General features: G+C 39.2%; 1 protein-coding gene and 1 pseudogene across 2 annotated transcripts; one reads left to right on the top strand and one right to left on the bottom strand.

Moving 5' to 3' along the window:
• Window positions 1-16,253: 16,253 nt before the first annotated feature.
• On the bottom strand, window positions 16,254-24,342 carry LOC100751380 (annotated as a pseudogene).
• Window positions 24,343-72,899: 48,557 nt separating this feature from the next.
• Rttn (rotatin) lies at window positions 72,900-227,440 on the top strand. Of its 2 annotated transcripts, XM_027403748.2 has the most exons (49): window positions 72,900-73,204; window positions 73,462-73,649; window positions 74,553-74,730; window positions 75,001-75,090; window positions 75,747-75,837; window positions 77,530-77,644; window positions 78,151-78,301; window positions 81,610-81,775; window positions 83,832-84,010; window positions 89,149-89,264; window positions 92,582-92,752; window positions 100,811-101,023; window positions 102,328-102,440; window positions 103,757-103,883; window positions 105,330-105,455; window positions 105,926-106,042; window positions 107,395-107,528; window positions 109,029-109,200; window positions 112,880-112,979; window positions 123,135-123,223; window positions 126,225-126,342; window positions 134,334-134,430; window positions 135,268-135,336; window positions 137,906-138,094; window positions 138,613-138,852; window positions 142,105-142,249; window positions 155,762-155,916; window positions 162,294-162,513; window positions 167,224-167,352; window positions 167,964-168,074; window positions 171,829-171,987; window positions 173,716-173,787; window positions 177,985-178,174; window positions 179,725-179,816; window positions 184,003-184,093; window positions 192,406-192,595; window positions 194,583-194,673; window positions 198,079-198,232; window positions 203,611-203,748; window positions 204,740-204,957; window positions 207,706-207,811; window positions 208,868-208,965; window positions 210,386-210,463; window positions 211,694-211,820; window positions 213,774-213,973; window positions 215,643-215,910; window positions 224,199-224,302; window positions 225,396-225,465; window positions 227,031-227,440. In XM_027403748.2, the coding sequence occupies exons 1-49, from the start codon at window positions 73,174-73,176 to the stop codon at window positions 227,114-227,116; spliced, it is 6,672 nt and encodes a 2,223-aa protein (XP_027259549.1). In that variant the 5' UTR covers window positions 72,900-73,173; the 3' UTR covers window positions 227,117-227,440. The 2 variants fall into 2 exon arrangements, with proteins under 2 accessions (XP_027259549.1, XP_027259551.1); XM_027403750.2 differs by lacking the exons at window positions 72,900-73,204; window positions 73,462-73,649; window positions 74,553-74,730; ... (13 more) ...; window positions 107,395-107,528; window positions 112,880-112,979 and having other exon boundaries at window positions 109,095-109,200.
• The last annotated feature ends 50,956 nt before the right edge of the window (window positions 227,441-278,396 follow it).

Below are 278,396 nucleotides of genomic sequence, written 5' to 3'. Positions count from 1 at the left end.
TCAAGATCAGCCTTTGAAACATACTGACACTCCATCTTAAAACAAAACAAACAACAAGAAAAGCCTAATGTTTTACGTTAAAGAAGGTCAGAAGCCAACTGTAATTCAAGCTGTGTCAGTCTGTTTGCATAGTTATCACAAAACACTGTAAACCATGTTGTCCATGAGCCACAAACATTTAGCGCTCACAGTTCCAAAAGCTCAGTGCCCAAGATTAAGATGTCAATAAGTGAAGGTTGCATAGAAACCACTTCCTGGTTCGTGGAGAGCCATGTGCAAAGACAAGGCTGAGGAACTCCCCGAGGACTCCTTTATCAGGGCATTAATTCCATTCAAGAAGGCCCCTTCCGGTCTCATCATCTCTCTCCCAACACTTCACTTGCTGATATCAGAAGGATTTCAACATATGAACTTGGAGGGTACACATATTATTAGCAAATGGTAAGTGAGTTTTATTCAGAAAGGGAGCACAGTATAGGCTCAATTCCAAACACATGGTATTTACTAGGTCGTTGGGGATACACAGCTGCAGAGCATCTGTGGGCAGTGGATGCAAAATTACTTCACCGGCAGCTGGGATTCTAGCTAAGCCAACTGTTCTTGCTCCTTGTTAAAGGCAGGCAAGGGAGACCAGGCATCACCTAGAGGACAGAGCTGGGGCAGGGGAGGCTGAGAAAACTGATCAGATAGCAAAAAAGTGACTAGATATAAATGATGGGAATTCTACACAAGCTGACGTGAAGGGATGCTAAGACTGGGCCACGCTGGGCTTGCTGATGGAGCCAGGCTGGGAAAGGGTCCCGGAGAGCACCACATAAAGTTTAGTGAAGGACAAGGTTTTTGTTGGCAATGAAATCTTTTCTTATTTTAATTTTTTCATATGATACTAATTCAAAGTTACAAACTCCTAGGGTGGTATAGGCAAAGAAATATTACTTTTATTCAACCCTCATATATTCTTAGTTACTACAGAATGGGCAAAAGACAGATCCGCAAGAGAAAAATGAACTTGCTAATGTGTATATTTCACGCATCATGGGAGACGCCTAAGGCAAGATGTAGCTTTGGGTTTCATTACATTAGATGCGGCCCAGAGAAGAGATGCAGCACTTTGAGTTCTTCTCAGAGAACTTTACTCAGGTGGAGCTCACAGAAAGGAATTTCAAGATGAGTCAGCATGAAGCAGAGCTTGAGTTTATTAAGAATATATTTATCATTGCATGCATTTATTCCATTTATTCTCTTGTATGTGCATAAACACAGACATGTGTGTACACACTTGCCATGACATAAATGTGGACGTGATAGGACAACTTGCAGGAGCTAGTTTAAAGTGTCTTCATAGCCTTACAGTAGCCAAATACACAAATTGGATACTTCTGAAGTTACATCTCAGATGATTACTGGGGGTAGGGTTAACTAGAGATCACAAGGTTTGCACATGGAAGCTAAGTCATGTTATTGTAAATGAAGCTTGTATTCCTATTTGTAGCTTCCCAGAAAATTCTAGACTTATCCCTGGGAAATAAAGGATTATGGCTGTTCTTGAATGTCATTTATGGTTAGGCTGCAAGTGTGCTTCATTTCTTCTTAATATTTTTATGTGAAATATCTGTTTACAAAGGGAATATTGCCTCTTCATAACAATTCTGTTAATTGTGGTGGATTCTTGAATCTGTGCCAGCAAGAGACTTGCATCAAATTCTGGATTGAGGGTATCCTTTCCCTCCCCATGACCCTTCAATTTTCCCTGTCTGTCTATCTTGCCTCAAAATGGGATTGTAAACAAAAAAAAAAATGTGAAGTGTTAGAAAAATAATGAGACAAAGAAAAAATACTGTAAATTTGTTTGGGTGGCAAAAGGAGGAAGGCAAAATTTGGGTATCCAAACATGTCTAGTTAGTCAACATTAAAACAGATAACTCCAGAACCACCTCTAGGCTGATAGTGCTAAACAGTCTTCAGGGATAACCTTTATTTTCTCCAGTAGAAAGAAGAGAAGGCTGTATTGTGTCTTTGTAAACTTGTGCACTACTTTTAGGCAAGTAGAGAGAAAGTAGATAGTTTCCCAAAATCCTGGTCTCCTAGTTGCCTCCAGAACAACCATCCTTTCCATTTCCATGTAGCACAGGCTTGTATCCCACAGCACAGACACGTACTTATTTTGGGGTAGTTCCTTTGTAATTTTCTATTCAGACTCTTCTGAATGAAGCTAGATAACAGATAATGAAAAATAAACATCTGGTTGAAATCTAGGCTTATCTCATTGAGAGAAACATCACTGTAATAGGAAGGCTTTCAAATACTGTGGTAGCATGTCGTCAGCCACAGAGAGGCATGAGCTGGAGACAGCTCTGTACTGATGCCTGAAGCAGCCCTAGGAGTTCTCTACAGAGACCTCCACTGGGGTAAAGCTGAGATCCTTGTCTTTACTACAGAAAAGAATTTCAGGACAGCCAGTTTGAAGCAGAATTGGAGTTTAGTAAGATGATAAGTTAACAGATTTTTAAATTTAGAGTTAATACAAAGAGAGGCACTGGAGAAAGGATAGTGTCCACCCAAGTGAAAGTGTGGATTTCTCAAGAGTGTCACACTCTTGTGTCTCAGCAATAGTAAGTGTATCTGTGTGTAGGTCTGTAAATGTATGTGCACATGTGTATGGGGGCACAGGTTGATGTTGGATGTCTTCCTTGATTGCTCTCCATCTTATTTTTGAGACAGGGTCTTCCACTGAACTCTAGAGCTTATCAGTTCAGGTTATCTGTCCAGTGAACTCTAGGGACCCGTCTGTCTCTGACTCCCAATTCCCACCCCCCAGTGTTGGAATTACAGATTCATGCTAGTGTGTCTGATTTTGCTTGAGTGTAGGGGGTTCAAACTTCAGTCCTCATACTTGTGCAGAAATTTTAAAATTCTTATTTGAAATATCTCTATAAGAAGAATACTGCCAGGCAGTGGTGGTACACGCCTTTAATCCCAGCATTAGGGATGCAGAGGCAGGAAGATCTCTGAGTCAGAGGCCCCCATGGTCTACAGAGCAAGTTCCTGGACAGCCAGGACTATACAGAGAAACCCTGTCTTAAAACAAACGAACGAACAAACAAACAAAAAGAGGAATATTGGCTGTAAGGAGGGAATTTTCTTAAGAAACATTGTTAATTATGCTGTAATTCTTAGTTCTATAGCTGGCAAAAATCATCAATCATAGTCCAGGGTGAGGGCCTTACTTCCCTTCCTGTGTCCCCTTAATTATCCAAGTCTTTCTATCCTGTTTCAACCTCACTTAGTGTGCAGCCCAGAACAAACATATGAAATATAAATAATGAGGCTCAGGGCTTCATCATGGGTTATTAAAGTATTGAGGCTGAGAATATATCATATAGACCTGATTTTTGTCTCTTCCATTAGCAACAAACATGTCAGAGCTTACAATTTATGTTAAATAAAAGTATTAGCTTTTAGCTCATGGGCTTTTAATGTGCTGGTCACTCTAGGTAGCCATATTACGTTGCCTGAAGAAGAAATCAGGCCATGCCTCTCTGTAGCTCTCTGTCTCTAGAACAGAGTTAAGAAGCCATGTTGTGCTATAGCTTAGTAACCACTGATTAATGGTGCCTGGCTCCTCCACGCTCTGGGCTATGTTGCACTAAATTCCATGATATGGAACTTCCCATTACCCTTGGAAGATACAAAGTCAGTTATTTTCCTTTGCTTGGGGGATTACTCCGAAGGCTCTCCTTTGCGTTTGCCTGTGTCATCTTGTCCATAGAGGCTCTCCTTCTCTTTCACTTTAAAGTTTCTCTCTTAATGACGCTTCTCTCTAAGTTTTAAATGGAATCCTATCTTTCCCCCTAAAACTGCAATATACTGTCTCTGATATGATGGACTGTCTCTTTTGAATGTTCTCTTACCTCAAAGCTCAATCACAGCTCACATAGCCATGAGGTCATCTCTCCTAGGAAAGCCCATGTATGAAGGACAATTTCATGTCAGCTCTTTTGCTGAGTTCCACGGCTGCCATTCCCTTTTCTAACAGAGGCATTGGTCATTTGAGTCGTTCTGTCTTTAGTAGTTAAAATGCCTTTGAAATGGCATGTGAAAATTTCCTATCCTGAATCACATCCTTATTTCAGCTGGCCAAAAGTTTAAGCCCAGAAAGAACTCTCAGAAAGAAATGCAGCAGCTCTCACTGAGGGACTTTCCCTGCCAGGATTCATTTAATGTCCTCCTGGCTCAGAGTTTTGGCTGAAACTAAAACAATAGGCGCTAAGCACCTTTGCATTAAGTTCTAGAGATCCCCTGCCAGACTTGAAAAAAAAAAAAAAGTGCTTCAGAACCTGTTCTGCCTGAGTGAGCCCAACCACCTAGCTTCAGGGTACAGAAAGATACATATGCCATCTTTCAGTGATGGAGAAAAAGGGTTTTCCTCCTCATTTAAGCCAAGTGATGGGGCGATTTAAGAAAACCAGATGCACACCCTGGACTGTGCCCTTGCTGCCCGAGTAAATCAAAGCCTCCCGTCAGACAGCCTTAGTTTGCAGCAACAGTTCCTCTCCCATAATACAAGAGGCCCTCTCTGCACAGTGGCAATAATCTTTCAGCACAAAGTCTACTGCTAAGTCTGAATTTGTGCTTGATTTGTTAGGACAAACAGGGAAGTAGATTGATGAGTGCCTAAAAAGACAGTGTGGTGGTTTGAATGTAACTGACCCCCAAAAGCTGATAGGGAGTGGTACTATTAGGATGTGTGGCTGTGGGAGTGGGCTTTGAGATTTCATATGTGCTCAGGCCATGTCCAGTGTCTCAGACCACTTCTTGTTGCCTGCAGGTCAAATGTAAGAACTCTCAGCTCCTTCTTGAGCACCATATACTGCCATGCTTCCCACCGGGACAATAATGAACTAAAGCTCTGAAGGTGTAAGTGAGCCACTGCAATTGAATGTCTTCCTTTATAAGAGTTTCAGAGGTCAGAAGAGGGTGTGAGATTCCCCTGCTACTGGAGTTACTGGTGGTTGTGATCTGAACACTGTGGGTATTGGGAATTGAATTTTGGTCTTCTGCAAGAATGAAAAGCACTTTTAACAGATGAGCCATTTTAGGATGGATCTAAGTTGTTTTATTGCTCTGGGACTGTATCTACTATGGGAGTGGCAGGTATCATCACACACAGCATTGTGTGTTGCCACTTCCCCATTTTAGAGCAGTGTGGGAGACAGGGGCCTCTGGTATGCTAGTTAGGAGCTCTCCTTGCTAAGCTACATTTGCGGCATTTGGCATTACAATGGACTGGAATTTTTTAAGTCTAACAGTAATGAGAGAATTTTTTTATTACTTGATAATGCATGAAAAACCTGAGGATTTCCTTAGAGATAACTTTTAGGAGTAAGAGCATTTGTGTCTGTGTAATACAATGGACTGGAATTTTTTAAGTCTAACAGTAATGAGATAATTTTTTTTTATTACTTGATAATGCATGAAAAACCTGAGGATTTCCTTAGAGATAGCTTTTAGGAGTAAGAGCATTTGTGTCTGTGTAATCATTTCAATGAGACAGTTTTAGAAAGTAATATTTCTTTCTTAATGGGGGTTTGCATGTAGTAATTTCATAGTACCACACAACTATTTTCTTCTGAGGATAAATAAATAAATATAAATCATACAGTTTGAAAATCAAGCTTTTCAGCCAGGTGGTGGTGTCACATGCCTTTAATCCCAGTACTTGGGAGGCACAGGCAGGCGGATCTCTGTGAGTTCAAGACCAGCCTGCCCTACAAGAGCTAGTTCCAAGACAGCCTCCAAAGCCACAGAGAAGCCCTGTCTCAAAAAACAAACAACAACAAAATTGCATTGGCAGACTGAATAAAGTAAATTGCTCTCTCTAACACAGAGTGGCACCATCCATTTAATTAAAGAACCAAAAGGCTGAGTAAGTGGACACTGATATCTGACGCATGGAGTTGCTTCTGAACTCATTACCCAAAGAAGCTGTGAAATGGTGAAGGCTTATTTTGCACATCCTTATGGCTTGAATGTGAAGTGTTTCCTGAAAGCTCATGCATTTGCACACTTAGCTTGTGGCACTAACTGGGGAGGTTGTAGAATCTTTTTGGACATGGAGCTTAGCTGGCAGAATCAGTGTAATAGGTGCAAGCATTGAGCGTTATAGCCCAGCCCTGTTTCCAGTCTGGCCCTCTGCTTCCTGTCAGAAGCTGTGATGTGAACCAGCTGTGCTCAAGCTCCTGCTGGTATGCTTCCAGTCACCAGCCATTCCTGGACATAAGGGACTTTATCTGAAGAACCATGAACCAATATAAATCCTTCCTCCCTAAAGTTGTTTCTGTTAGGTATTATAACATAACGGCAAAGAAAGCAGTTAATATAACCACTAAGTTTTTGCATGATTTAAAGTATAGTAGCTGTTATTAATTAATACACTCAACTTTATAAATGAAAATTAAGGCACAAAGAATTTAAATAACTTGCTCAGTATCGAGCAGTGAAAAGTAACAAAACCAAGCAGAATTTTCACGTGCATGTTGGTTCTGGCTAGGCCCCTACTACTCAAAGCATGAAAATGGGTAGGAATTCTAAGCAACCAGCAGGTGAATGTGTTTGCCTATCTGTAACATTTTATCTTAGTATTATTTCTTTTCAAAACTTTAGGGTTTTTTTCTTTACCATGATGCCTTAATCTGTTTCCTAGATGCTTTACAGGAAAAGGAGGTTTATTAGCTCATACTCTGGGAGACTGCCTGGGATGAGGGTCTCAGAGCAGATGATTCCACAATGATGAGAGAGAGTACATGATGTGACTGGAACCTGGATGTGTCAGAGTCTAGGTTCATTCTTTCTATAAAAAGTTGCTTTCATGGGAACTAATAAAGGTTTTGAAATGTATATCTTAATTGTTTCTAATGGCAACCCCAGTGACCTAACTTCCTATCTGGTGGCTCCACCTTTTAAAAGTTCCAGCCCTTCAACACCAACATACCTGGGATCAAAACTTCTAACATATGAACATTTACTAACTCAGATAACACACACAACATAGTAGTCAGGGCCAGGTTCACAACAAAAATGAACAGAACTTATTTATTATTATTTTTTTGCTACAAAACATTTGAACATTATTTGACCTTATTAAAAAAAAAGGTGTGGTTTGAATATGTAATGTCGTCCAAAGGCCCATATTAGAATACTTGGTCTCCAGTTGGCAGTATTGTTTGGGGAGATTGTGGCACCTTTCAGAAATACAGCTTGTCTGGGTGAAGAAAGCCATTGAGGAAAAGTTCCTGAAACTTTACAGCCTAGTCTTTGTTCCCTGTTCCCTCTCTCTGCCTCTTGAGTGTGTATGCAATGTGACCAGTCAACCTCCTGCTTCAGCCACCAGACCATCCTTTTCCACTGCCAGGCCTTCTCAGCTGAGATGATAGCATCCTTCTGGAACTATGTGCCCAAAGAAACCCTTTTACCTTAAGTTGTTTCTGTGGGTATTTTTAAAAAGTATTATTATTATTATTACTGTGGTTGGAGGCTGCCCCTGTGTGGAAGTTGAGAATAACCTTCAGGAATTGTCTCTCTCCTACTACCATCAGTTCCAGATGTCCAATTAAAGTTATTAGGCTTTCGTGGCAAGTGCTTTTGTCAGGAGCCATCATCACACAGGCCCTTTGTTGGGGTATTCTGTCACACTAAAAGGGATAACTAAGACAGAAACTGATGATAGTAGTTGGAGATTTCATAATAAACATTTTCTTCACTTCTTGCAGTCATTGTTTGTGTGTGTGTGTATGGGTGATGGGGAAAGTGCTTCTGTGTATATGTTTGTCTTATTGGTTGATAAATAAAGTACTGTTGGCCAATAGGAAAGCAAGATAGGTGGGACTAGGAGTCAAGGAGGATTCTGGGAAATGTAGTAGAGATACAGGCAGGAAGTGACATAGCAGGCAGACTCATATATAAGCAAGGTTAAGAAGGAAGTCGGCCACTTTTCTCTTGCTCTTCCTCCTGCTCTCTGCTCTGGAGCCACCATGTGATCCCAGCAAGAGAAGACACCTGCAGCTGGCATCCAGTAAGGTGCCCACATGGCGGCAGGGCTCAGGTGGATGGAGTAAAGACTTATCGTTACATGGGGGTACATATTGCTCTTGCCCAGATTAATCTCTCTTTCCGGTTAATACCTGTTTTTTTTTTTTTTTCAAATTTAACTTGTAATGATTCAATGTTTAGCTTAAACAACATAATGAAGTAAATAACTAATGTTTCAAGACCAAAAAACATTCAACATTCACTTTTGAATGTTTAAAATATATTAACTGCTTACTTTCTCAATCTCATATCTTCATAAAAATAAACCACACCCACCCATACTCTTGTTCTAATCTATTCTTTTGCTTTACCTTTCTTGCTGACAGTGTACATCCTTGATGTGACAAAATGGGGTCCAACCAGTTTCTACAGTTCTCCTATCCATAAACTTTAGGATCGATACAAGTTACAGATGACAATATGATAGTTTTTTGACTGGTTTGTTGGAAGACAGGCTTCCATTGTGTAATACAAGCTAGCCTCAAGTTCTGGGTCTACTGTGTTAGCCTCCGAGTGCTGGGATCACAAGTGTCTATGAGCATGCATTATATTTATAATGGTTACTACATATAAATATTAAAGTCCACCAATGAACTTCCTTTCCACTAATTTTCTCTTTAATACCTACTGCTAATTTATGATGTTGATAAAATATGTCTTCATATGAGCAGCAAATACAATAGACTGTGCAGACACTTATAAAAAGTGCTTGGCCAAACATAGTTTTTCATTATCTAAGGAAACAGCTAAAGGGCTACCACTAATGATTGCATCTCACAATGGCATAAGTACACATTCATTACAATAGAAAACTAATATCTATTAATAGTGGCCAGTAAGAGATTTTGTCAGAGATCTCTTGGTGTAGTTTTCTAGCATATTCCCTCTTAAAATATTGCTGTATCTGGATAAGCTCAGGATTTAACTTGAAAAGATAAAGCAAAAGAGAAGCCTAAGGGACTGTTAAGGAAGCATCAGTGTGAATCAGATCTGTCATTCATGATTTTCAGGTTCAGTTGTGTTTAAAATTTACTCTGTGGGCATTGTAGAGCAAATAATTGCAGAGCAATTGCTTAGTTCATTTTTGAGAGGACTGCTTCACTGGAATCCTGGCAGGCTGCTATGGAAAAACAGTAACTCTCACCTGAGTTGCTAAGTATTGAATAGCAGCAAGATAAACATTCCTAACAAATGCCTGGGGAATGTTTCATCTTTACTGGTGGTAGACGAAGAGCAATAGATTTAGTTTTAGGCAGGCCAAAAGCAGGCTTATCATAAGAGTAGATGTCAAGGAACCAGACAATATATTTGAATAGAAGATTATCACCTGGGCTGTTCCAGGGCATGTCTAAAAGCAACCCTGTTATGTCAAGAAATAGAGGTGTTACATTTCTGACTGAGGATGTAGCTTAGATGGTTAAGTCCAAGAGCCCTGGGTTCCATTCCCAGTGTCTTATAAACTACGCACAGTGAGCAGTTCATGCTTATAATTCCAGCATTCTGGGGTTGGAGACAGGAGGATCACAAATTGAAGGTCAACCTTAGCTACAAGCAAACTTGAGGGTTAGGTTTCGGGAATCTCCAATTCATGCAGGTGTGTAGCAAAAAAAAATGTTTACCTCAGAAAAACTAAAAAATATAAGTAAATAAATAAATGAAGCCTTTGTTTAAAAGAAACATGAAACAGATTATTTTGTTTGTCTTGTTTTTGTTTTGTTTTGTTTTGTTTCTGGGACAGGATTTCTTTGTGTGTAGCTGTCCTGAAGTTACAGGATTCTGTAGACTAGGCTGGCCTCTAACTCAGAGATCCATTTGCCTCTGTCTCCTAATTCTGGGATTAAGATGTACTCATCTGTTACGATAAATCTTTCTGCCAGAAGCCACCTGAGACCCACTGCCACATGTGAGCTTTACACCAGCCGCCCGCACCAGTTAGGGCCCCAATTAATGCACTGAGAGACTTGTATTAGGTTCAAAGCTGCTTGGTCAATCACTAGGATTTCTCATCTGTTAGCTCAGTCTTAATTATCATAAATCTATATATTTTATAAGACTTATAGAGGATGCCTTTTGCGGGCACCCTCTCTTGCTGGTGGCTCACATGGCACCACTGGAGGAGGAAGGAGAAACGGGGACACTTCCTGTTTCTTCTTGCTTAAATATGTCACTTCCTTGCTATGTCACTTCCTGCCTGGATCACCACTTCTCTACTACATTTCCCAGAATCCTCTTTGACTCCTAGTCCTGTCTAACTTGCTGTCTCATTGGCCAACCAGAACTTTAACAATCAATAAGATAAACATACACAGAAGTATTTCCTCCATCATCTCCCCTTTTCTGTCTACATAAAAAGAAAGATAACTTATCTTTTATAATAATTAAAGAAAACTATAACCATAACTATCTGTCTTTAACTCTATCAAAGACCACAGAAGGATAATATATAATCTCTAGAATTGACAGAGACATCTGGCTACCTGGACAGGCACCCAAAGTTCCTCTGTAACATTGGGGCATCCATCTTCAGCCTATAGGCCATAGTGTGTCTGGCACACTTCTCCATTTTAACAGGAACTCTTCAGTACTGTCTTGTTTTGTAAGTTCAGCAGTCATTTTCTTGTGGGCCCTGCATGTCCAGTTTATACAGCAACAAACAGTCCAGGCAAGAGCAGTTTCTTGCTCAAATGGCTAATCTTGCCATGTTGAAAGCAAACTCCATAACGAGTTTCTTCGATGCCCATCCTCCTTTCTGACGTAATTAGTGTGCCAGGAGCAGTTGTGTCTCACTGCCAAAAAAACCCCTAAACCATTTAATTGCCATATTTCTTTCTTTGAAAGGTTTGAAGAATACCTAACCATCTCAAATTCATCTCTGTAAATCTAGAAAACCTAACTAAACTAATTATAAGTTCTGACTATCATAGGAGATTATATAACCTTATTTAATTATGTATATCATTTTAAAAGATCTGTATAAACACAATACCTAAATAAGAGGAGAGATAAATATCACAAAATTGATCTTAAAGTTGTATCAATAAATGACAATCTATACCAATGCAAAGACTGAAAGAGATGTGACTTTACCACTGCAGCGGTCAGGGGAAGCTGCTGCTGAAAGCCGAGGCCTACTCGACTCTAGGCAGCTAGAAACTGTCTCCAAGCCAGGCAGATGGTTCTGAGTAGCTTAGCGGCAGTGGGAATGCTCTTGTGTGGCGCAGCGGGTCGGCTGCTAGCTGGGAGCACCTGTGGGGAGAGGGCACTTTCCTGGCCTAGTCTGCCATCGGGGGTGGGGGTGGGGGGAGGCAGGCTGTCCCAAATGGGGCCAAGGTCCCGCTCCTGACACCAGATAAAGTGGGAAATTACCAATACAGAGCCAAGTAGAAATATAAGGGTATTTAATAGGAATAAGCCTTACTTACGGAGCGACCTAGCCAGCCAGCACAGCAGCAGTTTGTACAGCAAGCCAAAAAGCAAAACTAAACCTGAAACCCAGGCACCTGAAACTCTCACTCTACATCACCCTGACCACGCCTATGAGGGCGTGGTCAGGCACACCCCTAAGGGGCCAGCTTCCCCTACACTCATCCACTACCCAACTAAAAAGAGGCATATTTAAGAAATAAAATAAATCCCCGTTGCTGGGCAGTGGTGGCTCACTTCTTTAATCCCATCACTCGGGAGGCAGAGGCAGGCAGATCTCTGTGAGTTCAAGACCAGCCTGGTCTACAAGAGCTAGTTCCAGGACAACCTCCAAAGCCACAAAGAAACCCTGTCTTGAAAAACCAAAGTAAATAAATAAATTCTGGTTTCATTTTCTAGAACCTAATTCTGCTACTTGATTATTATACAGTTAATTTGGCTTCTTATTTTGATAAAGGAGGTAGAGATCCACCAAGTTAACAAATTAGAAGTCTAATAATAAATAAATAAAAGCACAAGTTTAAATTACTTATGATTTTCAGAAATACTGAGTAGATATTTTAATGTAACTCACCGATTTCCTACTTAGAATTACCATTATACCAGTATTTTGCTCATATTTTCATTTTATTGTTTATCAGAAAATATAAGAAATAAATTCATTCTCATCCCTACTCTTTTTTTAAAAAGATTTATTTATTTTATGAATACAGTATTCTGCCTGCATGTATCCATGCAGGCCAGAAAGGGGCACCAGATCTCATTGCAGATGGTTGTGGGCCACCATGTGGTTACTGGGAATTGAACTCAGGACCTCTGGAAGAGCAGGCAGTGCTCCTAACCTCTGAGCCATCTCTCCAGCCCCCATCCTAACTCTTATTATACCTTTTAATCTCTTAAATCAGATGCTTTTCAATTATCTAATATGTAAAATATTCATTATATAAATCAGGACTGTTAAAAGGAGTTTTTATTTTTATTTTTATTTTTATTTATTTATTTATTGATTGATGATTGTTACAGAGTGTTTCGATGTAGCCCTGACTGTCCTGGAATTCACAGAGATCCACTTGTTCCTGCCTCCTAACTGCTGGGATTAAAGATGTTTGCCACCACACCCAGTAATAATCAGTTTTAATTATCAATTCATCACAGTCTAGAATTACCTGAGAAGAGAGTCTTAATACTGTATAGTCTAGATCAGATTGGCTTGTGTCACATCTGTGGGAAATGGTCTTGGTTATGTTCCTTTAAGTGGGAAGACCCACCAATTGTGGGTGGTACTATTACCTAGGGAGGAGGTCCTGAACTAAAGATGAACGGAGCATGCATGCATTGGTCATATTCATTCCACACTGTAGGTGTGACATGACCAACTTTTACCTGATATGGAAGATGGATGTTAAAATATACCCTTTCTCCTCTAACTTTCTTTTGTCAGGATATTCCATCATAGCAACAGAAAAGAAATTAAGACATTAGGCAATCATGCAAAGAGAAAAAAGAAAAAAAAATCAAATTATTTTAAGTTATATTTTATAAGATCAGTTTTCTTATCCATTTTTTGAGTTAGCAACAAATAAAATAACAGATATCCCACAACTCATTTCAGTTATCAAACTAGTTAAAATAGACTCACAGAAGCCAACATTTATTTCTAACTAAATTAATTGATGTGGGCAGCCCAAATAGGTTTAGAAATGCTTACATGGGTTTTTCTATTTTTAATGTTTTTCTTTAAAAAAAATTAACATTGATGCGAAAGCAACTCAGTCTTACATTGTCAAAATAAAATGTGAAATATTGGAATCTGGAAAGAAATTAGACTGTTTTTAAAGTGGAAATTAAAATATCTTCTGAGTGATTACCAAAGCTACTTTTCAACAGAATCTTGTTAATCTTTTAATCCCATATCGGTATTAAAGTTTTCCTGTTGGGCCCATGAGACAGTTTAGTGGGTGAAGTACTTGTCCTGTATGCCTGTATACTTGAGTTCGCTGCCTGCAACACACATGTAGGTGGAAGGAGAAGCTGCACATTCAGCTCCTCTGACCTCTTCATCCCCAGCATGGAACATGTACTTCTTATACACATCAGGCATATGTATGAAATAATAATACATTTTCAAAGCTAAAAAATTCTTGTTATTGCAAATATAACTTTAATTAATTAATCAATTAATTAATAGAACATTCAATCACCAAACTAGGGAAAATAATAACAAAAAAGCCTCATCTTATCCAAAGGCTCAAGGCAATTGATAATTATTCTTTATTCTTTGACTATTTTCAAGATGTTCCAGGTCCCCAGTAACTGATTTCAGGGGAAACCTAAGTCTAAAGCCCTGTCCTGGATTTCCTTTGTGGTTTTATGACTAAGGTGGTCCCCACTGTCAGAAAGACTCACAGATGTGGGTTCAGGCTTTTTGTCAAAATGCTTCCACATTTCCTCCTTGACTCAGTTTTTGTAAATGAAGTACCATGAGACAAGAAGCATGCTCTGAGGTTGGCCCCTCAGTTTACATGTAGTCCAAACTTCCTTTGCAGGGTCTAAATAATTTCTTCCAAACAGCCTGGCTCTGTCGAAGTGTGTTTTTGTGTTGTTTGTGTGTGTGTGTGTGTGTGTGTGTGTGTGTGTGTGTGTGTGTGTGTGTGTGTGTGTGTATGTGTGTGTGTTGTGCATGTGTTGAGGGGTGTACCTGTTTTCATGGGCTCTAATGTGAGAGGGGTTGGGTAGAAGCACATGGTTACAGCATCTTGGCAGAAGGGCATATTGAGGGCAGCCCCACATTAAGCTATCAGCATTATGGGTTGTCATTGAGGATGGTGGGTGGGAATGAGCTCTGTCTACCCTAGTTCCTGGTACTTAGCTTGCCTCTGAACACAAGTGGCAACAGTGGGGACCAACATGTCTATAGTAAGCAGGGTTGGTAGGCCAGTGTGGAAAGGGGGATACTGCTATAACTATCCCAACCTATACATAGACAGGACAGGGCAAGTGATTTTGGTGGAAAAGGAGTCGGGCCAGTCTATGGAAGAGAGGGAGGAGTCTATAGTTGTTGAACTCCTATCATCCTATAGGTAATGTCTTTCTTTTGTTGCTAATTTCTAAAAGATAGCTCATTCCTTGTTGGTTTGCTAATTTAGCCCACTGCTCTGAATCCCAGCTCTTTCTCAATCTTTCTTTGATAGAATACTTTGTGTTTCTCTTCAGTCCATGTCAATGGTGATCTTGACATGGCCATTTCTTTATATAGCATATTGGTGGATATAATTCAGGTATGCAACTTGGAGACCTTTTATGGAACATCTATTAAAGAATTATTCAAACATCTCATTTCCTACTTAACACCATACTATTATGGCATTAAAAGTAAATGGCATCAAATTTAAATTTAAAATATTCTATCATTTCTTTTATCTGCAATGATCTCATTTTTTCCATCTTTAGTTATGTGGACATTTAAGTAGGCAATATGCTAAACTGAGTAGGTGGAAATTTCTTAGAATTCTGTTCTAGTTAGGGTAAGCCTCAAAGACATTTGAAGTATAATGCAATAACCTTGGATATATTCAGCAATTCACTAGGTATCATGGCAGCTCATCAGTTGTTGTGAATGGCTAGCTCACCTGGGTGACAGAATACCTGGACCTGCAGCTATTCTGTTTTCCCTTTAGCTTGTGTGATACCTGGCTCAGTAGTACATTCAGCTCTGAACCAACTTTGCAGAACGTCCATAACATCAGCACTGGAGATGGCTCAGTGGGTAAGAGCACTTTGTTGTGCAAGCCTGAAGACCTGAGCTCAGATCCTTGCCACTCACATAAAAAGCCAAGCTAAATCATACTCTGTAGTGCCAGGGCTGTGGGGGAGGGTTAGAGACAGGAAGCAAGATACCCATCTCAGAGGAATAAGGTGGAAAATGATAGAACAGAACACTTTTGGCCTCCTTGCACATAGACACATGCCTATAAACCAGAGAGAGACAGACAGAGATTACAGCCTTATATCAACTGCCTCATCACTATCCATAATGATGAGATCACTCCTAAAATGTCACTATTTTGTAAGAAAGATACCTAGAGTGCTTGAGTCTCCAGTCAAACCCTGACATACATTACTATTCTTTTATTTTCCTATATACACGCATTAACTGTTCAAATAACTTCAATTTTTTTCCTTATTAAATCATTTTAAATAAGTTAGAAAAGTCGGAGATACTTTTCCCTTTGGGATCGTAATTAACTAATTAATGTCAATCTGGATACCAATGATGCCATTGTTGAGCCCATTAGCATCCCCATAGCAGCTGAGAGTTAGAATTAAAATTCAAAATAGCTATTTTTGTTATTTCTCAAGCTATTGTGCCAAAGTTCTTAGGTTTCTTGTAAAGATGCATTTTAAACTATTGGCAAAAAATTATTTATTTACCTGTTCTAAATGTCATTTTATTACAAGATGGTATAACTAATTGGAAGTTTAACTTGGTAATTTTAGTCAGGCAGCAAGTTGCTGCAAATCGCTTATTCAGAAGTGATCAGCAGATCACTCCAGACACAAAGCAAGAGTCAGAAACACCTGAGTGGTCAAATAGGTTTAATTCACTAAGTAAACCTTGGTCATTTCTCAGGAGAGGCACACTGTAATTCCAATAGACAGCAACACAGGAAGAATTCTTTACACAGACTAGTTCCAACGTAAGTTAACTCTCTCTCTCGCCATCTCAACTGAGACAGATGCATTCACGTAACTGGCTGAGTTTAAGCCTTCTTTGTGAGCAACTTTAGATCCGCATGCACTTGACAATGGTCTCTTTTACCTGCTCTGCACTGCATGCTTCTCCACCCAGTCTGTCACTTGCTCTTTCTCCTTGCATTGCATCATGCCCTGCACAGAAATATAGTAGTCCAGGCAATTCTTTACCTCCTTATATGATCTATGTAGTCTTTGCCCGCAGGTGACCTCCAAGGCCATTGGCAATATTATTCCTCTGGACGTCAAAAAGGTAGTGGTGATTCTGAACCAGTGCTTGCCTGGGCCTTCTACATGTCAATTGCACCCCAGATTTGTTTGACAGTTAATTGCTGATAGTAGAGCAATTTTGTTGCTCATAAGTTTATCAATAAATTCTTCAATAGAGACACCATATTTCGTTTTTTTTAATTTTTGTTTTAGATTTAAGTATTTGTTATGTATACAGCATTTGTCTGTATGCCTGCAGGCCAGAAGAGAGTGCCAGATCTCATTACAAATGGCTGTGAGCCACCATGTGGTTGCTGGGAATTGAACTCAGGTCCTCTGGGAGAACAGCCAATGCTCTTAACCTTTGAGCCATTTCTCCAGCCCCCAAGACACCATATTTCTTAATCATATAGACAATCAGCCCTACTACTAATATGGTAGAAAGGTCTCTAAGGTAATCACATTTATTTCTTTGGATAGAAAATACAAGCTAAACCCAGTTCCAAACTTGACGGGTTCTGTTACCCAGTTCTAGGGTAAAGGAACTGGAAAAATTCCTCAGGGATAAGCCCAAGATTAACTTTTACTCCACATTCCGCAAGAGGTGTACAGGGGCAAGATGTGGCTATCTTATGTGAAAGACCCAAGAACTGCTGAGTTCTTCAGACATGGGCCGCTGTGGTGGCAGAAAGTACACCCTGGGACAGAATGGTCTGCGAAGGACCAGGCAGTGGTCTTCATATCCCTTCGAACCCGACCCCAGACTGTCAGGGTCTGAGGAAGTTGTAAATGTTCAATGAATTATTTTATTCTTATTAAACCCATCCTTTTCCTTTTAGTTATATGGCTATGTAAATTGTTCAGAAAATGGATGAGTGTTGTGTATATTTTTATTGTTTGTTATTTGTGGTGACAGCCTCAACCTCCTTCTATCCTAGTGGGGCTTTTTGTTTTTATAGAAAATAAAGATATTAATTGTGCCAATGAATATTTCCTTTATCTGGTTGAGGTGGCACACACCTGTAATTCTAGCACTCAGGAGGATGAGACAGGAGGATCACTTTAAAAGAAACAGAAACAATATAGTAAAACCCCAGGAATCCCATGGACACATTTCTGATTGTGTATAATTTATTTAATCATAGGGCCAATTTTCATATTCTCTTCATGTACTTTTTTGAAACTCACTATAATGTCATTTCTATCTTTGTGTATCTGTTTATATGTCTGTATGTGAGATGTACTAATGAATTCAAACTTTTCTCACTCTAGAAGTGGTTACATTTTAATTATCTTTTGTATTTTGGAACTTATTAAAGTTTAAGACTCTGAATTAGGATATATTCATTACTTGATAGAAAATGTGGTAGAATATTGGATACTAGCATTCAGAAAAAAAGTACTAATATTTTCTTTTCTGCGAATGCCTTTGCTTTTATCATTCAGGTAATATTATCAATTGTACCCAAATTTTATATTAAGAAAAGTTTATATGCATAAAGTATGTAAATTAAATGTTATCAGCATACAAAAGAATTGTAAGATATTTTGTTTATTTAAAACATGTATAAAAGGTTAAAAAAAGGATAAAAATTAGTTGAATAGAAAAATTATTTGGAAAACAATTATGATCTCAAAGCCTATAAAATAGTGTTCAGTGTAACCATTAAAATTTGAATCCATGCACTTCATGAACTCCCTCTTAAGAGATAAGTAAGAGCACTAACATTAGTAAGAGCATGCATTATCTTATTTAATTAAGTGCCATCCATGATGGGACACATCAATCTGCATAACGGTAGACATGCACTGGGAGACTGTTACAGGAACTAAGCCAAGATTTTCTTCTAAGTCTGAAAATCATTTTCTAAATCAAATATACATACTTACAGTGTTCATTTTCATTAGAGGTTTATTTTTAATGTAATTGGCCTGAAACCAGGACAGTGTTACTCCACTAATGTTATAACTCTTGGTAGCCTCCTACAAACAAACAAGAAGCATGGCAGCAATTTCCTGAGCCACAGCTAAGTCTGTAACTAAATATGAGGTTAAGAAAAAACATGATTTCATAGAGAGGTCATCAGAAATTAGCATTAAATTTCAGGAGCAAAATATATTTTGTACGGTTTACTGCCAAACTATTGATTTAGTTTGTATGACATATATTCCACAATCCCCTAACACACAGGCTAGCATAAGGAATGGTAACACTATTGTATAATCTATATCTAAAAGACACAGTAATTACTTGGATCTTTTAAAAATTACAGAAAAGAAATGGCTCCAATTTCTGGTTTGTTTTCACTATGGAGAAGAAGGAAGCAATTGTTTGCCTCATGAATTTTATTTCAGCTTTATGTAATAATAATTGGATATTTCAGAAAAAAATCAATATTTCAACAGAAGGTGAAAATTATCAAGTCATTATTTAGACACAGAACTCTTAGTGGAATTGTTAAATAAATAAAAGTTAAGAGCTCTTTTCCTGTCTAGGAAAAGCACAGTAATTAAATTATCCTTTTTTAGAATAGAGATTTTGCCGTTAGCCTTTGAATTCATAAAAGTTGACTTCAATATTCCCTACTTCATATTGTTGGAATTACCCTTCCAAATGTGATAATATTAAACACATTATTTTTCTTTGATTAAATACCTAGCAATCTACTCTATATTAAAATTACCTGTGTAGTCACTTTCCAATTCTGATAGCCTAAGTATGGATATTATTAGCCTTATAGCTGTCATAAAGTCATAAAATAGAGCAAACATGCCAATCAATGCATGATTGTGAGGATATTTTTATATGTCCCAGGGTTATAACCTTACAGGGTCTTAGCTCCCCAACTGACATGGAACTTTTCGTAATTGTACCATAGACTGATTCTCCCACATGAATCCAAAGACAAAGAGGATGTTGCCTTAGGCCTATTCAAATGTAATGGCAGAAATCTTCAGTGCTCTCAGTTTGTTCAAATATAGTCATCTGGCTTTTTCTCACTTGTGTTTTAATTTTATGAAGTAATCTGCTGTGAGCTCCACTTCATGAATTTTCACTCCAGAATAGAACCGCTGAGCTAGAATCTTAGCACAGTTCAATCCATTTTCAGGGCTGTCTGCCTGAAAAGACTGAGCCCGTTGTTGGATCCTGTTACCAGATTCCTCCTTTCCCTGCTCAATAGATTTGCAGGCTGATAAAACATACATAAAGCCGGTAGGTAACATTGAAATGTTATTTAAGGAGCTTCAGAGGGAGTAATACAAACTGAGATTAATGCATATTAAAACTAGATTTGATTTTAACATTTTAAAAAAATGTACAAAGTCTTTAAAATAATGAGAATTTGTTCAAATATACAAAATTAACACAATGCTTTATAAACCAAATAAAAAACAAACCTTCCTTGACTGGTGGTAGTAGCACACATCTTTAATCCCAGAGGTAGGCAGATCTGATTTGGAGGGCATCCACTACAGAGTGAGTTCCAGAACAGCCAGAGCTACACAGAAAAACCTTGCCTTGGAAAAAAAAATCTAAAAAGCCTTTCCTTTGGAATTAATTGCCAGTGAGGCAATTTTAGTAAAAGTGTAGGTCAGTATTAAGATGTGACTCATTAGTAAAAGCACTCCTCACAATGTGGTGTTTAGGGTAAGAGAAGCCATTGTCTACATCTATTCAAACAGGGCTCATTTGAAAAGAGAGATTACAATTTATTCAAAACAGAGTGATTAGAATGGCAAAAGAATTTCAAAGCCCAAGACTGAAGGATCCAAAATCATGGCTTCTAAACATCTGAGATTATATTCCCCCTCTGTCTAAAAGAAAAGGTAGCAGAGAAAAGCCTTCTGTCTAGAGAGAGAAGAAGCCTTATGTGGAGATCAGTGTTTGCTGTACAGAGATACAGGAGCAAATGTTTGAAAGTCACTGTCTGCTACTGCCATTGAAACAGTTGAAATAGTCAAGATAACCAATGGATGCCAAAACCAACAACACATGACCAGAAGCTAGGTGTGGTGGTGAATGCCTGCAATTCCAGAAGCTAAGGCAAGAGGACTTTATCTCAACTGGGGAGAAAAAGAGTTGATGAGAAATGGGGTAGCCATATGGTGTTGAAGCCTTACCCAAAGCTTACATTCTCCCATTGGATGGCTTTTTCTGAGACCACAGCTTGGTTCTACTGGGATTAATATGTAGGGGAAACCGGGGCATGCCATTAATTTTGCACTTTGCCTACACATGACTGAATCCACAAGAACCATTGTTCTACTGCCCACTTCTCAGGTCTTTTCAGGGGGACTATGGTGTTTATGATGTTATGGTGTTTATGTTCATGTGTTGGTTATATCTGGTGCTCCCATTTTTATTAGGTTTATGCCCTTTGAAAAATGTTTAACTGATGAAGTTTTGTGTGCGGTGCCTCTAGTCCTATTTTTCCCATAAACCTTAGGGTTTTAATCTCAAAGCTGTACATACTTGGTAACTTTTATTCATTTTATTTTTAAATAGATTTTATTATATTTGTTTTTTATTATTTCATACATGTAAATAATGCATTCTGGTTATTCTAATCTCTCCTATATCCCTACCACCTCAGTTGACCCCCAACCTGTTTCACTAATGCCCCTTCCTAATCCCTATGCTTTTGTTTTATTTTGCGACTCACTAAGTTTAAACAGGACTGACAGTGCGGAGTTTGAAACTGCCCACTGTGGCTCAGTGGCGGCTCACCTGTGGATATACATAACATCATAACACTAAAAACACCAAGGGTAACAAATATAGCCTACCTGAGAGTTACAGAAGCTTCACTGACTGCACTTGCTGGTCTGACACTTGGAAGCAGCACTGTGATTTTTCTATTTCTGTTTTGTATATGATGATATAATAATCTGCTATTAAGTATTTCTTGATGGGATATGGTACAAAGTACATGAGAACCCTTAAAATATCTGGAAATGTTTTGTGAATGAATCCTCTTCAAGCTTTTATATATGATACACACTTAGTACTTTCTGTACACAAGAGTGGCACAGAATTTTCTCTCTTTCAAAAAAAAAAGAATTTTCTTTCTTTTTTTAATTTAATTTTTACAAAATTATAATTTCACATGTCAATCCCTTCTCCCTCTCCCCCCTTCCTCTAACCTCCCACCCACTCCCTCTCCCATCCTGCCTCTGCTCCCCATGGAGGATAGGGCCCTCCACCGGGGCTCCCCAAACTTTCTTTTTTTCAAGACAGGGTTTCTCCATGTAGTCCTGGCTGTCCCGGAACTAGCTTTGTAGACAAAACTGGGCCCCAGAGATCCGGCTGTCTCTGCCTCCAGAGTGCTGGGATTAAAGGGGTGCCCCACGGCCACACCAGCTCCCTGGGCCTTTTTTTTTTTTTTAAATTCTTTACATCCTTTTATTGGAGCTAGATTCCTGATGATACAGTGATATATTTACTGAGCTTGTGCATCAGGTAGCTTCACAAAACATTATTCTCTGCACAATGGCGTTGAGTTGGCAGAGCACCTGGGTTCACAGCTGCTCACTCTTGACAGCCCACCTTCTTGACCAGTTCACACTGCCAATGTAGACATGCCAGCAGCTGTCCTTCATACAGATGGCATGAGAGCAACAGGTCTGTGCCATAGTGAGAGCAGGTGCTGTCATAATATCCAGGTAACTAAAGGCCCCTTTTTAAAAAGCCAAATTGAAGCCGGGTGGTGGCGGCGCACGCCTTTAGTGCCAGCACTCGGGAGGCAGAGGCAGGTGGATCTCTGTGAGTTCAAGACCAGCCTGGTCTACAAGAGCTAGTGCCAGAACAGCCTCCAAAGCCACAAAGAAAAGCCTGTCTCGAGCCCCCCCCACCCCCGCCCAAAAAAGTGCCAAATTGAGATAAAAATCAAGGGTACAAATCCATGGTAGCAAACTATACCCACACTGATTAGTTATGGAGACATTAAGACACGATTCAAACCTGTTTAACTCATTCTGCGTAGCCCTGAGGTCATTCTTCAAAGTGAGTGTCAGAAAAAGTTCGGGAGATAAAGTTTGACATGATGTTATTCTGCAGGTCAAACGTGGAAGGGCATGTTGAGCATCTGCTCTGACAGAGAAGCAGCAGGTCCTTTATGAACACACCGGTTTTAGTGCAACAAAACAACTTGTACACTTCAACATTGAAGATGAGCATCTTTTTCCTTCCAGTGAACCCCCCCCAAAAAAAAAAATTAAAAATAAAGTTACAACAGAGAATGTCAGCTCCAAATCTGCCGATTCTCCCATGGAGTAGCAGAGCTCAAGTCGTTGTTAGGAGATAATTTTATTTTAAAAGTGTCACGTTAAGCTGCAAGGATGTCTGTTAAACACAATTTCACAATGCAAAGGAGAAGCCATGTTGTCTCAGTGCCCACTTTCCACCCCAGACACCTCACACCCACCCTTGCTGGCCTTCTATATCCCCCCTTTTCTTTCTTTTTCCTTTGTTTCCGTTTTATTTAACAAGAGAAAGTAGACAGATGCATGTTGGTAAATTCTGTCTACTTAGATAGAGACACAGTGTAATCTCAGCCCAATATACAGAGAAAGGAAAAAAGCTAGAATTCTATGCCTACTCCACAGGGGCCTAGCACCTTCGGCCTGCAGACTGAAGGGAATTGGAGGGTTTCTCTTTTTTCCCCACAGAGCATGATGGTGGTGTTGAATATACAGTTTTTGAGACAAGAAAGGATAAAAATGAATTTAGAACAGAGTAGTGGAGATTCTTTCCCCATTGTATTTTGCTCAAGGTATCCTGCCCACGCCCCTCAAGTAAGTTGAGAACCATGTTGTTGAGAAGTGAAACCAGAATAAAAAGTTACCTTGAAAGTAAAGTCAGCTATAAAAGTTTGCAGAAAATTAGAGAAACCCACAAGGATCCTGGGTATTGAATGGTAATAGGGAATCGTGTGTTTTTCTAGGTATGACACAGATATGATCATCCAGGGAGATGTCCTGCATTTTCAGCAGATGCATACTGAAACTGAGGGGAAATGCAATGAGTTCAATGTGAATATCCAGGACATTATTCTTCTAAATTTGTTTAAAAATTCAGTGATGAGTAATTGAAAAACTGGATAAAAATAACCTTAAAAACTAAAAGAAATGATTGACAAGGGGAATTACTATTAATGACATTTTCAGTGTAACTCCTGGTCTACTCCTATTTGAAATATCTATGTTAATTTTGTGTTATTGTTATATTCTTTGTGTATAATAACACACACACACACACACACACACACACACACACACACGTATTGGTGGAGAAGTAGACTAACTGCTATCAAATTAGGATCACAGTGACCAACATTAAAGCCTAATACACTCCTTAAGTGAAATGGTGGAATAGAGGCAGGATTTATGTGTAACCTAAGAAAAAAGTAGAAAATATTTTCTAGAGGATGGCAATATTGGAGCAAAATAGAGCAGATTAGCAAATGCTTTCAAAGCAATTAGCTAAGCAGTTTATTAATATGTTTGTATGAAATATTAGTTCCAAACATGGGGCCCATTTCTGCCTGCTGGTGTTCTCTCCTATAATAATAGATAGCCAAGTATCTTACTCCTTGGTCACCTCCTCTCAGATGAGATTATGCCAAAGAAGCTCTTGATGAATTCAGTCAAAAATACTTTTAAGATTTTATAGGCTGTGTCCTTCTGACTAGTAAAAAAGAAAACCTCATTAAAGCAAAATATATTATGTGGCATCTATTATAAAAGCCAGGATTCCTCCTTGCTTTAGCTTTGACACAGCCGACAGCACTCTGTTACCTCTGATGTTATGACAGCTTGAGCCACAGGCATGGCTTTGCTTTTCTGTACTTTGGCTTGTCTTCCAATCATGAATCCTTTACACTTACTCTCTCAGTACTAAGAAAATACATTTTATCTCTATCAATCTATGACCATTTAAACATTTTTTGGTTATCAAAATTACAAGGCAATTTGTTTGATTATCATGTATTTATGAAGAACAGGAATTTCATGTAATGGCTTTATATTCATCTTGGAACAAAATTAGCATTTATAAAGAACAGTAATGGACAACTGGTAATGAGGACCAGTCTAGCATCCTAGTACTCTTGGTAGACTTGCAAATGGAGGGAAGGTCAGAAGAGCAGGTCTGGGCTCAAAAAGGAACAGTTCAGATTGAGGGCTGTCACTAGACACTGCAATGCACACAGTGCACACAGTGCATTGCAATACACACACCTGAGAGCCAAATTAGTAGACAACATTAAAAGGCCACAAAACCAAATGCAAAACATGGCTGGCTGGATGGAAGCTTCCTAGGAATGATTCTTTTGAACACTAGTGATAGCCAAGATATGTCTATTATTTTTAAGTACTTCTGATTTTTTACTCTTGAAAATCTAAACTATTAGAGCTCTGACACCTCCAGTTATAAATTACTGGTGGCCACACTTAGTCTTTTGATGGCATGTGTAAAACATACCAACCCACTGTGGATCAGCTATTTGTCTTGGAGTTGCCCAGTGAAGGAGAAATTCACAAGAAAATAAAAACGCACAAGTACACATGCACTCTGCACTTACGTTCCAAATTTCTGAAGAGAAAGGAAACGATCTCCCCTCTGCCTCTTTGTGACCTTTCTTTATGCTCAAGGGAGTTCTGGAAATCTACTTAACTAGATTTCAGCTGGACAATATTGATGGTTAGGAAGAGAAGGAGGCATGTAATATAATTACATGTGCCCCAATACTTCCTAGATACAGCCCTGTGCTCCAGATTCCCCTAAGGAAATGTGTGGCTGTTGTACAATCCGTCCAGCATCTTGTAATTAGACCACCATTTGTTCCTTTCCTGCTTCAAATCTAACTGAGTTACTTATCTAACAGTCTCATTAAAACCTACTTTAAAAAAAACCATTAATCAGTTATTCATGAGTTCTGTCCATCTCCAAAGTATATTCATCAGGAAAAATAGCCTCCACTTGGAATTTCATTGATATGGTGGTATCTGATAATAAAAAGCAGTGATTCCTAGTTAAGTCCACCTTACATTTAGTAAGATTAAAATTATCCTTATTTTACAGTTTTCTTTTCTAACTCGATTTTCATAAACCCACCAAAACAAAAACTAGAGATTGCTTGTATTCTAATTGGCATTAACAGCATCCATACTGTAGGGCACAGGAGCCCGTCAAAGATGGTGATGAGGGGAAGTCAGATGGGCATGTCCTGAGTTGTTCCCAAAAAGGATGATTGGTTGCCTAGATTGAACCAGATGAGGTCACTGCATGAACAGCTCGTGTTCACTAGGTAAAGCATAGGGCACCTAGGTGTGTGATAGGCTGACCTTTAAAACCATTGGCTGGCTGTTTTCCCACTCTGTGGTTTTTTTTGTTTTAAAAGATGCTTGCTGTGGGACAATAAATGAGTTCCTACTTGACTAGACTCCCTGCTGCATCTGATTGTCTTCGGGATTCTGGGAAGCTGGGAATGGGGGATGATCGCACTTACCCTTCCTCAGACCCAGCTCAGCCCTCCGTGGTTGGTCTAAGACCCTGCACATACAGTTAGGATTGCCAGAAGAAATATAAGAGGCTCCATTACATCTGAATTTCAGATGAATAATTATATTTCTTTCAGTATGCCCTAAAGTTTTTTTCTACACAAATATGTAAGATTGCTATTTCTGAAAATTTGTATTATTTTTATTTCTTTAATCAGACAACCACACATACATATAAAGTTTAAACTATATAATTATCTGCTATTAATTTAAAGTTTCCCCTTCTCTAGATACTTTAGAAGTGTTTCTGGTCTGGCTGAAGAGATAACTCAGCAATTGTGAGCACCTGGATGCTCTTCCAAAGGACCTTCTGTTCCCAGCACCCACCTGGCATCTACCAACTGTCTGTATCTGCAGTCCCAGGGGATCCAGGGCCCACTGTACAATGAAGGCATGTGGTGTACAGACACACAAGCGCCACTGCTTCTGCTTCTACTGATCTTCCTTCCCCCTCCTAGGTGAACTCTGTGGATTAAGCCAGATAATCCAGGAAAACCTAACCATCTCAAAACCCAATTTAAACTATCAGGAAAGTAACATTCACAGACTTCAGAAAGAGTCATAGTCATTCATTACTCAGCTTGCCACAGGAAAAGGTTGACAATCTGAAGTTGTTATAAATTTTCCTATCTGCATCATAAATAAATAATGTAGGGGCTGGAGAGACATCTCTGTGATTAAGAGTGCTTACTGTTCTTGCAGAGGACCAAGGATCAGTTGCCAGCCTCCAGATGGTGGCTTACGACTACCTATAGCTCCACTTCCAGGGCACCCAGTGCCCACTTTTAGCATCTTCAGCCTCCTACATGCTTTTAATACACATAAACTCATGTAGGTATAGAAATACATATACATAGGAAACATCTAGAAAAATGAATAATGGAAACTAGAGAGATGGCTCCATAGTTAAAAGCATTGACTGCTTGTCCAGGGCACAAGGGTTCTATTCCCAGGACCCACAATGGTGGCTTGCAACCATCCCAGTGCCAGGGAATCTGAGGCCTTCTTCTGGCCTCTATGGTACTCAGACATGCATGTGGTACACAGACATACATGCAATGAAAACCCATACACATAAAATAATTACAAATTGAAAATAAAAGTGTACACATATACATATATCTTGCATCTGTGAATCATTGGAAGTTTTTGAAAAGCAGAGCTTTTTCTTGTAATGAGAGGGTCTTTGTCCCAGCAGGGTCCCTTGGGCCCCAAATAAACACACAGATACTATATTAATTATGAAATTGTTGGCCGATGACTAGGGCTTCTTGTTGGCCAGCTCTGTCTTAATTATTAACCCATTTCTATTAATCTATGTATGTCCATGTGGTCTTGGCTTACTGGACAACTCCTGGAGCATCTTCTCTTCCTGGGCTCACATGGTGACTCTGTCTGCCTATGTTTCCCAGAATTCCTCTCGTCTCCTAGCCGTGCCTATACTTCCTGCCTTGCCAAATAGCCAATCAGTGTTTTATTCATCAGCCAATAAGAGAAACATCAGAGAAATACAGAAGAACATCTCCCATCATTTACTTATAGGAACTACTTTTAGTAACACAGGGGCATGATGAGATAAAGTTATTGTTTTACTGCTTTTTGTGTATTTTTAATAACAATAGCAAACATTTTTTAACTGTTGCTATACATTAGACATAATGTTGGGAATATTTTATTTCCTTCAATTGTCCTATGAGGCTAATTATATTGTTCTCACTTTCAGATAATGATAATGAAAGATTGAAAGGTTAGTTAAATTAGCAACAACTACCATTATTGAAACTGAGAATTTTTTTCCTTTACATATTTATTCATCCAGGCATTTTATATGCACTATTCCATTAAATTCTTTAAAAATTCAAATGAGTACAGAATGCTTCCAATCTTAACACTAAGAGGTTAAGTGGACTTAAGGTCACACACATGATATATATACATATATATGTATATATTGTTTGTTTATTTTTGTTTTTTGAGACAGGGTTTCTCTGTGTAGCAGCCCTGGCTGTCCTGGGGCTCTCTTTGTAGACCAGTCTGGCCTTCAAGTTACAGAGATCCACCTATCTCTGCCTCCCAAGTGCCGAGATTAAAGGTGTGTACCACCATCCAGCAACCACAGACTATGTTAAGGCACTGGTCAATGGCAGCCTGGGCACTCAGATTTCAACTATGTGAGCCTAAGTGGGGATGAATAGACCACAAAGCCTTCTGGGTGAATCTAATGCATAGTCAGGGTTGCAAGCTACTGTCACAGCACCATGTCCTGGATAGATTTTTTGTTTTGTTTTGTTGGTAGCTTGATACAACCAAGAGTGACCTGGGAAGAGGAAGTCTCAAATGAGGGCTTGTCTAGATCACTGGCTTCACCATGTGGTGGAGAATTGTCTTGATTGTGGGTGGTTGTGGGAGGATCCAGACCTGTTACGATAAATCTTTCCGTCAAAAGCTGCCTGAGCCCCACCGCCACATGTGAGTTTTACACCATCTGCCCGCCTGAGTTAGGGCCCAAATGAATACACAGAAACTTGTATTAGGTACAATGCTGCTTGGCCAATGACTAGGAGTCTCATCTGTTAGCTCAGTCTTAACTATCATAAACCTATATATTTTATAAGACTTATCTTATCGGATGCCTTATTGGTGTCCCTTATTGCCGGTGGATCACACCCTGCCACTGGAGGAGGCAAAAGGGAAAGAGGTCCTTCCTGTTTCTCCTTCGCTTAAATATGAGTCTCCTTGCTATGTCACTTCCTGCCTGGATCACCTCTTCTCTACTACTACATTTCCCAGAATCCTCTTTGACCTCTAGTCTCATCTAAGATGCCTCTCAGCGGCCCGACAGGGCAGGCTGTGGCGGCAGGTTTCCCTCTTTCTCTGGAAACCTTGGGGCATTGGGTCATTCCGCTCACCACCTCTGGGCATGGGATCTTAGCATGGGCAAGAGGGAGTGAGCCAGTAAGTACTCTTCTCCATGGTTTCTGCTCCACTTCCTGCATGGAATATAACCTGGAAGTATAAGCTGAAATAAACTCTTTCCTAAGTTCCTTTTGGTCATGGTGTTTATCACAGCATAGGAGAGCAAATTAGAATGGAGAGAGACCCCAAACTTTCAGGAGTAGCATGCTTTGATGCAGAACAAACTCAAAGTAAGATTACTCCAGAGGTCAGTTATGTGCCTGTGTCACTGGCCATTAGGATGTTTGCTTTATTTTAGGAACTCTGTGAATCTTGTTTGCAAAAGGTCATTTTTTGATACTACTCTGTCTGACAAATAATAGTGAACAGTCATCTCAAAACTAACAGTGACATCAGTGTTTTTGGTAAGAGGACAGCAGGAAAGTTCTTCAAATTGTAGATGCTCAGGACTGCACTGATGTGTTTACATGAAGAGGATGTAAAACGAGGGGAAGGAGAGAGAGCTAATGAGTGGATTTTCCATACGCTAATAATGCCCCATAAGAATATTGTTAGAATGGTCAATATACATAATATTTAGAGAATGGGCTATGTTGTCACAGATTTGAAGAAAATGCATTTTAGACATAAGAGAAGCAGGTTTTAAAAATAATATAGAGCTTACATATATTTTATAAATATTGGAAAAATTTATTAAAATACACATGCTGTTTATCTCAAGTTAGTACTTCAGACAACCTGGCTCCTGATAACTTTTACACTCTTGGGAAAATGAAGTCTTCCAGCATTTCTTTGCAATTAATCTTCCTATCCTACATTACTAAGGGGAAGCATTCTGCACCCCCCCCCCAAAGGGCTTGGTCCTGTGTTAATGGGATGGATTACATAAGGAATAGGAATACTGACACCCTCATAAGTCATCAGGGAAATACCAGAAAGCTGGAGACATGTTCTCACCTCACAGTCTCACTGTAAATAAGATGAGGCAGCATGTGACCCCACCCTGGGCAGACTGAAGGAAGATGATGGAGGGTTCAAGGTCACCCCAAGCTGCAGAGAAAGACACTATCTCAAAAGCAAACAAACACAGAAGCAAATCTTAAGGTAACATTTTAAACTTCAGACTTGCAAATTTGGTGCTCTCTATCTAGATCACTCACCCAGCCTTCTGAGATAAGATTCCTGCTTGTCTCTGTGGCACAGAGGGGTGCCTGGAATTGGCTTGTATTTCATAATAGATTTTGCAGTAGAAACTGAACTTCAGTTGGAGAGCATATGTCTCTTCCTTTTGTTCCTATGTGAGTTTCATGCTGGGTTTGTATTTCTGGCTTGAAACTTTTTTTTTCCTTAAAGGTGTGTTGTCTTTGCTCTATTGTTTTCAAATTATTGACTCTTCTGCAAGCATATAGCCTGTTTCTCTTTGTTGGGATATTAAAGATATCTTCTCCTCACTTTTGTTTGGAAGCTTTACAAATACTTTCTTTGGTATTTTCTATTTTCCATTGTATTGTGCCTGTGGTAGGGAATTTCACTCTGAATAATTCTCACCTCTCAGTTCGGGGGATGTTCCTATAACTCCCTCTGTTTTCTTTTAATCCCTGTTTCTGAAACTCTTATTGATGTAGATTTTAAAATCTTCTTTTTGACCTTATTGTGCCTTCTTTTCTTATGTTTTCTCTTTGCCTTATAATTTCACTCTCTGAGCAATACTTTCTACTTGATCTCGTGATCTTCTGTTGTATTCTTTCCTTCTATTATAATACTCATTCCCCATTGTAATTTTTGTTTTCTGAGTGGTTACTTATCTATTATGTAATATTATTACATATATGTATGGGAAACATTGTCTTATAATTGTTATGGTGGAAGCTTCACCCCAGCCCCTGGCATCCATATACCCAAAGACTCTGGAATGTTATGGTAGAAGTTCCACTCAAGCCCTCTCCCCTATCACTCTCCAAACCATGCTGCAACTCAGAAAGCCAACCAAATGATGACCCCTCCCCCAGAGATGCTCAAGACCACTCCCACAGGGTATTTAAACTGTCCCCCAGAAAACAGACTCGTGATTTTCCAGTCTCTCTTTCCCATCTTCTCTTTGGGCTTTGGAAGGCCATCCGGGAGTGTTGTATCCATTAAACATGGGCTTTTCCTAATTCAGTTTGATTTGGTCTACTTTGGATTGCTGCATTGGCAGAGAGGCTTACTGGGGTGCAGAAACTTTTTAATAACTATGGAATACTAATATAGATCATATACATACATACATACACACACACATACATACATACACATACATACATACATACACAAACACACATACATACATACATACATACACATACATACATACATACACACACACACACATACATACAAACATACACACACACACACACACACATACACACACCTTCCATCTTCAGCTATTCTACTCTTGCCAGCCTCTTTCTTATACTTCTATATTTGGCTCTTTTGTGTCTGGGTTTCCTCAAATGCTCCGTGCTCCCTCATGAGCTATTCCTATTTTTAAACATAGTCCTGGAAGGCCGATTGAGAAGCTCTCGGGGGCAGTGCTGCAATCTTGTGAGGATCATGCAGGGACAGCATGACACAAGAAGGTCTTGAAGTTTGTTATTCTTTGGGGGGATGGTCAGCTTTCTCACAAAGAGACACGTGTCTGCCTGTAGTTAGGGCTGAAACTGGTGACACACTGTGGACAACAAAGACTGTCAGTTGTCCTTCTTTTCTGTGTTGGGTAAAGGGTGCCATCTGTTTCCTGCCAACATTGTGGCCAGTAAGGTTTTGACTACCCCAGAAATCTCTGCTACAGACCCCTCTAGTTATTCAGGGATTTTGCCACAAGTCAAGTGAAAAAGCAAATGCTATTGTTGTTTTTAAAGTGACATAACAGTGAAATAATATCTTGATACGCAGAAGTGAAGAGACCATGCATACGCTCAGTTTGCCCATACCTTCTTTACCCTTTGTCAAATGAAATTTATGAAAGGAAGTTATTTGAACTGTGGTCCTACAACCACACCCCAAGAAGCCAGACTAAATCAGAATGGAGTCATTCACTCATGAGGATGCAGACACACTGTCAATCATGAAGACCTTCAGTTATGAATTTTTTTCACAGGCAGGAGAATATGCCAGTCTAAGTCATAATGGAATCACCAAGTTATATGAACAACAAAAAAGAAATCAAATGGGAGAGCTGGGAAGATGCTCAGTGGGTAAAGTGATTGCTCATGAGCATGAGAACTTGATTTTGGAGCCCTATAAACAGGCTGTTCCTTGGAGCTCTCTGACTATATAATGGCATCAGTGAGCTTCAGATTAGGTAAGAAACTGTCTCAACAAATAACATGGAGAGCAATAGAAGAAGATATCCAATGCTAACCTATGACCTCCATATGCAAGGGCACACAAATGTATATATATCCATATAATACACACACACACACACACACACACACACACACAAAACAAATCCTAGTGAATCTAGAAATGGAACAGTTTTCTATAAGGCAGAAGAGTCACAGCACCGATCGCAAGAGGGTCCAGTCATCCCTGACATCATAGTTCATTTGCTTGGGTGCTGCTGTAACCTAAGCAATCTAAAACCATCAATATGCATTTTGTTCAGTTCTCTCTCTCTCTCTCTCTCTCTCTCTCTCTCTCTCTCTCTCTCTCTCGTCCTCCCTCCCTTCCTTTCTTTTCTGTATGCAAAACCAGCCTTCTCTATTCGACTTATTAACATTGAGATCAGAAACCAATGATTAGATCATGGGGATGGTTCAAAAAGCATGAGTCTTTCCAAAACTCAGGCTGAGGCTTAGTTTTTTTATTGTGTCAGTGTTGGGAGGTAGGGCCAACCAGAAATATTTGGGGCTTATGAACAGATACACGCTGTCTCCTGAGAATGAGTCCTTACTCTATAATTCTAGATTAGTGACCTTTGTGTTCTTTTTCTTTATATTCAGTGCCTTGCCCTGTCATGCAAGGCCTTTACTAGAGTCAGATAATCTAACTCAGTCTTTGACTTTTGGTCTCCAGAACTGAACCTCTTTTCCTTATGAAGATCTACTCTAAAGCATTCTGCTATATAAACAGAAATAAGACTTATACAATCATTAAACTTAATTTGTTGGCATATTGTTTGATCATTCTTATTGTTATATACTATGTCTGGATAGATTCATTATACTGTTAATAAGGGTTAAATCTAGGAAATGACTTGTGAAGAGAAAAAGTAACAATGGAAATTGAATTTACAAGTTTTATTGTCCCATAAATGAGCATACGTAATTTTGTATAATCATTTAAATAAAACAGCTCCCTATGTAATTTTGATGTCCAGTTAGAACTGGAACTACTGGCGATGAATCATTCTTTGCTTTTCGTCAGAATATTAGAATTAAAACCAGAAGAAGGCTTCTTAATGGGGCTGTAGGAAAGTGGGTATTACATTGGATTTTTTTCATTATTGCTTTGGTGACAAAAAAATGTCTGAGTATTCACCTTATGTAATAAAGCTAAGTTTATGTCTGACTCTGAAAACTAGTTATACTTTTATTTTCCCATACACTGATTTTTCTATAGACAAAATACAATATCTTTAAAAGTATTTTTCCATCAAATAAAAACAAATAGTGTTATGTTTCCAAGTGTCTCCTGTTTCCACCCATTAAAAAAATTCCATTGCTAGAGAGAGAGAGAGAGAGAGAGAGAGAGAGAGAGAGAGAGAGACTTTTCCCCTTAAAAACATTTTCAGAGTTCCATGGTAGTCATTTTTACCTTTATAATTTGCCAGAGTGAATGGGAGGGAAATCGTGCTTTAAGCACTATCACAATTATACTATGAGAAAATAATTTTCAGTAAACAGAGAAATAGAGAGCCAAGTGTCTTATCCATAACCACCGTTTTAACTCCCACCTGGCTCTTTTGTTTTGGAAGAAAAAAAGTATAGTTTCTCTTTAGGTGATAAGCTAGATTCCATGGGGCTTTCCTGCAGGGCCCAAATTAGCAAACGATGTCATCTGCTGCCATTCATTATGGGTCTTCACACAGATCTTAGCACTTGGGTGATGTAGAGTTCTATATTCCTTAAAGGCGTGCTGAGCTTTGTGTGGCAGTGCTCTACATACTGATGTAAACAGTGTGCCTTTGTTCTGAGTTGGGGCTGGGGGGGGTGTGCAGACATGGCACAGGACTTCTTGAAAAGAATTACCTAAAAGTTCTCAGTAACATTGTTTCTGGCTCTGATCAAAATCAGCAGCACACCACCTGGTGACTTCCGGATGGCTGGAGTGAGGTGTCCTCTGACCTCCTGTTGTTCTAGGCCTGTAACTCCATGCTGACTGTCTCCTCTGACACACCCCAGCTGTTCTTTACTAGGACACACCTTGGAAAAGCATTCAGGATGCTGGGTCACTTTTTCCGTGTTATAAAATCTTACCATGGAGTTACGATGTGTTTGTTGTTCAAGCAGTTAAACAAAGCACCAATGAATAAAGAACAATTCCTTGTTTATCCTCATGAAGGGCAGTTGTAGTAAATGGAAAGAAATGACTAAAAATATTCAAAAATGAGCTACGATTTGCCAAACAACTCATTCATTTACAAAACATGAGTTTCACAGCAATTTTTATCTTGTTGACTGAAGACACAGCTCTGTTGATAAAGTACTTCCCATGGCTCTGCCTTTGATGCCCAGCTGTCATTTATCCATGTGAAAAGTTTGGTGGCTTGTGCTTGCGACCCAGCTCTGGGTAGGCAGACACAGGAGGACCCTTCGGACTACCAGAGGTCAACCAGCCTAGCCTATATGAACAGCTGAAAGTCCAATGAGAGACCATGGCTCAAAAAAGGTGTGGGGTGAGGCTCCTGAGAAACAATAGCTGAGGTTCACCTCTGCCTACACACACACACACACACACACACACACACACACACACACAGAGAGAGAGAGAGAGAGAGAGAGAGAGAGAGAGAGAGAGAGAGAGTGAGAGAGAGAATTCTGTTTTTTTAAAGAGAGATTTTTATTCAGATTCAATCTGTTTCTGACGAAGTAAATTGGATAGCCAATTTGTAATGATTTAAATGTAAGATGGCTAAATGAAATGATTTAAAACTAAACTTGCAGAGTTCTGCTCCATTTTGTTTGCTTGTTTGTTTTGTTTTTTCGAGACAGGGTTTCTCTGTGTGGTCCTGGCTGTCCTGGAGCTTACTCTGAATACCTGGCTCTCCTCAAATCAGAGATCTTCCATTCTTTGGGGTTCATTAAATGTGCTGCATATACAGTGAATGGTTCTTTAGCCCAGATAGCAGCAGAAAAAGACAAAGACAATCCTAGGAATAAGGCTGCAGATACTAGGAAGTGGAGTCAGAAATCAGCAGGAAGAGGCTGTTCCTCAGTAGAGTGCAGCATCCAGGCCCTTTCTTTTCTCTAGAAGGAATGGAGCTGCCACAGCACTCCAGGTACTCAGTTTACGTAGTTTGAGGTGCTGCATACCCGTTTCCTCCAGTTTGGATGTGACCATGAGTTCCACAGCAGTTTCCTCTGAGACCAACAATCCATGGTCCAGAGAAACTCAATAGGGCAGGAAACAAACAACTCAAATAGCTTCAGGAATTCCCTAAAGCTGACCAGATTCACCACGCCCCTCCCACCTCAAGAGTGTATAAATAATAAAGAATGTTGAGAGTCACTCTCAGGCAAGTCCAGCAACCTAGAAGAATCAGAGATCAGCTGACCAGCCCAGAAGAGTAGTTCTCAACCTTCCCACCCCAGCAACCACTTAATACAGCTCTTCATGTTGTGGTGACCCCCCACCCATAAAATTATTTTCATTGCTACTTCATAACTATATTTTCTACTCTTATGAATAATGTGTTTTCTGATGGTCTTAAGAGACCCTTGTGAAAGGATAGTTCAACACCCCCCACCCTCTGACTCCCCACCAAGGAAGGTGTGACCCACAGGTTGAGAAACACTGTTCTAGAAAAACAAAAGGTCAGCTGAGCTGCTTAGAAGAGGTACAGATCAATTGAGTCACCTGGGAAAGACACTCTCCATTCTGTTGAGCTTCGTCTCTCTCTCTCTCTCTCTCTCTCTCTCTCTCTCTCTCTCTCTCTCTCTCTCTGTGTGTGTGTGTGTGTGTGTGTGTGTGTGTGTGTGTATATGTGTGTGTGCACTGTGCTCCAGTTCTCTAGCTTTTGTGAATTGTCACCCATGCTGGAATAAGCTTTGATAATTCAGCTGCCTTTGAGTCATTTCTGCTTCTGTTAACTAACACCTCACCTACATTCCTGTAAGTAACTCCCATAAAAATCATTGGTTCATCGAGTTGGACTTTGGTACCATCATTACTTTTGTCTGTTGTCAGTTCCCTATCTACTATGACTAGACATTCATTCATGTCTCCCCAGGAATAGTGCCACACAATGTCATTGCTGTCTAGCATTAAAGCAGTTGTGGTCATACAAAGGAGATCCACAAAAGATCAGCCTCATTATTCCCTTCAGAGGTTTTTATTAAGGTAGGCAGTGGACTGGGACAGGGGAGCCTTTGGGAGTATAGCCATCTTTACTGGGACAGTGAGTCTTTGCAATGTTGCACCTTTCTTCAGCTCTCCATGATATGTGTGTGATTCATCAATGTATCTTCCTGTAAGTTGCCTAAGAGACTTCCTGGTGGTTTAAATGCTTTTGAGTTACCCAATAAAACCATTGATTCGCCACGCTTGACTTAGACATAACCCTTTCTTTGATGTATTGAAGTCTTTTCTGTCTGGGATAAATATACATTTCTTTGTGGCTCCATTGGAAATTCATGTGACAGTTGGGCTATCTAGAAGGTTAGAGGAAATAAAAACTATCTGTACTTCTAAGTATCTGCATAGTGAAGTCTCTTAGTGTATGCTTCTCTAGATGGAACTGAAGAAAGAAAACCCCCCAGACAACACCCCCCAATATTAGTGTGGTTTTTTATTAAAGCTAAGACCAGAGCATTATAATGACATGCTAAATTTGACTCTGAACATTTTGGCAATTAACACCCAAACTCAATCAACTACATAATGGTTGTATGCTTCAAGTGTCAGCCATGATACGTTTATTTGAAAATAACAGACTGTTATGGGGGAAATTTATAGCCATCAGCCTGAAGTGATGGTGCTTCTGCAACTCTTCAAGTCAGGGGCTCAACTATATCAGCAAAGATTTTGTCTTTATGGCTTGCCCTCCTCAGAGCACATGAGCCACTTCCTCCTACATCCCTGTTGTCACAGGCTGGTTGCATCAGCTTCAAATATCATGTGATCACACAAAAATATCTGCAGGCTGGATGGACAGTGCATTCCTTGTCACGTCCTATTCTTAGAATCACTGGCTTTTAGATTCAGTCTTCCTGTCTCAGGGGCTGACACTACATTAACAGCTATTCCACCAGTCTATACCCAACAGTGACCAACTGGTGACATCCTACCTCATCCCACCCCTCCCCACACAAGGACTGAGGAGGACTAATGTCTTAATAAGTGAGTACAACTTGCCAAACATTACCAATTTGGACTGCTGTAACAAAAGATTTGTGATTTCAAATGAAAGCGGTGCAGTCTGAAGTTAAATAAACACAGTGGCACAGTGTAATCTGCTCACATCAATGAGTATGTCCAAGTGAACAACCTAGTTTATTTTTTAAAAATTTTATTACATTTATTTATTCATCCAATTGTCTATGTGGGGGCAGTGCACGTCATAATGTATGAAAGAACTGGTCTCTCTTTCTACAATCTGAGGATAGGGGGTCAAATTCAGGTTGTTTAGCTTGGTGGCAAGATTTACCTGCTGAGATATCTCTCCAGCCCCCAAATGAATAGAATCATTGTAAGTTAAAAATGACAATTATTCATTATTCTCAATTATTCATTACCTTAGTACTCGTTTTTTTTCCCCAAGACAGGGTTTCTCTGTGTAGCTTTGGAGCCTATCCTGGCACTCTCTCTGTAGACCAGGCTGGCCTTGAACTCACAGAGATTTCTCTGCCTCTGCCTCCCGAGTGCTGGGATTAAAGGTGTGTGCCACCAACGTCTGGCTCACCTTAGTACTCTGTGAGGAAAGGTGAATAAGCCATGGGAACATGAATGTCAGGGACGATGACTTATAAGTGTTAGACCCCCGGAAAACTCAGGACTCTGAGGTCTCAGCCCAGGACTTCGGTCACCCCAATCAGCAGGCGGATTCGAAAGCTTGCTGCAAACAGCATGAGGTTTTATTGTTGTTTAACGAGCTAACCCCATGTTAGCTCTGGTTTTTCACCCACCCGCCATGGCGGATGGCTAGCAAAGACAGCTCAAAGGGGCTGCATAGAGATCTTGTAGGGCAGCATAAGGGGTGTCTAGGGGTATGCACAGGCTCAGGATTGGTGTGCCTCCAGGCTTGGAGGGCTTGCCCTGTGTTGATTGGCCAACTGGTTGTTAAGGCCCATTTTAGGCCCTCCCAGGGTGGTTGCTATGCTCTGCGCATCATTGCTGTGCATTTGTCCATAAAGCACACCCAGAGCCGTAAAGCATAGTGCCACCAGCTAACTTCTGATTGGTTCCTTGCCACGAGGCAGGCACCTAACCTCTAGTGACCAAGGCAAGGTCAGAAAAGCATGTGTTACTGTTATGGCTGCCAAAAGGGGAAGACATCTGACCTTAGTGACTAAGACAAGGTCATGGCAAGCACGTGTTACTGTCATGGCTGTGGAAAAGAGGAGCTGGTCCCTTCATAAGTACAGAATCTTCGGCCCTTTAGTGAATGACACTGAGAAGATCATGCAGATGTGTCCTCAGAAAGGACTGATGTGCTTTCAAAACACATTTCCTCAGAATTTGGTAAATCCTAGGGTCATTTTTTCATTTGGGAGATAATCCATGTAGTTTTTTCAATATTCTAAAATAGAGTCATTGTAGAAAAAAGCAAGAAGTTAATCACTTTGTGCAAGGCGACACAATTTTCATAAACTTACTTTTATAAAATCTTTGGAAAATTATGAAGCTTCCAATAGTTTGCATGGTTTGCATCTATTGAACAAAATGAAAATGAATTGACTTACAGTAGGTTTTGGAGTTGCATGTAGCCCATTCTGTAGTACAGCTTAGAGTAAGCATTGTAGAAGCCAATGTCGTCAATCACATGGGCCTATATTCTTCAAAGGAAGGAAGTGAATGATGCCTGGTCACCGGGAATGCCAGAGTGAAGACTGGCCAAACAACCTGGTGATCCTTTGCCATTCTATTAGGAGCCAATTTCCACCTGAATCTCTCCAATGTACTGAGCATTGCTTAGGCCCTAACCCTGAGCTTTGCCTCCCAGGAAACAGAAACCATCCCTGTGAAAGAGCCTCCCCCCGCGCCAAAAATCTATTTTTATGCTTAATCACTGATCTTTCCTCTAGGCCTAGCCCTGAGCTCTGCTTATCAGCCACTAGAACTCCCGTTGTTATTATAAAGGTCATGGGTACTCTACTAGGGAGTTTCTGAGTACTATGCCTAAAGCTTTGTTGTGATAATTGTCATGGGGAAACCCCTTCCCAAAGTTTTACTGTGCTTCAGTGTGTAAGAAGAATAAACCCTAACGTCAGACTCTGGAAATCTGACCTAGTGCCTGCCTCTAGTTTCATTCTTCACTTCAGATGGATTGTCTTGCTGCCCACCGTGAGGCTTGTGGAATCCCCCACAATATTCTGCGTATATTTTCTGTGATGACCAACTTTAACAATTGGAAATCAGTATACTACTTGGGGGTATATTTTCTTTTCTTTTTTCTCTTTTGGTTTTCCGAGACAGGGTTTTTCTGTGTAGCTTTGGAACCTATCCTGGCACTCGCTCTGCAGACCAGGCTGGCCTCAAACTCACAGAGATCCACCTGTCTCTGCCTCCCGAGTGCTGGGATTAAAGGCATGCACCACCAATGCCCAGCTGGAGGGTATATTTTCAACAGAACTCTTTTGATTTGATCTTTTCTTCCAGTCTATTTTATAGACAATTTTTCACTGCACAGTTTTCTTCTTGATTTCCATAACAGAGGGAAATAAGGGCCATTCCATTCTACATACAGATACTGAAGTAGAGAGATGCAGTGTGCCAAACTAAAAGTGTCTGGAAGGGATCTTGAATCATATCTTTTCAACTGCAATAATTGTTTCCTTTTGAATACGTAAAGATAATTTTGACTAGGAGGAATATCGACTAACTAGCAATACACATGTTTCTTAATCTATAAATGTTTTCGAGGGAAAATGGTGAGAGAACGTTTAGGACTGTCATAACCCTTTAGGTATACAGAGCTCAGAATATGCAACCCCAGAGAGATCCATGTGAGTTTCACCATGCTGTGATATGAGCTTCTCTCCAAAGTCTGCAACATGCTGTTCAAACTCTGGTTTTCCAAAACAAGGATCTGAATAAACCTCTTTGCTTTATAAAGTAAAAACAGGGAAATAAAACACAACAGTAACCACACATACAAAAACAAAACCCACAGACTATGTCATCCTAATATATAATACACGACAGGGTTTGTGATATTTAAACTTAATTGTTAACATAATGGGGTTGAGAGACACCTAGGAGATTAACAAGGCATGATTCTTGGTGTATATGAGAGTATTTTCCAGAAACAGTTAACTAAGGGGAAAAGTCCCATCCTGAAAATGAGGTATAATTTCTAAGAGGTTAAAAGAAAAGAGGAAGCCAGCAAGGGACACAAGATTTCTCCGGTCTTTGCTTCCCATCCACCACCAGGTGAGCTGCTTCTCTTTATCAAGTGACTTTCTCACATAGTACTCTCTGTTTCCCATGGCCCAGAAATGATGAAGCCTGATGAACATGGACTGAAACCTCAGTCAATCAAAACAAAATACACTTTATTCCCTCAAATTGGTTTCCTCATGTGCTCTGTCACATCCATAGACAGAACTAGCACTGGGTTGTTGTGAGCTAAAGGCATTTAAGAACTTAAGTGTGAGAAGTTCACTCTCATCTACATCTTATTGAGAGCTAGAGATAAAACTCTTACAAGGCAGATGCCCTTCCATAACCAGGAAGAAGTAAAATACTTATCAGGGTTGGAAAGTTAAACCTTGTGACGTCAACCTTTGCCTTGTTAGTCACTCATCCACTCACTAACTCCAGCTCTTCCTCTTTAGGTTTTCACATTCTATGACTTCATGCAATTGAGGATAAGCATTTGACTATGCTTCTTTGCATCTTCATTTCTATGAGGCCCGTAAAGCATAATAATATAATTTGCATGATTGTGTCCTGTTAACGTGCTTTCTCTCAGCTTAATTCTCAAACTAAGCCCCAAACTCCAAGACAGAGGTAATTTTTTTCTCCTTCCCCTAGCTCCCTATCTTGTCTGGTGAAGGTATAAAAACTGGCATAGGACCTTGAAAAATATTACTAGAGATCTACTTTTGGGTGACCTAAATTCAAGGGAAGATACTGCCATCAGAAATCAGGATATTTATATTTCTTTTTCCATTGTAACAATTGGTTTCCCCTTTAGACCAGCACTGATCTTAATTAAAAGAACAATAGTATATTTGGCACATGATGGCTGTGTTAATTGGTTTTGATTGTGAACTTGAAGAGATTTGAAATCACCTAGGAAACATATATCTGGGAGTATCCATGAAAAAGTTTTCAATGAGGTTTAACTGAGGAGGAAATATCTCTTTGAGTGTAGGTGGCACCATTCTACACGATCCCAGGCTAAAAGAGAAAAATAGAAGTTGAGCTATGCACAGATACCATCTCTCCTCTCCTGATTCCGGATAGGATGTGACTAGCTACCTCATGCTCCAGCCCCATTGTCCTTCCACCATGATGAATTGTTCCCCATTTTTAATTTTGAGGCAAAATAATCATTCTTCCTTGAAGTTGCTTCTGTTGGGTATTTGGTGACATCAAGGAGAAAAGTAACTAATACAATGCTGTGGGTTAGATAATCTTCCAGGGGAAAGGAATAGCCTAACAACTGTGGGGAGTGAGCAGTGCCAAATGAGAACAGCAAACACACACATCTTCTTGAAAAATGGGCTGTGGAAAGGCAGCAACACAACATTAAATTTGTAACTACGGATAAGTATGGGAGAGAGGGGTCTGATTTTCAGTCCTATTCCCCACACCAACTTTACGGTGTGAAGAAATTACTTTTTCTCTGGGTCTCAAGTTCTTTGCATAAAATCAAAATGCAATGGACCAAAAACATTCCAATGGCCTTTAGTTCTGAAACTTTAGGGTTTTCTTCTCTTAGACTCCTTTAGCACAAAGCCTCATTATGCACTTTGCCCTGCACAACTAGTTTTTAAGTATCTTTCAGCTGTACTGATTAAAAGTGATATGCTAACTCATGTGCTTCTTGCTCTGCCCAGGAGTGTGTCCCATATGAAATTCAGCCCTACCCCCCTAACTGTGGCTGTATCTGGATAATTCAGGTTTTATGAGGACATGAGATTGGTCTCTTGATCTCATGTCATTAGTGTCTTCATAAGGGAGCCCAGAGAACTCATTCTTTGCCATGTGAGGACATATTGAGAAGGTAGCTCTCTACAAAACAGTCTCCATTAAAAACTGACACCTTGGTCATGGACTTTCAGTCTTCAAAACTACAAAAATAAGTTTCTATTAATTAATCTACACAGTCTGTTTTTTTAACAAGATATTTTTAATTACTAGAAGGCTATGTCTGTCATAGGGGGTGAAGAAAAGAGTTGCATGTTGTATTTCTGTCTTGAGGTTCACATGGAACAGTAGGCTTCTGATCAAAAGGAGATGAATAGTATCCATGCAGTGTGTGTGTTTCTTCCTTCTTCCTGGCATGTGTCATCTGTGTATATCACACATCATATATTTTTCCAGCTTGTGTAGGAGTCCGGCTTCAAGTAATGACAGCTACTTAGTTGTAACTTCATTTGTTTCCACCAGGTGATCCTGGCCCTTACTTCAACTTAGTAGGATAAACATGGCCATTAGGACAGTTAGCAGAGGATTTTGTTCCAGTGCCTGGACTATTTCTTAACTGACATGTTAATAGTGTTTGAGAAAGCCCAAGTACATTCTTGTTGGCCATGGTACACATTTGTTTAGCTTGGCATACAAACCCCTTATTTCGGTCTTAGGCATGGGCATTCTTTTGTTTGCTGCCACCCAAGTGATGCTTTTGCCTGTAAGTCCATAATTACTGGCATTCTATGCAACCTTAGGTTTCTCTGTCCCTCTGCACCTTCTGTTTTTGTGACTTATTCTCATTCACTGGATTTTCCTGAAACATCTTGGTTCCCAGGCCAAACCTAAAGTAAATTTAAGAACACCTAGTCTACCTTCTGTCTGGGACATATATTGCTCCCTTCATTTGTTCCTTCTTTCTACCGGGTGTTGGGCATAATGGTTGGCAAAGAGGATTCAGCCAAAGACTTCTGGAGTGAGCTTGTTTCATAGGCTAAAAATAACCTAGGTCTAATAGGACAGCTGGAGACTTGATAGAGATTAAGTTGATGGCTGACGGGGTGGGGGTTTAAGAGAAAGGAGACCTAACTGAAAGTCAGAATTCTGATGTGATGATCTGAGATGCACACCGCAAAACAGCTCTGGATAGAGATGAGGGGAGCCTCCTGGGCTCTGAGAATGGCAGAGGGAAAGCCGGGAGTTACTGTCGTGGCACTCAACTGCAGCCTCACCAGTTTTGAAGTGAAACATTCTGTTGCTACTAACAGGCTGTGTTTTTTTCACAGTTTGAACTCTGTACCATGTAGCCTTGGTACTACAGAGAAAGGAAACTCTAAGGAAAACTAGATCTCAGATGCTTCAATGGGAAGAATGATACTGTCACTTATTAATTGTGTGATCATAATCTTTGTCTTTTTAATTCTCCCCTTGTACAAGTGGGAGTTAACAACAGGCTCCTTATGGCATCATGGAGATTAAAATATTTATTTGGAATGTGTATTTACCATGAGCCATAGCTGTTACGAAAAAATAAATAATTAAAAAATGACTTTTTAAAATTGTTGTTACAGATCAAGCCCTTACATATAAGCTAGGCAAGTGCTCTGTCACCAAGTCATTCCTCTACCCTTCGAAATGATTACTTTTATGAATTTAGTAATCATTCCATAATCTTAACATACTTATGCTCCACCATAAAACGGTATATATTTTATCCACACACTTTTCATTATAGTTAGCCAAGCTTAACAAATTGGCTATTAAAATGTAACATCAATTCTAATTGTAAAAGAAGTATAGTCAGCCCTCATCTGTGAGTTTTGCATTCCTAGGTTTAACTGAAACATTTATCTAATTTTTCTTTTATCAATTAAAAACTCGGGAGTCTATTGGGATAAAAACCTGATCAGAGAAGTATCAAAGAGGCTAACAGTGACTTTCTCTCTCTCTCCTCCCTCCATCTAAAAAAGGCTGAGACCCTCTCTAAGCCCTGCCATACTACTTCCTGTGTCTATCTGTCCTCAGTCTTCCAAAACCTATATGGTTAATTTTTGTTATCTAGCAGCTAGCTCCACCCTCTGATTCAAAACAAACTTTATAGTCTACCTCTGGAGCATCAGAATGCAATCAAAATATCACACAACATTCAACAGCTTAAAAAAATTCAGAAACAGCCCTCTGCCCTCTGCTTGAGGTGAGAGGGCTTATGGGCCCTGCTCAGGCCCCAACTCCTGCCATCCCTCCCTCCTTGGATCTTTCTGGGCCTGCACGTAGTGTAGAGTGGACCCACCCTGGCAGGAAGGATCAGTGGTGCAGAGGCTGCCTTTGATGCCCTTCCCCTATAATGAGATTGATGACTACCTTGGTTGCCATCCTAGAGCCTTCATCCAGTAGTTGATTGAAGCAGAAACAGATACCCACAGCTAAACACTGACTCATACTCCTGGAATCCAGTTTTAGAGAGGGAAGAGGGATGAGCAAAGGAGCCAAGACAGTGCTGGAGAAACCCACAGAAACAGTGGACCTGACCTAGTGAGAGCATGGAGACCCTAGTCATAAAACTGGGGAACCAGCATTGGACCGAACTAAGCCTCTGAATGTGGGTGCCAGGTAGGAGGCCAAGGCAGTCTATGGGACCTCTAACAGTGGAGCCAGTGTTTATCCCTAGAGCACAAATGGACTTTGGGAGCCTATTCCCTATGGAAGGATACTATTGCAGCCCAGATACAGCAAATAGGGCCTAGGCCCTCCACCGAATGATGTGATGAACTTTGAACTTTGATGGTCCCCTGGGGAGGGCTTCACTATCCCTGGGGAGTGTGTGTGGGGTTGATTGGGGGGGTTGGTGGGGAGCATGGGAGGATGGGAGGGTGAGGGAATGGGGAGACTGATATGTAAAATAAGAGTGCTTCTAAAATAAAAAAGTATTAAAAAGTAAAATATACAATATTTTAAAAAGTCAGAAACATTACCTCATGGGCTCTGGTTGTATGAAACTCTAAGCCCAACTACATGTTTTTTTTTTTTTTTGTAAGTATCTTTGGTCTTGGCATTTTGTCACAGCAATAGAAAAGTAACTAATGCACCTTCCAGTAAAAATAGGCAACTACATACACGAGTATTCACGCATACAAATAAAAGTAATAAAATAAGAAATTTAAAAAGGTGATAGAGTGGGTGAATAGAATCAAAGTCCCTTAAAAGCTTAGATAGAAAAGTCATAATTAAATCTTTTGCTATGTATGATACACATGTGACAAAATACCATGACCAAAGAAACATAAAAAAATTAATTGGACTTATGGTTCCAGATGGATGGAGACCTTGATGGTGGAGTAAAGGCATCGTGGGAGAAAAAGCTGAGAGATCACATTCTAATTCACATGCAGGAGGCAGAGAGAGCACTTGGAATGTCAGGAGGCATTTGAGGCCTCAAATCCCATCCCCAGTAACACATCTCCTTCATCAAGTTCACACCTCCCAATCCTTCTCAAATAGTTCTACCAAGTGGAGACCAAGGATTCAAACATATGAGCCTGTGGTGCTCCACGTCACCACAGAAAGTGTAAGATCACCTGGAGCTGGAGTTACAGTTGGTTATGAGCCACCTGATGTGGGTGCTGGGAACTGAACTCCAGTCCTCTGCAAAAGCAGCAAGTTCACCATTGTTCCAGCCCTTCTGTTATTCTTTTTAAATCTACTGCACTGGTTAATTTTATGTCAACTTGATACAGGCTAGAGTTATCTTAAATAGGGGAACCTCAACTGAGAAAATGCCTCCATAAGATCCAGCTGTAGGGCATTTATTTAATTAGTGATTGATGTGGGTGGTACCATCCTTGGGCTGGTAGTCTTGGGTTCTATAAGAAAGCAGTCTGAGCAAGCCATGATGGGCAAGCCAGTAAGCAGCACCCTCTGTTGCCTCTGGATCAGCTCATGTCTCAGGTTGGAGTTCCTGTCCTGGCTTCCTTCACTGAGAGACTACAATATGGAAGTGTAAGACAAATAAGCCCTTTCCTCCCCAGTTTGCTTTTTGGTCTTGGTGTTTCATCACAGCAATAGGAACCCTAAGACATCTATCTTCTTATAAAGATGTAGAAGAGGCATTCTGATGTTCATGCATTGGCAGAATTCATGTTGTAAAAGTGTCTATACAACCAAGAAAAATTCATACAGACTCAATGAAATCTCATGACTGTCTTCACAGAAATAGAAAAAAAATTGGTAAAATTCATTTGTAAGTACAAAAACCTCTAAACAGCCAAAGCAATTCCAAGCAAATAGAACAATGTAGAGATACTGTAATACCTCATCTCAAAATATACCACTGGATTGGCTTATATATGTCCTATTTTGATTTATATTGCTGTGATAAACACCTATGTCCCAAAAACAACTTTAGGAAGAAAGAGTTTATTTTATCTGACACTTCCACATCAAAGTCCATCATTGAGAGAACTCAGCGCAGGAACTCAGGCAGGAACTTGGAGGCAGAAACTGAAGCAGAAATCATGAAGGAACTTGCTTTATTGACTTGCTCCCCATGGGTCACATAGTCAACTTTTTTTGCAACCCAGGACCATCTGTCTAAGGGTGACAGCACCCACAGTGTATTGGGCCTTCCTATATCAATCATGAGTCAAGAAGATATCTCCATAGACTCTCCCAATTTGATGGAGGCATCTTCTGGGCTCCAAAAGGCTTGGGTCACTCCATTCACTTCTCCAACTCTGCCATCCACAGCACATGCTGTGTAGGAGCCCTTCTTATGGGGTGCTTCAGTCGGATCCAGGCAACTTCCCCAGTTTGCACCTGAGAAGGGGAGTGTGGTTAGAGAAATGGCAGGTAAAGATACTAAGGAAAAGAGAGAGACACAGCATAGAGTCAGGAGGACAATCCAGTGAATACTGAATGCCCCAAGTTTATTCTTCAGCATCATAATATACTCAAACCAAAAAGGGGGGAAAGGTAAGTGTCATTGTTTTGTTTAAAAAGAAGAAAAGAGAAATTGCTGAGACAGACATATTGACTATAAGTTTATTATAAGGTGCGGTAGAATGGGGAGACTTAGAAGAGGAACAGGGTAATGGCTGACCGCCATGGCCGGTCACCATAGAGAGACAGAGCGAGAGCATAGGTGGGGCACAGAATAGCACAGAGAGCGGGACAGAGAACGGGAACAGAGAGAAACAGAGAGAGAGAGAGAGAGAGAGACAGGGGGAGAGAGAGAGAGCGTAAAGGGGAAGGGGCCTATCTTTTAAAGGGGTCCTCTGCACCTGCGTGCAGACTTCTTTCCCATGGAACCTTGGGCTGACCAGGGTATTGCCTGAGTGGATTCCACCAGGTAACAGGGGCAGGCCAGCATAATGCCTGAACCTTTCAGTAAGAGACTTCTTTATCAAGATACAAGGAACAAATCGACTTATTTCCTTAAGGTTTCAAGCATTCAGTAGACTAAATTTCTCATTATATGACCTTGAGGGTTAAGAGTAACCACACCTTCAACCAAGTCTCTTGTTATTTACATTAGACATCCACCACACCTTAGACCAAATCCTACAGTAGTCATGTCTTAGACCTTTAGGTCTTATGAATTTAACCTTGGAAGAGTAAGGATAGTTTTGAATTATCTGACCTTAAGTCAAGATGAAGTGAAGCCATTTTTATGGACTCTGACAATGCATCTTGTTCCTGGACTCAGGACAGTTCAACTCTCCACCTGCTGCTGTTCTTGGTAGTTATTCCTCAGTTCTGGCATCTTCAATATTCTGTGCTCTCTACTGAAGCTGAGACCATACCTTAAGCAATATAGCCTATCTTGGCCTCTCTACAAGATCTCTACTCCTGCTAGGTGTGGTGGCACGCACCTCTGATCCCAGCACCTGAGAGGTGTTGGTGGATCTCTCTGAGTTTGAGGCCAGTCTGGTCTACAAAGAGAATCCCACGCCAGCCAGAGCTGCCACACAGAGAAACCCTGTCTCAAAACAAAACAAACAAAAACCCCTCCCACTCAAAAAAAGAAAGGAAGATTTAATGAGGGCTTACAGTTTCAGATGATGAGTTCCTGACTACCATGGCAGGGAGCATGGCAGCAGGAAGACAGGAAGGCATGGTGCAGGAGCAGTAGGAGCTTGCATCTGATCCACAATCATGAGTCAGAGAGAAAAAGTCAATTATAATTACACAAGACATTTGACATAAAAGTCTACCCCCAATGACACACCTCCTCCAAAAGGCCACACCTGATCTTTACCAAACAGTTCTACCAACTGGGGACCAAGAATTCAAATATATGAGCCTATGGGGTCATTCTCATTCAAGCCACCACTGTTCTCTTGCATTAGTCAGACTTTTTTTTTCTTTCTACAGGATATAGCAGATAGAATGGAAGGGACCCAATCATGCCCTTGACCTACTTCTTCTAGTAGAGCATCCTCTGAAAATTTCCACTACTTCCTCAAAAGGTACCACCAGATGGGGACCCAGCACTCAAGACAAGAGATCTGAGGAACATTTCTAACTATAATGCCTCCACTATTTAACATCACTATGAAAGTTGTATTCAAAGCTGGGAGTATTGCTTAGTGGTAGAACACTTGCCTAGAACTCATAAGGTCCTGAGTGCAGCTCGCTCTCTCTCTCTCTCTCTCTCTCTCTCTCTCTCTCTCTCTCTCAGAAACACACACACACACACACACACACACACACACAGATACACTCTCACAGAAACACATTCAGGCACAAAACTGCATTCTGTAGTAGACTTTTCTTTTTTTAATTTTTAAATATTTTTTCTGTAGTACATTTTTCATGCCATGGTAAAAGAATTCTTGTATATTTTCCCATTATCACTTAGACTAGAATTTTATTTTATTTGCTTATTTATTAATTTTTTGTGTGTGTATGTGTCTGTCTGTCTGTCTGTCTGTCTGTCTGTCTGTCTGTCCGTCTGTGTGGTGCATGCATGATGTCCACAGAGGCCAGAATGAAGGCAGTTAAAGATGGTGGTGAGCTACCATGTAAGCACTCAGAACTGAAGCAGGGTCCTTTGCAAGAGTACCAACCGATCTTAACCACTCAGCCACTCCTCTAGTCCTACTCTGATAATATTTTGTAACAACTTGAGATAGCTAATTAGTTGTTCTTTGTAGCTTATCCTATGATAGTTTCAGTTTGCTTTTAAAACTATGATATAAAACTCATTATAGTCGGGCGTTGGTGGTGCACGCCTTTAATCCCAGCACTCAGAAGGCAGTGACAGGCGGATCTCTGTGAGTTCGAGGCCAGCCTGGTCTCCAGAGTGAGTGCCAAGATAGGCTGCAAAGCTACACAGAGAAACCCTGTCTCGAAAAACCAAAAAAAAAAAAAAAAAACAAAAAAACCCTCATTATAATTACAACAGGTGAAGTGTTACCTCAATGAGTAACAGGTATTTACCCCATGTTCTCATTAACAAGTGTGATTCGTGAACTGTTATGCTTATACTATACTACAAGTCATAGTCTATGGGGCTTCATTAACATTGTATGTTTCTGATGAACTATTACAAGTTCAATCTTCTCTTGAATTTCTACTTATATGTATCTGTGATAATGATAATGGTATAATTTCCTTGGTATTTAAACTCAGAATTGATCAAGGAGAACATGAATAATCATGTCTTAAATGGCATGCACCATCACTCACAGGCCAATATTTCAGCAGAGCAAAGAGTTGAATAAAGCATTTATAGGTAAATTGTATTTCCTGTGCAATAGAGATGAAAATCCACACAGCAATGGAATAGATTTGTAGAGGGATGGGGGCAGTTATCAGAAACATCATTACCACCCAGCACGAACCATTGTACAAATTTCACTGGAGTCTAACCATAAGCAAATTACCATTAACTATAGGCAAATATGGAGATTAAGGCATTGACCATTAGCTGGATATTCAGAACAGGGTCCCAATTTAGGAGAAGAGACACCTTATCCTTTGTAGGGGCCCTTTTTAGATATCACCTAAAATTGATTTTTTTTTATTGCACTTGGAAATAAAACTGTGGCCATCAAGACTTTAATTCCAATTGGAGCTTTGATGTCAGTGAAGAATTTCCAGCTACTGTTTAGTAAAAACATATTCGGATTTTGTAGCTATGTTGGATGGGCTGTTGTGCCAGTGGCTGAGCCACTGTTCCCACCTCCAAGCCACACTTTGCACTGGTGTTAGTAATGTGGGGGTCAGGTTATTTCTGAACTGCATTGCTGATTTACCATGTTGATCCTGTCTTTAGGAAAGTTTGGATGGAGGCCTCAAGGAAGAAATGAGTTCTCCTGTGGATTTCCCACGTGCTCCTCTTGCTGTGAACATTGCCTCACAATACTTCACTTGAGCAATAGTAAACAATGCACAGAGTGAATTGAATCCAGTTTTCTAGTCCTGGAAGAATAGACTTAATCTACCCTTATACAGTAGACAGTAGCCTCAGGCAGCTCTCAGAAGTGCAGATTCTGGCCCTACTTACTGTACAAGTAGCCTTCTGAGAGGCTGGGCTTCAACTCCACTGGGGCCCTCCTCCAAGCTTCACTAGAGGAAGAACATTCTACTCTCCATTGCTATTATGTCTTTGGTGTTCAGAGTTCTCTTTTTAAAATCTTCTCTGTGCTTCTAAATGTAGCTGACAGTTTTTAGATCTGATTATCTAACCTTTATATTAAGTTGTCTCTAAAAATAACTCATGGAAGTTTTATCCTCAACGGCAACAGTCGTATTAGAATCAAAGGATCAAAATGGCTCAATTATGAAAATTACTCAAATAGTCGGGCTAGGACTTTAAAAATGATCATATTTGCTTAGAGTGCTATATGGCTGAAAGTAGGCCTGGCTTGCTGTAATCTCAGCATGCAAGAGGATGAGTCAGGAAGAAGTCTGCCATAAATTTAAGTCCTGCTCGAGCTGCATCCAGTGACCCCATCTCAAAACTCCAAATCAAGCAACAAACAAAATGTACTTGATGAAGAGAAAGTTCCTGGAAAGTTCTCTCAAATTTTTCTGGAAATACATTTCTCTATCCTAAGAGTACCTCAGTCTTTTAGTACTAATCCATTAATCTGTACTGGTTACTTTCTTATGAAAGCACCTTATTTCCTGATTACCATAGTTTAGTAGTAGATTGTGAAACTGTAAAGTATGAATCATCGAAATTTATTCCTTCTCAAATGATATTTGCCTGGTATGATTCTCTGGCATTTCATGTGAACCCTAAGATCATTTTTAATCTATCTCTGGAGAAAGGGTTGCTGTAACTTTCTAGAGATTTCTTTGAATACACAGATCAATTTGGGAGTATTCCCATCTTAATTATATAAAGTTTTCCAATCTATGACACAAAATATCAAGATGCCATTTATTTAGGCCTTTCAAATGTCTTACGGTGAAATTTTATCTTCCAAATATATAACTTTCAAAGGTACTTTACATTTTATTCTCAAATATTTTGCTTTTTGCCATAATAAGTAACAAACAACTCAGATTATTATGCAACTCTTAAAATAATCCTATAGGATATGTGTATAATGTTGAAGTTTATTACTGAAGTGAAATATAGTAACACAGATAGTTTGGCTGTATAAATAGGGATACCATTCATTATGAAACTGGGACAGTAGAAATGAATGAACACAGAAAAGTCAAAAGGATTTTCTGTTTTCCTACCTGAAAGAAATTCCAAACAGTTTTCATAGTAATGATTATTTTAATATTAATGATAGTGAAAAGTCCAAAGACATTACTTACAAAAATTCAATGACTTTGCTTTATCTGGTCATTAAAATCATCACACTGGACAGGCACTTGTTGCCAAACCTGATGACCTCAGTTCAGTCTCCCCTCCTGAGCCTCCAGGTGGAAGACAACCGAACCGATTCCTACATGTTGCCCTCTCACCTCACATGTGTGCTGGCATGATTAGTGCATTGCACACACACACACACACACACACACACACACACACACACACACACACACACACACACACACACACACACACATCACACACACACCACACACACACCACACATATACACACATACACACCCATACATATAAATGTAAAATTTAAAAAAATCTAAAATTGTTGGATGGGATTGTTTGTGTTGTATCTTTTTGATAGTTTTTTGTATGTCTATTTTATGATGTAAAGCTGCTGTACATCAGCTTTGTTGCGTTAAGAATTTTGTTATTTCTAGGCAGGCAGAGGTATCCCCCCACTCAGGAGGCAGAGGCAGGCGGATCTCTGTGAATTTGAGGCCAGCCTGGTAAACAGAGTGAGTTCCAGAAAAGGCTCCAAAGCTACACAGAGAAAACCTGTCTCCAAAAAGCAAAAAAAAAAAAAAAAACCCAAACAAACAAACAAACAAAAAACCAGTTTTTTAAAGCTGTTTCTAATGCTAAGCAGCTTATGCAACATCCATGTATATAATACTACTTATATTTTCTTCCACATAAATCTTTAGTTTATTTTAAATTGCCAGTGAAATTAATTAATGTTATTCATTACTATGGCTATAGCTCAAAAGTATGTAATTGTTTAAAATATATCAGCAGGAGTGTCCAGGGAGATGGTTCAGTGAATAAAATGCTGGCTGTATAATTAACCTTGAGGACCTGAGTTTGGATTCCCAGTACCCACTAACATAAAGTGTTGGACAATACAGTGAATATCTATCATGCCAGTACTGGGGGGGGGGTGGGTAGAGACTTTAGATTTCAGTGTTTATACACAGAGAGAAGCTTAAAAAGGTTACATACTCAAGATATGTAATGAAGTGTGTGTGTGTGTGTGTGTGTGTGTGTGTGTGTAACTGTGATTTTTTATTTATTATGTATACAATGTTCTGCCTGCATGTATGCATGCTGGAAGAAGGCACCAGGTCTCATTACAGATGGTTGTGAGCCACCATGTGGTTGCTGGGAATTGAACTCAGGACCTATGGAAGAGCAGTCGGTGCTCTTAACCTCTGAGCCATCTCTCCAGTCCCTGTAATTGTGATTTAAAAAAAAAAAACTAATTTGCTCAAAGACTAACTTACAATAACAGTTAAACACTAAGCAAAGTTTGAAAATTAAGTAAATACATATTATAAGTGGGTTTACTTGTTTTATCTAAGAAGATTTTGCTTTGTACATGAAAACTATGAGGTGTACAATTAATATTTAAGGACAAAAGAGAAGTGCTGACAGATTAAACACTCTGGCCTTAAGTAAACACAGTTTTTGAGACTTGGCTTTGCCACATTCTAAACTTCTCCACATGTTCCTTGCCCCAAGAGACTCTGTCTTACAAGCAACATTTGGCTCCACTGAGAATGCAAATGCAGAGGCAAGATGACTCTACCTCATTAGGCACCTGAACACTACCACCTGACATCAACCTACATGCAGTGCCATCTAAGAGGGAAAAAAACGAGTAGCCCTATATACTTTGCAAAGTAAATTGGTACAATATGAGCCACATGTGTGAATTAAGACCATATGAGGAAAACCAGGCTTGAGAACTTATTTACCACACCAGACTAAGGCACAGCTGCAACACCCTCAACTTGGTCCCATCCAGAGGACATCAAGTGATGTCCTCTGCCAACCTGGCATCCCATTACTTGGTGTATGAGCCAAGGGATGGACAGGCAGAATTTTTAATGTTCTACCAGCTTCATCTCAGTTTTGTCCCTACTGCAGACTTGAACTCCCACCTATCCATGGATCTGCCCATTTTCCCACCTGGGCCTGTTTCTCCATTTGCCTCTGTGGCCTCCATAATCAATGCATGTTGCCTCTGGAGTTCTACTTGTACCAGAGGCTTAGCTTAACCCAAATACTGAAGCTTTTGACTATGCAACCGTGCCGCCAACTAGGCTTATTCACCTCTTATCTAAGCACTTGGAACACCCTGCATCTGCACAAACCTCTTGTGTGTCTTCCAGTGAGGCCTCTTGGAACTCCTTGACCCCTGCACTCATCTCTTTAACCCTCTTGCAGCCATTCAGTAGTCAGCACCAATAGACACAGACACAGATATCAGATATTTTAACTGTGTGGTGTGCAATGTGAGAGCTAATAATCATAGTTAAGATTGGAATAAAAGAGCCTGTGTTTGCTCAGCCAGATAGCATAGAAATCAGTACAGTTGGCAAAGTACTGCCAGTGAAACTGACATGTGTAGTTGTGAGTTTGTTGGTTTTCTGTAAATTCTGACATTGTGGAATGATGGATGTGCCCATTCACGCACAAGGCATAGCATGCTCATGACAATAGTCCATTTGCTGTCTTGAACACCATTGTTTGAGATATCTTTGGGAAAACCAGCGTAGGCAGTCTTGGCTTTATTTGTTGTATTGATGTTCCTTGACTTTCAGCCAGCAGCAAATGGATCCTAGGGTGAGGGCTTCTTTCTCTTTTCTTTCTCTCCTGCCTCCATAACCTCTTAAGTGTTCATGGACACAAGCTAAAACAAACCACATTTTCTTGGAGTTGTTGCCACCCTACCTGAAAGTGGTAGATTTATAGTTATCACCAAAGTAGAATTCCAGGAAAGCTGTGTCTGCAAAGGCTTATCCACTGATTAGAACTCAGTGAAGGGAAGAGTTTGGATGTTCCAGGTCCAGAGACTAATTACCTTATCCTGGGCTAGCTTTCCCGCTTCCCTCTCCCACAGCCATTTCTTGCCCATCTTTGTATTGTCCCGTGAATAATAAATTAAAAACATTTTGCAATCTATTATCTTAGCTGACCACTAACTTCTTCCACCAACCCTAAAACTAAAATGTCATCAGCGTCTGTTGTCTATAGAAAAGCTTCTCACATCTAGCTTTAACGGCATCTCTAATGTACCCACTGATATATTTTAAAATTGCCTTAAATAATGACTGTTCTAGAAAACTGACACTGCTTCCACACTGGAACATAGAAGCAGGGGTAATCTTAATTTGTGTTCTCTGGCCATGGTCACTTAAACTTGGTTCTAAAGCAGTGCTTCTCAACCTTCCTAATACATCGAACCTTTAATACAGTTCCTCATGTTGTGGTAATCCCCAACCATATTTTTTGTTGCTGTATTTTTTATGCTGGTATGAATTGTAATGTAAATATCAGATATGCAGGATATCTGATATGTGACCTCTGTGAAAGGGCCGTTTGACCACCTAAAGAGGACGTGACATGCAGGCTAAGGACCACTACTCTATAGTAAACTCCTCATTCCCTTTAAGATGAAAGCTGCCTCCCACCTCCCACTGTGGAAATTAAGTGTGTGGAGATGAGTTGAGGCTTGGATGCTTCACATCTACTGAGTCACAACCCAGTCTTTTGCACTGGTACTATGGAGAAGACCGGCTCAAGTTGTTTCTGATTCGGCTGGTGTCATTGCTCCCTGAGTATCTGGAACAGACTCTTTGCTAACAAGTATTGTTTTTGCTTGGGAGATCAATTTAATTAGTGGGTAATTCTAATCTACTAATTTAGCTAACACTTCTTTTGAGAATTATATCATTTGGCAAGATGTTTTGAGACTTTGAAGAATCCTGCAAAGTTTCTGGGCAGTGTGCCTTCATATACTGAACCACTGTGGCCCCTTCATATTTGATTTAACTACTCTGTGCTTTGGCAGTATAAGGTTTCTGCCAAACCTACTGACATGTGTTCATTAGGACCAGTCTACAAAGCACCTGCTTTCCTGGGAAAGGATCTGATTACTGAAACACAGCTAGTTCTCACCAAGGAAAGGGCTTAAATTTCTTGGCCCGCCCGTCCTGCTTTATCAGATAGCCGGTTGGTCTTTCTGTTTGTTGTGCTCATCCCAAATTTCTTCCTTTTCTTTTGTTCTGGGAAGGCCCTGCTGTGAATCGCTCTCTATTTTCTTCTTTCTCTCCTCTTAAGGCAGATCATGCTGTGCCCAGCCCAGCATCTAGATTGTGCTGTGATATGAATACAATGCATCTAGTTCCTGCTGCCTTCTCAGGGGAGTCCTTCAGATACAAGGCCATCCAGAGCTAGGCCTGTGCCTCCATCCCACTGTCCCTGTTAGCAACTCCTGTGCTCTTCTTTTGTTTCTATTCCAGGTACCTTTCTCCCTTTTTCATGAAAGGGCTCCTCTTGTGATTGTGAAAGGCAGCACTAGTGGAGGCAGGGGTGCTCTCAGTTCACTCCTTTGTTCCAAGGACAGCTGGTTCCAGCAGTGCCCTCTTAAAAATGGAAAGACTCCCACTGGGGAAATCACCTGAAACCCAAAATACTGTCTTGCAAAATGGAGGCAGAACCAACTGTTACTAACCCTGTGATCTTGGGCTGGAAGTAACAGTTCTTCACATCTCAGTTTCTTCCTGTGAAAAAGAACAGAGTGGACTAGATTTGCGTCTTTATTTTTGGCAGGTGGATAGAATGCTTTGGGAGTCTCTTGAAAGCCTTGGACTTTGTCTTTAGAAGAGTGTGAATCTGAAAACATCTATGGGAACTATAAACAAGTTAGGGTCTGACTGACACACTGGAGATCTAAGTCTACTGGGCTAAAAGAATAACATGGTAAGTGCAACGTTCTGAAGCCTCATTCTGAACATCCCTTTGGGGCTCTTGACCTGGTTGAGAATGTCCTCAGCACTTACGCCTTCCTCAAGCCTCATTTCTGTAAAGTGTCAAATGTTCTCTTTCCGACTAGTTAGTCGTGAAGGGTCACCTTGGGCAAAATCACAGAACTGTAATGTGACACTGTAGGAAGTGACCAGACATTATTTTTTTTTCTTTTGAAACTTGTTTTCCCCCCATGGCTTTCAAAATTCCGGTAAACTGGATATAACACAAACTTCACAGTTTTAAGATATATTTTGAGATCAGGCTGTGTCTTGTCCTAGTTACCCTATATTGTATATACTTGTGGTTTTGCTGGCATTGTCGTGCCCAATCAGACTCCATTTTAGAAATGGATTTTAACTCCATTTTGAAGATGGAGGATGACTTGGCACCTGGGCAAATACATAAAGGACACCCTTTACTTATAATTCCCATGCAGCACAGATGGTAAATAATAACTTATTTCTGGAAAGGGGACTACACTGTATATTTGTTGGGGGTGAACTGGAACTGTAGGGATTTATGAGTTTATTAAAATCATGTCAAGAAAAGCAGGCCTGAGAACTTACCAGCCATATTAGACTGATGAAAGGGTATATAACTCCCTTCCCTGAACCCCATAAAGAGGTTAACACCTAGCACAGTAGTAGTGATGGCTCCTGTCATCTGGCCACTCAGAGTGTATATTAGGTATGTGTCAAGGGACTCATAGGCAGAGAACTCTTGACTGTCTTTTGAGCTTTGCAGTGGCTCTATTCCCATTCATGACTTTGACATGGCATACTCAATTGGTCCCCCTGTTTGCCCACCTAGATCTGCAATGAATCCATCAGCTTATTCATCCACCCATTTGGATGGCCCTTGCTGTTTGCCTCCATGGCTGGACTCACCGCTAGAGTTCAATGTGATTCTGCAGCTGGGCTCTGCAACAGAAGATGCAGTGCCTCAGAAGAAAGGGGATTTATTATCTCAACCCCACAGAATTTCTATTTATTTTTATATCAGCTTCTCAGCTTTGTCCTCCCAAGCTTATTTGAAACTCCTCAAACCTCCTCACCTCTTATATCTTTCATTGCCATTCTATTCTCTACATATATACATTTATAGATATAGATGCATTTACTGTGTGATATGTAATGAGTGATCTGTGAATAATTATTATTGGAATAAATTCATTTTGTGTGCCTTAACAAGGACTGTGAAGGAAAGTGGGAATGTCTGGCAAATTGCTTCCAATGAAAGCACCATACCTTTGAATTTATTTTTTAATAAATTCTGACATTACAGAAAATCATGTGTTTGTCTATGATTCTGACATTACATGTTAATGTCAATAGAGTTCAGTGTCATTAGGTACAAGCATATTATTGTCTAAACATGACAATTATCTATTTCTGGGATTCTTTTGTCTTACAAAATTGAAATACTGGAACTGTATTCATGTGGATGGAGAGTCCCTTTTGCACGTTCTTGGTTTATGAACAATCTTAGAAGGGGATGTGAGTGTGGTTTTACTGGGGCTAGAAACAAAATGGCAGGTGATGAGAAAGAAAGCAGGCTCAGTGGTGAAGTCTGTGTTACTGCAAAGGAAGAAATTTGGGATATGTGAATATATAATACAATTGTATTAGTTATTTGTCCTATTGCTGCAGTAAGATACCTGATAATAGCAACTGAAGTAGGCAAGGCAAGATTTTACTCTGGCTTTTCATTTGAAGGTGTAGTTCATCCACCCTGGGCGGGAGGTCACGGCAATAGGAGATGAGGATGTACTTGGTAGCATTGCATTTATAGTCAGGAAGCAGAGAGAGACAACTGCTTGTGCACAGCTCACAAGTTCCTTTTTGTGTAGTCTAGAACCTCACACCATGCAATGGTGCCAACCACAAACAAGACCCAAAGCTTCTGACTAGATAATCCTTGACAGGCATGCTCAGAAGCTAACCTAATCTAGGTAATCTGCCACAGGAATGCCCAGAAGAGTTAACCTAATACAGATCATTCTGCACAAGTGTGCCCAGAGGCTTGTTTCCCAGCTAAGTCTAGACTTTGTCACACTGACATTATTAACGTCTCAATCACTAACAGTCACATTTTAGCCCCAGGTTGGTTTTTTTTTAGGTTGTAAAACAGGTCTTCACCCTTAATACAGGAGGCCCTGGCTTTTTCTTTACCATTGGATCATTTTCTAACTACATCTTAAAGAATGTCCTTTTGAAAATGAAATTGATTGCTCAGTGATTAACAGCACTGGCTTACTCTTCCAGAGGCCCTGGCTCACAACCATTTGTAGATCCAGTTCTAGGCAATCCAAAACCCTCTTCTGGCCTTCATGGGCACCAACCATGCATGTGGTGCACAGACATACATGCAGGCAAAACATTCATACACATAAAAAGAAAATATTTTTGAGAAGGAAGTGATATTGTAAGATGTTTTGTGAGGTACATTGTTCAAGTCAATGTATGAGACAAGTCTGACAACAGTTAAAGTTGACTGTCATAAATCTTTTGGTATTATGAATGGCTCTTGAACTGCTTTAATCCTCTTGTTTGACATAGTATTTAGAAAGGAATCACTGTCTCTATGGAGATATTCTTCAAAGCAATGTATTTTTGTTTTTTTCCAGTATGCTGACATTTGTGAATTTTAGCCACTAAAATGTAAGCCAGATCTGGGCTGAGAGACTCCCTTTTCTTCCCATGCCTCCTTAACTTTCCTATATTTCTAGCTTACACAAATTATGTCTTCTGTTCCTACGAATTTACTATTCTAAAAAGTTTACATCCTGTAAGTAGAGTTGAAATGGGGGAAGGGGAATGCTTACTAAGGGTAGGCAGGCTTCCTAGTTTTAGGTGGGCTTTCACTCAAGAGTTAAGATGCCAGATGTCAGTGGTCACATAAAACTTCTGCCAAGTTTGCCAGTGATGGCTTCCACCAAGTCAGTGGAAATTTGATGTATGGATTTCATGGACAACAAGAGGCCAGTTTAGAGAGAAAGTTTCTTGTAAAGTTATAGGTGTGGGAGATGTTTAAGAGAAAGAAGGGAGGCAGAGTTGCTGTGTACCTGGAGTATCTGTCCACAAATGAGGTACTGCTGAATTGTCTTTCTGAAGACTGTTATAGGTCTTACAGCAGAAACTGGTTTGATGTATGGGGAGGTGTTCAGTCCAGTTAGTCCATTCAAGAGGTGTCCGGGTACCTCTCAGTTTCAGTCACAGCCTAATATAAGGCTTTCAAGCAGTAAGGCTCATCCAGGAAGAGTGAAAACTGAAGAGAAGGATCCAGATCAGGAACCAGAGGCTCCTTCTGGTGTTCCTGGATTCAAGTCAGGGCAGAACCAAGGACATTCTCTGTTTCTTGCCAAGGGCAAGAATCTTTTGAGATTTTGTCCTATCTTTCTTCACTAGTTTCTATCTTCTAATCTCATCAGAACCACAGAACTTGTTATTTTTTTGTTTGTTTATGAGAGGCAATTCTACTTATCATAACACAGTGAAGGTTTATTGACACTGTAGCATTGCCAGAATTCAATTTTAAGGCTGAATAATATTTCATTATATATACAAGCCATTTCTTGTTTATCCACTCATCTGCCAATGGACAATTGCATTTCTTCTACATGTGGCTATTTGAATAATGCTGCTGGGAACAAAGGTTTACAAGTATCCACTTGAGTTATTGCCTTCAATTCTTTTGAGTATATACCCAGAAGTGATATTACTAAATCAAATTATAATTATATGTTTATACTTTTGAGAGGTAGCCATATTTCTTTCCATAGTGGCTACAGCATTTTACACCCTCTTCAAAAGTATCCCTGTGTTCCAATTTCTCTATATAATTGCTAAAACTTGTCATTTTGTATTTATTTTGATGGTTGGTTTCTAGTGGGTGTAAAATGCTGACCCACTTTGGTGCTGGGGAGACAACCCAGGGCCTTACACATGCAAGCACTGTACCACTGAGCTCTTTCCCCAGATTTTTATTGTGGCTTTGGTATACATTTCTCTAATGACTAGTCATGTATAATAATAATATTTCTTTGTGTGCTTATTTGCTATTTGTATAATATCTTTGGAGAAATGTCTAAACAGTTTTTCTCTTTTTCATTCCAGCTTGTGCCCTACCCCAAATTCATATGTTAAAGGCCCAACCCTCATATGATGGCAATTTGGAGGTGAGCCCTTGGTAGCTTATGAGGCCATGAAAGTCAAACTCTCAGGGGTGTATTAGTCTTTTTAAGAAGAGACACCAGGGCTGGCAGGAAGAATCAATGGGAAAGGACTTACTGCCAAGCCCAATGACCTGAGTATGATGCCTGGGATCCAACCATGCAAAAGGCATCAAATAAAAAACTAAAACCGTGCAAAGGGTGTCAAATAAGACCAGAGTGAGTAGAATGCAGCCAGTGGGAACACAGTGAGAGGAGTCAGAGACAGGGCTGGGCTACGGAATAGAATCTTCAGAGCTGTCTCTATTCCATAATGATGGGAAGCCACCAGACTATTTTAAACAGTGGACTGTGGAGGGTTGATATAATAACATCTGAATTATACTGAATAAGCTTGTGCTGGTTTCTTGTGGTAATCCAACCTGAAGGGATACATGTGTTTATGTAAGTCCACAGTTTAGGCAGTCAAGTAACCCAAGCAAGAGAACTTTGTTGTTTTAGAGGTTGAGACTAACACGCCTCTGGAAGATAAGGATTGAGGAATTGTATAAGAGACATGTTAGGGATAAAAGCAATAGTGTTTGTCAGTGCTGGGTCTGGAGATATTTGTATTTTGGAGAGGTATGAACATCATCCTTCCAGGTTTGGCTGGTGTCACTCCATGGTATTCAGAGTAAAGAAGACTGAGGGTTGAGTGCAAGACGCCTCTGAGAAAGCAGGTAAAGATGCTGGGTCTGGACCGCAAAAGGAGGAACTGGAGACACTTGGGCTGTTTGCTACTGAGAGTCAGTGAAGTCAAAGACAAAGATAAGTTTGGAGGGTGCAAATGAATAAAACTGGGTCTAGACAACCACAGAGCCCTCAGTAGGACTAGTTTTGAAGGGAAGTGTCCCTAGTGCTGGGATTTAGGCAGCACACATATCGTAACAGTCCAATTTTATAAAATCTCTTTTCAAATTAGATTATGGCTTTATGATTTATTACTTTAAATCTTACTTCCCAGCAGAAATGACCTACTTTAGTGTCAATAGGTAGCCTATTTGTTTATCCAATTAGAATATTAACTCACCATTTATCACAGAGCATCTTCCTATGAAAAGTGGGTTGGAAGTGTAGCTCAGTTGGCAAACTGCATGCCTAATGTCAACAAGGTCTTGGTTTCAGTCTTCAGCCTGCATGGCTCTGCACACCTACAATATTAACACTCATAATTGGAGACATAAAGGAGGACAAGGAGTTCAAGGTCATACGCGGCTACATAATGAGTTTGAGACTAGCCTGAAAAGAAAAGGAACAAAAAGAAAAGGAAAGGAAAGGAAAGGAAAGGAAAGGAAAGGAAAGGAAAGGAAAGGAAAGGAAAGGAAAGGAAAGGAAAGGAAAGAAAAGGATGAGGAAGTCTTCAAGTACTTAGAGATATAGGCCTTTCAAGGGCCAAACTTCTGGGTCTATGTGGTGTCTGAAACTGCTATAAATAAAAAGCATTATTAGATCATGGTTATTGGCTCTAGGAGAGGATAATACCCAAGACTCTTTTTGTCATTTGAAAGTTAACATGATATAACTGTTTCAATCTACCCAAGTGACATATAAGATTACTTCCACAAATTATTACGAGATTTATGACACTTTTTTAAAAAAATTACCAAGGTTAACTCTTAGCTGCATTTTTAGATTAACCAATTAACCAGTTCTCCCCACCACCCTTGGAGAATCCTGAATTTCAAATCCAGTTAACACAGAAAATTATCTACAGTGACAAAGAACATTCTATATAAATGACTAGAATTGCATTTTACTTGCAAACTCATTAGGCTCAAAGTCAGAGTCAGGGTCTGAATTTAACTGCAGCGATTACATTCAGTTGGAGTATAAGTGGAGGCTGGTTATTGTTGAAAATGGGACAGAAGATTTTACTAGCATGAAAGCCATGCAAATATCACAGGAAAGCCCATCTGTGTGTTGGACCGTTAAAGAATGCTTCTTTTGCTTCTTTCCATTCTGGAAATACTCTTGCTTGGAATAATATATCTGTACATTATAATTGCCATGATTAGGTTATATGACTTTACATGCTGAAAAATAGCTGAACATGACAATATTATTTTGAATATACATGGCCTCTCCTTAGTGTGACTGTAGAATCCTAAGACTGAATTTCTTCCTATCCTTAATGTGGCTGGAGAATGAATGTCTGATACTGAGACTTTGCTCCTGTCTTATATACCTCTCTAATGCTGGGATTAAAGGTGTGTGATCCCAAGTGCTGAGATCATCTGTGTGTGGGCTGTTTCTCTTTAGGATTGGATCAATCTTGTAATGATCTGGTGGCCTTGGACTCACAGAGATCCATCTACCTCTCAATCCTGAGTCCTAGGATTAAAGGTGTGTACCACCACCTCCTAGCTTCTGGCTGCTGGGATTAAAGGTGTGTGCCTGGATTCTACAGCTTGTGGCTGACTTTGCTTTCTGAATCCTCAGGTAAGCTTTAATAAATCATAAATATAATTACCACAATAGGCAATACTTCAACTTGAAGTTCGTAATTTAATGGTGTTTAATACATTTACAACTATATATTGCCATCACCATGGCAATTTGAGAACATCTTCATTTCAGAAGAAATTCCTCCTCTTAGCAAGTGTCACTCTATATCCAATCAACAACTATACACTGTTTCTATTCATTTGTCTAACTTGTCTTTTCACAACATGTAATCACATATGGTGGTGTGTGTGTGTGTGTGTGTGTGTGTGTGTGTGTGTGTGTGTGTGTGTATGCATGAGTGTGTGTTTTGTAGGCCAGCGGTCAATGTTGAGTGTCTTCTCCAGTAACATTCCACCTCATTTTTTTTTTTAAGACAGGGTCTCTCACCAAATTTGGAGTTATTGATTTGGCTAGGCTGACTGACCAGCAAGCCAGGGGGCTCCAATGCTGTGGTTACAAAGTGCACTCTAGGCTGCCTGACTGTTTACATAGGTACTTGGGGATTTGAACTCAGATCCTCAGGCTTTTATGACAAGTACTTTACCTATTAAGCTGTCTTCTCAGTCAAATATATAGGATTTCATAACTGGCTTCTTTACGTAGCATGATGTTTTAACTTACTATGTATCAGTTCCTCATTCATTTTTTTTTTTTTTGAGGCAGTTCACTATGTAGCCCTAGGAGTTCTGGAACTCACTACATAGAACAGGCTGGCCTCAAAGTCACAGAGGTCTGCTCCACTCTGCCTTGTGAGTGCTGGGATTAAATGTATGCACCACCATATCTGCAACATCCTTAACTGTTAAAATTTTATGATACTTGTTGTGTAGGTATAATTTATTCTTTCTACCAATCCATTGTTTATAAATTCATAAATCAACATTTGCTTGTTCTCCCCTTCAGCATCTTATGACTAATTCTACCATGACAACTTTTATATAGGTTTCATGACTACATATGCTTTCCGTTTGATGAAACATACCTAGCAGTGGAAGTTGGGGGTGGTGATCTTACACTAGATTCTGGAGCTAGTAATACTTGATTGTCTTCTCGAGGATTTTTTGACTGTCTTTCAGAATGACTGGAACATTTTATATTTCCATCAATAGAGTAAGAGATTTGCAAGTCCTCCACATCCTAGTCAGAAATTGCTCTTCTCTGACCCACTAGCATCTCCAACAGCCATACTGCTGTGATCATCACTTACCTAGTTCCTGAGCCCTCGCTCCAAGCAAAAAAAACGAAGGCAGTGTGTCCCGTCCCGCGGGTCAGTCATTCAGGGTTCCGGAGGGGGGCTGCCTGAAAAAGAGTCATGGGCGGGAGAAGGAAGGAAGCCAAGCGGCGCAAAAGAAAGAGGACCAGAGTCCGTCTATGCATTGTCAAGGCTTCCATTTATTGGAGTTCAGACTGGGCTTATATAGCCCTGCAACAAGGAAATTAGGCAGGCGGGGGATAACAGGAAGGAGCCGGAGCATTCTTCTTATCAGCCGGAATATCTTGTGATCTTCCCCAGAAAAGCGGAACAGGAAAGCCCCAGGCCCTTTTTCGGATCAGAAGCAATTAGCAGTTCCGTGTGGCCAAACCATCTAATTACAGGTTACAGGAGGCTCATAGAAGGGTTTACAGAGATGGGCTTTAAAACCCATAGTTTAGGGCCCATGGCCCTTAACAGCAGTGTCCTTACTCCTTGTCCTCCCTACACACCCACCCCTCAGCAGCCAATAATTTTGTTTTCCAGATCTCTGAGTTTGCCTTTTCTAGATATTCAAAATTGTTATGGACTGAGATCCTTTTGTCTATAATCTCCAACTTCTCCTAATCCCTAATAGGTCTGTCTTTATGCATAGGGACACAGAGAAGTTAATTACAGTACAATAAGGTCACAAAGTTAACACTAAGAAGAGTCACGAGAGACTACTTTTTATGCCACCCTAGAGCCCTCATCCAGTGGCTGATGGAAGCAGAGGCAAACATCCACAGATATACACTGAAACGAACTCTGGAACCTAGTTGCAGAGAGGGAGGAATGAAGTCAAAGGGTACCAAGCTGGTGAAACCCACAGAATCAGCTCGCCTGAACAAGGGGGAACACATGGACCCCAGACTGCTGTCTGGGAGGCCACCACAGGACTGAATCAGACCCCTAGACATGGATGTCAATAAGGAGGCCTCCTCACTCTATGGGGTCCCTGGTAGTGGATTAGTATTTTTCTCTGGTGTAAGAAGGGACTTTGAGAGCCCATCCCACGTTAAGGGATGCTCTCTCATCCTGGACACATGGGGGAGGGCCGAGGATGATGCGGGGAACTTTGCAGAGTCCTGTCGAGGACTCTACCCTGCCTGGAGAGTGGAGGGTGGATGGGATGGAAGGCAGGTAGGGGTTGGGGGGGGAGGGAGAAGGGATTGACATGTGAAGCAAGCTTGTTCCTAATTTGAACTAATAAAAAAAAAAGAAGAGTCATCAGAGGTCTCTCTCTTTCTGGACATGCCCTGAGGGAAGGTCACTCTCACTGAAACTGAATTTTCAGTGCCTTCTCTGGTACTTTTCAGCTTCCAGAATGGGGAAAATATTCTTTGTTTAAGTCACCCAGTGTATGGGACATAAGCTTGAGTTGACCCATATATCTATGAGTGGAAGTACAACAGCTAGACTTTCATGACTTTCTTTTCCCAAAAACAGAGCGTTGATCCCTGCTGTGTTAAGCACCTGCTTCAATCCTTATTATAGGTGAATAAAATCCCATTGGGTAGGCAATCTATATTTTATCTATTCCTTAATGGATAGATACTGTTTTCGCTTTTGTGTGGGGGACCAAAATATTTCTTCTATGGAATATTTTGAGATCCAGCCTCGGGTTTCACTAAACATGGAGCACCAGAAAGCTCCAGCCCACTATTGTATTGTTAATGCCAGTGAGGCTACTATTGTTTACCATGGCCTCAGGGTAATATGCCTCCTAATTTGCATCTCTATGTGCCTAAGCATCTGAATAGGCCCTCACCTGGGCAGGGAGAGCAGAGGTTTGTAACTTGTGAGGATGGGAGGTTAGGAGTTAGGGGAGAGGACCAGAGCAGAGAGGGAACAAAAAGAGATGGTTCCCTCGTGGTCATGAGAGGATGGTTAAGAAACACCAGAAAAGATGGCTAATAAAGAAATGGCTCTAGTTCTACAACATGGAACTGAGAGCTCTCTAAAGATGACAAGATGCCTGTGTTTGGTCTTTATCGCTGCTGGGTTGCTAGGAGCTTCCAGGTCCACACACTGCCACTCAGGCAGAACCTCATGGATTAAGCCTGAGACATGCTGGGTCACAACAGTTTTGTAAACAGTAAAGCTGAAAAAGTGTTTGTTTCCCTTTCTCCCTGGTAAGTAGTAGTCCCTCCCTGATCTTGGAGCAAGTCATTGGAAGACCTTCAGTGGAGGCCTGAAACCTCAGACAATACTGACTCCTATTTGTGCCAGGGTTTCTTCTGCTATAGCTTTGATAGCGCTAAATAGCCGATTAACTCATAAACAGGGAGTAGCAATAGGTTAACAAAAATAATAAAACATTGATTGTGGAAATTTATTCCAGGAAGTTATGTGGCTGTGGTCTCTCTCAGACTACTCCCTGAATGTACTCACTCTTCTTATGATGATGTGAATGGATACAGTACACACACATGACAAAAAGACATGAGGTGAATGGTGCAGACTCTGTGACAGAGTGTTAGGCTGTTACATAAAGGTTACTTGACCCCAAGCATGTGAAGCCACAACAGTTTGTCTTATACCCAAGGCAGGTACTAAGTACTAAGAGGAAAGGCAGCATACATAGTGTGGAGCTGGTAGACAAAGGGGTGCCTCACATCTTGGGTGGAATGGAGCAAGACAGTGTGATATTTCAACATGCTTCTCATAACACTGTGACATTTAGAATTTAAAAATTACCTTAGAGTCTAAGACATAAAAACACAGACGAGGAGTGGCTGCGTATACTCAGGAGTAGACTTGCTAGGCTGCATGGCAATTATAGGTTTATATTTTGGACTATTTTCCATAATCCTCCCCACTTTATATTTCCAAAAGGAATGTCTGAGGTTTCCAGTTTCTCCAAATGCTCACCAACAATACTATGTGTCTCCTTTTCTGATGCAGCTAAAGTATAGTTCTGTTTTGTCAACTCATGTTCTCATGTTGGGGCCTCTCCATGCATTTGTTGGTCACTTGTGTATCTTCTTGGAGAAAGGTCTGTCCTGATCTTTATCCCGTTTTTTTTTCTTTTTTTTCTTTGTCTTTTTGGTTTTTCCAGACAGGGTTTCTCTGTGGCTTTGGAGCCTGTCCTGGAACTCACTCTGTAGACCAGGCTGGCCTCAAACTCACAGAGATCCACTTGCCTCTGCCTCCTGAGTGTTGGGATTAAAGGCATGAGCCACCACTGCCTGGCCCAATTTTATCCTATTTTTAAATTGAATTCTTATTGAGTTTGTTTTATTTTTTGTTTTAAGAGTTTAAAAATAAATCCAGGACACTATGTGATATATGATTTGCAAATATTTTCTCATGTTCCGTAGACTCTCTTTTCATTTTCATGGCAATGTCCTCATAAACACAAAGTTTTTCATGACCAGTCAGTTCTGTTCATTACTTGTGATTTTGATGCTATATACAAGAAAACAATTCTTAGTTCCAAATCATAAGTATTTATAGCTGACATTTATCATACAGTTAGTTCTTTGACACACCCTGGACATTTATCCACAGAATGTTATGTTTATGTTAGCACAAAAAAATAAATGAACCAGAGACTGATATTGGGGTTCAAGCTTCAAGCTGAAGATCAGAGAAGCAAAACAGCCAAGCCAGTAGATCTTACCTCTATGGCAATCCAGTCTCCATGAATCCTCAGAGATAAAAGGCTCTTAATTCCTGTCTCCTCCTCCTTATATTTCTTTCTCCACCCAGCCATATCCTTTTGTCTCCACCTCCCAAAGCTGGGGATTAAAGGTGTGTGGTCCCAGGTGATGAGATCACCTTTTTGTGAACTGTTTCTTTTAGAACTGGATCAATTTTGTGTAGTCAGTGTGGCCTTGAACTAACAGAGATCTGTCTACCACTTAAACCTGAATCCTGGGATTAAAGATGTGTGCTTGGCTTCTATGGCTAACTAGTGTGGCTGTTTTGCTATTTTGAACTCCAGTGGCTTTAATAAATTATAACAATATATCACCACTGTGTAAGGTATGACTTCACATTCCTTCCTTCCCGTGTGGATACTTAGTTATTTCATTTGTTTCCAAAGAATTGTAGTGATGCACTGGTTCAGATAGCCAGTTATTTATGGTTGTATTTATTTCTGATTTCTATAATCGAGAAGCATTTGTACTAATTGCACAATGAAAGCTAGACTCAAATCCAGGTGGCTTTGCTTTTGGAAATGTAATCATATTTTGTTCCAACCCTTCCACTTCAAAATGGCATAAAATATTTATCAGCTTTCTATTTTTGTGTTGGGAAATTAAGCTAGAATTTTATGCTGCTTTTAAAAATTAAATACTGTGTGAATTCATGGCATGAAGTTATGGTGTTTGATTTGGATAATTCATAAACGGGGAATGAAACTTTGGGATTCAACCATTTTCCTTTTTAGCAGCCAGTATTATTAATATATTGTGACCTTTATTCTTAAATAACTTATGCTGGCATTTGGGTAACTTTTTGAAAGACCCACAGAACATAAGCTTGCCAGAGAGACAAAGAATAACTTCTACATGTCTGTTGGATTGAGCTCCTTTTGTTTAGGAATCTTCATTGTTTGCTCTTTTTATATATTGTTTTCATAAATAAATTAGGGTTCCAATTAATTGTTGGAGGTTGGAGAAGGATATTCTCCCGAAGCCAACAATGTTATTCATATGAAGAAATGAAAAAAGAATGCATTAATTTTCTTTCACTGGAAATGTTGCCTGGTTATGGCTATTTAAGATTATGTGCAGCCTTGTTTTTGAAGTCCTTGGAACTTGAGGGCCCAGATCCACCAGCACCAAGGAAGCTCTTCTTGTGTATTTGAGATTTCCATCTAGACTGAACAGAAGAATCCCCACCAGCTCATGGATACGATATTTTAGAGTCACACTCTACCTGAGGTGCCTGAAATTCACACCCTCCTGAGCCAGGTTAACTTCTCAGACCTTCAGGCTTTGACCATACCTGTTCCCTCGCCTGGCTACCTAAGTCTGTCCTTTCAGCAAACCCTAAAGAGTCAATCACAGGACCATGGCCAGTCAGCTCATCTCTAGTCAGCTATCAGATATGTTGAGGGAGGATGGCATTGATTTCACTGATTTTATTAAGGTTCAGCCTCTGGAAATGAGCCTTTTCTGCAGCCAGACATACTCACGGCTCCACAATAGCGAATGGAAAGAATTTGTTCTGTGACTGCGTGAATTGAGAATCACTTCACAGCAGAATTCAGAAACTAAAGGTCCATTCTTTGAAGGAAGATGATCATGTCAATATTTAGGTTAATAAAAAAAATTCTAGACAGATTTCTTTGGTTTGAATACAGTAAATAGTACTTAATACTTTTGCCTGATTAAGCATTCAAGATGAACATTCGTCATTTAAAAAGTAGAAATCCCCAATTCTCCAAAATCTGAGCATTCTTGGGTACAGATATTACATGAAAAGTAGAAAGTTGCACACCATAAACTTGTTTCATGGTTCTCTACAGGATGGAGAGTTGGCTCAGTGGTTAAGAGTGTTAATTTCACTTCTCAGTGCTTCCTGAGTTCTGATCCCAGTACCCACAGCAGGAAGCTCAACATCTGCAGCTCCAGCAGATTCGATGGAGCCTCTTCTGTCCTCCTTTGAAACATGTTGACGCATACAAACACAGACAAAGATACAGACACAGGCACATAGACACAAGAAAATGTACAAAATTTTAGACTGTGCTCAGAAAATTCATATGAAACAAACATATTTGCTCATTAGATTTGAGCCCCATTCCCAAACTATCTCATTATGTATAGTTAAGTGTTTCAATTTTCTTTTTTTAAAAAATCTAAACTACAAACATTTCTGCTTCCAACCATTTTGGAGAAAGGATAACCTTATCTTAATGCACATAAAATCAGTAACAACAACATTTGAAATGTAAAACGTTCATATTGGACCTAAGTGCAGCACACACACCTTTTTATAACTATCCTCCCCAAATGGGGATGAGCAACATGTGTTTGTTGATATTTCCCCCACAATATTGTTATTCTTTACCCAATCACTCATTATCCAGGATTGACTCTTAGAAATACCATTGACAACTTGTTTCCATTATTTTTGAATATGATCATGTGCATTTTCTTCCTTGGGTTAACTGCTCAGTTCTGAAGGGGTGTAATGTCCTTTGGAAGTCTCCACTTTTTGGTTCACTTGGCACATTATTCATGAGGTGCTTTGGCCCAGATGGTCAAGCCATTTTAGGCAGAGACAAGCAGAATCTTGATTAAACACCCAACTGCTCTTTTGCCCGAAGCCAGAGGGCTATGAGCTAGAAAGTGTTGTACTGGTCAGAAGTTGTGGGGCTAGAAAAGTTGGGAGGAACTATTGGAAGGCCAAATAGAAAATATCCCGAAACAAGCAGCAACCTTCCTGTCCTTTTCTTCCTCACAAGTAAATTGACATCTTTAAATTTCTCATTTTGTTTGTATCTGGCACATTTCCTCCAAATTGTTTTCTTTGCGACCATACAGTTTTCTCTGGTAGGAATTCCTTCATTCTACTTTTTGGGTTTAGTACATTTTCTGTTTATCGAAGATTCAACTCAAGTTTCACTTTTTAAAAAAATCTAACACAAACACACCCCACACAAGCAGCACTGTTCTAATGTCGACAGGAAACACCAGCCTAGCTTCTTAATCTTACCTACTAGTCGGTGTGACTTGGGATTGGTAATCCTCGGATTTTTACATTTGTTCTTTTGCAAGAAAGAAAGAAAGAAAGAAAGAAAGAAAGAAAGAAAGAAAGGAAGGAAGGAAGGAAGGGAGAAAGGAGAAAGAAATAAAAAGAATGAGTTATCTATCTTGATTGACATTCAGTCTCTTCTTAGGGGAGTGAAAAGACCATGCTCTCTAAAATGCTAATCATTTTATAAATTTAATTGTGTCATCACTCTTACTATTGTATATAATTTCTTTTCGTTGAGATTGATTACAGTGTATGTTAGAAAAATCAATTTGGTTAAATAGAACCTTCCCACTCACTTCCTTTTTCTTTTTCCCTCTTCCAGTCTCTTGTTTCTGAAGGGACCAGCTCCCCATTTCGGCAGCCATAACAGCTGGACACATGCTTTTCTGACCTTGCCTTGGTCACTAGAGGTTAGGTGCCTGCTTTGTGGCAAGGAACCAATCAGAGATTAGCTGGTGGTGGTATGCTTTATAGCTCTGGGTGTGCTTTACTGACAAGCACACAGCAATGATGCACAGAGCATAGCAATCACCCTGGGAGGGCCTTTGGGCCATAACAACCAGTTGACCAATCAACACAGGGCAAGCCCTCCAAGCCTGGAGGCACACCAATCCTGAGCCTGTGCGGACCCCTAGACACTCCCCTTACGCTGCCCTATAGGTCTCTATGCAGCTGCTTTGAACTGTTTTTGCTAGTCATCCGCCATGGCGGGTGGATGAAAGACCCGAGCTAACATGGGGTTAGCTCGTTAAACAAAAATAAAGCCTCGTGCAGTTTGCATCCAGCTTTCGTCTCAGCCTGGTGATTGGGGTGGCTGCTGCCCTGGACTAAGTTCCTGGAAGCCTGAGCTTTCCGAGGGTCTTCCTTCCCCAACTCCTCCTTTTGTACCTTGCTTGCTTATACTTGAGGTCAGGTATCCCAGAGCTGCAGAACTTTGCAGTTATATTTTACAGTTTGTAATCAGGGAGAGAGTTGGAAGGGTAACTTTTCAAAACAAAACCCACGCTCCAGAAGCTAAACATTCAAATTGTCAGGTTCTGAACAAATCCTTCTTGGAGGGAGAAGAGAACACCAGAGTCTTGGGCTGCTGCCAGGGACCAGGTACCCGCTTCTGAGCCCGCGCCTGAAAGCCGGAACTCTGTATTAAGGAACGATGGGGCGTGTCCGGAACTCCTGCAAGGAGCAGGGCTGACCTAGGACTACAACTCCCGACATGCACGTTGGCGGAAGAGGATTCTACCGCCTCTTGAGGCCTTTATGCATTCTGACTTCTTAGAGTCAAGATTTCGATCTAGGGAATGAGAAGTAGCGACTTATAGAGATTGTAACGTTAGGTGGTGACGTAAGCATTGAGAACATCTCACCTAATGCTCTTTACTCAAGGGGTGTCTAGTTTAGACATCGCGGAACCGCTGTTCCTGTCGGTTGAGTTTCCGGGGGACATTAATTATGGCCGGAGGCTGTGGCGCGACTGTTTAATTCTCCGGCGGCGGCCGATTGTGGCGACGAGATGGTTCTGTCGGGGCTCATCAGGAAGCTTGGTAACTGTCTCTGTTGCCCAGGGTCGGAGGAACCCTCGGGTCTCGCGCGGTCACCGCTCCTAGTCCCTGCTTGCCCAGAACAGCCCGCGGACCTTGCACATACTGTGTAATGCTCGGCGGCTTAGTTCTAACGCACCCGCGGCTGTTTCACCCCGGACTGTCTCCAGAGTAAACCACTCACATTTAGAATAAGTTACGGGTGGGTCGTCTCTTCAGAATTGGGAGACGAAATTACTTTGTGCCAACTTCTTTGACAGGCCATCAGCTGGCGGAGATCAGGGAGCGCGCCCTCAAAAGTATCCTGTGCAAGATCGAGCACAATTTGATCTGCGATGCTGACCTGATTCAGGAAAGGTTGCTTTTTCTCCATTTGCTCGAATGGTTCAATTTCCCATCCGTCCCAATGAGAGAGGAGGTTCTGACCTTGTTAAGCAGATTGGTTAAGGTAAACGTTTTGGAATAAAGCAACCAGAGTCAAAATTCAATGCAGCATTTATGGAAAGACATACTAGAGATTTAAAATAAGTTTGAAAACAGCCAGCGGTGTTGAATTCTAATTCACCTGGGTAGATCTTGCTCGTCATTTGCTGTAGTAGCCTAATCTCACATGGTACTGTACCCTGAGATAGAACTAAGTTATTGTATTTTCTATTTCTGATAATTTGCTGCTCGTTTTTCTTCATTTTTTTCTGATATTTAATGTTTAATTTAGACGTTTCAGTATTAAAGGGAACACATTTAAATATGTTTAATTAACATTGCATATAATGCTATCCCATTAAAAACAATGGACTTTGTTCTTCCACCTACCTTAAAAGTAATTTAATTGTCAGGACCAATGTCAGTATAAGTTCAGTTTTTTTTTTTTATGCTTTATCCTAGCAGATAGGATAAAGTGTCAGTAGATAAAAGTATATATAAGAGGCAAGGGCCAAGGAGGGGAGGGGTGGTGTGTGTGTGTGTGTGTGTGTGTGTGTGTGTGTGTGTGTGTTTTGGGGATACAAAGTGCAATGATGAATACGTATAAAAGTGTTGTAATGAAACCCATTTTCTAAGGTCACTATAGTAACAATAAAACATTTAAAAATAAAGAGGAATTTGTAGTGTGTATTTTCAGTGCTCAAAGTCTTGGCTTCTTTCTCTTAAGATGTTTCTTCAAGTTTGTCTCCTTTACCTTATGTTTGATTAATGGAAGTTGTTTACTCTAGAGCACCCAAGACTCAGAATTTGTTTTTCAAAACATGGACTATTTGATTTACCAAAATAACTATGTGTTGATTGTGGGAAAATGAAGTTCAGAACATTTTCATGTCCATGGCTATTCTCAAGATTTTTTCTTTTACTGTAGTATCCCCCAGCGGTCCAGCACTTGATTGACCTTGGTGCAGTAGAGTTCTTATCTAAGCTCCGTCCACATGTGGAACCAGCAATGCAGGCTGAGATTGATGGCATTCTTGATGGACTTTTTGTTCTTCCTTCAGAAGTTCCTATTCAGTGTACTGCCGATTATCAAACTGATCAAATTGGTAAATGTTTTTCTGTATTCAATTTTGTTAATTTTTTTTGCTGTGTATTTTCTTGAAAATCTTTATTACATTTGGGTATGTGTGCGTCTATGTGAACAGTAATTTTTTTTTTGTTTGTTTTGAGAGATACAGTATTCACAGAACAAGGTAGATTGCCTTGTTTTGTTTTAATAATCATTGAAAGAGTGGGAGAAAATAAAATAATTTAAAACATAATTTTATTTTAGCAGGTGAATTGATAACACAGTAATTCATGTATTTTCTTTTCAGAATTGTCACAACAACATGAAGTTTTAACAGGGTATTTCTCCCAAGACAAAAGGAATTTCCAGCAGATGGAAGTGCCACCAGTGCCAGTTGGTGTGTATAGATGGGGAAGTGTTTGATCGGTTGATAAAAAGATCAATGGACTCTTCTTCCTTGAGCCAAAGATATGCTGTGGTCAGACTGGAAAGCTGTAGCACAAAATTTAATGTTTCATTTGCTTTGTACTAGCTTAGGATTTGAGTCTGTGTGGTCAGGTTTTATGCCTCACTAACTGTATTGAGTTGGTGCTGTCACTATATTTAGTGCTTGTTGAACACAAATTCTTATCAGGTTTGTACCAGGTATGATTCATGGCTGGTCTCATGGGTGGTACCAGCTTATGAAATGGTACCATCAATCCAGTCCACTTGGAGACTCAGGGTCAGCCTAGTTTCCTTTTTATCACTATTTGTGTAACAGCCAGTTGACATACAATCAGGGCCTTCTGATTTAGCCTTCTCTTCCAGGAGTCTCATTCTAGGTCTCAGTATGTGGTTGTCCTATGTCTGGTTTATGCTCTTGTGCTGCTGTAGAGACCTTCCTGATGATGCTTCATAGTGACTTACATTAGTTTGTTTTCTGTTGCTCTGATTAACACCATGACAGAGCAATCTGGAAGGAAAAGGTTAATTTCATTTTACAACTTATAGATATTTGCACACTGTCACGTTTGTTCCTTTTATATCTTAAGTTTTGCTGTTCCTTAACAGGAAACCCGACTGTGAAGTGGCTGAAGTTTTCTGTATTTCCTTGGCTTCCCCTGACCACAACAGATAGACATGTTCTTTCTTCCAATGAAAGGTACAGTTCTGATGCAGTATAGGTCTTTTTGGTTCTTAGTAGCCATAAAAATTTAATAGTTACCACCATATGTTTTCTTCTGGAAATGGCAACAAGTATTGAAAAGAGGTACAGTTTTCAGTGTTTAAAAAAAAAAAAAAAATAAAGGCCAGAAAATTATTGTATGTCTGTATCTTTGAGCCATCTACTTGCCATTTTATTTTTCCCCTCAGATAGGGTATCATGTAGCTTAAGCTACATGCTACTTGTAGTCAAGGATGACCTTGACCTACTGACTCCTCCTTTCACTTTGCTCCTCTTCTGCACTGTGGTGATAAACATGCACTATATACCTGGCTCATTCAGTTTCTCTTTATGGTTGGAATCTTACATAATCTTTCATAACATGCTAGCTCTTATTGTGTAGATTTTTTGGTCTGATTGCCTATTTCTTGTGCCCTTCATGAAGAACAATGGAAAAATTAAATATAAATAATCTTTTTGATAGAATATATTTTAAAATGTGGGCTCCATTAGGAGAAAAACCTCTGTTGAGAAGGTTGGAGATAACTGCACTGATTTTCTCTATTGTGTCCCAATTTTATTACCTTCTGAAGTAGAGGGCTGATATCTAAATGTTTGCAGAGTTTTGTTTATTGTCTTTGTTTTTTTAAGTTTTATTTTATTTTATTTTATTTTTAGGACTGACCATAGTGGAACTCACTTTTAATACAAGTACTCTTTAGGCAGACACAGGTGCATCTCTATGAGTTTGAGACCAGCCAGGGCAACATATTGAGACTCTGTCTTAAAAATTAAAAATTGAGAAAGTCTTATTGTATTTTTAATTATGTGTGTCTGTGTGTGTGTTTGTGCATGTGTGAGTGCAGGTGCCCGAAAAGTCCAGAAGAGGGCATCCAATCCCCCAGAGCTGGAGTTACAGGTGGTTCAGAGCTGGGTGATGTGGGTGCTGGGTACCGAACGGGGGTACCTTTGCAAGAGCAGCAAGTGTTATTGACTACTGAGTTTTCTCTCCAGTCCCAGAGAGTGTTTTTAATATCTATATTCACTTGATATGGTTTCATTTACATCACAATAAATGACCTGCCTCTTTTGATAAGGTGTCAATTTAGTTGAAAAATTCAATTTGAAAGAGTTAAGGCAAGATACAGGTGATTTCTGATAATGTTCCCATAGTATTAGTTGTAGTCAGTACCTAAGGAAGAGGTTGGACCAACCCAAGCTGAGTTCTTGAGGTGGGTTGTGGACAATTGCTGCATCCTCAGGTAAACAGAAGCTGAGGGGTGTGGGATAAGAAGACGCCCAGAATAGGGAAGATGACTAGATAATCGAATTCCATGAAATTACCACTATACTGGCTGTTCTTTTTTCTTGTGATTAGAAAATCATGCTTGACCTCACCAGTCCCATTTGGTAGAACTGTGATAGTTTCCACACTCAGTGGTTAATATGATAGAGCTCCTGTTCCTGAGTATGGTCTGGTGGAGGATCAAAGCCAGCAAGCAGTCACTGCATTATAAGTGTAGGTATCTGGAAGCAGCTCCTCCTCAGAGTCCACTATGAAAAGATGGAGGATCGTCACCAGAAAGAGTGCTGCTGCTAGGCCTTAGGTGTAATGGAGACATTTATGCCATGAGCTGACATAGGCAGGTGTAGGAGGACTCTTTCTGATGTGTAACTCTGATGTCTTAGCTCTTTGAGAAGTAGTAACCACACACTGATCTGGAACACATGTGAACTTCTGAAGGATGTGATCATGCAAGACTTTCCTGCTGAGATTTTCCTTCAGAGACCAAAGATAGTTCAGGTAAGTATCTGCAATTGCTTTAGGTTTTTAAAACAGAACAGTTTATCTCACCACGAATTAGCAAATTGCATGGCAGAGGAATAGTCTTTGGGAAGAGAACTTTATTAATATTAAAAAAAATGAAGTATTGAGTTATTTAAGTTGCTTTCTCTTCAGCTTATCTGGATAGTTACAGTTCTTTTAGTGGACAGTAGTTTCACTGAGTATATTCTCTTAACTTTGCCTCTCTCAAATTGTCATTTTTGGTTTACTTTTTCTTTGATTATTCACCTTTCCTTACTTAAGTGCTACATCCTTTTTTCTTTTTGCATGTAGTTCTAAAAACAATAATCTAAAAAACTTAGATGTTGTTATTTATGCCCTGGAACTTGTTGTGCAGGCCAGACTGTTGCCTGAAAGTTGTGATTGATCCTCCTGCCTCTGCCATCCAAGTTCTGGAATCCTGGGCTTGCCCACCAAGCCTGGTTACATCCATCTCTGTGACTACTTTTACTCTCCTGTCTCAGGCCCTTTTGTGTCTGGTGAAGCTGGCCTTTGGGGGAGATGGGAAGCATCGTGTGGCGTTACAGTCAGTGTCCTGTTTGCAACAACTGTGCACATGTTTAAGGAACAGACTCAACTTTTACCGAGACCCCAACCTCTTCTCAAATAAACAAGGTACTTTGCTTATGTCATCAGTGATATTCTTTATCTTCTTCTGAGAACTGTCCACTGCACTTGAAAGTTTACTGTGTTTGCAAAAATGTTATCGGATCCTTGAATAGAAGCTAGACAAATGACAGAACCACCATGATCTCTGCCCCCCCCTTTTTTTTTTTTTAAATAAAGCAAAGTTTGAGTTACTAAGAAAAAGACTTTCATACAGATTTAGGTGTGGGCACTAAGAAAGGAAGAGACACACACTGAAGGACAGTAGCACACACGAAGTCATTCATAGTTATAATTTTCTGGGATTTTCTCAAAAAAAGGAATATATGTATTCCTTTGCAGATGTTTTAAAGATTATTTTTTAAAGATTAATTTTTATTGTTAAAAACAATACGTAGTTTTGTGTTCACATGTGGGTGTGTGTATGTAAGTGCAGGTGCCCGAGGAAGCCAGAGGTGTTGGATCCTCTGGACCTGGAGCTACATACACACAGGTTCCCCCTGATGTGGGGGTTGGGAACCAAATCTGGGTCCTGAGGAAGAGCTGTGAGTGTCCGTCACTGCTGAACTGTCCGGTACCCTGGCTGCTCTCACCTCTCATCTCCTTTCCTTTTCCGTTGTGTTTCCCCTCTGAGACTTCTGGCTTTTCATCTTAAGTGTGACATAGCAGAAGTTCCATTTTCTGAAGCTTCTTTGTAGTGAATTTTCTTGCTTAGACATTTACAGATGCTTTTCTGTTTATCCCTAGGTTCTCTATCCTTATGGGCCTGGGGACTAGGATTCAGAGTATGACAATTCATGTGGGACTTAGGGAATTTTAATACAAGGTATATATTGTGTTAACAAATTGTCTTGTTTAAAAAACACTGATTTGTATTTTAGCAAAACCATGTTTATGCTTTTTGAGGTGTAGCATTTGAGGATATGCAGGCAGCCACAGCCTTTTCACAGGAAAAGTGCCACCTAGTGGACAGATGGGGATACAGGGTGGCCTAGGCAGAATGGTCTCTACAACCTGATTTCTGTGAGCCTACACACTATGCCTTGAGAGGTGAATACAAAACTCCAGTCATTTGTTACCCTAATTTACTGCTCTACAGTCCCCTTTTGCTTGGGGACTTCACTCATCCTCTGCTACTTGAGTGTTTGTACTTTATGTTGCAATTACTTTGGACAGAGACTATGGGCTCTCATTGTATCTGTAGGATATGGCTTTCTGCAAATGATCGATCCCAGAGAGCTGGACCCCATTCTTTATCAGTGAAAGCTCAAGTATTAATAGAGATAGTCTCTGAAGATAAGTATATATTTGTGTGTACGTCTTATCTCCTCCCATATGCCAGCTCATAGACTGGCCTCTGGGTAGATTGCACTGACCTAGCAGCCCAATACACTCTTATATTTTAGACAGTGGAGGAAGATAATGAAAATCAGGTTTGTTTCTAACAAGAAGTCCTCTAAGGAAATAAAAACATGATGTGACAGCATAGGATGCCACTTTCTATAGTTGAATGGTTGTATTCCTCTTGAAGAGTTGCAAGAAGAGTGTTCCAGGGGAAGTCCGAGTCCAAGGCACCAAATGGGTAATGTGCTTGAGCAAGGCATATGTGGCCTGGGCGAGCAGGGTGTCATGATCCAAGGTGCAGGGAAGTAAGAAAGCTTATACGGGCTAAGCATTTCATAGTTTTTGAAGTCTTGTGAGATGTGCGAAGTGTTCATTTTTTGCTCTTGTAAGTCTATCATCTATCAATGTGTCTGTGTATCTATCATGTGTTTATTATTATCTATAGCTGTTTGTAAATACATACACATGTGCTATGAAATGATACTATATCTTCTTTTACTATCATGTGTCTTTAGAGATATATATGAACATGTACATTTATTTATTTTATTTTGAGGTGGGGTCTCAGGTAGTTCTTGCTGTTTTGGAACTCGCTCTGTAGATCAGACTGGTCTCGAACTTATAGAGATCCGCCTGCCTCCACCTCCCAAGTGCTAGGATGAAAGGTGTGCACCACCAACGCCCAGTTTTACAGCTCACAGTTTTATAGACATTTTTGTTACCCTGAAGAGAGACATTAATAACTCCCCATTTCTTCTTTCCTTAAACCCCCGTATAACCTCTATTTCATTGTGAATTTTGTCTAGTCTAGATACATGTGAGATCATACAGAATTTGGCGTTTTGTGTCTGGCTTATTTTCTTTGTAATATTTTAAAGCTGTGTCTTTATTGTACCATATACCAGTATTTTATTCCTTCCTGTTGGTGAATCATCTTCCATTGTATGCGTGTACCATATTTTGTTTATTCATTCATCTCTTGAGGGACATGTGTGTTGTATCTATGTTGGATCATATGTCAATGTACAGTGTCCTACATGTGTGTTTGTGAGTCTGCTAAGCATTTAGGAGTGGAGCTGAAGGTCATACGCTAGGTCTTTCTTTAGCTTTGGAAGGTCTACAAGCCCTTCATGGTATCTGCATCATTTTACATTTCCACCAGTACTGCATAAAGCTTCAGCAATTGTAGTTACTCATTTTTGCTTGCTCTTGCTCTTTATCATAAGTGCCAAGTAGTTTGTCACTGTCCTTTTGATTTGCATCTGCAAATACTAACAGTGGGTGACAAACTCACTAGTGATTTTTCATGTGCTGGTTGTTATTTCTATGTCTTCTTTGGAGAAATGGCTATTAAAATCCTTGCCCATTTTTTTTTTTTTTCAGGTGGTTCTTTGCTTACTGCTGAATTTTAGGAGTTACTAATATATTCAAAATGTTAAACCCTTGCTGGATATATACTTGCAAATATTTTTCCCAGTCTGTTTTTTTGTCTTTACACTTTCTTGTAACATATTTTGTTGTACAAAAGTTTTAATATGTGACGAAGTCAGCTTATCTGTTTTACTTGTTTGTTCATACTTTTGGTTTCGATATCTAGGGAGTAATTACTTTGAGGATTTTTCTGTTTTTGGCTGGAGAAGCATTTATGGCTTTAGTTCGTATTTGATTGTTTCATTTTGTTTAATGTTTGTATGTGGTCCAAGGCAAGGGGTGCTTTGAGAGCTTAAAGCTAGGAGGTGTTAGCAAATGTTGTTCTGTGTCACAGTCTTGCTGTCACTACCCAGAGTTTCTTAAAATCATGTCAGGAATATGCTGTGTGAATATTTGCTGGAAAGGCTGACCTTCTCTTTGAATTTTGTCCCTGCAGAATCATTCTGTCTCTTGTTAATTTTTCTGAAAGACTGGTGGCTATAATTCACATTATCAGAAGCCTGTTCCTGCTAAGGGGTAATTACAGTTCTTTATTTTTCCAGATACAATCTCCCAGAATTCTTCTTTATCTTACTGTCATGAAGCAAGAGGTACTTCCCATTCCCCAAACCCGTCTCCAGGAAGCAGCAGTCCTCGGCCTTCTGTGGTTGGGCGTACAGGCCAGAGGCCCCGAGGAGATGGTCAGGACTGGGATGCAGTATCTTCCAGGTGACTGGCTCCTGTGTCTGTGTTTGTATTTTAGGAGGAGGGAATTGTTCCTTCCTGTCTTTTCTTGAACTGTTGCTTGCTTAAACTGACTTTCATGGATTTGTTATCATGATCTTCAGGTTAACAAATATTACCTTGAAACTCTGCACTTAGTACCATTTATATTTTCTTTCTGACTCTCTATGTTACCCCAAACAGCATGTTGACAGCATTTTACTTTGAACTGGTATTCTGACAGCCAATCTATAATTCTCTTTTTCTTTCTATTTCCTTAAATAAATGGTTTTGATCCATGAAATAATTTCTATCACATATACATAGAATATTACCTACTTTTAAAAATCATGGCTTTAAAGCAGTGGTTCTCAACCTGTTGGTCCATACCCCTTTGAGAAACCTCTATCTCAAAAAAGAGTTTACATTACGATTCACAATAGTATCAAAATCATAGTTATGAAATAGCAATGAAAATAATTTCATGGTGGGCGGTCACTACAGCATGGGCAACTGTATTAAGAATGTTGAGAACCACTGCTTTAAATGAATGATATATTTAAAAAACTCAAGTGTGTGTGTGGGGGCAGTTGGCATAGGGACTAGCATGCTCTGCAATATGCGCTGAGGTCAGAGGACAGTTTGTGGATTTGATTCTCTTCTTAACCTTTACATGTGTTTTTGGGGTTAACCCTGGTCATCAGGCTTTCATGGTAAGTGCCTTTATCCATTAAGCTGACTCTGGGATACCTGACTTACAGTTTTAAAATGGTGTTTTTATACACATTTTTTTGTACATCTAATCATAATTTAAAATCCTGTGTATTTGGAAAGGATTTTCAAGGGTCATCATTTATCCGTGAGATCGCAGATTTTTCATGTTTGCTTGAAGGGATGCCATTGGATTTCTGTGTTTGCTTATACTAGGTCATAAATATTGTAACACAGTAGCCTTTTCTTGCATGATGTTCAGTAAGGTAGCCTGTGTCTTGACTTGGTTGTTGCTGCTGCTGCCCTACAAGCTCACACAGATTCAGGTACTCAGGTTGTACCACATGTTCTATATTCTTGATCTCTTTGTCACCTTCAGACAGTGTTATAATAGGATAGGCATTGTTATTATTGCCATTATTTACAGAAACACCTGAATCCATGGCACTTGCTCAGGAGTAAAGTTGGGGCTGTGTGTAGCAAGAGAGTAGAGTGCTTATGGGCTTTCTTTTTACCTTGCCACCAGGCATGCTTTACTGCCTTGTTCTCGGTGTGTGAACAGTCTCCTCACAGGGTCTGTCAATACTGAGAGAAACTTTGGGTGGTTTACTTCAATGTTTTGGGATGCTTGGGATCTTGCAGCTAAGGTATAAGGAAACAGGCATAAAATCCTTTCCATTTTAAATGTTCTAATAGCGTATCTCAGTGATTCAGCTATAGTTGTGGATAACAGAAGTCAGAGTTTTGAGGACTCAAGGTAAGAATTTTTTTAATGGAGAAAGCCTTTTCATAATCATTCTATGATGTTGGATATACCAGTAAAGTAGCCCATTTCCTATGGGATCTTTGAGGCCATCTCCCGTTTCTCGAATTGGCTTACTTAGAACATTAGCTGTAAACCACAGAAGCCCTCGGCAACTTCATGAATTGGTTTTATCTTCATGATTTGCTCCTGTCAGTGCTTTGCCGTAAGCCTCCTTGTTTTGTTTGAGAAGTGAGTGGGTTATTGCTGTGCATGTTTGCTGCTATGGGAATGCTGGTGTTTCAGAATCATCAATATGAAAAGCAAGGTATAAATAAATGTATTTTTGCTTCATGTTCAAGTTTTCTTTTGTGGTGTTGCAGTTCACAGTCAAGTACATGATAGGTAAGTGCTGTGTCACTGAGCTGCATGCCACATTCCTTCATGTATAGTGTTAAGTTCTCTCTATGGAATTTAGTTTAATTGGTCAGGATTCTCTCATGACCCAGTGTGATTGTGAGTGGTGTGAGTTCTACGGAGCCACAGGTAAAACAGCAAGTCTGCTGGCAGTTGCATGTTACTCAAGGTCTGCCTTTGTTCGCTTTCCAGTGGCAGCAGCAGTCATGCACACGTGAACTCTAGGCTATCGGTTCCTTCTTTGGATGGGGCACACGTAGATCTGCAGGAGCTGGAAGCAGAGGATGCGCTGGAGTTGCAGTTCCAGCAACTTAGTCTTCCTCAGTTCTGCATCTCCATCCTGGAAGCCGCAGCTCCTCTGCTGAGAACAGGTCAGCTCTGTCTGGAATCCCCTTTTCCTACAGTTTGTGTTTATGTGTCTTCTATGGCTGATGGGCTCTTTCTGTTTCCGGTTAAGGTTTTTAGTATCTATTTTTACTTAAGTTAATAAGCCCCTCCCCCTTTTTACTTTACTAAATGTGGGTGCCATGCTGATAATCAAATAGAATATTCTATTCATAGTTTTTTTTTATTGTCATGGGCTTCTATATTTTAAACATAAACACTAACTATAAAATTTAGGTGAAAAAAGTCAAGGAAGATACATTAAGACCAGCAAAAAAAATCACCTTCGCTCTTTAGTCACTCTCTACTGCTCACACTTAACATTCATGTCTTTTGAAGAAAGGTTGATTTTTAGGTGTATGAGTGTTTGCACTTGCAACACTGGCCCATGGAGGCCAGAAAGAGCATTGGACCCCCTTGAGTAACAGAAGATTATGAACCACCATGTGGGTGCTGGGAACCAAACTTGGGTCCTTCTCAAGAGCAGACAGTGCTCTTAACTGCTGAGCCATCTCTCTAGCCACATTTATTATCTTAGAAGCCGGAAAATGGTAACCAAACCCTGTAACTGGATTCCTAACCTTTTAACAATGTATTTTTCTTTAAAGAAAACCTCAAATATTCTGGGTCACATTTTACTCATAAGTATTAAGTGTGCTTTTCCTAAAGAGTGGTAACAACAGTGACACTATGGCTCCTGCCTACCAGAGTCTGTGTTGAGTCCCAGCCTGCTGAGTCATTGGTGTTAGTATTCGGGCACCTGTACCGGCCTATCCTTGGGGTTCTGACAGCCACTAAGAGCAAACATCTGTGCACATTCACTACGTTCCATTTTAAAAGGGCCCTGCCCACCTCCCATCCTCCTCCCCTCTCTTCCTCTCCCTTGCTCTGTTTCTCTCTTTCTCTGCCCCCCCTCTGTTTCTCTTTTCATGTCCCCCCCTTCCTCTCCCTCTTTCCTCTCTCCCCTGCTGCTCCAGTTTTTGGAGGCCCATCACCCCCCTTCCCTTTCCCTTTTTTTACAGTCCTTTCCCCATAATAAGAAAACCCCTCTGCTTGAACTCTGTTGAATGATGTCTTTCTCTCTCGAGCTGCTTTTCTTAAATGACAGTTGGTACTTGATTTCATGAGCATTATTTCCTGTATTTGTCAACAACCATTTTCTCCTTCAGGTGTGGTAGTTAGTATTTTTGTCCTCATGTTTTTAAAGGAGGAAACTAGGGTTTAAAATGATTTTCAGACTTACCTAGTGTCAGATGGCCAACAAAAGGGACTTGACTAAAGCTCTAAATGTGAGATCCCTGCTTTTCAACATTTTTCATTGTAAACAAAGTATTGGAGGTAGTAATGATTTTTATTCTCTAAATCTGTACGTTCCCCCTCAGTTTTGGAAATTGAACCAGGTTTTTATGTTTTCTAGGCCAGCACTCACGCCTATACCTACAGATTTTAGTGGTTGATAAACTTGTCAAGATATAAATATAAGCGAGTTTTGCCCTTGTTGTTACGATAAATCTTTCTGCTAAAAGCCGCCTGAGCCCCACCGCCACATGTGAGCTTTACGCCAGCCGCCTGCCCGAGTTAGGCCCAGATAAATACAGAGAATGAGTTGTATTAGGTTCAATGCTGCTTGGCCAGTGACTAGGATTCTCATCTGTTAGCTCAGTCTTAGCTATCATAAACCTATATATTTTATAAGACTTATCTTATCGGACACCTTATTTGCGTCCCTCCTTGTCGGTGGATCACATTGTATCACTGGAGGAGGCGAAGGGGAAAGAGGGGCCCTTCCTGTTTCTCCTTCACTTAAATATGAGTCTCCTTGCTATGTCACTTCCTGCCTGGATCACCTCTTCTCTACTACATTTCCCAGAATCCTCTTTGCCTTCCAGTCCCGTCTAACTTGCTGTCTCATTGGCCAAACAGTATTGTATTTAACAATCAATAAGATAAACATACACAGTACATTCCCCATCATTTCCTCTTTTCTGTATAAATAAAAAGAATAACTTATCTTTTATAATAACTGAAGAAAACTATAACCATAACTATCTGTCTTCAACTCTATCAAAGACCACAGAAGGATAATATATAAACTCTAGAATTTACAGAGACTTCTCGCTACCTGGACAGTCACCCAAAGTTCCTCTGTAACGTTGGGGCATCCATCTTCAGCCTATAGGCCACAGTGTGTCTGGCACACTTCTCCATTTTAACAGGAACCCTTTAGTGCTGTCTTGTTTTGTAAGTTTAGTAGTCATTTTCTTGTGGGTCCTGCATATCTAGTTTATTCAGCAACAAACAGTCCAGGCAAGAGCAGTTTCTTGCCCAAATGGCTAATCTTGCCATGTTGAAAGCAAACTCCATAACGAGTTTCTTCTATGTCCATCCTCCTTTCTGACGTAATTGGTGTGCCAGGAGCAGTTGTGTCTCACTGTCAAGAAAAACCCTAAACCATTTAAATGCCATATTTCTGTAGGTCTTTGAAAGGTTTGAAGAATACCTATCCATCTCAAATACATCTCTGTATATCTAGAAAACCTAACTAACCTAATTATAACTTCTGACTATTATAGGTAAAAGATCTGTATAAACATAATACCTAAACAAGAGGAGACATATACATATCACAAAATTGACCTTAAAGTTGTATCAATAAATGAAAATCTATACCAATGCAAAGTATTCATTCCTTTTTCCTATTCCCCTTTTCTTTTTTTAATAAGAGATTGACTGTGTTTATTATCATTTATAACTAACCCCATTTAATTGAAAACAAACATTTATAAACAGTATTTGGGGATTTGGGCGTCGTTCCTTCTAAACTGCTTCCTGCTGATTGGGGGCGATGTTCATATACCATGGGGATCATGATAAAACACAGAAACCTGACCAAGTCCTTGTTTTTGTAGTCTGTAAGGCTGTATCATCTCAGCTTCAGGGGGTCTTGCTTGATCAACCCATATTAGTCTGGAAGGAATCAACAGCTTTCGATTTTCTGTGGAAATACAAGCAAAACCTTTATTTCTAAGTAGCCTGTCCTTAAACTTAAATTTTGAAGTCAAAGCATTTTTAAAATGTATAAGTTGGATTAATTTAGCAGCATTTATAATCAAATGTATTTTAGTAGTAGTAAGTCTTTCCTCGGCAATCAAACAATTTACAGACAACAATATGGCATTTAGTATCCAGATTCTCCATGTATTTTTCATCTTTAGGTGGCTTTCTTATTATTCTACTTTTACTTCCTTTTGTTCCTTTTTTTTTCTGAGACAGGGTTTCTCTTTGGAAATCCGCCTGCCTCTGCTTCCTTCAGCAAATCCTACTGGCATTGGCCACCATAACTGGCTACTTTATTTCCTCCTGTTATTTTTTCTCTCACAAGCCTACATGTATTTTCAAATGCAGTGTAAGCCTTTAGAGGTTTTTCTTTATCTGGGTCTGTCTTTATCACCTTGGAAGTGCCGAGTCTAAACCCCAGAAGTGACGGGAGGACGCGAGCATATGGAAGCTGTTCCAATGCCTGTCAGCGGCCCGACAGGGCAGGCTGTGGTGGAGGTTTCCCTCTTTCTCTGGGAACCTTGGGGCATGGGCTCATCCCACTCCTGACACCATTCTGTTACGATAAATCTTGTTAGTTTAATTATCAAAAAAATTCCCATATTACTAGTTAAAATTTTAAGGTTTTCTTTTGTTGTTGTTATTTTCCTACTTGGAGGTGATGGAGATAGAATTTGGGAAGCATTTATGCCTTGGAAAATCTTGTCCCCTTCTTTGTCACAGTGGGGACCTTGGCTTCCAGGAGTGTGAGTGCACACACTTTTCCATGCTGACAGTGTTCTGTGATGGGAGAGATGAACTTTTGGCATCATCGAGTGTTTTTGTTTATTTGTTGGGTATAGCGGGAAGAACAGTTTTAGACTTAATGATTTTCCATTTAACCTTTCTTTAATTTGCTGTAAAAAGTCAGATTGATAATTATAAAGCTATATCTTGCATATAAAAATTTCTAAGTGTTCCCTTGCCCTTTTGCAGTAAATTATTGCATAATTTGAAATTGTTCAGTATTGTAAGAGGTGCAGAGAGAGAGCTTGCTCCAGCTGTTAATGAAAAAAATAAACGTAGATATCTGTGATTCAGGAGTTTGTTTAACTAATAATTCATTAGGAGCTAACCTTTTAAGATAAAGGATAGGACAGTCTTATTTGAAAATTTGCCTCACTGAGAATTTTGGAAATGCTTTTGTTCCAGTCTCCTCAAAGAAAGGAGATTAACGGTTTCTTTTAAAGGAGTATGGTTTTGTTCTTTTTAGATGGTCTGGTAGTGAGGCCAAGAACAGGTTATGTAACCCCGTGCTGGCATTACAGGTGTGTACCACCATGTCTAGTTAGCACAGCATCTCTTGGAAGGTTTGTGAGGAGTGGTTTTTTTGTTTGTTTTTTAGGCACAGTTTCAGGTGTCTCAGTCTGGTCTTAAACTTACTACATAGCTCAAGATGACTTTGAACTTGTGATTTTCATGCCTTTACCTCTTGAGTAATGAGATCAGAGGTGTGCTTTATCACTCCTGGTGTAGGCCATAATGGGAATGGAACCCAGAGCCTTAAGCAAACTAGACAAGCACTCTACCAACTAGCTACATCCTTAGCATTGGATGGTATTTTTTATTATTTCTTTAGTATACGATACAGTGTAGGTAGACATTTATTCTTTTCGTCACTGTGGTATAGAATTAGCTTTCTATGTGACTCGTATGTGTGAAAATACTCATCTATGACAAAGCTTCAAACTTGAGGTACTAGATAGAAATGATTAGAATACATTCTCTAAATCTGCTTGTTTTGTTGCACATTATGTGTAACATGGATAGTCTCTGAGTTTGAAATTGCTTAAATCTATTTCGCGGTAATTTTGGTTTTTCTACTCTCAAATAACTTTCCCACTTATGAGCACATTTGATTTTTTTGTAGTGAGATTGTGACATCCTCATTCATCTTGCCATCAGTTTTAAAAACATCAAAGATGGGGAAATAGGACTTTGAGAGCATGCCTAGCTAGAGTGTCCAACTGCTTATCTGAAAATGGAGTGACTTTCTTTTCTCTTTCCTTTCTCCTGTTTCTGTGTCTAGGCAGCAGAGAAATGATCATAAGAGTTCTGGAACTGCTTGCAGAGGACATGATGCTCATTGGACAAGCAATTTCACCCGAAGTCTGGGATGATAGCAGCCTCTTTGCTATAGATGTGGTGAGACTCATGGTGTTTGGGGGGCAGTAGGCTGTACTTTCTGGTGAGGGATGTCATATGAAGTGTAAGCCAAATAAACCCACTCTTCCCCCAAGTTGGTTTGGTCAGTGATTTACCACAGCAAAAGGAAGCAAACTAGGACAGATATTTGTTCTTCACTCTCTGTATTTCATTTGGTAGATAATCTCAGAAATACACAGTAGCTTCAGGAAAGCTCTATTATAGCATACCATTTAGGAGATGTATAAATTACCAAACTTTGGTTGTTTTTGGTGCTAGAGATTCTACCCTGGACCTGTTGCACAAAAATTTTACCACTGAAACTCATTCTCAGCCCTCAGTGTATCCTTATGTAATTGCAAACTATAACTTTTTTTTTTTTGACATTTCAGTGTAGGATAATTCCTTTGTCATTTTTATCTTTTATTTTGCAATTATCTGAGAATCGTTTTTCTTGAAAGAATGGTATTGTCTCTTTTGTTAATGTCAGTAATGTGTGTTCTCTTAATTTCCCTTTTCTTTGTGTTTATCCTGTTAGGGAAGTATTATAATAATTTATTAGTCATAGAAAATATATATTGCGTTTAAGAAAAATTGTTTAGGGTTTTGTAAATGTTGGGGATCAAACCCAGGGCTTTGCTTATGGTGGCCATGTTCTTTTCACCTAGCTGTATCCCCAGCCCATGTGATGACTTGTAGTTACTGAATTTTCTTTGTTATTGTGCTTATGTCTGTCTATATTTAGTTAAGATTTGTATAGGCTGTTAGTAATCCTTGGGAATAGAAGTCAGAACATAAAACACAAGTAAAATACATATAGCGCAGATATTTACATAATAAACAGTTGTGTGTTAATTAACTTTCTGATGCTATAATGAATGCTTAAGATAATTAACTTGTCAAGGGAAAAGGTTATTTAGACTTATAGTTTTGGAGCTTAAGGCTAAGTAGACATAGTTGCTTTGGGTTTTAGGCAGGTGTGTGTGATAGAAATGGTGGTCTTTATAAGGTATTAATTTGCATACCTCATGGTCAGAAAGCACAAAGAAAGGGGAAGAGTCCTTCAGTCCTCTTCAAATGAAGAGCTCCAGGGACTTAAAAGATATTTTACTGGGTTCTACCTCCTGCTTCACCCAGGAGACAAAACCTTTAGCATTTAGACCTTGGAGGCTATTAACCTTCTAACTATAACAGAACCATGTATACAAATACCTATGGTAATTTTAAATGACACATGAAAAGATAAATAAATGATATCGGTATAATATGTTTTCAAGCCCCTCCCCCCCTTTTTTTTCTTTTGAGACAGTCTCATATATCCTAGGCTGGCCTCCCTACTTGCTGTCTAGTTGGGTAGTGAAAGATTGTCCTGAATTTTTGATCTTCTTGTCTCCACTTCCCAAATGCTGGGATTACAAGCATGAGATACCTAGACAAGGCACTAAATTTAGAGCTTCCAGCATACAGAATGATCTTGTAACCAATTGACCTACATCTCTAGTCCCAGATAAAATAACCCTTCATCTTAATTTTTCTTTAAAGTTATACTCCTTCATAGTAAAAAGTTTCTTTTTTTTCACACATTGAAGGTTTTCAGCAAGTGATTTTATACTTAGAAATGTGAGGAGTGGATTATCAGTTTCTTCTTAAATTAACTTGAAGATTCTTGGCCAGAACATTTATTTATCTGTGAAAGTTAGTCATTCACTTTTTACTTTTGGTTGATGACTCAATGAATTTTTTTTTTTTTTCCTGTAAAGGTTAAATCTGTTATACAAGTACCAGAAGTACCAGAAATACCAGAAGAAATGCTAGGTCAAATATCATTACTTGAAATTATACATTTACTTAAGAATAAACACCTTCTTGATAAAAGCTATTTTCTTCAGGGTTATATTAGAAGAAGCAAAAACTTGAAATTTCTTTTTGTTCCTACTTTTGCCAAATTTAAGATGACAGATAGAATATCGTTGTTAAGTCATTAAAGGAGCAACACTGTGTATTGTTTTAATTTAGAAATTAAGTACTTAAGTATATATAATCATATTTCAAGATAGTTCTAAATAGTTCAGTCATGCCTAACATTCTGTAATTCAGTTTTGTTAAGTACAGTGTTATGAATCTTGCCCTAGAATTAAATACTTTTATTCATTTGAAGTAAATAAAAGAAAATTATTTTTGTTAAAACAGAAAATTTATTGCTAAGCACTTGCCAAAATTAGGTTTTTCCAGAGTACCTCATTCTGCTTTGCATATAAAATCAGGTCTGTGTTTTTCCTTATACACATGGCAATTAGGTCAAGGAGGTTAGACCTATGCCTTTGTTTCAGATAATGTTCAGCTCTTCCTATTGTCCTTCATTTTTGTTTCATTTCAATCTCTGTGACACTGCATTGTAGCTCACTGGCAAGCAGTCTTTTATTTTTGTCTTCATGTCTCATTGCTTCTAAATTCCCAAACAATTTGCAGTGAGTATACAGTGTCCTTAACCTGCAGGTGATTTTCCCTTTTAGTTTTTATGTATACTGTGCCGGGAGTTAAGACTTGAAGCGTGTTCTGTCATTGTCCTACTGTACTGTCCCATGGAAGCTGTCCTGTCAGAGCATGTCAAATATACCTAGAATATATTTTAGTCTATATTGCCATGACTTGGCAAGTCAGTTCATTTATGCTATATGATTTTCTTTATATGTTATTTATACCTTTCAATATAAAAGATGCAATGTCCTGGTTAACTGGTAAGTTACATGGAAATTTATAATGGTAAAATATTTTCCTCTTGAAACAACATTACTACTTGAGAAGAAAGTTGACATAATTTGACATTTTTTTTTTTTTAGAAAATTGGCTTCTTCTGCTTTATTATTTAATAACATTTGGATCAATTTGAGGCTATATCTGTTAAATTACTTCCTCTACCCCATTATATTTGCCATTGTACTCAGCACATATTCAGACACACATTTGAAGCAAGGTCCATATGAATGTGTGCTCCAATTTGGAAAATTAGGCAGTGGAAACAGGGAGGAGTTTATAGTCCATTAAGCTTTTGTATTTTATTGTTTTTGTTATCGATGGTTAGGATTTTTTATTCTGTACTCTCAGAGCTGGTAGCATTTCTTTACAATGTCAATGCATTTGTCATTCCTTTGTACTTTTTATTATCATCAGTTGTTGGTTATTATTGTTGAGTGGCATAAATTTTTGTGTTGAATTATTAATGATAGTATTTTAACAATAATATGTTATTTGTTCTCAATGACATTTGTATGTTTACATGCAAAATTGATTGTTTTGTCTTGTTTGAATGTTTTCAGAAAGAGAAACTGCTCCAAGTATTAGGGTCCCTTGGAGAAACCATATGTTATCGTAAAACCAGCTTTAGCCTGGAGCAAGCAGAGGCCCTGCTAGTACACCAAAGGATGGCCTTCATCAGCATCGCACTGTTCACGGTTCGACTCTTGCAAACCCTTCTCCCTGTTGAAAAGGTAAGGAAGGGAGTTAAGGCTGGGTGCTTGCGGTGAACATTGTAAATAAGTGACTATTTAATCGTGTGAAGGTGTTCTGCTTTAGAATATTTTCAGAGTATGTGTCGTATAGCACACATCCTGCATGGCTCCACCCTGGGAACCTGACTGGGTGATGAGAGAATGAAAATAGACAAGCACACAGACCCATGAACAGAAAACTGGGATCAGGTGGGCCATGTGCTCACACATTCAACCAAGGCTTCCTCTACTCACAACTTCCCCTTTTTTGTTTCTTAAATGTTGCAGTATAGTGTCAGTTCTTTTTGATCTCTGGAACCTAGCTGAGGAGAGAAAACATTTGGCCTCTGGCCTGGGTGATTGGTTTGTCCTGCTCAAAAACTAGGAAAGCTTGAAAACCAGTAAGATCTTTCCCTTGAAACAGGTGTCTCTCAGGGCTGCTTGGAAGAGCCCTGCTACAAGCAGCTGCTGTTGGTCTTGTCCACCAAGTGGAAGGGCCAGCGCTGTTTCCTGAGGTGTTGCCTAGCCTGCTGTGTAGTGGCCAGTGCTCTACTACCAAGGAGTCCCCTTCCAAGAGGTCATATGCCACCTCAGACTCTGGTCTCAAAGGGCTCCATAGCCTAGGGTGGGAGGCTGGCTGCTTTGTCTTGCTTTAGCGTACTTCTGCAAGAGATGAAACTCAAGCCCAAGACCACTGCCCAGACCCCTTCTACACCTGAGGAAAGGAAGGCCTCGACAAAGATCTGGGCAAGTTGGCTGTAAGTCCAGGACTGTTTTAATTTGGGCAGGTCAATGGTGACTGTAAAGTGACCTGCTACGTCAACCCCAAACTTGTGGAACTCTGAAAACCTAAAGAACCCTGACAGTTTGGGAGATGAGCACAATCCATTTAGACAGACAGTTCACAAGGAAAATACTGCCAGCAAAATCTCCATCAGAGTATTAAAATATAACTTCAAAGTCCAAGCATAACTGTCTCTTTCTGGGTTCTACCTAGCCCATTTTCTACACCTCTCTCTCTCTCTCTCTCTCTCTCTCTCTCTCTCTCTCTCTCTCTCTATGTCTCTCTTCTTCCTTCTCTCCCTCTTGTTCTTTGCACACTTCTCTGAGACCTACACAACTTGGTTCTGGAAAACTCATTGGGGTGACAAGGAGAGAGACACAGAGACATGTACAGACAAGCTGAGATTGATTGGGCTGTCCACTGTAATAGAGACACTGACATCAACAGCCACCCTGAAAGTCAGTGTGAGGAGGTGGTTTATTGTATGTAACTGAACAAGGAAGGCAGCTTAGCTAGTCTAGGTAGGAAATCTGTAGGGGAGCAGGCTCAGGCTATAGTCATCCTGTGGCTTCTAGGTTATATCTCTGAATTTGACTGTTAATAGTAAAACGTTACACATCATTCATGTACAGATATTTTATAGTGTAGTTATTAAAAACAAACAAACAAACCATTACCTACTTTAATGAAAGTGTGTCAGTTAATGCATTAATGATAACCTCAGAGGCCACCAACATGCATCAATATCCCATCTGGAAATGAACCCAAAGTAACATCCTCTTGGATTAGTTTAATCAAGAGCGAATCTGAATTTGAGTTTTCCACTTGCCTTTCTGTGCCCTCTGCCTGCTTGTGGTTTGTAGTTACTGGCCTGTTTATAATCTGTGCCCTCAGCCTGCCTGTGGTTTGAAGTTACTGGCCTGTCTATAATCTGTCCATTGTGGGTGTCATCGCCTGTGAGTTATAACTGTGTCTGTGTCCGATGTCTCTGTGTGTATGCATGTGTGTATCTGTGTCTAATGTTTGTCATGCATGCTCTAACAAAGGGCTTTGCTCTGTATTTATTGAATACTTCAGGAAACATAACATGAAGAAGGAATAAGAATTCTTTACAGCATCTTTAACAGAATTTTACAAGAAAATAAGTTACTGACCTTGAATTGCACTCAATACTGCAAACAGTTGTTATCAAGCTATATCCAGACTGCTTATGATATTTATAGCAAATATTTGTTTTAAGGTGGCTTCTAACCAATTGAATGCTCTCAGAAAATGATTACACACATATGCATTATTCTGGGTCAGAGCATGTGAGAGTGTGAACTTAAGACTAAAAAAATGCATTTAGCTTAGCTTGTACAAACTGATTGCATTGGGGCATGCAAGGCATAGTAAGGTGTTTCCTTGTTCAAGGCAGGTTAAACTTAAACAGGCTGAGTACACGGTAGGATAGCAGGTTAAGTTCACAGCCTTAACTTGATCTCAAGGTACAATGTATTTCCACAGAATGCATAGGAGAAATCCTGGCAGCTAGAGAACTACTTCCTGTGCCTTTTCCTTAGTTATTAACTATTTTTAATTTTGTTCCTGGAATTTTGTGGAGAATATAGTCACAATTCTATTTTCTAATATTGCTTAACACACATAATATATTGCCAGGTCATTTTGTAAAAAAAAAATAAAAATTAAATTTGAAACATACATTTTACTTTGTGAAAAATTAAAATGTAGAACCTAGTAGTGACCTTGGCTTTCATGAACTATCCTACTTGTGATTCTTAAAGACATCTACCTGTTTACTCTCCTCAGATTAAAGTTTCCAGACAAGACCTATCAGTGACCTGAACTTGTGTGTATGGATTGTGTGTGTGTGTGTGTGTGTGTGTGTGTGTGTGTGTGTGTGTATATGTGTATAGAGTGTATATAATATGTCCAGTGTCCTTTTGTTTTTGTTTTGTTGAGCATAGACATTTTTCATTGGTTTTCCGAAAATGAATCAGTATCTGTAACTTTTCGTAGTATATTTGTGTTTTTAACTTAAAACTTCACTAGGTCAATTTTAGACACTGTATTTATAGGTTACTTGGTTATCTTTTCTTTAATAAACCAAGTACTTTAAAATGGCATCTAAACAGAAATCCTCTTCCATTGCTCCTTATGTCTCCATTGTGTATAAATGTGAAGTTTTGCTGCCCTCTGCCTGTAAGGAGCCACCAACAACTGGAAGGAGATTTGAGCCCTGAAACTTGTCATGTCACACAGATGTTTTCCTTTGAATTTGATATGTTTTGATTGTGAATAACTTTGAAGAGTATTCGTATTTTGTTAAAATGTTGGCTATCTTTCGAAAAATACTTTAGTTGTGTGAAGTAAATTGGGAAATAAAATGAAGGTTACTTTAGGTAACTGTGTGTGTGTGTGTGTGTGTGTGTGTGTGTGTGTGTGTGTGTGTGTGTGTGTAGGCGGGGCCTGGAAATACTAGTTCTGCAGAATCCAAGTACATTCTAGGAATATATTTGTATTCGGGTAAGCTTGTAAGCAGTAGTAAGAGCAGGAAGGACTTCATACATTAAGTCCTCTAAGTGGTTCAGTGATGTATGTAAGGTCCCATGATTGATGCTGCTGGCTCAATGACTCAGAGCAGTACACTTTGAAGAACAATGCACAAAGAGATCTCTTTGAGATTATGTTAACTACTATCTCCCCAGGTCTGATTCATCAGGGCAGGGCCTGATGGGCTGAATTTCTAGCTCCCACCCACTATTGCTTGGGACATAGGGCTTTGTGCTTTTGAGGCAAGAACTTTACCACTGAGCTGAATACCTAACCTGGAGGTCTCCTTTTCTAACCAACTCTTAGATAATGCCACACCATGCAAGAAATAAATTTAGAATTCTTAGCACAGAGTTTTGAGTTGTTGGTGTAATAAGAGTTCCAGATACAAATATGTAGAGTGAAAATGTTAGAATTCCTCCTTGAGGAGAAAAGGGGGGGGGAGGAAGGAAATGAATATTTATCAAGTACTATTATCTTAAGAGTTTCTGTTGCTGTGAAGAGGCATCATGACCATCACAACTCTTATAAAGAAAATCATTTAATTGGTGCTGCCTTACAGTTCAAAGGTTTAGTCCACTGTCGTCATGGCAGGAAGCATGGCAGCTTGCAGGTAGATGTGGTGCTGGAGAAGGAGCTGAAGGTTCTAAATCTGGATCAGCAGGCAGCAGTAAGAGAGAATGACACTGGGCCTGATGCCAGTGACACACTTCCTCCAAGGCCACACCTCCTCATAGTACCATTCCCTATGAGCCTATCAGGGACACTTTCATTCAGATTACCACAACTATGTACTCAGTTCTTTGCTTAATGCTTAATTCATACCCAACTGTTATTTTTCTCACTAGAGTTGGTCATTGTTCTTTTAAACTAAAATGTAGTTACTATGGAGGTGGACTCTTAAGGTTATATTATTTCAGTAAGTGTGCCCAAGTCATCAATTCTTCTTGTTCCTCTTTATCTTTTTCATTCTTTCCAATCTAGAAGACTAACCTTATGAAATATCTTTCTTTATATGATCTTTAGGTGTGATTTACTTGTTAATTAGTTTCCAGGCAAGACCTACACATATCATATCATACAGCTCATATCATCTCTATCTTAGAGATCCTAGTGCTCCATTTTGATACCTTCACTTGGATAGTGTTAACTCCTCACCTCAGACCTAATTCTTTGCTTCATAAGTGTTTTCTCCTTATAGACTTTGTTATTTCAATAAATATTACCATCATTTTCATATGTTAATTTCTTTGGCAAAAGTTCTAGTCCTTAAGTAGTATTTTTCCAGTGTGAAATACCCTGAGTTGAACCCAGTGTCCTGTTTGATCTGTATTGCAGTAAACTCTTCATTGGTTTCTCTATTTTTACCTTTGTTTTTTACCCTGTATTTGCAGACTAAACTCAATACTTGCTTGCATCCTGTCAAGGGCTTCCATCTATGAGCAAATCCTTAAGGAAAATCAAAGCCTTAATTGACCTGGTTCATCTTTCCCCGTCTCCATCCCTCAGGACTATCCATAACAGCCTACTTGGAGCTTGTGTACTTACTGTTCCCTTTTCTGTGACTGCTCTCCCCCAGATGTCTGTATTTCCTGACTGGCCTGGATCCTTTATTGTGCAGGAACACTTGGGAAGAGGGAGCCTTAGTTGAAGAATTGCCTCCATCAGATTGGCTTGTGGGAAGTCTGCCCTCAGGCATTTTCTTGATTGCTGATGGTTGTGGGAGAGCCTGGTCTGAAGTGGATCCTGCCATCTTTGGGCAGGTGGTCCTGGGGGTGCATAGAAAGGAAACTAAGCAAGCCCTGGAAAGCAAGTCAGTAAGCTGTATTTCTCTGTGGTCTCTGTTTCAGTTCCTGCCTGGGTTTTCTTTGGTGATGTGTTGTAACTGGTAAACCAAATCAGCCCTTTCCTCTCTAAACTGGATTTGGTCATGATGTTTATCACAACAACAGAAAGCACACTAGGACACTCTGACGTCATTTTACAGAAAGTTTATACCACTTCATAGTAATAGCACTTCCCTTATCCATGCCACATCACTTTTCTCTTTCTATCCTTCCCATCCTGGTTTAGAATTTTTTCTTTATTAGTATTCATAGCTACATCTGACATCTTATGAAGGCATTGTTTACACTCTGCCTTCTTCAGTGGAATGTCAGTTTACAAGGTTTTTTGTTTCTGTTGTATTCCCAGGATCTGGTACAGTGCCCACTGTTATAATTAAAAAAAAAAAAAAAAAGTGGCTCAATAGAGAAAGATGCCATGTAACAGTGTTCAAGCATAGGGGTTTTTTCGTCAGTGAAAAGGATCATAAAAAGGGAAAAGGGAGGAGGGGGGACTGGCCTCCAGTGACAGTAGCAGCTGGGAAAGGAAGGAGAGGCAGAGGAGGCACCGAGAGAAGGTGGGGGAACAGAGAGAGAGGGGGACAGACAGGGGAAGGAAGAGGGGGAGAGGGAGAGAGAGAGATGGAAAGTAGGCAGGGCCCTTTTAAAAGGGAACATATTGAATAGGCACAGATAGTGGTGCTCTTCGTGGCAGCAGCTGAAGGCATGTCTTGTCAGAACTCTGAAGACAGGCCAGTAAAATGCCTAAATACTAATACCCACCATACACAGGAGGAGAGGGGAGTGTCAGTTAGTATACTTTGAGTTAACTGTTAGTGAGCACTTATGTGGTTTTCTCTTTTTCAGTAGCAGAGTTGCAAAACAGTGGATGTTCTCTTGACTTTCTAATAGCTGCTTTCTTGGCTTCCAAGCTTTTCAGTGATTTTAACCTAAATTTTGATTCCATCTTTTGATCTTCATTTTCTATTTGCCAAGTCTTTTCAGGCCATTGTTGTAGTTGGTTGTTTTTACTCTCTGTTCTGTTTACTCTTTTGGTCTGTTGGGGGCCCGCCACCGAGCTCCCAAATAACTCACACACAGAATCTTATGAATGCCCTGCCTTAGTTTGGCTTATTTCTTTTCTTTTCTTTCTTTCTTTCTTTCTTTCTTTCTTTCTTTCTTTCTTTCTTTCTTTCTTTCTTTCTTTTTAAGTATTTATCTATTATGTATACAGTATTATGTATGCATGTATCCCTGCAGGCCAGAAGAGGGCACCAGATCTCATTATGGATGGTTGTGAGCCATCATGTGGTTGCTGGGAATTGAACTCAAGACCTCTGGAAGAACAGCCAGTGTTCTTAACCTCTGAGCCATCTCTCCAGCCCCAGTTTGGCTTATTTCTAGTCAGCTTTTCTTAAGTAGTTACATCTACCTTTTGCCTCTGGGCTTTTGCCTTTCTCTATTCCTGTATATCTTACTTTTGCTCTTATTCTGTTGTTGGCCGGCTGGGTGGCTACATGGCTGGCCCCTGGTGACCTCCTCTCCTTTTTCTCTTGCTCCTTCCTCTTCTCTTGCTCCTCTCTCTCTTCCCAGATTTCCCTTCCTATTTATTCTCTCTGCCTGCCAGCCCTGCCTATTTCTCTCTCCTGCCTTGCTATTGACCATTCAGCTCAGGTGTTTTAGACAGGCAAAGTAACACGGAGTTAAAAAATACAACATAAAAGAATGCAACACATCTTTATCATTAAACAAATGCTCCACAGCATAAACAACTGTAACACACCTTAAAATGATTTCCCATAACACATTGTTGCTTAATTGATGACACATTTATCTAAATTGTTCCATTATTACTAAAATCTTGGGGTCAGTTATTGGGGTAAAAACCTGATAGATTAAGATAGCAGTGGAGGCACGACCAGCTTGTCCCTCCCTTTTGGTGCTTCCCTGCGAATCTTTCTAAGCCCCTCTACTCTTTCCTGTGCCTCTCTATTGTACTGTTTCTTGGGTCTTCCAAAATCTCTATGGCTAATTCCTGTCAGCTAGTCATTGACTCCATCCCCTGATTCAAGGGTAATTTTATTAACAGTCTCAGATTGTCACAGTACGATCCAGTATCCCACAACAGATTGATCCATTTCCTAATATTAGACTTTAGGCAGTTGATGATGATTGTTATTAAAATAGGACATCCATGAAATAAATAATGGCAAAATCCAATAATAAAGACATACTCCTGAGCCTGTTGAATGATTTTTCTTTAACTCTGACTGAACTACATTTCACTTCTTTAGTTACTAATTAGAATCTTACCACAAAACTAGAATCATTAAAAGTCAGTTTTAGTTTTAAATCCATTGATTTTGGTTATAAATATATCTTTATATAAAGCAATACAATAGGGCTGTCTTCTGTAGTTTTCTGAAACTATTTGAAACATTATGTTGATTTTCCTCTCAAAAAGAACACAAATCATTTTTTGCCCAAATAAACCAAGATGGACTTGAATTAGTGTTGTACTGTTTCATATGGTTTCATTGCATGCTTGTTTATGTAAGAGAAAATGTTTCTGACCTCAGGAGTGTTGGCTTCATGCTTTGCTTCATAGCAGAGGTATAAACAAGGAGCAGCCCCCAAAGGAAGAATAATTCTGGGTGTTGGTTCAGGAGGAGGAAGGTATTCAATTTCCTGGCTTGGAACAAAGAATCCCTATTTGGACTTCAGACATTTTGGGCAGAGAAATTGCATTGACTAAAACATAGAAGTAGATAATATGTTGATATGTTGGGAAAAACAATTTTCTCTGGAAAAAGCATAGAATTTTGGTAGGCAATATATTTCATAGTATGCTCCTAACAAAGCACTTTAGAAAACATTTTTTTTTTTTTTTTAATCAAGGCGAGCAAGTTTTTGCCGGAGTCCGTGTCTGCAGCATTATTCCTTGTCTCTTTGGACATGCCCATTTCTTTGGAATATCCAGAGATCCATGACGCTGTTGTGGCTTATTTGGAACAGCTGGATTCTGAAAACTACAGCATTTATAAACGAACTGCAGAGGCTGTTTATTCAATTGAATGTACCTGTAACTTCCTATCTGATGTGGGGAAAGAGGTAAATTATTTTGCAATTATCTTAAATCTTTTTGGTGAAATGTTTAGAAAATCTAACCTACACTGTTCCAACTGATAGACATATAACAAGTATACTAGGTGTGTGATACATTTTTATTGAATGGATCTAGAGTCTGATTAAAATAAGGACATGATTTTCACAAAAGCAATACAGAGACTTTATTGTATTGAATAGTGTGTTTTCATAGAATTAGCAGTTTCAGTTATTATGTGGGAACTGAGTGATGACTGATTTAATCAGAATTATGATAGCTGTGTTAATTCATACTTACAAACTTGTAGATAAAATTTGGTTTTAATTTTTTATGCCAGTTATTACATGCTTTCATGCAGAACCTGATATTTTTGTTGCTGTTAATTGCAGTCTTTAGTTATTATTTGTAAGATAGTGGGTGTCTTGAGATATAATATCAAAGCAGTGTTTATTACCATTTATCTCATTTAAAAATATCATTGAAGTATAGCATAATATATTGAAAGACGAGTGGATCTTAGAGATGACATTGCCTTGAGTGGCATCTGAGGATACCAAAATGGGTCCTTCACACAATTCTTATTTATTCCTTTTGAACTGTCTTTGAACCTCATGTGTTCCATTTTTCTTTATTTATCCATTATGAAATTTTTCCTTATTTTTGCCATATTCCTTCTCTTATCACCATCCCTTGTACTGGGGATGGAATCTCCGGCCTTACACTTGATAGGTAAGCACTTTGCTGCTAAAGCTAAATTAAGCCTCAGCCCTTTATATTTACTTTTCTGTTTGTTTTTGTAAACTGACCAGATTGGCCTTGTTCATTTTCTAGTCCTGGTAGCCCTTACCCTTGACCTAAGCCCCAGCTACCTGACCTCGCTCAGTTTTTGCACTTCTTTATGCCTCTGGGTTTCCTGTTTCTTTCTTTACAGTTTAAATCACTTCTTTAAGTGGATATTTGACATTCTGCAGACAGCTGTGCATCTGTAGATGCCTTCTGTTTCCAGAACTTGTGAGGCTGGTAGAGAGGGATGGTAGGTGATAAAATACACTAGTATTTTAGTCACAGAAGTCACAAATGATTAAAGGAAACCCAAATAATGAATGGTCTCAGGTGGTATTTCACTACCATGTCCCCTACAGTTTGGCTTCTAGGTTGACATTTGTAGATTGATTTTTCGGAAGGTGGACTTAAACAAACGTGAACAAGGTCTCTGAACAGTTTAGTTTCTTGAGGGGACTTAGTTAACTGTAAGAATTTTATTGTGTATGAATTTCATGTTTCCTGTCTCTTTTCTCTTTTATTACAGGGAGAAAAGAATCTCCTAGAATTGGTGGAGCTGGCAGACCAAGCCTTGTATAGCTTTTCTTACCATCAGCATTCCCCCATAATAAAGGACATCATCTGCACTTGTTCAAAGATGTAATATTTCCTTTTCTACATGTGACAAATCAAGGCTCTCTCTCTCTCTCTCTCTCTCTCTCTCTCTCTCTGTCTCTCTCTCTCTCTCTGTGTGTGTGTGTGTGTGTGTGTGTGTGTGTGTGTGTGTGTGTGTATATCCATGTACGTGTGTGGACATTAACATGGATATGACAATTTAGGAATAATATGCATGAACATGGTTATGTAAACTTAGGAATAATATAAATGAAAATGTCCCTTCATGTTTCTTATTTTAGTTTAAATTGTTTTATGGGTCTCACTATTGAATTGCATAGCTGCATTAACTAGGTAACTGCTTTATTCAAGAGTTAATTTTAACAGTGTCATGCCTGTAATGAAAATGAACAGTTCTTAGATTTGTAAACATTTGTAGCCATCCCCAGCAGCTACTCAGACAGTTGTTAGTTTAGGTTGTCGGAGGTGGTGACTCACACTTACAGGCCCAGGGCTCAGGTCACAGAGGCAGGAGATCCCTTGGAGTGCAACATCAGCAGGCACTCCATCTCAAAAAATAAAGTCAAGTCACAAGTGATTCCCCAAGTTTAAGATTCCTTTATGTAACTTTTAGAAAATTACTGATTTCCATAATGCTTTTGGAAAGCATTATGCATTCGTTAATTTATTTTGAGGATATTGGAACAGATTCCTATAATAAGTTCCACAATATGACAAATATCAGTTAACTTTGGGTTTTCATTTAATTTAATTTTCTTTATTAATGTGTATGGACAATATGGGAGCACATGCCATGACATAGGTGTGGTAGGAGGACAGCTTTGGAGAATTGATTCTCTTCTTCCACTGTAGGATCTGGGGATTGAACTCAGGTCATCAGGTTTGTGTGACAAGCACCTCTACCTCAAAACCGTTTCACTGGCTCAAGTCCACAAGTTGTTTGCTTTGTTTTCTATTTTTGTACAAGAAGAATACAGATTCTTTTTGTTTAAGAAGCCTGTATAGCCTTGTCTAGCCTGTAGCTCTCTATATTGACCAGGATTGCCTGGAACTTAGTGATCTGTCTACCTCTGTCCTGAGTGCTGGACTTGAAGGCTTGTGTTACTCTGCCTGGCTGCAAGTGTGAGTTTTTAAGGATGTCTTCTTTTTGTTTCTTTCTATATTCCTAAGAGAGGGTGGTTTTTTTTTTGCCTGGTAAATTGATGCCAATCTAGTTCATGAAGGGGCGTTCCCACTCAAAGGAACTGGAGTAGGAGGGGATCTTTTCCAACATGCTCTGCAATCCTTTGCTTAGTAACTTGCTGGCCTCAGGTATTTTGGATGTTTTTCTTTTTTTCCAGTTGGAAATCTGCACAGGCCAGTCCATTACTACAGGGGGAGAGTCAGAAAGTGTTTCTCCATATGCTGTCACACCCCTGTCCACAGGTGAAGGTGGAGACTTACCAGTGCTGTCTGGAGATTGTGAAGGTGGGGCTTTTCTTTTGCTTGTTTTTAGAACTAATTAGTTAATATGAGAACTAAGAATGGATTCTCATACTACGCTTCTAGAATTCCTAAGCTCTTGTGTTAGCAAGAATTGTATTCCATAAGTAAATGTTAGTCATTCGTCAGCTCTGGGAAGGTTGCACTGTTAAATTTCTTTTTCCTTCCTAGTCTCATTGAACAGCATATTAAATCTAACTTGTGATCTATAGTTACACAGACATCTTTCTCTGCCCTTCTGCACCACCTTCTGCACCAAGCTATTCTTGGTGTTGGTGTATATCGTTCCATCCATGTTTTTAGAATATATGTTTACTGCATATGCATGTCCTTATAAATAGTATATTACTGTTTGTTTTGTAAGCCTAAAGTATAGTTTCATACTCTACGTTTTTTGTCAAGTGTTTAATTTATCTGGAGGATTGGAGATCTACTTAATTAACCCATGTTTACTGTTATAAGTTGGGGTTTGCTTCCTTTTACTTAATGCTGAATATTTAAGTTGACTCTCCCTTTTACTGAACCAAAGTTTTTAATCCTGGGTGCTGGATCTCTAATCCATGGTGCTCAGATGGTACTGTGCCCATCTGAGATGATTTTTAAAAACTATGGTAGCATCATGTAGGAGACAGGCACAGGAGGCATGCAGAGGGAATTATTAACTTGTGAATGAATAAGCTGAAACTTAGAGAATCATGTGTATCCTAAGGAAATGACAGCTATTTTTAAACATTAATTAAGGCTGAAGTCTTAGCTCCCAAGAGTTTAGAGTATTTTTTGTGTTTTTAAGTTAATAGTTAAAAATAAATATAATGTATATGTATATAAGTATCTGAGATCACATGTATATATTTGACCTTTAACTGTTATTAGTTATAAGGACAGAGTAATTTCCAATATGAAAGGAATTGAGTTTAAGTTTGTGACTCATTCTTGCATGTGTTTCCACTGTATTATATTTACACTGATTTGTTAATATTTCTAATCACTTCTGTTCTCTCTCACATAGTTCTAACAAAACACTTTCTATTATAATTGAGAACGGATTTGATGTTTTCTTTTTCTGTATATATTTCTTCCCCAATATTTTTACTTTTTTTTTTATTTGAATTTTGTTTTTCTGTCTCAAGCCGAAGTAAATCAAGTCACAAATCTAGCACCTCAGGTTAAGGTTTTAAGGGTTTGTCATGTCTTTTATATCTGTTGATTTTTAGGGGTTATGGCTGTTTGGTTATTTATGAAGATTTTTCTCATTGGCAGAACATTATGTAGCCCACATAAACTTGAACAACTAGGTAGAAAATTTTGTTAGCTAAACAACTTTTTTAATTATGTGAAAACTAAAATTGGAATTAAATTATAAAAAAGAAAGAGAATTCTTTTAGAAAAATTATTGCCACTAATTTAAAAAAAATTTGTATTATTTTACAGGAATGTTTAGGTGTCCATAATGTCACTAAACCTGTATCTTCACTTTGTAGTGGAATTCATTTTCTGCTTCATCCAAAAGTTCTATATGAAATCTCTGCATTTGGTTTCCAAGAACCCAGAAATGAGGTATGATATGTTAAAATTATGTACAAAAGCTTACCCTATCAAGTCAAAGAAATGCTTCAATACATTGGACACCTTCATGAGAAGCTACAAGGAAATGTGTGCTTGATACATTAGTTAAGTTCTGACATTATTTACATAAAAAGAAATGTTAAAGAAAGTGGGTAAATCAAAATACAGAATACACTTGATCTTATAGAATCAGATGAACATTTTACTTAAGATTTCCTCGTAGATATGAGGAACTACAGAATAGTTGTTATTTCAGATTTATTGATAAGGATAAAATAGCAGAAACTTAAGGGGGAAAAAAACCCCCTCATTAGTACCAGAGTATAAACGATGTGTGGAGAGAGGAACATTTGAAGCAAGAGAAGTTAATTTTGTACCTTTCAGATTTGATAAGACATTGCAGGTCTGTGAGAGGACTCAGTGGGACATCTCCTAGCATGGCTGTGTCTGTTGTTGTGCAGGTGAATGCTGCTGCCAAGGCCATTCTGTTGTATCTGCTTCAGGGACGATTGATGATGACAGCACTGACCTGGAACAAGTTTATTGAGTCACTCTGTCCTGTCATTCCAGTGCTACAGGTACTCTTTGCAATTCATTTTTTACGATACTCTTTGTCTTTGGCTGGTTGTCAGTGATTTAAAAGAATGCAAACAGCAGAACTGTCACATTGTGAGAAAAATGAAGTGGCGCCTTGAAGGCACTGGGGAGACGTGAGCAGGAAGTGGGTGGCTGTCCAGATTCTGGCAAAAGCTTAAGCAAGGATAGCAAATTTGCCTGTGTAGACTTCACATGTCTGGGTGGGAGGTCAAAAAGTATTGACTGTGCAAGACAGAGCTCAGCCCTTTGTAAAGGATTTGAAGCAGAGCCAGCAGTCCTTGTTAAGCAGACATTGCATAATTAGCTTGCCTTATGCATTCTATTTGTGCATGAATTTAATTAGAGTGATACTTTGATTAGTGAGCTCCTAGGCACAAAGCTTTCTTAAGCAGTCCTTCCGGGCGCCGAAGGAATGAGGAAAGGTAGAGCTAGGACCCACAAACTTATTTGCTGTGGTCCTCCTGCAGAGGTGTCAGCACAAAGAAATGAAGTAGTATCAGACCACCTGATGAGTTTCACACAAGTGGCTAGCCCCGATAACTCAAGCCATCTGAATGGCTTCAAAACAATCATGTTTTTCCATACTAACAAACATGTTTTTCCCACCCTCCAAAGTTAACCTCCTGAAAAAAAAAAAGTTTTTTTCCCAACTTTTACATCAAAGCATCGTTAAACCAAAAGCAATACATCATTTTGCTAGCTTGGTCAAATATTGAGCCCACAGGCTAGTTTGATTTATGTAATTCTTTGATTCAAGTTTCCTCTCACATGATGCTAGGCTGCATCAAATTAACAGTTAAAGCTTTCTAGGACATTAAAGAATACACTTCAGAAATGCTCTTTTCCCACTTTTATATTACCTGTGTTGCATTGTGTTAGTAGATGTAAAAAAGGATGTAGAAGAAATGGCTGTAATTCACTGGAAACAGACTACAACGTCCTATGGACAATGGCTATGCTTACAGGTTTTAGTCCCCAAAGCTACTGGTCCAGTTTTCCACATGAAGGTCCTCTAGCACTCCTGCTTCAATCTGTTTGGAGAGGGATAAAGATCTGTCAAGTGTCTTAAGTATGGAGGCGCTACTGCAAGGATCTAGAAAAACAAATATCAGCATATTTTCCTTAAACTGTAGCTTAAAAATTGTTTTACTTTTAAACTAGTTTTATTTCATTTCCTTATTTCACATAGGTTAATTTGAAAAGAGACTGTTATTCAACTGACTTGAGGGGAACTGATGGATTCCATGACATGCCTGTGTAAATACTGTTATTTTCAAGTTGAAAACAATTTGTATAAAACTGAATGATAATTTCTCTTAAAAACAATTCTTAGGGCTATGCTGATCCAGAAGATCCTTTAGGCAACTGCATTCTCCTATTAAGCAAAGTGAGCTCTGAGGTAGAAGGCCTTCCTTATACTACACGGCTGAAGTCTGTGCTTCGACTTTTGCTAGTGAAAAAGCCTTCGTGAGTACAGTGTAACCTTCTGAGTAAAAAACTATGAATGCGTTCTAGCAAAGTATAGTAAGTATAGGAATATGAAACAGTAGGACTAAAGAACCAAAGGAAGGTGGTTCCATGTTATTACCCCAAAGAGCCAGTCAGTGTGTGACTGATTGGCTGCTTTCCTGGAGTGTTTTAATCTCCTTCAGTTTGTACTGTTGCTTGGGAAGCTAAAAGGAGTTCTTTCCTTCACCATCATTGGTGTATCATCTTAACTAAGATAACAGAAGGAGGGATGTATCTTGTTTGTTCCCTTCTGTAGTTAACAGTGGGGACATTTTTCCCTCATTGAGAATAGGGAAAAGTTTAAAGTCAAGCAGTGATAAAGAGTATTCAGAAGGCCAGGAGGAGCAGTCTTTTTAATTTTATTTATTTATATTACTTTTTTATTTTATATGTGTGGATGTTTTGCTTGCACATATTTCTTGCACCACATTTGTGCCTTGTGTTTTGTAGAGGACTGAGCCTCTATATTCTGCATGGTTCTCAGTATTATTACTGTTTTCTAGGCTTCTGCTTGAATGAATAGACTGCTAAGCACTGCCTATAGCATGCAACCACTTTCCTAGTCCAAAGTCCTAAGGTGTTTCACATTTCTCCAAAAAACAATATTGTCAGGCCTGTCACAGTAACACCTATTCATGGTACCAGCTTTTGTCTTAGTTACTTTTCTATCTCCATGACAAAAGGAACCTATAAAAGAAAGCATTTATTTTGTGCCTCAAGGTTCCATAGGGTTAGAGTTCAGAACCATTTTAGAAGGGAGCATGGTGCCAGCCAGGCAGGATACTGGAGAAGGAGCTGAGAGCTTACACATTATCAGAGAGAACACACACACACACACACACACACACACAAAGAGAGAGAGAGAGAGAGAGAGAGAGAGAGAGAGAGAGAGAGAGAGAGAGAGAGAGAGAGAGAATGCACAAGAATGCAAGCTAACTGGGAATGTTTTGGGCTTTTGAAACCTCCAAGCCCACCCCTAAGTGACGCATCTCCAACAAGGCCATACTTCCCAAACATTTCCACCAAATGCATACCCTGCATTCAAATATATGTGCCTTTGAGAGTTATTCTCCTTCAAATCACTGCATGTTACAATTTTGTTTTTAGACTGGGCTTCATAACCATGTTACCTAGGCTAGTCTCAAACTCCTGTGTTTAAATGATCCTTCTGTTACATCCTTGAGCAGTTGGGGCTACAGATCCTAACATAGAGTTTAACTGAGGTTGACTGTGTCTCTGTAAGTCTACTCAATTGTTATTAATTATTCTCAGTTTCTGATGTTATTTTATATAACAAAATTGACTATATGAAAGATTTTTGTAGAAACAGGACAATATTAGGATGGTAGTATATATGTGGGTAGTTGTACTTTATATTGATAATTCTGTATATTTGTAAGCCTGTTTATAGATATTTACATAGCACAAAATACTAATTTAAATACCTTGTGTTTTCAGGGTCCGTTCATTAGCATTAAAACTTTTAGCGTTTCATCTTATCAGTGAAGAAGGGGCTGATAGAAAGCGCCCATTCATAGATGCCAGAGTTCTCTCCCAAGTTACTAATCTATTTATTGTGAAAAAACCAATTGACCTTAAATTGGATGACAGAAGAGACCTAGTTATTAAGGTAACTATAACTTTTGAGTTTATTATTGTGTGGCAATTTGACACATTTATATAGCATGTATTTTATGTGATCATTTTAAGTCTGTGTGTACATAGGGAGGGAGATGGGTAATTTGGGGCCAGTTTCTTGTATTCTATTGATCTGGCTTCTGGATGCATTTGTTTTCTGGGCAGATACTACATAAATGTGTTAATCCTACCAGTTGAGAATAAGACCACTACCACGGTTTAAAATTTGAAGCAAGCCTTAATTAAATATTGGCCAGGTTGATGGACTCTCTGGCCAGGTACATCTCTGGGTTCCCAGAAAATGGCCACACGTCATGCCTTGCAGAAGCTTAAAAAGGAAACCCCACAAGGCCACCATATTTTCTGTAACACGAAAAATAACAGACCCAGAGACAGATAATGTGGCTCAAGCTTCAAGCTGAAGATCAGAAAGCAAAGCAGCCAGCCACTAGCTCTTACCTCTAGCTCAGGCTAAAAGTGCTGATCCACTAGCTCTTCACTAAGCCTCAGACTGCTGTCTCTTCTCAGCATGGCTGGAGAAAATCCATAGACTATCTCAGAATGCTGCTCTATCCTCATTGTGGCTGGAGAATGAATGCCAACTCTGAGACCCTGTTTCTGCCTTAAATACCTCTCATGAGTCTTGGGATTAAAGTCGTGTGATCCCACGTGCGTCGATCATCTTTGTGTGAGCTGTTTCTCTTTAGGACTGGATCAGTTTCGTGTAGCTCAGTGTGGCCTGGAACGAACAGAGATCTGTCTGCCTCTTAATCCTGAGTCCTGACATTAAAGGTGTGTGCCTGGCTTCTATGGCTTGTGGCTGACTTTGCTTTCTGAATCCTGAGGCAAGCTTCAATAAATCATAACATATCAACACAATTTTCCATCAGATCCAATCAGGGGCAAGCATATATATAACCTGACACATTTTCTGCCTGTGCATCCCTGCCTATATCAAATCAGGGGTGAGTGTATATCCTACATACTTCCTGCCCGCCCACATATGATCAAGCATGTCTGGTGCTGGTGCAGATGGGTCAAACAAACTTGTTTATGGAAGTGAAAACATAAATAGCCTCTAGCATTTAACTAATTTTCGAAAGTGCCTGTTGTCTTCCAGGGACTATGTACCCTCTTTAACTGAGTATATGTGCTGGAAATGGAAGTTATTTGTGGAGTGTCTGAAATGCACTACAGTTGGATAGAGTGAGAAGTTTTGTGATGGCCTTTTACTTATTTTTCTAATTTTTAAAATCTATGTGCATGTGAATACAGTGCCCAGTTGAAGCCAGGAGAGGGCATTGGATTCCCTGGAGCCAGAGTTACATGGTTGTAGCCACTTGAGGTGGATGCTGGGAATCAAACTCAGATCCTTTGGAAGAGCAGCATATGCTCTTAACCTCTGAGTTATTTCTCCAGTTCCTGTTTCTTATTTTGCCAGTTAATTTCTTAAAATATATTTTTATTAGATTTACTTTTTGTGTGTATATATATGTGCCCAAGTGTATGTCATAGAAGTCGTTGTTTTCCTTCCACCATATATGTTGCTGGAGATGGAACATAGGTCATCAGGCTTGGCAGCAAGTGCCATTACCCATCTCACCTGCCCTGATGATGATCAAAAAAATACCACTGACATAAAAACATTGGGAACTGTCAACCAGGAAAACAGAAAAAGTTCTTGTAAAAAATATCTCAACCTTCGTATTTTATTCTCCAGGATTTTACAGTGACTCTAGGATTTTTTTTTAACTCTTTACTGAATCTTTGCCTCCTTTAGATGACTACAGAAGGTTAGCACCTGTGGTGCTTTTTTTTTTTTTTTTTTTTTTAAATATATATATGAACTTGAAACAGGTTAGGATAATCTTGGAAGAGGGAAGCTGAATTTAAGAAAATGCCTCCGTGAATCTGACATGTAGGTAAATCTGTGGGCATTTTCTTGCCAAGTGATATATGTGGGAGGGCACAGCCCACTGTGAGTGGTGCCATCCCAGAGCAGCTTGCTCTGAGTTGTATGAAAGTACAAGCTGCGAAAGCCACAAAGAGTAAGCTATGAGCAGGGTTACTCCGTGGTCTCTGCCCTGAATTCTCCTCCGTGATGGACTGGAACCTGGAATTTGTAAGATGAAATAAACCCTTTCCTCCCCAAGTTGGTTTTGGTTAGTGTTTTGTTATAGCAATAGAGAAGCAAACTAAGACAGCACCTGTTTAGCCAGGGCTGTACCTACATCACTGAACTGAGAGAATTTTGCCATCTGTCCTCACCCTTGATTCGTTCCTGTGCTTTATAGCTTCCCATTTTCTTTTCAGTTTTTATTTACACTTAGATAAGGCCTCCAGCATGGGTATTAGTAATAAAGGTCTACACAGAGTAGTTAGTACAGTGTTGGCTTTTTTGTTTCTTTGTTTTTGCAGGGTCTTGTTGTGTAGTTCAAGGTGGTCTTGTGATCATATTGGCCCAGTTTCCCAAATGCTGGGGTTATAGATGTAGGTTACCATACCCAGATTCTGATACAGTATTTTTCGATTTGTTTTGTTTTTAGTGGGCTAATGCATTCTTAGTTTTGTTCTGAGCTTAATGCTTTGTGCTGTGTGGTGTGGTCTTGGCTAGAGGATTTGAGGATCTTCATAGGGTACTTAGAAGATCCAGCTAGGGAATCAGTGAGTACCAAAATTCTATTAGTCATTGTTAGGCTTTTGTAGAGTTTGTAGAAAGGGAGGAGAGGAACTTCAGGGATTGTCTTGTGAGTCTACAGTAGGGATGTGTTCTGGTTTGCTTTTTGTTGCTATGAGAAAACGTTGACAAAAAACCTCTCTAGAGAGGAAAGTGCTTATTTTGTCCTACAGGTTAGTCCACAATCAAGGGGCCAAGTCAGGAAGGTAACGGAGAAGGCATGGAGAAACATTGCTTGCTGCTTTGTTCCCAAGGTCAAGTTAGCTACCTTTCTTATTCAACCCAGGCCCCCCTTCCTGGGGATTGCACTGCTCACAATGGTCTGGGCCCTAAAGCATCAGTGAGAAATTAAGGAAATGCTTCATAGGCTTTCCCATAGGCTAATCTGGTGGAGGCCATTCCTCCAATGAAGTTTTACTCTTGTTAGGTGTGTCAAGTTGACAGCTGAGATTAGGCAACCCTAGGTAGAAATTAGCAGAGGGTGTGAGGAAAAAAAGTAATGTTGCTTTAGTTCTCTTTTTATATTGCTGCTTTGAAGTAAGCAGATACCAGTCTCTTGACTGTTAAGGACATTGCACTTATCTCCAGAGGCAGAGATGGTTAAAGAAGAGGGAGGACCATTGGGTTTGCAGCTCCAGAGCATCTAGAGTCAATCTTGAGTCACAGGTCTGAGTTGCTTGTCTCAGGTTAGTCTGGTGTAACACAGAGTGGCTAGGAAACCTGGAAGCTTTCTAGGATATTCTAATGGGGCTAATGGATTAATGGGTTGCTTATGACCTTTAGCTATAATGTTCATTAAAAAGGGAAGCTTATTTGAACATCAGGCTGTTTCTTTCTGATCCTGTTTCCTTATTACCCAACACACCATTGTTGCTAATTTACATGTACATGTTTATTTTAGTGAGTTGTCTGTAAGCTTTTGTTTTATGGCATGAGCTGTAAAATTTTATTAGGGAACTGGAAGCAGATGCAAATATATATTTCTGATTTTCAGCTGGAGACTGTTGAAAAGGTGTATGAAATCTTCACCTCAGATGATGTTGACCTTGTTTTGAGGAAGTCAGCTGCAGAGCAGCTAGCAGTGATCTTGCAAGGTAATGAATTTTGACAGTGAGCTTGTTGGTGATCTAGGATTTGAGGTTGCTGTGTTAGTATTAGTTTGTAAGATGACTGTTCATAGGCCAGGTCTATCCTCTGACCTATTTTAGCCTTTGACCTATTTTAGCCTTCAAGATAAGAATGTCTTTTTGCATGTTTAGAATTTTTGAGCAAAACCAAGATCTAAGAACGTGTGACAGACCTTACATATAATATTTACCACGGGGTTCTTCACAAAAAGTTTGCTTGTCAAGTATATTGTCAATATTTGATCTATAAAATGACGTTATAATATATTATTAAGTATATTCTAAAATAGTAATAGAATTATGAGTATAAAGTTTTGTATTCCTTTTAAAATTTATAGGTATGTAGTAATTTTGATTTTGTACATGTTGCTCAGAGAAGTGAACCAAACAATACTTTTTGGCAAGACAAAGCAATAATACATTGTGGGCTAGAGAGAAGGCTTAGGGGTTTAAGGAGCACTTGGGTTCGATTCTCAGCACCCTCATGGAGGCTCACACCATCCATAACTCCTGTCCCAGGGGCTCTAATACCTTTTTCAGGGTACTCAGAGCATGCTATTGGTATAAAATATACATGTGGACAAAACAACCATACACATAAAATAAATGAAAAAAAACCCAGCATTGTAATTGTGTGTATTTTATTGTTTAAAAAGAATATGTGTATGGGTTTATTATTTAAAAATAAACTAGAAAAATAGCTTGCTCTGTTTGTAGTATTACTATTATATAGGCTTTATTGTATAATAATAAAGTCTTTGTTAGTTTTAATTTTTCCTCATCCTTGATAATGTTTCCTCACTGTAATGTTTCTGGAAAAAACTAATTTTCGGTTATTTAAAGAAGTTTATTGATTCCTTGTGGATTTCACATCAGGCGTTTTGATCCCACTTATTGCCCTCTTTTCATGTCTGCCCTCTGCCCTTGCAACCTCCCCTCCATCAAAACCAAATTTAAAAGAAAAACCCCAAAACCAACAAAACAAAGAAGCAAAACAAAAAGAAGAAAAAGGAAGAAGGAAAAAGAAGAAAAAAGAAGAAGAAAAAGAATCATCTTGTTGTATGGCCCATTGAGTTACAGTTTTCCCTTTAGTCTGTTCATTTTTACTTGAAAGTGTTCATGAGCTGGCCCTGATCCTCACTGGCTGCATCGCACAAGAGTGGGCTCTGACTGCTTCTGCTCTGGGCAGCATTCTAGAGCTGACCCTCTTGTGGGGGAGAGGCCATACAGATAAGCCAGCCCTGAGGATATGAGAGCAGGAGCACTGACCCCTGTCTGCCATGCAGTGACAATGGTGAGGGAAGGCTGCCCTCCCCCTTGCTACTTGCAGCAGCAGAGAGATGATGAAAACATAGACACTTAAACATCTATAAACTATTTGGCTGATGATTTAGGCTTCTTACTGGCTAGCTCTCAATTATTAACCCATTTTTTTTTATTGTTTTGTTTTTTGTTTTTTGTTTTTCGAGACACGGTTTCTCTGTGTAGCTTTGGAACCTATCCTGGCACTCGCTCTGGAGACCAGGCTGGCCTCAAACTCACAGAGGTCTACCTACCTCTGCCTCTCCAGTGCTGGGATTAAAAGCATGGGCCATCAACACCCGGCTTATTAACCAATTTCTATTAAACTGTGTATTTTCATGTGGTTTTGGCTTACCGGTGAATGCTCCAGTATGTTCAGTTACATGGTGTCCCTTGGTGGCTGCTCTCTGCGACCTCTCCCTAGTATTCTCCTTTTCTGGTAGCCCTGCCTATACTTCCTGCCTGGCTACTGGCCAATCAGTGTTTTATTCATCAACCAATAAGAGGAACATATATACAGAAGGACATCCCCCATCACTATACCCAAGAAGAGCTACAGTGAGAGCCCATTATAGGTGGTGTAGCAGAAACCAGAAGCCTCAAGCCAGACCAATGGCAATGAACACTTACAATTTTCACTTATAGACTCAAAAGACATATGGTTACTGTTTGATAGTTGTCGTGACATTATTGGGCTCTGGGATGAGAGGATCGTTTGAAAAAGCATTATCAGTATATTTATGGTTTTTGTTTTATCTTCTTTTTTATAAGATTTATTTATTAGTTCTAGTGAGGGAACAAGCTTGTTTCAAGTCCCTTCTCCCTCTCCCTCCCCTCACCCCCAACTCTCCTCCCCCACCCCCAGCACCCCCCACCCCATCCACCCACCACTCCCCAGGCAGTGTAGGGCCCTCAACGGGGGCTCTGCAAAGTCCACCAAATCTTCCTGTGCTGGTCCTGGGCCCATCCCCATGTGTCCAGGGCCAGAGTATAACCTTTCACGTGGGCTGGGCTCTCAAAGTCCCTTCTTGCACCAGGGAAAAATACTAATCCACAGCCAGAGGCTCCCTGGAGTGCAGAGGCCTCCTTATTGACATCCATGTTCAGGGGCCTGGATCAGTCTTGTACTGGCCTCCCCGACAGCATCTGGGGTCCATGTGGTCTCCCTTGTTCAGGCCAACTGTTCCTGTGGGTTTCTCCAACCTGGTACAGACCCCTTCGTTCTTCATTCCTCCCTCTCTTCAACTAAATTCCCGATTTCCTCTCAGTGTATATCTGTGGATGTCTGTCTCTGCTTCCATCAGCCACTGGGTGAAGGCTCTAGGATGGCATAAAGAGAAGTCATCAATCTCATTTTAGGGGAAGGGCTTTTAGGTTATCCTCTCCACCATTGCCTGGATTGTCAGATCGTGTCATCCTTGTAGGTCTCTGGTTCCAGATCTCTTCTCGGACCTGTAGTGGCTCCCTCTGATATGGTATCTCTCATCCTGCTCTCTTTCCGCTATTCTTCCCCCAACTCAATGTTTCTGCCCCTCCATTTACTCTCCTCTACTCCTCTTCTCTTGCTCTTATTGTAGCAGCTCCTTCCCCCCCCCCCTCATGCCCCCAATTAGTTCGGGAGTTCATGCCACTTCCATTCCTGGGGACCATTTATCCCTTAGAGTCCTTCATGTTTCCTAGTTTCTTTGGTGAAGAGCATTATAGGCTGGTAATCCTTTGCTCTATGTCTAAAATTCATATATCAGTGAGTACATACCATGTTTGTCTTTTTGTGACTGGGTTACCTCACTCAGGATGGTGTCCTCTAGTTCCATCCATTTGCTTGGGAATTTCAAGATTCCATTGCTTTTTTCTGCTGAGTAGTACTCCATTGTATAAATGTACCACATTTTCTCTATTCATTCTTCAGTTGAGGGGCATCTAGTTTGCTTCCAGGTTCTGGCTTTTACAAACAATGCTGCTATGAACATGGTTGAACATATGTCCTTGTTGTATGAACATGCACTGTTTGGGTATATACCCAAGAGAGGAATGGCTGGATCTTGAGGTAGACTGATTCCCATTTTTCTGAGCAACCACCATACTGATTTCCAGAGTGGTCTTACAAGTTCGCACTCCCACCGGCAATGGAGGAGTGTTCCTTTTTCTCTGCATCCTCTCCAGAATAGATTGTCATTGGTATTTTTTATTTTAGCCATTCTGACAGGTGTGAGGTGGTATCTTAGAGTTGTTTTGAGTTGCATTTCTCTAATGGCCAATGATTTTGAGCACTTTCTTAAGGGTCTTTCAGCCATTTTCAGATTCCTCTGTTGAGAATTCTCTATTTAGTTCTGCACCCTACTTTTTAATTTCATTGTTTGGTGTTTTGGTAGCTAGCTTCTTGAGCTCCTTATATATTTTAGAAATCAGTCCTCTGTCAGATGTGGGATCGGTGAAGATCTTTTCCCATTCTATGGGTGGTCATTTTGTCCTACTGACTGTTTCCTTTGCCTTGCAGAAGCTTCTCAGTTTCAGGTGGTCCCATTTATTAATTGCAGACCTCAGTATCTGTGCTACTGGCGTAATGTTCAGGAAGCGAACTCCTGTGCCAATTTGTTCAAGGGTAATTTCCATTTTCTCTTCTAGGAGATTTAGTGTGGTTGGATTTATGCTGATATCTTTGATCCATTTGCACTTAAGTTTTGTGCATGGTGACAGGTATGGATCTATCAGCAATTTTCTGCATGTCCAAATCCAATTGTGCCAGGAGCATTTGTTGAAGATGCTACCTTTTTTCCATTGTATAGATTTAGCACCTTTGTCAAAAATAAGGTATTCATAGGTGCGTGGGTCAGTATCAGGGTTTTCAATTCGATTCCATTGGTCTATCTGTCTGCTTTTGTGCCAATACCAAGCTGTTTTCAGAACTATGGCTCTATAGTAGTGCTTGAAGTTGGGGATGGTGATGCCTCTAGAAGATCCTTTATTGTAAAAAGAGTTGTTTTGGCTATCCTGGGCTTTTTATTTTTCCATATAAAGTTGAGTATTGTTCTTTCAATGTCTGTGAAAAACTGTGTTGGGATTTTGATGGGGATTGCGTTGAATCTGTAGATTGCTTTTGACAGGATTGCCATTTTTACTATATTAATTCTACCTATCCAAGAGCAAGGGAGATCTTTCCATTTTCTGGTATCTTCTTTAATTTCTTTCTATAAAGTCTCAAAGTTCTTATTCTGCAGGTCTTTCACTTTTTTGGTTAGTGTTACCCCAAGATATTTTATGTTGCTTGTGGATATTGTGAAAGGTGATGCTTCCCTGATTTCTTTTCATTGGATTTATCATCTGTATATATTAGGGCCACTGATTTTTTTGAGTTAATTTTGTATCCTGCTACCTTGCTGAAGGTGTTTATCAGCCGTAGGAGTTCCCTGGTAGAGTTTTTCGGGTCACTAATGTAGACTATCATGTCATCTGCAAATAGTGAAAGTTTGACTTCTTCCTTTCCAATTTGTATCCCTTTGATCCCCTTTTCTTGTCTTATTGATATAGCCAGAACTTCAAGTACAATATTGAAGAGCTATGGAGAGAGTGGACAGCCTTGTCTTGTTCCTGATTTTAAAGGAAACGCTTTGAGTTTCTCTCCATTTAGTTTGATGTTGGCTATTGGTTTAGTGTATATTGCGTTGATCATGTTTAGATATGTTCCTGTTATTCCTGTTCTCTCCAAGATCTTTATCATGAAGGATGTTGGATTTAGTCAAAGGCTTTTTCAGCATCTAGTGAGATGATCATGTGGTTTTTCTTTTTCAGTTTGTTTATATGGTGGATTACATTGATGCATTTTCGTATGTTGAACCATCCTTGCATCTCTGGGATGAAGCCTACTTGATCATGGTAGATGATTTTTCTGATATGTTCTTGGAGTCGGTTTGCCAATATTATATTGAGTATTTTAGCATCGATGTTCATGAGGGATATCAGTCTGTAGTTCTCTTTCTTAGTCATATCTTTGTGTGGCTTGGGTATCAAAGTGATTGTAGCCTCATAAAAAGAGTTTGGCAATTTCCCATCTGCTTCTATTGTGCGGAACAGATTGAGGAGTACTGGAATTAGCTCTTGTTTGAATTTCTGGTAGAATTCTGCAGTGACGCCATCTGGCCCTGGGCTGTTTTTGGTTGGGAGGCTTTTGATGACTGATTCTATTTCATTAGGGGTTATAGGTCGATTTAAACTGTTTATCTGATCTTGATTTAATTTTGGTAAGTGATATTTATCCAGAAAGCTGTCTATTTCCTTTAGATTTTCCTAATTTGTTGAATACAGGTTTTCAAAGTATGACCTAAAGATTCTCTGGATTTCCTCAGTGTCTGTTGTTATATCCGCCTTTTCATTTCTGATTTTGTTAATTAACATGCTCTCTCTCTGCCTTTTGGTTAGTTGGCTAGAGGTTTTTCTATCTTATTGATCTTCTCAAAGGACCAACTCCTTGTTTCATTGATTCTTTGTATGTATGTATGTTTTCTGCAGTTCGTATTGCTGTTGAATTCTAGCTTTAATGCATGGTGGTCTGATAAGATACAGGGGGTTATTTCAATTCTTTTGTAACTTTGGAGGTTTGCTTTGCTGCCAAGTATGTGGTTAATTTTTGAGAAGTTTCCAGGTGGCACTGAGAAGAAGGTATATTCTTTTGTGTTTGGATGGAATGTTCTATAGATATCTGTTAAACCCAGTTGTGTCATAACTTCTGTCAGATCCTTTGTTTCTTTGTTAAGTTTCTGTCTTGTGGTTCTGTCCAGTGGTGTAAGGTGGGTGTTGAAGTCTCCTACTATAAGTGTGGGTGGTTTTATGTGTGGTTTGAGCTTTAGTAATGTTTCTCTTACAAATGTGGGTGCTTTCGTATTAGGGGCATAGATGTTCAGGATTGAGACTTCATCTTGATGGACTTTTCCTGTGATGAGTATGAAATGGCCTTCTTCATCTCTTTTGATTGCTTTCAGTTTAAAGTCTAATTTGTTAGATATTAGGATTGCTACCCTAGGTTGTTTCTTGAGCCCATTTGCTTGGAAAATTTTTTCCCATCCTTTTACTCTGAGTTATTGTCTATCCTTGAAGTTGAGGTGTGTTTCTTGTAAACAGCAGAAGGATGGATTCTGTCTTCGTATCCATTCTGTTAGCCTATATCTTTTTATGGGTAAGTTAAGACCATTGACATTTAGGGATATTAATGTCCATTGTTCATTGGTTCTTCTTTGTTTTGGATTTATTGTTGGTGGTGTCATTGCGTGTGGATTTTACCCTCCTGTTTCTTTTTGTGTTTGGTAAAATTAGATTATCTATTGCCAGTGTTTTTGTGAGTGTAGTTATGCTCATTGGGTTGGAGTTTTCCTTCCGGAGCCTTCTGTAGTGCTGGATTTGTAGATATGTATTGTTTAAATCTGTTTTTGTCGTGGAATATCTTGTTTTCTCCATCTATATTGAAAGTTTTGCTGGGTACAGTAGTCTGGTTGACATCCATGCTCCCTTAGTGCTTGTAGGGTATCTATCACAGACCTTCTGTCTTTCAGAGTTTCCATTGGGAAGTGGGGTATGATTCTGATTGGTTTGCCTTTATATGTTACTTGGCCTTTTTCCTTTGCTGCTCTTAATATTTTCTCTTTATTCTGTAGATTTGGTGTTTTGATTATTATGTGTCGGGGGGACTTCTTTTTGTGGTCCAATCTGTTTGGTGTCCTGTAAGCTTCTTGTACTTTCATAGGCATATCCTTCTGTAGGTTGGGGAAGTTTTCTTTTATGATTTTGTTGAATATGTTTTTTGTACCTTTGAGCAGTGTTCCTTCACCTTCTTCTACACCTATTATTCTTAGGTTTGGCCTTTTTACGGTGTCCCATATTTCCTGGATATTTTTTGTTAGGGATTTGTTGGACTTGAGGTTTTCTTTGGTTGATGAATGTTTATCCTCTAGCGAGTCTTTAGTAGCTGAGATTCTCTCTTCCATCTCTTGAATTCTATTAGTTATACTTAAATCTTTAAATCTTGATCATTTATCCAGCCTTTGCATTTCCAGCATGGTCTCATTCTGTGTTTTCTTTATTGTGTCTAATTCAGCTTTCATGCTTTGAACTGTTTCAAGAGCTTCCTTCACTTGTTTGGATGTTTTTTCTTGGCTTTCTTTAGATTCTTTTAAGAGATTTGTTTATTTCTTGAATTTTTTGGTTTGTCCTTTCCTCCATTTCATTTAATTTGTTGTTTGCTTTTTTCTTCTATTTCTTTAAGGGATTTTCTTGTTTCCTCTTTAAAGGTCTCTATCATCTTGCTAAGATAATTTTTGAGGTCCATCTCATCTTCATGCTCTGTGTTGCGCTTTTCAGATCTTGCTGGAGAGGAGTCCCTAGATTCTGGTGGTGTCATATTGGTCTTTCTGTTGTTGAGTGAAATCTTATTCTGTCTTCTCCCCATATCTTCTTTTAGTGGGTGCAGGTGGGGTCTCTATCTCCTCTTGTGACCCAGTGGTGTGTGGGTTCCAGGAATTCAGTGTCCACAACTCTGGATAGTCTTGACTCTCCTGGTAGTCTCCTCACTAGTTCCTGGGTCAGTCGGCGGAATGGAAGAGTGGGGTGCTAGCAGATTCAGGGCTCAGGGAGCTCCTCCCTGCCTGGGCGTGTCTACCCCAAGCCCGCAGGCATAGGCGGGGATGGGGTGGTGGGGGTGGTCAGGGTGAATGATGTTTTGGGTGGGAGTGGGGAAAGGGCAGAGACTCACTCACCTAGTTCCTATATCGGTCGGTGGAATGGAAGAGTGGGGTGCTAGCTGATTCGGGGTGCAGGGAGCTCCTTGTTTTATTTTGTTGATTGAGACATAATTCAGCTAAAATACTGTCTTAAAGACCCCAGTAGACACTTTACAAATGAAGGCATATCGTTGAACACAGGTATATGAAGACATACCTCCCATTACTTACCATCATGGGAATGTAAACCAAAATCACATTCTAGTTTGATAGAATGTCTATCAAAAAGAAAAAGCAAAGCAAGCAAACAGAAAACAAAAACCACCTGTTGGTAAGGATAAGCAAAAGAGCAGCTTGATCCTCACCTGGTATGCTACTGATAGGAATGAGGGTAGTGTAGCCATTATGAAAAACAGTATGCAAGCTGCTCAAAGACTTAAAATCTGGACTGCTATAAGATTTAGAAAGCTCTTCATTGAGTGTATAACCAAAAGAAAAGAAATAACCATGCTGGAGACATACTGCTTGTGCTGGCTGGTTTTATGTCAGCTTGGCACAAGCTAAAGTCATCTAAGAGGAGGGAACCTCAATTGAGAAAAATGCCTCCGTACGATGTGGCTGTAGGGCATTTTCTTAATTCGTGATTGATGTGTGAGGGCCCAGCCCATTGTGGATGGTGCCACCTCTGGGCTGGTGGTCCCGGGTTCTGTAAGAAAGCAGGCCCCCTCCATAGCTTCTGCATCAGCTTTTACTTCTTAGTTTCTACCATTTGAGTTCCTGTCCTGACTTCATTATCAAAAGTGCTGTGGAAGTATAAGCCAGATAACCCCTTTCCCTCCCCACCTTGCTTTTGTTCATGGTGTTTTATCACAGAAGTAGTAACCCTGACTGTGACACTGCACTATTTTACATGTATCCCTGTCTACAGTGCCCTTTTTGGTTTTAATAACAGTAAAACAAACTGCAGAAGATGGGCTCTACAAATGTAGATGTTGGTCATGATACCTGTAGTCACAAGTTTCAGAAGGCAGAAGCAGAATGGTTTGGAGTCTGTGACCACCCTGGAGTATATAATGAGAACCTGCCTCAAAAACTGGACAAAGGGACCTGGGTGTGGTGGTACATACTTTTCCCACTTCTTGGGAGGTAGAGGCAGGAGGACCAAGAGGTCAAAGTCATCCTTGGCAGTAGGATGGGTTGAAGGCCAGCCTGTCCTGCCTGTAGCCCTGCCTCTAAATGAATGAGAGAAAGGAAGAATGAATGAATGGAGAATTTTGGTTAAAAAAATTGAACAACTTTTTTAGAGTATTACTTCAATATTACTAACGTTTCAAAAGTGGAGTTGAAAACATCCTATACTTGTGTTACTGGAAATCCACTTTTTATAGACTAGCAAAAAAAGATGATTGTGTATTTATTAATGAGAATAGAGGAGAAATTTGTAAGTTATTTGCTAGTACTTGTAACTAATCTGTAAACTAGCATTTCTGACTCTAGTAACATCTGTGTATGTGTCTGTATTTGTGTGTGTATTTCTCTGTATAAAATCCTTAAAATTTTTCTTAAAATTGTAATATTAAATCTATGTTTATTAAATATTTTTTCAGAAATATATAGTACATTAAAATTTTTCCTTTTATATTTCCTACTAATAACTTAAGGATGAAAATCATTCATTAATAAAATGATGTTCATGTTCAACCCATATCTGCTTATTAGTTTATGGAGAATTCTAAATATTTTGAAGGCATCTATTTGGGAAAGAGAAGAAATGAAGCAATATGGAGAAAAATTTGCCATGTAGAATTAAAATAATTCACCTGTGTTCATAAAATTCTAGTTCTACTTAGTATCTAAAATAGTTTGCGTGTTTGTTAGTTTCTATAGGTTTTTTATATTTCAAGTCCCATCATGGGACTAGATGTAAGAATTGCTTGTAACTTAAATGTTTCACAGTGTGCAGATTCATAAAAATATTTGTTTTCTAATTTCAGCCCTAGGTATACCATATTTTTAGTTGTTTGAAAGTTGAGTGCATAACTGTCCCATATATTTCAAAATGCTTTTAAAGCCACAAAACACTTGTTTAACTTTAATATTGTTTTATCTGTAGATATTAAAATGCATGCTGTGGTGAAAAAGTTATGCTTAATTGAGAAGATAATCAGCTATTTAAATGAATGTGTGGGTCAAGGTGGCAAGGTAAGACTATAAAGTTTAGACCTCTTTTTATAGGTTGGCTTTTTTTAAAGAGAGGGCCTGTTTGTCTCTCTGTATGTGTGTGTATTGTGTATTGTGTATGTGGTGTGGGTGTGTGGTGTGTGGTGTGTGGTGTGTGTATGTGTGGTGTGTGTATGTATGTGTGTGGGGGGAGTGTAGGGGGAGTGTGGTGTGTGTGTGTGTGTGTGTGTGTGTGTGTGTGTGTGTGTGTGTGTGAAGTGTGTGTAGTATGTGTGGTGTGTGTAGTGTGTGGTGTGTGTGTGTGATGTGTGTATGTGTGTGTGTAGTATGTGTAGTGTGTGTATGTGTGTGTGTGTAGTGTGTGTATGTGTGTGGTATATGTAGTGTGTATAGTATGTGTAGTGTGTGTGTGGGGGGGGAGTGGTGTGTAGTGTGTGTGTGGTGTGTAGTGTGTGTGTGTGTGTGTTTGTGTGTGTGTGTGTGGTGTGTAGTGTGTGGGGTATGCTTATGTGCATGGGCATTCACTTGCCTATATGCATGGGTGGTTGGAAGCCAGAAGTTGAAGTTGGGTACCTTCCTCTATCACTCTGTATTATAATTTGCTAATTTTTGTATATTTTTAATTTCTTTATTAAAAAATATTACATCCTCAGTTTCTTCTCCGTCCTCTCCTCCCAGTCCCTCACCGTATGCACTCCTCCTCCATTTCCCTTCAGAAAGGGGCAAGCCCTCCAGGGATATCAACCAAACATGGCATATCAAGTTGTAGTGACCTAGGCAACTCCCTTCATATTTAGGCTGGACAAGGCAAACCAGTAGGAGGAAAGGGTCCCTACAGCAGGCACATGAGTCAAAGATAGCTCCCGTTCCTACTATTAGGAGTCTTACAAGAAGACCAAGCTACATAACCATAACATAGATACAGAGGGCTTAGGTCACATCCATGCAGGCTCCCCGATTGTTGGTTAGGAGATTGTCAGTCTCTGTGATCCCCTTTGAACCCAGGGTGGTTGATGATGTGGGTTTTCTTGTGTGACCCTGACACCTCTGTTTCCTACAATACTTTCTCTCTTCCATAGGATTCCTAGATCTGTGTAATGTTTGACTGTGGGTCTCTGCATCTGTTTATATCAGTTGCTGAATGAAGCCTCTCTGATAACATTTATGCTAGGCTCCTGTCTACAAAGTATAGAAGAATATAATTAGGAATCATTTCATTGCCTTTTTTTTTTTTTTAATTTTTCCTTTGCCAGTGGTATTTTGTGCTATCTTTGGGTCATCCATCTCTGTGGTCCCTGGTTCTTCGGGCAGTGTCAGGGGTGGGCTCCCTCTCCAGGCATGGGTCTCAAGCTGGACAAGTCATGCGTTTGTTGTCTCCACAATTTCTGGGCTACCTTTACCCTAGCACATTTTGTATTATTGTTATGATAGTGTAGCTAACTCACTGTTTTGGCTAGGCAGGCTGGCCAGTGAGTCCCTAGGACCCATCTGTCTCTTCCCACCAAGGTCTTTGTCAACACTCCGAGGTTCTACATGGGTGCTAAGGATCATACCCCGGTCCTCCTGCTTGCAAAGCAAGCACCTTTCCCACTGTACCTTGTTTCCATCCTGATAGTTTGATTTTTATTAGTTTGAGCTGATTTTAGCTGAATTTGGATGAGTACTTGGATTTTAAGTCTCAAAAAAAGGGAGATCCACCCATCTTTTATTTTTATTTCTAAATAAAAATAGGGGTCCCTAAAGGAAAACTAAGCTTAAAACTAAGCTTTCTAAAGAGAAGTGTGTCCAATGCTGCTTTTATTTTTAAATAATTTTTTAAATTAGAGAATTATTGTTATTTTTTTGTATATAAGGGTTTCCTGAATGTATGTCTGTGCATCATGTGTATGCCTGATGCCTGCAGAGGCCAGAAGAGGGTATTGGATTCCTTAGAAGTGGAGTTACCGACCATTGTGAGCCACCATGTGGTTTCTGGGAATTGAACCTGGGTCCTCTGGAAGAGCAAACAGTGCTCCTTAACTGCTGAGCCATCTCTTCAACCCATTTTTTAAAGTAATTCTTTTTTTTTTTAAAGATTTTATTTATTTATTAATTATGTATACAACATTCTGCTTCCATGTATATCTGCATACCAGAAGAGGGCACCAGATCTCATAATGGATGGTTGTGGGCCACCATGTGGTTGCTGGGAATTGAACTCAGGACCTCTGGAAGAGCAGCCAGTGCTCTTGACCTCTGAGCCATCTCTCTAGCCCTTAAAGTAATTCTTTTTTTTTTCTCTTATTATTATTATTATTATTATTATTATTATTATTATTAATTCAAGTTAGGGAACAGGCTTGTTTCACATGTAATTCCCCTCTCCCTCTCCCTCCCCTCACCCCCATTCCTTCTCCCCCACCTCCAACCTACCCCCCACCCCATCCACCCACCACTCCCCAGGCAGGGTAGGGCCCCCAACCGGGGCTCCACCAAGTCCACCAAATCTTCCTGTGCTGGGCCTAGGTCCCTCCCCATGTGTTCAGAGACAGAGTGCATCTCTTCAAGTGGAATGGGCTCTCGAAGTCCCCCCCACACACCAGGGCAAAACGCCAGTCCACCTCCGGAGGCTCCCAGGAGTTCAGGGGCCTCCACATTGGCATCCATGATCAGGGGGCTGGATTAGTCCCGTACTGGCCTCCCAAAGAGCGTCTGGGGTGATATGCTTTCCCTTTTTCAGGCCAACTGTTTCTGTGGGTTTCTCCAACCTGGTACAGACCCCTTCGTTCTTCATTCCTCCCTCTCTTCAACTAGGTTCCAGATTTCAGCTCAGTGTATTTCTGTGGATGTCTGTCTCTGCTTCCATCAGCCACTGGATGAGGACTCTGGTCTGGTCTGTGATGAGTCTAAAGTAATTCTTAATGTAATTTTAAAAGCAGGATAACTAACATCTTTTCATTTTAGTTTCATGTAATTTAATGACAAAGCCATAAAACTTGGAATAAGACAGTGTGGTATGTTTTATCTCGTTTCCCCTTGGCAGGTTATAGAATGCTTGATTCAGCCATGCCTCACACTCCTGAGGAAGGTTTTATATGCTGACCCAGTCATCCGAGTTTCCTTGTCGCAGCAGTCTTCTCTCTTGACCCTACTATTCAGAGGTGAGGAAATAAGGATACCAGCTCAAGCTTTAAGTGCTCATCCTTTGACTGTAGTAACATTTCCTTTCCATTGTAATACGAGAACAAAGTTCTTTACTGACTACTGAAAAAGTCATCATGAAAAGTACTCAGTGCTTTGTGGAAATACCTCTTATGCTGTTGTTGCCTAAGTAGGCAGCACCTCTCTGCCCCTGCTGGTTAATACATAATTTAGTGCCTCTATGGTAATAGTCATCTTTAAGGGTTGAGGCCAGCTGCTTTTTCTTCCTTTTCTTTAGTATCTGTGCCCTACTTCTGGTGTCACTTGTGCCTGTGTTTGGCATTTGCTTAGGAGATTAGACTGGGATAGAGACTGTAGACCCAGGTAAATTATACTGAGTGACTTACTCTGAGCATCTGCATATGCATGAAAGTTTTAGAAATGTTTAAAAAATGTGCATTTTAAAAAAGAAATCCAGGTTAGTTTGATTTGGTTTTAATGATATCTATATAGAAAAATATCATGGGTTTTGTCTTTTTTCTTCTCATCATTTGCTTTTAATACAGACCTGGGAGTTTTCATATTTGGCAGGGTTCTCTAGAGGAACAGAACATAGAATGAGTGTGCATTATAAAAAGGGATCTATTATATTGGCTTACACAATAGGGCCCAACTGGTTGCCATTGGCACCCCAGAGAGGCTAAGAACCCAGTCTGCTGAGAAGGCCTGGGAGGTTCCTGAAGAGTCACAGATCTGTAGTCCCTGTTGGAAGGTGGAAGGAAAGTGGTTCTGGTATCATGGAGTGTGGCAGCAGCAGCAGGATAGACGTGGCCCAGTCAGGGAAAGAACTGAAGGCAGGTGAACAGAGCACTTGTCCCCTTAGATCCTGTTTGGGCTGCTGCCTGTTTCAGTCGAGAGGCTGTCTTTTGTCCAGTTCCAGTCAGGTTCACAGTCACGGCTGACCGCCACAGTGTTCTACAGCACTTTGTTTCCTGAAACTTTACCTCACTGCTTTTAACTGTTCCAAAGAGGTGTTTTGCTCAAACATCTCCATATTTTGTGACCTGTTAGGCATTGGTAAGATAGATGAGATTTATATTAAAATATATAACATTATAAAATAATTTTAGCATTTCCCCTCAACAATAATCTATCTGCTTAAAAAGTGGGTAGGACACAGTTCATTTAAGAGACATTTGTTAAAGCCCAAACCAGGTAAAAAGATTCATTTTTAAGATCATAAAAATTTAAGTGGAGTGTGAAATTTTTTACAGATATTTATGTAGTGATCACCTGGAAGAATTCTAAGTATACATTTCTGATTTTATTTCTTTCCTTTTAAAACATTTATTCTTTCTCTCATTTGTTCTTTACTTTTAAATTTGTTTTTTGAGATAGGGTATTGCTGTGTAGCCCTTTCTGGCTAGAACTTGATTTTAGACCAAGTTGGTCTTGAACTTATAGCGATGAGCCTTGTCTCTGCCTTCTGAGTACTGGCATTACAGATGTGTTCACTGTGTCTAGCTTCCAGTTTTCTCTATTCATGTTGATAATTATGTTATTAATTTTATTTAATCTCCCATTTACCCATATTCATTTCAGTTACTCAAATATTGCATTTATGAGTACCTAGCAGATACCAAAGCACTTTTCCATGTGTAGGATGGTGTTTGGAATCAAGCTCAGGTCACGTGTGTGCCAGACAAGTGCTGCACCAGTGAGCCACACTCCCATCTTGCAACAGTACTTTCCATGGCAACATAAGCCATACCTTGTTGGTATTTTTAGCAATTGTTCTCTTTCATACATACGCAGGGAAAATGTCAGTTTTTAATCAGCTCCTCTGCCAGGGGAATTCATTGCTCTGTAAACACTTAAGGAGCACATACTATGTTCTGGGTGCAGTGGTAGGCCTTTTTGTTAGAGTTATGAGCATAGCAAATGGACTGTCAGGGAGTCAGAGACTTTGACAAATAATTATAAATGATGCAGTGTCTTAGCCCAACCATGGAAGGCTGAGCTGGGTCTGAGGAGGGGTAAGTGCCCTGCTTGCCCATTCTCTAGCCTTCCAGGATCCCGGAGACAGTCAGACGCAGTGGGGGGTCTAGTTAAGCAGGAACTCCTTTATTGACCCACAGCAAGCATCTTTTAAAGCGAAAACCCGCAGGGAGGGAAAATAGCCAGCCAATGGTTTTAAAGTTAAGCTCATCATGTGTCTAGGTGCCCTATGCTTTACTTGGTGAACATGAGCCATTCATGCCATGACCTCATCTGGTTCAATCTTGACGAACAATCACCCTTTTTTGTAAACGTCTCAGAACTTGCACTTCTGACTTCCCCTTGGTGCCATCTTTAACTGACTCATGTGCCCATCAGATTCCCCCTTTTTGTTTTAGACCATGGCCCACTTCTTTTTGAAGTATGGACCTCTTGGCACCTCTGCAGAGGTTCTCCTCTAATAGCACCTTTCGTCAAGGCTCACTTAAAAGGGAGATATCCTTAGGACTGAGCCATCACAATGTACTTGAGGGGTCATAAGTTGGATCTCTTGAGTCTTTGTTCTGATTAGTCTGACCAGCCTATTGAAAAGGCAAGGTTCAAAGACACAAATTAAGGTTATTATTATAAAGGGACTCAACAGGGTGGAAATCAGGGTTGTCAGTGTCCCAATGAACTGGGATCCTTGTGTTGGCTGGACCGTTCTTCTAATGATAAAGAGTAACCCCTGGTCTTATCCCTTTTGATATAGTCGGAGCCCCCAGGTCACTGCAATCTCCCGAAATAACACAGTGTCCAATACTAATTACAATGCTGCTAGCCAATGACTAGGATTTCTTATCTGCTATCTCTGTCTTAAGTATCAGCCATAATTATTAATCTATGTATTTCATAAAGACTTATCTGATTGAGGACGCTGGCGGCATGTGTCCTCTTTTGTCAGGCTCACATGGCGGCTCCCAGAGAAGAGAGGAGGAGGAAGAGGAACAGAGCGATTTCCACTTGTCTCTGCTTATATCCTGGGTCTGCCTGCTATGTCACTTCCTGCCTGGATCACAAGACTTCTTTACTACATTTCCCAGACTCCTCCTTGACTCCTAGTCCTGCCTAACTTGCTTCCCTATTGGCCAACAGTACTTTATTTATCAAACAATAAGACAAACATATATACAGAAGGACCTCCCCCATCAGGGTCCAATCTTTCACATCCTACCATCCTTGGGCCAGGTCACAGAGGTCAAAGAAGAGTGTGAGCCACCAGGTCTGGGGGACTGCCTCATTCATGGTGCTGTTGAGGACATCCCCATTGGTGGCATTCATCACCATCCATATCACCTTTCTGGGATGATCAGGGTTCTGGGTGGCAACTGGAGTAGTCGGCCTCAGCAGTGGGAGCGTGTCTGAAAGACAAGGAGCATCTCGAGATGCTCCTTTGTCATGGTTATACTATCATGAGGCGCCTTATCCTTTAGCAGGGCGTACAGGGTTGGTTACCAGGTCTTCTGTGGGGATTGACACCCAGGGTGTCAGCCGATTAATCTCCAGGAAGCACTGGAACTGGGTCAGGGCCATAGATTCAGGTACCTCCAAAACAGGCTTAAAGCAGGCTAGCCTGTGTCAGCGTGCAGCTTGACCCAAGTTCTTTGAAAGGGGACCCCTTTTGGACCTTTTCTGGGACCACAGTAAAGCCCCCCTTTTTAAGCAATTGGAGCACCTGGGCCACAAAGCCCTCCAGATATGCTGGGTCCCATTGTCCCAAAATTAAATCATTCATATAAGCATATATTATTGAATCCTTTGACTTTAGCATAGACCTTAAGAGAGTAGCAGGATACTGTTGACAGAAGGCTGGGCTATTAGCCATTCCCTGTGGTAGCACTACCCATTCAAAACATTGATCAGGTTTGGAATAACTATGTGAAGGAATATCGAAGGCAAATTTATCACAATCCTTTGGATGTAGCGGTACAGAAAAGAAGCAATCCTTAATGTCAGTTACCATAAATGTATATTCTGTGGTAATAGCAGAGGTCCAGGGCATGCCCCATAAGGGGGTGCCCACTAGTTCCATCCTCTCATTTATCTTGCACAAATCTTGGAGCATGCACCAAGCCCCAGATGTCTTTTGAATTACTAACACTGGGGTCCGAGCCTTAATTGTTCATCCACTAGCTGATTGAGTGCTAGCAAATTAGGTTTAGTCAGCGGCCACTGCTTCACCCATACAGGTTTTCCTGGTGCCCATCTGATAATCAGCACTCGGGGGAGCAGTGGCCCTCATGATTGGGGGTACACCCGGATATGCCTCTCAGGCTCCACCCTGTAGCTGTAGAGGTTGGAAAAAAAACTTCTCTGTGACCCCTTTTACGTCCTTTTGCACCCTTTTCGCCCCTTTCTTTTCTAGAATATCCTCATAAAAAGCCCGATCTGTGGTCACAATGGTGTTCATTTGGCCCAGCATGCCGTCCCAGTAAATTGGCAGTAAGGCGTTCAACCACCAAGGGGGCGTATCTTCCCTTGGTCCCCATCTATGCTGGTCCAGCGCATTAAGGTCACTGTTTCTCTTGATTGGGAGTTATCTCCCACACCCAAAACCGGGGTTCCAGGTGCAAGCTCCCTGGTGGAAGGTGCTTCCTCTTCCCGGAGTATTGTCCTATCTGTCCCTGTGTCTATCAAGCAGTGAAACTTCTTACGTCCTATAGAAACGGTCATGTTTGGGCAAAGTCCTTCCATCAAGGGGACAGTCCAGTGGGCTTGAGTTGTTGGGATATGAGACCTTCCAATCCTACCTTTAGAGGGGCTTCCTCCGTTTTTTAATGGGGCTGCAGGCTGTCTCTCCTCTAGTTTAAAGGCTTCCCCCTCCAGGTCAAATTTTGATCTACAGTCTTTCTTCCAATGGTATCCCTTCCTACACCTAGGGCATGGGGGGGGGGGTCTTAGTCCCTCCTGGCCTGTTGGGGGGATTGTTGAGGACAGTCTCTTTAAAAATGTCCCTCCTGCCCATATCTAAAGCATGCCCCTTTTCCTGGCAGCCTCTAGGACCCTTGACCCCTGGGTTGCCAGGTCCTGGGTGATGGCCTTTGTCATGGCAGCCATCTGTGCCTGTAAGTTCAGGGCCAGAGACTGGGGTTGGTGTTGCTGAGTACCTACATCTTGGGAGGCTACCACCCATCTGCTCAGGGGACTGTCTTTTAATCCCATGCAGGCCATTCTGTGGTCCCCATTCATCCCCTCCCATACGAGCAGTTTGATAATTTGTTCTCTGAGGTCCCTGGGTGGCAGTTTGTGCTGAATGCTCTGTTGGACCTGGTCTATAAACTCTGGTAAAGGCTTGCCAGAATTCTGCCTCACCCCAGCTATGGGAAACTCAATAGGTCCATCATCCAGTTTAGCCCAGGCGTTCAACCCAGTCTGCCTTACCTGATCCCAATATGGCCCAGGTACCTGTGCTTGCTGGACCCCAGTGGAGTCACCGTCTCCCATTCCTGACAGGTAATAGGGATGGCAGGGTTCACTTGCCTATTTGTCTCGGCTGGTACACTACATTCCTCCTTATAAAAGGCATACCATTTGATAAACTGAGAACTAGGGAGGACTGCCTTAGCCCCATCCAGCCAGTTCTTAGGGACCCACGGATGGTAGGAGATGTCCTGCAATAGGGTCTGTGCCTAAGGGGAATTAGGGCCATCTTCTGCAACGGCCTTTTGGAGCTCTTTGACCTCCCAGGGGCCTCCCAGGGGCCAAATTTACCGGGTAGGCTGGGGGGCCCTAGTTACAGTCTCCTGTCCCTCCTCCATTGGGTAGGCCTCTGCATATACTGGACCCCCAGATCTCGACCTGCTGTTTGGTCAATCATAGGTCCCTTGGATTTTCCCTGAGGGCAGTATACGGGGACTCAACCCCCTGGCTCCCGGGAGTATAAGGCGGGAGGTCTGGAGTTATCTGGCGCTGATGGTTTGGCCCATTACACCTCTGCCTCATCTTTGGTGGACTTCTCTGGTCCCTCCCCTTCTCCCTTCTTACTGAAAATCATTACCCATACTAAGGGTCTCACTTACCCTGAGAGATCACTTAGCCTTGGCTGAGATGTAGGTCCTTCAGCCCCTAGGTTGAGGGCATCAAATACAGCCTAATACCTGAAGTAGGATTCCTGGTACTAGAGGAAGTGCTGAATGTGTAGGGGAAGCTGTAGCCACGCCTTCTTAGGGGCTGGCTACAAGAGTACCTGAGGGCTTGAGAGGGCGTGGTCAGAGTGAGTAGGGGGACTGCGTTTTCGGTTTCGGTTTCTCTCTTTGCTTCTTGCTGTACAGACTACCACCGGCTGGCTGGTTCGCTCTGTAAGTAAGGCTTTTCCCTATTAAATACCCTTATATTTCTACCTGACTCCCCTACATGAATGTATTGGTGTTAGGGAAGTATTAGATAATGCTTCTAGGGAAGGATATCTGAGCTGGGATTTGAGAATTGCATGCGAGTTCAGATAGACACGACTGACTTAGTGATAGAGGAAGAAGTTATGTTTGACATTTTAGCTTGTTAGGGACAATGGGATTTGAAGGAGCATAGATAAGGGGAATGTGTGATGATGTAAAGAGGGTAGTTCATGCAAGATCTGGTAAGCCTTAGTAAACAGCAGAGAGAGGCTATATGCGGTTGTTAAATGGGAATATGTATTTTAGGGATTATTCTCTCCTAGCTTGGAAACTTCATTGACAGACTTTAATGATTCAGTAACCTTGCAAAACTCTAAATTACAGACTTACTGTGACAAAATCTTATACTGTATTGTGGGGTAGAAACATATTTAGTATTCATTACATCAATGTAGAGGGAGGAAATTGAGGTATTAGAATGTAGTGTCTTGGGCATAGTCATAACTAGATATGTGGAAGAGGCAGAAGAACTGCAAATTACTTATCTGCTTTTTTCATTGATAGTGGGAAAGGGAGTGGGAGAAAGAAGGGTGGGGTTAGAGGAATGAAAACTAAGGCTACATGAGAATCCTTTTGAAAACTCTCTACTTTGGAAGCTATTTAAAAAAATAACAAGAAGGTGGCATCTATTATATTTGAAACCCAGAATAAGCTTAACATTTTATGGGGATAAAACTTAAGGTAAGAATCTAAATCTGTCTTAACCCCATACCATAGCCAGCTGTGCTCCAGAAATTTCTTATGTATTTAAATACTCCAAACCATTCTGTCTCTGCTGAGTGGAAATGTCTGTTTAACATTTGTTCATTTTTATATGACTCATATTTCTTTACTTTTTAGATTGTAGTTATAGTCATACTAATTATGTATTATTTATCTTTCTCTTTCTCTTTTTTTTCTTTTTCTTTCTTTTTTTTTTTTTTTTGCGAGACAGGGTTTCTCTGTGGCTTTGGAGGCTGTCCTGGAACTCACTCTGTAGACCAGGCTGGTCTCAGATTTACAGACATTTGCCTACCTCTGCCTCCTGAGTGCTGGTGTCAAAGGTGTGTGACAGCACCACCCAGCTTATGTTTTCTTACAACTAGGAAAACTATTTTTAAAATACGGATTTCTTGTTTGTGCTTCTGTAAATTTGAAGATTCTGTATTGTTATTATTCCTGTGTGATGGTACAACTACTATTTCAGTTTGTTTAGAACTTCTTATTTTTTTAGCAGTGAAAACAGTGTCATTGGAAATGCTACAGAAGTAGATGAAGTTTTTTTATGTTAAAGGACTTGACTAGGCCTCTGCATTACTATGTGATGGAGCCAGTCTGCATCTGTGGCTCTCTGACCAGTAGTGTCAGCATTTTCTGGGAACTATATACATTACATATATAGACTGAGAAACTGTTTTATATGTCCCCTGGTAATTCTCATGCATTTGAAAACTTTAGCAATACTAGAACACTTTTTAGTGGTGCCGGTTTTTCTGGGATAATGATCTATTTCTCTTTCTTTCAAGTTAAGACGTTTTTAAAGCTAAAATTCATTCTTCCTAGAAGTTATTTATGAAGTTGCATTGTGTTTTATTCCTCAGTTTCCTTGATATTTCATGAGGACTGTACCGTGGTGACCGAAGTTGGGGCATTGTTTTGTCTTCTATTGTTTGATGAGGTGTCAAAAATGGATATGTGGTGAGATAAAAGGATTTTTATTTGTTTGTTTTTCCCCTTAGCTATCTAAGGTCTGATGCAGTCCTACAGCAGTGCATTGAGTTCTTTTGACTTAAAGGCTTTCCGTGCTATACACATGCCTTAGGCTTTTTGGTTTAAATAATTGGCATTTAAAATCCTATGGGTTCAAAAAGTCACCCTGAATTATAATTTTGAGCATAACTAAGTATAAAATTTTAAAATTTATTACAGTGATTTCTGTCTTGATGTGTTTTTGGTACATGTTTTCAGCTTTGTATACTTTAAAAATATTACTTACAAAGTAGAAAATAATTAGAATGATAGTCTTTGATTAACATGACCTTAAGAAGCTTTCGTGGTCTGGGTGTGGTGGTGCGCACCTTTAACCACAACACTTGGGGAGCAGAGGCAGGTAGATCTCTGTGAGTTCAAGTCCAGCCTGATCTATAAAGCAAATTTCAGGACAGCTAGGGCTGTTACACAGAGAAAAAGTGTCTCAAAAAACCAAAATCCCAACCCTGTCTTGAAAAACCAAAAAAAAAAAAAAAAAAAAACCAAAAAAAAACCCCAAAACCCATACCCCCCCCCAAAAGCTTCAGTGGGAGGGACCACAGAGTTCACTTGGTAGCATATCAACTCTGTTATGAGTCCTTATTATATGAAACTACAAAACCAAAATTTAATTTACTCTTCACTCAGGGGGTGGCAAACACTTGACTATACTGAATGCTAGTTAGACTCAGTTACACTTTCAAATGTACTGTGCAATATGGATGGCTTGTGCTGCCCGGAACTTTGGCCTACTCAGTTTTTTTTTGTTTCCCTTTCCCCCCATAGGTCTATTGATTCTTCTAATAAACCTTCCTTGCCATCAGTCTTCAGTTTGCCTGTCTCAGTCTTTAGAAGGTAAGAGATTTGTCTTATTTTCATGAATGATAAAGGTAAACTGTTGTTACACAAAGGCGAAGTTGCTGTCTGTATTTTTTTTTTTTTAAGGTTTTCATTTAGTATTTCAGTCACTTGATTTGTAGTACTTTTATATTGTCTCCAGTGTGGTTCTTTGGAGGGTCAATAAGTACAGCTCCCTGTCATCAGTTTTTTATTTCAATCTCCTGCAAACTTCGAGGAAAGCTAAAGAGCTCTATTGCATGTCTGTCCCCGTCAGCCCCGACTCATTATTCCTCATTGTGAGCCATTGCTCTCACATCATCACTTTATCTCCACATGATCTCTGTTGTCCTTCTCCCCTTCTCTGGGGGACCATGTATGTCTCTCTTAGGGTCCTCCTTGTTTCCTAGCTTCTCTGGCGGTGTGGATTGTAGGCTGGTAATCCTTTGCTCTATGTGTAAAATCCACATATGAGTGAGTACATACCATGTTTGTCTTTTTGTGACTGGGTTACCTCACTCAGAATGGTTTCTTCCAGTTCCATCCATTTACCTGTGATTTCAAGATTCCATTGTTTTTTTCTGCTGAGTAGTACTCCATTGTGTCAATGTACCACATTTTCTGTATCCATTCTACAGTTGAGGGGCATCTAGGCTGCTTCCAGTTTCTGGCTATTACAAATAGTGCTGCTATGAACATCGTTGAACAGATGTCCTTGTTGTATGAATGTGCTTCTTTTGGGTATATGCCTAACAGTGGAATTGCTGGACATTGTGTTAGACTGATTCCCATTTTCCTGAGGAATCACACTATACTGATTTCCAAAGTGGCTGTACAAGTTGGCACTCCCACCAGCAGTGGAGGAGTGTTCCCCTTTCTCCACATCCTCTCCAGCAAAAGCTATCATTGGTGTTTTTGATTTTAGCCATTCTGACAGGAGTAAGATCGTGTCTTAGAGTTGTTTTGATTTGCATTTCCCTGATGGCTAGTTTCTTGAGTTCTTTGTATATTTTGGAGATCAGCCCTCTGTCAGAAGTGGGGTTGGTGAATATCTTTTCCCATTCTGTGGGCTGCCATTTTGTCTTGCTGACTGTGTCCTTTGCCTTACAGAAGCTTCTCAGTTTCAGGAGGTCCCATTTATTAATTGCTGATCCCAGTGTCTGTGCTACAGGTGTAATGTTCAGGAAGTGGTCTCCTATATCAATTCATTCAAGGGTATTTCCCACTTTCTCTTCTAAGAGGGTCAGTGTAGCTGGATTCATGTTGAGGTCTTTGATCCATTTGAACTTAAGTTTTGTGTATGGCAATAGACATGGATCTATCTGCAGTCTTCTACATGCCAGCATCCTGTTATGCCAGCACCATTTGTTGAAGATGCTTTCTTTATTCCATTTTGACAAAGAAGTCTTTAACTTCTTTGTCAAAAATCAGGTGTTCATAGGAATGTGGATTAATATCAGGGTTTTCAATTCAATTCCATTGGTCTACCTGTCTATTTTTGTGCCAATACCAAGCTGTTTTTAGGATTATAGCTGTGTAATAGAGCTTGAAATCAGGAATGGTGTTTTCAACCATTTGAAAATAAGCCTTAGAAATATTTTTCCCTTTTTTAAAAATGCAGGGAACAATCATGATCATGTGCTGAATTTGATTTGTGTTTATGTAGAACTTGAAAACATGCAAGTCATTCTTCTTTTTGTATAATACATATGAAATTAGTATAATACATGTGAAATTTATGTACAACCCTTGTATTTTTTTTCCTCAGTAAACATACCCGTGCAAATACTATGAAGATAAAGATGTAGTTGTTGCTTATAGTCCAGAAACCCCTTCCATTCTTCTTTGTTAATTGTTATTACTCCAAAATGTAACCCCTGTTAATTTCTATAACCATAGCCTGTTTTTGCTGGCTTTTGAAGATTATTGATATAGTACATTCTTACATTTGGTTTATTTTATTCAACTTGGAAGGACTTGTATATGTTATTTCATAAAGTAATATTTTATAGTTTTCATTTAATCATATTAAGTATAAGTTTAATATTTTTCATATTTCTGTTTGATGCTTGAATTCACTTATATGTTTTGCATGGGCTTGAAAGATGTTTTGCTAGTACTTATTTAAAACTTCTTTTTAATTCATGTAAGATAAGTTTAAAGACAATTCTGTAGCTCCCCTGAGAGCATGATTTTGTCCATCTGTATAGTGGGTGTTATAGCAACACCCATGTAAATGGAGAATTGGTGGTTTCAAACATTGTTTGTGAGAAAAACAGCCTTCATATTTTAACCAACACCTTTAACACTTAATTTGCTGTAGTCATTGTTCCTGACTTCAAGGAGTAGTGACTTTGTCTGCAACAATCCTAATATATAGAACATCACCATTCATCAAGAAAGAGTAATGAGGGATTTTACAATGAGGAGGAGAGTGAAAGAATAGTTAAAATATTATGTAAAATGTGATGAATTTACCATTGTTAGGAAGTATGGGAGTCACAAAACTAGCTCTCACTTCTGTTTCATTATTTGAGTCCTATTTAAGAAATTAAAGTTTGTAATTATTTGAATTCTTTTTCTTTAGGTATCATCTACCAGTTTATCTGACTGGCCATCATGCTGTGAGTCCTTACTCAATAGTTTTGCCATTATCCGCTCAGTGTTTGGCCTTGAAGCCTGTGTCAGATATGCTGAGAATAGCTTGGAACCTGGCATGGTATCATGGAAGTGATAATCTATTGAAAGAAATGACCTCTACAGCTAAAGTTCAAGAGTAAGTAGTTGTATTAAGATAATTACATGGAATTACTTAGGCTTCACTTTTTCTGCAAATTAAAAGCTGTTTTTACTTGACATTATCATCTGATTCTAAGTTAAGATTATGTTTTCACTGTTTTAGGTCTATGCTTACTAAAACTTACATAAAGCTAGAAAGGATTGTATTCCATGCTATCTTAGAAACTATATAGTGTTTATTCAGTTAATAGTTGTAGTTAAAGGTGCCATGGCATTAAAGTAAATCTCAATAAGTGTACCTGAGACTGTTCCTACTTCTAGATGTCCTATGTTAGAGTGTCATTCATAAGGAGGAAAAAGTCAGTATCCATAGTTAGAATGTTCATGTAATACTATGACATTGATGGAGTTATATATTAGTTTTCTTTTAACTATAAGGTGACCTTTAAGGAAAAGCAAATGTAGACAAAAAATTTTTTTTTGAAGAGAGGGTTATATTAGAAATAACCCTGATCTTACATTGTTCCTTTTTTAATTTCTTTCTTTTATGCTTAGATTTTCAGGTACACTGCAGCTGTCCACAGACGATATCCTTTCCCTGAAGATCACATACACAACAAGTGGGCTTCAAGACTGCCTTCACTCCATTGTTCAGGCTGGAGGCCACAGGGATGTGAGGGCTGCTATCACTAGGATGAGTTTTTATCTTTTGAATGACAAACTGTCTTTCAAGGATGACATTGGTCCATGTGGAGTTACCTTAAAATCCTTGGCTTGGCACACAGTGCTAAACAGGTTAGTGCAAGTTTAAGGTTCCTGGTTTGAAAGACATAACATGAAGTATGTTTAGGATCATCTTCAAACCTTTGAAGAGAACAGTATATATTTGTACAGTTGTTATCATGCAAGAAATGGTTTTTATAGAAAGAAAAACTCCAGGATAGTTTGTTAGCTATGACAAATAATAACAGAAGAGAAAAATATGACCTTAGTCCTGACATTCCTGAAGGGATTATTTATAAACTTAAAATAGTTTTATTTATTAACCTAGCTTAGAAAAGTGTATCTCAGAAAAGTAAATAATCAGGATACCATGTGAATGAACCATACTGAATGTTTATTATTCCTATCCATTTTTTAAATGAATTGAGACATTAGTAGATTGATAAATAGGTTTGTTATATCTGCTACTGGCTGTTTTGTTTTGCTTACATTTTCTTCCCAAGTAAATGATTTCATTTTTCTTCTTGATCAAATTTCATAAAGTTAATCGCCATGTGGCTGTCTTTTGGTAGTTATTGGAAAGCTTCCAGTTTGTAAATTTCATATGCTGAACTGGTAGCAGATGGCCACCTTTGAAACAGGACTGAGAAAAAGCCCTCCTTGCAAGCAGGTTTTCATTTTATTGTGCACATGAGTAGTGTAAATGTGTACCTTTCTGAATAGATACAACGTATAATTTTCAAAATGATAGTTCATATAAGTTTGTAAATTTGAACTCTCTAGTTCATTAAGGGTTATGATAATAATAAGCCTCTCTGGTGGTGTGCCCAATCAGCTAGTGAGATAGTTTTGTTGAAGAGCTGGTGGCTTGATTTATGGTATTTTCAAATTAGATATATGAAAAAATAATTATATGAAGTATAATTTCATATATTATTAACACATGAATTAAATTATATGAAAAGTAAATAACCTGAAACATGTCACTTTTTTTCACAGCTGGATCAAAAATGTCACTTTTTAAATTGTTTTCCATTTTGCTATTGTCTGTGCTCTTGTGTTATTTGTAATAGATCTTTTAAGGAAGCATTTTTGTATCATGTGCTACTGGTACAGCATTTCACAGCCCCCTAGTACACTGTTGCTTGAAATAGGTCACAGTGGGGATATTATACTAGGGTAAATTGGCAAACACAGTACATTAGTACTCTGTTTTTATCAGACTACTCTTTTTATGTATGCCAACTAAAGCATGTATAAACTTTGTAGTTTCAATAAATTTGATATATTCTGTTTGTCAAAAAGTTAAATGGCAAAAGCCATTAATGTATCTTGACTTCATTGTAGACACTAGATTTTCTTTTGTGCATTAAAATTGTATGCTACACCACACCGAAGCTGAGGTCCTCCAGTGTACCAATAGAAGCCTCCAGGCTAGTTCAAACTGTACAGTAGCAGTGATAAGTGAGTGTCACATTTTTATGATGATATTTTTCTCATACACGGACAGTATAGTGTATGTTTGTTCCATAGCTATGAATCTGCTATATCCGTGCAATCAACCAACTGTGGATTGAAATACTAAAAAAAGACTGGCTGATCAGATGGCTTAATGTTTAAGAGAATTGCTGCTCTTGCAAAGGACTGGAACTCATTTTCCAGCAAGCTCATTGGTTGGCTCAAAATTGTGTATAATTTCAGTTTATGGAGATTCCATTCCCTTCTCAATCTTACTGGGCATCTGCACACACTACATATAAATAAACACCAACCCCCAAAGAAGTATCTGTGATGAAAAGATGTTTTTCCATGTTGCTGTTTTCCTAAACAATACAGGGTAACAATGGTATCCATGATATTTACATTGTATTGCCTTGCCAAAGTAATGTGGAGGCAATTTACAATTCATGAGAGGATATGCATAGGTTATATGCAAATACACTGCTGTGCTACAGAAAGGACTTGAGCATTGCAGATTTTGGTGTTAGGAGCCTAATTAATGCAGATTGGGGATGCCAGAGCCCACAGAGATGCTTTTGTCTGGCCATGTACCCAGTGAGTCCCTTTCTGTTAACAGCCATGCACCTCCGGCATGAGGACCTTTTAAAGAATGACTGCTCCATTTATGGACTTTGACCTCTTAGTTCTCGTTTTGAACTATTTCTTTGTAATTATACCTGCTAGTATGTTCTTAAAACTTACTCAGAATTAATCCTGAATTTGCATGTGACAGCTCTCCAGTTATTTAAATATAATTTCTTCTCTTCTGTTTCTCTCAAGACTTTTTTATTTGTTCATACTTCCTCTGTCATCATGATGTGTTGACTTTTAAAAGGGAAGTACTAATGTGGGATGTCTTTTTTTTCCCCTAGTGATTTAGCAAGCAATTGCTTACCTACTAGGTACTAGGCCCTTCTAGGAAATTTAATAGTAAGCAAAACAAATATGTCCCCTGCTATCATGGAACTCATGGTGAAGGCAGCAAATAGTGCTACTCCATCAACATATTGATAAAGCTCCTTTGGGTGTTTTTAAATAAGCTGTTACCAATATTGCTGAAGATCAGTTCTCTTCATGACTCTCTTTTAAAAAATGATTTTCTAAGGTTTATCTTTTTTTTTAATTCTACAGAAATTTTCTTGTTTATCAACCTTCTTGCTATCTTACACCAGTGTTTGTTGAAGAATCTCAGAAAGTTGGTTTGTCTCCTGTTATTCTAACCCTAAAAAGACTCTCTTCCTAAGCCTCCTTTCAGCATATTGCAAAAATCTAGTAACTTCCTTGCAAGATTGTGTGTGTGTGTGTGTGTGTGTGTGTGTGTGTGTGTGTGTGTGTTTCCTTTCTTGACTTTCTTTTCTCCAATTGGTCAGACTTGGGTTTGAAATCGTAATTCGTATCAGTGAAGCCTGACACTGCCAATTTGAAAATGCACAAGAAGAGGGAATGTTTTCCTCCCTGGCATGCCTTTTGGCACTTTTCCTGAAGCTCCTATCTTAGTTTTGGCAGTATTGGATGAACCTAGAGTCATGCATGGGAGCCAGGTGTTTTACCCCTGAGCCTCTGCCCCAGTTGAGTTTGCATTTTTCTCTCAGATTTATTTTCATTTCATTTTCTTTCATCACTAACTTCGTCACTTGTTTTCTCTACCATGACTGAGGTTTTGGGAGACAAATGGCTTCACTTCATCTGTGCATTTCCCAGTACTCTGGATAATTATCTTAGAAAATATGTGCTTGTGTTGACTGAACATACTTGATAAACAGTGATTACCTGTACATTTTGAAGAGCTAGAAATCATGATTACTGTCTTTTTCTAAAATACAGGTTTTTACAAGTACTTCCTGCTTGCACTGAAGATGAGAAACTGCTAATAGATATCATACATTTTTTGAATAAGTTAATAAAAGAACAACGAAAGAATCCATCAATAGGACTTTTACATTGGATTCTAGAGTTACTTCTTAGGCATGTAAGTATGTTCAAAGAATTTAAATTTTTGGTTTGGAAAAGAACTTACTTGGAAAAACCACTTATATTGGGAAGGATAATGTTTTCTATAACATGTGCTTAGTGAAATAATTCTTACCTTGTGGTGAAGGTAAGTATGCAGTATGGCCTTTTTGATGTGACTGACTTTTTTTTTTTTTTTTGTTTAATGGACATTCCACAGAGTGAGTGGGACCTTGCATCTTGGTGTTAAATAAACCCAGTTCTGTTTGTGAGCTTTTTGCTATATTTTAAAGTTACTGAATTTTAAAAAGTTTTTATTTATTTTTTGAAATTTCATACCATATATTTTCATCATATTTTCCCTCCCCTTACCACTTCCAGATCTTCCCTACCTCCATACCCACCCAACTTTGTATTCTGTTTTTCATTAAAAAGACACTAAACAGGGCTGGAGAGATGGCTCAGCATTTGAGAGCACTGGCTGTTCTTCCAGAGGACCTGGTTCAAATCCCAGCACCCACATGGCAGCTCACAACTGTGTATTTCCATTAGAAAAAAACTAATTTCCCCTTTCCCAGGAGCTAACAATTGCAGATAGCTTGTGGATAAGGGTGGGACTGTGTCTACTTGTCTTTCTGATGCTGAGAGTTTTGCCTGTCTTGAACTTGAATAGGTCTTGTGCATGCTATTACAGTCCATTTGCGATCATATGTGCATCAATTCTGTTGTCTAGAAAACACTGTTTCCTTGAAGGTTCCCACCACTTCTGGCTTTTACAATGTTCTGTTTTCTCTTCTACACAGATTCCTGCTCCTTGATACAACATTCCATTTAGAGTTGTGTGCTCCAAACTCTTTTAACTTTCTGTTCATTGTCCACTTGTGGCTCTGTATGTTCATTACCATCTACTGCAAGAAGCTTCTCTGATGAGGCCTGAGAGATGTATTGATCTCTGGGTATAGCAGTATGTCATTAGCAGTCATTTTATTGCTTTGTGCATTTAGCCAGATAATAGTAGTAGGTTTTTCCATAGGGTTTATGACCAGTCTAGTGTCATGCATGGATTCCATTGCATGAAGCAGGACTTTAGTCCAGTTAAAAAAGAGTAAGGTGTTAAAAAAAAAAAGCAAAGTGGTTAGTTATTCCTATAACATTTGTGCCACTATTGTACCAGTGGGTACAGGCATGTAGCAGTTGTAACTTGGAGGCTTCAAAGCTGGCTGAGACTGATGATTACCTTCCAGAAACGTGAATGCTAGTCAGTGGGGGTGGAGCTTCTTCAGTTGAACTGACGAGCTCTGTTTCTCCATATTCTGTACTTGGTGTTTTTAGCAGTAGTTATTGCTTTTAGGTTGTGGCATGTAAAGAGAAATATTGAAATATCAAAAAAAGGTAATTGTTTTAATCAGAGTTCTGTTGCTGTGAAGAGACTTCATTACCATGGCAACTGTTATAAAAGAAAGCATTTAATTTGGGCTTGCTTAAAGTTTCTGAGGTTTTTTCCGTCATCAGCATGGCAGGGAGCATGGTGGCATTTGGGCAGACATCATGGTGCTGGAGAAATAGCTGAGAGTTTTATATCTGGATTCACAGACATCAGGACAAGAGAGTGATGGCCTGGGTTGGGCTTTTGACACCCCAAAGCCCACTCCCAGTGACACACTCTAACAGGGCCACACCAACTCCAATAAGGCCACACCACCTGATCCCTCTCAAGTAGTACCCCTCCCTGATGACTAAGTTTTCAGACAGTCAATCTATGGGAGCCATTCTTATTCAAGCCAGAAGGAAGCATGAGCATCAAGTGGGAGAGAACTGGGGGAATGAATGGCTCTCAGTCTTTACTGTAGGGTTACAGAGGATTTCCTGTCCAGGCTTTCAAGTCTTACAGTTAGCTGAATGTTTGGAAGAAACTTGAAAGGGTACTAAAAGCTAGCTTGCTGCTTGGTGCTCATGGGTCTGTTCATCTCTATATTTAGTTCTATGAGTTGGTAAACCTTTTAAAAAAGAAGAAAAAGTACATAGGGATTAGAAAAGAGGGTGTGGCCTGTTATAGAACATGGGCAACACATAAGGCAAATATGTGTATTATGTTTTGATATATTTGCAAAATTTATAAGAATACCTAGTTCTGTATGTCAAAACTTTGAAATTCTAATTGACAGAATGTTTATTACAACTTCAGTGTTTATTATCTTCTTTAATGTAAACCAGGGAAACCAGGCAGTTTTGCTCATAATTAAATGCCTACATCTATCTTAATACTGCCTATGAATATTTGTTAACTCAAAAAACACATGTAACTTTAATTTCACATTTGCTTACCTATAATAAAATGGTCATGCTAAAATATGTTCAAGGTACACATACAAGTACTTTTATAAACTAAATTTGTAGAATTATTGCTGTGCTATGTTGTAATTTTTTGAGTATGTATTCATGAATGTGTGCCTGTGTGTGCTCCTGTCTGCACTCATGCCTGCATGTGTGTGCATGTATGTATGTTTTGAGGATTGTTTTGTTGGTATTGTTCTGTAAATAACTTACTTTTAACGATGCAGAGATGTTCCTAACTTGAGGCATTTTTCAATTTCACTTTTCTATAAATTTCTTCTTGATTTCTTGATGGTTCTACTCCATAATTGGCTGGCTGCCTTCCTTTCTTCATTCCTTTCACTTATTCCTGAAGAAAGTTTTCATAAGTTAGGGAGTCCAGTCCTTGATGTGTGGTCTGAATATCAGATTTTTTTCCTTTTTTTAAATTTAAGAAACAAGCTTGTTACAAATAATGCTTCGATGAACATCGTTGAACAGATGTCCTTGTTGTATGAATGTGCTTCTTTTGGGTATATGCCTAAGAGTGGAATTACTGGATCTTGTGGTAGACTGATTCCCATTTTCCTGAGGAATCGCCATACCGATTTCCAAAGTGGCTGTATGAGTTGGCACTCCCACCAGCAGTGGAGGAGTGTTCCTCTGTCTCCACATCCCCTCCAGCATAAAATGTCTTTAGTGCTTTTGACTTTAGCCATTCTGACAGGAGTAAGATGGTATCGCAGAGTTGTTTTTATTTGCATTTTCCTGATGGCTAAGGATGTTGAACACTTTCTTATGTGTCTTTCAGGCATTTTTAGATTCCTCTATTGAGAATTCTCTAGTTCTGCACCCCACGTTTTAGTTGGCTTGTTTGGTATTTTGGTGACTAGCTTCTTGAGTTCTTTGTATATTTTGGAAATCAGCCCTCTGTTAGATGTGGAGTTGGTGAATATCTTTTCCCATTCTGTGGACTGCTGTTTTGTCTTACAGAAGCTCCTTTGCCTTACAGAAGCTTCTCAGTTTCAGGAGGTCCCATTTATTAATTGTCAATCTCAGTATCTCTGCTACAGGTGTAATGTTCAGGACGCAGTCTCCTGTAACAATTTGTTGGAGGGTACCACCTACTTTCTCTTCTAAGAGGTTCAGTGTGGCTGGATTTATGTTGAGGTCTTTGATCCATTTGGACTTAAGTTTTGTGCATAGCAATAGATATGGATCTATCTGCAGTCTTCTACATGCCAGCATCCAGTTATGCCAGCACCATTTGTTGAAGATGCTTTCTTTTTTTCCCCATTGTATAATTTTAGCTTTTTTGTCAAAAATCAGGTGTTTGTAGGTGTGTGGGTCCATATCAGAGTTTTCAACTCTATTCCATTGGTCTACCTGTCTATTTTTATGCCAATACCAACCTGTTTTCAGGGCTATAGCTCTGTAATAGAGCTTGAAGTCAGAGGTGGTCATGCCTCCAGAAGTTCCTCTATTCTACAGGGTTGTTTTTGCTATCCTGGGCCTTTTGTTTCTCCATATAAATTTGAGAATTGTTCTTTCAAGTTCTGTGAAGAATTGTGCTGGGACTTTGATGGGGATTGCATTGAATCTGTAGATAGCTTTTGGCAAGATTGCTATTTTTACTACATTGATCCTATCCAAGAGCATGGGAGATCTTTCCATTTTCTGGTATCTTCTTTAGTTTTTTTTTTTAAAGACTCAAAGTTCTTGCTATACAAGTCTTTCACTTGTTTGGTTAATATTACCCCAAGGTATTTTATGTTGTTTGTGGCAATTGTAAAGGGTGATGTTTCTCTGATTTTTTTCTCAGCCCATTTTTCTTCTGTATATAGTAGTGCTACTGATTTTTTTTGTTTTGTTTTTTTGAGTTAATCTTGCATCCTGCCACTTTGCTGAGGTGTTTATCAGCTGTAGGAGTTCCCTGGTAGAGTTTTTCTGGTCACTTATGTAAACTATCATATTATCTGCAAATAGTGAAAGTTTGACTTCTTCTTTTCCAATTTGTATCCCCTTGATCTCCTTTTGTTGTCTTATTGCTCTAGCTAGAACTTCAAGTGCAATATTGAAGAGGTATGGAGAGAGTGGACAACCTTATCTTGTTCCTGATTTTAGAGGAATCATCTTGAATTTCTCTCCATTTAGTTTGATGTTGGTTATTGGTTTCCTGTATATTGCTTGTATGTTTAGGTATGTTCCTGTTATCCCTGGATCTCTCCAAGAACTTTATCATGAATGGATATTGGATTTTGTCAAAGGCTTTTTCAGCATTTAATGAGATGATCATGTGGTTTTTCTTTCTCAGTGTGTTTATATGGTGGATTACAATGATGGATTTTCATATATTGAACCATCCTGCATCCCTGGGATGAAGCCTACTTGATCATGGTATATGATTTCTCTGATGTGTTCTTGGATTCGATTTGCCACTATTTTATTGAGTATTTTTACATCAATGTTCTTGAGGGATATTGGTCTGTACTTCTCTTATTTGTATGTCTTTGTGTGGCTTGCATACTAAGGTTATTGAAGCCTCGAAAAAAGAGTTTAGCAATGACCCTTCTGCTTCTTTTGTGTGGAATACTTTGAGGAGATTTGGTATTAGCTGTTCTCTGATTTTCTGGTAGGATTCTGCACTGAAACCATCTAGCCCTGGTCTTTTTTTGGTTGGGAGACTTTTGCTGACTGCTTCCATCTCCTTATGGGTTATAGGTCTATTTAAATTGCTTGTCTCTTTTTTATTTAATTTTTGCAAGTGAAATCTATCCAGAAAATTGTCCATTTTCTTTAGATTTTCAAATTTTGAGGAGTACAGGTTTTCAAAGTTTCACCTGATGATTCTCTGGATTTTCTCAGTGTCCGTTGTTATGTCCTCCTTTTCGCTTCTCATTTTGATAATTTGCCTGTTCACTGCCTTTTGGTTAGTTTGGATAAAGGGTTGTCTATCTTGTTGACTTTCTCGAAGAACCAACTCTTGGTTACATTGATTCTTTGAATTGTTTTCCTAGTTTCTACTTTATTGATTTCAGCCCTCAGGTTGATTATTTCCTGGCGTCTCCTCCTCCGGGCTGAGTTTGCTCTTTTGTGTTCTAGAGCTTTCAGTTGTGATGTCAACTCCAGTGTCTTCATGCAGGTACTTAGTGCTGTGAACTTTCCTCTTAGCACTGCTTTCAAAGTGTCCCATAATTTTGGATGTGTTGTGTCTTCATTCTCATTGAATTCTATGAAGTCTTTAATTTCCTTTTGTATTTCTTCCTTGACTCTGGAATGGTACATTTGCTCATTTTTCAATTTCCATGAGTTTGTAGGTTTTCTGCACTTTGTGTTGTTGAATTCTAACTTTAAAGCATGGTGGTCTGATAAGATACAGGGGGTTATTTCGATTCTTTTGTATCTGTGGAGATTGCCAAGTATGTGGTCGATTTTAGAGAAGGTTCCATGTGTCCCTGAAAGAAGGTATATTTTGTGTTTGCATGGAATGTTCTATAGGTGTCTGTTAAACCATTGGGTCATGGCTTCTATTAGTTCCTTTGTTCAGTTTCTGTCCGTTGGTCCTGTCTAGTGGTGAGAGTAGAGTGTTGAAGTCTCCAGCTATAAGTGTGTGAGGTTTTATGTGATTTGAGTTTTCATAATGTTTCCTTTACGAACGTGGATGCTTTTGTATTTGGAGCATAGATGTTCAGAATTGAGACTTCATCTTGATGGATTTCTCCTTTGATGAACATGAAATGACCCCCTTCATCTCTTTTGATTGATTTTAGTTTAAAGTCTAATAAAACTTAGATATTAGTATTGTTACCCCCAGTTGTTTCTTGGGTCCTTTTGATTGAAAAATCTTATCACAACCCTTTACTCTGAGGTACCATTTGTCTTTGAGTTTGAGGTGTGCTTCCTGTATGCAGCAGAAGGATGGATTCTGTCTTCATATCAATTTTGCTAGCCTGTATCTTTTTATAGGCAAGTTAATACCATTAATATTGAGGGATATTAATGACCATTGATTGTTCATTCTTGTTTTGGATTTGTTGTTGTTGTTGGAATTGTGTGTGGATTTCCACCCCTTTTTTCTTTTGGCTCTTGGTAAAGTGGGATTATCTATTGCCTATGTTTTTCTGGTTGTAGTCAGCTTTCTTGGGTAGGACTTTCTGTAGGACTCAATAAGTGGATATGTATTGTTTAAATCTGGTTTTGTCATTGACTATCTTGTTTTCTTCATCCATATTGATTGAAAGCGTTGCTGGGTATAGTAGTCTGGGCTGGCATCCCTGGTCTCTTAGTGTTGGTAGAATATGCATCCAGGACCATCTGGCTTTCAAAGTTTCCATGGAGAAGTCAGGTGTAATTCTGATAGGTTTGCCTTTATTTGTTTCTTGGCCTGTTTCCTTAGCTGCTCTTAATATTCTTTCTTTATTTTGTATGTTTGTGGTTTTGATTATTATGTGGCAAAGAAACTTTTTTTGTGGTCCACTCTATTAGGTGTTCTGTAGGCTTCTTGTACTTTTATTGGCATTTCTTTCTTTAGGTTGGAAAAGTTTTCTTCTAAGCTTTGTTGAATATGTTTTCTGTACCTTTGAGTTGGGTTTCTTCACCTTCTTCTATACCTATTAATCTTAGGTTTGGTCTTTTCACGGTGTCCCATATTTCCTGGATACTTTGTGTTAGGAATTTGTTGGATTTAAGATTTTCTTTGGTTGATGAATCTATTTCTCCTAGTGTATCTTCAGCTTCTGAGATTCTCTCTTCCATCTCTGTTGTTTATGCTTGCATGTGCAGTTCTTGATCATTTCTATTTCCAACATTCCCTCAGTTTGTATTTATATTTTATTGTCTGTATTTCAGTTTTCAGGTCTTGAATTTTTTGTTAGGTTTTTGCTTAAATTATTAATTTAATAATTAATATATTTATTAATTATAGACTATAGAGAGCACATTAACCAGTTTATTATAGCACAGGAGAGAGAGAGAGAGAGGGGGGGGGAGAGAAGAACAGAATAGGGCAGAGAACAAGAGAAGAGAGGAGAGAAGAGGGCGTAAGAATAGGAGAAGAGCAGAGAAGATAAAGGAAGAGAGAGTAAATGGGCAGGAGTCTGTCTTTTAAAGGGGTCCTCTACACCTGCGTGCAGACCTAGTTCCCATGGAACCCTGAGCTGACTATGGTACTGCCTTAGTGGATTCTGCCAGGTAACAGAGACAGGCAAGCATAATGCCTGAACCTTTTATTCCCACCATTATTTATTATTAAAAAGTTGGGGTGTTAGATGTGGCAGATTAAGCAATAAGGGTGTCAAATTCTCAAGACTGCTTTCTGCTGACCTGGTGGATATTGACCATCTTTGGGGGACCTGAGAATGCTGGGGTGCTGTCACGTCCTGGGCTTCCTGGAGTAGCTGATTGCTCCATCGCAGTACAGGCTGTGTGGAACTCTGGTGCGTCTTAGACCTGGCATGATGTTGGCAGAGTAGAAGACAAGGTTAAGTTTAGGAAAAAATTTTTTCTTAGGTCCTGGTCCTTGAGGTGAAGATTCTAAGATGAGGGAAGTGTTCCCGAGGGTTCCCAACATGAGAGAAGGGAGTCCTGGGACCAGGGAAAAATTGAATAATATTTATTTGGAGTTTATCTGGCTTGTTTGCTTGGATCCAATTCACCTCCCTGAAACTTACAAGTTTGTGGAAACATTAGCAGCATATTCATGTTAGAAGCAACTTGGCTGAAAGTATTAACATTTTAAAATTGATAAATATTTTTTTAGGACAATGAAAAGCATCTTAATCTTGACCTTGTAGTTATGAGCGTATAGTGGTATTGTAGAACTTTAAGGTGGCCAGACTACCAGTCGTCAAATCATCAGAGTTCTTGAGAAGGATAAGATTTTACCTGAGTTAATGATTAAAGAATAACAGAGTTTTGCCAGAAGGCTTTATGGACAGTCACCCTCCCCCAAGGTCCTCCATGGTTGTGGGCTGCAGGATACCCACCTTCTGATGATAGCATGAGACCTGTGAATTGGGAACTATAGGAAGACTTGCCTACTGTTGACCCAAGCAACTTGGGGAAAGTCGATTCCATTGTCCTCTTGTCCATAGTCCAAAGAGTCCTTTGCAGCAGCTGAGGTGAAGGGCAGGGGTGCTCAGCGTTGCCATTTTTGTGGCTGCAGTGTCTTTAGTGCCCACCAGTCTTCTTGGAGGAAATTTGGTGGGGCCAGCAGCTGGCCTGTCTCTCTGTTATGAAAAGCTTATTAATAAAACATTTTAAATGCCATGTTCTCTAGATCTGTGAGCATTTGAGGGCTGTCTGTCTTTCTAGTATCTCAGCAGTCAAAAAATTTGCCTTTAATTAGAGAAAAATCTCCTTTTGTAATAAAAAGCTGTACCTTTGTAAATAGCTTATAGGATGGACTGAGTGGTATATAAATATTTTGGTAATTTGAAATAGACCTTTATGACTTTAAATGTTCATCATCATTTAAAGATACATCAGTTAAATTTAAGTTGTATAGAGTTAGCTCATATTTTAAATATAAAGTTAAATTAGACCTTTATGACTTTAAATGTTTACCATCATTTAAAGAAAATAACAATTCAGAAATATAAGACCTAGCACAGTTTAATTTAAGTTGCATATAGAGTTAGCTAAGTATATAGTTAAATTTAAATCACATTACAGAGACAAGCAGACACATAAGGAGAAATTGTCTACACAAGACAGAGTAGAAATTGCCAGTGACAAGAAAGCAGGTACACAGCAGGAAAAACAGGGGACCCTGGAAAGGCACAGTATTCAGGAAATAAGCCATGCACAACAGGGTAAGTGAAAGAAGTAATCAGAGACAAAAAAATAAAAAGCAAGAAGTCAGGCAGCCAGATTTGCCAGCACAAGTGGCTGGACTGAATGGGCGTTTCTATGGCTAGGTCACATGGCCAAGATGGTGGCCACTGTAAGCACGTTCCTGACTTCCGGCAGAAGTTACTATTTTCTCCACGAGTGAGGCAGAAAGATGTGTGAAACCAACAGGACACTGGAGTCCAAGCAGCACAACATCCAAAAAGACCACTGTAGGTCTGGGAAACGAATGCACCAGTCTATGGACAGTGCTAGGGTACAAAACCCGAATGACCCCTTGTGGATCTGAAAGTAAACCCAAAAACCTCAAACCTCATTCATGTGGAAAAATGAAAACTAAAAAAACTCACAGAGCATCTCAAGCAGACGCTATCCAGGCTAGGCCAACACGTGTTGCTGGCATCTGAACTAAGAAGAAACACGGTAGAAGGGCAGCAGAAATAGAGCAAACAGAAGAGTGAGGGACATTCCCAGGTGAAAGAAAGTTCCCACAGAGAGGTAGAAGCTTGGATATAGGGTAACCTCTCTCATTTACCTCTTCGCTGGCAGTAACGGAAAGGTCCCATAAAATGTATTTCCCATGGGTGAGGCTGAAAATAGCACAGATTGCTCTGAGAGTGCACCCAGCAGAAAGCCTGAAAGAGATTCAGCAGTTTAAAATCAAAAAATGGACCCAGTGATCCGAAAGAGGCTAGCCGCCAAAGGCTGGAAGCCGAAATGAACCACTCCAGGAGCAGGATGCTGACCCGTTGGAAATGTAGGGGTGTCTTACCAGATTGCAGTGAACTGGCAGATGAGTGAGTTCCAGAGATCCTTATTTTGAAAAGTGACGAGTTTGAAGTTTACAGAGTTCTGGCATCTCAGGCCACCACAGGCAGGAGGAAAGGCCAGGATAAACAGATAGATGGAAAGTGGGTCATCTGTTCAGATTCTAGGATCCCCAAAATTTCCTGCTCCCCTAGCAGGAGAGGTTCCAGGCAGAGCCTAAACCATGTTGGATGTCAAAATGTTATTCTTTTGCTTGAATTAGAAATTTGAGAGTTGGACATGGACTATATAGAGCACATTAACCAGTTTATTGTAGGGCGGGAGAGCGAGAGGGAGAGAGAGAAATGGAAGAACAGAGCAGGGCAGAGAGTAAGAGAGGAGAGGAGGAGAGAGCAGGTAGTAAGAGTAGGAGAAGAGAAGAGAAAAGGAAGAGAGAGTAAGTAGGCAGGGTCTGTCTTTGAAAGGGGTCCTCTACACCTGTGTGCAGACTTAGTTCCCATGGAACCCTGGGCTGACCAGGGTACTGCCTTAGTGGATTCTGCCGGGTAACTGGGGCAGGCCAGTGTAATGCCTGAACTTTTCACTTTTTCCTTCATCTGTTTGATTGTTTTTTCTTGGCTTTCTTTAAGAGATTTGTTGATTTCTTGTATTTTTTGGTTTGTTTTTTCTTCCATTTCTTTTTTTGTTTTGTTTTGTTTTGTTTTTGTTTTTCGAGACAGGGTTTCTCTGTGTGGCTTTTGAGTCTATCCTGGCACTCGCTCCAGAGACCAAGCTGGCCTGCAACTCACAGAGATCCGCCTGCCTCTGCCTCCCGAGTGCTAGGATTAAAGGCATGCGCCACCAACACCCGGTCTTCCATTTCTTTAAGGGATTTTTATCATGTCCTCTTTGAGGGCCTCTATTATTTTCACAAAGTTGTTTTTAAGGTTATTCTCTTCTGTTTCATCTGCGTTAGGATGTTCAGGTGTTGCTGGAGTAGAGTCCCTAGACTCTGGTGGTGTCATATTAGTTTTTTTGTTGTTGAATATGTTTTTATATTGTCTTCTTCCCATCCCTTCTTCCAGTGGCTGCAGGAGGAGTCTCTTTCTCTCCTGGTGGGTGCAATTCCAAGGTTTCCTGCCAGTAGGTGCAATCAGGTCGAATACTCTGCTAGCTCTCCTCTTCCTGTGCATGGAGGCGGGACTATTACGGGGCCTTGGCAGTCTCTGGGTGGGCTGGAGCGCCAGGATGGGATCCCCAGTGTGAAGTTCCCAGGCCGCGGGCAGCTCCAGGAAGGGCTGAATATCAGATTTTTTTTTTTTTTGTAATTGTCATTTATTATTTGACAGATATAAATGCTTCATCTGGCCAAAGAATACTAATAGGAAGTGAAAGACAAATCCATTAATTTTCAGGGGGTAAACTAATAACTTTCCCCCTTTGAAATTTTTGCCTTGGGCTTTATCTCCATTTTATTTATTATATTTTTTAAATGAAAATTCATAAATGTAGGGCTGCGATTTTTTCTTTCTTAGGGGAGACTTCTTGGAACTACTTTTTTGTTGACTTTTCTGTAACATGCCCTGGTGCCATAGTTGACTGAAGTCATTGCTCAGTTTTCAGGTGTAGACTGCTGATGGCTGTAAAGTTTAGGGGTACATGACAAGTGTGGTGCACAAAGAAAGTAAGCCATTGCTGTACAAATATTTGACTCTTTAGAGGTCACCAGCGACAAAATGAAGCCTCAAGCAGTTTAAAATGAGGATAGAATGCCAATATGAAACGACAGAAGCTTGAGATATGAGAGATTAAGCATTTGCAATCAGAAGACGTCAGCAGAACCATCCATCCTCTGCTCCCTCTTGTGCTTTTCTTGTGTTTTAGAAGTGATGCTGTTACAGGTCGCTGGATTTGAGTGTTAGCATGTACCCTGAAGATACAGGAGGAGGAGGAAAGTCCTGGCAGTTGGCAAGCAAACAGCTTGCTAGTGGAATTGAGTTTGGGGGCAAATCTGACTTTTACATAAATACCTACTTAATATTGGTCTGGCAATCAATCAATAATTTCTGTTTAATTTTTACTTGTACATCATAAAGTTTTCCTGATTGGTAAGTATAGACATATGAGAATCTTAGTGTGAAAAGATTGTTCATACCACCACTATTTATGGGTGTCAGTCGGCAGTGACTTGATTCTTTTACTCATGGGAGAAAAATAGATTTGTCAGCTATGTTTTAGCTAAGTTTAATGGTCCCATGGGTTGTTTTTGCTCAAGATAAAATAAAAAGGTTGAAAAAAAAAAAAAAGCACTGCCTAGGTATAAAGCATAGTAATATAAATCGGAGCCAAGACAACCCTCCGCAGGTCTTTCCCAAAGTTTCCACTGACAATACTTTTAAACTTACCCACCTGACTGATGTATTCTCAAAATACTTTGTAATATAAATGATTTGAAGATTTTTCTTAATTTCTTTTCACTAGATGCTATGCTGGCATTTTTAGGTTGAGTTCTTTACATGAGGACTTTGTGAGAGCAGTAGCTACGTTTAGATTTGATGACCCTGTGTGCTATTGTATGTAACAGTGGTGTGATACAGTGCTAAGAATGGACTATTGACTGGATTTGGAGCGTGATGCCTCTTGACCGTCTTTTCCTATTGGATTGCCCATTTGTAGGACTGAGGGGAAAACAGATCTTCTAGTTACTCAGAAAGTTAAATGAAACTTGGCTTTTCCCTCTTTAGCGTGGTCGTTGTAACACTAAAATGATACATATATGTCTCCTATGCAGCTAACAACTTACAATGTTTTCTACTCTCAGTATTCTTAGAAGTAATCCTTTTAAATACCTTCAGCTGTAGTTTTTTAGTAGGTAAACAAAACTAATTTTACAAAGTGGAAGTTTGATTCATTTCTTATCCTATCATATTGTCAAATACCATAGTAACCCTCAAGAGTGACTTATACATTGTGGGAATTTTTAGATCCTCCTTAGTCATATGATAGATTGGTCCCTCCCACCCCCCAAGGGTAATCCCGAAAGTTTAAAACGATTCCAGTGGTTTGGTTTGTCTTAGTAGTTTCTTGGCTTACCATTTTAATAGGTTCTAATCAGAGGTGTGCACACTGTTGATTGCAGTTGAGGGAAACCATAAATCACTGAGTATCCATATGTAGTGTTGAGAGTCATTGTGGTTCAGGAACAGTCAGCCATTAAAATGAGGTGTAAAGAAAAATGGTAATAAGTAAGTAAGGCCAATGTTTGAATCATGGATCTTTCACTTAATACCAGTTTTGTATAAAACACACTATAATAATTTGCTTTGTATTTCTAGTCACAGAGACAAAGAGGAGTCTGGAGCTAACTGTGCTTCCCTTCCAGATTTCATTCCGTTTGATTTTATTGTCATTTGTTCCTCTCAGTTCTTTGTAATGGATGAACTTTCTTCTTGTTGATATAATACATTAAGACCATATTGAATTTAGAATGTCTTTATGAATGCAGTTAAAGCCTAGGCCTGTGAATTTTACTAGTTAGATAATAACACAGCAACAAAAAACTTAAACGAAGCAACACATATCAATCAGAGAATAAGTATATTTTAAAAATGTTTGTTTTTAGAATCCAAACCCACTGTTAGACCTGCTGGTTCTGACAGAGTCACAAGCACGAGAAGAAACAGATCACGTCCAGACTGCAGTCAGACAGCAGCTCCAGAAAGAATTGATCACTCTTCTCAATTCCTTGTTGCTGGTCTTCATGACAGTCACAGACAGGTACCATTTGTGTTGTTTGAGATTTGGGTTCATTAATATAAAGCATACTTTTCTTTCTTTCTTGACTTCTTAGTTCTTTAAATTAAGAGGTAAAGGCTATTCATCAGATAGGCTCAATCTGTTTGTGGTAGAGCCTGGTTCTAATGTTTTGATCTTCTTTAATATACTAGACATGTGTGCATATCTGTTGGAGGAAAAATAAAATGATTTTCCTCTGTTCTCACACCATAGTCAGCATAGAGGACTTCTGATAGAAGTTGCTTTTCTCCTTACCAGGAGACGAATAGTTCTTTATCAGTGAATAACACTTGGGTTTGTCTAACTGAGTTTAATATGACACATTCTATTTGTAAATTTCATCTTTCCCACAGGTTTAAGGCTTAGTCTCAAGAATGTCCTTCTCATTGTCACCTTCTGATGCTCTTTGTCGGGTCCAATTGCTCTGCCTGTGTTATGGCAGACCAGTCGTTACCTAGAGTACTGGCAATCCGATGTAGGGGTTTATTAGTTAACATGAGTGGCTCATAGAATTTGTGGATACACTTACTTACATTTGCTGGTTTATTAAAAGGTTATGACAGAGCATATGGATGGAAGGATACACAAGGAATACTGGAGGAGTGCAATTTACATGCCATCTTTTGGTGCCTCACTCTTCAGGAACCATTCCACATTCAGCTATTCACAAGCTCTCTGAACCTGGTCCTTTGGGTTTTTCTGGAGATTTCATATGTATGATTGCTAACAATTAGGCAGGAAACCCAGCAAGGCAAATGTGTTACAATATTCTTAGCCTTTCTGGGAAGTGTTCCTCCCTGCATGGTATGAGACTGAAAGCTTTGGAAAGAGGAGTCTTAAATGATCTATGATCTACTCTCAGGCAAGGATAAGTCAGAAAATGTCTTCATTCATTTTGATAGATGGTCCCACTGTGTTAACTAGGCTAGTCTGGAACTCCCTGGGCTCAGCAATCCTCTTCCTCAGCTTCCCAAACAACAGTGAATTTTTTTTTTTTTCCTATGTGTCTCCAAGACTAAAAAGAATGGGAAGGTTAACATTTCTATCAATTGCCTTGGAGAAGAGAAATACTAGTTTCTTTTACTGTGATGGGATTTTGTGTGTTCTAACTAAGTGTAACGTGAATGTTTCTGGCCCCGCCAACGCCCTTGAAGCCCCCAGATAAGCACACAAAGACTTATATTAATTTTATAAAGCTGTTGGCCGTTGGCTATGGTTTCTTATTGGCTAGCTCTGACTTAATTGTTAACCTAAAACTACCAATCCATGTATTTCCACATGGTGTTGGCTTACCAGACCTGCAACTCCTTTGGCTGCTACATGATGACAGCTGTCTCAGCATCTCTGAGAGAAGAGAAGAGAATGATTTCCTGTTTGTCCCTGCTTATATAGTGATTCTGCCCAGCTGTATCACTTCCTGCCTGTCTGTACAGACCTACAGACCTCTAGGATTAGCTAGTGGCAGTTTCTGCCCAGCTCTGTCACTTCCTTGGATCATGAAGACTCTTCTCTGCCTGTACTTCACAGAATCCTCCTTGTCTCCTAGTCCTATCATCCTGCCTGGCCAATCAGTGTTTTATTCATCAACCAATAAGACAAACATATACACAGAAGAACATTCCCCATCACGCAAGTTTTGTGCATGCTATTGTAACTAGAATAAGTTCATAACGTGAATCTATGAGAAGACCGTGTTTCCATATAGTCATATATTACTGGTTCTTTTATTCTGACTCCTCTTCCACAATGATCCCTCAGTCTTGGGAAAAGAGGGTACAGTATATATGTTTCTTTTTGGGTGTGCATTCTGCAGTCACTTATCTGCATCTTGGTTGTAGATTTTTGTGCTAATTGCCATTTACTGCAAATAAAGGCTTCTCAGATGGAGGTTGAGAGATAACATTGCATTGATCTATTGGTATAAGTTGTCTTTGGGAGTCAATTTAATACTATGTTCATTTAGCAGAAGAATAGTAACAGGTTCTTCACTAGGACTTATGGCCTGTCTAGCCGTAGGTTCTTGGTCCAATAGTGGTACCAGATATGGGTTTCATCTTGTTGAGCAGGACTTAAATTCAGCAAAGTGCCAGGTTGCAAAATTAACATGCATAAATCAGTCTCCTTCCTATGTACAAATGATAAACAGAAAGAAATCAGGGTAACAAGACTATTCATAATAGTCTCAAAAAATTACTCTGGAATAAATCTAGCCCAGGCCAAGAAATTGAATAAAATATCAGAAGATAAAAATACCTACCATGCTTCTGGATTGGCAAGGTTAATATTGTGAAAATAGACATATTAACATACCAAAAGCAATCTACAAACTCAATGCTATTCCATCAAAATTTCAAAGCAATTCTTAAAAGAAATTAACAACAGCATGTTACTGACACAAAAAGAGTCACTGATCAATAGAATAGCATTGAGGACCAATCTATAAATCCATGCACACTTTTAGCTACCTGATTTTTGACAAGACAACAGTACATATTGAAGAAAAGAAAAAAAAAAAAACCTAGCATCTTTAACAACTATTATTGGCCAAACTGGATGTCTATATGTTGAAGATTGAAATTGGATCTTCATTTCTTACTCTACACAAAACTCAAATCAAATTGGATCAAGGTCCTCAACATAGACCTAAGATACTGTATCTAATAGAGGAAAAAGTAGGAAACATGCTAATTGGCACAAGAAAGGACATTTTGAATGAGATCTTTATAGTGCAGGCATTAAGGCCAGCAATTAGTAAATGGGAACTCATGAAACTAAAAGGGTACAGCAAAGGACATCATGATTTGGGTAAAGGGTAGCCTACAGAATGGGGAATAAACATCTTTACCTGCTATGCCTCTGTCAAAGGTTAATATCTAGAATGTAAAGAATTCATAAAACTAGTCATCAAGGAAACAACCCAATTTAAAAATGGCATGGGACTAAAGAGAGAATTCTCAGTAGAAGAAACAGTTTGAAAAACGTTCAGCATTCTTAGCAATCATGAAAATGCAAATTTGTTGTCTTTGAAAATTTCATGCAGTGTATGTTGATGATACTCACCACCCTCCTCCAGTTCCCAATCCCTCCCTGGGGTGTGGTTGACGTACCGGGTTATCACACAGTTAAGGAAAACTGATTCTGTCTCTCTTAAAGGTAGCCATTCTGACAGTGATAAGATGTAATAGCAATGTCTTTTGATTTAAATTTCTATGATGTCTAAGGATGTTGAACATTTTTCGTGTTTTTATTGACCACCTGTATTTCATTTGAAAATAGTGTTTTCATTTTAATTGCCTTTTTATTGATTGATCTTTTGGGTTTATTTATTTATTTTAGCTTCTTTATATAGTCTAGAAATTGTCCCCTGCTGGATGAATGTTTGGAAAGCTTTCTTCCATTCTGTAGGCTGTCTCTTCATATTGTTTTTTTCTTTTTTCTGAGCAGAAGTGTTTTAATTTGATTCAGTCCCATCTGTAAATTTTTGCTCTTATATATTGAATAGATGATCTACTTTGAGATTACATTTCACTGCAGTCTTTACGGTTGAAATATTTCTCCGGTGTTTTCCTCTAGCAGTTTCAAAGTTTCAACTCTAACATTAAGATATTCAATCCATTTTTAATAGATTTTTGTTGTATGAAGTGAATCTAGTTTCATTCCTCTAATGTAGAAATCTAGTATTCTCAGCCCTTATTAAAGAGCCCTGTCCTTCCCATTAGGCTTTGATTCCTTTGTCAAGAGTACTTAGGTATAGCTGTTTGGGCTTTTTTCTTACAACTTCTATTCCATTGGTTCACACATCTGTTTTTACAACAATATGATGGTGGGTTTTCTGTTTGTTTTGGTTTTTGCTTTGGAACTATGCATAGTTGGAAGTCAAGTACTGTTTCACTATACTTTTTGTTTAAAGCATTGCTTTAGATATTTGGGATATTTTACGTTTATGTATGAATTTTAGGAGGTTTTTAAATTATGTCTGTGAAAAGTGTCATTAAAATTTTGATGGAGGTTGCTAGTCTTTACTCCTCTTTTATAGCTTCTGTAATTTTAAGAATTCCATTTCATGTGGATTATCTTATTTGCTGCTCTGTAAGTATTTTTTGATTTTCCCAATAACTTCTTTGCCTCATTGGTTGTATCAGAATTTCTTTTTTAAAATATACATTATTGGCTGGGCAGTAGTGGTACATGCCCAGCACTGACCCCAGCACTCAGGAGGCAGAGGAAAGCAAATCTGAGTTTGGGGTCAGTATGAGTGAATTCCAGGACAGCCAGGGCTACACAGGGAAACCTTGTCTTGAAAAGCCAAAATAAATATGTAAATAAATGGAATATACATATTTATGATTTTTAACATCTTTTGTCCTCTGTCCATTTATTGATTGCTTTGTGGTTTAGTTATTTGCCGAAGAGTCTCACCTCTCTGGCTTTCCATTTGAGCTTTTGCTAATTTTTTTGTTTGTTTGTTTGTTGTTGGTGTTTTATTTTGTTTTTCAAGACAGGGTTTTGTCTGTGTAGCTTTGGAGCCTGTCCAGGCACTCACCAGGCTGGCCTTGAACTCACAAACTTCCACCTGCCTCTGCCTCCTAAGTGCTGGGATTAAAGGCATGCACCACTCCACCTGGCTCCTTTTGAACTTTTAATCTGATGCACATTTTACTCAAGTTCTTACCCATTTTTATCAGATAACAGCAAGAATAACTCTTGCCTAAATGCATTTCTCTCTTTTTCTAAATGAATCTTTAAAGTATATTTATTTTTTTAAGTGCAATGGGATAAGTTTATGCTGAGAAGTGTAGCAATAAAGACAGTTGAAGGAAGCAGAGCAAGCGTGAACGAAGACCATGCAGTCACAACGCACAGGCCTGGATCTCTGTATATACTCCTTTAGAGTCAGAGTCACCACATGAAAAGTTTTCATCAGCTTAAGTAAGGGAGCAAGTACATATATAGTCACAGATGCACACTGATCATTATTTTATTTAAAATTAGTGAACTACACAGGCGTTGACAGGTAAATTTCAAAGTAGTCCATGTTGTATTTAGTTGGCAAAGAGCACATATACCATAAAGTGTGAGTTTACTCCTCCATGCAGAAACCAGTTACATTAAATGCAGAAGCCAGTTACATTAAAGTGTTCCAAAAAATATTTCTTATTTGAAAATATCAGTTTGAGTGTACGATGGACTTTTAATAAAATAATTGTGTATGAGAACCCTTCATTTTTCGCTGTATTTCTTCTTTCTTCATGGTAAATTATTAGTTATGCTGTGGGGTTTAACCATGATAGCAGTAAAAAGCATCTAGGAAAAAGGAAAGTATATTAGGCAATTTTAAAGGCGGAAATAAGCACAATCATGTTTTAGGAAGATGAAATAAAAATTCCTCAAGGCAAGCAGAAAGGTTGAGTCAGGTGTAGATTAGAAGAAAGGACATAGGGATTTTAGTTGGGGTGGTAGGGGAGGAAGGAAGGGAGAAGGGAACTGGGATTGTCATGTAATTCAATCTTGTTTGTAATTCAAATATATAAAAAATAAAAAACTAAGAAAAATTCCTGGAGGCAAATTTGGTTCTCATTGGAGAAAAAGAGTGAATATTATATTGCTAATCTTTGGGATAGTCATCTGGGTACCACCTGCATGGTGGTTATGTGGGAAGCAACAGGAGAAGGGAGAGAAGGAGGTTTGAATGTTAAAATAAGTAGGAACATTTTAAATAGTATTAGGTTGATTTGTGGTTGACTTCGTAAGGAAGTGAACTTATTTAAGTAACTTTTGGCTCTAGTGTCAGTTCTTTGTGCTTCTAAAATGCTTTAAGAGTCTGCCAGTGTTTTGAAAAAAATTCAGGTTTTATTTAGTAGTTTGTTATATAATTTTTTTAATCTAAGAATTATATTTCTGAATCCTTGCCTAAGCACTTAATTTTAGGAATTTGTTCTTTAGTAGAAAATGTTCTGTTTATGTTATGTTTTGCTTATATGTTTAGATTTTTAGGGGAAGAGGTGAATTTTAATTAAAACAGTTTCATGACAGTGGTTGAAGTATAGTATTAATATATGGAAGTTAAATTCACTTGAAATATGTATTTTTTAAGGTTCTGCTCTTTGCTTCACTATAGGTTGGCAATGCTAATATCCAGTTACATATTATTTTCAACATACTGGTTACGTATATTTCTCCTGACTTACCTTTGCTGGTACTTTTTCTCAGTCCCATGAAAAATCTTATTTTTCAGAAAGAATATTTTCTACAATCTTGTCTAATTCATTCCCTTCTTGTGTAGTGCACCATAAGAAACCTCAGCAGCTAAGACAGCCTCGAGCCCTTATTGTGTGGTTTTCCTCTTTTTTTGCGAATAGGAAATGCTTGGAACTTTTCTATGTCTTCCAAACACAGTTGTCCCTGAAGCTGCTTCAGTGCCTCAGAGTCACAGATGCTCCTCATTTCTATGGCTTGCCTGCCTTGGAGCGGACCTTAGGAGGGATGGTTCACCTCACTGCCTTCCCTGGGTGGAGTGCACACTCAACTCTTTCAAAGCCACTTGAAATTTGTGGGAAGTACTTGTCTGGTCTCCTGGAGGTAAGTTTGATTTACAACTCTAACACCTAGATATTGTTTACTGATTTTTTTTTTTTTTAATTTTCATATCAGGAACAAATACTGTTTATGTTGTTATATTTAAGGTAGATTATAGTACAGTATATGCCTAACTTTTAGTGGTAAAATGATTTAGTTTTTTAAGCAAACATGTAAGGTCATCTATGCATACTTTCATTTTGAAGAAAAGCTAAGGCTTATCTTAAGCCTCTTTATGGAAGTGATTTGTTTTTATCACTTAGTTCATTTACTCTGCTATCGGTTTAGTTTCACTTCTCTGGGCTTTGGGGCAGGATGGGGTGGGCTTCATGCATGCTGCAGCACAGGTGTGATGATCAGAGAACTTACAGCAGCCCTTCCTCTTCTTATACCATGTGAGTCCTAATATTAAACTTGGTTCACCAAGCATGGTAGCAATCACTTTTATCTGCTGAGCCATCTCACCAGCCCTGCTTAAACTTGTAAATTGTGCAATATAATACATATCCAGGAAACACACAATTTAATTATTACATATTTAAAATCCAGACGATTGCCCCCAGATCTCCAAATGGAACCTAGCTGACAACTCTGGTAACATCAAACATTTCTTTTGGAAACTTTCTCCAGAGGATCTTGATTGCTTGGTACCCTTTTTCTTTTCTGTTTCTTTCTTGATAGTTTTACTACTGATCTCCTGTCTATATATAAAATATTTTCTGATTTTTTTTAATGTGCAAATGGAATCATTTGTTTGGATTGGTTTCTTTCTACAACATCCTTAGGAAATGTTTTCATTTCATTGCTTGTAGGTGAAGTTTAATTTTTATAGTAATCTACATACTACAAGAATGAATTACATTTAGTGTATTGATTTTTGTGTTGCTATGAACATTATTGCCTTTTGGTGAGAATGAGGCTGTTATATGTATTTTTAAGAAATGTCTCATTCATGTTGATTTGTGAAAATTGAATTGCTATTTATTGACTCTGTGCTTATTAACCTCTTTTCCAGTTTCTAAACAAATGCCTTTAAGCCTTCACTGATTGATAGGCTTTGTTTATGAAATCATTCAGGCATGGGATGTTCTATTTGGGAAGATTATGTTATGAGTTTTCAGTAAATCTATAATTATATAATTAGACTATTTTTGTGTTTGTCTTAGTATATTTTTCCAGAATTAAAAATCTTGTTTAATTAAATTTTCAAAATCATTATCTAAAAATTATTTATCTCTTAAATGTCTACTGCATCTATAGTTCCTGCCAACCAGATATAAGTTATCCTTTCTCCATTTTTCTTACATTGTCTCACCTGTGGTAATGTTTGTTAGTGTTATAAAGGAATGAACCATAATCTTGAATCCTCTGTAGTGCTCACCCCTATTGATTTTTATGTCTACAGAAGAATACACTTATAAAAGCTTACGATTTACCAATGTGATTTCTGTTGTCCTCAGCGCCCCACCCCACCTCCAATCTTGAGTAAGCAGTTTGTTGTCTTAGTAGACTAGAAACATGGCCTTACTTATATTTCATAATCATCATTCGTCTCAAAGTATTCTAGTGTGATGTAATTAATTTAACTGAGATATGGTTGTGCAGAATTTCTGAGGACAGCTTTGCTGTGGGTAGTGGCAGCCTTGCATGGGTGCATATTCCCAGCTGATGGAAGTCTTAGCAGAATTTTCTGAGATTAATCTGGGATTTGAAAGCCTAGGAGTCTCCAGGGAATTGTCAGGAGGTTGGTTCTCATGAATTTTCACCATTAGAAGCTGGCTGTGAACTTCTAAGCTTAATTTTTTAATAGCTAGATATATTGTATGTTATCTTTACGATTTCAATCTTTTTTATTCATTAGGATTTCATACAGTGTATTTTGATCCCGTTTGTCCTGTCCTCAAACTTCTCACCCCCCTTCTTCTCTACCCAACCAACTTTTTGCCCGCTTTTTAAAAACTGATGTGTTAAAAACCCATATCCATGTTAAGAATTTTGATAATAATACATTTTGAGTGTTATCTCTGTTTTTCTTTTTTTGTTTCTTTTTCATTTTGAATTTTCTGTTATTTGGCTACTCACTCAAAAAACTTTTTAGCAAAGAAAAGATGGCAGTTTCCATCTTTTATGGACAGCTATCTCTACATGGAATTTAAGGGTTAGCTTGCTTCCTTCCTTTCTTTAAATAGGCCCTTTTTCTTTCTCATAGCTGTGTGGTGAATATGGTTTGCTGGTCTGTAGATGACCATTTATTTACTTATAAAAGTTTGCATGTGCCACTGTTACTCAGTGCGTCATCTTTTGTATACACTCTATTTTCTTAGTTTTACATCTTTCACTGTTGGCTTAGGAGACCATTTCTAGTCATCAGTGGCTATCTAGATGCTTAGAGCAATGATTGTTATCTACAGTTTTATTTTCCTAAAACTATGTTCAGGTTTTTACAAAAGACTGTAAAGTGCTAACTTTTTTCTGTATTACTATAAAATTCAGTACAAATTTTACTGTACCCTCCTTAATAAAATATAGTTTTTCTTAATTATATACATCAAAAAAGATATTCTGTAAGCTTTCTCCGAATTACTCCATGCTATCAGGTGTTTGTGATCAGAAATATAAGATTATTTTATACAAGTATATTAGCTAAAGAATTGGTCATAATAGTTTTTTTTTTTAAGTGTCACTTGTGGATATAAAATATAATTTAACCTGCAGGTACCTAATTTACAGTGTTTACTATAATGTGATTTATAATAAAAAACACATGTAATTTTTATGTTACATATCCACTTTTATTTGTTTATTTTTTAAATTATGTTTATACTTATATGTGCATGTAAATGTGTAGGAGCCCAGAGAGTGTGGCAGATCCTCTATAACTGTAGTTACAGGAGCTGCTTAATTTGTGTGCTAGAAGTTGACCCCGATACCTCATCAGCACTGCCATGCATCTCTTTAAAACAAATTTCATGAATCTGTTTCAGATCAGGGTTATGTTAGGAATTACACTTTGAAGAGAAGCTAACTGTTCTATTTATATTTGGAAACTGTCAGATGTACTTTTTTAAAGATTGTGTGAGAAAGATTTCTGATCACATCTTCAATTCTAGAAATCAAAATTAGCTGTTCACGATATTGAAGAATAAAGTGTTTAATTTTAAGTAACAAATCCAGTCAGAAGACAATAACTTCATTCTAAGTTCAGTTATCCTAAGACAATAAGCATTAACAAAGTTTATTAACCAAGGAACAGATAAAAATATTCCCTAATTTCTAAAAATCTTTCATAGTTATGAAAAGTTTGATTAATAAGTACTGATTTGGAATAAACAGGTGATGATTTAATGTCTCATTGAAAAATAAGGAACACCTGTATGTCTTTATATTCACTGATAGGAAGTTAATGTCAAAAAGTGACTTTTGTTAGAAATTATTACTGAGTTACATTTATACTAGAATTTTTCTGCTTAGTTCATTTGGTGAATGGGTATTTTATTGTATACTGTCTAAACTCATTAAGTAGAAAGTAAAGCTTATGTAACTAGATGTAGCAAGACTCATTGTTGGTTCTGCTGATTTGATTAATGGTTCTTCTGTAACTGAATCCAGTTCCTTCTTGAAAGAGCCATACTTCCAGTATCAACTGCTATTGTTTCTATAGAGCAGATCTGATATTTGACTTTTGCATATATATGTAACATATTTTTAATGTGTGTTATACATGTGATTTCCTTTGCTGCATGAGCTGAAGAAATAAAACAAACCAACCAACAAACAAAACCCTAAACCCTGAAAGAGAACCCCAGGTGAGGTGGAATGGTCCATGAGGAAGTTTACCATGAACAGAGCAGTGAGCCTTAACCAGCACTTGCAGTTGTATTGGCGAAAAACTTACAGCACATTTTTCCTTCAAATGTATGGGGCCTAAACACAGCATCCTTTAAAAAAATATTAAATATGAACTAGAAATATTTTTGTCTGACTGAACTTTTAAATTTTAAGTTGATAATCTATAACGAGTTACTTTTTGCAGTCACTTCATAGTGGGTTGCCAAGCCCCTGTAGGGAACAATGTGTGATCCATACAGAAAGGCTCCAGAACAATTGCCATATAGTTGAGAGAGTTCTCTAAGTCAGGCATCAGGACTTTTCTGGTGCCGTTGCTTACTGAACAGTGTCTTTTCAAAGAGAAATACTGTGTTGTTCCTGTTGGAGAAGTGTCAGAGCTCTCCACTGTGTGGGAAAGAAACAAAATGAAGACCAGTTTTTGAAATAATAAGCACATTCTCAAATGAGCAATAGAAATTTAAGATCACTCAGACATTAAGAAAATTTCTATTTGCATTTAAAAAGTTTAGCATAACTCTGGTAGTCAATGAGTTTTGTAGAGCTAGTAATTTTGCATATACTTTTCAACTTTTAAAATTTTTGATTAAAAATGCTTTCAGCACTTAAAATATATTGTAAATCTAAAAGATGTTCTAGGAAGGTACTAAATAAACATTCTTTGAACAAATCCCAAAGTTGAAAACATTTAAAAACATTTTTTAACTATGGTAAAATTTGCCACGGTTGTCAGTGTTAAATGAACTAACAGGACTGTTATAAATTTATGTGGCTAATGTTTGATTAGCTAAGTTAGGAGAAAGATACTTACTGCTATATACCCTTAAGAGGAAAACCACCGTAAAATTTCCTACGTTTGCTTTCTAGGTCATTACTTCCTTTTATGTGGAACGTGGAGGAAATGCTATGTCCTTCATGGGCAAAGGTGTTACAAAGAGCACAGTTCTTTGCTTGCTTCATTTATCCCATGAGATGATGGCCCAGGCACCAAGCTCGGTAAGAAAAACAGAAGCTGCAGTCATCTGAACTGTTCCTTGAAAAGGAATGTGCTGTGTCTAGTACATTTTAAGCCTATGAGCTTGCTACATGAAAATGTTGTCTTTGATTTGTTAGTAAGACAGGTATTATTTACTGGGGGTGGAGGCTGGAGATGACTCAGTGGTGAAGATTACTTGCTGCCCTTCCAGCAGAGCTGAGTTTGAGTCTCAGTACCCACAATAAGTGACTCGCAACTACCTATAACTCCAGCTCCAGGGGATGCAAGGCTCTTGTCTAGTCTCTGCAGGCAACTGCACACATGTGCCATACACACAAAAGACAAACAAAAGTAAAATCTTTAGGACAATAATTATTTTGGGTTACAACATTTCTTGGTAGTTCTGTGTGTCAGAATTTATTGAATACTTTATTTTGGTTGAAATCATTAACTAGAAAATGATAACTCATGGGAGAAAAGCCTCTGTTGAAAAAGTGTTTTAAAGGAAGCCAATATTTTTATTTGCTTTTTCTTGGCCAAAAAAAATCCTTACTTTTTGATATTCAAAACTTTACAGTTATTTTCTGTCCTCTAAACTTACTTGAAGTACTATCCTTGGTTTTCATTCTAGGAGTGGATGCCACTTTGGTTTTTGCCTTTGGGTAGTCACAGCGAAGAACATGCTCCTATTCAGCAAGGGTTGGCCTGGCTAATCCCCTTATGGGTTGATCGAGACCCGGAGGTCAGTATAGAGGAATACCAAGTTTGCCATGACGAAACACTGTTGACTGTGTTGTTATAGTAAGAGAACTTCTTGCCTTACAGTTTTGTTGGCTGAAAGTTCAATGTCTGTGTACCAGTCTAGTCACACTCTGAAGAGGGTTTGGTTTTCCTTGACCTATACCTGTCTTTTTGCAGACTATCCACATGCTTTTCATTGTGTATGTGTCAGGAAGTCACCAGTCTGGTTGTGGGGTAGGACCTCATTGTTAAGAGTTCATTTCATTTTAATTATCTTGAGGAAACCCTGTTTCCAAACAGGTCACAGTGGAAATTAAAGCTTCCACTGAGATTTGGGAGTGCAATTTTTCAACTTAGCTATCCATCTCTGTTCCACTAAAATCCACATCCACATCTTTTCAAGTAAGTACTTAATCTTAGTAAATAGATTAAAAAAAAAAAAAAAACAACAACACACCCCAAGCAAAAAGAAGAACAATCTTCACCCACTGTAATATCAACTTTAAACAATGAAGTTCAAAGTCTTGTAGCACAGACACTGAGGTCAACAATTGATAAATGGGACCTCCTGAAACTGAGACGCTTCTGTAAAGCAAAGGACACAGTCAGCAAGACAAAACGGCAGATGACAGACTGGGAAAAGATATTCACCAACCCCACATCTGACAGAGGGCTGATCTCCAAAATATACAAAGAACTCAAGAAGGTAGTCCTCAAAACACCAAACAACCCAATTAAAAAGTGGGGTACAGAACTAAATAGACAATTCTCAATAGAGGAATCTAAAATGGCTGAAAGACACATAAGAAAGTATTCAACATCCTTAGCTATTAGGGAATTGCAAATCAAAACAACTCTGAGATACCATCTTATTCCTGTCAGAATGGCAAAAATCAAAACCACCAATGACAGTTCATGTTGGAGAGGATGTGGAGAAACGGGAACACTTCTCCACTGCTGGTGGGAGTGCCAACTTGTACAGCTACTTTGGAAATCAGTATGGTGACTCCTCAGGAAAATGGGAATCAGTCTACCACAAGACCCAGCAATTCCATTCATATACCCAAAAGAAACACATTCATACAACAAGGACATCTGTTCACCGATGTTCATAGCAGCACTATTTGTGATATCCAGAAACTGGAAACAGCCTAGATGCCCCTCAACCGAAGAATGGATAGAGAAAATGTGGTACATTTACACAATGGAAAAAAACAATGGAATCTTGAAATTTGCAGGAAAATAGATGGATCTAGAAGAAACCATTCTGAGCGAGGTAACCCAATCGCAAAAGGACAAATATGGTATGTACTCACTCATATTCGGATTTTAGACATAGAGTAAGGATTACCATCCTACAATCCACACTGCCAAAGAAGCTAATAAATAAGGAGGACCCTAAGAGAAACATACATGGTACCCTGGAGAGGGGGAAAGGGTCAAGATCTGCTGAGCAAATTGGGAGCACGGGAAGAGGGGGGAGGGAGCTAGGAGAATGAGAAGGGGAGAAGAGGAGGATGCAGAGGACATGAGGGAGCAGAAAGTTTGAGTCAGGGGAAGAATAGATGATAACAAGAATGGAGATATCATAATAGAGGGAGATATTTTTGGTTTACAGAGAAATCAGGCTCTAGAGAAATGTCTGGAGATCTACAAAGATGACACCAACTAACAATCTAAGCAACAGAGGAGAGGCTACCTTAAATGCCCTCCCCTGATAATGAGATTGATGACTGACTTATATGCCACCCGGTAGCCCTCATCCAGCAGCTGGTGGAAGTAGAAGCAGACACCCACAACTAATCACCGAACTGAACTGGAACCCAGATGCAGAGAAGGACGAGTTAAGAGCAAAGGGGTCCAGACCAGGCTGGTGAAACCCACAGAAACAGCAGACCTGAATATCTGGCAACTCTTGCTCCCCAGACTGATAGCTGGAATACCAGCATGGGACTGAGGAAACCTCAGAAATCTACGGAACCTCCTGTAGAAGTTCAGTGCTTATCCCTAGCATAGGTGTAGACTTTGGGAGCCCATTCCATGTGGAGGAATACTCCCTGAGCCAAGACACACGGGGGTGGGCCTAGGCCCTATCCCAAAGGATACAACAGACACTGATGACACCCTATGGAAGGCCTCACCATCCAGGGGGAGCAGAAAGGATATGTGATAGATAGGGTTTTAGTTGGGGGGCGGGCAGTAGGGGCGGACGGGTGGGAGAATGGAACTGGGATTATCATGTAAAATAATCCTGTTTCTAATTCAAATAAAAAAAGTTGGAAAAAAAATTTAACAAAACTTAAAGAAAAAAAAAGAGTAGATGTGAACTCATGTATTTCATCCTGATATCATTCATATCTGATAGAAGAATAGTCACAGGGTTTTAGTCCTATGTCCTATTCCTAGTCCCTAAGGGAGAGATAGGAAGGGACGAAATGAGGTTGCAAAGCAAGTGCATATACTGGGGAACCAAATGCCATTAGCACTTAAGGCCCAAGGCTTTGTCTTATACTCTGGATCACAGGCTGTGCTGGAGGAATATTCTCAGCCCTAGCTTCCTACTACTCAGTGTATAGCCTGACCTCTTTAGGCTGTCTCCCTGGCTCCAAGATTGCTGTTGGTGGCTAAAGACAGCAGCAGCACCACTGTCCCTGAGGGACTGGACTGGGCCTGGCCCAATAGAGTTAGAAAGACAGCCATAGCCTTAGAAACTGAGGAGAAAACAGCCTTGCCTCCATGCCTAAGGTAGGAGCATCCAACCTAAAGATCTCTGAATTAGCCGGGCCTTGATGGTGCACGCCTTTAATCCCAGTACTCGGGAGGCAGAGGCAGGCAGATCTCTGTGAGTTTGAAGCCAGCCTGGTCTACAGAGCGAGTCCCAGGACAGGCTCCAAAGCAATACAGAGAAACCCTGTCTCGAAAAACAAAAACAACATCAACAAAAATGATCTCTGAATTACATTTGGGACCATTATTCTCTTTAAAGAATGATGTCACATATTGCCTATAGAATTCAAGCTCCACAATTTTCCAGTCATTCCAGTTCACTTTCCCATTCCCTGTCATTCACATTGACATATTGTCTTTGCTGACCAGTCTCATCTCTATTCTGGCTCCTGCTAAAATGTCTAAAGACTCATACCCCATGGAAAAGTGTCACTGAAAATGTATTTTTGGGTCAAACTTCAGAAATGCACCAAACTATTGCTTAAATAGCAGTTATGTTATGGCCAGCATTACTGTACCAAATTGAGCTTCTGTGAAATATTTTTTTTCTTCAAACAACTATTGAGAAAGTACTATAAGCCCTATAAAGATTAATAACAAGAAAAATAGAATAAACTAATGGGTGTATTTTTATGAATGAGGAATAAATCAAAATCATATGATCAAATATCCTCTGCTTTTCCTTATAAAACCTTGTAATTATAATTGCTTTAATAGTTACTTATAGCTATTTAGTTTAAACTCATGTGACAATTGATTATAAGCCTACTTTTTTTTCAGGTTATTGATTGTTTTTTTCCCCAACTCTGATGCAGGATTTCTGTAAAGCCGATTCACACACATGTATGTAGTGAAGCCAATGCTGTATTCACACACATGTAAGACACTGTTCCCATGTGTCCATTAGTATGTAGGAATGTGAAGCCAATGCCATATTCACACAGTTCTGGCACTTCTTTTGTATCAGAAGGATGACCTTGCTCTAGGAAAGAGTATCCTTGGTTTTGATATCTGTCTTTATGTGACAGGTGAGATTCACTTCCCTGGGATTGGGATCAGCACTGACCACTATTGAAGCTGGCTGTGCGGCCTTGGCAAACAGTTGTCAGAATATTTCTGGTGGGCTCTGGGGAACCGTGGTGAACATTCTTCTGGATCAATCAGAATGCAGTATGGTGCGCCGGGAGGTATGTCTGTGTTAGCAGCCTCGTCCTGCCCCGCCCTCCTTTGTGTCACAGAAGTCCATTGTAGTATGTATAAGCCTCACTTGACTTTCTGTTTAGCGGGGTGGACTGAGCAAAAACCATTGTTTGTTTTGCTCACAAAAAGCTTAAATGAAAAGATAATTTACAGTAAAAGTTGAAGTCAAAATATTTAAATGGTCACATTAAATATTTATTCATTTTGCATATGTGTTCATGTATATGAATATATGCTTGTGCGTTCACATGCTCTGCTGTGGAGGTCAGAGGACGACTTACCAGAGCCAATCCTCTCCTTCTGTCATGTGGGCTCTGCGAATAGAATTCAGCCTTGGCAGCAAGTGCCTTTACCAGATGAGCCAACTTGATACATATTTTAGTGTGAACTTTTATGTCACACATTGTAAAGCAACAGAAAACAGTTGTTTTTACTCATCATAAATAGGTCTTTGGTGTTTGTAAGCCTTTAATAATAGCAAAGTACTTTCTTTTTTTTTCTCTCTTTTTTTTTTTTTTTTTTGGTTTTTTGAGACAGGGTTTCTCTGTGGCTTTGGAGGTTGTCCCGGAACTAGCTCTTACCAGGCTGGTCTCGAACTCACAGAGATCCACTTGCCTCTGCCTCCTGAGTGCTGGGATTAAAGGTGTACGCCACCACCGCCCGGCGATAATAGCAAAGTATTTTCAAAATAACATTTTGTAGTATATGTCATTAATATTTGAGAAGAAAATAAACACCAATTTAATATGTGTTTTTAAAATTATTGACTTATTTATGTAGTTTATTTGTGCACATGTGTCCCTGTGAAGGCCAGAGGACAAATCTCCAGAGTCAATTCTCTTGCCATCTTTTGGGTTCTAGGAGTGACACTTCGGTCACCAATTCTACCCACAGCTGCCTCTACCCATAGAGCCATCTTGTCAGCTCCAATTGGTGGTTTCTTTTTATTGCTGCTTCTGTCAAAGTGATAATTCATACCAATAGCTTTAAAAATGACAAGCAAATAGTTTTCAGAGGTTTCTGAAGAAATCAGCAGTTCCTGGCCCACCACTAGCCCATACTCAGTGACAAACACATAAAACCAGTTTTCTTGTTAGTTGCTGTCATAATTTCAAGTGGTAATTCTTACATTTATGGATTTTGTTTTGCTTCATTAATTTTAAACTTTTAAAATTGATTTCCAGTGAAGATGGATGGAGGTTTTACTCTTAGAATTTCCCTAATTCTTGTTATTCTCTCAGTAGAATTATACCATAATCTTTCATTAAGTGAAAATCAGTTCTTATATTTGTATACTTACTTCATTCTGTCACCCTGTATTATGATGGATAAAGTTGGACATTTGTGCTTTAAGAGGATTTTGTGTGAGAGAGGAGGAAACTGAGGAAGTAGAAGGCAGACATTTGCTATCTGTGTGTAACCCTACAAAGGGATGTGGAAGACGTTATTTGTATTTCTTAAATGCTTCTATAATGTTTTATAATAATCATTTTTGTATGAAACTAAATTTTGTAATGGTAAAAAATACATTTTCTAATGAACTGTTCCATAGTTTGCACATCACCTAATTCAGTCATCAGCTAATAAGACTTTGTGAGGCTCTCTCAGTGTGTATAACTGACCAGCTGCACCTCTGTTATTCAATTACAGCACTTGGTTATTTCAGAGACGACAACAAGATGGCAGTATTGACATTTTGTGCTTTTAATTTTCAGGCTGCATTTATTCTTCAGAATCTCCTTGTAATTCCGATGCCTTCAGAAGCTATAAAGAATTATACTTGGCAGGTAGGTATAAACATTTATCAATCTAGCAACTATTTTACGTTAAGTAGTTTTAAATTTTCAGCATACATATGCAGCTATCCTTTTATGTCTATGGATTTCATGTTTGTATATTTAGGCAACCAGGAGTCAAAAATATTCAAGAAAAGTAATTGTACTGAACAGTTGTAGAATTTTTCTCTTATTCTTCTTATACAGTATTGCATGACAACCACATACAATAACATTCAGGCATTGTGACTTAGAGAGCTTTTAAGTTACACACAGGACATGCATAGACAACACACAAATGCCACTCTGTTTATATAAGGGATTTCTTTGTCTGCAGGCTTTGGTATTTGTGAGAGTCTAAGAATCAGTCTATTGTTGATATCAAAGATTGGCTAAACTTTATTACTTAAAAAACTGCGTGTGTGGCAGCAAGTACTTCTTAATAAGAAGGTAGAAATTGTCTGATTCTTTTTCACATTTGAGCATCTCATGAGCTAGAGAAATGGTCCCACAAGTGCGGAAGGAGAGAACTCCCTGTTAAAGTTGTCCTCTGACCTCCACATACATTCTCTGGCAAATGTTTAACCCCTGCCACACACACTAGATTTACTTATTTTATGTGTGTGACTGTTTTGCCTTCATGGATGTGTCTGAACCACATGCATACCTAGTGTCTCCAAAGAGGGTGACAGATGCCTTGGAACTGGAGTTACAGATGGTTATGAGCCAGCATCTACATTGTGAGCCAGGGTTCAGTGAATCAAATCCTGGTCTTCTTTAAGAAACAAAAGTGCTCTTAATCACTGAATCATCTCTCCAGGCTCCAATAAAACATTTTATTCATATCTATCATCTGTCTTCTTATCTATCTATCTATCTATCTATCTATCTATCTATCTATCTATCTTCTATCTACATATCTATTGTTCATCCATCCATCCATCCATCCATCCATCCATCCATCCATCCATCATCTAGCTATCTATTTTGTGTCCTTTGCTGGCCTTAAACTCACTATGTAGACCTGGTTAACCTCAAAGTCAACAGAGATCTGCTGTCCTCTGCCTCCCAGAGCTGGGATTTAAGGCATGTGTTACCATATCCAGCCTGATAAAACACTAAAAAAAAAATTGTAAGGAAAAAACCTCTTTTCTGTAGTGGTTAATACTTTCAGGATTAGTAACGCTTAGCATGAAATATACTAGGTGGTTTTCTAGAAGCTTCATGTGTATTAACTGGTGTAATTGTTGGCGCCATGTACTATTTTCCTCATTGTATAATTTAAAAGTTTTAGCACAAAGGACTGAAATAGCTTGATGAACCCACATGTTTAGTCAGTGGTAGCTGTGAGTATAGAGAGTCTCTTTGTTGTTCACATCATTAAATTGGTTCTATAGTTTAATAATAAAATTGGTTGTATTTACAAATGCAATTGTATTAAATTTCTGTTTCTTTTCCTCAGTTAGTGTACAGCTGGAACCTTGATTTATCTCTTTTTCTTTATATTTGGTTTTTAAAAATAGGGAATTCCAAGTCACTAAATACTTAACATTTAAGTAGAAAATAATTTGGAAAATTTTAAAGTGCTCTCATTGTAGGCATAAGATGTGCTTTTTTATAATTTTAGTCATCATCTTATGATTTTATGTTTATAATGATATTATGCTATATAGATTATAACTGTAATATAATTAATATGGTTTATATAATAATGTTATAATATATAATTTATAGAGGGTCCCAGAATCCTCTATAAATCTGTTTATCTTTAAATTTCCGTCAGAATATACTAATTGTTACTGAATCAAGCTGAGCTTTGGAAAGGCAGGTTTCAGTGTGTCTCCCGATGCATGATCCAGTTGGCATTAATCTCTTGGGTTGTTTACTTCTTCAGTCTTTACAGAGACAAGTTTGTGGTGCTGGTGCTATAAATCATCTCTAGTCTCGTGTGTGTGTGTGTGTGTGTGTGTGTGTGTGTGTGTGTGTGTGTGTGTGTGTGTGTGTGTGTGTGTCTGTGTGTGTCTGTGTGTGTCTGTGTGTGTCTGTGTCTGTGTGCATTTACCACAGTGTGGGTTGAGAGGTCAGAAAACAGTTATGTGAAATCTATTTTCTCCTTCCTCTTTTATGGAGTTCAGGTCATTAGGCTTGTACAGCAGGTGCTTTTACCCTCTGAGTCATCTTGCCGTTCCTTAAATATAGTTCTAAAAATATTTTTAGTAACCAATATAGTCTTCTCTTCTCTGAAAGACATTAGTACTTTATGTTTTTATCATTAAATTGGGTTCATATTACTTTTACTGCATTGCCTCATTTCTTACCACTAAACTTTATCTTCTTCACAGAGTGTTTCTGAAGGTTAGGCCCATAGTTTATTATTATTTCTTTTTCTTTTCTTTTCTTTTCTTTTCTTTTCTTTTCTTTTCTTTTCTTATGGCTCTGGGGATTGAACCCAACACCTTGCTTATGCTAGACAGCAAGTGATCTATTACTGATAGGTTTTATATTTTTGAAAAATGTTCTCCCAGTTTCCACTGAAGAGTGGATTGGCGTTGCTTTATAAAGCCTTTCTGACTTAGTATGCAAAGTATTCATCTTACATTCTTGGTCTTACGTATGTGAAGTCTTTGTTTTGTATCATAATATCCTGCTCTTTTTGTATGGATGCAGATGTATTGATCTTAAAGAGGAGGAACAGATAAACAGCACATGAAAGAGCATATTTCCCCTGGCTTCCAGTGGACACCCACATCTTCCATTAGGGACTAGGGAGCCAGTCTCCTGCTGGGTCCGAGAACTTAGCTCTTATTATAATAATCTTTACATATTATAGCTCTTTCCCATTTGGGGAATATCTTTTAGTAATGATGTTTATAAACGTTCATCTTTATTCACACACAAACATCAAGGCTGTCTCTCTCAGGGAGAGACAGCAGAATCAGTGTCACAGTGCTAGAAAGAAGTTGTATTGTGGTTCCCAGCCAACCATTATCCATCCAGAAGGCCTTTGACATGGTAAAGACTCAGCAGATCTAACTTTTGTGAAGAGCCCTGAATAGTTGTTTTTGTTGTTTTCATGATTTATACAATTTATATTTACCTGTTCTCAGTAAATATTTATGAATTTAGGACTCTGGCTGTGATAGAGGAAGCAATTACATAGACATTCATTGTTCATAAAATGAATTAAATAATTTTACATGATTAATATATTACAAAGTAAAATTAATCATCACTAGGAAATATAGAAATATGGTTTTATGTTACTTTAGGGATTTTCTTTTATTGACTTAGTTGTTAAGTAGCCAGAGTAAAGTTGGAGTTAACCTTTGAGAGCTGTTTTGTTTGTGTCCATTTGTTTTTACTACTAGGGATCAAACACAAAGCTTCCTGTATGTTAGGTAAGTGCTTTATTGCTGAGCCACACTCCCTAGCCTGCCTTAACAAAACCACAGTTTTCATTTAGGTTGGTAATCTTTGCTGAGTGACAAAGGAATTGCCTTGGGATGTTTTGGAGTTGTTGCACCTTTCTTGTCTTTATTGTGTTGTATACATTAAAGCATACTATAACTTGCTTAAAACTCTTTGTAGTGGTGACAATGAAGTTTTATTATTCAATATTTTTGACAAATAGTTTAGTAAAGTCATGCATTAAAGGACCACATTGGAGTAGTATGAGAGCATTTGCCTAGCATGGATGATTAGCTGTATAATTTATAAATAAATGAGGAATCACATTGCTTATAACTGACCTTGATGAGTAAACCTGGCTTTTTGACCCTGTTCTCTTGTTCTGTTTTACTTGCTTCTTTTAGGCTTCTGTATTTTAGTTGATTATTTTTGCTGACTTGTTGATTAAGTAAAAACATTTTTAAATACCATTTCTTATTTCAGGAATTTACAATAATTGTTTTACTGTTGTGTGTAAGTTTAAAGATACTGTTGTTGTTTTTGTGCTCAAGTGTGTAATTAGGTGGTTGAGAAAGATCATTTCATAGATGCATTTTAATGAATTGACTCTTTAGGAGGTAGATTTGATCAACCTTCTTCCAGGGACCAGTAAAGTGAAGTACTAGTCCATTCTAGCCTAAGCAGCCATAACTAGAAGGACTGTGGTAGGATGTGGGACACCTTTGCCTTAGTGAGATGCAGTGGATCTTTTTGAAGAAATGGTTTGTTAAAATCAGGGCCTTTTCTCTGTCTTCTGCACAGGGCCCCTGTGTCCATGATGAGGATTCTGGCCTGTCACTCGTAGGAAAACCTGCCCTCCAGGCCCTTTTGTATCATTGCCGTTTCTATGAACATTTGATTCAGATGGCGAAACACTGTTATATAGGAAGATATACCTTTGATTTGAATTTTTCTGCTTTTCCTGAAACTTCAGAATGCAGTAATTTAAATGGTAAGTATAGTACCTTTATTATCACAAAGTATAGCTTCTTTTAAATGATGTTGAGGGGTCAGGTAGACAGTTTAGTGGCTAAAAAACCACAAGTGATAGGACTGGGATTAGGACCCTCAACACCTAAAGACATGCAAGGTGTGCACAGTGGTCTGGAGCCCTTGGAGCAAGCTGGCTTGCTAGACCAGTCAGACTGACAAGCTCTGTGTTCATGGAGAGATCTTACCTTAATATATAAAGTGTGGCATCAACCTCTGACCTCCTCGCTCAGGTGCACACATGTGAACATATATATAAGCATGCACATAACTTATACATGCAAAAAAAGACATTAAAATACATGTGTTCATTAAAGAACATTTGGAAAATAATAAAAAGTACACAGGAAAAAAATCATCTCCAGTCCTACAACACAGAGAATAACCTTAATATGTCTTATTTTTTACTATTGTTTTCCACTATCTGATGTTTGTTTTATGTGCCTTTCTAGTCTCTGTTTTTCTAAACATTGCCTGAACATTATTCTGTGTTATAAATTCTTCATGGAAGCCACATTTGACATCTTATCAATATTTTATAAGTTATTTTATGCACTTCACTAAAGTTTTATAGCTTTTTTCTCCAGTAAAATCTTAAACTTTTTTTTGGAACATTCATTCCTTGGCACCCTACAGGTTTTTTTTCCTCCAATCTTTCTTATGAATGAGATCTTTTCTAACTAAATCTTCTAACTTATTTGGTAATGGTCGTAAAAATCTATTTTTGGTATGAACTTATCATAATCTTTGCTGAAGTATTTTTACTTCTCTTGGTAAATGTTTTTGAGTTTTCTAAGTATTATGTATTAATACATAAATACTAACTAGATCTCATAAAATGAATATCCATTTAACATAAATTTCATTAATTTTGAAATTAATATGTTTCAGAATCTTAACACAGAAAAGGTTCAATGAAAATACAAAAGCCCTCAAATATATGAATTTATTCACTATCTTATGATTGTATATGTATATGTACTTATACATAAAATTTGTTTATATATTTGTATGCAAATATATATAGAGAGACTCCTGACAAGAGCAAACTGAAATCATGAAATTCCATTACTTTTATTTACTTAAATGTAATTTATAAATTATAATTCACATTTTATTAAATTATAATTCACATTTCCATTCCCTTCTTAGGGCAATTGAAAGTAACATTTAATGAAGCTCTTGAACTTTATAAATAACTGTCACTATTAGAAAAGTAATTTACTCATTTGTTTCAATTTTTATAAATCACTGTTATTCCTGACATGACTCTTGAGCCAATCTGCATTGATGTATTCTAGGTATTTGTTAGAAATGTATATTTGTGGTTTCACTCTGCTGTAGGATGTTAGAATTCTTAGGACAGGTGCTATGGAGGAATAAAACTTCTTAGTGAACACAGAGAAAAATCATTCTTCTGTAGTTTATGGCTGGTTTCCTTAAGGAGTACATATTTTGTTAGTTGTTGGAGAACCTGGGGGATGTCATACTAACTGTTCTCTGTTGTCACAGGGTTAGACGACTCATTCAAGTATTGGAGGGCACCCTCAGGGACATCCGTTCCGGACTATGAGCCAACCTCTCTTTCCACCTCAGAAACAATGGTAATAGAGGACTCAGAAATGTTCCGTTTGAGTCTCTGAATAAGTTTGAATTGCATAGTAGTGATAAAATACTGTATAAAAGCTCAAGGTTATGATTATAGTCACTGTGGTTTAAAAAAAAAGTATATTCTGACAAGACTCCTGTTCTGCATTTAGTTAAAATACTCTGGATAATGTGTTCAACTGCCCGTATGTGGTAGACACCCTTGTGCTTTCCCACATAAGCATGTCACTGCAAAGTTAAGTAACTGTGATGAATAGTGCTGTAAGAGGCAGGGCTGGGATTTCAACTAGGGACTGCCTGGCTGTAGTCACACTGCACATATTCTTTCAGTTGAGAGTCACTAACCCCTCTTTCTTACCTTTTCTGATAGAATCAAGAGTAGAATAGTGTCAAAAGTATTTTCATTAATAGTAGATGAGACATATTCTGTATAATTAAAAATCATTAGTTATTCTATAATTTTGACTAAGGGCAAGGCACAGTGAGAAAGCTTACCTATTGAGATGTTTCCAGTGTAGTACTGATAATTTCAAATACATCTCTAAATATTTGTATGAGAAACTTTTCTTCAGTATCTAAAAGATGTGAAATTTGTGCATACTTGGATGTCTTCATTTGTGCATATGCAGCTTTCTTCCTAATAACTGATGCTGGTCTTCAATTTTGTCCAAGCATAAAAAAAACATTTCTTCTAAATTAGAAAACATACTAATTTTTTAAGTATTTGTTGATAAGGACTGTGTGGTAGAATCTATTATGGAAGCAAAGTTTTGGTACCTCTGATTTTAGATGTTTAAATAAATAATATGTATGTGGGATAATGTAATTATATAGACATTGGTAAAGTTTACCTCCAATATTGTCCCATTTCCTTTTTCCCTCTTTTTATTAGATTCAAAAGAGAGGAATTTAGTGCTAAACTAGACCTTTGTTTGGGAATGGAGAATAATTACCCTGCTCCCACTAGATGTCATACTTTCCAAGCTTAAATGTAAAGATAGTGTGTGTCTTCAGTTCTGGAAGAGAAATACTATGATTAAATGCCAAAATGAGTTTTAGTAATTGATTCAGAGAGAGTCAGAGGAAGAATAGCATCAGTACATGCTTGAAAGTCCATTTTCTCAAGTGATCAGTTTTTATGACACTATGAAAAAGCTATGCTAATAAACCTTTAGTTGTTGTGGCTAGATGACTACATGCCTGAGAAAATCTACCTCAGGTGAAAAGCGCTATTGAAGCTAGCAGTTTCAGGGATTCAGGCACATGGTTACATGACTTTGTTGTTTCTAGACCTGTCTTTAGTGAGCAGGGAAGCTTGTGGTGAAGTGGAGATATTTACCTCATGGTAGCTGGAGAGCAAAAGATAGTTACAGAGGAGGATTGGGGTGCACTGGGGCAAAGCCTATAGGAGCATTAGGAGGAAATTAGACAGTCCACCCATAGGATTAACCTAAACTCATTCCTTGTTTATCAGAACTAATCAATAAATAGTAATTTTTCTATGTTAACCTTTTTGTGTTACTCGACTTACAATATTTATCAAATGTAAGAAGACCTTGGTACAGAAAGAAAAAATACATTTATATTTTTTTGGTTTATATCAACATTATTACAAGTTAAAAGCACTAGATTTTCTGATAATTACTTTGGAAGAACGTAGTTGACTATGATCATTATTTCAATGGAAGCACCTCTGTGCTTATTAGCTTTTGTATTGATGTCGCAATATACTTGAAATAATCAACTGGACTTGTTTTGCTACCTAGTTTGTGAGGTTTCAGTCCACAGTCACTGGGCCATGTTGCTTTGGCCTGTAATTGCATAATATATTACAATGAGAGTATGTGATAGAGGAAGCCTATTCATCTCATGACAGCCTGAACACTGAAAAAGACACAGAAAGGGGCTAAGACTCTGATATGTTCAAGTACCTGCCCAGTGATCTAAAGTTTTTCCACAAGCTCCACCTGCCAAAGGTTCCCCCATCCCTTCCAGTAGCACTGTGGGCTGGGACCAAGCTTCAGTGCATGGGCCTGTGGGGACATTCAATAGCTAGCAGTCTCAGTGTATGTAAACGTCCTTAGCTTCTTCACAGTTGGTTGCCTCATGGTGGGCTGTTGAGATGGCGCAGAGAGTACACCCATTTGTTGTGCCCACTTGATGACCTGGCTTTGATCCTTGGCTCTCCTGCTAGAAGGAGAAACTAACTCTGAAGAGCTGTGCTCTGATCTCCAAATAGGTGCATGTACATGCATGCTCATGCTCATACACATATATACTATTAATAAAACATAAAATGGGAAAACGCGCACTGAGATTTTAAAGTTTTAAAGGTTGTTGTATTAAGTTGTTACTGATAATTTCATACATTCATATACAGTGCTTTCTTTGAAGCTCCGACGCCTTTCCTCTCCTGTCTGCCTCACATCTCACCAAACTTGTCTTCCTCCCTAACTCTCTGAAGCCATCTGGACCTTGGCCTTTTTTTCTTTTTTTTTTTGGTGGGGAGACTTTTAATACTACTCCTATTTCCTTACAGGTTTAAGTTGTTTATCTGGCCTTGATTTAATTTTGGTATGTGGTACCTATCAAGAAAATTGTTCATTTCTTTTAGATTTTCCAATTTTGTCTACAAAATTGTCTACAGGTTTTTAAAGCATGGCTGGATGGTTCTCTGGATTACCACAGTGTCTGTTGTTGTGTCCCGAACGGGAGATTTTTAAGTATACATAGACATAATATCTATGAAGTTTTTCATGTTCATATTCTCCTTACAATCAGAGACAATAAATGAAATTAATCTTAGTACTTTCTTTTGTGTTATCACTGTAAATCAAAGGTAGAGTATGCTAGGCATATGCACAGGGCGTCTATAGATGTGCCCTGGTGGTCTCTGTTTCATAAGTAATGCTTATTTATCAGTTTTGTGGATGTGCCACGCCATGTGCATACACAGACATGTAGGCTCCCCAGGTATGCACCCTTTGTGCTTTTTCACAGACAAAAAAAAAAAAAAAAAAAAAAGAGGTATTTTTCACATAAGCACCAAACACAATAGGCTGAGTACAGTCAATAGCCTTATCTACAAACCTTCAAGTGAATTTGTGTTTGCTTTCTACAGCATTTCTATTAGGTTTAATGTTTTTAAAAATGTTATATTCTAAAACACAGTGTCAGCATTTTGCCAAGCTTTTACATTTTTTTTTTTTTTAAAGTTCTTTTCTGACAGGAGGCAAGATAGAGAAAAATCTCTTAATACCTCACTGCATTTTGTTTTTGTTGTTGTTTTTTTTATTCTAGATCTGCAAGGTTTTCCCCCACTTTATGTGCACAGATCATTTATTTATTTATTTATTTATTTATTTATTTATTATTTATGTTTCTTGTGTGTTTATGTTTGCTTACCACACATGTGTCTGGTATCTGCAAGAGGCTAGAATAAAGCATCAAGTCTCTTGGGAATGGAGTTATATATGGCTGCGAGCAGCCACATGGCTGCTAGTGAATGGACCTGGGTCCTCTGGAAGAACAGCAAGTGATTTTAAATTCTGAGTCACCCATCTCTTCAATGTGTGCATTGATTTATATAGGCATTATTAAAGCTTAAGTGTGCAATTTGAGACATCAAAAACAAACCATTTTATTATAAATAGAAGAAAATTGGGCTAGAGAAATGTCCATACACTTAATAGCACTTGCTGCTCTTGCAGAGGATTCGGGTTTGGTTTACTCCATTTCCAGGGGATCCAATGCTTTCTTCTGTCCCCCATGCTCTCTAGCACATAGATGATAAACGTACATACATGGAGTAAAGAAATGGAAGAATCTCAAGAACAATAAATTTTACCTATTAAAGGATATCTCTTAAGCCTTTCAACATTTAGGCAGTGAGAGCCCTAAGTTGCTTATATCAGAAACTTCAAATCTTAATGGGGCTTCAAATGAAAGCTTGGCTCTTTTGAGTTACTGCTTTATGGACATTGTAACCGTTCCTATAAGGGTCATAGTAAATGCCATTATCAGAAAACTAGCTGTGACTCAGGATTTAAAGTGTTGTGTAGTTAGGCGAGCTGGTAAAATTCATTTTAAACTTGCTTCCTTAGGGATATTTTGGGTGTCTACTGTTCGTTTCATTTTCCATGCTTCAACATTAATGAGCCATGCACTCTGCCTGCTTCACAGGTGGCGACCTCCGTGGGCAGTGCTGAGCCCCAGCCGCTGCTGCCGTCAACACTTCCTCCCGAAACCATGCGTGACCAGTTTGTGACTCGAGGTATTCTTTGTGTGAGTGTGTGTGTATGTGTGTGTGTGTGAAGGTGTTCATTTTATTTCTTTAGGTTTCTTCCTTCTCTCTATTTTCCTTAATCACCCTCCCCTTAATTTTCTAACAGCATTAAAAAAAATTAATATTTGTAAACTAAAGAGATTTGCAAACCAAAGGCCTTTGGAACTTGTAGTCCATCATTACTTGAGGGTGAAAAAAAAAAAAAAAAAAGCTGTGTGAGCCACATTTCCTTGCCCATGAAATTTTCATAGGAGACCTGTAAGCTCCCTTAACCTAGACAGGAGTCATTCTCTTGTATGTCCTATACTTGCTGCACATTTCCTTTGTACCATGTCCACTTGAGCCCCATGGGTTAAGTTTTCTGAGGGTTTTTCATTTTTCCCTTTGGCTTTGAGCACAATTTCCTCCCTTTCTTTGGAGATAGCCAAACACTGCATTCTATCATAAGGCAATCATCCATGCAGTGTGTTTCTCTGAATTCCCCACAAATGCCGAAAGGCCTTTACGTATATTTTCTTTATTAGTTCTTTGAGAATTTTGAGTTTTATATGCATTTTGAGCATATTCATCCCCATTCTCTCAACTCTTCCCAGATCTACTCCCTCTAATCTATCTCCCAAATGCTGTGGGGTTTTTAGTGGTATTTTTGAGACAGGACTTCACTATACAGCCCAAGCTCTCTTGAACTACCTCTGCTTCCCAAGTGTTGGGATTAAAGGCATTCACCACCATGAAACCTTTCAAGACAAAATGTGCTCTTCCAATGGTTTTGGATTTGTATTCTACTGCTGGAGCATGGTAACCTTAACAGTGGCTGCAGTCTTAGAGAAAACTGTCTCTACCAGCAGGTCACACTTGCTCCAAGGCTGGGGTGGGATTGTGTGTCCAGTCCTCTCTCTCCTGGTGATTTGAGACAAGGTTTCTTACTGAATCTGGAGCTCCCTGGCTGGCCTGTGATCTGCCTGTGTCTGACCTCTCAGCACTGGGTTTGCAGATGTTTGCTGTCATAGCCAGCTTTTTCATGGGTCACGAGCATCTGAACTCAAGTCCTCATGGCTCCTGGCAAGCACTTCAGCCATTGATTCATCTCCTGAGCCCATGCACATTTTCTTTTAGGAAGATAAAAGATAGGAAGAGTGGTAGGTAGGGAAGTGGATGGGAGGAAAAGAAAGTCCAGACATTTATTTATTTATTATTTTGGTTTTTGGAGAAAGGGTTTCTCTGTGGCTTTGTAGGCTGTCCTGGAACTAGCTCTTGTAGAACAGGCTAGTTGCAAACTCACAGAGATCCGCCCGTCTCTGCCTCCCGAGTGCTGGGCAGACTTTTTTTTTTTAAACTAAATATCTGGACCACAAATTACTAATTAAACATATCACAGACATATTAGGATAAACTAGAATGACTAATCAGAAGTTAACAAAACCAACGCTGTGAAGTAATCAATAAGAATTTGGCTATCAGGGTCTGAGAGGCTAGAGATAGGGCTCAGCAGACAAAAGTGCTGCTGCTCTTGCTGAGGGGCCAAGTTAGGTTCCCAGCTCCTGTGTTGACCTGCTTATTGCTCTTTGCAACTCCAGCTCCAGGGGATTGATTCCACAGGACACTTGCACTCAGGTGCACCCCCCACATTTACATACTCTAAAATAATAAGTCGTTTAAATAAAGAGTGTATAAGGAAGTGTTTACAAAAAATTCTGATTGCCATATGGCTCCTTACTTGTGGAGCAGTGTTTAATATTTGAGTCAATAAGCTCTGCATATTCATTGCATTTTTTTTTGCCCTCCTTTTGGAAAAGCTTAATGATAGGTGACCTGAAAGCAGAGAGACTGTAGTTGAGATGCACTCTGAAGGCTGTGCCATCATTTGAAGCAAGATCTATGGGTCTTTATGTCCTAGAAATTCACAGGAGCAGCCTGCAATATATTTCTATTTCTTTTCCTGAAACGGAGTCTGGAGAACAGGGCCATGATCATACTAGGCACAGGCTAAATCCTCAACCCTCTGCAATGTAGTTTTACAAATGATAGTGTGTTTCACTCTTTGTATTTGGATGACAACCAACTCTGCTTTAAGTTGTATTTATATTGAAGTTTGCAACTCACCTTTTAGTTCTAGAGAATTTGTTGGCCTTATTTGATAGCATTAAATTTCTGACCCAAAGGAAATAATACTTTCAGAAAAGGAGTTAAATGTGAATACTGATGTATAGAAAATATTCTGAGAAAATGTTTGCTTTGCTGAATTTTCATTACAATATTTGTTCCAATAATTTCACAAACAGGGTTTGTACCTTGGTTTCTAATAATTTATGTTAATAAATACAAGGATTTAATAATAAATACTTAATTGAGTGTCTATGTTGTATGGTTACAAATCTTTAAACAATTAATGATAAATAGTAAAATATTTACTAAAATAGACTGGCAAAAATACACCAGAATTAATAGATTTTATATAAACAGCAAGTATAGTGTAAACAAGGCCATTTATAGGCAACAAAAGGAGGTAAAGATGCAGGAGGAGACCATAAAAATATACAAAATATATTTAGGGTTCTTTTTTGCATTTTTAATGTGTGTGTGTGTGTGTGTGTGTGTGTGTGTGTGTGTGTGTGTGTGTGTACACACTAATACCACGCTGTGCATATGGAGCTAAGAGGACAACTTGTGGGAGTAGGTTCTCTCCTTCTACGTTGTAAATCCCAGGTATTGAACTTAGGTTCTTAGGCTTAGCAGAACCTGTGTATACCTGCTAAGCTATCTCACCAGCTTCTGCAACATTTCTAGAAGAAAAATTTTAAATATTCTCCAAACCTCCATTATTTTTAGAAAGGATAGTTTGATATCAAAAGATATCAATGTCAATTCTCTATAAGTTAATCTATAAATTAAACAGTATACAGTCGAAATACCATATTTCTTTGTGCTAAACAACACTCTATTCACAAAACAAAACAAAAATGAATGTATGAAAGTTGCCAGGAAAATGCTCCAAAAGGAGACAAGTCTTACATGTTTATTATAAGCATACTGAAAATATGTAACTGAATCTGTTTTATTGCCATGAAAAAACAAATAGAATTAAAAATGTATCCATGATTAAAATTGTAACTCAGATCTCTGGACGAGCCATAGTTCTTTTGAAAAATAGTGGTGAAAACTGGCTAGCCATTTGACAAAAGAGCACATCTTATACACAGATATTTGGGTTTCTTTTTTTTTCCCCTTTTTTTTTAAAAAAAATTTAAATTAGAAACAAGCTTGGTTCATGTCAATCCCAGTTCCCTCTCTCCCCCCCCCCAATTAACATCCTACCTATCCCATCCCCTTTCTGCCCCCCAGCGAGGGTGAGTCCTTTCAAGGGGGATTTTTTTTTTTTAAAGTCTGCCATATCATTTGGGTCAGGTCCTAGGCCCTCCCATGTGTGTATAGACTGAGAGAGTATCCCTTTATGTGGAATGAGCTCCCAAAGTCCATTCATATACTAGGGATAAGTACTGATCTACTACCAGTGGCCCCATAGATTTCCGAGGCCTTCTAACTGACACCCACATTCAGGGGGTCTGGAACAATCCTATGCTGGTTTCCCAGCTATCATTCTGGGGTCTATGAGCTCCTCCTTGTTCAGGTAGGTCAGCTAATTATCTGGGTTTCAAAGTGAAAAGTGAGTTTATGCAAATACTACAAGAAAACATGGATGGGTGCCTATAAAACTACATAGAAGGCTTTCTAATTTTGCTTCAGCATCAAAAAAATCAATAAAAAGGACACATTTGACATTTAATAATAATAATTACAAAATCAACAACTCATGTGGTAGAAAATGCCATAAAGTGAAGATGTTTCTTGACAAAACAACATAACTATTTGTAACATAGCTTACAGAGAAAGCTGTGTTGTGAGCATGTAAAGCCTTCTCAGTTCTTCACATGTAAAAGTGAACAGAAACATGAGACAGATACTCACAGAAAAGACGCCAGAGACCCATATTATTGGCCAAGTGCAAATAAATGTTACACCAGGACCCTCCCTCTTAGCTGTTAAATTAAATTTCCAACTATTACAAAGGGCTGGCAGTGCATGCTCTGGGCTGGGTTCCGGGCAACACCACTTCTAAAAATTGTAAGAGGGAATGCAGTTTTTTTTTGCAAGGGAACTTGGCAATATCTAATGAATCTATAAATTTATTTTATGGATAGTAATTTTCTCATGACTTGTCTCCAAAAGTATGAAAGTACAAATGCACATGATTGTCTAATGAATATTTACAATGAGAAAATATATCAAACACCCAAATTCCATAGCTATTCAGCTATTGAAATACAAGGAGGATATTTTCAAATTGGTACTCAGTAAATCACCGCCCCCCAATATTGATATGTAAAAAAATCCTCCAGTTGGGTTAGGGAGATGGTTCAGTGAGCAAGGTGCTTGCTGTGCAATGCTCTGGCACCCATGTGAAATGTTGGCTGTAGTGACACATACTTTCATGCCAGTGCAGGGGGCCTGAAACAGGCAGACAAAACTGGGGTTCATGGAGCAGCCAGTCTAGCTGCATTTGATGAGATTCAGGTTCAGGGGGTGGTTGGAGTGGGGTGGTGGAGGACAGGGATGGGCGGGGGACTGTCAGAACATACAATGGGAAACAATAAAGGGGAACACCTAATTTGACTCTCACTTTCACATGTGTATATACTGGCATTTCCATACATACATCACACACAAAAGACATTAAAAATACATACTTAAGAGTATATAGTATTTCTAGATTTTTACTTTTTGAGAGTTGGCTCAGTGGTTAAGAGTAGGGTTGCTCTTTCAGAGGACATGAATTTGATTTCCACCAACCAAATTGCAGCTCACAATCATCTGTAACTCCAGTTCCATGGGCTGTGGCACCCTCCTGGCATCTGCAGGTACCAGGCATGCATAAGGTTTCACAAGCATACACTCAGAGAAAACAAACACATGAAAGCAATAAAATAGTGAAAGGAAGATTAAAAAGTTCATGATGTCCCCATTTGTTATAAAAGAAAACAGGAAGCTTGTTGGGAGCTGCAAAGTACTGCACCCAAAAGATGGCACCAGTTTCCCGCCTCCCGCCAGCCCGCCAGCAAGTGGTCTCTGTGGTAAACAACTCCTAATTTGGTAAAGGCCACGTATCCTCTTAATTCTGCTTGGAGACAACCTATGCTGGAGCGCCACGTAGGGTTAGGTGATTGGTAGATGTAGACTATATCAGTCCCTGTCTTCCTCTACCCGGGGCGCCATTCCATGTAAAGCAAGGTTCCCGAATAAACTGTGAGAAGAAGATTCCTCGGTGTTGCGTCGTTCTTGCTAGTCAAGGGTGGACGCGACAGAAGCTTAGTTATCAGAATAAGGTAAAAGGAACTCCACAGTGGACATAGTCACTCTTGCATATACTTCTTAGCTTAGTTAGGTTTTTATAACTATATATTTTTTTTTTAAGTTTCTTGTGCTACAAAGAGAAAGAAAAGAAAACTTAAACTGACAAAATTGAAAGTAATGTGGAATACTAACAAGTTGGTCTAGTAATTCATAGACTTTCACCCTCAGACTTAATGGCAATAAAAAAAAAAAAGCTTCAGGCAAGTATTCAAGCCATGATGCTAGTTTACCTTTTGCAACTAGCAATCCTACAAGTTCTTCAAATATGCAATAAGATGGAACAAATAAGCGTGTAGACAATGGATGAAAGGTTTGTGTGTTTGTGTGTGTGTGTGTGTGTGTGTGTGTGTGTGTGTTGTAAGTGAAATATTAAATGACTAAAGGTGCTCAATGGACCCTGTAAAATTATATTAGAATTGGACCTGTCAGATGAATTATTTGTTGATTCATATACGTATATGTGCCCAAGAAAATGTGCATACATGCGCCCACGTGTGTACTTGAGCACACGCACACACACAAACACACACCCCACGGACATATTTGCAGTCTCAAAACAGATTAAGACTGTTTGAATTATAGTAAAATAAATAAGTGGTCAGAAGGAAATGCTCTTTCATCTGCTAGAATGTCAAGTAAAATAAAATAGGCTATCATTGGAGAATTAGCATTTGGTAGCCACTTTAGCATAAAAGACAATAAAATTTTACAGATGAGGAACCTATTAGACATCACCCATTTAGTAACATGCCATTGCAAGTGAATTCTCTGAAAGAACAATGTAAATGGAGGAATATATTAAAGATATTTCTTCTCTTTTGCGTGGCCTACCACCTAGTTCCGAAATGAACCACACACAGAGGATTATTCTTAGTTATGAGTGCCAGGCTTTAGCTTGACTTGTTTCTAGCCAGCTTTTCCTAATGTAAATTAACCCATCTACCTTTTGCTCTGGGAATTTCCTGTTCTTTTATTGTGATTATTATTCTGAGGATTGCAGATTGCTGTGTAGCTGGATGGCTGGGTGGCTGGTCCCAAAGTCGTTCTCTCCTTATTCTTTTGCTGCTGCTTCTTCCTTATTTCTCCTTCTATTTATACTCTGTGCCTCCCAGCCCTGCCTGTCTTTGCACCTTCCTTGCTATTGGCCATTCAGCTCTTTATTAGGACCATCATGTGTTTTAGAGAAGCAAAGAATCAGCTTCACCAAGTTAAACAAATACAGCATAAAGGAAAGCCACAAACCTTAAAATAATATTCTACCATGGAGGAAGTTCAGAGGTTTCAGCCCACAGTCACAGGACTCCATCAGCACATTGGAGTGGACTGAGTGGCAGAAATTGTTCACATCATGACTGACAGTAGCAAGGGAAACAGGAAGGGGCCATGGACAAGAAGTCTCCAGGAACCTCCCTTACCTTTCCTCCCAGTGAGCTGCTTCCCTAAGTGGGTCCTGCCTCCTAAAGTTCCCAGAACCTCTGACAGTCATGCCATCAGTTGGAGCCTGTGCAGGACACTCCTGTTCTAACCACAGCACTGCCTTACACTCTATTTAAAGCCTCACCCTCCCTGGGGAGCAGAAAGGGTATGGGATAGGTAAGGTGTTAGTTGTGGGTAGGCAGGGGAGGAGGGAAGGGAGAGGGAACTGGGATTGACAGGTAAAACAATCTTGTTTCTAATTCAAATTAAAAAATGGAGGAATAAAAAACAAAAACAGAAAACAGCCAAAGGTAGTATATCAGGCGGTGGGAAATAGAAGTCAAACCCCATGATAAGATGTAGAGAATCTGATCATGAGGAAACCTCAGAAAGGTGTTCCATAAGATTGTCTTGGTCAGGAAAGAGAGCAGGGCCAAGGAACTCTTCCAGTTTAGAAAGCAGAAGTATGTGAACTAAATGCAAAATGGGATTCCAAATTGGTTACTTTTTTTCTCTTGCTCTCCTGAGCATTTGTGGGATGATTGACAAGATTGAGAAAAGGTCTGCAGTTAGATATTAGGCAGTATCTGTGTTAATTCCCTGACTTTATTAATGGTCCTGTAGTAATTAAAGACTGTGGCTCACTCCATCTAAAGAAATTATTAAGGAAGCATGTATCTGTGAATTACAAACAATTCATAAATAAAAGGTCCAGGGCAGGAGGGCAGATAGGTAGATAAGTAAAATATTTAGTTCAGAATTCCTTATACTCATGCTTTTTCTTTAGTGGGAATTAACTCAAAATGTTTTCTCAAAGAAATAAACAAGGACTGAGAGTAATAAGTGTTGAAGCACATTTGATTCAGTCCTTATTAAAATCCACAATTACTGCCAATCAAATTTTCTCAGAAGTCAGCAGGTTTCTACTGGCCCATAGCTGATGATCAACACTGCTTTGAAGTCCTGTTTACTGCCTGGTTCATCCTGTCATGACTGTGTGCTTGCTATGGTTCATTGAATGCTGTCTGAGCTCCCATTGGAGGTGTTGAAGGATGTACAGTCTACTGTTCCTTCACTGCTTTGCTTAAGCCCAGAAATGTTTGGAAGTTGGAAATATTCTGACACCTAGAATTTCAGGAAAAAACAAACTAACAAAACAATTGTGTTCAAACCTTGGCTCTTACTACTCTTTCCCAAGACAATCTCATGTACTCATGAATATGTGCATGTGCACATGTGTGATTGTATGTTGTGTGCTTCTGTGTGTGCATAGTACACTTATGGGGGAAGGGGTTAGGAATAGGAGCAGTCAATCTCCCTAACCTCAAGGTTAAGCTGAGCCATGCAGTTATGAGAATTAACCAACCACCTACCTCTGAGTCTTTAGGAACTTCCCTGTGTCACAAAATCTTGTAAATTTTGTTAATAACCACCAGGTGAATGAAATAATTTTTATGCTTTATTGTAAATAACAGGTCAGTGTGAAGCGAGACCAGTGCGACCTCATGACTCGTCGCTGTCTGCTCCCCTGCACAAGCAGTATATGTTTGTTACTCCATCTCTTTTGTCAGCCATCTGCAGCCTTTTAGACAACCTCTTGGCTGTTACTCCAAGAGATGCTGCAAATGCATTGCAACAAGCCCATCTCATAGAGCTTCTGTGTAGGTAAGAGACACATGGGGATAGATTCTCATTTGTTCTTACACCCTTTACATTCCAGGCTTTTGCTTTTGCCACAGTTGTTTCCACAGTTGTTGCTGTTATTATTTCCTCCCTCTGTTCTATTAGTTTACTTGTATTGCCTTCTTAACTTGGTTGTTTACGTCAAAAAGGATGTTTTCTTTAATTTAAAAAATTGAAAAGGGGGGCTTAGAGGTTAAGAGCACTGACTGCTCTTCCAGGGGTCCTGAGCTCAATTTCCATCAACCACATGGTGGCTCACAACCATCTACAATTCAATCTGGTGCCCTCTTCTGGCACATAAGCAGAGCAATGTATGTGTAATAAATAAAGAAATCTTTTTTAAAAAAAATTGAGAAGGTTCTAAGTCTTATGTGCCTTCTAGCATGGATAAGGAATGTAGTATAATCCCCTTGGTTATTTTTCACTGGGCATGAAGGAGTTTGAAGATTCCTATCTCTAGCAATCATATCAGAATAATGTTCTCAGTTAGAAAATCACTTTTGAATCTCATCTGGATGTATTTTGTCATGGGACACTAAACTCATCATAAGTATTTTGGTGAAATTTAAGGAAACAATGATTTGATTCTTTGAATTTTTCATTTTTTAATATTAATGAGTAGCATCTGATGATGTTTTTAGCATAGTGGCAAACCCTTGGCTATTATGTTCAGGCCTATCTAGGTTTATAGTTCATTACTTGCTTAGTGTTGTAGTATTGAACATGTTTGATCCTCTAGAGGGTTGTTGCTGGCCCCAGCTTAAAAGGATGAGCATGAAAACAGTGTCCAGATACTTGCGAATAGTTTTGAATGTGACTTCTCTCTTCTTACCATTTACATACTCTAGCCCAGCATGTCCACCTTCTTTTAACCACATACATATGTCCATTTTTCTTCCGTTCTCTCTTTTTCTTTTAGAACAATGCTGCTGGAAATGTCTTCCTTCTCTTTGTTAAATCTTACTACCTTTTCTGGGATGTGAAGAAAGAACTGAAAAAATAAATCTTTGTTTCTATCCTAGGTTTTCTGTTGCTATGATGCAACACTGACCAAAAGCAACTTGGGGGAGGAAAGGGCATATTTGGTTTACAGGTTACAAGCCATCATTATTGAGAGAAACTGAGCTAAGCTGAGGGAGGAACTAAAGCAGAGACCATGGAGGAGTGCTGCCTTCTGGCTTGCTCCTTCTAGCTTGTTCAGCTGCCTTAACCCACTAGGTCCACTTGCCCTGGGATAGCACCTCCCACAGTGGGCTAGCCACACTCATACCCATTAGCAATTAAAGGCATACTCTATATACATGCCTTAGGACAATACTATGGAGGCAATTCCTCAGTTGTGGTTTCCTCTGTTCAGATGTGTCAGATTGACAACTGGTAACAGTTTCTGTTGTAATTTAAGAAAAGCAGTGTAGGAGAGAAAGACATCATGTATCAGGGTTCAAGCAGAGGGGTTTTTATTAAGGAAAGGGATCATAAAAGGGGGAAAGGGAAAGGAAGACTGGCCTTAGGGGACAAGAGCAGCAGGAGAGAGGAAAGAGGGGAGGAGAGGAGAGTGGCTAGGACAAAGGGAGAGGGGGAGGGGAGGGGAGAGGAGGGGATGGGAGAGAGAGAGGGAGAGAGGGAGGGAGGGAGGGAGGGAGGGAGGGAGGGAGGAGAGAGAATGGAAGGTAGGCAGGGCCCTTTTAAAAGGGAATGTAGTGAATGTGCACAGGTGGTGCTCTTAGTGGCTTCAGCTGAGGGCATATCCTGTCAGAACCCCCAGGAGAGGCCAGTATAGATGCCTAAATACTAACAGTTTCATGATATTCTCCTGTTTTCTGAAATACTCTGGCAACCCTTAAATATTTTATTTGCTTGTAAAAGTCTGTTCTCTTTATCATGTGTATATTGAAATTTCAGATTGTGATGTTTTTGTCTTTAATAAGAAGTACTGTTACTCTCTATGACACATTGTTATCCTTGACAGTACTGTGGATGCCTCTGTCATAGAGATGTGTATCCAGGAACTCAAGACCCCGCCACCATTCTCATCTGCTGTTGAGCATATTCTAGCTCAGGTAAACACTGTGGATCTGCCTGTCATTTGCCTTGAGGACCAAACAACAAATTCTAAGATCTAACCACAAGAAAAAGATGGAAATTTCTTTGTATGTGTGTGGTTTTGTGTGCCTTTTGAATTATGTTTCTTAAAAATTTTAACTTTAATAAAGAAACTGGGATGGGAGAAAAGTACTTTTCTAACTCTGTCATTAATCAGCTATGAATGTTTTGTCAAATTTCTTGGAGCACTCCTTTATAAATTTATATATAAATTTCTTGGAGCACTGGTATAGCCCACTAACACATAAATTTAGGCTATCTTCTGGTATGGGTTAATGTTGTTTGACAAATGTTTTTTTTTTCTTTTCAAGACAGGGTTTCTCTGTGTAGCCCAGGCAGCCCTGGAACTCACTCATTTTGTAGATCAGGCTGGTCTCAAACTCACATATATCTACATGCCTCTGCCTTTTGACTGATGGGATTAATGATGTGTACTACCACAGTCCAGCTAAAACTTCCAACACTAGGGAGGCAGAGTCAGGTGAGTCTCTGTGAATTTGAGATCAGCAATATCTGCATAGTGAGTTCCAGGATAGCCAGGGATATGTAGGAGGCCTTGTTTTCAACAAAACAAGCAAACAAAAAATGCTAAAAACATGATAACAAAAATAAACTTTCTTTTTTTTTTCTTCACAGCTATTCACTAAATTTGGGGCTTTTGCCTGAATTCTGTGTGTAAAATATGCTTAGCAATTTCCAATATCAGTGACACTACTAGAAATTTTATCTAAAGACCAAGATTTAACATGCATTTGTTTTGTGTGGGTGTGGGGTAAAGAGTGGATAGAAGTATCATTTAGAGTGTTGCACTCTCTAAACATAGAAGGCCCACATGTTCTTTCTAAAATAATATATATAGCACATATATCTTGTGAATAAGCTAATTCAATAGATATATGGATATATATATATCCATATCTATTGTATCAGGGATAAATTATTGAATTTCAATAATTATAATTATTGAATTAGCTTATTCACAAGAAATATGTTCTCTTTACTCTTTTCTTGGTACAATTGAAAAATCTTCACTGAATGCCTTCTCTGGTTTAGAATCTCCCTTAAGTTGTTAAAATAAAGGCCTTTCCCCCTATATTGGGAGAATAACAAGTGTTTCAGAGGAAAAGATAAAGCAAGGGATAATACCAGATATTGATGCAAAGGCCTGTACTTAGTGTTCTGGGAACACCTTTCCAACCGTGACATGTGCTCTGAAGTGAAAAAGATCCTGTAGGCATAGCAAGGCCTCTGGGATCACAGTGTGGTTGGTCTGTCCAAAAGCCAGCAAGGAATCCAGAATTGCTGGAGCTTAGTCTGAGGGGAAAATGAGGCTAGAAAGCACAGCTAGCCAGGAGGGCAGGGCCTTGCTTGCAGTTGTGTCTTGAATGAACAGGGTAATGTCATGATAGCAGTAACAAACATTTATGGGTCCTTGTCTGAGTAAATATGTCCACAAAAATCACATGCAATACCATCATTGCCATTTGTCACAAAGGGAATGGTAGAGGTTGAAGGATCTCACAGTACCGAGCAAGCAGAGCTGGCCATGCAGGTTGCTTCCAGTGCACACTCTGTTCCACTGTGCTGCCTGCCTTATGTGGATTAATGCTTGTACATTGTTGTTTGTACAAGAATCCAGAAAATTCTCTAACCTTTACCAGATTCTGTTCTAGTTGCTGTTGATAGAAAGCACCCATCTCTGCCCATAAGGAGTCATGGATTAGGTGCAAGAGACAGACAGAAGCACACATTAAATGTGAAGTGTGGAAAAAAAATGAGTGTCATTCATTGGGTAAAAGGGTGTGTCACAAGGGAAGCCTTTGCTACAGCTACAGAATGGTTAGAAAAAAAAAAAAAACATGGAAGGTCAGAATAAAGTAGAGACCTGGGTTAAAAATTAAAATAGATAATTGATGTCTTGGGCAGAGCATGGTGCTGAATGCTGGTAGTGGGGCTAGAGTTGGCTACAGGCAAAAGTGTGTTGGAATGTGTGATTGGCAGTTTTTTGGTTTTTGTTATTTTCCTGTTAGTTTTTTTTAAGAATATTAGAAAAGGATAGTTTATTAACTATATCAACATTTAATATTAAATTGTTAATTTACAAAATAATTCAGTTTTTCTCTCGCGTTTCTCACTGGCTTATTTAGAATAATATTTCCAGTATCCAGAAATTAGACTTGCTCTAACTTTAGTGGGGCATAAGATGAAGAGATTACAAAAACTTCACAGAACTGAGTCTTGTGGTACAGGCCTGTTATCCTAGCACTTGGGAAATGAAGGCAGGAGGATCAGAAGTCACAGTCAACCTCAATTGCACAGTAAATGCTAGGTCAACCCAGACTACATTTAGACCCTGTCTTCAACACTATAAAAGAACAATAAAAGTGTTAGAGAAATAAGCAAATTAAATTTCAAACTCTATAGAAGGAATTTGTGAAGGATAAAGGTACATATACTTTTATATTATAAGCTAGTATATTCTATAAAGGAGTTTCACACTCATAGAAGAAGTAAGAGAACAATTGTTTTTAAATGGCCCGAGACTGTGTACCATGGAGACATTCACACCTGCACAAATGGAGACCAGTTCCCAGCTCTTACACTCTCACAGCACCAGATTAAGATGAATGAAAAGACTGCTTTTGTGCATAGAAACTGACCTCAGACAGCTCTATAAAATTCCCTTATAAGGGTGTACTGCTTAAGAACAGTGACTACATAAGATATTGCTGCTATTCTTTAGCTGTTGTCTGTCTAGAGGAAGCTTTGAAAGGACATTTATCAGTAGTAGCATTAAGAAAATTCCAGATACAGTTTTATTGTTAATCATGGGAATTTAATTTTTCTCTCACATTTAAGAATTTTGTTTTTATACTGAAGGATAATTAAAAGCAAAACCAAATTTTATTGATACCATTAGCTGGGCTATTAGGATAGATATATTTTCTTCCATTCTTTTGCACTTTGAGGAATATTTTTGTAATCAGACTTCACTTCATACACTAGTCTACTTTGGCTTTAAATATCCTCTGTGCTTCTTCTAGGATATTGGTTCCACAAGTTACCTACTTTAAGAATATAAAGACTTTCTTTAAATAAATACAGAAATCAGCTTTGAAAATACTGTGTTATTTACTGGTGGTATAGTTGATAGTGCTAATTCGACCATTACTTACATGCTTTGCCTGCTGCATATTAAGTTTATAGCACATGATTTATGATGAGTGCTTTTGTAAGTGCTTTGTTAAGTGTATTTTATAAAGAAATGATTTCTTGTAATACATAGAAAACCATGATGCCCCTGAGATAGGCTTTTCATGAGATCTATTTATTCATTGTCTTCTATGTCCTTTTGCAAACAGGCTTCCTTTCTCTTGGAGTACCTGTCCTCTTTGTCCCAGCTTTTGCAGTCCTGTCTGTTGGTAGATCCTAACCTTGTGACACAGGAGGAGCTCCTGAAACCTCTTATCACCAATGTCATCCGAGTTCTCATTGTTTGCACCAAAGATGTATTAGGTAAGTTCTATTTAAATTTTTAAAAGTTAAAATATAGTCACATCATTTTCTTTCTTCCCTTTCTTTCTTCCAACCCTTCCCATGTCTCCATCCTCCACGATCTCAAATTCATGTTCTCTGTTTCTTCGGTTGTTATCACCCCCCCCACACACACACACACATAACCTGCTCAGTTCATGTAATGTTAGTTATCTGCATATGATTTCAGAGTAGATCATTTGGTATTGGATAACCAATTTGGGGGTTCTTCCCTGAGGAAGACTGTTTCTCCCATTGTCAGTATTCCTTCTTTGTCTGGGGTTGAGGCCCCGTGAGATTTCCCCTTCCATTCCAGATGTCTATTGGTGTTATCCTTCAGGTCTTGTTTAGGCAGTCATGTTGATGAGACTTCGTGGTTGCAACTTCTCTGACATTTTTAGGAGATAGCATCTCACAGTGAACTTCCTCTTCCTCTGGCTTTTGCAATCTCTCACCTTGTTCTTCTGCAGTAACCCCCAGGGTTTGTTTTTGTTTTTGTTTTTTGTTTTGTTTTTCAAGACAGGGTTTCTCTGTGTAGCTTTGAAGCCTATCCTGGCACTCGCTCTGGAGACCAGGCTGGTCTCGAACTCACAGAGATCTGCCTGCCTCTGACTCCCAAATGCTGGAATTAAAGGCGGTTGTTTTTTTGTTTTGTTTTTTACTCCTGAGCTTTAAGGGCAGGTATTGTATGGTAGACATATCAGTTGGAATTAGGCTCCACACAATCTCTTGGTCTCTGAATTTTTTTTCAACTTTTTTTTATTTGAATTAGAAACAGGATTGATTTACATGACAATCCCAGTTCCTTTCTCCCACCTGTCCTCCTCTACCATCCCCCCCCCCCCAACTAAAACCCTATCTATCACATATCCTTTCTGCTCCCCCTATGTATTACAAGAATGGTGAGGCCTTCCATAGTGTGTCATCAGGTCATCAGAGTCTATCATATCCTTTGGGGTAGGGCCTAGGCCCAGCCCCGTGTGTCTTGGCTCAGGGAGTATTCCTCTATATGGAATGGGCTCCCAAAGTCCACACCTATGCTAGGGATAAGTACTGAACTTCTACAGGAGGTCCCATAGATTTCTGAGGTTTCCTCAAAGAAACCCATGTTCTTGGGGTCTGGATCAGTCAGTCCCATGCTGGTATTCCAGCTATCAGTCTGGGGAGCAAGAGTTCCCTGATGTTCATGTCAGCCATACCCTGGTCTGGACCCCTGTGCTCTTCACTCATCCTTCTCTGAATCAGGGTTTCAGTTCAGTTTGGTGATTAGTTGGGGGATCTCCAAATTTTGATCAAATGTGGTTTTTCTGTAATGATGTCCATCTGTTGCAATGAGATCTCTCTCTCTCTCTCTCTCTCTCTCTCTCTCTCTCTCTCTCTCTCTCTCTCTCTGCAGAGTGGTGAATATAAGGCCAAATATTACAGTGTAGTTAGGGATTGTGCTGTTTCAGTAAATTGGCAGTTGTAGGTTTTCCTATAACATCCATGACTTCAGTAGCCCTGGATAGTTGGCTAGGGTTACAGTAGTAGGCATGATTTCCTTCTTGGGAAGAAATCTGTTAGCGAGCTGCTGGTTATCACTAAGGTAGCGGTACTGTACCCTTCGGTTATTTTGCCATGCTAGTGATTCTCGTAGTTCATATGCATATTATCCCAGCTAGTTAGGACTATTGCTTGCTTCCCTCCTTTGAAAGCTAAGGTGGGCCTTCTGTTACCATGGAATGTGTCCTCAGAGAAGAGACTTTCAGGTCAGATCCAGCTCTGATTCTCTGGGTCCTGTGTCCAAAATACGTGGTGTCTTCAGCAATCGGGACTTTAGTTAATTTTTTTTTTTTTTTTTTTTTTTTTTTACAGTTTAGATGAGAAGTGAACAGTATTGAGGAAGCAAATCTTTTTTGGTTTTTTGAGACAGGGTTTCTCTGTATTGTTTTGGAGACTGTCCTAGAACTCACTCTGTAAACCAGGCTGGCCTCGAACTCAGAGATCCGCCTGCCTCTGCCTCCCAAGTGCTGGGATTAAAGGCATACGCCACCAATGCCAGACTAGGGAGCAAATCTCACTATGCTCCAGGTGAAGGCTCCATCCCCACTCTTCTGGTAATTTGGGATGTTTTGATTGTGTGCTTTATGACTAGAATGGGATGTTTTGGGATGTTTTGATTGTGTGCTTTATGATTAGAATGATCTGAAGTAGCTCCAGGAGAAATTTATGGCAGATGCGTAGCTGAAAAAATGGACCAAAATCTCCTCTGTCCGTCAGCTGAAGCATATGCTACAGTCTGCAGTGAGTTTGTAGTAATATTTTTGTATTTGTGGCTAAGGCCAAATGACAGTCACATGTATGAGCCACTTTAGCATATAATATGAACATTTCCTAAGATCTTAAAATATTGAGACCCACTTTATGGTGAAAGCTGAATATAATGCTTAGTTGTAGAGAAAATTGAAACAAAAATATAGGGCTGAATGAATAGCACAGTGATTGTATATGTCAAATCCTGAATTTTGTAGACAGATAAGTGTTTATATTTATCAGTGCTAGTTATCAAATATATGGGATAATATATGAATGCGTAAATGTTTGATTTTTAAATAGAAATGATTTATAATAATGAATCTCATACTTCATTTTCCTTTCTGTTCATTCATTCACTCATTTCCTCGCAGAGCTCAGAGATTTAATGTAGGACCTAGTACAAAGTAGGCAAGCAATTTATCATTCAACTACCTCTCCAATCTAGTTTTAATTTTTATGCTAGATAGTGACTTGCTAAGTCGTCCACCCTGGGTTGCACTAACTCCATAGCACAGACCGCTCTTGAACTTGAAATTATATTGCTTCAGCCTCTCAGTTAATCAGGAATTACAGACATACACCATGAGACCTGACTTTTGAATTGTGTGAATTTACGTTGCCTTTGATGTGCTCAGATGCCATCATCCTAAGCAATGCCAGGCCTCAGCATCATTCATATTTATGTTAAAATTACCTCTGTGTTTGAGTTGCAATAATTCCGTGATTAGAAATTCTCTCCATGGCAGCAGTAACTTAATTAAGCTTAGTAGGTTAGACTGCATAAGTCTTGAAGGGGGTGAGGTAGGTATTACAACAATCTGTAGTCTAACAGAATCCAGTTATTCTAAATTATTTTTATTTAGCAATTTCTATTACTTGACCAACACTGACATTGAGTTCATGAAGATGGGCAAGGCATTACAGCGTTAGTGCCACAAAACTATGATGAAGATGATAGATAAGTCACTCGCTCTAGTCAGTACACATGGGATGAGGTGTTGTGACTACTATTGTGGCCTTGTAGACATTTTCTTATTGTTCCCCCTGTATATTTTATTGTAAAGAATTATTTAATCTTAAAATTACAGAAAGTACTGCAAGGAAAAAATTATCAGTAACATCTGAAGGTACATTTAGCAAGTAGGTTTTTCTTGTATCCTGCAAAAGTGTAAATGTTCATTAAAAATCTTATCTTAAAGAAAATATTTTAAATTGTTTTCTTAGAAACAAAATTTTGAATGATTTTTTATTAAACTTTGGCTATATTTCTATTATGTTTCCATGTATTTCAGATATATACAGATGTGTTATTTATATCCATAAATATACTATATCTTATATGATTTATTAATTTATGTATATATAATTCAATACCTTATAATATACATAAACAAATTCAACTAAAATATTAGGTAAGTATGGTAATAAAGTTAAATGTTAAATAACATTTTAAATTTACCTTCCAACTTAAATATTTTACCATTCTTCAGCCTTTATTGAATAAAAAGCATAAACTTTTTTGAAATTTTAAGGGGTACTACAAACTTGCATATAGTGCATGAATACATGAGTGCACAACATATCTTTAGAATTTAATTTTTATGGGATTGGCAATGAGCAAACCTCTAAAATACCGGTTAGTAAGTTTAGTGATAGGATAGCTGAGGAGCTGTGACCTGAATCTTGATAGATGCTCTCTCTGAGCCCCTCATTGGTGCTGCAGAATGCCTGGATGATGTCTCTAGCTTACTTCAGTGAAGTTTGATGAAAGATGACAGAACTGCAAAGGTATGACTGGAGAGTTAGAGACAGCCACTGCTATCCAACTTCCATTTACACAACAGTGTCTTCACACTGGCAGGTTAACTTCTCTAACATGGGGTCCACACAGGCAGCCGTGCTCAATCCACTTTGCAGTGTCATTGTCTTTGTGGGATAATTCTGTCTTTGGCTCTTCAAAGAAGGTTTTCTTTCTCTTCTGCCTTGACCTTAGCACATTGTGTCTTCCTTTTCATCTCTGCACAAAGCTGCTAGAGGGAAGAAAGAAAATAAGAGGAAAGTTTGTTTCACAGAAGTAGCCAGTGTCATGTTTTATAATGTGTCCAGTGTGCAGTTCTGAAATTATAGTGTATATTTACTATATCACACTTTCTGATCACTGATGAGTATGTTTTAATGAAAGGACGGCTTGTGTGACTTTGTAGAAGGGTGGAGGGACATAACTTTAAGAAGCACTAGGTAAAGAGAAGCTAACTGTAGTCATCTGGATAATTTTGCAGGCTAGTTTTTATGCCAGCTTAGCTCAGGGTAGAGTCATATGGGAAGAGAAGCCTCAACTGAGAGAACACCACCATCAGATTGATTTATGGGCAAGCCGATGGTGCATTTTCTTCCTTGATGGTTGATGTGGAGGGCCCAGCTCATTGTGGGAAGTGCCATTCATGGGCAGGTGGTCCTTAGTGCTCTAAGGAAGCAAGCTGAGCAAGTCATGAGGGTTAATCCAGTAACCAGCACTCTTCTGTGGCCTCTGCATCAGCTCCTGCCTCCAGTTCCTGCCTGTTCGAGTTCCTCTCTGACTGTCCTTAGTGATGAATGATGATCTGTCACTGTTAGCTGAAATAAGCCCATTCTTTTCCATTGCTTTGGTCACACATAGTGTTTTATCATGGTAATAAAAAACATAAATAGGAAAATAGTGATTATTGCTTTTCTTGAGTGCTGGAATGGGCCTTGGGAACAGAATCCAGGGAGTGGGGCAGTTCAGCTGCCGGGGAGGTCATTCACTTATTCTTCTGACTGGTGTGGCCTGTACCTGAGCAGCAGGAGTCCACTGGGGTGGGGGTAGTGAGGTGGGGGTGAGAGGAGCTATAGGATGGACCTTGGGAGTTCAGCTGACAGGTGGGTCACTTCTGATTGGTGTGGTCTGCACCTGAGACCACTGACAATTACTGCTTTTCTTTTTGACAAGTGTACACTTCATGTGTGCAATGAAGTATTATAGTGAGTCGTGTGTTTCTGAAGGGTTCTCTTGTAAATAACTTGAAGTGTCTGGGTTAATTTTACAGATGCACAGTTAGTATCGGCTTTTCATCGCACATGGACGCATTTATTTGACCTTCTGGCCACATTCCTGAGGAAAGTTGGTGTTGTTTCCTTGCTTCTTATTACCTCAACTGTTGCCAAGCACTGGGAGGCAGTGATTGGTAAGAAGATTCTTGAGGGACTGGGGTCTTTCACATAATAAAAATAAGATAGTCTTTATTCCCAGTTTAATGTGTACATTTTCTAAGTAGTTACAGCGTAGCATAGGAAAGAATTACAAGCAGTGCCCCTGACGAGCCTCCTTTTAGGCAAAGTGCAGATTTGAGAAATTGCAATACATTTCAGTATGTCAAAAGCCAAGTTAGAAAAGTTTCTGGTTTCATAAAAATGTGTATGTTAAGTTTATAAAACAATTATATAAGATTTATTTTTGTTCCCAAAGAAGTCAGTCCTTTTTTTGCTATCTGCATTCTGTGTTAAATGTACATACAGTGGAATTTCATACACAACACGGGAAGTTCTAAAATACTGTCTTTTCTCAAGACATTTTTATAGCATAGAAATACCAAAAATGAGGTTATTTTTCTATTTTCTGTTTCTCATTAAAATAAGTAACTATTTTTAAGTAAGTAAACTTTGATTTTTTTAGTCTTATAAACTTTAACATAGCAAGAATTTAAATATTTTTGTCTAAAATTTGTTAGTCTTTTTAATGTTCATTTTACATAATTATTTTTAAAATATAATTTTAGGAAACATATAAAGTAGGCTTCCATATGGGCCAAATACATGCTAGACAAGTGCTGAGCCATACCTCCAAGCTCTGGCTAACATTTTCTTAGTACTGAAATAAAAATTGAGAAGTTAAAAATTCTCAGAACTTTTAATGTTAGCTTAAAGTAGCCATCCACACATTATCCCTGTGTATATATACTGAAAAATTCACATAGTGAAAAATTAAACAGATTTCTTATCACAGTATGTGGCCTTAATACTGATTTTAAAACTTTTTTCTTATGCATGTGCTATTGATAGCTTAGTATCATTAAAATTAACAGTGCTATAAATTTAACTACTAAAACCAATCTGATTAATTCCCTCCTTAATTTTACAGTTTTCAAACATTTACATTTGGAATCATTCTCCCTTCAGATACATTGTGCAGATGTGTAGGTTTGTCAGTCAGGTGTCCTGCCCTGAGTATTGCCAGCCTCCAGTTCCTGTCTGTCCTTTTGGCGGAGGAAGAAAAGAGGCGTCTCCAGGACAAGGACAGAGCAAATGCATGCCAGGTCCCAACATTGGCTTCACTTCTTGATGGAGCTCAGGAAAGTCATAAATCTTCAGAGCGACTTAATGAAACAATTCTTCAGGTGCGTTTGTTTTCTAGACTTTATGTATCTTTAAAGGAATTCACTTTCAGTATTCACCATTTAAAATTTTTCAATCATATTTATTAAATAGTGTTTATTTTCTGATTAGATAAACAATATAATATAAAACTATAAATAGATTAGCAAGTACAAATAGGACTTTACAATTACCTCATGTAAAGCTGCACTGTTTTTTTTTTTTTTTTTACAATTAGGACTATTACTAGCACTCTGTACCTGCCCCCTCGTGTGTGTGTGTGTGTGTGTGTGTGTGTGTGTGTGTGTGTGTGTGTATCTGTGTGTGTGTGAGTCTGTAGATTAAACCCAGGATATCTTACATGTTAGGGAAACATTCTATGACTAAGCTGTATCCCCAGCTCCATGCTTTACCTTTTATTTTGAGACAAATTCTAAGTTGCCTAGGTTGGCCTTGAACTCACCCTATAATCTAGGCTAACATTGAGTTTATGATCTTCCTGTCTCAGCCATTTGAGTATCTGATATTACAGGCCTGGGGCATAAGAGCTAGCTTATTTATGTGTAGTTTGGCTGGTAGAGTGCAGTAATTCCAGCACTCAGGAGGTAGCAAGAAAAGCAAGACTTCAAGGTCATTCTCCAGCTACATAAAGGAAGTTCAAGACCAGCATCAGACATATGGGACCCTGACTCAGAGATGGTTGGGGGTGCCTTTTAATACTATTTTATGATTTTTTTAATCACCTCTTTGAAAGGTGAAAAAGTGGTAGAATTTTGTATTTCTAACTCAGCTAGATGTAATTCACACGGTTGTTCCCTCTGCTGATGTGTGCTGGTCCCTTTGTTGCTTTGAACTTGGAGATTTTTCTCTCCTCTCAAGAAGATGATTATGACATGATCTACTTGTACATTTTTAGCATCGGCCTTGGGTGTTTGAATGCAGAGATGCTGGTGGAAAGGCAAAAATGAGAGGGAAATTAGATGATAGAATCTCTATGTCATGAGATCAGAAGGATATGCTGCTTCTGGGTAGAACAGGGCCAGCAAGAAAGTGGAGGGAGATTAATAGGTTTAATGCTATGTATGAAAGTGTCACTTGAAACCCATTGCTTTGTATGTTACCAGAAATGTAATTAAAAGCAAAGGCAAGAAGACAGAAGGGGATACTCTCTGGTCCAGCTAAAGGATGCATTCCTTGGTGGGATTTGTTTTCTTTGTCCTGTGAAATCCAGTTGTTTCTCAGCATAGCTAAGAATCCTGACAGGCCCCTGCGTTTTCTCATTTGTCTCCAGAAGCTGGGAGAGTGGATGGAAGGCTTGGTTTCCTCTAAGAGCTGTGCGTTTGGGTAAGGCCGTAGCTTCCCTGTAGTACTGCCTTCCATCCACTCTCCCAGCTTAAGAACTAGATGGTGGGTTGGAGAAGCAGCTCAGGAAGTAAAAGCTCCTATTGCTCTTGCAAAGAGCCTAGGTTCAGTTCCCAGCACCACATTGTGGCTCATAGCTGCTATAACTCCAGTTCCAGGGGACCCAGTGCCCTCTTGCAGTTCACTTCCATGGGTTCTTGGATGAGTGCGGTGCACATCCATACACTTAGGCACGCACACATATACATAAAATAAATAAATCTTAAAAAAAAAACCCAAACTGGATGCTGTCCTTTTTGTCTTGCTTCTTATCACATTAACAAACTTTATTTCCCAGATCATTGCATTTTAAAGAGTTTTACAAACAAGAAAAAAAATTTCAGACCTTTTGGTAAGTTATTTCTCCATCCAGTATGGTAATGTTTTCTAACTTAGGCCTCATCAGAACACTTTTCTGATAGAACAAGTCTTGCTTTAGTCAACATGTGTTCCTCTTAGGTGTTTAAATTACTTCCCCCAGAGAAGAATGCTGTGAGAATCATGGGCTCAACATTTGCCTTCTGTCCTCTCTGAGAAGACCAGAAACTCGGGAAGTCTAGCCTCTTCCTCTAGCCAGTCCTGCTGAATCTGGTGAAATACCAAGTCGTAGCTAGGGCAAGCAGAGGAATTTTTTCCTAACAGTGTTGTGTTCCATTAGAGATGTGGTTAAGATGAGCCAGCTTATAATAAGCTATTTGATTAAAACTCTATTTTGTTCTTCTGTTTCCTTAAAACATTGTAATGTTATTTATGATAAAGTTTATTGTTTATTACCTTTGGTGTTTCACTGAGCATTACATACTACATAACTACTTCCCTTCTCTCTCCCTCTTCCACTATTCCTGTGACCCCCCCATTCATGAAATCTTTATTATTATTACATATATGTGGATATATTTACACATACGTGTGTGTGTTTGTGTGTGTGTGTGTGTGTGTGTATACACACATACACATACAACCTACTGAATCCATTCAGTTTTGCTTGTGTGTACACATGTCCAGGGCTGCTCATTTGAGATTGGGCAATGAAGGACAACAGCAATAGTCTGTGTTGTGTTATTTGCGCTCCCCTGACCAACCAACTCAAGGGAAATTTCTTGTGCTTGGTACTTGGGTTTTCACTAGTAGTCTTAGGTAGTCTGTGGTTCTTGGAGGTGGGGGTAGCATTATTACCCCAAGTGTCATAACTTCATTTAAAGTAGGTGTATGCATACACATATGCATACATGTTATATATGATTTTAGGTACACATAAGATAATATGATTACCTATATTATTTTCAAATATCTTTAGTGTTATTTATTCCTTCTCTTTCCTTTCCCTCTGTATTGCCCCCTTACTCCTGTTTTGTCTGTGTTCTCTGCAGTGCTATGAAGGAAAATCCCCCAAAGATGTCCTGAAAAGAGTTGCTGCAAATGCATTGATGTCACTTCTGGCTGTCAGCAGAAGAGCGCAGACGCATGCTTTGAGAGGTGATCTTCGTCACCAGTCATTTATATGGCAGCTTGACAATCTCATTTTCTACTGCTTGTTTATTTAAATTTTCTTTGAACTAAAAATATAAAGAAATTATAGTAATATCTCAATGATATTTAAAAAGTTCTTAGCAGTTGAATAATCAGTTCATTGCTGATACTTCTTTACATATTTTTAAGATTTATTTTATTTTAAATTATGTATATGTTTGTGTGTGGGTATGTTCATGTGGGTGCAGTTGCTTATGGAGGGCAGAAAAGGGTATTGGGTCCCTTAGAACTGGAGTTACAGCTTGTTGTGAGCTGCCTGACATGGGTGCTGGGACCTGAATTCAGGTTCTTTGCAAGAGCAAAATGTGAACTATCTTAACCCCCAAGCCATATCTCTCCAGCCCTGTATTCATTGCACTTAAAATACAAAAAGAGTAGGCTGAGAATACAGTGCCTAGTAAGCACAGGACCCTGGAGTTTGACCCCAGTACTGGAAAATCAATCAATCAATAGTAGAAAGAGGATGCTTATAGATTATATGTTTCTATTTCCATGTAATGATTGTTACTCTAGAGATTTTATATATATATACATATATATATATGTATATATATATAGTCAAACTTTAGCCTATTATTCAGCTTCATAATAATTAGCATACACAAGCATATTTTGTATCTCTAACAGACATAAACACGGGTTTTATGGTACAGTAAAGACAATAATATCAAATGAGCAGTATTTTTATATAAATATTCACATTACAGGGCGATGGTTTCTCTTCTGGACATCAGGGATTTTATATATAGGTCTGAGAGGTGAAAAAAGTAATAGGAACACAAAACCCATCCATCTGACTAATGACTTGCTGCTGAGATGAAGCCCACAGGCCACAAAATTCAAAGTAGATATGGAAACTCACTAAGAAGTGAAAACAAGTGGGTTACAAAAGTGTGCTCTTTTTTCCTTTTAGTTCATTATTTTCTCACAGATTAGATTTATCTGGGTTTTCAGTGACATTTAGAAGTGGAAAGGCCCTGACTTGCAGGCTTTTTCTTTCAGCTGACCTCATAGAGAACTGCATGGAGCGGATGAAGCATATCACCGCACAACTGAACCTGGATGTGCTGAGGCCTGGGAAGGCAACACTGAAAAAAAAGGTGACTTCAAGTTTTGAATTCTCACGTAAGGGAATGTGGATAGAGGGACCATGTCTGCATTGCTCTCATGCCTACGATGAGCACAAAGTTGAAATCAGTGTTTGACTTAGAACAACTTACATGTTGTTCAGTCTTGCTTTGCACAGTTAAAAATATGCACATTCACATGATATATTGCAAAAATATTTTATACAATGGAATATATGAATAAAAGTATAAGTTGTCTAGGGAATGAAATGTGGAACAACTATAATTTGTTATATGTTTATATGTCAGGCATAGTTCATACATTTCAAACTTATTATCTCATGAATAAACACTTGTAGAGACATGTCACAGAATCCCGAGATTGATGAGGCAATCTCCTGCCATGATTCCCAGATGTTTGTTCTAGCATTAAATTGCTTGACTGTGTATATAAATTGTACTTTCATATAAACACATATAACATAGTGGCTATATATTACCTGTGGCTAGCAATAATTATGACCAGTAACATTTACACTACTTTTTTCCCCAGAAAATGAATGTACATGTGTGTAATATTTAAATATACAAATATATATTCTGCTTATTATGTACATTTGTTCTAATATACATAATAAGAGAGAAGAGGAAACTAGTTATGTAGATGCAATGCTCACTAATAAAGGTCTCAAAAAAGATTATAGAAAAATCATTTGACAACAAATGCTTATGTCAATGTGGGGAAAGGGAAACACTCCTTCACTGTTGCTGGGATTTCATACTGATATAGGTAGTCTGGAAATGTATGTGCAGAATAGTTTTTATGTAAAAACTATTAAGGAAACAAGGAGGTGGAGAGATGGCTCAGCATTTCGAATACATACTACTACTCTTTCAGAAGATTTAAGTTTAGTTCCAGAGGATCCAGTGACCTTTTCTGGTCTTTAGATGTACTGTGTTCGCATGAACATACCCACACAGAGTCATATATACATAATTTACAAAGTAAAGTTAAACAAATCTTTAAAAAGAAAGACAAAGCTTTGTTAGTAGTTTACCTGGTACATGGTAAACTACTTTTTCTGCTTCTTATTTTCATGCCTAGCCTAAAACCCTACTTCATCATTGAGAAAGTCAGCCAGCACCTAGGATGACTGAAAACCAGTGAAACCTGCCCTCCTTTATTGGGGTGAAACATGGAGGCTATTTTATAGCTGACTTCCTCCTTGCCTGACGGGACAGAAACAGTTTTGGGTTTTTTGTTTGTTTTTTTGGTTTTTGTGGTGCATGTGCTTCTTGAGATGTGCTCACCATTCCTTGCCACTTTCCCCAAAGTGTCTGTGGTTGGGTATGGTTCCTGCACAACTGAAGTGTACTGTGGCCCCAAAGGAGGGAATTGCTGTTTCTACAAAGTGCTGCATTCATGTCTTTCAACTTCTTTGTGTCTGAACAGGAGGATGGCTTTATTAAAGAGCTAAGCATTATCATGCAGCTTCTAAGGAATTGTCTTTATCAAAATGAAGAATGTAAAGTAAGTATATAGGGAAGAAGCAAAGTCAGTCTTAGGCATTTAGCCTCCAGACACGTTGAGAACAGGAAGAGATTTATTTTCCAGACAGAGATAGCATTTGCCCCAGGATTGCAGTCTGAGACTTGGTGGAGAACATTGTACTCTGAGGATTCATGGAGACAGGATCACCCATTTCTGTCTGAGGTAGAGATAAGAACTAGTAGCCTGGCAGCTTTGCTTTTCTCATCTTCAGCTTGAACCCCAATATCTGTTCTCTGGGTTTTCATTATTCGTGTTGCACATGGTATGGAAAGGCATGGGGTATTCTTTATAGAGCTCTTAACAGTGTTTTTTATTGGTGAAGATGTTGCTGACTGCAGCTGACCCAGAACAGTACTCAAAAACACAAACTGACATCATCAGCTTATATTTATCTATATGTTGCTTGTGTGTGTGTGTGTGTGTGTGTGTGTGTGTGTGTGTGTGTGTGTGTGTGTGTGTGTGTTTGTGTGGCCCATGTTTCTTTTGAGGTTGCTGCTAACCTGTTGGCTGTTTTCAGCAAACAATTACCACAGCACACACATATATTATTTTGGGACAGGGCATGGAAGAATACATAATTTAATATTAAAGCTATGCATTCAGTTGTCAAAGCTGATTGTGTGGGTAATCCAAGGGATACATTATTCTCTTACAGGCAGGTTAAACTTAGAGGCTGAGCACAGAGAAGGACAGCAAATTAACCACATAGTCATAAATAATTTAAAGGCATATTATTATAACTGGAGGTCTGGACAAAGTTCAACCTCTTTGGAGTCAAGAACTATTTTCAGAAAACTCTCTCCTCATGTATACTATATATACATTTAAAAAAGAACAAAAGCAGACTCTGTTATAGAGAACTTTCTTCACTACAAATCTCTGTCTCTGGACCATGTCTGAGCCTTTTCTAGAGTTTATTTTTTGCTGAGAGGTAATCATTTTCCTGCATACCTTGCATGTTATAGAAACTGATTTCTACCATTCTTTTCTCACTAATATATCCTAGTCACCCTTCCTGAGGGTGGGCAGGCTCCTGATCAGGGCTTCCCAGTATGGCGCATTACTGACTGAGGAAAGGAACCTCCTTATATGCATCAAAGATGAATTAAACTATTGCCTATGTAGGCGACAGCTTTTGGTGTCTTTGAACCTAATTTTGCATTTCCTATGTCCAGACTAATGGCTGTTCTTATTTCCTTTCCAAAACAGGTGGCAGCTCTTGAAGCACGTCTTGTGCCCATTCTGCACTCTCTTTGGCCTTGGCTTTTGATGGAGGATTCACTGATGCAAATTGCTTTGCAGTTGCTTTGTGTCTATACTGCTAATTTTCCAACTGGTAACTAGAATCCAGTGTTGTTTTCTGTAATAAATTAAAATACTAGTTTCATATGATGTTATTAAGCTGAACTAGAAAAATATACATGTTGATGTGTTTCTTCTTATAAGTATATATTAGTCAAGGCAAAATTTCTTATGGGTCTTATAACTCCAAGAATTTTAAGAGTATGTTGTTGACCTAGGAGAGTCATTGGGTAGTTCAGAAAGTAGATTGGACTGATTATATGCTGTGGGAAACTGTATCCAGTGAGAACATCTAGAGGGTGAAAATTTATGAAAAAGATACTTGAAGTTTAGAACCTTTACAGACTTTAGAACAGGAGACAGGCATGATGGAAGTTTGCTCAAGCTACTCTTAGTTTTGTGAAAGGTGGTGTCACTGAGGCTGTCTTCATATTCATTCCCTTGGCAGGTATTATCTTGACAGGCTATTAAGTATTAGTCTGGGAGGGGAGCATGAGGGTAGATGGTTCTAGGAAGAGAAGAGGTGTGAAGTCACTCTTTTAGAAGGGAAGTGAGGTAAATGTGTTGGGTGTGTTTGTTGTCCATATGGTCAGACATAGAAGGTTTGACTAGTCAGCAAGTATGTATGATTTCTTCTGGAAACATTCAGTAGCTCAGCAACAGAAATGTCCATATACCACAGGATGCACAGGGAAGCGATGGGAAATAAAGTCAACTGTGAACCCATCTTGTCACTGCTACATGCCACGATAAGGTATTTTTTGAATAGTCTGGTACCTTAAACTGTCTGAGCCACCAGCCTACTTAGGTGGTCTCCTGTGTATAACAGAGTGAAGCTCATGGACTGCCATCCCATGTCTGATTGTGAATCAGAATTGTCCCCTCTTCCTTCTGCTACTGCTTCCTCTGTCCCTTTCCTCTGCTTGGACAATCCTTCTCAGTGTCTTCTATCTCAACCTTCCCTGCAGTGTACCCGGTAGCCTGTAGCTCAGCATAGCCTGTCTCTGAAATGTGGTGTCTCTCCTTTACTTATCTTAGCCTTATCTAAGGACCCAGGAAAGTGGGAGAGATAAAAAGTGAGTTGCTAAGTATAAAGCAAAAATACATAAAACATTTTAAACTAATTTGTGCTATGTGCATCTTTAAACTTTATAAGAATATTAGAAGTGGTTATAGAGTACCACTAACCTAAGCAGAAATCTTATTTTTCTGTTTGATGTGTTTCTAAGTAAAAAATGCATCATTAATGAAAACATTGGTATTTGAATATAGCTATAAAATTGGGAATACAGAAAGATTTCCCTATTTTGTGTGTACTTATCATGTGTGAGTTTATTTCATAAACTGATAAATTCTGATATGACTATATAAGCTGTTCTACTTGCATGAACTTTCACAAGGTAATTTTACTTTGGCTTTAGGTCACAAAGAAGTAACCAAAACACATTTCTAACTCTTTCATTTTTTTTTTAATCCTCCAATAAATCTCATAGTTACCTAATGTACCGAGAGCACTGAACTCTGGAGAGCCACAGACACCACTGCTTGCTTCTGCTGCCTATGAGCTCTTTGACCTTGAACATCCAATGATCAGGCGCTTATGAGTTCTTTATCTTTCCCTGGGTAAAGAAAATATGGAAAATGGTGTTTGAGCTGTCTCAATTTCCTTTCATTACTAAAATTCTGTTCTTTCACATGGGTGTTTATTTAGATGCTTTTTTTTTATGAACTGTTAAAAACCCATTATGCTAATCTAATCTTTTCTTAAAAAATAAGTTGGCATTTTAGTGCTTCATTGAGATAATGAGGCCCTGAGTGGGGACAGTCAATCTGTTAGGTTGAAGGTACGTGTCAGCATTAGGCTTCAGTGCTTGTTTGCAGTTCATAGGTGATGACTATTTTGGCAGACATATATGGTTACTGCTTTGTGCTTTTAAAAACTGAGAAGTGGGACTGAGGCAACTCTGACAGGCTTTTTCTTTTGAAGGCTGCAGTTCTCTTTGTTGGTCAAATTATGGACAATCTGTTCAAACTGCCCACAGGGGCACTCCCAGCAGCTCCCTGATACTGTGTATCCTGAAGCTTGCTTCTCAGATGCCTGCAGAGAACACCACCATTCAGCAGATGGTTTTTATGTTTCTTTCAAACCTGGCCTTATCTCATGACTGCAAGGGAGTAATTCAGAAGGTAAGCACGTAGCTTCTACAATATGTTAAAAGAATTGTTTGGCAAAATAATCCTGTCAGTCAAATTTTAGAAGTCAGTTTCTAAGGCTGTTTTATGATTTTAAGATACTTTATTTTAAAGGTTTGTAAAAAATTAAGAAGCTAATCATTTAAAGCCAGCTTGGGAGGCCCTAAAACTGAAACAGGAGTAGACTCTGATTATGCCATGTCCTTTTAGTTATCTTCATCGCTTTTAAATTGTGTTTTACCTCAAAATTGGTGATTTTAGAAAAAAAAATGTTAGTATCATACAAATATTCTATCTATAGGCAGACCAGTCAAACAGTAACAATTTCTGTTCATGTTAAGGTGACAGAAAGGTGTATGATGTCAAAGTCCCTTTACCCCAGGTACGATTTAGTTCTTGATGGCATAAAGTGCATTTTCTGAGGTCTATGGTTCTGCAATTCTAAAGCTTTACTTCTTATCACTAATTCTGAGTATATAAAGGGAGGGAATGAGTCAAATTCTAGTACATGTGTACAAGAAGCAGAGCGTCCTTATGATTATATATGAACAGAATCCCTACTTGTGAATATCTTTTAAATTTCAATATTATCAGATCATCTGTTTCTTACTAATGACAGTGATTTGTATTGTTTTTTTTTTTTTTTTCTTTTTTGCTTGGAGGTCAGACAGGATTCATACAAATTTCTTGTCTTTGAACCCCAATAGATAGTTTGAGTATAACTACCAAATAAATAGAAATGGCTCTTACTAAGGAAATGGATTGATTGGTCTTACTATGGAAATACTTCAACAATGTATTGCACTCAGATCACTCTAGCTCATGATGAGTGTCCTCATTACATTTTTTATAAGTTTCTCAAGTCTGTTGTAATGTTATGTTGAAATCAGCCTCAGTAGGGCATTCACACCATGTAACTTGGCAAACACTAGAGTCATGATTTGCCTCACCCTCATTCAGTCAGTTCAGTTTATTTACTAGCATACAGTTAGATTATTTCTTTAAATACATGCTGATATTTCTGCCTTCATTCATATGTGTGCATGTGCATATTTATATATGTGTATGCCATGTATGTTGTGTGTGTATATGTATACTGGAATAAATTTCTTTATACATGTTTTCATACATACATATATGGTTACACACAAAAACACAAGAACTCATCTTGAGCCAGATGTATGGGATTACCTTCTTCAAAATGAGAGGTATATACCTGGTCATAAATTTAAGGAGAAAACACCTGTTACTATAATGATCTAAGACACCTTCACTCCTACCAGGTTGTCAACTCCCATGTAGGGTGGATTTGGGTTTTGTTTCCTTTCCTCTCACAGGATGCCTTTAATGAGTAGCAAAATTGCCTGAAGGCAGATAAGAAAGGGAACTCAGGAAGCCTACTCTGAATTATCAATCATAATAATTGAGTTGACTATAGTTTGTTTCATCCATTTTCAGGGGAAAAAATAGCAGGAATTAAAATTTAAGCACTATTTTGTTCTTGCCTTTACATTTATATGTGGAAATTGTATAGGTGAAGTATTTGGAAGAGAAATTAAAACTAGGGAAAAGGATATCAAACTGCTAGTTAATTGGTCACTAAGGGACTGGGAAAATAATGAAAAATCCTGAAAAGAAAATAATATTCTGTGCTTGCCCACAGAGCAACTTCCTACAGCACTTCCTGTCCCTGACATTGCCTAAAGGAGGAAATAAACATCTCAGCAATCTGGCCATTCTGTGGTTGAAGTTACTCCTAAACATATCATTTGCAGAAGATGGACAGCAAATGATCCTGAGGCTGGATGGCTGCTTAGACTTACTCACAGAGATGAGCAAATACAAGCATAAGAGCAGCCCTTACATACCTCTGCTGATTGTTCATAACATTTGCTTCAGTCCTGCTAATAAGCCCAAAATCCTGGCTAATGGTAAGAAACCACATTGTGGACTCATTTCACATGGGTTGTGATGTTTAGACCTTTCTACTCAGATTGAAACACAAAGTAGCTCTATAATTTCCCAGATATTTCTTAAACACTGGCTGTACTTAAAGCCCTGTGGGAGGCAGGGACTGGGGGGAAGGGGGTGGTAGGTATTCAAGAATGGGTGTAGCCTCTGGGTGTTGATCAACAACTGTCATTCCAGTAGACCATTAGGTACAGGAGGCCGGAAGGGGGCCGGTTGGAGGGGTGGGGCGTTGGGAAGAACAGCAGTGGGCTGGGCTTCTCCCAGTTTCTCCCTCTACTTCTCTCTGTCTCTTCTTGGTCTGCTGTTATTCTAGTTCCCCCCTCATTGCTTATCTGTCTTCCAGTAAATGAACACTTTGTAGAACAGCCATCCCAGTAGTAACTCCTGCTCTTCATCCTGCCCTGTGTCCCACCCTTCCTGTTCCAGTCCCCTCCCCAATCCTGCCTTTCTCCATACCACAATCAGTATCTGACATACTATGAATTACATATGTGTGACTTTTTATTTCTATGCCCTTCACGATGGGACCTAAGCTATTTGGATTCAAGAGGTTTTTGTGTGTGTATCTATCACCCAGAGTTGTGCCTTTTATCAGGAAGCATTTAGTAATTAAGCATTTAGTAATTAAGAGAAATCCTGACAGGCAGAGTTGAAAGTCACAACCAGATAGGGAAATTAGCTTTCTAGGCTTCATTCTCTGAGAAGCAGGATAACTGTAGACAATTCAAAAGGAGCCGGGGGGGGGGGGGGAGGAGATAAAGAAACAAGCAAGGAATTGGAGGAGTCTGTTTCTGAAATCAAACTACCAAGTAGGTGTGTGTGTGTGAATTTCATGTGAAATTTTAGAGGAGACACCCTATTGTGATGGGCGTGGGGCCTGAGGTGGACTTTAGCTTCCCATTCATCCTGGGCCTGAATGCACTTCTCACCTCACACTGCTTCTCTGGAACTAAATTCTCAGTCCACAAAATACTTCCTTCTTTGTTCTTGTAAGAATGAGTTTATGAAAACACAGAAAGTGCCTAGCCTTGTTGCTAGTACATGGTAGATAGTTTAAGATATCAATCCCCCTTTCCTTCCATGTTTTACACCTAATTTTTCTCAGAGACTTTACCACCCCAAATTTTCCAAGTGAATAGAAATGACACTGTGCTCATGTTTTGTGTGTATATAGTAGTACTTCTATTTTTTTTGATAATAGTTATAGAATTGCTGAAAATGTTATACAGAAAACTAACTGTTCAGGTTCAACTGCTTTGAAACTCATCTGAATTGACCATGGATTTGTACTCAGTCTTCCAGCATTCCTCACTGGGAGATTGCAGCAGTGGTTATCTTTCAGTCATCTTATGCTGCACTGTTCTGCTCCTCATATCTGTAAAGTGAGGATAATAATAAGCTCCATTCAGGTGATGAGATGCACACAGATCATCTACTGACAGCTCTGGTTCGTGGGAGCAGCTCAATAGCATCTGGTATTGTTTATTCCCTATTCTCAGAGCAAGTGTTTCTTGTCCCCCACCTGATTACAGCCTTCCTGTTGAGTCAGGGAAAGGAAAGACTTTGGGGGAACTGAGGAAGTCTACACTTTACACTTCCAGATCTCTGGATTTATGTTATGGGTTTCCCTGTAATCAGCAGTGTTTTCTCTGTCCCATCAGTATCACACAGATGGACACAGTAAGAAGTTGTTTTTCCTCCTCTCTGACACTTGACCTCAGTGAGCTTCCTAGGTAAGAGAACAGCTGTACAGTCTCTGTGTGGAGCTGTAAGGACCCTTTGCAGGCTTTTCCACATGGTGAGCCAATGAAGTTATAGAACTTTCTAAGGCTGTACCAGACATGTGCTGTAAACGCTTAGGATGGATTGTGCATTGGGCTTGATCTGGCTGCTAAAAATATCCCCAAGGCTTCCCAGTTTCTAGTAATGTTTAGGGTGAGTGTCTTTTGTAAGAAAGCAAAACAAACAAAAAAACACACTGAATAAGTGACATACAAATTCACATCAAAGTGTCCTAAGTTTGGGAAAGATACTGGGAAACTTAAAGGCCAATTTTGATTGAAAGCTTGTATCCAAGTGGGTAGCTTTTTTGCCTGAAGCAAATTTTCTGGTATTATTGCTTAGCATTTGTCTAGAACATCAAAGAGAAGAAAAGAGCAATGACCTTCAGGTGAGTCTCTTATAGCCTGTCTTTTGTACATAAAGCTGGAGCTTAAAAGACCCATTCTTGTGGGAGAAAAGTAGATTAGAATAAAAATATTCTTCCAGCCTTCATCAGGATGAATAATGAAGAGCTTGCCTTTTCCAGTCTTTTCATGAAGGGGTACGTGTTCTTGATGTGATCCTTGACTAGTTGATATGATCATGAGTCTTGGCATGCAAAATTCCTCTGCTGGATAAAGGACAAGTTCATGGTAGACCTCAGAGAAGTGCCACAAATAATTTTTCAGGGTACTAACCAGAACAGTTAATCAAGTACATTGGGAAATTTAGCAGTCTGAGTAAGAATCACCAGAGGAAAAGATACAAACTCTCTACCTAGATTACAAATAATTTTAAGTGTTTCTGTCATTTCAGATATTCTACCGTACATTGTTACTTTAGAACATTAGTAGCCTAAATTTAAATTAATATGGATGTCTGTCATTAACAGTATGCAGTTTGGGTGCAGCATAAGAGATAATTTAGGAACAAGAAAATGGATTAGCAAATTTTTATTCAGAATGCAACAGAGAGCTGGAAAGATGAGAAAGGATTAAAAGCATAAAAGTTAAGTGATGTAACAAATATAATATGCTTTAATAAAATCTTAGAGGAAGAGGAAAAAGAGAATGGAAGAGGAAATGGTTAAAGGGGGATAATGGTTATTTCTTTTTTAAGCAGGGGAAGAAAGGTTTATTTCAATCTTGCAGCCATCAAGAAAAAACAAGGATACATGGTGGTGTAGCAGAAACCAGAGGCCTCGAGCCAGACCAGTGATTCATGGGAACGAACATTTGCAAGAAAAGATGAATGGACTAAAGCATATAAACTGTGACTCAACAGGCCACATTATAGCTTCCATGGCTAGATGACTCTTCTCCTCCTCCTCCTCCTCCTCCTCCTCCTCCTCCTCCTCCTCCTCCTCCTCCGCCTCTTCCTCCTCCTCCTCCTCCTTTGTTTCTGGTTCTGGTTCTCCTTTTGGTTTAGTTTGTCTCTTGGTTTTGTTTGGATTTTTGTTTTTCTTTAAAATTTGGTTTTGATTTGGGTAGGGGGAGGTTGCAAGGGCAGAGGGCAAATGAAGGAAATGGGGAGATAAGTTAGATAGGAGTACATGATGTGAAATCCATAAAAAATCAATAAAAGTTATGATTTAAAAAAAAGAAAGACAAGCCAAGGCAGGGATGCCAGGCAAGGACTTGAAGCAAAAGCCACAGAGGAATTTACTTACCTGCTTGCTCCCTGCTTTTGCTCAACTGGCTTCCTCATACAACCCAGGACCATGTGCCTAGGATTGCTTTGTCCATAGTGGGGTTAGCCAACCTCCATAAATTAGTAATTTAAAAAATGCCTTGCACCTCCCCACCCTCCACATACGAAAGACTATTGGCCAATCTGACAGACGCAGTTCCTTGATTGAAGTTCTTTCTTCCCACATGTCTTAAGTTGACAACCAGCAATAGCCATCATGGTCTCTCTTAACAAAGAAACTATGAAATGTATCAAGCTGAATTTCATCTTTAGTTTCTGTAGCTCAACCCTATGCTTTTCTGTTTTCATTTCTTTTTCTATTTTGTTCTTTGAGAATTTTATGTTTTGATCATACCTCCCCACTCAAACTCCTCCCAGATCAACATTCCTGCCCTACCCATACAAGTTTGCCCTCCTCCCCTTAAACCCTTGAATCCAATCTGTGCTGTTCATATATTCTCAGATGAGCATAAAGATGATGATAAATAAAGACAGCCAACAAGTGTCAAGATATAGAAAAAAAATAATGGCCTTTATTAGACTGTGGTTTTTTTCCTATTTGTCTCCTCTCTATCTCCTTACTTGTCTTATGTTAGAGCTAAGACTTTCAGTTGTACATTGAACATGATAGAATAGAATTGAAATCCTTGTCTTGTTTCTGATTGTAGTGGGGACGTTTTGAATTTTGCTTCATTTAGGATGATGTGGTTACACACCACCCACCAGGGACTACACTCTTAAGGAGTATTGACTCCCTCTCATAGCAGCTACTAGTACCATTAGCTTCTTGGCTAGGGGTGGGACTCCATGCTCACACCGTGCTAGGGTTCAGTCTGGTTTGTGCTTGTACAGATCTTGTGAATGCTGTGGCAACTGTTTATGAGTTTCTATGTCCACTTGCACTGTTGTGTCTGGAAAACAGTTTCATTACCTCTGATTTTTACAAATTTTTTACCCCTTCTTCCTCAATGATCCTTGAGCCTTGGGGAAAGTGATTTAGTAAAGATGTTCCCTTTAGGGCTGAGTATTCCACAGTCTTTTTTTCTATATCTTGACACTTGTTGGCTGTCTTTATTTATCATCATCTACTGCAAATGGAAACCTCTCTGATGAGGTTTGAGAGATGCATTACTATATGGGTACAATGAGAACTTCTTAGAAGTTGATTGATGCTATATCTATTTAGCACAGTGGTTTCCAACCTGCAGGTTGCAACCCCTTTGAGAGTCACATATCAGATATTCTGCATAGCAGATATTTGCATTACAATTCATAACAGCGAAATTACAGTTATGAAGTAGTAATGAAATAATTTTATGACTGGAGCTCAGCACAGCACGAAGAACTGTATTAAAAGGTCACAGCATTAAGAAGGTTGAGAACCACTGACTTGGCAAAATAATACCAATAGGTTCTCTCCCAGGACCTAGGACCTATCTAGCCACAGGTTCTTGCAAGCAACATATCTCAACATAATAAAGCAGGATCAGCAATCCCACAGCCACATCAAGAAGAAGCTTCTCTGGTGTGGTTTGAATGAGGCACGAATCATTCATCCAATCTGTGACTAATTGATTCTCATAAAATACTTTCCATTAATTTCTTTTCTTAAACTTTTATATTCGCAGTTAATTTGCAATTGAGTCATGAGTGGATGAATGGAATTGTACCCTAATTCCTGCCCAGTAAATTCTAACCTGATAGTAGTATGCTGAAAGTGTTTCATGCCCCTAGGATATGTTCATTTAACTGCTGTGTCTTTTAGCTTTCTCACTAAACCAGCCTTGATTAAAACATTGCTTGAATTCTTGGTATTTATTTCTCACTTTTGCTGACTCACTTGTAATTCTTAAGTCACTTAAGGTATTTAAAACTAAGTTTGTAATCATTTATAGTTTCCTGTTATCTGTTCTTGTAGTTTAATTAGAATTCATACCAACTTCTTGAACTTAAAATGTTTTATGTGCTTTTCTTGTATGCATGTTATATTTCATGATAAAGTATTATCTTTAAATTTTTTGTTCATTTGCTTTAACAGAGGGCTAATTCATTAATTATCCTGTAAATGTGGTTTATTAAAAATGATAAAGTGAAAGTTACTTGTTAAAGATGTTATGATATAAATTTAGTTAAATCATAAGGATTATATTATCTGAATGTTTGGGATATAAAATTGCTTGATGATTCTCAGTTGGAACAAAATGTAATTACTCCCATATTTTATGTAGCCACCCACAATCCATATGCCGAGTTACATTTGATAGCTATTTATATAGACTAATTTTGGATAAGCTACTTTATAGAAAAGCCATGGGGAGCTGGGTAATGCATATGAAGTGTTCAGGCAGGAGGGGACCGTGTGGGCAGAACAGACTGCTCCTCACCTGCCTACCACCTTGTCATTCTACCACACAAACAATGGGGGCTCTTTTTTCTTTTTCTTACAAAAGAGTTTGAATTCCTTGTAATAAAGTCACTTGCATTAGTTACTTCTCAGTTGCCATGATAAAGTATGCTGACAAAAACCAAGTTAGGGAAGAAAGGGTTTATTTTGGCTTATAGTTCCAGAGAGATATACTCCATCATGGTAGGGAATGTATGTCAGGAGAAGTGTGAGACCCTCCTGACAGTCAGGAAACATAAAAGTCAGGTTTTATCCCCACATAGGAAGCAGAGACAGGAAGTAGGGCTAGGCTATAAAAACCTCAAATCCTGCCTCCATTAACATACTTCCTCTAGCTCTTAAGGCTCCACTTCCTAAAGTTTCCACTACCTTCCCTAACAGTAGCACCAGTTAGGGACCAAGTGTTCAAATACAAGTCTGTGGGACACATTTCTTTATTATTATTCAAATCACAACATGATTTAAACAAAATGTTCAATTGTTGAATTTTCATCCCGGTAGTATTTATTGAGCCCTTATAACATAGTAGCAGTGTGATTTGAATATATACCATTAAAGAGACACCCACCCCCACCCCTTTAAGACAGTGAAGGCTTTTATTTTGGGGGGGAGCCTACAGAGGAGTCTCTAAGAATTAAAGCCTACCTGCTTGCAAGCTGAGGTAGTTAGGGGGTGGGGGGGGGTGGGGGGTGGGGGGGTCGGGGTCGGGGGGACAGGAAAGAAGTAGACAGGAGTCCTCTTGGGGCCAGAGATTGCCTTTTGCTTTTAGTAAACAACAAATGGTGAGTAATGAGTGAAACAGTGTCATGTGGCCAATGAATGTCTTCAGTGGCCAGCCATTGCCTAGGGTCTGCAGTAGTGTGTCTGGCAGGAATTTAGGCTTTAGTTCTGAAATGCTAATTACTGTGATTTCAGCAAATTATAACCAATGGAATGGTGGTGTTTGGTATGGTCTTAGTGTGTTCTTATGGACCTTCTAAAGGAAAAACTATCAAGATTATCAAAAATATATAAATGGTAGGATATTCCTGATTAGGAAAAGCATGTGAGTCCTTTAATTTGATCACATCTGGAGCTGCTTTGTTACCCCCATCTGGCATGTCAGTAGCCCAGATGTAAACCCTGACCCATTGTTTATAATGATTTACATTTTGTTATACTTTCCCACCAGATGTTTCAGACCTTGCAGGTGGCTAAGATTTTTTGTTTTGTTTTGTTTTTTCTCTTTCTTTTTTTCAGTCATTTTTTTTTAATTTGAATTAAAGGCAAGATTGATTTACATGACAATCCCAGTTCCCTTCTCCTTCCCGTCCTCCCCATCCATTCCCCCAACTAAAACCCTATCTATCACATACCCTTTCATCTATTCTTCACCTGACTCAACCTTTCTGCTCCCTCATGACCTCTGCATCCTTCCTCTTCTTCCCTTCTCATTCTTGTAGCTCCCTCCCCCCTCTTCCCATGCTTTCAATTTGCTCAGGGGATCTTGACCCTTTCCCCTTCTCCAGGAGACAAAGTTTGTCTCTTTTAGGGTCCTCCTTGTTTACTAGTTTCTCTGGCAGTGTGAATTGTAGGCTGTTAATCCCTTACTCTAAAATCCACGTATGAGTGAGTACATATCATGTTTGTCTTTTTGTGATTGGGTTAGCAGGTGGCTAAGATTAATCACTCTTTTTACTATCAAGGCCAGTTGAGGGTCTGGTTCTCAGGGGCCAATTTTTCCTTGAACAGTGTTTGTTTAGTTAGATCTGTTGGGTGGTTAACATGTAAATAGTTTGCTGAAACAAGTGTTTTACCTTTTAGAAATACAATGTTTTAAAAATATTATGAAATTTAAAGATGTATGAAAACAATAGAAGTAAGCTTAAATATTGTTTGAAACACTCTGACAACTGCTTTGGAAGTAGATGCCTCTGAATCTTCACTTAAAATGATCAGACTGTATACATAATTAGTAAATCTTGATTCCCTCCTCTGGTAACTTTGCAAAAAGAACATTGCTTGTATATTGAAATGCCATCAAGTCAAATTTTCTTGTGCTATAAAGTACATAATTCCCATTCTACAACAGTTTGTATAGTGGTAATTATGCTTCTATGACAGATCATATATGAGTGAGAATGGAAGCAATAACTTACTATAATTCATAATTTAGTTACTTTTGTATTATTGTCCATTAATGAATAAGCTTTTTGAACTTGGACCAGAAAATGTAGAAGGCACTGACATCTAGATCATCTACATGCCTCAGGTCATAAAAGACATTGTTTGAGAATAGCCACTTGTGTTTCCATTCACATGGGACAGTTTATTCTGTTTATTGTCATGGGACCGGTCCTAGATGGATACAGTGAAGTGTGTGGAACTGAACTTTTACAATGTGCTTGTTTGTAGAAAAAATTGTTACCCTTCTGGCTACCTGTTTAGAAAGTGAGAATCAAAATGCCCAGAGGATTGGAGCTGCTTCACTTTGGGCTCTTATTTACAATTATCAAAAGGTGAGTTTTTTAAAAAATCATTGTTTGAAATGGAGGGAGGGGAGTTGGTGCAAGGAAATGACTAAGGTTCTTAGGATGCATTCAAGAATATCAGACGAATAATAGCTAAAGGTAAAATGAAGTTGAGGACCCAAGTTCCCTTTGTTCATTCATATGACTAATAATCTATTAGTTAATATTTCCATTTAATTATTTCACCAGGGCTCTATTCAGAAGGGTACTTCTGTATAGGTGAATTTCTGTTTTGATTTCAACTGAATTATAAATTTGCTGTAATTTTAGTAAAAATTATTTCTTTGTACAAATGTGCCCAGAAGAAATGTTTCTTGATGGAAGACTGAATAATAGTTTTATTCATGTGTGTGATTTGTCTTTCTCATGTATATATCATCACTTAATTTTATAATGATCTTAGTCCCTTTAAGATCGAAGCAAAAGGGCTGCCCAGAGAGAGTAACAGCAAGAGGATACTGTGTCCTTTCTTTCTCTGGCCCCTGGTCTTCTTTTATTGCAAACATTTGATTTCTAAGTAAAATACAGAAGAGTATCTAGTGGTGAACCAATATCCAGATGACGGTCTTAGGGCACAGGATTTCCTGGAGATGGCAAAGCTCAGCTAGCCAACAATGCCTGTGTGTCTTCTCTTCACCCTGGACTAAGGGATTGCATCCTTCTTGCACTGGCTGAGTAAAGGTTTGGGCATCTTGAAGTCCCTCAGTAAATTTTATTAAACAACCAGTAATATTCGAAGTACTTAATCTGAAATTTAATACTGAGGTAATGAGAAATTCCCTAAGGTTGGGTGCTTTAAATTAACAAACTGAGGTTAGGGGAGAAAGAGTAAGAATGAAGCGAAAGATCACAGATTGCAGAAAAGGGACCAGGTTAGCTTATAGATGAATGAAGGGGAGGCCTCAGAAGGTACAGTGGACTTGACACAATTGACTGAACTGCTATCCAACTGTCTGTATTCTGTCTGCATTAACTCTTTACTATTTAACACCATAGTTAGCAATGGGCAGTTAGTACTATGTTATCTTCACCTTAATATTTGGGCATAAATATAACTAATAGATTGTCTTATGCTCTCCAGGCAAAAGCAACTTTGAAAAATCCATCAATAAAAAGAAGAGTAGATGAAGCATATTCCATAGCAAAGAGAAGTAAGTTCCAAGAGAGTACAATTAAATTTGATGAGTCCTAACTGAAATTTTTGGTTTCTGAAATACTTGAACAGGCCATTGCAAAATGACAGTGTTATCCATTGCTTAGATATTTTTTTATTTAATTTTTAATTTAATTTTTACAAATTATAATTTCACATGTCAATCCCTTCTCCCTCTCCCCCTCCCCCCAATCCCCACCATCCCCTTCCCCCCTCCACTCCACATAGAGGGTAGAGCCCTCCACAGGGGCCCCCAAATTCCACAACATCATCCTGGGCCAGGCCTAGGCCCTCCCACATGTGTCCCGGATGAGAGCATCCCTTCACGTGGGATGGGCTCTCAAAGTCCCTTCTTTTTTTTTCCATTCATCTATTTAGCTCATAAATAAAGTCATGCACAATTATGATACACAATACAGTATGTTCACAATGGCATGGCTAAATTAAACCAATTAACATGTTATATCACACATATTCATCATTTTTGTTTTGAGAACACTTAAAGTATACTATCTCACAACTTTTAAAATATAGCATATTGTTATCAACCATATTTATCATGCTCTCAGTAGACCTCAAGACTTCACAGAGTCCATGCCTCTTGTCCAACTGCAGTTTTATATCCTTAAACCAATCGTTTCCCCATTGTTAAAAGACCCACATTGAAGCCTAATAGCCACAATTCTGCTCTCTGTTCCCATAAGTTCACCATTGCTAGGTTACACATAAAATTTAGATATTGAGAAATATTATCAAAGTACTATCAGCATTTAGCCTGTGCTTTTCATGGTAATGTTTTTTGACATAATATGTTCTGACAGATGAGTATTTGAAATATAGAAATCTCTTAAAATATGTCTGTGATCTCTCTCCAAGGCAGTTTTTTTCTTGCTCCATTGTTATTTATTGGTTTATTTTGCCAGTAGCTGCTACTCTGCTATACTGTTCCTGGGTGATAAGAATCAGGTCCAATTAGGTCCTCCAGGCATAGATTCTGTTGCCCCTGTGACCACCTTTCCCTGTGATCTGCAATCATGACTGGAAAGGTTTTCTTTTCAGAGCATGTTAGTCATTTTAAGTGAGCCAGTTTTCAATGAGCATTATGCTCCAAACACTCCTATCTCAAGAGAACAAAGTGTGTCCTTCCTGTATTGTAGTAGATCTGTTGGTTGTTAATGTTTCTGAAAAGAAGGGTCTTCGTTTTGTTTCTAGCTGTGACTTGCACTTCAGGAGGAAATGAGCTGGGTTATGTTAAAGTTTATGACTTTAGAGAGATGGTTGTAAGAAACATTATGGTGTTTATTCTAGATCATAGCTCATTTATGTGAGTTTCAGAGATGTATTCTTAAATATACTTTAATAAGCAATTGATAAGAAATGAATGGAAATTTTCTAACATCTTAGTTTTATAAATGTAAAATATTTTTGTAATTCTAGTATACTGAGAGCATAAATAGTTTTGCTAATGAATCTTTTTCATAGCTTCATGTAGGAGTGTCCACCTCTATGTGTAGCATTAAGTTTAATAAACTGGTATTTATAACTCGTATTTTTCTATATCAGTGTTCTCCGATTCAGAAGAAAATCCTCTAAATGTGTATTATTTGAAATGCCTTGAGAATCTTGTACAGCTGCTTAACCATTCCTGAGCCATGAGGTACTCTACTCCACCATCCACAGGAGATCTGGATCAGAGACCAACTATGTACAGCAGCCACTCCCCAGATGATGCTGACTTTGTAATGTCAGTGTCTGCCTTTCCTGTGAGACCTCACCAGTCATACTCAGAGGAGTAGAAAGGGTGACTCCCCACTCTGTTCATTCTTGGCAGCCTTCCAGAAGTGAAGACTTGCTGACCCAAGATACTGCAGACATAGAGTTCTGTCAGTATAAACATTTTTATACTTTTCTATGTAACATGTTTTGTAAAAATACTATTTAATAGTTATTTAATAAAATAATATTTTTGGAAACAAAAACTGACTAGTCTTAAAGATGTTTAAAAGTGTGTTTTATTCTTTGAAAATTTCATATATGTAGTGTGATTGTGTATTTGTTCTCCACTCCTCCAATTCTGTCCAGACCCTCCCCACACCATTCCCCCATTCTAACTTCATAGCCTCTCTTTTCCTTCCTTTTTTTTTTTTTGTTTTTTTTTAAAGATAGCCCATTAAATCTAATTAATGCCAACCATAAGTATATGGATGTGAAGTCAGGAGCCCTACCTCTAATTCTTCTTGCTCTAGAATCCATCAACTGTTAAAATAGTTCCTAGCTAGTGATGGGAGATTGTGTGCCCCCCTCACCATCCATTCCAGACTGTTGACTGGATTGAGCACAGCTGCCATGTTTCTGTCATGTCCATAAGACACTGTTTTGCCCCAGTATAGTGGGAAATTACCAATACGGAGTCAGGTAGAAATATAAGGGTATTTAATAGGGAAAAGCCTTACTTACAGAGCGACCTAGCCAGCCGGCGTGGCAGCAGCCTGTACAGCAAGAAGCAAAGTGAAACCGAAAGAGCAAACGCAGTCACACTACGTCACTCTGACCACGCCCTCACAAGCATGGTCAGGCACACCTGTAGCCAGCCCCTAAGTAGGCGTGGCTACAGCTTCCCCTACATCCCAGTCTTTCCTAAACTATGACTCTTAGCATTTTTTCCACCCCCTCTTCTGAGATGGTCCCTGAGACTTGTGGGAAGAAGGTGTGACACAGACATCCCATCTGTGCTGCTAATGCTTATTCTCTGCACTGACCTTTTATTTATATGTATTTTCCACAATACACTGACAAAGATGTTGCTCTGATGAGGTCTGAGAGCTATGCTATTCTATGGGCAGAAAGATACCTACTTAAAAGACATCTTCATATTATCTCCATTTAGGAGAATAATGGTAATACATTCTTCTCTCAGAACTGTGAGCCCCACTGCCACAGGTTGTCGCCCAGATTTACCAAGCATTAGTTTCCTTCTGTGGAATCTGATAGCTGTTCTTGATTGTCAGCATAGCTACATTTGGAATTAACTAAAGCCCCAGTGGCTGGTAACTGTGAGGTTTTTTTTGTTTTTTTGTTTTTTTGTTGTTTGTTTGTTTTCTCTTATTAAAGTACTTGAAATGGAAAGACCCACTTTTAATCTGAATCTTTGAGTTGGGAAAATCCACCCTGAATCTGGGCCACACTTTCAGGTCACAGCTTACATGAAGGCTGTGAAAGAAGGAAGTTCTTGCTCTTTGCTGTTTGCCCACACTCTCACTAGCAAGTTCATTCCTTCACCAGCATCAGATCCTACTTCTTCAGGTTCCAGTGTATACTGAAGACCATCTGATACTTTCAGCCTGGTGGACTGAACAACTACTGGATTCTTGGACTTTTGGTTGATAGACAGCCATTGTTGGACTAGATGAACCACAACCTATAAACCACTTTAATAAATCCCATATATTAATATATAGATATAAATAGAGATATATAGATTAGATTCATTCTACCAGTTCTTTCTTCTAGAGAACCTTGACTAATACATGGAGTGAACCTCTATAACATTCATGCCCCTACTGCATCTATGGACTTAACTTGCTAAGCTGGTCACTGGTATAGATAACCAGATTAATAGTGGGTAAAATTTCTGGTTACTTTTCTATTACAGGAGCCTGCATAGCACCTTCCTACCCTAAAAGCTAGCCAACACAGAATATGCTTGTAGACTTTTGTCAGCTGCATAAACATTTTAGGGACAAAAAAAATGCATCTTGGTTTCTTTCCTTTAATTTTTTTTCATAGAATCTGGTCCTGTCCATAACAATCCTGACTTTTATACTTGGAGAATTCATGAGGTTGAAGTATATGTAAGTATGTGTGATTTTGGGGCTTCCTTGTAGAATGTTTAGTGTCATTAACTCCTTTCTATGTGATTTAAAAATCATTCTTCATTTTCATCTTTTAAGTTCAATAAGGCTGAGGAATAATGAATTGAAGCATATGTCAGTGGCAGTATAGACTGTGGACTAGCTCTGTAGAACACTATAACCTTTTTTTCTTAGTTTGTTTATTTATTTATTTATTTATTTATTTATTTATTTATTTAGAGGCAATGTCTTTCCTGGACTGGCCTTAAATTCATAGTCCTCTTGCCTCAGGCTCCTGTGTGCTTTGATTTCAGTTTGTATCACCAAACCTAGCTTATATAATCATTCTTAATTAAAATGAAGTTTACTGAGTTTTCAACATCTACTTTTTAAGTTTTTTCTTTACTTTGTGTGCATGTGTGCTATGGCAAACATGTGGATGCCAAAGGACAAGATATGGTTTTGAAGTATGGCTGTACATATCAGTATATATATACAGTGTGTAATGATCAGGATAATCAGCCTGTCCATCACCTTCATCATGTCTTCATGTTGGAATATTCAAAATTTTCTTCATCAGTTACTTGGAAATAAAATTGTTTTCAACCCTGTATTCTCTTTGGGCTGCAGAACCTTAGAAGTTATTCCTCCTGTCCAGCTACATTCCTGTGTATATTCTCCTTCTGTACTTTTGAATTCAGTACTTAAACAAAAACAAAAGCCCATTCAAGAGTAGGATAACTGTCCTAAAATATGCAGCCCCAAATTATCTGAAATCTAAAATTGTTTGAATAATTGAGCCAGCCACAATATACAAGTCAAATATCGAGACAGGAACAATTTTGTATTCTGTGTGAGTTATTAGAGGTCTGAAATGCTCTGAAACCTGGAAAGTTTTCTGTGTTCAACCAGAAAAGTCTATGTAATTATTACAGACAAGAAAAACAACACCACTAAAAACATCTTTTGGAATGACTGATCCTTGGTTTGTGCTGAACAATTGTTTCAGAGCTTACACTTCTTGAAATTAGGAGACAAAATTGTGTCTGAAAGAAATAGCAACCATAACCCGTGTGTGTGTGTGTGTGTGTGTGTGTGTGTGTGTGTGTGTGTGTGTGTCTGTATACATATATGTATATAAATGTATACACATGTACCTACCTACATATGGTTGTATACTCTTATTTTGCAAAATGCTTCAGGAAGAAGTTTTCTAATTATATTTTCTTTAATATGAAAACACTTATTAAATGACCTCAGCCAATTGTTTCAATCAGTAAAATAATCCATGGATGATTATGTATTTTTTCATTATTTTTAAGACAGAGTTGCTAAATTGCTAGTATCAAACTTGCAGTTTTCCTACACACCTGAATAGCTTCGATCAAAAGTGTGTGATCTTTAAGCAAGAAGTACAACCACAAATTCAAATATTTAAATAAGAATGAATTTGTACTGTGTTAGACTTACTGACTAAAGCTCTGAAAAGAATCAAGGAAGCTTGGAAGTTTCTCAATAGGTTAATATGAAGTAAAAAGAATGCCAATTTTTCTAAAACACATCGCATTAGTAACTTTTTCTTTGTTGTGACAATTATCTGGACAGAAATAACTTAATGAAAGGTTTACATTGGTTCACATTTCAAAGGTACATGGTGAGGTAGATATGGTGTTAGGAGCCCGTGGCAAATTGGCTCCATCATAACTTCTGTCACTAACAGCTCAGACTGTTGTCTCTTCATCCAGGACCTGCAGCCCATAGAATGATGCCACCCAGACTAGAGTCCCTCATGAATAACACCCAGTGGCTTTATTCCCGTGGTCATTGTTTGTTTGTTTTTGTATTTTTGAGACGGTTTCTCTGTGTATCACTGGCTGTCCTGTAAATCGCTATGCAGACCAGGCTATCCTTGAGATCAGAATACCACCACCACCGAGCTCCCATGGTGATTCTAAATCCCATCAAGATGACAAACAAGAGTAAACATTGCATGAATAATCCTAAAAGCAGGAATCTTGGGAAATTTCCCACTCTTTTACCCTGATTTGTTATATCTCATATCATTTTATTTTCTTGAAGTTCTTCCTGATGAGTGAAGGTTTTGTTTTAAGTTCCATTCAAGGAGATATCTTATGCCCCCAAGCACTAGTCTTAGAATTTTTACTACTTAATTAATATTCCTAAAATACTACTGTTACTCGTTTTTTAAATTCTGTAATTATTCCTCATATTTACATATCCATCCCTCCATTCCCTCGCCCTTCCATCTTCCCATGTTTCCCCCCAACCCCCCAACCCATCCCCCAACTCCTCCCCAGGGATAGTGAGGCCCTCCACAGGGGACCTTAAAAGTCCATTATATCATTTGGGGGAGGACCTACACCCTTCTTGCTGTATCTGGGCTGCAATAGTGTCCATCCATAGGGAATGGGCTCCCAAAGTCCATTTGTGCTCTTGGGTTAAAGACTGGCTCCACTGTTAGAGGTCCCATAGACTGTCTTGGCCTCCTAGCTGACACCCACATTCAGAGTGGTTCGGTCCAATGCTATTTCTCCAGCTTTATGACTAGGGTCTCCATTTTCTCAGTAGGTGAGGTCAACTGTTTCTGTGGATTTCTGCAGCACCATCTTGGCTCTGTTGCTCATCCCTCCTCCCTCTCCACAACTGGATTCCGGAAGTATGGTGCACTGCTTAGCTGTGGGTGCCTGTTTCTGCCTTGAACAGCTACTGGATGAAGGCTCTAGGAATAACCAATTAGACATCAATCTTATTATAGAGGAAAGGCATCAATGGCGTCTTCACAACCACTGCCTGCATTCTTAGTTGGGGTCATCCCTGTGAATCCCCTAACATTTCCCCCGTGCCAGACCTCCCTCAAGACCTGGACTGTTTCCCTTTATCAAGACATCTCCTTTCTTGCCCTCCTGTATTCCTCCCGTCTCAGTCCTCTTGTTCTCCACCCTCCCCTTCTTCGCTTCTCACCTCCTTCCTCTCCCCTTATGTTAGAGGCTGCCTTAGTTACTTTTCTGTTGGCTGTGAAGAGACACCATGACCAAGGCAACTTATAAGAGAAAGCATGTAATTGGGTAGTTGCTTACAATTTCAGAGGCTGAGTCCATGACCATTATGGTAGGGAGTATCGCAGGAGCAGGCATGCAGGCATTGGAGCAGTAGCTGTGAGTGTATATCTTATCTGCAATTAGGAGGCAGAGAAACATAGAGACTGGACCTGGAGTGGGCTTTTGAAACCTTAAGACCCATACTTAGGGGCATATGACCAACAAGGCCATGCCCCCTAATCCTTCCCAAAATAGTTACACAAACTTGGGTCCAAGCATTCAAATATATGAACCCATGGGAGCCATTCTCAAACTGGTAAATAAATAGAGAATCAAAAATGATAATTTGTTGACTTTTGTTGAATGGGTAAGAATAGAGTGTCAGATACCTGCCAGTACCTTTGATTCTTTTTCTTAATCCCCAAGCTATACTGCAACTATACTTCCATCTACCACTCCTGTAACTGGAAAAGGATTTGTGTTTGGATCTTGTCAATAGCCATTACTTTTCTATTGAAAAAGTTAATCTTTTCAAGAAAATGATCATTTTCTTTTCTTTATGACTCATTGACTTTCCCCCACCACCACACACACACATCATAGTATGCTATGCCTTGTCCCTTTGGAAACAGAGATGATTGTAACTTTCTTCTCTAGGAGTTCTGTTAGTCAGGCTGTGATGGGCAGTTAGTCGAAGCTCACGTCCACAGTCCTGGGTGGATGTTGCCCAGCCAGCAAATACTGAGAACCTGTCTTGTATGGTACTGTACAGAGACACTGAATATACCTGGGTATGTGGTACATTTAAGTCTCTAACATCATGTGGTGAAACACTTTTCAATTGACTTGTAAAAGTGGAAAATTGAAAAACATATTATTACCTTACCAGTCAAAAGCAAACCTTTAGCTTAAACAATGTAACTTGCTGCAACCCAACGATTAAAGGAAATGAATGACACCAGTGCATTGACTGTGTCTGTAAATTAAGGAAACTTGGAGTGAACTGAGACTTTGTTCTTTGTAAGTTTATACTTGGGAACTTTCTTACACAACCTAAGCAGTATGTCTCCTGGGACTGCATGAGAATCTTCAGGGCGTGAAGTTCACACCATAGGAGACTGTCAAGACCCCAGGAATTCTGAGTCCTGGCAGCAGCACACACAAGGATCTCAGTGCGATTCTGTTTCCAGTGTGCTCAACACTTACCTTTGCATCTCAATTGCTCCTTCTGCATTGAAATCTGTTTCAGAATATAAAACTTTGTTTAATGTTTTACAGAACACCCTTATGGGACTATATAAAAATTTCTCTTTAATTTTGCATGAAATAGGTCTTCTATTTTTCTCTCTGCCAGTGGCTATGCCTTTGGTCTGCCAGTGTTTCCTGGACTGATCTGGTCAGTGATTTAATCATCCTAGGGCAGACCTTTGAGTTCTGAAAACATTGTTTCTCTCAGTTCTTTGTTAGAACATTCTTCTTTTGGCTTAACATGGAACACACCAGGTAATGAAGATAGAAGTTTACTATTAATTGTTTTCTAATCATGTTCATAGAGATTGATTGTGTAGCTGAAATGGTTTGGTGGGTCAGAGTACTTGCAGCTCTTCCAAAAGACCCAAGTTCAATTCCAAGAACCTAATAGTAGGCAGCTCATAACCATGTGTAACTCCAGCTCCAGGTTACCTATCCCCTTCTTCTGACCTCTGTAGGCATCATCATGTGCACAATACACATAATGAAAAACAGAAAACATAATAAAATGTTCAAAGTCTGACTGTCCAGAATCTATTTTTTGGGTATTGTGCCTGTTTTAAGTCACTTTCTATATGTTTGGGGAAACCATGGTTTTATAGAGCTAAATGTCCCAGACAACAAGGCTTTAAGCTTCAGTGAGAGAGGGGGATTTTGCTTCCTACCTTTTCTTCCATCCTTCCTTCTTCCCACCTCCTCCTTTCATGTACATGATAAATCGAGGACTTCTTAGATCCAAACTGGTGATGAGGCCCACAGCCACCAATACTCAAGCACTCAAGTGCCCATATTTCTGCTTTCTCATTAATTCATGTTACCTTCAGTAAGTTGACTCATGAGCATTAGGAAAGATAAAGGCTAGAAAGAGGGATCTCCAGTTGCCTGTTATGAGTTGAGCAAAGCTTCCCTGAGTTAAAAGACTTTAACATTTGCATTCACTCCTTGAACTGAGCATCACATGCAATCTTTCATGCTTGCAAGGGAGTCTAAGAACTGTCATCCTTCATCTGGACTCAGGGCCATGGCTAGGAAGACTGGTCTCTCTCATTAAAAAAAAAAATGTACAGTTTGCTTAGGCACCCACCAGTCTCTTCCCCATATGGAAGTGCTCTAACTTGACTTAACAGAAAAATAGGACATTATTATGGGTAGAAGCATTAGTCAACCAAATAAATGGTAAGAAAGGTTAGTTACTTTACTGATTTCATGCTCATTGAGACTTTGTCATTAGTTATAACTGCATATACAACAAGATATTAGCAAGAGATAACAAAGCAAGATGAATTTCCTTGTGGGTGCAGTCTACCCTATCGGTGGAAGCTGTCAGTATTTTCCTACCTGTTATGAAGCAATGAGTCTAGGAAACAACAGTCATCCTGAATAAACTCCCGATGTTCAGAAATACAATAATGTAATGTTTTCCTAGTTTCTACTTATTGATTTCAGCCCTCATTTGACTATTTCCCATCTACTCAACTTGAGTGAGTTTGCTTCTTTTTGTTCTAGAGCATTCAGTTGTAATGTAGTTAATTCTCTAATGTGACTATTCTCACGTTTCTTCAAGTGAGCATTTAGTGCTATGAACTTTCCTCTTAGCACTGCTTTCAATGTGTCCCATAAGTTTGGGTATGGTGTGTCTTCATTCTCCTTAAATTCTAGGAAGTCTTTAACTTTTTTTTTTTTTTATTTCTTCCTTGACCCAGGAATGGTGTAGTTGTGTATTATTCATTTTCCATGTGATTGGAGGATTTGTGCAATTTGTGTTTTTGTTGAATTCTAACTATAAAACAAGGTAATTTGATAAGATACAGGGGGTTATTTCAATCTTTTGAATCTGTGGAGGTTTTCTATGTTGCCAAGTATGTGGTCAGTTTTAGAGAAAGTTCCATGTGGTGCTGAGAAGGAAGTATATTCTTTTGTGTTTGGATAGAATGTTCTATAGATGTCTGTTAAACCCAATTGGGTCATAACTTCTGTTAGATCCTTTGTTTCTTTGTTGAGTTTCTGTGTGGTGGTCCTGTCCAGTGGTGAGAGTGGGGTGTTGAAGTCTCCCAATGTGAGTGTGTGAGATTTTGTGTATGGTTTCATCTTTAGTAATGTTTCTTTTACAAATGTGGGTGCCTTTGTATTTGGGGCATAAATGTTCAGGATTGAGACTTCATCTTGATGGACTTTTCCTGTCATGTGTATGAAATGCCCTTCTTCATCTCTTTTGATTGATTTTAGTTTGAAGTCTAATTTGTTAGATATTAGGATTACTAAACCAGCTTTTTCTTGTGTACATTTGATTGGAAACTCTTTTCTCAACCCTTTACTCTGAGGTAATGTCTGTCTTTGAAGTTGAGGTGTGTTTCTTGTATACAGCAGAAGGATGGATTCTGTCTTCATATCCATTCTGTTAGCTTATATATTTAGATAGGCAAGTTAAGACCATTGACATTGAGAGATATCAATGTCCATTGATTGTTGGTTCTTGTTCGTTTTGGATTTATTGTTGGCAGTATTATGTGTGGATATACCCCTCTTTTTTCTTTTGATGTTTGGTAAAGTGGGATTATCTATTACCTATGTTTTTGTGAGTGTAGTTATCTTCGTTGGGTTGGGGTTTTCCTTCCAGTACTTTCTGTAGGTCTGTATTTGTGGATATGTATTGTTTAAATCTGGTTTAGTCACAGAATATCTTGTTTTCTCCATCTATAGTGATTGAAAGTTTTGCTGGATACAATAGTCTGAGTCGGCATCCATGTTCCCTTAGCGTTTGTAGGACATCTATCCAGGACCTTCTGGCTTTCAATGTTTCCATTGAGAAGTCAGGTGTAATTAGGGTAAGTCTGCCTTTATATGTTACTTGACCTTTTTGCTTTGCTACTCTTGTTATTTTTCTTTATTCTGTATCTTTGGTGTTTTGATTATTATGTGGCGAGGAGACGACTTTTTGTGGTCCAGTCTATTTAGTGTTCAGTAATCTCCTTGTACATTCATACGCATATCCTTCTTTAGGTGGGGGAGGTTTTCTTCTATTATTTTGTTAAATATGTTTTCTGTACCTTTCATCTGCATTTCTTCACCTTCTTCTATACCGATTATTCTTAGGTTTGGCCTTTTCATGGTGTCCATATTTCTTGCCTATTTTGTGTAAGGAATTTGCTGGACTTAAGGTTTTCTTTGGTCAATAACTTTATATCCTCTAGCGAGTCTTCAACACCTGAGAATCACTCTTCAATCTCTTGTATTCTATTGGTTATTCTTACATCCTTAGTTCCTGATCCAACCTTTCTATTTCCAGCATCCCCTCATTTGTGTTTTCTTTATTGTTTCTATTCCAGCTTTCATGCCTTGCACCGTTTCGATTGTTTCCTTCAGTTGTTTGGTTGTTTTTTTTTTTTTTTTTTCTGGTTTCCTTAATGTCTTTAAGAGAATTATTTATTTCTTGAAGTTTTTGTTTATTTTGTTTTTCTTCTATTTCTTTAACAGATTTTTCTCATTTCCTATTAAGGGTCTCTACCATCTTCATGAAGTAGTTTTTTTTTTAATTTTTTTAATTAGTTCAAGTTAGGGAACAAGCTTGTTTCACATGTAAGTCCCTTCTCCCTCTCCCTCTCCCTCTCTTCACCCCCATCCCTCCTCCCCCACTTCCAACCTACCCGCCACCCCATCCACCCACCACTCCCCAGGCAGGGTAGGGCCATCAACGGGGGCTCTGCAAAGTCCACCAAATCTTCCTGTGCTGGGCTTGGGCCCTTCCCCATGTGTCCAGGGCCAGAGTGTATCCCTTCATGTGGGATGGGCTCTCAAAGTCCCTTCTTACATCAGGGAAAAAATACTAATCCACTTCCAGAGACTCCCTGGAGTGCAGGGGCCTCCTTATTGACATCCATGTTCAGGGGTCTGGATCAGTCTTGTACTGGCCTCCCAGATAGCATCTGGGGTCGATGTGCTCTCCCTTGTTCAGGCCAACTGATTGTGTGGGTTTCTCCAACCTGGTACAGACCCCTTCGATCTTCATTCCTCCCTCTCTTCAACTAAATTCCATATTTCAGCTCAGTGTATATCTGTGGATGTCTGTCTCTGCTTCCATCAGCCACTGGGTGAGGGCTATAGGATGGCATAAAGAGTAGTCATCAATCTCATTTTAGGGGAAGGGCTTTTAGGTTATCCTCTCCACCACTGCCTGGATTGTCAGATCGTGTCATCCTTGTAGGTCTCTGGAGATCTCCCTAGTTCCAGATCTCTTCTCGGAACTATAATGGCTCCCTCTGATATGGTATCTCTCATCCTGCTCTCTTTCCTCTATTCTTCCCCCAACTCAATATTTCTGCTTCTCCATTTCCTCTCCTGTACTCCTCTTCTCTTGCTCTTATTGTAGCAGCTCCCTCTCCTCATGCTCCCAATTAGCTCAGGAGTTCATGCCACTTCCCATTCCTGGGGTCCATTTATCCCTTAGAGTCCTTCATGTTTCCTAGTTTCTTTGGTGAAGAGGATTATAGGCTGGTAATCCTTTGCTCTATGTCTAAAATTCATATATCAGTGAGTACATACCATGTTTGTCTTTTGGGGACTGGGTTACCTCACTCAGGATGGTTTCTTCTAGTTCCATCCATTTGCCAGCGATTTTAAAGATTCCATTGCTTTTTTCTGCTGAGTAGTACTCCATTGTATAAATGTACCACATTTTCTCATCCATTCTTCAGTTGAGGGGCATCTAGGTTGCTTCCAGGTTCTGGCTATTACAAACAATGCTGCTATGAACATGGTTGAACATATGTCCTTGTTGTATGAACATGCACTATTTGGGTATATACCCAAGAGAGGAATGGCTGGATCTTGAGGTAGACTGATTCCCATTTTTCTGAGCAACCGCCATACTGATTTCCAGAGTGGTCTTACAAGTTCGCACTCCCACCAGCAATGGAGGAGTGTTCCTTTTTCTCCACATCCTCTCCAGCATAGATTGTCATTGGTATTTTTGATTTTAGCCATTCTGACAGATGTGAGGTGGTATCTCAGAGTTGTTTTGAGTTGCATTTCTCTGATGGCCAATAATTTGAGCACTTTCTTAAGTATCTTTCAGCCATTTCAGATTCCTCTGTGGAGAATTCTCTATTTAGTTCTGCACCCTACTTTTTAATTTCATTGTTTGGTGTTTTGGTGGCTAGCTTCTTGAGCTCCTTATATATTTTGGAAATCAGTCCTCTGTCAGATGTGGGGTCGGTGAAGATCTTTTCCCATTCTGTGGGTGGTCATTTTGTCTTACTGTGTCCTTTGCCTTGCAGAAGCTTCTCAGTTTCAGGAAGTCCCATTTATTAATTGCAGACCTCAATGTCTGTGCTACTGGTATAATGTTCAGTAATTGGTCTGCTGTGCCAATATGTTCAAGGGTAATTCCCACTTTCTCTTCTAGAAGATTCATTGTGGCTGGATTTATGGTGAAATCTTTGATCCATTTGCACTTAAGTTTTGTGCATGGTGACTGCTATTGATCTATCTGCAATCTTCTGCATGTCTGAATCCAATTGTGCCAGCACCATTTGTTGAAGATGCTATCTTTTTTCTATTTTATAGATATAGCACCTTTGTCAAAAATAAGGTGTTCTTAGGTGTGTGGGTTAATACCAGAGTTTTCAATTTGATTCCATTGGTCTATCTGTCTATTTTTGTGCCAATACCAAGCTCTTTTCAGAACTATGGCTCTATAGTAGAGCTTGAAGTCAGGGATGGTGATGCCTCCAGAAGATCCTTTATTGTAAAGAGTTGTTTTGGCTATCCTGGGTTTTTTATTTTTCCATATAAAGTTGAGTATTGTTCTTTCAATGTCTGTGAAAAACTCTGTTGGGGTTTTGATGGGGATTGCATTGAATCTGTAGATTGCTTTTGACAGGATTGCCATTTTTACTATGTTAATTCTACTATCCAAGAGCATGGGAGATCTTTCCATTTTCTGGTATCTTCTTTAATTTCTTTATTTAAAGTCTCAAAGTTCTTATGGTACAGGTTTTTCACTTTTTTGGTTAGTGTTACCACAAGACATTTTATGTTGCTTATGGATATTGTGAAAGGTAATGTGTCTCTGATTTCTTTCTCATTTGATTTATCATCTGTATATAGTAGGGCTACTGATTTTTTGAGTTTATTTTGTATCCTGCTACCTTGCTGAAGGTGTTTATTAGCTGTAGGAGTTCCCTAGTAGAGTTTTTCGGGTCACTAATGTAGACTATCATGTCTAGTGCAAATAGTGAAAGTTTGACTTCTTCCTTTCCATTTTGTATCCCTTTGATCCCCTATTCTTGTCTTATTGCTCTAGCTAGATCTTCAAGTACAATATTGAAGATATATGGAGAGAGTGCATAGCCTTGTCTTTAACTGATTTTAGAGGAAACACTGAGTTTCTCTCCATGTAGTTTGATGTTGGCTATTGGTTTGGTGTATATCGCGTTTATCATGTTTAGATATGTTCCTGTTATTCCTGTTCTCTCCAAGATCTTTATCATGAAGGGATGTTGGATTTTGTCAAAGGCTTTTTCAGTGTCAGGTGAGATGATCATGTGGTTTTTCATTTTCACTTTGTTTATATGGTGGATTACATTGATGGATTTTCGTATGTTGAACCATCCTTGCATCTCTGGGATGAAGCCTACTTGATCATGGTAGATGATTTTTCTGATATGTTCTTGGAGTCGGTTTGCCAATATTATATTGAGTATTTTAGCATCGATGTTCATGAGGGATATCAGTCTGTGGTTTTCTTTCTTAGTCATATCTTTGTGTGGCTTGGGTATCAAAGTGATTGTAGCCTCGTAGAAAGAGTTCGGCAATATCCCATTTGCTTCTATTGTGGGGAAGAGTTTGAGGAGTACTGGAATTAGCTCTTGTTTGAATTTCTGGTAGAATTCTGCAGTGAAGCCATCTGGCCCTGGGCTTTTTTTGGTTGGGAGGCTTTTGATGACTGCTTCTATTTCATTAGGGGTTATAGGTCGATTTAAACTGTTTACCTAATCTTGGTTTAACTTTGGTAAGTGATATTTATCCAGAAAGCTGTCCATTTCCTTTAGATTTTCCAATTTTGTGGAGTACAGGTTTTCAAACTATGACCTGAAGATTCTCTGGATTTCCTCAGTGTCCATTGTTATATCACCCTTTTCTTTTCTGATTTTGTTAATTAGCATGCTCTCTGTCTTTTGGTTAGTTTGGCTAGAGGTTTGTCTATCTTGTTGATCTTCTCAAAGCACCAACTCTTTGTTTAATTGATTCTTTGTACTGTTTTCCTAGTTTCTACTTTGTTGATTTCAGCCCTCAGGTTGATTATTTCCTGGTGTCTATCCTCCTTGGTGAGTTTGCTTCTTTTTGCTCTAGAGCTTTCAGTTGTTCTGTCAATTCTCTAATGTGACTTTTCTCCAGTTTCTTCATGTGGGCACTTAGTGCTATGAACTTCCCTCTTAGCACTACTATCAGAGTGTCCCATAAGTTTGGGTATGTTGTGTCTACATTCTCATTAAATTCTCGGAAGTCTTTAACTTCTTTTTTTATTTCTTCCTCAACCCAGGAATGGTCCAATTGGGTGTTATTCATTTCCCACTAGTATGTAGGTTTTCTCCAATTTGTATTGCTGTTGAATTCTAGCTTTAATGCGTGGTGATCTGATAAGGTACAGGGGGTTATTTCAATTCTTTTGTAACTGTGGAGGTTTGCTTTGCTGCCAACTATGTGGTCAATTTTAGAGAAGGTTCCATGTGGCGCTGAGAAGAAGGTATATTCTTTTGTGTTTGGATGGAATGTTCTATAGATATCTGTTAAACCCATTTGGGTCATAACTTCTGTCAGATCCTTTGTTTCTTTTTTAAGTTTCTGTCTGGTAGTCCTGTCTAGTGGTGTAAGGGGGTGTTGATGTCTCCTACTATAAGTGTGTGTGGTTTTATGTGTGGTTTGAGCTTTAAACCACACATAAAGGTAAAGTTTCTTTTACAAATGTGGGTGCCTTTGTATTTGGGGCATAGATGTTCAAGATTGAGACTTCATCTTGATGGACTTTTCCTGTGATGAGTATGAAATGGCCTTCTTTATCTCTTTTGATTGATTTTAGTTTAAAGTCTAATTTATTAGATATTAAGATTGCTACACCAGCTTGTTACTTGAGCCCATTTGATTGGAAAATCTTTTCCCATCCTTTTACTCTGAGGTATCTCCTGTCTTTGAAGCTGAGTTGTGTTTCTTGTAAACAGCAGAAGGATGGATTCTGTCTTTATATCCATTCTGTTAGCCTATATCTTTTTATGGGTAGGTTAAGACCATTGACATTTAGGGAAATTAATGTCCATTGTTCATTGGTTCTTGTTTGTTTTGGATTTATTGTTGGTCATGTCATTGTGTGTGGATTTCACCCTCCTGTTTCTTTTTGTGTTTGGTAAAATTAGATCATCTATTGCCTGTGTTTTTGTGAGTGTAGTTACATTCATTGGGTTGGAGTTTTACTTCCAGAACCTTCTGTAGTGCTGGATTTGTGGATATGTATTGTTTAAATCTGTTTTTGTCATGGAATATCATGTTTTCTCCATTTATAGTGATTGAAAGTTTTGCTGGGCACATTAGTCTGTGTTGACATCCATGCTCCCTTAGTGCTTGTAGGGTATCTATCCAAGACCTTCTGGCTTTCAGAGTTTCCATTGAGAAGTCGGCTGTGATGATTCTGATTGGTTTCACTTTATATGTTACCTGGCCTTTTTCCTTTGCTGCTCTTAATATTTTCTCTTTATTCTGTAGATTTGGTGTTTTGATTATTATGTGTCAGGGGGTCTTCTTTTTGTGATCCAGTCTGTTTGGTGTCCTGTAAGCTTCTTGTACTTTCATAGGCATATCCTTCTGTAGGTTGAGGAAGTTTTCTTCTCCGATTTTGTTGAATATGTTTTCTGTACCTTTGAGCAGTGTTTCTTCACCTTCTTCTATACCTATTATTCTTAGGTTTGGTCTTTTCACGGTGTCCCATATTTCCTGGATATTTTGTGTTAGGGATTTGTTGGACTTGAGGTTTTCTTTGGTTGATGAATGTATATCCTCTAGAGAGTCTTCAATAGCTGAGATTCTCTCTTATGTCTCTTGGATTCTATTAGTTATACTCACGTCTTTAGTTCCTGATCGTTTATCCAGTCTTTCCGTTTCCAGCTTCGCCTCATTTTGTGTTTTCTTTATTGTGTCTATTTCAGCTTTCATGCTTTGAACTGTTTCAAGAGCTTCCTTCACTTGTTTGGCTGTTTTTCTTGGGTTTCTTTAGATTCTTTAAGAGATTTGTTTATTTCTTGAATTTTTTGTTTTGTCTTTTCCTCCATTTCATGTAATTATTGCTTGTTTTTCTTCTATTTCTTTAAGGGTTTTTCTTGTTTCCTCTTTAAAAGGTCTCTATCATTTGCTGAGATAATTTTTGAGGTTCATCTCTTCCTCATGCTCTGTGTTGGGCTTTTCAGATCTTGGTGGAGTGGAGTCCCTAGATTCTGGTGGTGTTATAATGGTCTTTCTGTTGTTGAGTGAGTTCTTATTCTGTCTTTTTCCCATATCTTCTTTCGTGGGTGCAGGAGGGGGTCTCTCTATCTACTCTTGTGACTCAGTGGTGTGTGTGGGCCAGGAATTCAATGTCCACTGCTCTGGATGGTTTTGCCTCTCCTGGTAGTCTCCTCACTCTGAAGGAGTTAGGGCTCCGTAGGGGTCAGGTGGGGGGGTGGCGACGGGAAGGAAGAGTGGGGTGTTTCCAGACTCAGGGAGTTCCTATCTGCCTGGGCAGTTCTACCCCAAGCAGGCACAGGCCCGGGGACATCAGGGTGAACGATGCTTTAGAAGGGAGTTGGGTAAGAGTAAGAGGCTCACTCACCTTGTTGTGGATCGGTTGGCGGAAAGCCATAAAGTAAATTTTAAGGTCCATCTCTTCTTCCTCAGTGTTGCACTTTTCAGGTCTTGCTGGTGTGGAGTCCCTAGTTTCTGGTGGTGTCTTATTGGTTTTTCTGTTGTTGAGTGTGTTCTTATCCTGTCGTCTTCCCATCTCTTCTTCCAGTAGGTGCAGGTGGAGGTCTCTCTGTGTCTTATTCTTACCCGGTGGCACACTTGTGTCTGCAGCTATGGATGGGCTGGCCTCTCCTGGTATTCTCCTCACTGAAACCGAGGGTGGAGGCTGGAGGGGGAACCAAGAGTGATGTGTTTCTGATTTCAAGGAGGTCGCCCCTCTCTGGGCGGGTCCACTCTATGCCTGGAGCTGGCCCAGAAACATCCAAGGACCAGGTGATGGCTGGAGTTGGGCGGAAGCAGAGGGGGCACTCACCTCAGCAGAGGGCAGGACAAAGGGGGAACAAAAATTGAGGTGTTTGCAGACTCAGGGAGGTCCTCTCTGTCTGGGTAGGTCCTTTCTATGCCAGGAACAGGCCCTGAAAAATCCAAGGAAGAGGTGATGGCTGGAGTCAGGTGGGAGCAGAGGGGACACTCACCTCAGCAGAGGGCAGGGCAGAGGGGGAAACAAGAATGTCTTTTTTTATATATAAAGTATTTACTTATTTGTTATGTATACAGTCTTCTGCCTGCATGCCAGCAGAGGGCACCAGATCACATTTATGGTTGTTGTGATTCACCATGTTGTTGCCCGGAATTGAACTCAGGACCTCTGGAAGAACAGTCAGTGCTCTTCAGTGCTAAGCCATCACTTCAGCCCCACAAGAGTGTTTTTAAGTCTTTTTAAAAGAAAGTTTGAAAGAGAAGCAAACATTATTTTACAATAAATTTTTGTGAAATAAGGCAATGTCTTTAAATGTTGCTCACTTCACTCTGTAACTAGAAGGTTTAAAATACAACAGCTGTAATAATTCCAGGACAGCCTGGATCTCTTCACACAGTGAGAGAAGAATTGGCCTTGTTTTTAAACTGTACATTACTTCTTTTTTCCCTTCTGTGTGGATTGGGTTATTAAGTATTTACCTTTGAAATCCATCCATCATGTATATTCTTGGGATGGCTAACTCCATATCCCTCTACCTCATCTAGAACAAGTGGTTCTCAACCTGTTCCTCATAGGCACTTTTGGAGTCAAATATCAGATGTCTTGCATATCAGATATTTATACTATGATTAAGAGCAGAAAAATTACAACTAAGAAGTAGCAATGAAATAAGTTAATGGTTCAGGGGTCACCACAACATGAGGAACTTTATTTAAAGATCAGCACAGTAGGAAATTTGATAACCAGTCGTCTAGATTTAAAGGAATAGATTTAAGTCTGTACTGTGATTGGATATTTGGCTAAACATTAGAGATGCTACTAGTCTTGCCCACCCTCCTTCTAAACATTTATGTTACACATAGCTTCTACGCTCATAATAAATGAAGTGATAATATATAGCTGGATGTTTTCTGTCCCACCCAGTACCCTTAAACTGGTTTCTCTTCTGTCCTCTAGTCCCCTAGTAAGTTACTAAACAGTCATTCTGAGGCTTCATATTAAGTATAATTGTTTGGCCAATTACTCAGGCATATTACTGACTAGCTCTCACAATTAATCATTTCTATTTGTCTCTATTTTGCCATGAGGTTTGTTCCTTGTTTCATCACATCTTACTTCCCAGGTGACTACATGGTGTCTTCCTCACTCTACCTTCTTTCTCTCCACATCTGTGTTTGGATTTACTGCATGGCTCTATTTTGCCTGCCCACTGTTCAAAACAGCTTTAATCATGAAATATAAAAGCAAAACATATTTGCAACATACAGAATGACATTACACATCAATAATGTCTATATTCAGCATCTATGAATTAGTAACAAAAATTAGTGTAACCCCATGACACACAACTCAACATTTTGTCGAAGGATAAAATCCTTAAAGAAGAAGGCTTAAATTTCAACATAAATCCAGCTACACTGAACCTATTAGAAGACAAAGTGGGAAATACCCTTGAATTAATCAGTACAGGAGACCGCTCCCTGAACATTACAACAGTAGCACAGACACTGAGTTCAACAATTGATAAATGGGACCTCCTGAAACTGAGAAGCTTCTGTAAGGCAAAGGAGACAGCAAGACAAAATGGCAGCCCACAGAATGGGAAAAGATATTCACCAACCCCACATCTGACAGAGGGCTGATCTCCAAAATATACAAAGAACTCAAGAAGCTAGTCTCCAAAACACCAAACAACCCAATTAAAAAGTGGGGTACAGAACTAAATAGACAATTCTCAATAGAGGAATCTAAAATGGCTGAAAGACACATAAGAAAGTGTTCAACATCCTTAGCCATCAGGGAAATGCAAATCAAAACAACTCTGAGATACCATCTTACTCCTGTCAGAATGGCTAAAATCAAAAACACCAATGACAGTTCATGTTGGAGAGGATGTGGAGAAACGGGAACACTTCTCCACTGCTGGTGGGAGTACCAACTTTTACAGACACTTTGGAAATCAGTATGGCGACTCCTCAAAAAAATGGGAATCAGTCTACCACAAGATCCAGCAATTCCACTCTTAGGGATACACCCAAAAGAAGCACATTCATACAACAAGGACATTTGTTCACCGATGTTCATAGCAGCACTATTTGTAATATCCAGAAACTGGAAGCAGCCTAGATGCCCTTCAACCAAAGAATGGATAGAGAAAATGTGGTACATTTACACAATGGAGTACTACTCGGCAGAAAAAAAAAAAAAACAATGGAATCTTGAAATTTGCAGGAAAATGGATGAATCTAGAAGAAACCATTCTGAGCGAGGTAACCCAATTGCAAAAAGACAAGGTATGTACTCACTCATATGCGGATTTTAGACATAGAGGAAGGATTGCCAGCCTACAATCCACACTGCCAAAGAAGCTAATAAGCAAGGAGGTCCCTAAGAGAGACATACATGGTCCCCTGGAGAAGAGGAGAGGTTCAAGATCTGCTGAGAAAATTGGGAGCATGGGAAGAGCAGGAAGGGAGCTAGAAGAATGAGAAGGGGAGAGGAAGAGGGATGCTGAGGACATGAGGTAGCAGAAAACATGAGCCAGGGGAAGAATAGATGATAACAAGAATGGAGATATCATAATAGAGGGAGACATTTTTGGTTTACAGAGAAATCAGGCACTAGGGGAATGTCTGGAGATCTACAAAGATGACACCAGCTAACTATCTCAGCAATGGAGGAGAGGCTACCTTAAATGCCCTCCCCTGATTATGAGATTGATGACTGACTTATATGCCTTCATCCAGCAGCTGGTGGAAGTAGAAGCAGACACTCATAACAATTCACTGATCTGAACTGGAACCCAGATGCAGAGAAGGACCAGTGAAGAGCAGAGAGGTCCAGACCACCATAGTGAAACACACAGAAACAGCTGACCTGAACATCCGGGAACTCTTGCTCCCCAGTCTGATAGCTGGAATACCAGCATGGAACTGATCCAGACCCGAGGAACATGGGTTTCTTGAGGAAACCTCAGAAATCTATGGGACCTCCTGTAGAAGCCCAGTATTTATCCCTAGCATAGGTGTGGACTTTGGGAGCCTATTCCATATAGAGGAATACTCCCTGAGCCAAGACACTCAGGGCTGGGCCTAGGCCCTATCCCAAAGGAAACGAAAGACTCTGATGACACCCTATGGAAGGCCTCACCATCCATGGGGAGCAGAAAAGATATGTGTCAGATAAGGTTTTAGTTGGGGCGGCGGTTGGGGAGGACAGGTGGGAGAAGGGAACTGGGATTGTCATGTAAAACAATCCTGTTTCTAATTCAAATAAAAAAAGTTAAAAAAAACAAAAAATATAATTACAACCAAATTAGAAAAGAAAAAAAAGAAGAAGGTGGCTTAAACAAATAAAGAAAATTCAATTTGTAACTTGGTCAAGAAATAATTACTTATCTTTTGCAAATGTTTTACTCTTATTTCCTAATCAGTTTGTCTGTAGAAGTCACCTGTTTAGGTGATATACATCCCAGTTATGTATTGACTGTGTATAGTTCATTTGATACAATTTCCCACCACAGTTTAAAATGATAACGGCAGTTTCATCTGTTACCAACATGGTCCAATTATTACAAAAGATTCAGTGAGCACTTACAGATTGCATTCATAAAATAAGAACTTTATGAATTCAAATAGGAATTGTGAAGATAAATTAGAATTGTCTGAACGAAATAAAAATATTTGCATTGGGAGTGTATTGAGTGTGTCTGACTAAAGTGTACAATATCTACTTAACAGCATTAGTAACTAAAGATTGATGAAGATTGATGTCTTCCTTTTGTGAATACAACTTGGGAACTTTTGAATAAATATTTTAACATATGATCATTCTGTGTAATATGCAACGGTTTAATGGCACTTGATTCATGACAGGATTCTCTCAGTATGGGCTATGGCAGATTTTCTTTGCAACTCTTCTAATAAAAACATGTTCAGACCTTCAATTCCCTTTAGTAAGATGCCGAAAATCAGGTAGAGTACCACTGATTGGAAGACTCCAGCACTACTGGAACCTGGCCCCAATTAGAACTTTTTCTGTCAGGTATACTTTTAACAGGAAGATAATCACTGCTGACTACCAAGGCTGGAATACTCTGTCACAGTAGCAGAATAGGGACAGGGAGCCCCCTTTTATATAGCTGCCTGGTTATCTCAGCCAGTTCAAGGAAGCTGCTGATAGATCATGAAAAGGTATCTTGATATTCTGACAGAAGCTGGGTTTTTATTTTTGATCAGTCATAAATATAATTATATGTCGAGAAAGAACCAAGAGCCTACTGGCTTATAACCACTGTATTGAAAGAAATATATCATTAATAATGTCATTGTAGTCAGATGACTTTATGAGAAATAACCCTGGACCACATATGTTGTCTCAAATGTACAAGTATGAATTTTAGGCACTATCATGACTATTGGAGTATGAGGGTAAAAATGTAAAATTCATTGTTTAAGTACACCAGAAATATTGGCTCAATTCCCTTTTGCTGTTCATTGCTGTTCTGTTGCTACAAACCAACATGTAGATGTTTAGACATATTTAACACATAGAATTATCTAATGAGTTGTTTAATGATTGTTCAAATATTTAAAATATATGCATTATCTTAGGATGTTTCTTAAGTGGATGGAACTAAAACAAACAATCCAAAGTGAGGTAACCCTGTCAAAGAAAGACAAACATGGTATGTCCTCACTCATATATGGATATTAGATATAGAGCAAAGGAGTACAAGCCTATTTCCCACACCTTTAGAGAAGCCAGGAAACAAGGAGAACCTTAAGACAGACAGACATTGTCCTCCAGTGAAATAGAAATGACAAGATCCCCTGAACAAATTGGGAGCATTGGGTGAGGGAGGGAGGAGAAAGGGGAGGGAAAAAGATGTGGGTGGAGGAAAACATGAGGGAACAGGATGATTGAGTGGGGAGTGGAGAACCAGGAAAGAGAAACATCAATATTGGGAGTCACTATAGGTTTAAAGAGAAATCTGGCACTAAGGATTTGTATAGAGAGCCACAAGGATGACCACAACTGGAACCTAAGCATTAGTGTAGAGGCTACAGTAATGTCCTTCCTCTATAATGAGAGTAATGAAAATCTGCTCACGGGATCCCATTTCCACAGGATTCAACATACACAGACTTCCAAGTCCCTGGTACTAGTCTTGTTTCCATCCATGAGAAGAGGAGAGACATCATATCTGTTTGCATCTACCAGAAAAGAACCTTGGTTCGGCACCCACCAGGACAGAAAGAGATTCCTGCTATACCCACTGGAAGAAAGTGTGGGAGGAAGACAATACAAAAGCAAATTCAACAACAGAAAAACCGAAATGACACCACCAGACACCAGGGACCCTACACCAGTAAGACCTGAACATCACAATGCAGATGAAGCAGAGGAGAATGACCTTAAATACTATCTTCGTGAAAACGATGGAGGACTTCAAAGAGGACATGAGAAAATCTCTTAAATAAATGGTAGAAAAAAGAAACAAAACATTACAAGATATCTACAAATCTCTCAAGGAAACAGTTCAAGACCTAAAAACTGAAATAGAGACAAATAAGAAAGCACAACCGGAGGGAATGCTGGAAATAGAAAGCTAGGTATATGATCAGGAACTACAGATGCAAGCATAGCCAGCAGAACACAGGACATAGAAGAGAGAATCTCAGGAGTTGAAAATACACTAGGAGAAATAGACTCATCAACCAAAGAAAATCTTAAGCACAACGTATCCCTAACACAAAATATGCAGGAATTATGGGATACTGAGAGCAGTCCAAACCTGGGAATAATAAGTATAGAAGAAGGTGAAGAAATCCAACTCAAATGTGCAGAAAACATATTCAACAGAAGCAGAGAAGAAAACTTTCACATGCCAATGAAAGTACAAGAAGCCTACAGAAAACCAATTAGAGTGGACCACATAAAAGGTCTCCTTGCCATATAATAATCAAACCCCCAAATATACATCATAAAGAAAGAATATTAAGAACAGAAAAGAAAAAGTTCAAGTAACATGTAAAGATAAACTTACCAGAATTACACCTGACTTTTCCATGGAAACTCTGAAAGCCTGATGGTCTAGGACAGATATTCTACCTACAGTAAGAGACCATGGATGCCAGCCCAGACTACTATACCCAGCAAAGCTTTCAATCAATATAGATGGATAAAAAAAGATATTCCACGACAAAACCAGATTTAAACAATACATATTCATGAATCCAGCCCTACAGAATGTTATGGAAGGAAAACTTCAACCCAAGGAAGTTAACTACAACCAGAAAATTATAGGCAATAGATAACCCCAATTTACCAACATCCAAAGGAATAATGGGGTGGAAACATATACACAGTTTCACCACCACCACCAAATCCAAAACAAACAAGAATGAAAAATCATCTGTCATTATTATCCCTCTATATGAATGGTCTTAACTCACCTATAAAAAGACACAGGCTACTAGAATGGATAAGAAGACAGAATGCATTCTTCTGTTGCATACAATTAACATGCCTCAACTTCAAAGACAGACGTTATCTAAGAGTTAAGGGTTGGGAAAAGATTTTCCAATCAAATGGACCCAAGAAACAAGCAGGGGTAGCAATTTTAAAATCCAACAAATTGGATTTTAAACTAAAATAAATCAAAAGAGATGAAGGAGGCCACTTCCTGCTCATCACAGGAGAAATCCATCAGGATGAAGCCTCAATTCTGAAAATTTATGCCCTAAATACAAAGGCATCCACATTCGTAAAAGAAACTACTAAAACACAAATCACAAACAAAACCTGACAAACTTTTGGTGGGAGACTTCAATACCCCACTCTCACCACTAGACAGGAACACCAGACTTAAGAAACTTAAGAAAGAAACAAAGGATCTAATAGAAGTTATGGCCTAATTGGGTTTAACAGACATCTATAGTACATTCTATCCAAATACAAAACCTTCTTCTCAGTGCCACATGGAACCTTCTCTAAAATCGTTCACATACTTGGAAACATTGCAATCCTCAACAGATACAAAAAATTAAAATAACACCCTGTGTCTTATCAGACTACCATGCTTTAAAGTTAGAATTCAACAACAACACAAATTGCAGAAAACCTACAATTCATGGAAAATAAACAGTGCCCAACTGCACAATTCCTGGGTCAAGGATGAAACAAAAAAGAAATTAAAGACTTCATAGAATTCAATGAAAATGAAGAAGACACAACATACCCAAACTTATGGGACACTTTGAAAGCAGCAATAAGAAGGAAGTTCATAGCACTAAGTGCCCACATGAAGAAAATGGAGAATAGTCACACTAGAGAATTAACACCACAACTGAAATCTCTAGAACATAAAGAAGCCAATGCACCCCAGAGTAGTACATACCAGGAAATAATCAAATTGAGAGCTGAAATCAATAAAGTGGAAACTAGCAGAACAATATGGAGAATCAATACCAAGAAGAGTTTGTTCTTTGAGCAAATCAACAAGATAGACAAGCCTTTATCCAAACTTACCAAATGCCAGGGAGTGAACATGCTAATTAACAAAATTAGGAATGAAAAGGGTGATATAACAACAGACACACAGGAAATCCAGAGAATCATCAGGTCATACTTTGAAAACCTGTGTTCTAGAAAATTTGAAAATCTAAAGGAAATGGACAATTTTCTGGATAGATTTCACTTACCAAAATTATATCTAGAACAGATAAGCAACTTTTAGACCTATAAACCCTAATAAAATTGAAGCATTCATGAAAAGTCTCTCAACCAGAAAAGCCCAGGGCCTGATGCCTTCAGTGCAGCATTCTACCAGACATTGAAAGAACAGCTAATACCAATTCTCCTCAAAGTATTCCACACAATTGAAGCAGAAGGGTCATTGCCAAACTCTTTGTGCAAGACTTCAAAAACCTTGGTACCCAAGCCATACAAAGACACGACTAAGAAAGAGAACTACAGACAAATATCCATCATGAACATTGATGCAATAATACTCAACAATATACTGGCAAATCGAATCCAAGAACACACTAGAGAACTCATCCACTATTATCAAGTAGGCTTCATCCCAGGGATGCAAGGATGGCTTATCATATGAAAATCCATCAATGTAATCCACAATATATAGACTGAGAATGAGAAACCAGTTGATAATCTCACTAGATATAAAAAAAGCCTTTGACAAAATACAACACTCCATCATAAAGTTCTTGGAGAGATCAGGGATATCAAGAACTAGTGTTAACATAGTAAAAGAAATATACATAAAGCAGACAGGCAACATCAAATTAAATGGAGAGAAACTCAATGCAATTCCTCTAAAATCAGGGACAAAAAAAGGCTGTCCACTCTCTTCTTATCTCTTCAATATTGTCCTTGATTTTCTAGCTAGACCAATACGACATCAAAAGAAGATCAAGGGGATCTAAATTGGAAAGGAAGATGTCAAGCTTTCACTGTTTGCAGATGATATGATTGTCTACATAAGTGACTCGAAAAACTCTACCAGGGAACTCCTACAGCTGATAAACACCTTAAGCAATGTGGCAGGGTATAAGATTAACACAAAAAAATCAATAGCCCTACTATATATGGATGACAAGTGTGCTGAGAAAGAAATCAGAGAAACATCAATCTGCCACAAACAACAAAAAATACCCTGGGGTAACCCTAACCAAAAAAGAGAAAGACCTGTATTGTAAGAATTTTGAGTCTTTACAGAAAGAAATTAAAGAAGATACCAGAAAATGGAAAGATCTCTCATGTTCTTGCATAGGTAGGATCAACATAGTAAAAATGGCAATCTTGCAAAAAGCAATCTACAGATTCAATGCAATCCCCAACAAAATGACAGCACAAATCTTCACAGACCTTGAAAGAACAATTCTCAACTTTATATAGAGAAACAAAAGACCAAGGATTGTCAAAACACCATGAACTTCTGGAGGCATCAGCATCCCTGATTTCAAGCTCTATTAAAGAGCTATAATGGCTCTATAATAGCTTGGTGATAGCACAAAAATAGACAGGTAGACCGCTGGAATAGAGTTGAAAACCCTGATATTAACCCACACACTTATGAATGCCTGATTTTTGAAAGAGAAGCCAAAGCTATACAATGGAATAAAGAGCATCTTCAACAAATGGTGCTGGCATAACTGGATATTGGCATGTAGAAGACTTCAGATAGATCCATGTCTATCACCATGAACAAAACTTAAGTCCAAATGGATCAAAGACCTCAACATAAATCCTGCCACACTGAACTTATTACAAGAGAAAGTAGGATATACCCTTGAACGAATAGGTACAGGAGACCACTTCAAGAACATAACACCAGTAGCACAGACACTGGGATCCACAATTAATAAATGGGACCTCTTGAAACTCTTACAGCCATTTTGGAAATCTCTATGGTGATTCCTCAGGAAAATGGAAATCAGTCTAGCACAAGATCCAGCAATTCCACTCTTAGGCATTTACTCCAAATAAGCACAATCATACAAGAAGTACCTCTGTTCAACAACGTTCAGAGCAGCATTATTTGTAATAGCCAGAACCTGGAAGCAACCTAGATGCCCCTCAACTGAAGAATGGATAGAGAAAAAGTTTTATATTTATACAATGAAATACTACTCAGCAGAAAAAAATTAATGTAATCTTGAAATTCACAGGCAAATAGATGTAACTAGATGAAACAATTCTGAATGAGGTAACCCAATCACAAAAAGACAAACAGGTTATGTACTAACTCATATATGGACTTTAGACATAGAGCAAAGGGTTACCAGCCCACCATCCACATCACCAGAGAAGCTAGGGAATAAGGAGGATTCTAAGAGTGACATAAATGTTCCTCTGGAGAAGGGGAAAGGGACAACATCTCCTGAGAAAATTGGGAGCATGGGGTGGGGGAGAGAGGGAACTAGGAGAATGGGAAGCAGACTCCCCCAGCTAATCACTGAACTGAAGTGGAATCCAGTTGCAGAGAAGAAGGAGTGTTCAGCAAAGGGGTCCAGACCAGGCAGGTTAAACCCACAGAAACAGCTGACCTGAACAGGAGAACTCTTGCTCCCCAGACTGATATCTAGGAAACCAGTATGTGACTGATCCAGATCCCAGGAGCCTGGGTGTCAGTGAAGAGGCCTCAGAAATCATGAGGTCTTCTGTACTAGATCAGTATTCATCCCTAGCATAGGTGTGGACTTTGGGAGACCATTCTATTAAGAGTGATACTCTGAGCCAAGACACATGGGGTGGGCCTAGGCCCTATACCAAAGGATGACAGACTCTGAAGATTTCCTATGGAAAACCTTACCGTCTCTGTGGAGCAGAAAGGGTATGGGACAAGTAGGGCTTTAGTTGTGGGTTGGTAGGGGATGAAGGGAGGAAGAGGCAACTGGGATTGAAAGGTAAAACTATCTTGTTTCTAATTCAAATCAAAAAATGAGAAATAGTTTATACATATATTTAAATTATATATACATATATGTATATAATGTATATATGTCACATATATAATGTATATATAATGTCTACTTCTGTGTGCGTGTATTAATTTATGTGCTAAAGTTATCACAGTGGCTAGAAGAAGTTGTCAGTTCTCCTGGAGCTGGAATTACATGAGGCTGTGTATTGCCTGTCCTGGGTGGTGGTAAACTAATTCCAGACCCCTACAAGAACAAGTACTATTTTTTTCTATTTTTATTTTATATACCAAGCCCAGTTCCTCCTCCCTCCCATTCTCCTGACTCCCCCACCTCCTCCCTTCACACTCCAAATGTACCTAATCCTAAGAGGGATAATGCCTCCCTTGGGGAGTCAATAGTGTCCAACCTATAATAGTGTCTACATCCAGTAAGTGATGGAAGCAGATGTACTAATCCAAAGCCAAGCATCAGGCTGAGCTCCATGAGCTCAGTTGAAGAGAGGGAAGATCCCAGTGAATAGGAGTTCACGGACTGGACCATAGCCGAGGAACCTGTATGGGACCTAACTAGGCCCTCTGAATGTGGGTGACAGTTACGTGGCTTTGTCTGTTGTGGCAGTGGGACAATAAGCACTCTTAACTGCTTACCCATCTCTCTAGTCCCAATGTTTCTGTAATTTTTCTCAAGCAAAGCAGTTTTCCATGAATGTGGTCATAAATTCAACAGTTGTGTGCAATAATAGAAGGAATTCTTGTTTCATATGGAGGCAAATGCACAAACACAGGTTCTGTGATGGTTTCTCAAAGAAGACATCAAAATACACACCAGAAATCTGTTGGATGTCATATTAAGCTTGGAGTTGTTGATGAGAGTAGCCAGATTCCTCAAATCTAACTGCTTGAGAGACTTTCTGTGATTAACTGCTTTAAATTAACCTCACACCATGGAATGTATTATCCTGGATCTTGATTTGTTTTCTCCTTGACATCTATCCAATTTTAACACTTCTATTCTTCCATGTAGGTATATATTACATACTTATAGCTAGCACTAAAAAGCTGAAAGAGGATTCCAAATTGAAGTGTATATGTGTGTGTGTCTGTGTTGTGAGTGCATGTTTGTTTGTGTACATGGGTATATGTGTGCATGCATGTGTGCGCATGTGTCTGCATGTTTGTGTGCATACATGTCAGCGTGTATGTACATGTGTGAACATGTGTTCATTTTTATGTCTGTGTCTGTATGTGTGTGTGCATGTGTGTGCATGCATGTGTGTAAAATAGAGGTTGGCCTATATTTGGGTTACCTCATCAAACCTAACACCTAGAAGTGTATGTGTGTTTTATGTTATATATGGGATTCTTTTTCCTCACAGGACTTGACAACTAGAAATGTATGTGGGGCATTAATTGTATGGGAGATACCTTCCAGGACCTGATTGCAGGATGAGAGTTCATTCGGTATGTGCATGTGTTTGATGGAGTAAGTGTGCCTGAGTATGTTTCTCAGTGTGTGGCTATGTACCTGACATTTATGAAAGTCAGGGTGTGCATACTGGTAAACTAGCTGTGCATATGAACTTTGGGAATAGGGGCAGTGGTAACAAAAAGGACCTGACACCTAGTCCTGAGTAGACAGCTTTGATTATAATGGAATAGTAACAATGGTGCTGACACAAGAATATTCTCCCCCTCTCTTTCCACTATCTCTTTGACTTTTGTCTCTATCTCTGTCACTGTCTCTACCTTTGTCTCTCTCCCCTCTCTTTCTTTTCCTCTTTATATGTGTATGTGTACATGCTTTGCTGTAGGGAGATAGACACCTAGTAGGAGAAGCACATAGATGGTTGTGTGTAAACAGGGTTGATTGTATGGTTGATGATTATGTGCATGGTTTCCTAGAAGCATGTGTACCTGAGTGTGTTTGAGTGTGTGGCTGTGTACCTGGCATTTGTCTATAGGGAGTATATATGAATGCTAGTAAACTAGCTGCAGGTTCTATACACCTCCTGTTCTTAGCTCTCATTCTTCAGATAAGAGTAAAAAACATGGAGGAACAGATAGGGGAGGAGCTTCCTAGCATGAAAGGATATCTTGGTCTATAAGTGTAAGTGGTACTTTTGCTCTTGGATCTGGGGTACTATGCAGGAGCTGAAACCTAACTCTGTATGTATTTGTTGGGTTTTGGATATGTAGGAGGAAATATGTGTTAGATCCTGATAAAGCCATGTGTTTGTTTGAGGCTTTGCATACAGGAGAGGTGACACCTACTAGAATCCCTGCAACTGGATTCTTATGATGGACATTGCTTATAGAAGAGGATACCAAGTACAAAATCAAGTCAAGCTGTGAGTTGGTGCTGGGAGTTGTGGGTGAGTTTGTACCTAGCAGAACACATGAGTATCCCTGTTTGGGGGAGTTTTTCCTGCAGGGAGGAATTAACATGAAGAACCAGAACTTTGACTGTAGGGCCTAGACTTACTCCTGGGTATGTACTGAGAATTTTGTCATTAACATGGAGGTATCTAGCAGTACTGGACTAGTACTCATGTTTGTGTATTGAACCTTTGGTTTAGGGCAGGAGGTACCTATCATGACGTGACTCCTAGTCCCGTGAATGTGATCTGTTTAAGAGAGGAGATGCGGAACAGAGCCTGAAACACAGGCCTGACTGTGGGGTTTCAGCTATAAGGGAGGAGATACATAAAACAACCCTACACTTATCCTTTTGTATATGTGCATGCATGCAAATATGTAGGAATGTAAGTATGTATGTATACCTAGTGTTCTGCTGTAGGGGAAGGGGTATATTGATATCCCCTTGCTGGCTGATACTGGCTCACACAAACTGATGTGCTTCCATGCATGACCTAAGAAATACCAGTGAGCACTGAGTGTCAATGAGGTGCAGTTTGTGATCAGTGTGGCCTAAGAAGTGGCTCTGCAGGTGGCATGAGGGAGGGTGTTTTAACAGGATTTGATATAGATTATATGGAGTGCTTCATAGTTGGTGTCCAGCAAAGGCTGACATGGATAAAATCACATGGGGCTGTTGTGGCAAATAACCCAGGTATTTGGGGTTGTGTTTGCAGATGCCATATAAACAGGTGACAATTACTAGCAAGGGTGTTTGAGCATAGCAGCTGGTAGGAGACAAATTTGTAAGGTCTGGACTTCTAAACTGTGTGGTGGGGGGAGGGGCGTCCTGAACTGACATTTAGTAATGTATGTAGACTTTGATGTATGAGTGTGTGCAGGTAAAGAAAAGTATCAGATAAGGCCTGAGTCCTAAATGAATGTGTGGTTTGTGGGCTGCAGCTCTCTATCAGGCCCTGACATCTAGCAGGTTTGGGCAATGTGGAGTATCCAGCAGAGCCTGGGTGCGATATATTCATTGCAGGGGAGCAGGAGGGTGATGTACCCTATATGGGTAGATATCTAATACTGCGTGTGGAACAGGCATGGGGAGTGTGCAGCTCTAGCTTTCTGGGCTCCAGGAGCAGCAGCATGGAGACTTACCAGCTCCAGAAAGTCCTACACCATTCCTATTCTGAATCCCCCTCTTACTCTGGACTGAGATATTTGAGAGGGAAAAGCACAGCAGATAGAGCTGGAAGAAGCCCCCAGCTCTGGACAGTGATCACTCTGTTTCTATTCCATATCTTCATGCAGTAATCTTGTGGTTCAAATGGGTGTATAAGAGAGGGGAGCAGAACCCATCAGCCTGTCTACCCAGCATTCCCTTCATGCTGCCTAGCACTGAACCACCATCTTGTTGTCTTCTGGGGTGTGACAGGGTGCAGGCTTTCTGTAGATGTCGTAGGTTGTCATGACCCCCAGCCATTGTCCAGCTTCTGTATTTTCTTGTCTCCTGGTATCAGAGCTCATGTGATCACAATTCATCTTCTCTGTTGTTTCTGGTCTTCCTCCATATGAAGCAGAAATTAACACAGGTCTCTTCTGTAACTCTTATATGAACATTGCAGTGTTTGGATCTGGAGTCAGATGTAATATTAGAGATGGTGTTTATTTTTCTAACAGATTCCTTATTGTTTGCTTTTGCATACTTGTCCTGCCATCCTTTACGACAGACCACTTTCTCTGCCTTGATTTCCTGGGTGCTTCTGACATACATCAGCTTCCATGATTTAGGTGGGTCTGCTGCTGGGATTTGTTTCCCTGTGTCCAGTCACTGTTCCTCACCTGTCAAACTTTATGGATATTTGGGGCTTTGCATGATGTTATAGAACGAGAAGTACAGAGTCTGCCAGCTCTTCTTGGATTAGATCCAGTTGGTTTTTGCATTTGGTGTTTGGGAATCAGATGGGCATTTTTCTGAGTCCATCTGAAGAAAGATCTGTCACCTTAAAAACAGTGACTGCTATTGAGGAACAGGGGTCTGGGAGTTTATATTCCTTTGGATTCCTCAGACATCCTAAGTGCTTTGAATGCCAATTAGTGTAAATTCTTTTAGAATTGTCCTTCAATATTTCAGTATTTGTTCTTTTCTGTATACTCTCTATCCAACACCAGTGAAAAACAGTACAAGTGGATGAAAGTAGGTGTACCATCTCCATGTTACTGGTGGCCTGAGAAACAGGGTCCATGGACACTATGCTTCTCATGCATTCCAGTCTAGATGTCATGTAGAGATGCCCAGTTGCTTCAACATGCTCTGCTGAGACACATTTTTATCAGTTGTGGTAGGTTACCTGTGTCTTCTATGAGGAAACAAAGGCATAAGTGTCCTTTTTGCATTGTCAAAATAGACACAGCTATGCAGTGTGATGGAGCTTCCATAATAGCAAATCTACTGGGAAACATTCATAAAAGGGGATCTACCCATTCTCCCCACATCTTGACAAGAATTGGGAAGGGTAGTCTGGCTGCAGGCAGGAACAGAAGCCATGTGATTGCCATCCACAGTAGGTCCTGTGTGTGGAGCCACTGAGATTCTCACTTGCTTAAGATATTACCTGGCAGTTTCTCATTACTGGCATCAGCACTCAGTGTGCAGATCCTCTGGTCAGGAATGGCCTGGGTAGGTGATTCCAGATGTGGCTGAGCACCTAAAGAGAAGGAATAATATAAACCAATGCAAAATCTGAGGGAGAGTTCCCCTTTCTGTAAACAGATGACCTGTGTTCTTGGCAGGTTTACTTTTACTGTAATTCAGGGAGTAAAGAGGCAGTTATAATGCCCATTGTCTTCCAATGTGACATTCCCTAGGCCAACATCATTAGGGGCTCTTCAGGGATGTCTGTTTTAAGGAAATAATTGCTCCTGGTTGCCCTGGTACATTGCAGGAATCAGGATCTAGGAGTCAAGGAGGAAAGGTATTTTCCCAGCAACATGTCTAGACATAGGCACTCTGCTTCTTGCATACCATCTCATGTCCCCCTGTGTAAATTAGTCAGGATACATACCTGGCGAAAATGAGCCTCCATAAAAGATCCTGTCCAAAAGAACCTGCAAAGATTAGGAGAGATAAATAGCCAATAAGCGATCTGAATTTGACCGATGACATAAGTGTGACCCACCCATACAAAAATGGTCACCATGGCAGTGTCAATTGGACAGTGGGTATAATTTAAGTAGAGTCCAAACCAAACACATTATGTCCAAAAGAGCATCTCAAGGACTCATGTCTGTCCTCTCTGAGGAGGACACCTGTAGACAGTTTGGGGATGATGTTCATGAAGGTCCTGGTAAATTAGCTGGTACTGATTGCACCTGCTCTTACCCAACCAGGTAACAGTCACTGAAGGAGGGAGGTGCTGCAGTGGGGGACCTCATTTGACTTCTGTGCTCTCAGAAGAAAAGGCTAAAGGCAGGAACATGCCTTTCATAGCAGGGACACACCAAGTTCTTATCAGACTCAAGGCAACTGATAGTAAACAGAAATAAACATCTCATCTGTTCACTGAGATAATTGCCTTCTTAAGCCACGGCACCTGGGTCTAGAGCCAGTGACTGTCTTAGGTTGTCTGTCCTGGGTTAGCCTAACCAAGCCACAGCACCCAAGTTTTCCTTTCCCGGTGCCTGGCTTCAGAAAGTACATCAGGACAGAAACTAGCCTTAGTAATCAACCAGTGATAGGGAGCAGCTGCGCCCACATAAGCAAGAAGATCAGTAGCTCTGTTGTAGTTTTTCTTGCAAGGCTGTGTCCACTCTCACCTTTGTGGTTCCTCAGCCCAGTACAGAGTACGTAAGTGGCCAGTTTCAGAGTGAATACAGGAGTAAGAAGATGTTCACCCTTTTTCCACAAACTCTTCCTCCATAAAGTTTATGGGACAGTGGATCTTAGGGGAAAGATGCTCTATTGCCACACGTTTATGCCAGGATCCCTCTCAATGCAAGGCTGTGTTGTCTCTTACTATGATGTTGCCCCTCTGCATCATGATCTCAATGACCATTTTCCTTGGAATTGAAGAATGCCGGCTTTGGCAGTCTCACACTTATTTGCCTGTAGACCAGTGTCAAGGAGAGAGCAGATCACAGAAACATCTCTCATACAACATGACTAGATTGGTGGTCTCAGTGCTGTCTTTAGCCTTATGAGGCCCACAGTTGAGCCTTGGCATTCAGTCCCTTCTCAGTGGCCACTCTTCATTATAGAGAGTAGTTTTCTGCCTGGAGTGTGTCCAACACAACACAAATGACCACTTTCTCATGAGGACACCCAGGCACACAGCCTTGCACAATGCTCCAACTCTATAGTCATATGGTTTTGTCTAGGTCTGAACTCTGATGTTAGATCTGAATAAAAAGTAGTTCCAAGACTGTGGACTAATCATTTGTCTATTCTGCTCAAAGACAGGCAAGCAATACCCACCTTCCAAAGTGGAACAATATCCCTGCTTTCCATCCACTGTGGTACCCATTTCCTTCCAGCTTGGTGTCACCTTCCTGTTAAGAGACAAATAAGCTTCTCACCAATGCCCCACAGTAACAGACCCTTCACCAACAGCTAGACCGAACCAGCAGCATGCTGTGGAACTGTGACTCCTGTGACAAGAGAGACAAAGGATGTAGGCAGGCTGCAAACATGGCAGCAGTGAAGGGTGGTAGAGGGAGGAGGAGGTCACCTCTCCCCCAGTGTGAAAAATGTCTCTCTAGGACCTGATCTTGAAGGTAAAGAAAGGCCACAGAGTATGGCTGTGGTGTATCCATGAAGACTGGCCCATTGGGACTTCTAATTCATGGGCAGTTTGGAGTTGAATTTTGGCACAAGGCGTCACTCTGAGAAGAATGCTATGGAAGACCATCCATGGGACTGAGCTTGTTAACATATGGCTTTCTATGGAGAAACCTGTGGTAGAAGATGGCTTACCTCCAACTGTGCTGGACTTCTTTCTTGAGTTAGTGGACACAATGCCATCTGGACTTCCTGCAGGGCTCCCACTTTTGCTGTCTCAGTCACACCACGAAAATTCCTACCCATGTCTCATCCTTCATAGAGACTTACCAATTCAGAAGACAATGACATATGCAAGACACAGACTTAAATTTGAAACATCTAGTTCAGATTCTTGACTCTTACTTTCTTATGGGTCCTCCATTTTCAAGTGGTTCCTCTCCTCATATACTTCTCTAGCCTTTGGAGTTTTCTTCCCACAAAACCTTTCATCTATCTTATCCTATCCTATTTTAACTAACTAATTCTTGCTGCTTCTGCAACCACTGCTTCTCAATCTCTATTGTTTACCTTCAGCTAAATTATTTGTGCTGGTTGCAGAGGCCTTTAGAAAATCTATACATTAGGAAACATAGGAGTGCATCTTGGGCACCCCTGTAGCTGTGTGTCTGTGACTGCACTATTCTCCACTTCCACTGGTTCTATTTCCTTCTGAGAAACGTGGCCTCTCTTATCTGTCTGCACACAGCAGCATAGTAGTCGCAGATAATTTCCAATTCTCTTCTTAACCCTCTTCCAGCCTCTGGATAGACAGCTGACAGGGGTTGCATTTATGACCTTAGGAGGAACATCTTCAAAGCTGTTTTTAGATGTGGACTGTAGGGAAGATCTCTGGATTTTAGGAATGCCTTCAGCAGGGACATGCTCAAAGATGATCTTGGATGTTTCCTCAAGGGAATGTCTCTGGATTTCAGGAATGCATTCAGGAGAGGCATCATCAGTGGTGTTCTTGGAAGTTTCCTCAAGGGAAGATCTCTGGATTTTATTTATTTCTTCAGCAGGGACATCATCAATGCTGGTCTCTAATGTTGACTGAAGCGAAGTCGTCTGTGTTTCAGGTATACATTCAGGAGGGACAGCATCAAAGCTGTACTTTGATGTTTCCTGGAGGGAAGTTCTCAGGCTATCAGGTATACCTTCAGGATAGACATCATCAGAGCTGGTCTTTGATGTTGCCTGAAGGGAAGATCTCTGGATTGTATTTATTTCTACATGAGGGACATCATCCATGCTGGTCTTTGATGTTGCCTGAAGGGAAGATGTCTGGTTTTCAGGAAAGACGTTATGAGGGACATCATCAAAGATGTTCTTGGATGTCGCCTAAAGAGAATCTCTCTGGATATCATATGTGGCAGTGGTGTTCACAATGTGAGGGATCTCCCTGTAACTCCCTGAACTCTGAGTGTATGAGCTATTGTTGGGCATGTTCACTTCCTGGGGTGCTTCAAAGGACAAATAGTTGGCAGAAGAAATACTCTCAGAGGACAGTGATCTTGAGGATAGCAAATCATGCTATCCAGATCCTAACATCTGCTCTTGAAATAAGTAATCTTATGGGTAAGTTTGGGGGCTGGAGGTGGACGTTTGTTTCCCTTCTGCTGGCAGCACAAGGTGGCAGGCATGCTCAGGCTTCTCAACCTCTTCTTCCTTGATCCCTTCTTATCATGCACCTGGTGTTCCTCCAGCAAGATGGGAAGATCAAGCTCACTCAGTCCTCTCTGAGAAGGAATGCTAGTGAGAGCATCTGCTGGGGACATAGCAACAGGGGCCTGTGAGAATTTTGAAGCATATTTAGAGTGGTTATGGGGTGATTTGTGGTTTTATATTAGGTGGTGGCCATGATGTCATTGAATTTTTTCTCATGTAGTAAAGCACTAATGTCCTTGGGATCATAGCCCATATTCCACATAGCCACCACAATGCTGGGATTCATGTTGTTTCAGAGTGCCTCTAAGGATGGAGTGATTTTCCAAAATTCTTCCTTCTCCTTGAGCCACTGGTGCAGCCTAATGCCATATATCTTGGGCCTCTGCTCAGGCTTCACCATGAACAGCTGCACAATGATGTTTGCTATGTTTTCTGAAAGTGTGTAAGGGAGGTGGTACTTGGGATCCAGCATCTCCTCCTTCATGTCTGAATAGGTATTGGCTTTGAATGGAAAGGATGCCGTCACCATTGCAAATAAAACCACTCCCATGCTCCAGATGTCAACTGCTTTTGGGTCGTATTCTTTGCCAGAGAACAACTCTGGAGCACAGTATTCGAGGGTGCCACAGAACCCTTTGGTACCCTGGCCAGAGGTGACTCGGCCAGCCAGGCCGAAGTCGCACAGCTTGATGTTACCTTTGTCATCAAGCAGGATATTGTATAGCTTGATGTCTCTGTGTGCAATGATATTCTCATGGCAGTAGTGAACTGCACACACTAGCTGTGTAAAAATGTGCTGGGCCTGCTCCTCCTGAAGGCGACCCACCCTCTCAATACTGCTCACCAGATCTCCTTGAGCAGCATGTTCCATCACCAAGTTGGTGTGGTCTTTGGTGTTGATGATATGGAACAGCTTGATAATATATGGGTGGTCCAACATTTTAAAGATATTGATTTCGGTTTTTATCCCGAAGTCACTCCCTGTTCCATTTGGCAGGACCTTGATGGCAACTTGCTCCTCTGTGGGAAGGTGGTAGGCAAGCTTCACCTCAGCAAATTTCCCTTTGCCAAGGGTCCTGAGGATGACATTGTGGTCTGAATCTGTCTCCTCTTCAGACGCACGGGCCTTCAGGTCCAGTTGCATTTTCACCTTCTCACTGTTCTTGTTCGTGTGTTTCTTCATAATATCCATGACACCACCAACTGGGAAAATCAGAGTAAAAACAAAGAGAAGTAGGTCTTGGGAAAAGTTTATAGTTTTCAGTTTTTACTTAGAATAGGGTGACAGATGTGAGGCAAACTTACTATGAACTTCTGGGTCACAACAAAAAATAAGATTAAACTAAACTCCAAAAAATCTGAAAAACATACTGAAGATGATAACTGGATCTAAGGGAATAGACTATATTGAACACTTCAGAGGCATAAAAGCTTGATTACTGAAAAGGGCAAACAAAACAGACACAGCCTTACCAAAAGTGATTAAGTAGGAGGAAACACAGTTTTAATCTATAGACAAACTATTGTGCTATTAGAACAAAAATGGATGGAACATAAAGAATCATTTGGAAGTATTTATTTTGGTAACAAACAGGGGGTTCCATTTTGATATGAAGATGATATCTTATCTATTCTGTAAATATTTTTGAAGATAAAGATGTATTAACCAATCTATGAAAACCAAATCATTCCATTTGGATTATATTTCTCTTCTTTGTTCACTACTAACTTCTCAATAACCTAAAGAATGGAAATCATATAACCAGAACCACTTGAAATACTTTTTTAATGAATCCATAGAGTACATATAGTAACAGAAAATCAACATTTCTGAAGAAATAACTAAATCAAAGTTAATAGAAAGAATCATGATACATAACTTAACAAATGTTCTCCTGAGCTGGAAGAAAGAAAAGCCATTTTCTAATAAAAAATTTTCCATTAAAAAAAATTGTAAGGTAATCCTTTAACAGCTATCAAATTTACTCATTTCCCTGTTCCCAAATTGTATATTTTACTCTGAATTAATTTGCTGAATATGATGATATCGTATTTGTTAACACCATAGTGAAAAGTATTCTTTAAATAATGTAGAAAATCATCATGTGTTAGTTAACATTCATATGCTTTCATGAAAACTCAAAATTCATGAAACATTTCTCAGAAATCCATGATATCTATCATATTTTTAAACCATATGTGCATTTACAACATATTTTGATGTTTTTATTCTTTCAATTGATTTTATAATGTCATACATGATTATTCAATTTACATTTTTTATTCTACTTATTTGTTTCAGATCTGACAATGTTTCTTTGAGGGAAGATATTACAGCTATGATGTTTCCCAATAATATAGTAAGTATAAATAATGATAATGTTCCAAGGTTTCTCTCTTCTCTATATAGCAATATAATAGAAAGTCTGTCTAGCAGTCAATGATGCCAACACCTTTCTCATTCAAATTGCTCAAGTTTCCTTGCAATTTTTATTCTTTTCTCATATATTATACTTTGATTATATTTTTCCCTCTTTGCCCTCCCCCAGACTCTTCCATCTCTTCCCCAGATTTACCCCATATATTATACCCTGATTTATTTTTCCTTCTTTGCCCTTCCCCAGACTCTTCCATCTCTTCCCCGGATTTACCCTCTCTGCATATCACCTCAGAAAAGGTCAGACTTTCTAGGACCATCTACCAAACATGGAATTATATGCTACTATAAGACTGGGCAATGCAGCAGCTGGAGGAAAAGGTTAGCATAAGTAGGCCAAAGAATCAGTGACCTCCCACTGACAGGAATCCCACAATAACATCCGGCTACTTAGCAATAACATATATGCATAGGGCCTGCATAAGATCCCCTACTGGCTCCCTCATCTCTTTGAGCCCCTATGAGTACCAATCAGTTTCTCTGTGGGCAGGGTTCCTGACCCCTCTGTTTCCTGTTATTCTTCTTTTGGAGGTCTTTTTAAATTGTATACTGGCATGAAATGGAAAGCTAGAGCAAATGGCAAATTTCTAATCTTGTGTAACCTACCAAAACTGAAAAGAACATATATAAAAACCAATGCATATCAATAAAGAGAAACATAGTTCAATGTTTATTTTAAAAAATCTCAAAAATTATTGTTTCAGTGATATAATCAGGTTCTATCTTATTGAATAGCTGAAGATTTGCCCCACAAACACCACAAAGCTCACAGATACTTCTAAGACTACTGCTTATATCCAACCTTATTGTTATGCCTTATTTCTGAAGACAACACAAATGTATGTCAGTCAACATGGAGAAGTTGAGCTGGTGTACACCTAGAAGCTTCACCACACCTGACTGTCAATCATAACGTAGGAATGTACTCTGCATTTAAAACCTGATACTAGTACTCTGCTAAAGAAACATAGTAATAAAATGACTCCTTTTTTGATTTTTTTATTTGAATTACAAAAAAGATTGAATTACCTGACAATCCCAGTTCCCTTCTCCCTCCCTTCCTCCCCTACCACCCCCCAACTAAAACCCTACCTATCACAAATCCTTTCTTCTAATCTACACCTGACTCAACCTTTCTGCTCCCTCATGACCTCTGCATCCTTCCTCTTCTTCCCTTCTCATTCTCCTAGCTCCCTCCCCCCTCTTCCCATGTTCTCAATTTGTTCAGAGGATGGTGACCCTTTCCCCTTCTCCAGGGGACAAAGTTTGTCTCTTTTAGGGTCCTCTGTGTTTACTAGTTTCTCCTGCAGTGTTGATTGTAGAGTGGTAATCCTTTATGTCTAAAATCTACATATGAGTGAGTACATATCATGTTTGTCTTTTTGTGATTGGATTACCTCGCTCAGAATGGTTTCTTGAGTTCCATCCATTTTCCTACAAATTTCAAGATTTCATTGTCTTTTCTGCTGAGTAGTACTTCATTGTGTAAATGTACCACATTTTCTCTATCCATTCTTCGGTTGAGGGGCATCTAGGCTGCTTCCAGTTTCTGGCTATTACAAATAGTGCTGCTATAAACATCGTTGAACAGATGTCTTTGTTGTATGAAGGTGCTTTTTTGGGATATTTTCCTAGGAATGGAATTGCTGAATCTTTTGCTAGACTCATTCCCATTTTCTTGAGGAGTCGCCATACTGATTTCCACAGTGGCTGTATAAGTTGGCACTCCCACCAGCAGTGGAGGAGTATTCCTTTTTCTCCACATCCTCTCCAGCATAAACTGTCCTTAGTGTTTTTGATTTTAGCCATTCTGACAGGAGTAAGATGGTGTCTCAGAGTTGTTTTGATTTGCATTTCCCTGATGGCTAAGGATGTTGAACACTTTCTTATGTGTCTTTCAGCCATTTTAAATTCCTCTTTTGAGTCTTGTCTATTTAGTTCTGTACCCCACTTTCTAATTGGGTTGTTTGGTGTTTTGGAGACTAGCTTCTTGAGTTCTTTATATATTTTGGAGAGCAGCCCTCTGTCAGATGTGGGGCTGGTGAACATCTTTTCCCCATCTGTCAGCTGATGTTTTTTTCTGCTGACTGTGTCCTTTGCCTTACAGAAGCTTCTCAGTTTCAGGAGGTCCCATTTATCAATTGTTGATATCAGTGTCTGTCCTACTGGTGTTATATTCAGGAAGCAGTCTCCTGTACTGATTAATTCAAGGGTATTTCCCACTTTATCTTCTAATAGGTTCAGTGTGGCTGGGTTTATGTTGAGGTCTTTTTTTTTTTCCCAACTTTTTTTATTTGAATTAGGAACAGGATTGTTTTACATGACAATCCCATTTCCCTTCTCCCATCCGTCCTCCCCTACCCGCCCCCCCACTAAAACCTTATCTGTCACATATCATTTCTGCTCCCCCTGGATGGTGAGGCCTTCCATAGGGGATCACCAGAGTCTTACGTTTCCTTTGTGGTAGGGCCTAGGCCCAACCCCATGTGTCTTGGCTCAGGTAGTATTCTTCTATATGGACTGGGCTCCCAAAGACCACACCTATGCTAGGGATAAATACTGGGCTTCTACAGGAGGTCCTATAGATTTCCGAGGTTTCCTCACAGAAACCCATGTTCCTTGGGTCTGGATCAGTCCCATGCTGGTATTTCAGCTATCTGCATCTGTGTTCCAGTTCAGATCGGTGATTGTTATGGGTGTCTGCTTCTACTTCCACCAGCTGCTGGATGATGGCATATAAGTCTGTCATCAATCTCATAATCAGGGGAAGGCATTTAAGGTAGCCTCTCCTCTGTTGCTGAGATAGTTAGCTGGTGTCATCTTTGTAGATCTCCAGACATTCCCCTAGTGCCTGATTTCTCTGTAAACCAAAAGTGTCTCCCTCGATTATGATATCTCCATTCTTGTTATCATCTATTCTTCCCCTGACTCATATTTTCTGCTCCCTCATGTCCTCGGCATCCCTCTTCCTCTCTCCTTCTCATTCTCCTAGCTCCCTCCCTGCTCTTCCTGTGCTCCCAATTTACTCAGCAGTATTTGAGCCTCTCCCCTTCTCCAGGGGACCATGTATGTCTCTCTTAGGGACCTCCATGTTTATTAGCTTCATTGGCAGTGTGGATTGTAGGCTGGTAATCCTTACTCTATGTCTATGTTGAGGTATTTTATCTATTTTGACTTAAGTTTTGTGCAGGGCTAAAGACTTGGGTCTATCTGTAGATGGATTTGGTTGTAAGGGAATGGGAAATGTATCAGGACCTGGCATCATGATCTGCTGTGTGTGTGTGGGTGGGGAGCTTTGACTATTTGTGATGGGAATCTTAGTAGACCCAACACCCACCTTTCTCTCTCTTGCCCTCAGTCTTCTCTTTCTATCTCCTCTTCCTCACCTGCTCCCACCTCTCTTGTGTCTGTGTGTATGTTATTTGGCAATTCAGGATTTGTACCTCAGCAGACCATGAATCAAGTTGTGTGTTTGTAGACTTGGCTTTAGGGGAGGCCACAACTTACTGATTCTGATAGTTATCAATGTGTGTGTTTGTGTGTGTGTGTGTGTGTGTGTGTGTGTGTGTGTGTGTGTGTGTGTTTGTGTGTGTGTGTGAGAGAGAGAGAGACAGACAGAGACACACACACACACACACACAGAAGAGAGAGAGAGAGAGAGAGAGAGAGAGAGAGAGAGAGAGAGAGAGAGAGAGAGACATTTTAAGGGGAACAGTCAGGACCTGACATACAGCATATGGTCCTATATTTCTGTGCAGGGACAGAGAAATCTTTGGTTGTTCTGTGCAGGGATATCCCAGACAGAATGGATCTCCAGAAACTTCTTCTCACCCAGAATTATGAAAATAGAAGGTTTCTGAAGGTCTGATTTGTGTTTGCATTCTTTCTAGTCTGACCTGAGTGAAAGGGTTATCAGGTAATATGTGTGCATTGTAATGAGATTGACGACTACCTTAAATGCCATCACAGTAAATGCCATCACAGAACCTTCATCCAGTAGCTGATGAAGCAGAAGCAGAGATTCCCAATTAAGCACTGAGCTGAACTCCTGGAATCCAGTTGTAGAGAGGGAAGATTGATGAACAAACGGGTCAAGGCCATGCTGGGAAAGCCAGTAGAAACAGGTGACTGACAAATAGGAGCTCACAGACCTCAGGTTGACATCTGGGGAACCAACATAGGTCTGAACCAGGCCCCCTGAAAGTGGGTTTCAGCTGGGTAACTTGGGCAGTCCATGGGACTTCTTGCAGAGAAACCAGTATTTATCCATAGTGCTTACACAATTGGACTTTGGGAGTCCATTCCCTGTGGAGGGATATTATCTCAATATAGATACATTCTGGAGGACCTGGGTCCTGCCCAAATGATGTGATGACTTTTATTATCTCTCAATGGAGGCCTCATTCTCACTGAGATTGGGCTTGGTGTATTGGGTTTGGTGGTGGGCATGGGAGGATGAGAGGGAAAGGGAACTAGGATTGGTTTGTAAAACAAGATTGTGTATAATAAATACAAAATTATTTAAAATGTTTGCTATTATGAAATGTCAAAAGGAATAAAAGATTGGTATGATATAGTCATATATGCTTTCTACCCAACTTTTAAAAAGAATAGACATTAAATTTTCTACAAGTATTCTATAAGGGAGAAGGAGACACTTTCCAGTATCTTCTACAAAGCCTATAGGAACATTCTGCCAAACATGGTGACATCAGCTGTCCTTCTTTGATACCATTTTTGGAAAAAATAACAGGGAAAATCCATTCACTAGTTTTTCTCTGACTTCACCAAGTGTATGATATACAGAGACAGAGAAATAACTAAGAGCAAAATAAAGAAACTGAACAAAATATCCCTAACTGTAAAATAAGCAGATACTATAAACCAACAGTTTACACAGCTAAACATGACAAGCCTTATTGAAATAACTTGAAACTTCCAGCATGTTCAACAGAATGTAAACAAGGCCATATTTATACTGAAGATGAGTTCATGGCTGAGGAACAGAAAGGCAATACTAATACAAAAATTGGGAAATAAACCATTTGAAGAGAAGGAGCCAGGCAGTGGGATCACAGGTCTTTAATCCCAGCACTAAGGCAGCAGAAGCAACTGGATCTCCATGAGTGTGACCCCAGACAGTATACAGAGCAAGTTCCACAGCAATGGCTCCAAAGCTCACAGAGAAACCTTGTCACAAACAAAACAAACAAACAAACCAACAAAACAGAAAAAATTAAGAACATATTGGTTAAAAAAATCCCATAGCTCCAACACTGTAATTCAGTTATTTTCCAGAAAAGAGTTGCAAATGAAGATGACTTTGTTATGTGTGACATGTCAGTCCAAAAATGTAAATTTTGTGGGAACCTGACTGGCAGTGGTGATGAATGTCTTTAATCCCAGTACTTGGAAGGCAGAGGCAGGAAGGTCTCCCTGGTTTTGAGGACAGCCTGCTACACAGAGCTAATGTCAGGACAGTCTCCAATGCTACAAAAAGAAACCTTGTCTCAAAAACCAAAAAGAAACAACAAAGAAAAACCAAAAACCAAAGAAACCAAAAACAACAACAACAACAACAAAAACCCAGATATTTCTTTGAGGGAAGATAAGATAGGTCACTGAGGACAAGGAATAGAACAGTCTCCCTGGGATGGTCCACAATGTTTGGAGAAGGGGCCTGAATGTCTCAGCCACCACCGACTAAAGAGATAGAGCACTGGGTGGTTTAGAATCCCGGCTCAGCTTACTGATGAGTCAGCCAGTAGGAACAATGTCCAGGGGCCCAATCCACCCTCCAAAGTATTTTTGAAAAAGAGAGCATTCTGGGTGCCAAGAAAACCAAATTGCCCTGGAAGACAGCAGCCAATGAGGCTGTACCTGATGTTGCTTGAGATGAACAGAAAATCCTCTTCCAATTTGCAGTTTCAAGCACTGTCTGTGCGCACTGCCACTGGCACTGGTATCAGCGAAGTGAACGCTCTGCCTTCATTCGCAAGACTGGCACCAACAATCTCTTGACCACCCAGCACGTGCTGTGTGTGAATCCTGATCTGTAACCTGATTGGTGACAGGTACAGAACTGAACCAATCAGATTGACACGCCTATCAGGACGCCCTTATTGGTCTGGTTGAAGTCATGTAACTTGTGCCATCTCTAAAGTGATCTGGCAGGTGCCTGCCCACCTGGACTGCATTTCCGGGTCCTGTGAGAGCAGTATTAGAGCAGAAGTCTGTGCTTGCTCTGTGCCTTTTAAGCACAGCACAGCCAGGAGGCATCTCTCCACATTTCTTCCCTTTCAGGGTCTCAATGAAGTCGTGAAAATAGACTTGGTTTCTGAAGGTCTGATTGATGTTTGAACTGTTTCAGATCTTTTGAGTGAAATGGTCATCAGGCAATATCTGTGCACTTTTGACTTTTGATCACCCATACATTGAACATCAACAGGGCCTCATAAATTTCTGCATTCAAAGTATTAACAATCAACAACCAAACGCCGGGTTCTCATGTCTCAAGACCCTCAAGTACATGCTGACCTTTCCCTTAGACCCCTTCTGTCTATCTTAATACCAGTGCTTAGGTCTGTGTTAAAACTGTTATGTTGTAAAATCGAAAAATGCATCATTACCTAGTCATGACTTATCATAGTTACACTGGTCATCAATACTCTGAAATTAAAACAATAAAAAACATAGCCAAAACAAACCATTATTTTCCTCAACTTTCCCCTTCCATGCACTGCTTTTGGGATGGGTCATTCTAATTCAAAATTTTCTATTTCTCAGTTGTAGCAACTTCCAAAATTTATTCTATTCGAATGTTTTCTCTAGGAAAACACTGTCAATCACTTGGAGGACTAGTTCTCAAATTCCTGGGTGGGGTTTTCACATTTCACAGGATTCCTGTGCAACCGAATCTACTTCTTTGAAGATCTATTGCTTTTCCTGTGGGTTTTGAAAAATTCACACATGGAAACTGCATCTAAATATCCTGCCAACGTCCTTCCCCCTTGTGCCTCAGCTTGTCCAGTGTATCCCCCCCCACACATATGACTTCTTTAATGAGTTCCATGCATGTACATGTATGGTTTGTTCATATATACACATGTGTATTTCTTATTCACTGAGTACATTTAGAATTACCCATCTGTTCTTGTGTCAAGCATGGACCACTGAGCACTGTACTAATTATTGGGAACTTGTCCTTGGGGGAGACTGATTTTCTCTTTCTCTCATCAGATGGTGACCACCTGTAACTCTACTTCTATAGCTGTCCCACGTGGAATTGTACCTGTCCATATTTGTGTCTTAGCTGATTTTGTCATGTTTGTCTTGTGTATGCAGACACATTATTGAGAGTTGCAACTTACCTGTCCCACAAATGATACAATTGCAGATTCGTCAGTCTGCATTTAGCATAGCATGGTCATTCTCTGTATCTTGATGAGTTGTCAGTCTTTATAATAGTCCCATATTAAAACAGAAGTTGCTTTGAGGTGGGTTATTTGTCTGTGGGCATAAAGATATGTTTTTTGGATATATCGTTACATATTGCATTGGTTTTAGAAAATGGAAGTATTAGAATTTTTCTACTCTCTGGTTCATGCCTTCTCTGCCCAGGGTTAGCTATCTAGGATTACAATATCAGATATGTATTCCCTTAGACAAGTAATGGTTTGCCCAAGATAAAGTGTCACTAATGCAAAATTACAGTTATCTTGCATGTCCATTCATTGTTGCATAAAGAGAACAAAAGTGGTTCCTGAGGAGACTTGAGTGCAAAACTGGAGAGGAGCCCACTGGGGTGAGTTGAGCACCCGCTTTGGCCATAGTATCTGAGCATAGATTTGATTCCTAGAATCTATTTGGATACAGGAGCCCAAGTATGAGATATTTCTTTCAATCTTTCCACTTTATACTTCTGTGTTATTGATAACCAAATATCTAGCTGGTTTAGTAAACTGTAAATGTCCTAAATTATGAACTAAACTATGCTAAGAGTATGCTGTCATTCAAACGTGATTCTAATGCGTAGTTAAGTAGCACAATTGTGTGTTCCCCCACTTTCTGTAAATTTGGAACTCCTCCTATTTAGAAAGCCCAAATATGTGAACTAAATGCAAAATGGCATTTCAAATTGTTTACTTTTTTTTCTTGCTCTCCTGAGCAATTGTAGGATGATTGACAAGATTTAGAAAAGGTCTGTAGTTAGATATTGTGCAGTATCTGTGTTAATTCCCTGACTTTACTAATGGTCCTGTAGTAATTAAAGACTGTGGCTCACTCCATCTTCAGAAATTATTTAGGAAGCATGTACCTGTGAATTACAAACAATTCTTAAAATAAAAGGTCCCAGGACAGGTAGGTAGATAACTAAAATATTTAGTTCAGAATTCCTTATACTCATGCTTTTTCTTCAGTTGGAATTAACTCAAAATATTTTCTCAAAGGAATAAACAAGGACTGAGAGTAATAAGTGTTGAAGCACATTTGATTCAGTCCTTATTAAAATCCACAATTACTGCCAATCAAATTATCTCAGAAGTCATCAGGTGTCTACTGGCCCACAGCTGATGACCAACACTGCTTTGAAGTCCTGTTTATTGCCTGGTTCACCCTGTCATGACTGTGTGCTTGCTATGGTTCATTGAATGCTGTCTGAGCTCCCATTGGAGGTGTTGAAGGATGTACAGTCTACTGTTCCTTCACTGCTTTGCTTAAGCCCAGAAATGTTTGGAAGTTGGGAATTACAGGAAAAAACAAACAAAACAGTTGTGTTCAAACCTTGGCTCTTACTACTCTTTCCCAAGACAATCTCATGTATTCACGAATATGTGCATATGCACATGTGTGATTGTATGTTGTGTGCTTCTGTGTGTGCATAGTACACTTATGGGGGAAGGGGTTAGGAATAGGAGCAGTCAATCTCCCTAGCCTCAAGGTTACGCTGAGCCATGCAGTTATGAGAAATAACCAACCACCTACCTCTGAGTCTTCAGGAACTTTCCTGTGTCACAAAATCCTGTAAATTTTGTTAATAACAACCAGGTGAATGAAATGATTTTTATGCTTTATTGTAAATAACAGGTCAGTGTGAAGCGAGACCAGTGCAACCTAGTATGACTCGTCGCTGTCTGCTCCCCTGCACAAGCAATATATTTTTGTTAATCCATCTCTTTTGTCAGCCATCTGCAGCCTTTTAGACAACTTCTTGGCTGTTACTCCAAGAGATGCTGCAAATGCATTGCAACAAGCCCATCTCATAGAGCTTCTGCGTAGGTAAGAGACACATGGGGATAGATTCTCATTTGTTCTTACACCCTCTAAGTTCCAGGCTTTTGCTTTTGCCACAGTCGTCTCCACAGTTGTTGCTGTTATTATTTTGTCACTCTGTTCTGTTAGTTTACTTGAATTGCCTACTTAACTTCATTGTTTAGGTCAAAAAGATTGTTTTCTTCAATTTAAAAAATTGAGACGGGGTTGGCGAGATGGTTCAGAGGTTAAGAGCACTGACTGCTCTTCCAGGGGTCATGAGTTCAATTCCCAGCAACCACATGGTGGCTCACAACCATTCACAATTCAATCTGGTGCCCTCTTCTGGCACATAAACAGAACACTGTATGTGTAATAAATAAATCTTTTAAACAATTGAGAAGGTTCTAAGTCATGTGACTTCTAGTACAGATAAGGAATATAATATAATCCCCTTGGTTATTTTTCACCAGACATAAAAGAGTTTGATGATTCCTAGTCTAGCAATCATATCAGAATAATGTTCTCAGGTTGGAAATCCCTTTTGAATCTCATCTGGATGTATTTTGTTATGGGACATTAAACTCATCATAAGTATATTGGTCAAATTTAAGGAAACAATTATTCGTTAAATTTTTCATTTTATTTTGGTTTTTTGAGAAAGGGTTTCTCTGTGTAGCTTTGGATCCTATCCTGACACTTGCTCTGGAGACCAGGCTGGCCTTGAACTCACAGAGATCCGCCTGCTTCTGCCACCCGTGTGCTGGGATTAAAGGCATGCACCACCAATGCCCGGCTTGAATTTTTCATTTTTTAATATTAATGAGTAGCATCTGATGATGTTTTTAGCAATATGGCAAAACCTTGGCTATTATGTTCAGTCCTATCTAAGTTTATATTTCATTCCTTGTGTGGTGTTGTAGTTTTGAACATGCTTGATCCTCTAGAGGGTTGTTGCTAGCCCCAGCTTAAGGGATGAGCATAAAATAGGTTAGTGTCCATATACTTGCGAATAGTAATTTACTTCTCTCTTCTTACCATTCAGATCCTCCAGCCCAGCATGTCCACCTTCTTTTAACCACATACATATGTCCATTTCTCTTCCATTCTCTCTTTCTTTTTGAACAATGCTGCTGGAAATGTCTTCCTTCTCTTTGTTAAATCTTACTACCTTCTCTTTTCTGGGATGTGAAGCAAGAACTGAAAAATATCTTTGTTTCTATCCTAGGTTTTCTGTTGCTATGATACAACACTGACCAAATACAACTTGGTGGAGGAAAAGGCATATTTGGTTTACAGGTTACAAGCCATCATTATTGAGCAAACTGAGATAAGCTGAGGGAGGAACTAAAGCAGAGACCATGGAGGAGTGCTGCCTTCTGGCCTGCTCCCTCTAGCTTGTTCAACTGCCTTAACCCACCAGGTCCACTTGCCCTGGGATAGCACCTCTCACAGTGGGCTAGCCACACTCACACCCATTAGCAATTAAAGGCATACTCTATATACATGCCTTAGGACACTACTATGGAGGCAATTGCTCAGTTGTGGCTTTTTCTGTTCAGATGTGTCAGATTGACAACTGGTAACAGTTTCTGTTGTAATCTAAAAAAAGCAGTGTAGGAGAGAAAGACATCATGTGTCAAGCAGAGGGGTTTTTATTAAGGAAAGGGATCATAAATGGGGGAAGGGAAGAGAAAACTGGCCTCAGGGGACAAGAGCAGCAGAAGAGAGCAAAGAGGGGAGGAGAGAGGAGAGAATCTAGGACAAAGGAGAGAGGGAGAAGGATGGGGAGGGATTGAGGGAGAGAGAAGGAGAGAGAAGGAGAGGGAGGGGAAGATACAGAGGAAGATGGAGAGAGAGGGCGGAAGTTAGGCAGGGCCCTTTTAAAAGGCAAAGTAGTGAATGTGCACAGGTGGTGCTCTTAGTAGCTGCAGCTGAGAGCATAGCCTGTCAGAATCCCAAGTGTCAGTACATATACACAGTGTGTTATGATCAAGATAATTAGCCTATCCTTCACTTTCCTCATGTCTTCATGTTGCAATATTCAAATTATTCTCCATCAGTTACTTGGAAATAAAGTTGTTTTCAACCCTATGTTTCCTTTGGGCTGCAGAACCTTAGAAGTTATTCCTCCTGTCCAGCTACATTCCTGTGTATATTCCCCTTCTGTGTATAGTTTTGATTTCAGTACTTAAAAACAAAAACTAGTTCAAGTATAGGATGAGTGTCTAAAATATGCAGCCCCAAATTATCTGAAATCTAAAATTATTTGAATAATTGAGCCAGCCACAAAATACACGTCAAATATTCAAACAGGAACAACTTTGTACTCTGTGTGACTTATCAGACACATTTAACAGACTCTAAAATGCTCTGAAACCTGGAACATCTATGTAATTATTACAGACAAGAAAAACAAAATCACAGAAAACATCTTTTGGAAAGCTGATCCTTGAAATGTGCTGAGCAATTGTTTCAGAGCTTTATACCTTTTTAAGTTAGGAGACAAAATTGTGTCTGAGAGAAATAGCAACTGTAACCCGTGTGTGTGTGTGTGTGTGTGTGTGTGTGTGTGTGTGTGTGTGTGTGTGTATGTGTGTACACATATATGTATATAAATGTATACACATGTACCTACCTATATATGGTTTTATACTATTATTTTGCAAAAATGCTCCAGGAAGAAGTTTTCTAATTATATCTTCTTTAATAGGAAAACAATTATTAAATGATCTCAGCCCATTGCTTCAATCAATAAAATAACCTATGGATAATTATTATATATGTTTTCATTATTTTTAAGACATACTCTTGCTAAATTGCTCGTATCAAACTGGCAGTTTTCTTGTACCTGAATAGCTGCAATTATAGGTGTGTGATCTCTAAGCCAGAAATACAATCACAAATGCAAATATTTAAATAAGAATGAATTTGTACTGTGTTAGACTTACTGACTAAAGCTCTGAAAAAAAATCAAGGAAGCTTGGAAGTTTCTCAGTAGGTTAATCTAAAGTAACAAGAATGCCAATTTTTCTAAAAAAAATACATCACATTAGAAACTTTTCCTTTGCTGTAACAAATATCTTGACAGAAGTAACTTAATGAATGTTTTACCTGGTTCACAGTTCAAAGGTACATGGTGAGGAAGATATGGTGTCAGGAGCCTGTGGCAGTTGGCTCCATAACTACTGTCACTAACAGCTCAGAATGTTCTCTCTTCATCCAGGACCTGCAGCCCATAGAATGATGCCACCTAGTCTAGAGTCCCTCATGAATAACACACAGTGGCTTTATTCCCATGGTTATTGTTTGTTTGATT

This window comes from Cricetulus griseus, chromosome 2 (assembly GCF_003668045.3).
Source record: "Cricetulus griseus strain 17A/GY chromosome 2, alternate assembly CriGri-PICRH-1.0, whole genome shotgun sequence".
NCBI lineage: Eukaryota > Metazoa > Chordata > Mammalia > Rodentia > Cricetidae > Cricetulus > Cricetulus griseus.
The sequence above is the reverse complement of the archived record's forward strand: the minus strand, read 5'-3'. Positions and strand labels throughout refer to the sequence as shown.

Bases quoted from the DNA above. Each gene is read 5' to 3' on its own strand.
- Rttn (XM_027403748.2), top strand. From the start codon at position 73,174: ATGGTTCTGTCGGGGCTCATCAGGAAGCTTG. The intron at 75,838-77,529 runs GTACAGTTCTGA...CTGATGTCTTAG, and splicing joins GTTCTTTCTTCCAATGAAAG to CTCTTTGAGAAGTAGTAACC. The intron at 184,094-192,405 runs GTATTCTTTGTG...TGTAAATAACAG, and splicing joins TGACCAGTTTGTGACTCGAG to GTCAGTGTGAAGCGAGACCA.